Below are 288,358 nucleotides of genomic sequence, written 5' to 3'. Positions count from 1 at the left end.
ACAGAAGATGGGAAAATTTAATAGGGAATGCTCATGTCGGTGTATATCGAATCAAATAAGAGTTCTAAAAAAAGCAGTGCCACGTAGAAAATGAATGTGAATGTATTTTCTGAGGAAAGTCATACCCTAAAAGAAAAATGTAGTTATTCATCAGATGTAAGACTTCAAAATATAATGAGTTTAAAAGTTGGCCAACTTTTATGGATTACTTCTGTGCAATTACCCATAGTTCATCCCTGTAAATGCATTTTTTCATATGTCTAATTTTCCTTTTTCTTTTTTTTGGGACAGAGTCTTTTTCTGTCACCCAGGTTTGAGTGCAGCTCACTGCTCAGAGCTCACGGCAACCTCAAACTCTGGGGTTCAAGTGATCCTCCTGCCTCAGCCTCCAAGTACCTGGGACTATAGGTACATGCCATCATACCTGGCTGATTTTTCTATTTTTTGTAGATATGTGAGGGGGTAGATGGGGGAAGGGTGTCTCACACTTGCTGAGGCTGGTCTTGAACTCCTGGCCTCAAGTGATCCTCCTGCCTTGCCCTCTCAGAGTGCTACGATTACAGGCATGAGCCACCATGCCCGGCCTTAATTTTCTTTTTAGTTTTTGTGGGTTTTAGGTTTTCTTTGTTTTAGTTTTTTTCCCACTATTTTATTTTATTTATTTATTTATTTTTTTTTTTTGAGACAGAGTCTCACTTTTGTTGCCCAGGCTAGAGTGAGTGTTGTGGCGTCAGCCTAGCTCACAGCAGCCTCAAACTCCTGGGCTCAAGCGATCCTCCTGCCTCAGCCTCCCGAGTAGCTGGGACTACAGGCATGCGCCACCATGCCTAGCTAATTTTTTGTATATATACTTTTAGTTGGTCAATTAATTTCTTTCGATTTTTAGTAGAGACGGGGTCTCGCTCAGGCTGGTTTCGAACTCCCGACCTTGAGCAATCCGCCCGCCTTGGCCTCCCAGAGTGCTAGGATTACAGGCGTGAGCCACTGCGCCCGGCCTTCCCACTATTTTAAATCATCAGCATTATTTTTTTACAATTTGCTATAGTATGTATTTTATCTTCACTATATTTTCAGTCCTGGAGGTATAAATTGTGTGAAGACTTTTAGAGAGTTCTAATTCATTTTATACAGTTTTTGCAAATTTGACTCCATGAAAGTGCATTATCACAATGCTGACTTTGTGTGCAAGCATTGTGCATATATAGAAAAACACTGAAACATTCTCCATAAAGGAAGAGATGTTCTTTTTGTACATTTGCATTTGTGAAAGATAAAATTTCTCAAGATCTCAGCTCTTTAGGTGATTGTATATGTGATAGTGATCCATTGTATTTTTGATCGATCTCATCAAAAAAATAAGGTTGTCCATTGTGGTATTTCAGATGACTGCAGTTATATAAGCTATAATATTTCTTTATGAATATGATTTGTCTGCTCATAACTGCTATACTTGTGTGACTATTGTTAGTATACCTAAGTGCTTAAGCTTGCAAAATTATGTATGTTATTATTGCCTATTTTATAGTGTAAAGTGGCCTATGAAGTGTTCTGTTGTGTTTTTATGTTTCTCAAACTTCTTTTAAAAATGTAAATTAATATCTTTTAAAGAACTTTTAAAATTATTTTTTCAGAATTATAATTTTAGGATTTTGATTTTTTGGAATTGTGATTTTCAGGAGTTTAGACTTCAGAGATTTTTTAATCTTTTATGATTTCAACATTAGGGATTATGTGTTCAGAATTGTGTCTTTTGGAATTATAGCCCAAACCCTGATAGGTAAGGGCTTTACACAGTACCTGGCACATGATAAGTATTAAAAGTATTAAATAAATGATAGCTAATATTAGTATTATGTAGTTGTAGCAGAGAACACCAGCAAGCCCAGTAGGCTGGAGCAAATCCCTGAGCAATGCAATTCAAGAAACATTTATTGAGCATCTGTTGCATGCCAGACCGTGTTTGAGACTAGGAAAAATAGAGTACATAATTTATAATAATTGGCCTTAATGTTTACAAAACATTAATTAAAGAAGATTATACCTGAACTGAATAGTTTAGGAATGTTGGGGAGAGCATATTCTAGGTCTTGGGATCAGTATACTTCAAGGCATAGCCAAAGAGAGCAATGCTTCTTTTATTTCTTTTTTCTTTTCTTTTTTCTTTTCTCAGTCACTAGACAGGTGAAGGAAGCAATGCTTCTTTTGTCTAGTTCTGTACTTTTCAAGGCCACTTCTCATCATTGTCTACACCCCAGTGTAGTGGGAACAATAATGCAGGTATTAGCCCAGTGCTTTCCAGCCTGGCTGAAGTCTTGGAGATATTTAATCTGTAAATATCTGGAGATATTTACAAACAATGTGGAGTGTTCCTGAGATTTAATTCATTCATCCAATATTTACCAAATATTTACTGTATTTGAGGCACTATTCTTGCCTCTGGGGATACAGAGTAAATGAGAAGAGCTATCTTCTCATGGAGCTTACATTCTAGTAGGGAGAGATGGGTAAAAAAGAACCCAAAACAAAACAGTAAATAAACACATAAAGAAGAGAAACATCAGTTCCTACTTCATTGCTACATAGAACCTTAAAACATAGAAATGTGATGAGTGACTAAGTAGCTACTTTAGATGGGGCAGTCTAGAAAGGCCTCTCCATAGGTGACATTTAATGGAATTGGAATGACACAAAGGAGTGTGAGGTGATCAAAAGGATGGGCATTACCCTGTACCTAACTCAAATCTTGCTCCATGTCTGTTTCCTCTATATTGGCCCCTCTCTACCTTCTGTCTGTTCTTGCTCTCCTAATTGGGCCTTTCCATTTATTGAAATCTTTGGCTCATGACATTTTACCTTTGTTTCATAATTTATGGTTTGGGTTCTCCTCCTTGGCAGGGTTCTTGTTATGACAGCAGTCTTGGAAATAGGAGTTCCGCTTTGCTCAGGAGACTCTCCATTGGGCTCTGCTCACATCAGGTGGCTTTATTGGATATGATCCACCACATTGGGCCTCAGATCCTTCCCAGGTCTGGACAGCATTCCCAGAACCGCAGGCAGGATGTACCTGGAGGAAAGGCAGAAGGTGAGGCTGGAAAGTTAGCCTAGACCTTAACTATGAAAGGACTTGGATTCAGGATCAGTCTCAGGGGAGATAGGGTTGGACTTTCAAGAGCAAATGAAAAGGATTTAAGGCTCCTTTAAGCTTGGACTTTCAGGAGCAAGTGGAAAGGAGTTAAGCAAAAGAGTTAAGGCTTTGGATAGATTTGTTTTTATGCAAATTCAGACCCAAGCTAATCTGAGAGTAAACAGATACAGGATGTTAGAGAGTGATAAAGGTTGAGGATTTCCTGTGAAAGTAATGAGACATAGAAAATTATTGAGTGGTATTAAGGATCTGTTTGAGACCAGGGACCACTTTTTGTGGTTCCTATCCGGGGAATGGGGGAAATACCTCATCATGCAAATTTTAAATTCTGAGCTCCGCACTCTGTTACATTTGCTTCCAGCCTGGATGTAGGAGCAGAAGCAGATTGTGAAAATATGCAGGGCTGATGGTTGCTAAGCTAATACCACCAGGGGAGGAGGAGGCCAGCTGGGTTGAGAGGGCTGATCAGAGAGTAGTAGAAGTGATGTTGCTGGAGGTTAGGTCAAACAGGGAGGGTGCAAAGCCATGATGAGTTTACCAGATGAAGAGAAAGGAAGAGGCTGGGGGACTGACTTGGAGGTCTTGGTGCAGGCAGAGTGGTAGTGCTTGTATAAGCATAGAAGACTGTGGTCCGGTGTGAAATACCAGATTTTAAAATCCTGGGGTATAGCAGTTCTGAGCAATGGTAAGTTCTCTAGAGCGTGGCAAAGGAACTCAGATAGTAAAGCAGTCACCGGACTTGACATCAAGAAACTTGAAACTAAGGTATTAGATAGATGGTCTTTAGACTAAGAGCAGAGGAAAATCACTGAAAAGTTTTAATGAAGATGTGATAAGGTGGCGTGGTGGCTCACATCTGTAATCCTAGCACTCTGGGATGTCAGGAGGATCCTTGAGTTTGAGATCTGCCTGGGAAAGAGCGAGACCCTGTCTCTACCAAAAAAAGAAAAATTAGCCAGGTGTGGTGGCGAGCGCCCATAGTCCCAGCAACTCAGGAGGGTGAGGCAAGAGGATCACTTGAGCCCAAGAGTTTGAGTCTGCAGTGAGCTATGATGACACTACTGTGCTCTAGCAGGGTGACAGAGTGAGACTGTGCCTCAAAAAAAAAAAAAAAAAAAAAAAAGTCATATGGTCACAATATGATAGTTTTTTTTTTTCCTTGGTTTTATCACCTGCTGAGCAATATGATAGTTTAAAAAGATAGCCTGGCTTCTGGGATAGAGAATGGATTGGTAAGGGTTAAGAGTGGAAGTGGTAAGACTCATTATCTTAGTGTTGGGTTCTCCCAGAAGCAGACCCTAAGGCAAGCATTGCTAGATGATTCCAGGAAACCTGAGAAGGGATGGGGAAGAGAGAGGGAAAGGCAGGAGTAACAGCGGGTGAATTATTAAACAAGTTATAGTTATAGGTCACTAAAACTTAATCCCACTGAGGAACGCTGAGTGTAGAACATACACAGCTGGGTTATTCAACTTGAGGTGTGACAAGACTGACTCCTGTCAGTCATTGTTTGAGGGATACTTGGGGATAATTTCATGGTACTTCCTCTGTCACACATGAGCAGAGAAATCCTGGGGCCAGAGAAAGCCTTTCGGGATGGGGGGGGGATTTGTTTCCAGCAGAAGGAAGTCTGGCCAGCAAGGACTGAAATGGTGAAGACAACGAGTCATGGATGGACATCAAAGAGGGTCTGTCACATCTGTTAAAAGACTATTATGGACCGGACGTGGTGGCTCACGCTTATAATCCTAGCACTCTGGGAGGCCGAGGCAGGAGGATCGCTGGAAGTCAGGAGTTCGAAACCAGCCTGAGCAAGAGTGAGACCCTGTCTCTACCAGAAATAGAAAGAAATTAGTTAGACAACTAAAAATATGTAAGAAAAATGAGCTGGGCATGTGGCACATTCCTATAGTCCCAGCTGCTTGGGAGGCTGAGGCAGAATGATTGCTTAAGCCCAGGAGTTTGAGGTTGCTATGAAGTAGGCTGATGCCGTAGCACTCTAGCCTGGGCAACAGAGCAAGGCTTTGTCTCCAAAAAAAAAAAAAAAAAAAAAAAAAAGGCTATTATATCAGTCCAGGCAAGAGGCAGAGTGGCTTGGACTAGGTTAGGGGTGATAAAGGTGGAGAGAAGTGAAAGTATTTAAGACTTGCATATATGCTACTTTTGGACACATTAGTTTCATACTCTCCATTTTGTTAACCACACTTGTAAAAGTTCTACATTTTTTATCCTCTTTTAAAGTAAATTGTAAGTCCAAGATATCCCAGAAAGACAGGAATAAAGTCTGATACTCTTACTCCTGACTCAGGATACTATTTTAAAGGTGAAAATCCCAGGCAGTGTTGTCCAATAGAAATATCATGTGGGGCCGGGCGCGGTGGCTCACGCCTGTAATCCTAGCTCTCTGGGAGGCCGAGGCGGGCGGATTGCTCGAGGTCAGGAGTTCGAAACCAGCCTGAGCAAGAGCGAGACCCTGTCTCTACTATAAAATAGAAAGAAATTAATTGGCCAACTAATATATATACAAAAAATTAGCCGGGCATGGTGGCGAATGCCTGTAGTCCCAGCTACTCGGGAGGCTGAGGCAGGAGGATTGCTTGAGCCAGGAGTTTGAGGTTGCTGTGAGCTAGGCTGACGCCATGGCACTCACTCTAGCCTGGGCAACAAAGCGAGACTCTGTCTCAAAAAAAAAAAAAAAAAAGAAATATCATGTGAGCCTCCTTAAAAATTTTTCAAAAGTTATATTTAAAAAGTAAAAAGAAACAGGTAGAATTAATTTTAATAGCACATCTTATCTATATTATAAGTCAATAGACCCAAATATTATCATTTCATGTACTCATGTAGTCAATACAAAAATTATTGATGAGATATTTTACATTCTTTTTTTGTGCTAAGTCTTCAAAATCTGGTGTATATTTTACACTTAGCACACATCTCAGTTTGAACAAGCCATGCTTCAAATGCTCAATAGTTGCCACAATGGACAGTGCAGGTCTAAGGGACGGTTTAAGAGATGTACACTGACTTTACAGTGTATTATAAATAGCCAATACCTAGTAGAAGAAAATTACTTTGCATTTAAGTATTACAATCAAAATAAAACAAACAATATTAATATGTTTTCTGACTTTCTAAAAAGGAATTTCCTATACATATATTTATTTTGACATTGCCAAATTAAGTGGGAGATATAATTTTTTTTTTTTTTTTTTTTGAGACAGAGTCTCAGTTTGTTGTCCAGGCTAGAGTGAGTGCCGTGGCGTCAGCCTAGCTCACAGCAACCTCAAACTCCTGGGCTCGAGCGATCCTTCTGCCTCAGCCTCCCGAGTAGCTGGGACTACAGGCATGCGCCACCATGCCCGGCTAATTTTTTTATATATATATCAGTTGGCCAATTAATTTCTTTCTATTTATAGTAGAGACGGGGTCTCGCTCTTGCTCAGGCTGGTTTTGAACTCCTGACCTTGAGCAATCCGCCCGCCTCGGCCTCCCAAGAGCTAGGATTACAGGCGTGAGCCACTGCGCCCGGCCATGGAGATATAATTTTTAAACTTAGTGTAGGTTTCTACCAATTACAACTAGACAACTGTGAATGACAGCATTTTTAGCAAGCTTTTTTGACCTTAAGATAACTTGTTGGGCTGCTTCCTGAAAATAAATATTTCTTATTGTTTGCCAATTGGCCAGGAAATCCTCTTTAAGTTTTTGACTTCAGAATCAGCATTTTTTTTTTTTTTTTTTTTTAGACAGAGTCTCGTTTTGTTGCCCAGGCTAGATAAGTGCCGTGGAGTCAGCCTAGCTCACAGCAACCTCAAACTCCTGGGCTCAAGCAATCCTACTGCCTCAGCCTCCCGAGTAGTTGGGACTACAGGCATGCACCACCATGCCCTGCTAATTTTTTCTATATATATTAGTTAGCCAATTAATTTCTTTCTATTTATAGTAGAGACGGGGGTTTCGCTCTTGCTCAGGCTGGTTTCGAACTCCTGACCTTGAGCTATCCACCGGCCTCAGCCTCCCAGAGTGCTAGTATTACAGGCATGAGCCACTGCGCCCGGCCAGAATCAGCATTTTTTATGGCTCACTTTACTTTCATGCCTTTCAGGTAGTATCCCAGAGTCCTTTCTTATTTCTGTTTTCTTCCTTTCTTATTTCAAACCACAATTATCAGAAAATAGTTAAGACTGGAATTCAGAGGTCCTTGAGTTATGAATCACATGTCCCTTTTCTTTCTCTATTTTCATGACAGAAATGAGGAATTTTTATTGCCAGATAAGTGAAATATCTTAAGACAATATAAAATGAATGGTCTTTGACTGAAATTATGATTTAATTATCAAAGGTCCAGAGATATTTAGATGAATGGAATTAAATACTTGAATATACCCTTATACTTAGAAATTTCATCCTCTGAGATATCCTTATAAAAGCCATGGTCAAATGTGGCTCATTTATGTTTTTCTCCCAATTTGTGCATAGGGACAGTATAAAAACTAAGGGAACTCAGGCCCACTGTGGCTTAATCAGTGTGAGGATAGTGTCATTATGGCCAGACCCAATTTGGATATAAAGAGTTCACTACTGGCTACTAGAACCTCATTTTTGTGAGGTCTTTAGGATGTGTGGAGTAGATTTCCTTGCTTTATAAATAAAGTGTTTCTATGAGGAAGCCTAGGTTACTTCTTCAAGAGTGACAGAGCAAGTAACCTAGCAAAGTGCAAAATAGCTTTGAAGCTTTGGCTTTACATATACCTGGATTTAAATCTTGGCCTTACTATTTTTATAAGATATATCTTCCATTCTGTTGGGTATCCTTGTTTGTTTATGTTAAACTGTTTTACATTATCAATAAACTAATTTGTTAATAAATATACATTTCTATTGCCATTTAATAGTTGCCTAATACTCTATTGCAGGTTATTTTGAGGCTTAAATGAAATAAAATATGTGAACATAACTGAATATAGTAATTTTAAAAACTTCAGAATATAAGTGGGACTGAAATTCAGATTTCATATAATCAGCGTGCTGGTTGACCTTTTCACACCTGTCTTTGCTACCCAGCCATGATTACGCAGGCAGATTCCAGCTGCCTAAAAGCAAGACCTCTGTACAGAATTACTTCATACATCAGGACCAGGAATCCTGTGTCTCAGATATTACTGTAAGCACCAGAAAGAAGGTAGCTCAGGGACTTGCATAGAAGATGTAGGTCACAAAGACTTTTCTATCATGGCAGATAATATTATACAATATTGAGGCTCTTTAGGGGAAGAAAATATGTACTTTCCTAGTCTAAGACCTGGAAGGCCAGGAGACCCCAGAGGAAAGAAAAACTTTTGCGAGATGGTTTCTCAGAGCAGAAAGTTAATTTATATCTCTGCAAAGTCCTTCATTATTATGATAGCACCCTGGAAGTATTTGTTCCCTTCTTTATGGAACAAAACTCAGCTAATGACCTCCCACTTCAGTGAGATTATCAGAACATGAAGAACATTCCAGATTCTAATTTCCTCCTACTACATTTCTAGTTTTAAAATACCCTCTAGTTCCTCCTACTACATTTCTAGTTCTAAAATACCCTCTTTAACATTCCAAGGCTTATTTTTGTAAATGATCTTGGCTGCAATTCAAAACACTGTAGTATTCACTATGCTAGTTTGTAGGCCCCTTCTGAATACCATTTTACAGAAGTACTCTTAGATGGTCTGGGAAACAGACATATCCCAGGGTCTCAGCTTGCGTGACATCCTCCAAGTCACATGGGGCAGTGTCTGTCTAGGAGAGGTAACTTGAGGTCTATTGTTAGCCATCCTTCCTTTACACTATGTCTCCTGGAGAGCTATAGATGCCAGTAAAAATAGAGCCTACTAGAAAGGATGGCTGCATATTTGGCACCTTATGGTGCTATCTCAATGGCTTCTCCAACTAAACCAACTGATATCTCAATTCCTCAACAGAGGTAGCTATAGATTTTGCAAGAGAGCATCAGTCTTTGGTTAACTAATATTTATTAAAGACTTGCTAGGTGCCAAAGACTGTGCTGATACTGTAGATAAAAAAAAAGTAAACCAGACAGGAGTGATTCAGCTGTTGTGGAGCTTGTGAATTGGTGGAAAAAACAGTACATAGGGAGCAAATAATGACCACGGTGTTTAGTGATATAAAGGGGAAATTGATCTAGACCAGGGAAGGGAGTCGAGGAGAGTTCCTTGAGGAAGTGACAACAAAGCTGAGACTTGAAGTTACACGGGTCATGAAGGTGGGGGCTGGTACTTCAGCAAAGCAAATATTTTGTGAGAAGGCACTGGGGTGTGTTTGAGAACTGAGAGAAGTTCAACACAGCTAGAAGGAGAGCTAGGGAGCGAGATGAGGCAGGAAATGTGCATAGAACCAAGTCATCTAGAGCTTCATGACTATGTTAATTTTATTGCATTTTATTTTAAGGGTAATGAGAAGGGGGAAGACATCATATGTAGTAATTTTGTAGGGCTGCCATAACAAAATACCACAGACTGGTTGGCTTAAACAACAGAAAAGTATTTTCTCACAGTCCTGGAAGCTGGAAGTCCAAGACGTCACAGGATTGGTTTCCTCAGAGGCCTCTCTCTTTAGCTTGCCTCCCTCTCGTTGCCCCTTCTACCTCTGTGTGTGTGTGTGTGTGAGCCCATGGTGTCTCTTTGTATGTCCAGATTTTCTCTTCTACCAAGTACACCAGTCATATTGGATTAACAGTCCCCCTCCACACACACCAACGGCCTCATTTCAACTTAGTTGTCTCTTTAAAGGCCCTATCTCTAAGCACAGTCACATTTTGAGGTATTGGGGGTTAGGGCTTCAACATGAGAATTTTGTGGGGCCATTGTTCAGCCCATAACACCATATATATGGCTGTAGTACAGGGAATGGATTGGAGAGGGGCAATTGTGGAGAACCATAGGACCCTATTGTGAGAGACGATAGTGACCTGAGCAGGGTGTGAGCTGTGGCGATAGAGCAAAGGCAGTGAGTTTAAGTGTTTTGATGGAGGATTGATGGCACATAGGGGTGAGGGAGAGGGAGGAGTCAAAGATGACTCCTAAATTTTTGGCTTCTGTATCGGATTGGCTGGTGTCGCAATTTATTTAAAGAACAATGGGAAAAGAGAAACAATGGTCTGTGGAGGAGAAAGATGATTTTGCTTCTGCTGAGTGTTGTATGTGAGATGCCTATCAGGCATCAAGTGGATGATGAGTAGGCTGTTTACAGGAGAAGAAACCGACCTCCATGACACACAGCGCTAGTACCATATAGATCAGCTTCCATGACAGACAAAGTTGCTGGTCACCTGGCCCTTATGTTTTACTTTTCCCATGGGAAAAATTTATAGCCTTTTGAAAAATGTGCTTTTGATATCCTTAGAAATTCTAAATTTACTACACTAGGTTTCAGTAGCTTCTTATAGTTAATGCTACAGAATCTTTCTTTCTTTCTTTCTTTCTTTCTTTCTTTCTTTCTTTCTTTCTTTCTTTCTTTCTTTCTTTCTTCCTTTTCTTTTCTTTTCTTTCTTTCTTTCTTTCTTTCTTTCTTTCTTTCTTTCTTTCTTTCTTTCTTTCTTTCTTTCTTTCTTTCTTTTTTTAGACAGAGTCTCACTCTGTTGCCCAGGCTAGAGTGCCATAGCGTCAGCCTAGCTCACAGCAACTTCAAACTCCTGGGCTCAAGCAATCCTCCTGCCTCAGCCTCCTGAGTAGCTGGGACTACAGGCATGCGCCACCATGCCCGGCTAATTTTTTGTATATATATTTTTAGTTGTCCAGTTAATTTCTTTCTATTTTTAGTAGAGATGGGGTCTTGCTCAGGCTGGATTCGAACTCCTGACCTCGAGCAATCTGCCCGCCTTGGCCTCCCAGAGTGCTAGGATTACAGGCGTGAGCCACCACGCCCAGCCCAGAATATTTCTTTAAGAAACAACTTTTCATAGTTAGCTTGACCTGTGACTATTATAATATGCCTAAAGAAATTGCCTAATATCATTGCTATCTTTTTGAAGATAAAACCACTCATTTTATCTCCTTCCTGCCTGCAAATTCTTAGTAAAGAATGAAGTCTTGCACAAAAAATGAAGTCTGTAACTCTGACACAGATGACTAAAACAGAGGGTCTTTCCATGGCAGCACAAGTTCCAGGCAGTACAGCCATGTGGGGACTTGGTGGGAGTAAGGCTATTCATGACAAATGGGGAGCAGAAAAGCAGTGTTGGGGGAAGAGCGTGCCATGGTACCAGGGTTACAGTCAGCGTGTCCTTGGGTTGAAGGCTATGCCCTGGGGCAGCCAGAGGCAGGCTGCAGTTAGGCCAGGGTGGGTTGGAAAAGAGCTGGGTCAGTCCAGGTAAAAGAGGTTTGCCTTGAGTGCCTTGCCCATGATGCCTCAGAGGTCAAGGAGGTGGCACCACCTTGCTAAAAAGTAGCCATAGGGGATTAGAGTGACTAGCTGTCCTGGTTTGACCAGGGCTGAGGGGTTCCCAAGATGTCAGATTTTCAGTTTTAAAACCAAGAAAGTCCCAGGGAAACTGGCACAACTTGGTCACCTTGTAAAAAGAGTCTAATAGACTTAGGGTCTATGGTCCTTCAGAGGTCTCAGAAGAAACAATTTTAGCCTAAAGCAAATAAAATTACACATCTTATTTAGTAAAAAGACCACTACAGTTTGCTTTATATTTTAAATAAATTATGTTTTTTTTTTTTTTTTTTTTTTTTTTTTTTTTTTTTTTTTTTGAGACAGAGTCTCACTTGTTGCCCAGGCTAGAGTGAGTGCCATGGCGTCAGCCTGGCTCACAGCAACCTCAAACTCCTGGGCTCAGCGATCCTACTGCCTCAGCCTCCCGAGTAGCTGGGACTACAGGCATGCGCCACCATGCCCGGCTAATTTTTTGTATATATTTTTTTAGTTGGTCAATTAATTTCTTTCTATTTTTGGTAGAGACGGGGTCTCGCTCAGGCTGGTTTCGAACTCCTGACCTTGAGCAATCCACCCGCCTCAGCCTCCCAAAGTGCTAGGATTACAGGCGTGAGCCACCGCGCCCGGCTAATAAATTATGTTTTTAATAAATTAGAGATCATCAGAGTGACCAATGTTCCAATTTGACAGTCCTAGTTTATGCCTGTTATTCCACATTATTGATAGTGTCCTCTTCATTCTCAAAAGTGTCCTGATTTGGATAACACATTATATGGTCATCCTATCTTTAATAAAACAGTCTTTCTAGTTCTTAAACAAGAGTACTATTTTGTGAATCTTGGCAGAGCAGGCCAGTTTTTATTTCAGAATCTTTGACAGTGTTCCTTTCAAGATGATTCACTATTTACAACTTATAATAAATAAAATTTAAAAAATTAAAAAGTGTTTCTACTCAGAAATACTTGATCATAGTTTCACCTCTGAAATCAGAATTTCTTATATACACATATATTTCCTCTATATCCACTCACATTTTGACCACCTCATTATTTGATAAAAGTATCATGGAATTTTAAAATTTGTTTCTAATTAAATATTAAGAAGTTTTTCATAACATTTTATAAGCAAGAAATTCGAATTTAAAAGGGGAACATTACATGAGAGCAAAGAGCCAATGCAAATTAAGTGGAAGGTGGAAGGGAAAAGGATTATCCAATTCAGGAAACATTTTAAAAAATTAAAAATATTTAGTGATGCACTTATTACTCAAATATATCAGGTAATTTGGTATGAAACCACATTTTTCTTTTTTTCTCTTTTATTCCAGATCCCACCGGACTAATGAAAATCACATTTTTCTGAACAGCAAATTAATTATACAACACATGTCTAAATAATTATTAGGGTAAAGTGTAAGTATTTATTATTTAGGGTCTTTAAATAAACATATTTAGAATATAAATTTATTTATTATTTATATTTAAATAAACATAAAATAAATAGAATAAATACAGAGAGTATTTGTGTGTGGTATCTAAAGAAATTGTATCCCAATAAATCACTTGTCAGATTATGAGACACAGATCTAAATATGCTTCACATTTATTTTATAGCAAAACTGAATGTTCATCCCCACTTTTCACCCATATTTAAGATCACTCTTACATGGTTTTCCATTTTAATAAATGTTATTGACCACTAGAGGGAGAAACAGCAAAAGCTTTGAAATTTTTGATAAATCTGAGAGGTTGATGAAATGCCCCAGTGACATGGACTAATTGTAGTGAAATACGGATTCAAGGAGGGCACTAGCACATACTGCTGGTTGTTGGAGATCTGTTGATTCCATGGGATCCTGTAGAAATATTGTAAAATGAAAAATGATATGACTTCTCCAAAAGGTGAGGAAAAACATGTTTTGTGGTTGACCATCTAAATTACAGTTTTGTTCAACTTCTGCCTTTGCCCAAAGAGAAAGTAAGAAAAATAAACCTATGTTATAAAAATGAATAATTAAAGGATTAAATGCTTCAAACTTCAAAGATGGGGAAAGTGGCAGTAAAGGAAAATTATTATTAACATAATTAAAACAATTTCCTTATGTTTTGTGTTAAGTGCATTTGACAATTAATACTTAAAATCATAATTAAATATATAGAACATATTTGCTAAGAAGTGACTGCAAAGTCTAACCATCTAAAGGTGTATTTATCTTAAACTTTATTCAGTATGTGAATTTATCAAGGGACAATTTCTTGAACTCTATTGCTTAGTTAGAAAATGTCCTTGAGCTATTTTTTATCCAAGAAATGACTGACTTTGCCAGGCACAGTGGCATGCATCTGTAGTCCCGGTTAGGTGGAAGGCTGAGGCAGAAGGAGCGCTTGAGGATGGGAGTTTGAGGCTGTAGTGAGCTATGATCATGCTGAGCAAGAGCTGCTGCACTCCAGCCCCGGCAATCTACCAAGGCTTTGCCTCAAAAAACAAAGAAAGAAAGAATTACAACATTGCAAAATTTAGTTATAAGGAAAAATATATATAAAATCTGTTAATTCAACAAACAAATGTTGAAAATATACTCAATGCAAGGTACTCAGGAGACTCAAGACTGAATTGGATGTGAAACTTTTCTTCAAGAAGTTTACAGACTAAAAAAACCTATTCATAAAAATCCATAAAACAAGGTAGATGTGGGACATGTCATTAGAAAAGGAGAGTCAGGGCATTTAATGTGTTGAGAAGGAAAAATTACTCCCTTTCACCATATTCCCTTTGCTTTCTTCTCTGTGTTGCCTTTCTTCTTTACTACTAAATATGGACTTCTTGCATGCAAATGGAGAAGTTGACCAAGGAACTCCAGGCTTATATTGGTCCAATGCCGAGCGAAAGAGAGAACTTCCCACTTTTGATCATGTCAGTTCTGAGGAAGGACTCTGACCAGACCTGCATCCTGCGTTCACCCGGGGAGGGAGGAGGACAGGACAACTGTGGTTATCAGCCCCACTAAGATTACTAGAACAGGGAAGGGGCAAATCCTCAAAGAAAGAAGGTATTGAAAGGCTACAACAACCCATTATTCATAATAATTTTTTACTAATAAAATGCTATTTATTGTTATTCTAATTATCTTTCTTTGAAGTTGAAGATTTTGTCTGTTTATTAATTTTATTTCCTTTTTTGGAAAAGTCCCTCTTTTTACATTGATAGACAGCCAGAACGAGTTTATACCTGAAAAACCGGGCAGTTGGATAGTCTCTTTATTTTGAACATGTTCCTAATTTTGTGTTTGTAATTTAATATTCTGTACCTGGAAATGCACAAGGCAGAGGAAATGTATGTTATTTAGACATGTTCTGAAGGTCCTAAATATAGTGAGAATAGTGGCAATCGTGTAAGACATAAATTTAATCAATAGATGTACTTGAGTCATGTAATATATCTAGTATGTAGAAGTTAAAAACATAGTAGATTTTCTGTCTAGAAGCTAACTAAATTGATTTTAGCATATTACTTTGCGAGAAAGTTCCTTTAGCTATTATGCTGGCATATTGGCATTATCGGGTGTTCCCAGAGACATTGACTTATTCAAAATGAAATTCAAGGCCGGGCACTGTGGCTCACGCCTGTAATCCTAGCTCTTGGGAGGCCGAGGCGGGCGGATTGCTCAAGGTCAGGAGTTCAAAACCAGCCTGAGCAAGAGTGAGACCCCGTCTCTACTATAAATAGAAAGAAATTAATTGGCCAACTGATATATATATAAAAAAAATTAGCCGGGCATGGTGGCGCATGCCTGTAGTCCCAGCTACCCGGGAGGCTGAGGCAGAAGGATCACTCGAGCCCAGGAGTTTGAGGTTGCTGTGAGCTAGGCTGACGCCACAGCACTCACTCTAGCCTGGGCAACAAAGCGAGACTCTGTCTCAAAAAAAAAAAAAAAAAAAAAAAAAAAAAGAAATTCAAAAGCACATTTAGGATTTAAGCTTTAGATTATAGCTTTAAAATAAGACAAAGTGGTTTTTGTGTTTTTTTAAAAAGTGGCCTAAAGGATCTTTTGGTAAATAATATAAATATTGTATTACTTTTTAAATTTACCAAATACTCATTCGATTGGTGTTTATGGCCATTTTTCATATGTTGTTATGATCCACATGGGATTTTATGATTTTGGAGAGCAGAGGCAGTGGCTGTAGATTCTCTAGTTCTTTACTCCTAGGCTTTGGTGTCAGAGTAACTATAAGGTATTGCATGAGGCAAAGGAGTGAGAAACTTAGTCATCACGATGCGTAAGTTTTGCACATATTTCCACAAATTGTATTTAAATGTCCTTCAAACAAGGGGAGATTGAGACCTAAAATTAAGTGATGTGTTGATCATACCATGTACCCAATATATTAAATCAGCTTGATCCCCCTCTTCCTTCCAGAAAAAAGGCCGGTGATAGAAGTAAAAGAAAAAACTTTCCTCTGCCTGCTGTATCTTCTGCTGTGTCTGGCTGCCACCTGCAGTCACACACCCTGAGGTGCTACTAGTTGCTGGGAAAGAGCCTTTTAAAAATCTCTTGGAAAATAAATGAAGTAACAGGTAAAGATGCCTGAGACATGCTGGTCTGTTGATAAATATTTACCTGTATTTACACAAGAAGAGCTTGTTCAGGGAAGTTTGCAAACTGCATTTTATATGGAGCCCGGAGGAAATGACATTTACCTTCCAACAGATACCTGGGGTGTAGGGCTACATGCAACTAAAAACATCCTCATAGCCAGGCAACTTCATGTTTCTGTGCCTTGCTTATGTTTTTCTCACCTGCTTGGAATTCTGTATTTTACCTGTTGGGATTTAGCATGAATTTATGTTCTTTTGGAAGTGTTTTCTGACCATTCCCACTTTGTCATGACCTGAGTGCTCCTTGTCTGTCCTCCAGAACATCTTCTGCATAATCATAAAATTGAGCTCTAATATCATTGATTTTCCTACCTGCCTGTCCCAATGTACTTTCAGGGCAGGTTACAACTATGTTTTATTAATCTTTTTTTTTTTTTAATGAGACAGAGTCTTACTCTGTTGCCCCAGGTAGAGTGCAGTGGAATCTGGGGACTCCACTTGCTGCAACCTCAAACTCCTGGGTTCAAGCAATCCTCCTGCCTCAGCCTCCTGAGTAGCTGGGACTATAGGCACCTACCACCATGCCTGGCTAATTTTTTTCTATTAATATTTTTGGTAGAGACAGGTATTGCTCTTGCTTTTAAAATCTAGAATTTTATACAGGAGCATCATTCCTGAGATAAATAAAAATACATTTTCTCTCAACAATATATTTAGATGTTGAGACTAATGTGGTATATTTAATAGTGGATTATATCTTGAGGAACTTTAAAATAAAGCATGAAAAGTATTCAAAGGGCAAAAGAAATAAAATTAATTTCAAGAATGAATTACTTTTTAGGATCGTGTATAACTGCTACTGTTGAGTAATATAATTCTGAATAAATAAATTGTGTTCATGAACAAGCTGGAAGCTTATTTTAAAGGTTTCTTGAGGCTCTTTCACATTTTAAAAAGTCAAGCTATTGATTTCAGAACCGCAGAATTTTAGAGCAGAAGGGGACATTTGAGATGATCATGTTCAACCCTCTCATTTTATAGATGACTAAAGTGTGCTATTTAGGCAGCAACAAACTAATAAGCCTTCAATGATTGTTCTGAATCGGGATGACAACTACTCTGGCCTAACCATTCCTTCCACCAGATCATTGTAACATACAATTGCAGAAACACGGAAAGAAGAAAAGCAACACCATCAAACCTCCGGGTCCACTGGCATTCATAACATTCCTTCCTGCTGAACCAACAAAATCTTGAACCAGCAAGGCAGTTGTCTTTTGAAATTGAGCTCACCAGCTGTGTTATAACAGCGGACGTAGAGACGCTAGGTGATTCCACTTGAGCAGTTGTGGTGGCCAGAGAGGAATTATTCTTACCTTCACGAAAAGCATCATTACCAGTTGGGTCTAGAGGAACTTCTTTTAGTGAGACTATTATTGTCAAGTCAACCTGGGAGGGCAGACTCTATAGTAGAACAGGCTGATGTGCCCCCACTGAGCCATCTATACATTTAGAAAGGATAAGATGTGTGTTTGTCTCCTGAAATAAATGAGTGAAGATAGTTCTATGAGCAAAGCAGCTTTCAAATGTCTGCTAAGCTGTGACTTCCTTTGTGAATCTTCCCATGCCCCCTTCGCTACCCCAGCAATGAGAATTAATCAAGCAGTGTTGCAATGATTGGTTTACATGTCTTTCTAGATTACTGGTAATAAGTTCCTTGAGGGTAGGGATAGTCTTATTTTTCTTTGCATATAAAACACCTACCACCATAGTAGATATCATTAATACATAATATTTTTTTTTTTTTTTTTTTTTTTGAGACAGAGTCTCACTTTGTTGCCCAGGCTAGAGTGAGTGCCGTGGCGTCAGCCTAGCTCACAGCAACCTCAAACTCCTGGGCTCAAGCAATCCTGCTGCCTCAGCCTCCCGAGTAGCTGGGACTACAGGCATGCGCCACCATGCCCGGCTAATTTTTTATATATATATCAGTTGGCCAATTAATTTCTTTCTATTTATAGTAGAGACGGGGTCTCGCTCTTGCTCAGGCTGGTTTTGAACTCCTGACCTTGAGCAATCCGCCCGCCTCGGCCTCCCAAGAGCTAGGATTACAGGCGTGAGCCACAGCGCCCGGCCTAATACATAATATTTTTGAATTGAATAAGTTCTTATTGTTGTTTGGTCTGGTAGGCCCTCATCATCTACATGTCAATAAAGATATCCGAAGCAACTCTTGGGACAATAATAATAAGATGAACATTTAAAAAGTGCCTTTAATGTTAAGGAATTGTGAAGGATACAAAGTTGAATACAACATGATCTCTCCTTTGCAGGGGCTCATAGCTAAAGAAGTGTATTAGTTTGCTAGGGCTGCGTAACAAAATACCACAGACTGGGTGGCTTAAACAACCACCCAGAAATTTATTTTCTCATAGTTCTGGAGGCTGGAAGTCCAAGATCATGGTGTTGGCAGAATTGGTTTCTTCTGCTCTCTCTCTTTCTTTGGCTTGCAGATGGCTGCCTTCTCACTATGTCCTCACGTCTTTCCTCTAAACATGCGCTTCCCTGTTATCTCTCTGGATGTCCAAATTTCCTCTCCTTGTAATGTAGAACCAGTAAGATTGGATTGGGGCCCACTCTAATGGCCTCATTTTAACTTACCTCTTTAAAAGCCCTATCTCCAAATGCAGTGACATTCTGAGGTACTGGGGTTTAGGGCTTCTACATATGAATTTGGTGGGGGGACATGATTAAGCTCATAAAAGGAAGCAAACTATAATAAATATCTTAATACCAATCAACTCGGATGAGAGGGATCTGGGAAATAAATGGCTTAGAGCTACAAACTTTACAGCAGAAATCTGAGATGAAAGTTTGAGACTTTAATGGAATATAGAATAATCAAGACGTTCTGTTGAAGTCATTTTACAAAAATCAGAATTAATTTTTAAATATATTATTTAGAAAGCCATTGTATAACTGGGCCAGATGGTCTGGCCTGAACTATGGTCATTTACAGTCTGTTAAAACAAAATATGCTCTGTGGGTATACACTGTGGTCATTTATTAGCACTGACTTTAGAGTTAGACCGTTCTTGTTTGAGTCCTATATTCTCTGTTGCTTATCCTCAGGCGAATGGCTTATTTTCATTAAGTCTCAGTTTCCTTTCTTGTCTGTAAAATGGGGGTTCCTATTTCAAGGATAGTTATGAAGATTACATTAATTAATACATATTCATTGTACATAATAAATAGTCAATAAATTATAGCTCTGTTCATAGGTTGTTAGGGGCTTGAATTCCTCAGACAGATTCCTTATTAAACATAATTAATGAGAATTTCCTTCTCACTCCTGAAGCTTAAGGAAGTTTTTCATGCAGTTTTCATGCCATACTATTTTATTAATTTTAAGAGATGTATCTGTGATAGTTTTAACTTGAGAACTTTAGGTAGGGATAGTATAACATAACATCAAGGCATTACTAGAGACTATGGTAAATTTAATGGTTCTTATGAAAACAATAAGAATTTATCAATTTGAGAGAAATTCTGTTATGATGGTATTATAGCATTATTCACCCTGTACTGTAATTAGTTGTGGGTATAGGCTTGGATCCTTGATTGGACTGTGAATTCCTACTTTCTCTGATGGCTAATGATGTCGAGCACCTAAAACGCGTTGATTGGCCATTTCTACATCTTCTTTGGAGAAATGTCTATTCTTATTTTTTGCCTATTTTAAAAAAATTAATAAACTTGGCCGGGCGTAGTGACTCACACCTATAATCCTAGCATTCTGGGAGGCCAAGGCGGGAGGATCGCTCGAGGTCAGGAGTTCGAGATCAGCCTGAGCAAGAGTGAAACCCCAACTCTACTAAAAATAGAAAGAAATTAGTTGGACAACAAAAATATATAGAAAAAATTAGCTGGGCATGGTGGTGCATGTCTATAGTCCCAGCTACTTGGGGGCTGAGGCAGCAGGATTGCTTTAACCCAGGAGTTTGAGGTTGCTGTGAGCTAGGCTGACGCCATGGCACTCTAGCCCGGACAACAGAGTGAGACTCTGTCTCAAAAAAAAAAAAAAAAAAAATTAATAAACTTTATTTTTTACAATGGTTTATTTAGGTTTATAGAAAAAATAAGCAAAAAGTACAGAGTTCCTATGTATTCCCCCAGCCCCCAAATACACACAGTTTCCGCTATCATTAACATCTTTTTTTTTTTGAAGGGTAATTTGCATGTCAACTTTTATTTTAACTTTTGTTTTAATTCCTTAGTATTCCAGTTGGAAACCCATGATCCCTCTCTTTTTTTTTTTTTTTAATTTTGGCATATTATGGGGGTACAGATTTTAAGGTTTCAATAAATGCCCATTTCCCCCCCTCCCCCCAAAAGTCTGAGTCTCCATCATGACCATCCCCCAGATGGTGCACATCTCACTCATTATGTATGTATATACCCGCCCCCCTCCCCCCTCCCACCTGCCCAATACCCTATTACTGTAGCACCTATGTGTCCACTTAGGTGCTACTCAGTTAATACCAGTTAGCTGGAGAATATATCTGGTGCTTGTTTTTCCATTCTTGGGATACTTCACTTAGTAGTATGGGTTCCAGCTCTAACCAGGAAAATATAAGATGTGCTATATCACCATTGTTTCTTAGAGCTGAATAGTACTCCATGGTATACATATACCACATTTTATTAATCCATTCTTGGATTGATGGGCACTTGGGCTGTTTCCACAGCCTCGCAATTATGAATTGTGCTGCTATAAACATTCGAGTGCAGGTGTCTTTTTTGTAGAGTGTCACTGGATCATTTGGGTAGATGCCCAGCAATGGGATTGCTGGATCAAATGGTAGATTCACTTGTATCGCTTTAAGGTATCTCCATATTGCTTTCCACAGAGGTTGAACTAGTTTGCAGTCCCACCAGCAGTGTAGGAGTGTTCCTCTCTCTCCGCAACCATGCCAGCATTTATTGTTTGGAGATTTTTTGATAAAGGCCATTCTCACTGGGGTTAAGTGATATCTCATTGTGGTTTTGATTTGCATTTCCCTGATGATTAGAGATGTTGAGCATTTCTTCATATGTTTGTTGGCCATTCTTCTGTCTTCTTTAGAAAAGTTTCTGTTCAAGTCCTTTGCCCACTTTTTAATGGGGTTATTTGATTTTTTCTTCCTAATTTTCGTGAGTTCTAAGTATATTCTAGTTATCAGTCCCTTATCGGATGCATAGGATGCAAAAATTTTCTCCCATTCTGTAGGTTGTCTGTTTACTTTCATGACTATTTCTTTGGCTGTGCAGAAGCCTTGTAGTTTGATCATGTCCCATTTATTTATTTTTGTTGCTGCTGTGATTGCCTTTGGGGACTTCTTCATAAACTCTTTGCCCAGGCCAATGTCTAGGAGAGTGTTTCCAACTTTTTCCTCTAGAGTTCTAATAGTTTCATATCTTAGGTTTAAGTCTGTTATCCAGCGTGAGTTGGTTTTTGTGAGAGGTGAAAGGTGTGGGTCCTGTTTTAGCCTTCTACAGGTGGCTATCCAGTTTTCCCAGCACCATTTATTGAAGAGGGATTCTTTTCCCCATCGTATGTTTTTGTCTGCTTTGTCAAAGATTAGATGGCTATATGAGGATGGTTTTATATCAGGATTCTCACATCTGTTCCACTGGTCAATATTCCTGTTTTTGTGCCAATACCATATTGTTTTAATTACTACAGCTTTGTAGTATAGTTTGATATCTGGCATATTAATGCCTCGCATTTTGTTTTTGTTGCCTAGAATTGCTCTTGATATTCGGGGTCTTCTTTGGTTCCATACGAAGCGTAAAATTATTTTTTCTATATCTGTGAAGAATGCTGATGGGATTTTAATAGGTATTGCATTGAATCGGTAGATCAGTTTGGGTAGTATAGACATTTTGATGATATTGAGTCTGCCGATCCACGAGCATGGTATGGATTTCCATCTGTTTACATCCTCTGCTATTTCCTTCCTCAGTGTTTCATAGTTCTCCCTGTAGAGGTCTTTTACGTCCTTGGTTAAGTAAATTCCTAGGTACTTTAATTTCTTTGTTGCTATTGTGAAGTGAATTGAGTCTTTCATTTGGTTCTCAATTAGATTGTGGTTGGCGTATATGAATGCCTCTGATTTCTGTGTATTGATTTTGTATCCTGAGACTTTACTAAATTCATTGATCAGTTCCAGGAGTTTCTTGGTTGAATCCTTGGGGTTTTCTAGATACAATATCATATCATCAGCAAACAGTGAAAGTTTGAGCTCTTCTGCCCCTATTTGGATACCTTTGATTCCATTTTCCTGTCTGATTGCTGTAGCCAAGACTTCCAGCACTATGTTGAACAGAAGTGGAGATAGTGGGCAGCCTTGTCTGGTTCCAGTTCTAAGTGGGAATGATTTCAATTTTTCCCCATTCAGTATGATGTTGGCTATGGGTCTGTCATATATGGCTTGTATCATTTTTAGGTATGTCCCTTCTATGCCTATTTTCTTAAGTGTTCGTATCATGAAAGGGTGTTGAATTTTGTCAAAAGCTTTTTCTGCATCTATTGAAAGAATCATGTGGTCTTTGTTTTTGCTTCTGCTTATGTGGTGAATTGCATTGATAGATTTACGTATGTTGAACCATCCCTGCATCCCTGGGATGAAGCCCACTTGGTCGTGGTGGATTATTTTTTTTATAAGTGTCTGGATTCGGTTAGCTAAGATTTTGTTGAAAATTTTTGCATCTATATTCATTAGGGATATTGGTCTGTAGTTTTCTTTTTTTGTTGCATCCTTTCCTGGTTTTGGTATCAGAGTAATATTCGCTTCATAAAAGGTGTCGGGAGGTTTCCGTTCTTCTCGATGTTGTGGAATAGTTTCTGCAAGATAGGTACTAGTTCTTCTTTGTAAGTGTGGTAAAATTCAGGTGTGAAGCCATCTGGACCGGGACTTTTCTTTTTAGGGAGATTTTTGATTGCTGTTTCTATTTCAGCTGTTGAGATTGGTCTGTTCAGGGAATCTATTTCTTCCTGGTTGAGCCTAGGGAGGCTGTGTGTTTCTAGAAATTTGTCCATTTCCTCCACATTTTCCAGTTTGTGTGCATAAAGATTTTTGTAGTATTCATAAATTGTATCTTGTATCTCTTTGGGATCAGTTGTGATATCTCCTTTTTTATTCCTGATGGAGCTTATTAGAGATTTCTCTTTTCTGCTTTTCGTTAGCTTAGCCAATGATGTGTCAATTTTGTTTATTTTTTCAAAGAACCAACTTTTTGTTTTATTAATCTCCTGAATAGCTTTCCTGTTTTCAATTTCGTTTAGTTCTGATTTGATCTTGTTGATTTCACTTCTTCTGCTGGGTTTGGGGTTGGTCTGTTCTTCTTTTTCCAGCTCTTTGAGTCGTTTCATTAGATTGTCTATTTGTGATCTTCTTGTATTTTGGTTATAGGCATTTATGGAGATAAACTTTCCTCTCAGAACTGCTTTAGCTGTGTCCCAGAGGAGTTGATAACTTGTCTCTCCATTGTCGTTTTCTTCATAGAACTTTTTTATTTCCGTCTTGATTTCTTCATTTATGAAGTAATCATTTAGTAGGAGGTTGTTTAATTTCCACGTTTTTGTGTAGAAATGTGTGTTTCCGTTAGGGTTGATTTCTAGTTTTATTCCACTGTGATCTGAGAAGGTACATGGTATGATTTCTATTTTTTTAAATTTCTTGAGATTTTCTTTGTGTCCTAGGATATGGTCAATCTTAGAGAATGTCCCGTGAGCTGATGAGAAGAGCGTATATTCAGTGGATTTTGGGTAGAATGTTCTGTAGATGTCTGTCAGACCCAATTGTTCTAGAGTTTTGTTTAAGTCCATTATTTCTTTATTAATTTTCTGTTTGGAGGATCTGTCTCGTGCCGTCAGTGGGGTGTTGAAATCTCCGGCGATTATGGAGTTGCTATTAATCCATTTGCTTAGCTCCAGTAAGGTTTGCTTTATGAATCTGGGTGCACCTAAGTTGGGTGCATATATATTTAAAATTGTTATCTCTTCTTGTTGAACTGTGCCCTTCACCATTATATAATGACCCTCTTTGTCTTTCACTACTTTTGTTGGTTTAAAAACTAAATCGTCTGAAATTAGAACTGCCACACTAGCCTTCTTTTGGCTTCCACTTGCTTGGAATATTGATCTCCACCCTTTTATTTTTAGTCTATATGCATCCTTGCAGGTTAGATGTGTTTCCTGAAGACAGCATATACTTGGCCTGTATTTTCTTATCCATTCAGCCAGCCTATGTCTCTTGAGTGGAGAGTTTAAGCCATTCACATTTATTGAGAGAACTGATAGGTAAGGTAGATTACTGATCATTCTGTTGGGTTGGATGTTGTTGCTATGATTTCTGTCTTGAGCCATTGTAATATCTGGCCTTTAATATCTTTGGGTTTTTGTTGTTTTTATATTCGTGGGTTATTATTATGATGTTCCGTGCATAACGCTGTTTTAAGTACTTCTTGTAGGGCTGGTCTTGTCTTGGTGAATTCTCTGAGCCTTTGCTTGTCTGAGAATGTTTTTATTTCTCCTTCATATACGAAGCTTAGTTTTGCAGGGAATAATATTCTAGGCTGGGCATTGTTTTGTTTCAGAAGAGTGAGAATGGGGCCCCAGTCTCTCCTTGCTTGTAAAGTCTCATTAGAGAAGTCTGATGTTATTCGAATTGGCTTTCCCTTGTATGTTACTTGCTTCTTTTGTCTTACAGATCTTAGAAGGGCCTCTTTAGTTGATACTTTGGTCAGTCTGATGACTGCATGTCGTGACGTCTTCCTGTTTGCATTGAATCTCCCAGGGGTCCTCTGAGCTTCTTAAACTTGTATATCAAGATTTTGAGCAAGGCCTGCGAAATTTTCCTCTATTATATCTTCAAACAGCTTGTCCAACCCTTGAGTGTTGTCTTCTTCCCCTTCTTGTAACCCTATGACCCTCACATTAGGTTTCTTCACATAATCCCACAGCTCTTGTAGGCTGTGCTCTTTTCTCTTGTTTCTCTGCTCTATTTCTGTGACTGATTTATTTAATTGGAGGGTGTTATCTTCAAGCTCTGAGATTCTTTCTTCTGTTTCATCTACCCTGTTCTTGAGACTTTCCACTGTATTTTGTAGTTCCCTGAATTGATTCTTCATTTCCAGGAGTTCGGTTACACTTTTCTTCAATGTGTCTATTTCTTTTCCCATATCCTGGAGACTTTTTGTGGTTTCTTTGTGTTGGTTATTGAGTTGTTGTTGCAGCTGGGTGAGTGTTCTTATGATCCACATACGAAATTCCTCTTCTGTCATATTGGTTGCCTGATTTTGGTCCGTGTCCGTTTCTAGGGGGCTGGTGCTCCTCTTTGGGCGTGTGTTTTCTGTTTGGTTCTTCATATTTCCTGAGTTCTTTCGCTGATTTCTTCCCATGTCGATCAGTTGTCGTTTCTTTCCTTAGGTTATTGTTTGGGTATTCACACACCTTGTTTAGTTTCTGAGGCGTTAGGTGGTGCCTGTGGGTGAGATTGGACCACTCCCTGTATATTGAATCAGTGGGTGCAGTGGAAAGGCTGTGCAAGATGCCGTCCCTGTCAGTAGGTGGCGTTTGCTTAGAGGAACAGGCTATGGTGTTGATTTTGAGTCCTGTTATCAGCTCTCGTTCTGGGCAGAGCTGGGTTGGGTAAGCCTGCCCTCAGGCCGTTAGCAGGGGTCAAAGTTCTGTTTTCTGCTTCCAGGGAAAGCTGTCAGGGCAGGGCTGGAATGGTCCCGCTCAGCCAGAAAGTCTGTGTGTGGGGGTGGGGCTATCTGAGACCCGCAGTCTGGAGCGGGCCTCGCTTCTTTCCACCCTCCCCAACTCCGCAGCTACTCCTGGGCCTCTGCCAGCAGGCCAGACCACAAGCCACCAGGCCTCCCCGGACTGTGATGCCGGCGGGGAGGTTCCCTGCACAGGAACGCCACCTGGGTTGGGCGCACGGCCTCCTCCTGGGAGGAGGGTTGCCCTCTAGGACGCCGATCCGCCCTTGAAGGCACACACACCTCAGTAGGCTGTTCACATATAACCCTTCTGTGCCCCGGGCAATGCTAGCCCTCGGTGCAGGGGATCTGGTCTGCAGGTCCGATCTCTGGGTCCCAGAGTTCAAACTGTATAACCACCAGGGAGAGGATTTCTGGTCCTAATTCACCCACAGGGAGCCCAAGCTGGGTCTATGTCTCTCAGCCTCTGAGTCGGCACCGTTTTCCTGGGAACATGGTGCCAGCAGCACCTGGGAGGGTGGGCGGGGTCCCAAACGGGAAGGTCCCGTTCCCTGGAGGTGCCTCCGGCTGGTGGCTGTATTGTCTCTCTGGGCAGCCGCGGGTAGGGTCGGCGGAGGGGAGGAGGAGGCAATATGGCGCCTGCCGCGCTGCTCGGGTCTGTGCACACGGAGGTGCCTGGAGGAAGTTGGGAACCCGGTGCCACGTCTGCTACAGACTCACTGTTTGCAGGCGGCAGCGGTCTCTGGGCTGGTGTCCGCAGGTCTCTCCACCCGCTGGGGAGCCCACCAGCAGTCCCGAATGCAGGGGAGGGGAAACAGCAAATGCACCTACCCTTGCCGCTGGTCTCCGGGCTGCTCCGGTGGTCTCAGCCTCCAGTTCTCCTCCGCAGCCTCCTCCCTTGGAGTCTCCCGGAGTCTCAAGTACCCCTCCTTCTAGCCCTTGTCCGCTGTATGCTCGTCTTCTTGCTTCTTTCCTCTAATTTCTGCTAGAATCTGTCTTTTCTGCAGAGATAGTCTGTCTGGCGGTGTTATTCGTCTGCCATCTTGCTCCACCCCCTATCATTAACATCTTGATGTGATATGATACATTTGTTATAATTGGTGAGCCAATGGTGCACACTATTAACTAAAGTCCATAGTTTACATTAAGGTTCACTCTTTGTATTGTGTATTCTATGAGTTTCAACAAATTATAATGGCATGTGTTCACTATTACAGTATCATACAGAGTAGTTTTGCTGCCCCCCAAATCCCCTATCCTCCACCTATTCATCCCTCCCACCTCCCTTTCCCCCAAACCCTGGCAACCACTGATCTTTTTACTGCCTCCATAGTTTTGCCTTTTCTAGATTGTCTTATAGTGGCATATGATTGTTTTATAGTGGCAATCATATAGTTTATAGCTTTTTCAAACTGACATCGTTCACCAAATATGCATTTATGTTTTCTCAGTGTCTTTTCATGACTTGATAACTCATTTCTGTTTATCATTTTATAATATTACATTGTATGAATGTATTAATACCATAGTTTATTCATCTATTGAAGGACATTTGGTTGCAAGGGATCTTGATTCTAAGTTTTGGCAATTATTAATAGGTGGCTTTAAACATTCATGGACAGGTTTTTGTGTGTACATATGTTTCAACCCATTTGGATAAATGAATGCAATTGTTGAATCACATGATAAGAGTATGTTTATGTTTTGTTTTGTAAGAAACTGCCAGACTGTCTTTCAGAGTACCTATACCATTTTAGATTCCCACCAGCAATGAAAGAGAGTTCTTGCTGCTCCCTGTGCCCATTTTTAAATTGGATTATTTGTCTCTCTATTACTGAGTTGTAAGAGTTCTTTTTTTTGTTGTTTTTGAGACAGGGTCCTGCTTTGTTGTCCCTGCTAGAGTGCAGTGGCCTCATCATAGCTCACTGCAACCTCAAATTCTTGGGCTTAAGCTATCCTCCTGCCTCAGCCTCCTGAGTAGCTGGGACTACAGGCATAAGCAACTGCACCTGGCTAATTTTTCTTCTTTTAGTAAAGATGGGGCCTCCCTCAGGCTGGTCTTGAACTCCTGGCCTCAAGTGATCCTCCTGCCTCTGCCCTCCAAAGTGCAAGGATTATAGGTGTGCTCAGCCCACCATGCCCAGCCAAGAGTTCTTTATATAGTCTAGATATAAGTCCCTCGTCAGGTGTATGATTTGCAAAAGTTCTCTTAATTCTTTGGGTTGTCTTTTTATTTTCTCGTTGGCATTCTCTGAAGTGCAAAAGTTTTTAAAAAGTTTTTATGAAGTCTAATTTATCTCTCCTTTTTTTCCACTTATTCTTTCAGTGTCTTGTCTAAAAAGGCTTTGCCTAATCAAAGGTCATGATTTATTCCAATATTTTCTTCAAAGAGTTTTAGCTCTTTAATCCATTTAAAATTCATTTTTATATATGATGTGAGTTAGGAGTCCAGCGTCACTCTTTTGTATGGGGGGGGCCTGTTGTCCCAGCACCATCTGTTGGAAAGACTGCTCTCCCCCACTGAATTGTCTTGACATTCTTGCTGAAATCAATTGACCATAAAAGTGAGGGCTTGTTTTTTTTTTTTTTTTTTGAGACAGAATCTTGCTTTGTTGCCCAGGCTAGAGTGAGTGCCATGGAGTCAGCCTAGCTCACAGCAACCTCAAACTCCTGAGCTCAAGCAATCCTCCTGCCTCAGCCACCCGAGTAGCTGGGACTACAGGCATGCACCACCATGCCCGGCTAGTTTTTTCTATATATATCAGTTGGCCAATTAATTTCTTTCTATTTATAGTAAAGACGGGGTCTCACTCTTGCTCAGGCTAGTTTCGAACTCCTGACCTCGAGCAATCCGCCCGCTTCGGCCTCCCAGAGTGCTGGGATTACAGGAGTGAGCCACCGCGCCCGGCTGAGGGCTTGTTTTTGGACTATTAATTCTGTTTCATTGTTCTGCATTTATATCCTCATGCCAGTGTCATACTGTCTTGATTACTATAGCTATGTAGGAAATTTTGAAACTGAGAATTATGAGTCCTCCAATTTTGTTCTTTTGTTCAAGATTGTTTTGGCTATTCTGAGTCCCTTGTATTTCCATATAAATTTTAGGATTGGTTTGGGAATTTCTGCAAAGAACCAGCTAGGATTTTGACAGAGATTATATTAAATTTGTACATCGACTTTGGTAGTATTGTTATCTTATAAGTCTTCTGATTTACAAACACAGGATGTCTTTACATTTATTTAGATCTTCTTTAATTTATTCCAATGTTTTGCAGTATTTACAGTATAAATTTTACACTTTAAAAATTGCATTTATTCCTAAATATTTTATGCTTTCTTTTTTATTTTCTGTCTTAAAACATCACAAATTTATTCTCACAGTTCTGGTGTCTGAAGTTTAAAATCAAGGTGTCAGCAGGACTGGATTCCTTCTTCAGGCTTCAGAGGAGCCTCCATTTCCTTTCCTTTTTCAGCTGTGAGAGGCTGCCCACATTCCTCGGCTTGCAGCTCCTTCTACAAATCACTCCAATCTCTGTTTCCTTTATCACATCTCCTATATTCCTATATATTTTATTCTTTTTATGTTATTATACATGGAATTATTTTCTCAATTTCATTTTTTAATTTTTTTTTTTTTTTTTTTTTTTTTAAGACAGAATCTTGTTCTGTTGCCCAGGTTAGAATACCATGGCGTCAGCCTAGCTCACAGCAACCTCAAACTCCTGGGCTCAAGCAATCCTTCTGTCTCAGCCTCCCAAGTAGCTGGGACTACAGGCATGTACCACCATGCCCGGCTAATTTTTTTTTTCTATATATTTTTAGTTGGCCAATTAATTTCTTACAGTTTTTAGTACAGACGGGGTCTCACTCTTGCTCAGGCTGGTTTTGAACTCCTGACCTTGAGCAATTCTCCTGCCTGGGCCTCCCAGAGTGCTAGGATTACAGGCGTGAGCCACTGCAGACCATTTTTGAATTGTTTATTGCTAGTGTGGAGAAACACAATTGATTTTTATATATTGATCTTGTATGATGCAACCTTGCTGAGCTGGTTTATTACACTAATAGTTTTTAGTAGATTCATTATGATTTTCAATATATGAGATCATATGATCTGTAAGTGGAGAAAATTTTACTTTTTTTTCTTTTCAATCTAGATGATTTTTATTTCATTTTCTTGCCTGACCTGGTTAGAATCTCTAGTACAATGTCACTGGAAGTGGCCAGAGTGGACATTTTTGACTTGCTCCTGATCTTAGGGAAATAGCATCCAGTCTTTCACTGTTAAGTATGATGTTAATTGTGGTTTTCTTTTTTTCTAATAGATGCCCTTTATCAGGGATGTCTGGGGAAAAGAGAGAGAGCAAAGAAGCAATGGCAAAATGGAAGTTGGTGGGTCTTTCATTGAAGGTCCTGTGCCCAGCATTTTGGACAAAGCTCCAAGGAGAGGACCTGTGACTGTCCAAGGCAACCAAGAACAGAGCCAGACTGCACCATGCTCCATAAAGGCAGAATTAGGGTTCAAAATAGAAACTGATTTCAGTTGCAGGAAAATAAGTTATGTTTTTAGCTCATGCAAATTGTGAGCTGAAACTCATAATCAATGAGTTATTAATCACTAAGTGGCTTTTATAGCAGATCTTTTTCACTCATAACTAGTAATGGGCATATATAATAATAATTTTCAGTAATGTATTCTTTTTGGATGCATGTCCTGCTCAATATGTATCAACCAAGTCTTAGTGAATACATTTTTAAAATGCTAAAACATATTTTGGAATTATTAATAGCATTGATTTTCTCGGGGAGCCTCCTTAGGACATAACAGCATATTTTTAGTTGATTTGGAATCAGTGAATATAATACAGTTATAGAAAGACAATCTCATTTAACATAGAAATCAATGACATTTTACCATGTAAAGGCTTTTGGAAAGCTGACAGAAGAGTTGAATCTTGAGACATTCCCTTTTACACATTCAAAGAAAACATTTATTCATCTATATAAAGTTAAAGATTATGCTTTCTTATTTTGTAGGACTGTTGTATAATCAGAAGCAGGATTTCACAAAAATGTGGACATACATTATGATTTTCCTAGCAAAATAATTATACTGCATTTTAATCTTTTTAAAAATTAAAAGGTTCTTGAATTTGATCATCTAAGTTCTTGAATTTGACCCTAGAATTCAAAACAAAAAATATTTAAAATACTTTTTTTCTACATTTTCAAAAATTTACCCATTTTTGAGAAGCCTACATTATCATATCTACTTGAGGGCTTACTTCACTTCTTGAAAACTTGGAAAAGCATTGGTATTTTGAATTGTTCTTTACTTTAAACCAGTGGATCTTAATCCTGGCTGTACATTACAATCAACTGAGTTGCTTTTAAAAAATAACAACACCTGGGCCCTAGGTACTCTGGGGGTGGGAATCTGTCACTGATACTCTTTAAAATCTCCTCAATAATTTTAGTGTACAGCTTGGGTTGAAGCTGTTGTTGAAACAATTACCAGAACTGATGAATTTTATGGTAGTTAAATTATACCTCAACAACACTATTTAAAACAATAATCGCCAACAGGTATCTAAAGCCTCCTCAGAATAAAGTGACATACCCATATGAATACTGAGTGCCAACAGTACCAGTTTACCCAGGACTGAGAGGCTTCTCCACATTTGGGACTTTCAGTGCTAAAGCTGGGAAAATACTGGGCAAACTGGGAGAGGAGGTCACCCTATCAAATGGAAGAGATGAACTTCCTGGCTAGAAGAGGCCCTTTCTCCTTCTTGGTGAAGGTTATTTGAAGAGAGACAGAGATGGTGTTAGTTTCTTGCTTTCTAGGAGACACTCATTGTTGCCATTTCTCCACACACACACTCACTAATTATTACCTTGTCCTTTTGGCTTCCAACCCCACCACCTCATTGAAGTTAACCTTTTGGAGATTGTAAGGGCTCCCTCCTTTCCCTAGATCAAAAAAGAAAAGGCTCATGAGACCAGACCTGCCAAGGACCTGCCAAGGATGACTGCCCCACTGAAAACTACCACACCTGGATAAGAAAGTTTTGGCTCCTGGATTCCGCAAATACTGCCAGCCCCTCCTATTTCTCAATGACCACCAAAGGTCGTCCCAGCAATTCCCGCCAAAAGTCCCTAGCCCAGCCCAAACGGTATAAAAGGCCTCATCCCCTTCAAACTGAGGCAACTTCTGGGGACCCCCTCTCTTGGGGCTCCAGAACCTCATCTGGGAGCGCTAAATAAAGCCACGTGGTTTGGCCCCACTCTTTCTCTCTCTGTCTTTTCTTTTCACTGCCGCCGAAAAACCTTACAGAGATGTCCAGTGACATTTTTGTCACCAAATCCAATGTGTCACCAGTGTGTTCTGCTGATTCCCCTCCATTCTTCCTTGCTTTCTGTGGCACAGACTGCTTTTCCCACTCTCCTTGAACTATTTCCATTTTCCTTATTGGCTCCACTTCTTGCTGTCCCCTAGGTGTAGGCACTGTTCATGTTCTGTCCTTGGCTCTCTTTTCTCGCCTATATATGCTTCTAATTTCAACGGATTCCTTTCTGCATATATTCTCTGTTGTCAGTAGCTCTTATCAGGACAGGGACAGCCTTTCTCTCTCAGGATCTATGGACCTACTGGGGTAACAGAAAAGAGAGAGACACGTGGCTTGCAAAATCTTAGATAACTTTATTGTCTTCATGATGAATCCTGATATTATAGGGGGCAGAAATGTAACAAGACATATCAAGACAAATCCACAGGAATTAACTTTGATAAAAGTTTATATTTCTTGCATCAGTAAATTGAAATCTCCATGAGGAACTAACTATTGTAGCCCCAGCATTTAGAAAAGTGCCTGGCACATAGTAGGTGTGAAAAATTAATAAAGAGTAATGCATCTTCAATAGCAATACATTTTCAGTCACTTCTCAGTTCAGTGTCTTTTACACCATAGGAAGTCACATGCCAAAAGGAGCAGAGAGGGATGGGAAAGGCCTGATTACAAATTAAGAGTTTTGGCCTGGGGGTTTTCTTCAATTCTCTCAGAATCTTGTCACATATAGCATTCATCCAAGAGCCCAGAAAAGTTTCTGGATGGATCTAGATACTTTAAAGATAAAGCTGTTGCCACCTCAATTTCCATCAAACCTCAAGATTCCATAAATCATAACAATTCTAATTATATCCCACTTGCAAAAGAACTATACGATATTCCAGGTAAAAAGGAATACAGGGAAATGGTCTGTAAGGAACCTAGAAGAAAGGGAGTTGGAGGGGAAAACTTGGATATCATGTCTATACCTCTGTTTAGAAAGATGGTGGACAGATCACCAAGCAGAAGCATTGCTGCCCCTTGGCAAATGTCTCTCTATGGTTCTAAAGAATGCATGAGTCTATTCTAGCCATGAAGACTTTTCACCTAATTCTCCTAGCTCTGATTCTGTGATCAGCAAGCTCGAGTCAGAGCATGTTCTAGCTACCAACATAGACTTCTGTAGGTATTAACTAAGCAATGTGAGCTCTACAGTTTAGTCAACAGTTATGTTTCTCACTTTAATATTGAAATTATGACTTTATATCAGTCTATAATTTTAGCATACGTCACTTGTCCCAGGCCCAGTTATTTCTGGATGCACTAACAAAATTAAAAAAACATTTTTTTTGTGTGAGACAGAGTCTTGCTCTGTTGCCTGGGCTAGAGTGCAGTGGCATCATAATAGCTCAGTGCAACCTCAAACTCCTGGGCTCAAGCTATTCTTCTGCCTTAGCCTCCCTAGTAAGCAGGGACTACAGGTACCTGCCACTGTGCCTGGCTAATTTTTCTATTTTTTTTGTAGAGATGGGATCTTGCTCTTACTCAGACTGGTCTGGAGCTCCTGGCCTCAAGCAATCCTCCTGCCTCAGCCTCCGAGAGTGCTAGGATTACAGGCATGAGCCACTGTGCCTGGCCAAAATAAAATATCTTTGACCTGAAAAATTGGGAGAATTGGAGTACATCAAGAAGGTAACACCCTACTGTGAACAGTAGGCTGACCCCTTAGACCAGCGGTCCCCAATCTTTTTGTCACCAGGAACTGGTTTCATGGAAGACAATTTTTCCACAGCCTGGGGGTGGGAGGCAGGTGGAGCACGGGCAGTGAGAGGAGCGATAGGGAGCGGCTGTAAATACCGATAAAATTTCTATTTCTTGCCTGTGGCTCACCTCAGCTGTGTGGCCCAGTTCCTAACAGGCCATGGACTGGTACTGGGGGTTGGGGACCACAGCCTTAAGCAACATGTCTGGCTCTACTGTTTTTTCTTTTGAAGTTTCTATTTCATATTTCTAGCTCTAACTTCTTTTGAATTCCAGTCATTTGGGCATCTCTACCTTAGATATCCCAGGCCCATCTCAAACTCATTCCTAGATGTAAATTAATAACCTCAAACTTCCAGTGCTACATTCCTGCTTTGCATTTCTTCAAAGGACCTCTGGATTTGATAGCACTTACTTGTTTTATCCATTGTTTGTTTCCCTCCAGCAGACTATAAGCTCCATGAGGATAGGAGTTTTGCATGTTTTGTTCACTGCTGTATCCCCACTGCCAACAATACTGCCTGGCATGTGGTAAGTATTTGATGGATATTTGTTGAGTGAATGAAGTTTTTCCAATTTTATTTTTGGATATCTTTCAAGTCAATATCATCCTTTCCCTTCTCATTGACACCACTATGTTAGACACTTGAAAACTCTAACTGGAACTATGAAATAGCATTTACCATGTCTCATATTATCTAGGGTTTTGTTTTTTTTTTTCACTTTAATTAATCCTATGCATCACTGCCAGATCAATTGTTCTTGGAGCTCAGCTCTCATCATGTCATTCCCTTACCTGAGTCTCAACACTTTAAATACAGAATCCTCAGTCTGGCAATTGGAGCCACCATAGTAAGGCCCCAATCTGTCGCTTCAGTTTTATCTCCCATATTTCCTTTACTGCTTCCTTACAGTACAACCACAATGGGCTGCTTGTTCTTTGAATACTTCTTGAACTTTCCCACCTCTGTACTTGTCTAATGCAGTTACCTTCTTTAGGAATGTTCATTACCAGCTGTTTCATGGGGTATTTTCTTCTGTATAGCTAAATAATATTCATATACTACTATTTTTAAATTCATTTTTTTAAAAAATGGACATTGTAATTAGATGAGGATTTAGCTCTTTTATGCTATCACATTTCACGTCTGTTGCAGATACTTTCTGTTTGTCCCTCCAGTTTCTCTGTCCCAGGCGTCTCATCTGCATGGGCCACATTAATGGCTCCCATGTCCTCTGGCTCCTTGTTGGGTTTGGCCAGTGGGGAGCAGAAGAGAAGTCCGAGGGAGGGAAGTGAGAGAGGTTAGGGTATTTATTACCCCAACTCTCTCCCACTGTACCCCAAGCAAAGGTCATTGTTCCTTCCAAGGAGGCCTCCTTCTTACATTCTTCTTCTTGTAGATTTTGGTAACTGCTCCTTCCCTTCCTCCTTTGGGGTAAGGAGTACAGCCCTGGGTTACTAACGATCTCTATGATTTCCTAACATGCTGCCTGCATCTTTGTAAATAATCCTTTTGTAAAGAAACCCTTTTGGTTTATCCTTATCTGAGTGTATCATCTGCTTCCTGTTGGGATCTGACTGACAGATATAGTCTTCTTCCATCCTCCCAATTTAGTTATGTTAAAATTTTTACCTAGCACTCTGGGAGGCCGAGGTGGGCGGATTGCTAGAGGTCAGGAGTTCGAAACCAGCCTGAGTGAGACCCCATCTCTACTAAAAATCGAAAGAAATTAATTGACCAACTAAAAATATATATACAAAAAAATTAGCTGGGCATGGTAGCACATGCCTGTAGTTTCAGCTACTCGGGAGGCTGGGGCAGTAGGATTGCTTGAGCCCAGGAGTTTGAGGTTGCTGTGAGCTAGGCTGACGCCATGGCACTCACTCTAGCCTGGGCAACAAAGCGAGACTCTGTCTCAAAAAAAAAAAAAAATTTGGCTAAATCAATATTATTTACAATAATATGATATTATAAATATCATAGTGTTCCCTAGGTGAATTTCTTTCTGATGTATCCTTTTATTTTTCCACAAGTTGGTTATTATTTCATTTTCTCATTTGCTTAGTTTTATTTGTAACTTTTGCTACTTCTTCATAGGAAGACTGTTGACTACACCAGGCACTCTGTAAATTCTGTTTCTTCCTTGAAACCTCCCTCCTGAATCCTATTATATTTCTTTTTCACTCATGTTTAGGAAATGTCTCAGCCTGAATTCAATATCCTGGGAATCCTATGACTTTCTCTTTCTAGGTTTACTCCTTTGCTTTGCTGAAGCATATACGATAATATTTTCCCAAGAAATGGAAGGTAAACCCTATGAGGTCTTTTTTTTGTTTTGTTTTGTTTATTTTATTTTATTTTTGGAGACAGAGTCTCACTTTGTTGCCCAGGCTAGAGTGAGTGCCGTGGCATCAGCCTAGCTCACAGCAACCTCAATCTCCTTGGCTCAAGCGATCCTACTGCCCCAGACTCCCAAGTAGCTGGGACTGCAGGCATGTGCCACCATGCTCGGCTAATTTTTTGCATATATATTTTTAGTTGGTCAATTCATTTCTTTCTATTTTTTTTTTTTTTGAGACAGAGTCTCACTTTTGTTGCCCAGGCTAGAGTGAGTGCCATGGCGTCAGCCTAGCTCACAGCAACCTCAAACTCCTGGGCTCAAGCGATCCTCCTGCCTCAGCCTCCCGAGTAGCTGGGACTACAGGCATGCGCCACCATGCCCGGTTAATTTTTTGTATATATACTTTAGTTGGTCAATTAATTTCTTTCTATTTTTAGTAGAGACGGGGTCTCACTCAGGCTGGTTTCGAACTCCCGACCTCGAGCAATCCCCGACCTCGAGCAATCCGCCCGCCTTGGCCTCCCAGAGTGCTAGGATTACAGGCGTGAGCCACCACGCGCGGCCTGTCCTTCAGTTCTTAACATTTTTCTTATATCATTGTAGAAGACATTTTTAGCTGCCTGTTCAAAAAACATTCTCCTCATATTACTTGCTAACAGAATCCTGATTTTATTCGGGCAGCAATGTGTCCAGTCCTACAGACAGATTCATCATGATTGTTAAACCAATCATGGTAATCCCATTCCCATTTGTGTGATACAGTACGTGCTTTTCCAGCTTACCTTATAACTAAGGATGGCCATGTAGTACATTTCTTTTGGTCAATGAAATAAATGCAGAAGTCTTCTGGGGGGAGGAGAGGCTTTCTGATATAAGCCATGTCAATGGAAAAGAAGCCAAACTCTGTAAAATAATTTAAGGTTTATTCCTAGCCAAATTTGAGGCCCATAGCCCAGAGTCACACCCAAGAATCCTTGAGCAAGTGAACTCGCTATGGCTGGGTTACAGTTTGGTTTTATGCAGTTTAGGGAGACAGGAATTACAGGCAAAGTCATAAATCAATACATGGAAGGCATACATTGGTTTGGCCCAAAAAGGTGGGACATATTAAAGCAGGGGCTTACAAGTCATAGGTGGATTTAGGGATTCTTTAGTTGACAATTGGCTGAAAGAGTTAGGCTTTGTCCAAAAGACTAGGAATCAACGGAAAGGAATGCTTGAGTTTAGATAAGGGTCTTCTATTTTTTATGTGATACTATACTGGAATCAGGTTGGGAAATAAACCACATCATAAAAACCTGTTTACTGAGGTGATATCATTTGTAGGTGTGACTCACTAGGCTCCCTTACAAAGGAATTTTCCGGGCAAAGAAAAAGATCAGAGTTCAGTCTTAGCCACATGCTTGGAAACAGCATATTTTATTTATTTATTTATTTTTTATTTCGGCATATTATGGGGGTACAGATTTTAAGGTTTCAATAAATGCCCATTTCCCTCCCTCCCCCCAAAAGTCTGAGTCTCCATCATGACCATCCCCTAGATGGTGCACATCTCACTCATTATGTATGTATATACCCGCCCCCCTCCCCCCTCCCACCTGCCCAATACCCTATTACTGTAGTACCTATGTGTCCACTTAGGTGCTACTCAGTTAATACCAGTTTGCTGGAGAATATATCTGGTGCTTGTTTTTCCATTCTTGGGATACTTCACTTAGTAGTATGGGTTCCAGCTCTAACCAGGAAAATATAAGATGTGCTATATCACCATTGTTTCTTAGGAAACAGCATATTGTGTTGTCTCTTTTCTCCTGCTTTGGATTTGACTGGGAGATGGCATGTTGTCACCTTAAAATTGTGATAGTTGGCCAAGTGGGTGAGGTGGTTCATGCCTGTAATCCTAGCTCTTTGGGAGGCCTGAGGCAGGAGAGAGGATCATTTGGGGTCAGGAGTTGGAGACCAGCCTGAGCAAGGGCAAGACCCTATCTCTACCAAAGACAGAGAAAATTAGTCAGGCGCGGTGGTACATGCCTGTAGTCCCAGCTATTTGGGAGGCTGAGGCAGGAGTATCACTTGAACCTGGGAGTTTGAGATTACCGTTGTGCCATGATGACGTCACTGCATTCTACTGGGGCAACAGAGTGAGGCTGTCTCAAAAAAAAAAAAATTGTGATAGCCATCTTGCTGTCCAGAGGGGACAAACCTAAGGAAGAAATGCCAAAATATGGAGAATAGCAGAGTTAATCTAATCAATGTACCAAACGTAAAGCTGTCTTCCTCCAGATGTCATGTTATCTGAGATAGCTGAGCACTTTTATGATTCGTCATTTTTGTTTGGGTATTTTGTCAGCGGCAGGCAAATGGGCTTATAACTGATGCATAGCCCATTGATAAGGCTTTATCTTCATTTTCTCTGTTTTCTTTCTGGAGCTCCTATTACCGTGTTTCCTCGAAAATAAGACTTACCCATAAAATAAGCCCTAGCAGGATTTCTAAGCATTTGCGCAATAGAAGCCCTACCCCCAAAATAAGACCTAGTGATGGGCGTGGCTACGCAGCGTATCTGCACAACCCATGCATTTTGTTGCAGAGAGGTAAAGAAGATGAGCAGCCCTTCTCATTTGCCCCATGAGAGCTCTATTGCTCAACATGAGAGATTGGGGTCAATGGTTCCAAAGGAAATACAGTTGCAAGAAATTCAGGATGGAATTTGGGATTTGGAGAGTTATGATGATGTTCCAGAAGAAGACGACTTAACTATATTTGAATAAATGTAGATTTTTGTACCATACTTAAAAAAATAACACATCCCCTGAAAATAAGCCCTAGGGTGTCTTCTTGAGGAAAAATAATTATAAGACCCTGTCTTATTTTTAGGGAAACATGGTAGTTTGAGCTTCTGGATTAATTTTCTTATCTGTCTCCCTCTTTTTTCCCACACTTTTTGTCACTGTTCTAATTTTCTGGAAACTGTTTTCAATTTTATCTTCCAACTATTCTGATGAATTATTCATTTAAGCCTGATATCAGATTTTTAATTTACACAACCTCTTTTTCTCTGATAGTTCTTAAGAAATATATCTTGTCTCCTTTCATGGGTATAATATTCTCTTTTAAATCAGAGGCTGTTAGTTATTGCTTTGAAAAGTTTTCTTCTTTTGCCTGCATTGTCTCTATGGCTTTTGAGCTCCTTTTTTCCATTTATTGTTTTTAGGTTGGGGAGCATTCCTCAATTGTTTGGTGATACTAGGTTGTCTTTATATTTGCAAAACGTTCTATGAAGTTGATTGGGAACTTTATGTAGGTGGATATACTTTCTTGTAGGGTGATCAGGAAGCAAGCAAGCTGTTTTTTTGTTAAGAAATCTCAAAATAGCAGTATTTGTAGGTCTTTTCTTTTAGGATTTTAAATTTCTCCAAAGAAGACTACTCAAGGGGATGTACAGACACCTGCAAGCATTCTAGGAGTAGGTGGGTAAAAGTGATTATGGACATCATAATTCACTACCTAGACTTTCACTTAATTCTTCTCAGTGATGCACTGGTAAATATTAACAACTAGCTATCTGAAAGAACGAAAAAAGCCCTCATTCGTAGCATTTGCCTATATCTGTAGTGTAATTATTCCCACCATGGCCAATTTCAACTTACCAACATGATGTTACTTAATGTGAAGCTGGGAAGATATGCACAGTAGCTCTCCATTATATCTTATTTCTACCATACAGACACAATAGATGTAAATAACCTCAAGAAAATAGATAGTAAAATATAGTAAAAACAATTAGGTAGTTATGAGCTTTGAATATCTATTATGTCTGTTTTTAATGCAATTTGTTTAGTTGTAAGCTTATATAATTTAATTTTTTAAAACGGCTATGTTTAACAACTGGCTTGCAAAATTCCTGAAAATTAGCAATCAGTTCTTGTGAGCTGGTACAAACTTGCTCCACAGCATTGCTGCTGCTTCCAGTCGTAGTCCCAACCCTCACTCTTTACTCTGGCTTTCCTAACTCTGGAGCCTCTATTGATGGTTTTCTCTTGAGAACATAGTTCTGGAAGCCTGCAAGGTGGGGTGGGAAAGGATAAAGAGTTATGGCCAAAATGTATGGGTTTCAGGTGAATAAACCCAGGGATCTACATCGTAACTGTACATACAGGCTTTTGACAAATCCCTGTTTTCAGCTCCATACCTAACTCTTGCCTTGCACAGTACCTAATGCCACAGAGTCCTAAGCCCTCTTTGGCTCTGCCAATAAAACAAGTTTCTCTGCAGGCACTGCAGAGGAGTGCTTCTGCCTTCCCAATCAGTGGCTGCTGCTCTACTCACTTACTATCTTCTAAGATGTTGACATACTTGGTTATTATCTTTTCTCTCATTCTCTTTGGCCGAGCCCATTTATGCCTTTTATGTTTACTTTCCCTATTTTAGTTGCAGCAGAAAAATAATTGTGTTCAATTAGGTTTAACTGGAGGAATAGCTCAATAAGTATTGTATTTAAAACTTGTTGAATTGACTTAAGATTTCCTGGAGTGCTTGTAACAGCAAATGAACTCTGTCAATTAACAAGAACGCACTAACTATTGATGTATATTATTATATTCTAGGCTATTAGATATCCACTTTGATTTTTCCTCTATTCTCTTCTTTTTTTTTTTTTTTAGAAACTCATGTTTATTTTCCATCAACCTTATTTCCATTTTTAAGAGTTTGTAAAAGAACTTAAGACCACTCAGTGGTTGTTCCCACCCATTCAGTGGCCTGAGCAGTGGGAGCTGCAGACCAGTCTTCCCTGGCAGGCTGAGCGCTCCAGTCTTCAGTGGGGAACTGCTGAATAGGCACAGAGGGCACCTGCACGCCTTCAGACCAGTCTGCAACCTCGGGCTGAGTAGCAGTAAACTCAGGAGCTGGAGCTGTCCATTCACCCTGAAACTCCTCTTTGGTCACAGCTTTCTCGGCGGCAGCTTGCTCTTCCTTTTCAATCTCTTCAGGATCTCTGTAGAAGTAGAGATCAGGCATGACTTCCCACAGGTGTTCACGGGAGATGGTGCCATGCATGCAGAGAACTTCCCAGGTCAGCATCCACCACATCAGACCCACAGAGTGAGCCCCCTTGTTGTTGCATGGGATGGCAATGTCCACATAATGCAGAGGAGAATCTGTGTTACACAGAGCAATGGTAGGCAGGTTAACATAAGACGCCTCTGTGAGAGGCTGGCGGTCAGCCCTGGGGTCAGTAACCACCAGAAGACGTGGCTCCCGGAACACTGCCTGGATCTGGTTAGTGAAGGTTCCAGGAGTGAAGCGGCCAGCAATAGGAGTGGCTCCAGTGGCAGCAGCAAACTTCAGCACAGCTCGCTGGCCAGTATTCCTGGAGGATATGACACTGACATCAGCAGTGTTTTCAATGGCAACAATGGCACGAGCTGCCAACAGAAGCTTCTCCCAGGTCCTCTTCAGATTTATGATGTAGATGCCATCAGTTTTCCTTTTGTAAATGTACTGTTCCATTTGGAAGTTAAGGTTGGTGCCACCTAAGTGGGTTCCTGCTGCAAGGAATTTGAGGACATCCTCCTCCTTCATTAGCAGGACATCAAGGGCTCTGGACATCGTGAAAGTTTCCCTTTAAGTTACGACGGGAATCCAGAACAACGCCGTATGGGGCCCTTCCTCGGGTAGCGTGGAAAGCTATTCTCTTCTTTTTAATGAATGTTTTATTTCAGAATAGTTTTAGATTTACAAAGTTACGAAGACCATACGGAATGTTCTCACATACCCCACACTCAACTTTTCTTCTTATAAATATCTTACCTTAATACATTACATTTGTCACAATTCTGTCTGATTTTTACCTAATGTCCTTTTTCTGTTCTAGGATCCTATCGAGGATAGCACATTACACTTAATCACTATGTCTCCTTGGGCAACTCTTGGCTGTGACAGTTTTCAGACTTTCCTTGTTTTTGATGATTTTAACAATTTTGAAGAGTGCCGATTAGGTATATTATAGCATGTCCTTCACTGGAATTGTCTGTTGCTTTTCTCATCATTAGACTGGTGTCATGGGTTTTTGGGAGGAAGGCCACAGAGGTAAAGTGCCATTTTTATCACATCACATCACATCACATCACATCACATCACATCACATCACATCACATCACATCACATCACATCACATCAAGGGTACTGCAACGCTTCCACACAGTTTTGATGCTAATCACTTGGAGTTAGCACAGACTCCAGGTTAAGGGTATAGTCCTCAACAAGACTGCTCTCCCTTCAGATGCCAGCCATAAGTTTGGGGGTCTCCAGGCCACCCACACTTTTGACCAACTAGCTACAGATTCAAGCCCCACATGCCCCTTAGCTTTGATGACTCACTAGAATGACTCACAGAACTAAGGAAAGAGCTACACTTAAGATTGCAACTTTATTATGAAGGATACACACACATCAGGCCAGCCACATGAAAAGACACATAGGAAGAGCCCAGGGAGAGTCTCAAACACATACTTCCATGTCCTTGTCCCAAGGAGTCAGAATGTGTCACGCTCCTGGCACATTAATGTGTTCACCAACTGGGAAGCTATTCTGAGCTTTGCTGTCCAGAGTTTATACTGGGGTCTCAGTACATAGGCATGATTGATTGAATTATTGGCCACATGACTGAACTCAATCTCCAGCACCCCTCTCTTCATGAGGGTGGTTGAGCTGGGCTGATATCACCTGGTTCAAAGCTTCCAACCCTCTAATCACATGGTTGGTCTTTCTGGCATGGCCAGCCCCCATCCAGAGCTATCTTATTAGCATAACTCAGGTATGGTCTGAGACGCTCATGGATAACAAAGACACTCCTGTTACTTGAGAAATTCCAAAGATTTAGAGTCTCTCTCCTAGGAACCAGGGATGAAGGCCAGTCAAATTCTTTATTAGATAACAGGTACATACTATCAACATGACTTATCACTGTGGATGTTGACCTTGATCACTTGGCTGAAGAATGTTTGTCAGGATTTTTCTACTGTAAAGTTACTTACTCTCTCTCCCAACCTTTTTCATACTCTACTCTTTGGAAAGAAGTCACTCTGTGCACTCTGTGGAGAGTAATGCTCAAGCTCTTTGAGGGGGAAGTATCTACTTAAATTATTTGGAATTCTTTGACAAGGGAGACATATCTCTTCTCCCTATTTATTTATTTATCATTTATTTATATATCAGTATGGACTCATGCATATTTTATACATTGGGTTACATTCTAATAATACTTTATTTTATTGCTTACATTGCTCTAGCCTTCGTCAATGGGAACTCTTTCAGTTGGGTCCTGTGTCCCTTTGACATACTCCCATCATTGGGTTATGTTTTGTTTTTGTTTTATTTGTTTTTAGCAGTTCCTTTCTTGTATTAGAAGATGCTCTAAGGCTCATCTTGTATTTTCTGCCACAGTCCTAGAATCAGCCATTTCTTCAAGGAGTGCTGATTCATTTTATTGGAGAATGGTATTATCTATATTCTTTTTAATCATTTTCTTTTCTTTCTGATTTCTTGTCTAAGCTTTATTTTTGGAAATAATATTACCAGTCAGTGTTCATTCTCATTTTGATTTGGGTAGGATTACTAAGCATAACAACTGTAAATCAGAGTCTGCCTTTTCTCTTACACAGGAGATAAAAACAGCTTTAAGTAAAAATTGCAGTTGCAAGGTCTCTGAATGTTTTCTTTTTGATAACACCCATAATCCCTGAAGGGATGGAATTGTCTAATATGAAATAGAGATGTGCAGCTCAGGGAGCTGTAGGATGAGGCTATGGAAAACAATGAGAGAAAACATGATTTCGACTTGGTAATTTTTGTCCCAATTTTTATTTTGGAGATTTAGTACTGGAATTTCATCATTGGGAAGCCTGAGATATCTTTTTTTTCACCAATGTCTTATTATGAAAAATTCAAACATATAGCAAAGTTGAAAGAACTTTAGAGTGAAATAATTTTACAGCAGAATCTATTCATACCACCTAGATTTTATCATTAACTTTTTGCTCTACTTACTCTAGTGTATACCTATGTATCATTTTATCCTTCTATTGATCTATTAATCCATCTTATTTTTGATGCATTTTAAATTGCAGACATCGGTATACTTCTCCCTAAATATTTCAGCATGCATAGCAATAACTAGAGTTTAACATTTCTTGACAGTTTTTAAAATGTAAAATGGACATACAATGAAATGTACAAATCTTAAGTATATATTCATTGAGTTTTCACAAATAAGCAAAGCCACCATTACAATGTAGAACGTTGATATCACTCCAGAGATATTTTTTTATCCCTCCCATTCCAAACAATCCCTGCCTTCACCTCTTCCAGAGGCAATTGCTGTTCTAAATTTTTCTCTGTCTTGGATTAGTTTTGTCTGTTCTAGAATTTCACCTAAATAATAATTATTATTCTGAGGTTTAGGCCAGAAGAGAGCCTGTAATAGTCTGCGTTTCTTATATACTGCATTGTTTACTCAGAAGGGACTTGGATAACAATTTATTTTTATTTATTTTTTTTATTATTCAATAGATGTAGGGGGTACAAGTGTTTTTGTTACATGGAGGAATTGTATAATGCTGAAGTCAGAGCTTTTAATGTACCCATCACCAGAATGGTGTACATTGTACCTGATAGGTAAAGGACAACAATTTCTTTGACAGAACCTGCAGTTAGAGTTCCAGACTCCCTGCAAGAAAAGTCAAGAATCTAGATCCCAAAAGACAGAATAGAAACCATTTCTAAGATGAACTAATGATGGAAAAAGTGCAAAATCCATACCTAATTCTTTTTTTTTTTTTTCCTTCCCCCCCATACCTAATTCTTTTATGTTCTATTAAAATTTAAGGAAGGCAATACACATTGTGCTTTTTCTAGTCTGATAGATCTCTAAACTATTTGCCTTGATTTTCTCAAAATTATTTTAGAAACAGTGAAGTTACAGAACTTTGTTCTTCAGTTCATTTTCTAGGTCAATATATTCTTGGAAGATAAATCTGCAAATTATTTAGTGTAATCCCTATATGGTATATGGAGGAAATAGATTTAGAGTTAAATGATTTGTCTGAGGCCATATAGTTAGTTAGCAGAGTTCTGACAATATCCCATTCTTTCCAACTTCTTACTCCACTGATATTCCTGCTATATATTGTTGGTATAATAGCTAACCGGTCTGTAACTTCTAAGTCCCTACAATGTGCCTGACACATAGATGATACAAATTATTATGGTGATATAATTCTGGTCCTCAAATACCACAAAGTACTACTAGAAAATGGTAAAAGGCAATATATAATAAAGTTCAGAATTGGATAGAATTAACGATAAAATGGTATGGATGGAATTTAAAAGTAATATTGTACCTCATTTTAAATAAATATGGCTGTTTTATAGCAATATTGAATTGTGATTGAAAACAGATTGTATAAGAGAGATTTGACACAGGCAAGCTTTGCTAACTTAAATGTATAAAGTGAAAGTAATCAAACTGCACCTTTAATGCATGTTCTTTTAAATAAAATGTTAACTATTAAGGAAGGTGAATATTAAAACTTGATGAAATTATCAGAAAAGTCTTTATGAAAAAAGAAAAATGTGAGACAGAATTTCAAGAAATAATGGAATTAGGAAGGGTTAAGGGATTATAAACTATTATTGGGACAAAAACAACATTTTAATGAAAATTTGAATACCTTATAAATTAAAATGCAACTTTTTTAATGCAGTTCAAGGGAAGGCCATTAAATATGTTTATGGGTCTTGGAATAAATTACTTTTAAATAAACCTAATGAAAACTAAATTTATATGAGGTTGGACATGAAAATGCCTACTGAATGAAGTAGTGAAGTAGGAATTTAGATTTCTTTCTGTACAGGTGGTGCTATTTCCCTCAGGTGCTTCTTCCTCCAGGAGCCCTATATAGGTAATAACAGACCTGGATCCCCACTTTGCTTTCAACAATTTGCCCTAAAACAAATGATCTAACCTCACTGATTTCTCATTTCTTTATCCAGAAATGGGACTAATAATAACTGCTGTGACAACCTCATGGCAGCTGTGAACCTGAATACATATAATATATATATTTTTTTGAGACAGAGTCTCGCTTTGTTGCCCAGGCTAGAGTGAGTGCCATGGCGTCAGCCTAGCTCACAGCAACCTCAAACTCCTGGGCTCAAGCAATCCTGCTGCCTCAGCCTCCCAAGTAGCTGGGACTACAGGCATGTGCCACCATGCCCGGCTAATTTTTTCTATATATATTAGTTGGCCAATTAATTTGTTTCTATTTATAGTAGAGACGGGGTCTCGCTCTTGCTCAGGTTAGTTTTGAACTCCTGACTTCGAGCAATCCACCTGCCTCGGACTCCCAGAGTGCTAGGATTGTGCCCGGCCTGAATGCGTATAATTTTTATTTGTCAAGTATTCATCAATAAAGCTGGTGGAAAAAAGAATTATACAGATTATGGTTCAATGAAGACTCTATGAAGATACTTTTAGGGATAAAGTCTGCAGAGTTCTTTGCAGCATTGATTTGGTTGTGTCCAAAGATTATAATAGGCATTATAATAGGAATTAATAGAAAATATAATAAGCAATTACATTTTCCACGGGTTTAGATAACTATGTGATATATGTACAGTATGATTAATTGAATGCTTCATATGTACAGAATCTTTTTTTCACCAACTGGGCTGATTTATAGTTATGTAGTTAGCTGTTATTTAGTGTGTCATTGGAAAATTCTTGTATTACTTTTTATTTATACATTAAGTACAAAAATTGCTTTTTTCCTACTTGAATCCAGATTAATTACATTATTAAACAATGATGATGAACTGCTAATGCAGACAGAGAATGGAGCTGCAAGTCTAGTTTCTTATATAACCAGTGAAGAGAAGAATATTTGGTCACTGAAGAAAGAGCAGAATAGGAATTGTAATAATGTCTAATTTTTCTTTCTCTTAGACATGACTGGGGTGAGTTCAATTGCTGCTAAGAAAAACAGAACCTGTGTAGAAGCAAAGAGATTCTTTAATTCACTGTCTGTTATCCCTAATCTCTAGCATGTAATATTAAAATATTATTTATGGGGTTTGATAATTAGTACTATAAAAATGAATGAGTTATTAGTACTCAATAACATTTAATAACTTTCAATGAAGGTTTAAATACACAAAGGATTAAATTTCTTAACAAAATAGGCAATTCTCCTCCACAAAATGGCAAAAAAGAATTGCCCACAAGAAACTATGCCTTGAATAGAGTCTGATTAAAATCTGGGTTACTATCAGTTATCTATTGCTACAGAACAAATTACACAAACATGGTGGCTGGAAACAACATACATTTATTACTGCATGGTTTCTGTGGGTCAGGAATCTGGGCACAACTTAACTGAGTTCTCTGCTTTCTGCTCTCTAATGAGGTTACAATCAAGGGGTCATCAATGGCTGGACACTCATCTGAAAGCTCAAGTGGGAAGGATTCACTTCCAATCTCACATGCTTGTTGGCAGAATTCAGTTCCTTGCAGGCTGTTGGACTGAGGGCCGCAGTTCTTCGCTGGCTATCAACTGTTCCTTGTCACATCTGCTTTTCCACATAGCAGTTCAGAACATGGTAGCTTGCATTATCAGAGCCAGCTGAGGGTTTCCTAGCAAGATGGAAGTTACAATCTTATCACAGAAGTGACGTCTATGACTTTTGCTGTATTCTATTGGTTAGAAGCAAGTTACAGGTCCTGCTCACTCTCAAGGGAAGGGAATTACATGAGGGTGAGAATATCAAGAGGTAGGGGATCACTGGGGCCATCTTAGAGTCTGTTGGAAAAGAAGAGATTAATTGGACATATGGCAAAGCTAAAAAGAGAGAGGGTAAACTTAGAAGCCTTCTAACAAATCATATTCAATTAATTCTATAATCTAGAAGGGATTGGTGGGAACAGCTTAATAGAATTTCCAGTTAGCTCTATGGTATCACAAACTAATAAGCACAAGGTACTAAGTACATTATTTTCTTCTTCTACTATTCTGCTCTTTCTCTGGTGCTGTCAGCTATGAAATAAGAATGCCTCACATCAGACCCTGGAAAAGTTGTAAAGAGTTGTATTTCAGAAAAGCATTAGAGAAAAATACAATCTTTTAAAAAATTATTTGAATAGTGCATTTCATCAGCAAATCCTGTTGATTTTGTTATGCTGGTAACTGATAGCTGTTAAAAATGGAATTCTCAACAGTTCATAGCCAGCATGTTACCCTACAAAAATAGGCTTGGTTAACTGAAATAGGAATTCTTGCACATGATTAGAAGTTTGCATAAGAGACTAAATCTGGCATTGGTATAATAAAGTTGTTTACTTTGATTAATTGACAAAACTCTATCAGATATCTAAAAGAGCTGTTTGTTTTCCTAACCAGATCAAAACACTAGCTATTAAACTCCTTAGAACAATATAACCCAAATAAACATTTTCTGTACAAAAATATTTTTGCATATTTTGAAGAATAACAAAGACTGGAAAAGTGTAAGATGGGGGAGATTCACTAGTGTTTGGATTGAGTTACAGTTAGTGGATGGCATCTAATAGGATTGAGAGTAAGTTCATTAGCTTGTATCATGAGTGTTTCGGAAAGTCCTATTTTCAAAACATTATATAGTTAAGCCAGAGAAGAAGATGCTGTGGAAATGGACCAAAATACTGCCTGTAAGAGTGATTGGTCTGTATTGGAGCACTACAGGCAGCAGCAGAGCTGTGTGGAAGACAGAAGACAAAGATCAACATCATACTTTTAAATTTGCCAGTCTATGCTAGCCTAAATTGATGCTACAACCTTTAATGTTGGTATTTCTGTTCTATTTCTCTAAATCAAAATATAGGATGTATTTTGAGAGATTATAGTGATTTGTAGGAATTCCTCAATTATATAAATGGATTGAACAAATTTTGGACCTGCTATTCTTATCACATATAATGTATAATATCTTCATGTATGGTTAATAAATTCTAAATAGAAAAGATTAATAAATGAATCAGTAAGATTTGGTACCAGACTACCAAGTAGACTAAGATATTATCGAAACTACAATTATAGAAAACATCCTCACATTTTGGTAGCAGCATAAAACAGAAAAAAAATCTACATTATCTCCATTTCCTTGCAGAATAGAATTTCACATTAGCTAAAGTGAAGGTTTGGTATCTTGATGGGGCTCTGCTCCGTCATTGTCATTGGTATGTCCTCTAGAGTACAAACAGAAAATTCCATTCTGAATACATAATGAAGTAAGGTTTTAGCAAAGTCTTGTATAAACTTATGTCCTCTAATCTCTAGGACAGAATTGAAGGGTTGGAAGGATTTGGCTGAAATAATACTTGTTTGGTACTGGAGAAAAGAAAATAAAAAGCAAAAGCATGGGAATGCTGAAGTCCTGTGTTTAGCAAGTATTTGCCTTGGGTGAAAAATATGTTTTCCAAATTCCAATTGTGTGGCTCCTATTTCAGGATAGAATCTTCTTTGAAGCTTTCAACATTAAATAGAGACTATATTCAGCTGTAATGCAAGCCTGTGATCTTTGTCCAAGGATTCAGTTCGATCTTATAAATCAGAAATTCAAATGTCAAATCATCCATGACTTATCCAGCTTTGGATACGGACATTTAGAAACACATCCTGTCACATTCTAGGGGTAGATTTTTTGTTATTTGGAGAAATATTCTCAGAAGTCTATCCAGTCTATGAAAATTATATATATATATATATATATACATATATATATATGTTTACATATATGTAATTTGCTTTATGTAATTTTTAAGAATGGAGAACTACTTTGATAGGACTGGTTTATGTGTGCTAAGATATTGAAAGGCCAGCAAAGTTCACAAACTTTCTAGACCAGGTTTCATACAGAGAAACTGGCTCATTGGGAAGCTATTCACTTAAACAGAATTATTCTATATGTTAATGTGAAAATTAATATTAGATGTAGGTAAGAGACCATTTCATGCTTAGAGTCATGAATAGGTTTGAAAACAAATTACACTATGAGGCAAAAGAAAGGCAATTAATTAAGTAAAGTCAATTAATGGTTTTGTAGTTAAGACAAGTCCCATAGATGGGGTGAGGTTTTCTTTTTGGTGAGCTCTTAAACAGGATGAGAAGATCAGTTGTGGAAAGTAACCTCAAATTGAAGGAACTGACATTAGTTTCTAAGCTTTCCTTAGTAAATTCAAGAGACAGGAAACTGTCAGAGACACCTTATTCTTCCTTTGTCAGTTGAGCAAGGTAGTGAAGAACGTATTCTCAACTGACATTGAGGCAGCCCAAAGCTCAAGGACAGGGAAGGAATGAGGTAGCCTCCTCATCTCTGTGGGAATTTGAACTTTCAGTGAGTCCTTGGTTATCTAAGAATGATTCCTCCCTCCCTCCCTCCCTCCCTCCCTCCCTCCCTCCCTCCCTCCCTCCCTCCCTCCCTTCCTTCTTTCTTTTTTTTTGAGACAGAGTCTCACTCTTTTGCCCAGGCTAGAGCATCGTGGCATCAGCCTGGCTCACAGCAACCTCAGTCTTCTGGGCTCAAGCAATCCTTCTGCCTCAGCTTCCCGAGTAGCTGGGACTATAGGCATGTGCCACCATGCCTGGCTAATTTTTTCTATATATTTTTAGCTGTCCAAGTAATTTTCGTTCTATTTTTTTTTTTTTAGTAAAGACAGGGTCTCCTTCTTGCTCAGGTTGGTCTTGAACTCCTGAGCTGAAAGGATTCACCCACCTCAGCCTCCTTGGGTGTTAGGATTACAGGCATGAGCCACCACACCCAGAATGATTTCTTTTAAGAGTGGAGATGTGGGGCAACCTAGCAAGTACAAATATAATACTTCCTTTCTAAAAAGCAATACAAGATATAACCCCATATAAAGTTAGGAGACATTCAAAAGAGTCCTGTTGTTTTGATCAATATTTACTTATACATTTCTGTCAGGGTAGGAGAAACTTAATCTTGTTCAATGCAGATTCCACTAGGGTTATAGCTAAGTTATAGGGCGTGTATATAGTATCCAGATATCCACATGGTATGGTGAATTTAATCCTTTAGGTCTATCAATTCATACCATCATCTATAGAGATGCTACACAACTAACCACACAGATTGTTGCCAAGTGTTCCCTTATTCTTGACCTTAAGATCTCTTCAGGATCAGCATTCTTTTAGCCACTCTGTGACTCACTCAGACCTACCTGCCTAAACACAACACTGAACCATATTTATTCTGTGGTTCTGCTACTGCTACTGCACTGCTACTGCACTGCGTTTTACCTGGAAATGGGGGCATTGATTCTGTTATTTTCACATCCCCCAAACTGATTTAGGTTTTATTGCCTCCCCTCTCCCTTGGGGATTAATTATGGGTGAATAAAGGAGAGGTAGTCACAGGGTATGGGATTCCTTCTTAGGAGATATAATGGGTACAGATTATTTTAGATCAAATAACAAATCATAACCAACAGTGGCTTAAATAATTATCTCACAGAACAAGGAATCTAGAGATCAGGACTGGTACAGCAGCTTAATTACACCACCAATAATTCATCTTCCTGCTGTACTTCCACTTTATCCTTAGCTGTTGGCTTTTGTTATTGTGTTTGTCATTGTGCTTTTCATGTTCACAAGATGACTGCCACATCTCCAGATGTCTCTTCATGGTCAAGGTGGGGGAAAAAGGATTAGCACCAACCATGTTTCACTCTATCAGAAAAGGAAAAGCTTTCTCAGAAATTTTCCTTTCACCACATTGAGTTATCCAACTACCAATAACTGGCATAAGAACCCATGGTTATTTAAGATCTCACTTTTCTTCTCTCTTCATCCCTCATAATCCCAGGAAACTTTTTATAATCTCTCTAGAACAGATACTCAGTTGGCTCATTCAATACCCATTTCCAGTCATCTTCTCCACTGCTTTACTCTCTAGGTTAGAGACTTCTGAATGCTTGATTGCTCAGCTTCTCTTGCTGCTAAGTGTGGTCATGTGACCTGGTTCTAGATAATGTGATGTGTGTTTATGCATATGTGTCTTGCTTTCCCAAATAAGAAATGCAAATTCTCTACAGGAAAAGCTATTTAGATGTGTCATTCCCTTCTCTTCTTACATGGAACATAGCCTTGATGCCTGAAAGTGCAGCAACCATTGCATGACCATGAGGGGACAAAAATGAGGATATCAAGATGACGGAACAAAAAGAATTAATTTGGAACATGATGAAATTATGGATCCATTTCATCAGACCTGTGGGCTGTACCTCTGAACTTTTCAAATGAGACTATTATACTCCTATTTGTTTAAGACAATTGTAGAGTTTTCTGCTACTTGCAGCCAAATGTAATCCTAACTAATATAGGTGAGAAACCATGTTTTTATATTATCATGTAGGTTTTCCAATATAATATCTTTGCCAGAGATATCTCCATTCTCCTAAAAGTTCCCAACTTTCAAAATTCAAACCAAGGAAACAAATCTCTTTTCTCTGACATTTTGATGGGTCAGAAATTTTGCTGTGGGCCAGGCATGGTGGCTCACGCCTGTAATCCAAGCACTCTGGGAGGCCGAGGCAGGCAGATTGCTTGAGGTCAGGAGTTCGAAACCAGCCTGAGCAAGAGTAAGACCCCAGCTCTACTATAAATAGAAACAAATTAATTGGCCAACTAATATATATATAGAAAAAATTAGCCGCGCATGCCTGTAGTCCCAGCTACTCGGGAGGCTGAGGTGGTAGGATTGCTTGAGCCCAGGAGTTTGAGGTCGCTGTGAGCTAGGGTGACGCCACAGCACTCACTCTAGCCTGGGCAACAAAGTGAGACTCTGTCTCAAAAAAAAAAAAAAAGAAATTTTGCTGTGTCAGAAAATGATCCTATATAATTTGGCCAAATAGAAAAGGGCTATATGAGATACAAAGAATTATAGGGAGAAATCTTTAATAAATATTAAAGAGTATATCTTACCATACTTACACAGAAACCCACTCAAATTAGGCTAAGATAGAAAGAGAATTTATTCGGTGAATGTAAGTATGTATGGATGTAATAGCATGAACCTAAGGTTAGGAAATGCAGTTGTACTTCAGTGTGGACTAGAATCAGGAACGCTGTTATGAACTAGGGCAGCTACTCTACCTTTCCTCTATTGACACATGATGTCTTATGATTTGCTTTCTTCTTCTCTCTTGGTATTGTTTTTTTCTGGTTCTCTGTGCACAGAGTAGAAAATAGTCATTTCAGCCTTATCAGATCAAATGCAAACTAAGATTGAGTAACATCTGTTACTTTTATTTTTTAATAAAAAAATTCTCTCTGGAGAAAGAATCTGATTGGTCCAATTTCTGGTTGTACATCAGTGTTTACAGCAATTAGTGACCCTGGGATTGGAGTCAAATGACTTAGCAATTCTCAGGAGCTAAAGTAGAATAGTCTTTTGAGAAGAGGCAATGGGTATGTGTATGTGGGTAAGTGGTTGTTGGAGAAAAAACAATGGGCATCTCTAATACTCTCCTGAAAGTTCAATATGCTGAAAGGTAAACCAAATTATTGATTCATTTATTCTACAAAAATTAGTCTCACTTGCTTTTCCCTTTATGTTCTCTCTTCAGGAATGTCAGTCCATTCATCTAGTTGCCCACATCATAAACCTCTCCACACCAATAATTATCACAATAGCTAACATTTATTGACTATGTGCACTATGGGATAGATGTTCTACATGCATTATCTTAAATTCAATCTCACAACCATGTAAGTAGGTATTATTTATTTTATTGATAAACAAAGTGAAATTTAGAGATGTTAAGTGCAGCCTTTAGCATCTCACTTGGATTACTGCAGTAACCTCATGTCTTCTTACCTCTGATCTTGCCCCTCCGATCCATTTTTCCTTTCACCCAGTAATCATAGTGGTATTTCTAAAACACAAATGTGATTATATTACTTTCCTGCTTAAAACCCTTTATGGTTGCATCAGGATCAAGTCCAAATTCCTTTATATGATATACAAAGCCTTACATGATCTGGGCAATTTCCATCTTATCAACCTCTATCCTTGTCTCTTTCAGCCGCTCTGTCCTAAACTCCACAGATTATTTGGAGCTCTTAATAGTCCATTTATTACCTCTGTTCAACCACCCTCTTGCCATTCTCCCAGCTAACTCCTGCACATTATCCACACTAAGGATTTGGATTAGATGTCACCTTATTCAGAAGCCTCCCTGCTTAAGTGCTCCTTCTTCTAATCAGTGCTCCTGATTGAGACTCCTGTCTCACTCAGTGCTTTTCTCCTATATTTATCACAACATATTGAAATCTTTTGTTAACTTAGTCTTCTTTCTTTTGCACTGTATTGTAAATCCTTGAGTGGAGGAATTATGTCTGGTTCAATGCTGCATACCCTAAGACTAGTGTAGTGCTCAGTACATGGTAGTTGCTCAATAAATATTTGTTAAATGAATGAATTTTAAGTAGAAGTCTGGAAGAACTTGCAAAGCTATTTGGAGAGAAATAGATATTCAGCAGAGAGAGCTATTTGGAGAGAAATAGATATTCTTGTTTAGTGAATGATTATTCTGATTATTATTCCCCTTATCTCTATGCTTTGGGCTTGCAATTTATAAAAATTGAGCAGAAAAAAATTTAAAGGTTAATATTAGTTGGGAAAACATGTCACAAAATAATAAGTGATATGAAACAATAAGCTAAATGTGTCAAACCTACTGTAAGATAAAGAAAAGTGAATGAAAAAATAAGATTGTGGGGAGGGGAATGTCTTTTCAGAGCTTACTAAACAGAATTCTCTTTGCTGGCACATTTCATTTAATCCTTACAATAATTGAGGTTGCTTTGTTACGCCTGTATTAAGGATAAGGAAATTAAAGATTAGAGCAAAATAAGTTGAAGGATCTTGTATCTTTGATACAAGTGACCTACAAATAAGAAGTAAATGAAAAGAAATTAAAATCAACCCTAGAAAGTATTATGAAGAATATGCGAGGGTAAACTGCCCCATACAGCAAAAAATGACCCTTTTGCTGGGTATGTCCGCATACTTCCTTTTTTCCACTAGGATAAACTCCTCCTCCTCCTTCAAGCTCGGGCTCACTCTGATTCCCTCTTGAGCAAAACTTTCTTCATTACACCTGCTTTCTGATTTAACTAAAGTTTTTTAAGTCTAGTAAAGCACCCTGACCTCTCTTTTAAGGAAATGCCAGTAACTCTGGCACTGAATAACAACACAAAGCAGACTGTCGCAAAAAAAAAAAAAAAAAAAAAAAAAAGGCAAAACCCTTAACAATGGCAGTGTTTAAGTGACCACATATTGCATCGTAAGAGATCCTGGGGTCATTTTCGAGATCCACCACTTCCTACCTCTGTTAAGTTTGGTGAAGTCTCTTTAAACTTTTTAAGTCTCAGTTTTCTTACTAATAAAAAGAGGATACTTGCAAGAGTCTTTTCCCTACTCCTGGACTTCTATAACAGTCAAGTGAGATGTACGTTAACACGCTTCACACTTAGTAAAACGCTGCAAAATGTTGACCACAACAAAAAGAAGGCCATTTGCTGGGAAGAGGAAGCCGAGCGTCGCCACGTGACGTCATCACCTCGCGCCCGCCGCGAGGGTCTCCCCGCTGGGCTCGGGGCAGCATTCCGCGCCATGGGCGCTTGGCAGCGTTTGCTGCGTTTTGGTGGGGTGGTACTCCGTCCTGATGGCGGGCCCACCTCGCCGCTTGGGAGAAGCCGAGCGTTGGTTTGTCGGCGCCAGGTCCGTGGTGCTGCAGGGCAGAGGGAGGCGGGCGGTCGGAGTTGCTACGGTTGCACTGGTATAGCTTTGGGCGAGGACTCGTGGGCCCACGCCCACTTGGCAGCTCGCTGAGACCCTTTAAGTCTGCTGGACGTCCTTGCTTTTCAGGCAGGCCTCCGGTAGGACCAGGCTGAGGTTTGGCGGGACAGGTAGCGTGGTTAGAACATAGATGTAGTATGCCACGTTGCATTATTGGTTTTGAGTTATTTAGTAAATAAGATAAAGAGAAGGAAAACACGTGTAAGATTTAACTCCGCAAAGAGACGCATTATTTATTTTCCTTTTTTTTTTCTTTTAACGTCAGGGTATCCTGGCAGATAAATTTCAATTTAAGCAATGTGTCTTTACAACTGATACCAGTAGCAGTAGGTAAATATCACTAAAGTGGAGATGAACAGAATTAGAAAAGAAAGCCCTCTTAATCGCAAACCCCGAATTGTTTTTACTTTACAGTGTGGTAATGGAGATGTCTTAATTAAAACGTTTTGTATTTTATTTTTTTAAAGTTATCTGGTGCTGAGAGTGAGACACTAAAACAAAGAAGAACACAAATCATGTCCCGAGGACTTCCAAAGCAGAAACCAATAGAAGGTGTTAAACAAGTTATAGTTGTGGCTTCTGGAAAGGGTGGAGTTGGAAAATCTACCACAGCAGGTATTATAGGATGTTAATTCTGATCTTGATTAAGAATTTATGCCAACTGGCAAATGCACACTATTAAAATTATGGTTTTTTTTTTTTTAAAGTTTATTTGTGAAGTTCTTAGTTTCAAGAGTTGGTAGTACATAGAAACTTAGATTTTGGAGTTAAGACAAAACTAGGTAGGTCTTCTAACCCCTTAACTGAGGAAAAAATGGTCAGATTGCCCAGCAGATCTTCAGTTTACTTAACTGTAAAATGGGAATGGTAGCTTCTTTCATAAGATGGTTATGCAAATTAAACAAGCTAACCACTTAGCCCAGTGTCTCTTACATAGCAAGTGCTCAATAATAGGTTGCTGTTATTTTTTAAACATCTAGTAACTTTAATACTAAATTATTTTTTGTTCATTGGTGTTCTTTTTCAGTCTTTATCAGTGTAGATAGCCATATTTGGTACTTTCCAAGTATAGCAGTTTTATGATTGTGCAACTAGCTACAAATCCAACTATAAGGTGTTATTAGCTTCATTTTTCTCCTGTTTTGACCAGAAGGGATTCGTGGAAGAGTTTGTCAGATACCAATATTGGTACCAATATATGAGAAAGTATACAGTGTGTGACATACAGTAGGTGCTTCTGAAATGTTCCTTCTTCACTTTCTTTCTGTTAACATGCTATCTGTCCCAGACAGCTGGCCTATACTTTTTTGTAACAGCTCTGTCAGCATACCTAAGCCTTAGAAATAGTTTATTTCCATGCAACTCTGTTGGTATTATATTTCTTTCCCTTATATGTATTTAGTACTCTCCCAAACTATTTCAAAATACTTTCCATTAGAATATATCTGCTAGAGATAGTTTGGATTAGAATGATAACAGTTGATAAATACCAATCATGCACTGTGATTCTGTTGTATAAATGGAGATAGAACCTAACTTTAAGATGAATTACTCTCTAAAAGTTTCTGCTTTAAAGTTGGGTTATGTTTTAACCTATCTTGAACCTGAAATTCAGAATTATTTTATAATTTTTTTTTTTTTTTTTTTTGAGACAGGGTCTCCCTCTGTCTCCCAGGTTGGAGTTCAGTGGCATGATCATAGCTCATTGCAGCCTCAAACTCCTGGGCTTAAGCGATCCTCTTGCCAGAACCTTCCTAGTAGCTGGGACTATAGGCGTGCACCACTATGCCTGGATAACTTTTTTCTATTTTTTTGTAGACACGGCATCTTGCTCTTGCTCTTGCTCTGGCTGGTCTCAAACTCCTGGCCTCAAGCAACCCTTTCGCCTCAGCCTCCCAAAGTGATAGCATTACAGGCGTGAGCCACGGCACCTGTCCTATTTTATAATTTATAAAAATGAATTTATCAAGTTCTATGCCCTAGGCTAAGTACTTAGTGTTTCATTTAATCCTCACAACAGTTATGAAGTAGGAATTATTCTTTTACAGAAGAGGAAACACATTTATTGATAAAATAGCCTATTGAAGGTTACATAATAGAGCTGGGATTTGAACCAGATCTGCCTTAAAAATTTTCTCTCTTAACTACTTTAAAGGAAACAACCCTGACATAATTGATAATATTGGTTCTGTAAGGAAATGGGATTCAATTATGAGAGTCTATTAAATAGTCTTGGAAGTGTGTTATTTTTGGAACTCTTTTCTCAGATGTAGCATATCCCTATTGCTGCGCTAAAGCTGGCTTATGGACGACTACTTTCTTCCTTTATGTCTCTGGGATTCACTGGTATAGGCAGTCTTGGGAAAATGTATTACCCTCCCTACTTTTTACCCGTTTCCCTTCCCTCTGTGCACAGTAGTCTAGCCTTTCATATACTGGTTATTTATGAGTTAGATACTTGGAACTCCTGGAATATCAGCATTTATTTTTAAAAGGCTATAGAATCATATCCATTTTTATTTATCCAAGGTAATTTTTTTACAAAATATACTTTTGGAAATAACTATTCTGTTAGTATTTTTATAAAAAACTAAGTGATTATTTGAACAAAATTGTAACAAATTATAAATTGATTATTTAAAATGTTAATTTTGGAGCATGTGTCTATTGCTTATGTTGTAAAATTACTTTCTTTTTTACATTTTACTTTCTCTCCATGTTCTTGTTCTTTACAAGTAAGGGAGATATATTAAAAATTTCTGTGCTTAGGATATTATGTTGAAAATATTAACAGACAAAATGAACTTTAATAGAAGGAAAGTTACTAAATTCAATTACTTTTTTGTTTCTTACAGTGAACCTTGCACTTGCACTAGCGGCAAATGATTCGGTAGGTGTTTGTTAATAGAAATATTAATTTATTAAAATGTTTTTAAGGCAGTGATAAAGAGCATATTGGTGTTTTTGATTTACTCTTTCAGAAGCTATATAATGTAGTTTTAGTTGCGTGTTTCTAAGGAACTAAAAAAACTGCCATCAGTATTGGTTACATTTAATAATAATGATGCATTTAAGTATTGACCATATATTGTTTGCTATACGTCTCACAAAAGGCTTTGACGTCCTTGCATCGACATCATATCCTAAGCCAGTTTTCCCATTTATGATTTACAGAAGAATTATTCTGAGTTCAGTTTTTAAGTATTAGTAATTCAGGTTTTTTTTTTTTTTTTCCTGAGGTAAAAGATGTTCTAGAAGCAGTGACTATCCATTGAAACAAAATTTGAACAGAATATGTGTGTAATATAAAACTGAAAGTTCATATACCCTCTTTTCTTCCAAAAGATTAACTGTGGGCTCTAGTTTTATGTGTATCCTCTCAGCTTTTCCTCTGTCCATATTAAATTTTCTAAAAATACATATTTGTATATGTATGTGCATATAACTTTCTATGTTATACCTCATTCTTAATGGCTGCTCCATTAATGATTGGCCATAGTATATTTAACCAGTTTCCATTTGATGAAATATTTAGATTGGTTCACATTTTTTTCCTATTCTAAATGATGCTACAGTGGAGTTCTTATATACTAAGTGATGATATTTTTATAGGTTAGATTCTTAAAAGTAAAGCTACTAGGTCAAAAGGTGTGCACACTTTAGATTATACTCCTAAACATTTGCTGTATTTTTTTTCAGCTGTAGTTTTTGAGAGTACCCCTTTTTAAAATTCTCAATAATGTTAGATTTAGTCTATCTTTTTAGACATTTAATAGTAAAAATTAACATTGAATTTATTATGCAGCTTCATAAATTATCAGCTAGTTAATAAAAATGCACACATATTTAAAAATTGATTTTAATTTATCCTTCATTCCTATTTTATAAAGTGCAGGCAAGAATCATTTAATAGGTTTAGCTGTGGCTATGCTTCTATCTTATTTTCTATCCTTACTATGTAACTTCCAATAAGTTCCTATTAGACAGCATACATGAAAAAATAATATACGTTATCTGTACAAGTATGTTATCAATGTGTAGAGTCCAGAATCTGCCAGAACCCAGAAAACTAGGCACATAGATGTTCATGTCATCTGATGCTTGGCTATATGTTACTTCTGAAAATTGGAAACTAATAAACAACATTTATAATATTTTGATTATGTAAATTTTATTCACTGCAGCATAAATGGACTTTTACAGAAGAAAATGTAATCATATTTTTTTTAAAGTTGTGCTTCTAGAATGAGAAGATTCCAATGTCAAGATCAATTTTTTTCTTTTAAAATTTTTTTCAACTCTCTTCCTTTTATGGGAGATTTATTTTCATATATTCCATCTTGTCCTCTTTCTTGAATTCTTTTTTTTGTTTGTTTTTCTGGGGCTATCCTTGAGTCCTTGTATGGGTTGATGGGCCAAATAATGGCCTGCCAAAGATGTTCACATCCTAATTCCTAGAACCTGTGAATATGTTGCCTTTCATGGCAAAAGGGACGTTGCTAATGTGGTTGAGTTGAAGATGTTGAGATGAGAAGATTATCCTAGATTATCTAGGCAGGTCCAATATAATCATAAGGGTCTTTATAAGTGAAATGAGGAGGCAGGAGAGGCAGAGTCAGAGTAATTAGATGTAAGAATGATTCAGTCCACCATTACTGGGCTTGAAGATGGAAGGGAACCACTGGTCAAGGAATATTAGCAGCTTCTAGAAGCTGGAAAAGACAAATGAATTCTTCCCTAGGGCCTCCAGAAGGTATGTAATTCTGCCAACACCTTAATTTTAGCTCACTGAGATCCATCTGGATTTTTGTAGTAATTCTTACAGAAGTAGGAAACTAATACGTATAGGAAGACAATTTATTTAGTTCTTTAATGTCTAAGATGTCTTTATTTTACTTTCATATTTGCTAATTTAACTAGATTGCAATTAACTAGAGAATTCCAGGTTCAAAATAATTTTCTCTCTGAACTTGGAAAACAACATTCTGTTTCCTTCTAGCATGCTATTGAAATGTCTGATGTTAGTCTGATTCATATTCCTTTGTAGTAACCTGTGTTTTCCTTCTCAAAGTTCTTAAGGTTTTTTTTTTAATGTCTTTTAAGTTTAAAAGTGCCACAAATATGTGTCTGGTTGTTGGCTTTAAAATTTTTTACCTGCTTAGAAATTGGCCTTGCACTATCAAGGCTCGAGACTCTTTCAGCTTAGGGAGAATTTCTTTTCATTGATTACTTTCTGTGATGTGTTTGTGCTCTCTCCAGAAACCTGTTAGGTAGATATTGACCTTTATGCTTGTTAATTTTTCTCTCATATATCTATCCCTTTATCTTTTGCTCTGTGTTTTGAAAGATGTCTAAGACTATTTTTCAAATGGCTATATCGAATTTTAGCTGTTTAGGCCCTCTGAATTTTGTTTTTAATTTAGAAATTATATTTTTTTCCAATTATCCAGAACTGTTTCTTATTTCCTACTTGCTGTTCCTTAAAAAAAAAGTAGTACCATTCTCTTGAATCTCTCTAAGGTTGCTAATAAGAATTAGTAAAAAGTGTTTTTTCTTAATGATCTCTGTTTACTTAGGATGGTGATTCTTATAATGTAGCCCAGGTGACCACCAGAATCAGCAGTATCTGGGATGATAGACATATAAAATTTCAAGCTCCACCCCAGACCTACTGAATCAGAAACCCTGGGGGGTGCAGACCTGCAATCTGTGTTTTAACCAGCCCTCTAGGTGTTTTTGATGCATGATAAAGTTTGAGCCATCTAAACCATGCATCTAGATGTTTAAATTTCTGATCTGCTAATGGCACCCTTTTTAGTTTTCTAGTGTGGTTATGATTTTCTTAGGTGTTAAACTAGTTTTTTTCCCTTGTTATTTCAGTAGAATATGGAAGAAAAGGGAGATAAACATACATGTTTAGGCGACCTTATAGATGTAAAAGCTAGTAATACATTTTTTCCAGTAATGGTAATTAGGGTACTTAGTTACCCAGGAGGAAGGACCCTGTCTTCCTTAAAGAAGGAAGGAAACAGGGAAAATTCAATGGATGGGAGGGTAGATACATTTGTAGGTTTGGGCCTCTTTTGATTTGGTTATCCTTTCAGACAAAGCTTTGAGTCTTATAGACAATGTGAAGTAATTATGAAGGGATTAAAGGATGAAAAGAACAGTTAAAAAAGGGCTCAGCTCCCTCATGTTCAATGCTGCTAGTCTTGATGAAGTGGTAGCTTGGGAAATTTCCTTTTTTCTGTTTCTGTTTTTTTCCTTTCAGGCAGTAGGGGTGAGGACAGCTTCATCTTTAATGCCATGTGCATGACAGGGAAATTGACAACAAGAAAGGAAAAGCAATAAGACTATCTCTGGGCCACCTCTTCAGAAAGCATTTAGTATCCTTATGTGTTTTTAGTCATGTTTGTAAAATCTCCCTTAAGAACATCTTTAGTATTCTCTTATCCTGATGGTGTTTTTTAAAAAACTTTTTGATATTTTAGCAAAGTTAGTATAGAAATTATGAATTAAAAAGCCAAGAAATTTGAGTGAAATATTGTGATAATTCTAAGATAACATGATATAATACTATATTTTATGATTGACTACTATCTTGTTCTCTTTAATACATTTATATATACTTAAGAAAGAGGGGCTGAGCGTAAGAAAGAGGAGCTGGGCGTGATGGTTCATGCCTGTAATGCCAGCGCTTTGGGAGGTTGAGGTGGTAGGATCTCTTGAGGCCAGGAATTCAAGACCAGCCTGAGCAACATAGTGAGAACCCATCTCTACAAAAAAGTAGACAAATCATCCGGGCATGGTGGCCTACCTGTAGTCCCAGCTACTCAGGAGCCTGAGGCAGGAGGATCACTTTAGCCAAGGAGTTTGAGACTGTAGTGAGCTGTGATGACACTACCGCACTCTAGCTCAGGTGGTAGAGTAAGATCCTGTCTCAAAAAGAAAGAAAGAAAGAAAGAAAGTTAATAATGCTTATATACTTGATTAATAGTGTTTATGATTAGGGAGCAGCATGTTTGACTTAAATAATTTTTTGAAATATGATCTACCCCAGTATTGCATGAGTATAAAAAGAAGAGCTATATCTTTCCTATATGATTTTTATGTATCCAGCATAGTCCAGGCGTCTGTTTCCCAACTTGAGATTTTTTAATATTATACTTATTTAGAGGACATGCTTGGTCTTTGGGGGAAGCTCAGGGTTCTTCTCAGTCCTTCTCTTTGCCTGAGCTGATACAGATGGCTCAGGTCCAGGGACATTTATTGGACATGGTGCTAGAATGTGTTACTTTAAGAGGTTAAAAGCTCCAGTCAGGATGGTGTCTTTGGAGCTTCTTTAGTGACTCATTGCCACACAGTCTTAATTATTCTATGTATCTCCTGTTGTAAGAGGGGTATTGTAAGACCTGTTTCTGCTTAAACTACCTTTGCTTAAGACCCTACTAACTCTTTTCTCCCATCTTTTCTATGGGTTGGTACCTGTTTTTCAGCATTGGAATGGGAAGATCTAATTAATGTAAGGTTGTACATCTAGGTGAAACAGGTGAAGCTAGGTGAAATAGGTGAAGCTATTCATTCTACTTTTTGTGTTGTCCTTAGTAATCTTTGAAGTGGATTGTGTAAGCCACATGGACGTAGGTAAGACAGTCCAATAGGGTGTGGGCAGAAAATTTTTCTTTTCTATTTGTATTAATTTTTATCTTTTAAAATTTTTCTTGTGTATGTTTTCTAATTTATATGATATTAGTATAGTAGCTCTAATGTAATTTATAAAACATGTATTACCATACTGAGGATGTATGCCCAGACATTTTTTTTAACTGATTGGGATACATGATCAGAAAAGTTTGAATGTCACTGGCTTGGGAAAAAAATTTTTTTGGTTGGACAATAAGTCCAGTGCAGAAGACTACTTTGTGGATTAAGGTAAAGGCATTATTGGAATAGGGTGTATTTTCCCTGCCTTTGTCTTGCGTTTTGTACTTTCTTTGGGGATGTAGATAGGTGGTGGTATGCACAGCAAAATTTGAGGATCATGTGTACTATGCATTTAAATATTGTATCCAGTAGTGTGTTAGAGCCAGCTCATACTGGCTTTTGAGAGCCGATTGTTAAATTTCTGGTGAATTTTGTAACCGGATTTATATCATGTTGTTAGCTTGAAATAGGCCATCGTGAGAGTATTTAACCATGGAGACTGGCAAACACTGAAAATCAGACCCCCGCCACCTCAAGCTGGTTGTTAAACTTTTAATGGTACCCCACTGATCATATATGTTAACAACCATATTTGATTTTTCTCTTTTCTCTTTCTTCTAAACCACCCTTATTATGGATCTCGTTCTTTTACAGTATAAATTGATGCATGGTGTGGAAGAGCACTGAGACTGGAGAGGGAAACATAAAGGCCATCAGAAACCATTGATAAACTCTGTGAGATTTCTAAGTCAATTCATTTCAGTTCAATTTAGTTCAGCAAATAATTATTGAACACCTATAACACTCATTGCTAGATACCCTGGGAATATGAAGAAAATTAAACATGTACTGTGGAAGCTTGTAGCCTGCTAAGATGATATCACAAAAGTTTAGTATATATAAATGTGTGTATATATTTATTATATAAGTATATGTATATCTGTGTGTATCTGTCTATATTTTTTGGTGGTATATAGCTGAAAGTGGTTCAGTAAGTTTCTTCTGTGAGAAAGTGTTAATTAAAGTAATATTTAATAAGGTTTTATTGTGCTTCATAACAGAGTAGACACACTGTTTACTGTTTTCTTTCTTTCTTTCTTTCTTTTTTTTTTAGACAGAGTCTTGCTCTGTTGCCTGGGCTAGAGTGCTGTGGCATCAGCATAGCTCACAACAACCTCAAACTCCTGGGCTCAGGTGGTCCTCCTGCCTCAGCCTCCCAAGTAGGTGGGACTACAGGCATGCACCACCATGCCTGGCTAATTTTTCTGTTTTTAGTTGTCTGGCTTATATTTTTCTATTTTAAGTAGAGACAGCGTCTTGCTCTTGCTGAGGCTGGTCTGGAACTCCTGACCTCAAGCCATCCTCTCACCTGGCCTCCCAGAGTGCTAGGATTACAAGCATGAGCCACCACGCCCAGCCTCACACTGTTTACTCTTAAAGGTTTTATAACCTAGTGAAGACAAAAGAAAGACAAACGTCTTAAAATGATAAGATATATTCACTGTCAAATATAGTAGTACATCTGCCCAAGATGACTAGTTTTTATTCCTGAGAAAAGCAGTCTTTTTTTTTTAATAGAGTATTTTCATGAACATAATTATATTTGATTTTCACAGAAGCCTATAATGCAGTCCATGTAATATTTATCAGTTTTACAGTCTTTATTGATTCTGCCCTATCCTTGCCACATTTCATCAGCCAGCAAATATCCTTGTTTCTATCTCTGCAATATTTCCCCAATATCTGTCACTCTATTTTCACTATTCCCACTGTAATTAAGGCTCACATTATCTCTTTTTGGCTCATTCATTCTTTATACCTCAAACAATTATTGAGTACCTAGTTTGTCTCAAACACTGTGTTAGTTTGTAGGATGCAGAATTGAATGAGACATATAATCCCTGTCTTTGAGGAACTCACAGACTAATAGACCACTGCAATGACCTCTTACCTTCTAGTACATAGTGCCAGACTACTCTTACTGTTAGAATCACATTATTCCCCTGCTCAGAGTCCCAGCTGAATGCTTTTGCTGGTATTCAAGATCCTCTATCATCTGGCTCCAGCCTACCTTTCTGAATTAGTTATTCTTCTAAATGGTTCCTGTGCTCTAGGTAATCTGAGATACTTGCCAAAGCCAGTCTGGGCTGGATATCCTATGCTTTTGATAGCTTGTAATCATCTACATTTCTATAGGAATGTTTGCTTCACCTTTCTGCAGCTTTATATGTCCTATCTTTCAGGCTCCCATGTATAGCTGTGCTGGTTATATCTTGCACAAGGGTGCGGGTTGAGGGGATTGAGTGATGACAGAAATCCAGGCTCCCCTCCTCTTGATGTGCACCTGTGGGCTGCTTTCTGATTCACACAAAGGCACTGTGTGAGGTGATCTTGCCTAGAGGGGCAGCACATTGTAGTGTTCCCTGAATTCTCCCCAAGTGAGGGTTCTTTCTCCATCTTATGAAATCCAGTAACACTGTTTATTTGTATTATTATTACACTCGTGCAGCCATTCTGCTAATTTTTATAATAATAATATAATTGTTGAGCATTTATTATGTGTCAAGCACTGTTACAAGTGCTTTATATGGACTGTTTTAATCCTCATGACATTGTTCTTAGCTTATTTACTCTCATGGCAACCTTATGGAAGTAAGTAGTATTTTGATCCTTATTGTAGGGAGGATGCAGAAATACCTGGAGGTTAAGTAATTCGCTTGAAGTCATCCAGGAAGTAAATGGCAGAGCTAAGATTTGCATGCCAATCTAGATCCTGTGCTTTTAATCTACTTGGTATACTACTTCTATTTTAGCTAGGTTTTTAAGATTAAAAACTGCATCGTCTTCATCCTTGGCTACTCTCAGCAGCTAGCATAATGTCTGACTTAGGAATATACAGGAAATGTTTGATATATGGATGAATTGATTGCAGAGACAGATTTCACAGTATGTAAGTACGAAGTTTTGTGTTTTTTTGCATTGTTTTTTGAGGTGTGGTGTAGGATGGAAGCATTTGTTGTGACTTAGTGGCCTACACAGTATTCTTTTCCTGCTTCTTAAAAAAGGATGTACAGTTATGCCTTGCTTACTGATGGAGATACATTCTGAGAAATGCGTCATTAGGTGATTTTATTGTCATGTGAACATCATAGGGTATACTTACACAAACCTAGATGGTATAGCCTACTACACACCTAGGGTATCAGGCATAGCCTGCTGCTTTTAGGTTGCAAACCTATACAGTATGTTACCATGCTGACTATAATAGGCAGTTGTAACATGGTCATTATTTTTGCATCTAAACATATCTAAACATAGAAAAGGTACAGTAAAAACAGTATAAAAGACAAAAATAGTGCACCTGTATAGGTCACTTACATTAATGGAGCTGGCTGAACTGGAAGTTGCTCTGCGTGCATCAGTGAGTGAGTGGTGAGTGAATGTGAAGGCCTAGAACATCATTGCACACTTTTATACTGTGAGTGGTCCAGTGGGTTTGTTTACAACATCACCATAAACACTGGAGTCATGTGTTGTGCTATGACATTATGATGATGGCTACAGCATCACTAGGTGATAGGAATTTTTTTAGCTCCATTATAGTCTTATGGCACCACTGTCATGTGTGCAGTCCATCACTGACTGAAATGTCGTTATGGTACGTATAACTGTACTCCATAATTCTACTTGGCCCTCTTCTCATTTTATACTCCACCTAGTAATCTCAATTTTTCCCACTGGTCCAGTTACTACTTATGTATCCTTGATGCCAAATGCGTCCACTAACCTGGATATTCCTCCTGGGTGCTGGAACTGTCTGTATAGTTGTCTATAAACATTTCAGACTTTACAAAGCATTTCAGACTTTACAGGGATTTCAAACTCAGCGAGTGTAAAACCAGACTCTTTTTCCCTGTAACTGTCTTTGTACCATAGGAATCATATGGTTCCCTCCCATCCCCCAAATTACAGTCACCTGTTCCTGCTGATTCTACCATTAAAGTTTTATAGAATCTGTCCTCTCATTTCCTTCCTTTAACGCCACTGACTTATTCAGGCCCACATTGTGGATATTCTGTGATGGCTTCTCTCACTATTATTATTCTGGCATTCCTATTCTCTGCTGTGATGCTCTGAGGTAAAGACTAACACTTCCCATGTTCTTTTATAAGGGTTTGTTTACTTATCTCCTCTGTTAATCTGTGAACCTTGAGGATACAATAATTTTGGTCTTTTTCCTTTTTTTAATCCTCACTGCCTAGTGCAGTGACAACACAGGAGGCTCTCGATGTTAGTGATGACCATGGAACATGTTAACTGAAGGGTGGCTGTGAATGAATGAATAAATAAAATATACATGGCAAATTCCAAGTCTTGTATAAGGTGTATGTAGTTTGTTCAATGTAAATTATACTTTTTTTCCTGAGCAAATGAAGTAATTAAAATTTAAATGGGATAATGTATGTGAAGTGCTCGGCACAATAGCGGTTCCATAGTTAAGTTTATTTTATTTAAAAAAAAATTTTTTTACTTATTTATTTACTTATTTTGCCTGGTGCCAACAACAAAGGCTGAGCAAGGTTTTAAGTAAATTTTTAGTATTGGTGGCTAAATAAAAGCTTTTGTAAATAATATTTCAAAATAAAAGCTGATGCACATGTTACTTGACAATTTTGCAAAACTTAAGTTCTTATTTTACATTGCTAGAATGAGTCATTAACAAAAATTTTAATTAGATTTAAAGAAGGGAAAGGAAGCAGTGTCATTGTCAGAGAGTTTGTGTTTCTTTGGTTATTCTTTTTCATTGATGTTTACCTAAAAATATCTGTTTTTTTCCCCATGATCACATAATGTCACTTTTTTCCAGACGTACTGCTTTTTTAGAGTGCAGTAGTGCAATAATATCTCAGGATAACCTTGAACTCCTGGGTTCAAGCAATCCTTCTGCCTTCATCTCCTGAAATGCTAGGACTACAGGCATACACCATCACACCTGGCTAATTTTGAAAAAGTTTTTTGTAGAGATGGAGTCTTGCTACATTGCCGAGGCTGGTATCAAACTCCTGGCCTTAAGCATTCCTCCTCCCTTGGCCTCCTAAAGTGCTGGGATTACAGGCGTGAGCTACCGTCCCTGGCCAGGAACTATTCTTATTAGCTATTATAGTACACCAAATGCCAGGCTTTACATATTATTATAATCTGGAGTAGTAGTTATGTGAATTTGGACTAAATATGGATTAAACTTTTTCTCACAGGAACTCCTGATGTATACTACTTAGTTCAAGTTTATGAGGTTGAGGGCTCATCTTTTCTTTAACACCAGTGTTGTAAAGGGATTACAATATATTAAATTAACCCATTCTTGATGTCTTTATCATAGCTTGGAAGTACATACAACAGATACATTTCTTATAAAAAGTATTTTGTTTCTTATATGACATGAGTTCTAAAACATATTGCTTTCAGTGTTAAGGTTAGCCATTTTGGAGGAAGAGGGTACTATTTTTGTTTAAAGTATAGTTATTTTAAAGTCAGAGGGGAAATTGGAGAAAGAGGTCAGATTTAGAAGGAACAATTACAGAATCCTTTTTTCCATTTTTCAATTCAAAGGTAATTCTTGGTAAGAAATATGTTTTATAAGTGCTTTTGAGTTATATATTTTATATCTGCTGAAAGAGAGACTCAGAAAATATATTTGTAATAATAGAGCAAAAGTCTTTACTAAAACTAAGAATTTCTTTTAGGATAAGACATGGAAATACTCTTCATAGTGGATGAATTTTCTTGCATGTATTTGATAATTGTGATATCTACACACACACTCAGATATTCATTCACCAAATGTTTATTGAGGGCTTGTCATCTCCTAGGTGCTCTGCTTGGCATGGGGGTTATAAAGTTGAAAAAGCCCTGGTCCTGTCCTTATCTTAATTTATATCCCAGTGACTATTTGGGAGATTGTGGTTTCTAGTTTGTTCCAGGCTCTCTGTATGACTTGATGATTCTTTGATTATCCCCAGTCTATTTCTCATTTACTACATATGCTCTTCCAGATATTTTCTACTCTTATCAAGTCTTCTGTCCCATTCTAGTTTCTTCATTTCCAGCACATGGTCTTGCTTTCTATTTTGTATGAAAAATGGGCTTTTCACTGGTAATTTCTTTAATGTTCTCTCCCCCTATCAAGTGTATCTATATATAGTTATCATTACCTCCTTTCCCTCCTGCCTTAGAGGAAGAGATGACAGTCAGATACTTCTACATGGGCTTTTGATCCTTTGTTTCCAGCCTTTTCTAGGACTTTGATTTATTCCTTTTTTGTCATCCTCAGTTTCTCTTTACTGATTACTACTTCTTGGTCAGTAGACCTACTGATACTCACTGAGAGATCTAAATGTGTATTTGTTGGGTGAGTAAATGAATCACCAGACCTTCTTTAGTTCCTGCTTCTCCTCAAGCTTCTGCTCTCCCTGTTACTTTTCTTGTACAGCCATACATGAGAGGGTAGCCTACACTAGCTGTGTCAGTTTACCCAATTCTTACTCACTTTTCGCCTTCTGTGATTTTGACTTCTTCAAATCACACTATGGAATCGTTCTAGTTGCCAATGGTCTGCCAACATAAAAATACATTTGTTTCCTTTCTTTCTTGGTTGTATTTGATTTTACTTGATTTCCTGTTGTGTTTGATACTGTTGACCACAGGTAGTGACACCTTAGAGAATCTTTTTTTGCCTGGCTTTCATGGTATCATTCTTTCTTCATTCCACTCTATTTTTCACCCTTTCAGTTTCCTCTCCAACTTTTTAGACTATTCCATTACCATATCTTCTTATTTTTCTCCTTCATACTTATACACCTTCCCTTTGTCTTCATATGCTGCATCTGTATTCTCTACCTCTTTTTAGAAATCTAGACCCTTATTTTCAATAGTTGACTCAACATTGGTGTTCTACAGATATGTCAGACTCCATTTGGTGTTCTACAGATATGTCAGATTTAAATTATCTAAATGGAACCAGTATACTTTTCTTCCTCTCTTAAATCTGTTCCTGTATTCCTTAATAATTCACCTATATGTTACTACTACCTGTTTCAGTTGTTGATTGATATGTAGACTACACTAAACTTGATGATATAAAGCAACACCATTTTATTATGCTCACATTCTATGGGACAGGATTCTGTGGGACAGGAATTTGGACAGAGCACAACAGGCTGGCTTGTCTTTGTTTTACAATATTTGTGGCTTTAGCTGGGAAGACTCAAATGGCTAGGGGCTAAAATTGTCTGGAGGGTCTTTGCTTACATGCTTGGAACCTGGACTGGGATGACTTGAAGGCTCAGTTCAGCTGGTATTGTTGATTGGAGTGCCTTTACATTGGCTACTCCATGTTTCATGGTGTTCCTCCTAGTATGGCAGCCTCATTTTAGTTGGACTTCTTACTTGGTGGCTGAGAGCTCTAAGAGTTACTGTCCCAGTAAAAAAGGTGGAAGCTGTATGGCCTTTTGTGACCTAGCTTTGGCAGTTAGGATGGATTCTTGATTGAAATAGTCATGTGCCTTCCCAGAATCAAGGGGAGGGGACATAGACCTTAGTTCTGGTTAGAAATCTTGACATCATCTTTGTCTTTCATCTCTCTCATCCTACTGTACTTCTATATGTCAGTCACTAAGTGCTGGTCTTCCTTGTTTTATTTATTTATTTATTTATTTAATTAATTTATTTTTTTTGAGACAGAGTCTCACTTTGTTGTCCAGGCTAGAGTGAGTGCCATGGCGTCAGCCTAGCTCACAGCAACCTCAAACTCCTGGGCTTAAGTGATCCTACTGCCTCAGCCTCCCAAGTAGCTGGGACTACAGGCATGTGCCACCATGCCCGGCTAATTTTTTACATATATATATATATCAGTTGGCCAATTAATTTCTTTCTATTTATAGTAGAGACGGGGTCTTGCTCTTGCTCAGGCTGGTTTTGAACTCCTGACCTCGAGCAATCCGCCCGCCTCGGCCTCCCAGAGAGCTAGGATTACAGGCGTGAGCCACCGCACCCGGCTTCTTCCTTGTTTTAGAAATATCTTTTTCTTTTTTGTTTTAGAGACACAGTCTCACTCTGTTGCCCGGCCCGGGCTAGAGTGCCGTGGTATCAGCCTAGCTCATAGCAACCTCAAACTCCTGGACTCAAGTGATTCTCCTGCCTCAGCCTCCCAAGTAGCTGGGACTACAGGCATGCGCTACCATGCCTGGCTAATTTTTTTCTATATATTTTTAGCTGGCCAATTAATTTGTTTCTATTTTTAGTAGAGACGGGGTCTTGCTCTTGCTCAGGCTGGTTTTGAACTCCTGACCTTGAGCAATCCTCCTGCCTCGGCCTCCCAGAGTGCTAGGATTACAGGCGTGAGCCACTGTGCCTGGCCTCTTTTTCTTCACTATCATGAACCTAGGTAAGAATTTTTAGGATCTTTCACTTAAGAGTTTTCCATAATCTCTTAATTGGTCTATTTAACCTTACCTGCCTTAAATTAAATAATGATTCCTCACATTGATTATAGGATAGTTTTTATTGCGTACAGCCTCTGTCCAAATTGCTTAGCTTAGTTCTTAGAGGGTGGTTCTAATATTCCACTCCGTACTTGACTTTGCTGGTACTGCTCCTTTGCACTGAGTATCTTCCTTGCTTCATCACCCAGTTCTTGTCATCCTTCAGGTCTCAGGTTGGATGTCACTTCCTTTGTAAAGCCTTCTTGGTGGCTTCACATAATGTTACTTTCTTCTCTATTTGTTCATATGTTTATCTTATGCTATTAGAGCGACCATGACTTCCACAAGGTCAGGGACTGCTTCTTAAATCATCTGTCACCATTGCTTGGTCAATTGTTACATAGTAAATGATAAGTGACTGAAAATAGATTACTCTTTGGTACAATTCTCCACAGGTTTGAATGAGATACTGGGTTTTCTAAAATGTCCATATGATTACCAGGGAGCCATTCTTGCCTTGAGAGAATTATGTTTAGAGAAGCTTTTAAATAAGGGAGTTTACATCGTCTGCTTCAACATTTTTATTTCAGTTAAAACATACAGCAACAGCCAAGAACTTACATTTGAAATGTTATACTTATGTGTGAAAAAATTTAGCAAAGTATTAGATTTAAAAGAAGCTTTGATAAGATTAGAGGCTCTGAGAATAAAATTGAAATCAGAACAGCATTGTTTTTGGTTGTGGCATTTTAGAGCTTTAATTTTGGCCGTGAAATATTTCACATGACAGATTTCGTTCCAGCCTGTTTCTTTCTGGTCAGAAACATGTGATAGTTTGCTTTTGGCAGTTGTACTATGTGAAAGGGCTGGGGTCAGCACAGTGTGCAGAAATGGGTCAATGAGCGTTCAGATGAAAGGGAAAACATTTTTTAAAAAGCCTTTATTTATTGCTGGTGTAATAAGACAAAATAATTATGAGCTTGAACCTCTCACCATGTTCTTGCTTCCTTCTTCATCTCTTAAATGCTTTGCCAAATTAACCACATCAACCAATTTTACAGAGAATGGATTGCTTAAGAAGCTTATTCAGAAAGTCTCTCTTTTGTCTTCCGAAAGGACATAAGTTTCCATTGTACTTCTCTAAAAATCTTAAATGGCTGCTTAAAGAGAGCAGGCTGCTTAAAGAGAGCTGTTCTACTTCAATGAGTGATAAAGTACAACCACCTATTTTTCAGCTGAGCTGGGAGGAAGAACTCTATCCTACTGTTGCTTTCAAAGATGATTTCATTACTGTCAGGACAGATAACAAGATAGGATTTTCTAAGAGCAATAAATGACAAGTTGGATTATTTCCTGTGGCTCTTAAACAATGTAACATTCTTGAATAAAGGGAGGAAAGTACTCAGGTAGTCTTTGAAGGTAGCCTTTGAAGGAAGTCTATATCCTCTGCATAGAGATAATGTTGCTCTCTGTTTCTATTTTTCCTGAATAGAACTGGAAGCATAAGCCTTCTCCAAACCCTGGAACAGCCTTTGCTCTCAAGTTTGTGTTGGAATGTTATCTGGAGTGTGATGGGGCTCTTTGCCAGTCCCTGTGGGCACTGATCACGGTGCCATTCCTGTCCATCGGTTTATTTGGTGTGGCTTAAATAAAGGACTAACCTGTCTAGTCCTATTCTCTACATATATATTTTCTTTAAAAATGATTAAAAATATTGCTTACTTAAGGGAGAATAGGATAACTTTAGCATGTTTCCATTAGGCTATATAAAATATTTTATGCACCTGAAGGGTATCCCAGCCAAGAAACATTAATGAAAACTATGATTCTGATGGGCATAAATCCCATTGGTTTGTCATTTTGTCTGTTGGTCTCTGTGCTGATGTATGCAACAGAATAACAAATGCTGAATTTCCTTACTTATTTAGTGATGGAGAGGAACTTGTCATAGAAAATAGGGCATGAGTATTATGCCTTAGCATGAGTATCATACAATTGCCAAGTGAAATGTGGTTTAAGTGGTGGTGTCAGAGACGTAAAAGTTGAAACCATTTGTGAGCAATTAAGGCAATTAAATATTCATATTTTGTAGACATTTAGTAGGGCATCTTCCGAAATGACCAGTCTGTAGCTGAAGTTAGGGAAGGGAGAACTTAGAGTAATCTTTAGGTGTCTGAATCTTGACAGTCCCTCCTATTCCCTTAGTGGGGAACTGGTGCGCAGAGGAGGACAATCTGAGCAGAAACTGTCTGGGGGGTTATGTAGTGATAATACAAGAGTGTTTTTTAATTAGTTAATTTTAAAAATGAAGGTGAAATTCACATTGATAGAGGTTTGGGTTGTGAGCCACACTGATTACATTGTGAAGGGTTTGTTCCATTTTCAAGGTCTGATCCTGATTGAAAGGCAAAATGGGAATTTGGGTGATTGAGGCTTTTCCTCTTAGTTGTTTCAAATAACATGCTTTCCTTCAATGTCCAATTAAGTCTGTTTGTATGAGATGAAAATCAAGGGTGTGCTACTCAGTGCTTCTACAAAGAAGAATAATTTTATTCATTCATTTGAGAATTTGCTGAGTATTTACCATGTGCTTTACCAGGCACTTTTCTGGATCCTGGAGATGTAGTGGTCAAAAGGTCAAGGTTTCTATCTTTAAGAAGTTTACAGTCTAGTGAAAGAGACATAATAAATATATCTTTTAAGTAGTAATAAGAGTTTTGAAAAATAATAAAACAGCGTATGGAAATAGAAAGTGATGGGAGGTGCTATTTTAGATAGTGTTGCTAGGGAAGGGATCTCTGAAGACATGACATTTCAGCAGAAGTCTGAATGAATTGAGAAACTGGGCCACAGGAGGAGCAAAAGCCCTCAGGTGGAATCAACTTGAATTATTTGAAAAATAGGGGGATAGTCAGTGTGACTAGGGTAGACTAGAGGAGAGGTAGGGAGAGGCATGTCATGCAGAGCCTGATAAGCCATGGTGGAAGTGTGGAGTTTATCCTGAATACAATGTAGCAGATTTTTCACCAGAGCAGTTATATGGTCTGATTTACTCCTGAAAAGGATCTCGCTGTCGTGTAGAAAATAGACTGTAAAGGAATAAGAAAGGAAACAGAGAGACTAGCCAGTAGCTAATGAAAGAGTCTAGGTTAGAGATAATAGCTTGGACTGTGGTGGTAGAGGTGGTAAGTACTTAGGGTCCAAAAATATTTTGAAGATAGAGTGAGGAGGATTTGCTGATGAATTGGAAAGAGTTGGTTCTTTTTGTTTTTGTTTTTTGTATAGTAAAATATGCTTAATATAAAATTGACCATTTTAATGACTTTAAAGTGTACGGTTCAGTACATTCACATTGTTATGTAACCATTAACACTATCTGTCCCCAGAACTTTTTCATCATCCCAAACTGAAGCTCTGTATTCATTAAACAGTACCTCCCATTTCCCCTCATTCCTAGCCCCTAGTAACCACCAATTTACTTTCTGTCTCTAGGAGTTTTACTGTTCTGAGTTACTGATAAAAGTGGAATCATATAATGTTTGTCCTTTTGTGTCTGGCTTGTTTCAATTAACAAAATGTTTTTAAGATTTATCCATATTGTAGCATATATCAGATTTTCACTTCTTTTTAGGTTCTTTGGTTTTGGTTTTAGCAACTGTGTGAATAATAGTGAAATTTCATGAGATGAGAAAGATGGAAAAAAGAGAAGAGATTAGGGATTAAAATCGGTTCTTTTTTTTTTTTTTTACACAAGTCTAAAATGCTCAATAGACACCCAAGTGGATATGTTAAGTCCAGAGCTCAGAGAAGTGGTTGGGCTGGAGATTTAAATTTCAGTGTTTTCAGAGTATGTATGGTATTTAAAACTATGGAACTAAGTAAGATCACTTTGTAATAAGTAAGAGGAGACTTGAGAAAATGGTCTTTTAACTAGTGGTACAATTTAAAATTGTGATAAAGGAATACATATATTCTAAGATTTATCTAAATTGCTAAATGTAGACAAATTAGAGTGTTTTAAAAAATGGCATTGGTTTTAAATGTTCTAATTGGTATAGCACATTGGCTTTAAGCAGTTTTTTACATGCTATTTTGTTAGCCAATTCTCTTACTTTTTTTGGCTTAAAATAGTGTTAAGTTTCTTTTAGTAGTTCTCTGAGAAATAAAAAAAATTTATGTCAAGGTGAATTAGGTACTGACTAGAATGGTTATTTCTAGAAACTATACAAAATAGAAATTTTATCATAGTAGGGGCAATTTGGAAATTAATAGTTGCTTGTGATAACAGGATAGAGGGGGCTTGTTTATGAATGAAGTATTTTAGTGAGCTAACAGCAGCTGTGCATGACTAAGGGTGGCACCTATCCAGGGGAAGGACGTTTTGGGGAAAATTTGTATACTTTTTTTTTCTTTAACAACAGCCAGGCTTAGGCTTTTTAGTTAGACTGTTGGTGTCTTTTCTTTTCCAAAGGATTAAGTTTCAAAAGAGGGATCAGACCACTCTGGTGGGGTGAGATGGGGGTGGAGGAAATATTTGGAACAAGAGGGATATTTGCAGCAATACTGGGGTAGAACTTTCCCTAGACACTATGGTTCATAGGCATTTGACCAAGTACTTAAGAAGCAAATCTTAGTATTACTTGTTTTTTCTCCATTTAATGAAACTTCCTCAGCTTGATTAGCTCCCAGTTTTGTCTTTATAATGGATGTACCATGGAGCTTGTGAATACCAATTCTTTTGAAAGAATTTTCCCCATTATAGGTAATACATGTTTTGAGCATCACATCTTTGCAAAAGTAGTCTGGTAGTAGAAATAATTTTTATAATAGAGAAAAAAGGGATTTGGTTTCATATTGCTAAAGGATGTTATAATTAAAAGAAAAAGGGAAATTTGAGAATCTAGAGAGTACACCAAATGTCATTTTTGGAGGAGGAAATTGAAGTCAGGAAAGAATAGACTTGCTTGGAAACAAGTCCTATAAATGGAACTTGAGTAGCTAACATCTGCCTCTCACAAAATCCCCTGTAAGGCTGCTATTTTTCCTTGTAGTCCTTGAGTTAGGGCTCTGACATTTTCATATTTGCCATGGAAATGATTGTGATAATATAAATGATGTTTTATTTTTATACATGATTAGATATGGAAGATGGAAGCCAGCTGTTGTTTAAGTGCGTGTCTTATGAACCACTGCAGGAAATAAGACATAGGCAGTAGTAAATCAGTGGTGGCAGAGAGAGTATTGCTGAGGCTCATGGAGCACGAATGGGGCAGACAACTTCTTTCATTTCTCTTGGTTACTGCTGGTTTTTGTTCTGCCAGAGTTGGGTAGGTTAGCCCATTACATCACATAGCCTGTGGTCATATGATTTAGTTTGTGAAACTGGATAAGCCAAAGCATTCCTTTAAAGCATGTTTATTAACTACCTGCTATAAGTCAGACACTGTGGTAGGAATTTTGGATAGAGTGGTGAATAAAACATTCTAAGTTATTTCTATCATAAATGCCACGAAGAGAAATCCTGTTGTCAGGAGAGCATATAACAGGATGCTGGTCCTAATCTGAGAGCTGAGAGACTTCCCTCAGGGAGTAATATTAATTACATCTGCCTTCCTCCAACCACTATTACTACCTATATATCCTAAGGACAGTGGGAAACGATTTTAAAAGCAGGGTGTGGATTTGATCAGATTTGCTTAAAAATTATTTTACTATTGTGTGGAGAATGGAGGGGATGTTAGAGTGAACAAAGGAGACCATTTTAGGCTACTACAGAAACCTAAGCAGGAGAGTATAGTGATGTCTTGGACTGAGGTGTTGGCACTGGAGATGCAGGAGGAGATAAAATTAGTAGGTGTTAGTTATGGATTAGATATGAGAGAGGAGAGGAAGGGTCAAGGATAACCTCCATTCCAGGTTCTTGACTGTATAACTGAATTGATGACAGATACATTTTCCTAATACATTTTAAAAATAATATGTGTATTTTCAAGTTTGGTATACAGAATTGCCCCTGCTTATGAAAATTCACAAATGTGTTGGACTTTTCCAGTCATCTTTTGGTCAAGATGGAAAAGCATAGTACTTTTTAGCCTATACTGTTTTACCTACTAATATTAATAAGTAATATATATCTTTGATTAGGTCTTGCTAATTGTCATAATTGACTAGAGTCTTAGCAGTTTTTTTAAACAGCTTTATTGAGATCTAACTCACATATTGTATAATTCCTCTATTTGAAGTGTACAATTCAGTGGCTTTTAGTATATTCACAGAGTTTTATATCTATCACCACTGATTTTAGAACATTTTCATTACCCCCAATAAGCCTTTTACCCCTTAGCTGTCATTCCTCAATTCCCCCATGTACCCAAGCTCTAGGCAACTACTAATGTACTTATGTTTCTATAGATTTGCCTATTTTAGACATTTCATATAGATTGAATTGTCTTAGTTTGGGCTACTATAACAAATTACCATAGACCGGTGGCTTAAACAACATTTATTTCTCACAGTTCTGGAAGCAGAGAAGATCTTGTGTCTGGCTGAGGGCCTTCTTCCTGGTTTGCAGATTGCCTTCTCATTGTGTTAATATTATATCATCACATGGTGGAAACAGAATGCGAGAGCTCTCTGGGGTCCCTTTCATAAGGGCCCTAATCCCATTCATGAGGGATCCACTCTCATGGCCTAATTATCTCCCAAAGGCCCCACCACCTAATACCTTTACATTAGGGGTTAGGATTTCAATGTATAAATTTTGGGGAGCACGAATACGCAGTCCATAACAGGAGTCATTTTTGTGACTCCTCTGTCTTTTGTGACTGGTTTCTTTCACTTAGCATAATGTTTTCAAGGTTCATCTGTGTTATAGTATATTTCAGTACTTGATTATTTTCTATTGCTGAGTAATTCCATTGTGTGGATATACTACATTCTGTTTATCCATTTCATCAAGTTGATGGACATTTGGGTTGTTTTCATTTTTTGGCTATTATGACTAATGTTGCTATGGACATTTGTATATGAGCTTTTATGTGGGCATATGTTTCAGTTCTCTTAGGTATATACCTAGAAATGGCATTGCTGGGTCATATGAAAACTGTATGTTTAACTGTTTTTTGTTTTTTTTTTTTGAGACAGAGTCTCACTTTGTTGCCCAGGCTAGAGTGAGTGCCGTGGTGTCAGCCTAGCTCACAGCAACCTCAAACTCCAGGGCTCAAGCAATCCTACTGCCTCAGCCTCCCAAGTAGCTGGGACTACAGGCATGCGCCACCATGCCCGGCTAATTTTTTCTGTGTATATTAGTTGACCAATTAATTTCTTTCTATTTTTATAGTAGAGACAGGGTCTTGCTCTTGCTCAGGCTGGTTTTGAACTCCTGACTTCAAGCAATCTGCCCGCCTCAGCCTCCCAGAGTGCTAGTATTACAGGCGTGAGCCACCGCGCCTGGCCTATGTTTAACTGTTTAAGGAACTCCCCGACTGTTTTTCCAAGTGGCTGTACCATTTCACATTCCTCCTAACAGTGTATGAGGATTCCAGTTTCTCCACATTTTTGTTAATACTGATTTTCTGTGTTTTTATTATAGTCATCTTTGTGGGTATAAAGTGGTATCTTGTCATTTGATTTGCATTTCCCAAAAGTGTTTCTGTTGAACTAAAATGACAATGAGATTGAAGCTGGGCAGTTTACTGGCTGATACAGAATTTAAGAAGTCATTTTATTCATTAGAGAGTAGAGATGGGCTGGGTGCAGTGGCTCATGCCTGTAATCCTAGCACTCTGGGAGGCTGAAGCAGGAGGATAGCTCAAGGTCAGGAGTTCGAGCCCAGCCTGAGTAGAGCGAGACCTTGTCACTACTAAAAATAGAAAGAAATTAATTGGCCAACTAAAAATACATAGAAAAAATTAGCCGGGCATGGTGGTGCATGCCTGTAGTCCCAGATACTTGGGAGGCTGAGGCAGTAGGATTGCTTAAAACCAGGAGTTTGAGGTTGGTATGAGCTAGGCTGACACTATAGCACTCTAGCCTGGGCAACAGAGCAAGACTCTGTCTCCAAAAAATAAATAAATAAATAAAGGAGAGTAGAGATGAATTGGCATATACAAGTAATTATTTTCAGCATTTTGTAAGCCTTTACATTGTCTTTATGATTCTTTTTTAGCAAATAACACTTAAAATGTATTTTGTACCTTAAGTTCAACAAAGTGAGTTACCTCAAAAATAGTTTCCCCAAAATCCCAAAATATTTTTGTTGTATTTTTCTTTCCCTTTAAGCTACAATGGTCATCTTGGGCCCCTGAACAACATAGTTGAGAATTTTTAAGTGATTATGGACAAATGCAATTGCAATACAAAAACCATCTGTACTAGATGATGTGTTTACCCATGGATGCTACTTTCACAAAGCCTCCATCCTTGTGAGAAATATATATAGATGTATATATATTTACATATAAAGGAGATGTGGCAAGTACAGCAGTTGGTGGGTATAAATAGAGTATGTTAGCCCTAGAACAGAGAGAAATTAATTCCAGAACTTCAAAGGGAATACTTTGAAGGATAGGTAGAGTTTTGGCAAGTAGAAAAATAACAGAAAAGAATTCTAGAAGGAACTATGTGAGCAAAGGCATAGTAGCAAGAAATTACAAGGTGTTTGGAATAAAAAGTGGTCTGTATGGCTGTAGTACATTGTGTATTGGGACCAGAAGGCTAGTGGGGAATCCAGCTGAAGGATTGGATGCATATGACATGTAATAGAGTATGGATTTTGTCCTGTGATCTGTGGGATACCTTAGAAAGTTTCCACTAGTGTACATTTTATTTTAAAAATCTGTGCTTTTAAAAAATAAGATTTATAGTGATGCTAGAGAACAAATTAGACAGATTCTAGGTAGATAATAGCGAGAGTGAGAGTTGAATTATCAACTACAATTCACATAAAAATAGGGGTTTATTATTTCACATAACAAGAAGTCTGGAAGTTATAGAGTTGGTTAAAAAGTAGCTCAGCTATAGCATTGCTCTGGAGTGGCATTTCTGCATTTCTCTTGGCTTAATACTTAGGGTCACAAGATGGCTGCCTCACTCAGTTGCAAAGAGGAAGAAAAAGGGTGTATAAAAGAGTGTGTTTCCTTAGGTTTATTTTTGTTTATTTTGTTGTTGTTAGGGAAGAAAACTTTCACCAGACACTCCCTAGCTTCAGTGACCAGGATTGGATCTAATGACCATGTTTTAGCTGCAAGGGAGGCAGGGAAAGCAGAGAATCTGACTTTTTCTATCTTTACAATGGGGGTTGAGTTCTGCCTGTGAAAAGAATGGGTAGGGGTTACAGTTGGGAAGCAACCAACAATGTTAGCAGATGAGAATATCCTCTAGTTATCAAAAAGCAAAGGAAGAAGGAAGAGATTTAAGAGAGAGATTAGAAGGGAGGGAGGTACTGAAGATGAGTATAGGTTTGGGTGGTGAATGAAAAAATGGTGATTCCATTTACCAAAATGAATTTCCCAATCTAAAATTGAATTGAAGTCAATTAATATCACTTACTTGAATCCAAACCTCAATGTTTGGGACCTTGTAATTCCACTGTCTAATCACTAAACCTAATGGAATACAGAGGAGGCAGTTGGAAGTAGTACAGTAGTTTTTAAATATTACTCTAAGGACCAGTGCCAACTTGCTGCATAAGAATCACCTGGGAGCTTGTTAAATAAGTCAGAATCTTTGGGAATTGGTATTTTTAGGTCTAGGATTTGACCATCAATTTTGTTAACAAGCTCCCTAGGTGATTGTGAAACACAGCTAGGTTTGGGTACTTTGGTAGAAAAAGTGTGGGCTTTGGATTCAGACAAACCTGAATTTGATCCCAACTCTTCACTTACTAATGTGTGAGCTTGGCAAGGTACTTGACCTCTCAGAGCTCAGGTCCTTCATCTATGCAATAATAATAATAATAATAATGGCTACTTTACAGAGCTTTTGTGAAATATAGAGATATTATATATGTAATGCCACTAGCATAATATCTGACACATAGTAAGAATTTATTAACTCTGGCTGTTATTATGTATGTTATATTAAGTACTGTGTATTTGATTTAGCATAGAAACAGATTTCTGAACAACAAAATAAGCAGAATATAATAAATTGCTTCTCTTGTTGCTTAGTATCCATTATTTTCTAGGCTTGAGCAAGTAAGTCTTTATTTTCTTAACTGCATTTTTGGCTATGTCTGTTTTCTGTAATTTATATAAGTACATAACTCAAAAATTGGCTAATATACCAAAACCTCTAAATCCAATTTCTGTGAAACATATTTCTTAATATTTACTAGGGGCTATTTTTCACAGTGATCTCATATAAAACCTTAAACTAGACATGTTTCCTGCCCTTAAACACACAAAAACATACAACATCAGTTCATATAAAAATAGTAAATGCACATTAAGGATCATTTTGTTATTCTTATGTTAAAGCTTATGTTATGTAGTTGCCTTGGTTAATAATTAGAATGTTATTTTGTGTAATAAGTAACTACTCATTGAGAACGAAAGCTTATTTTTCCTGCTTCAGTGCATAAAGAGGTCTTGGTGGAAGGGAGAAAGACACTAACATTGAGTACTTACTTTCTGCTAGAAATTTGACTTAATTTGTCTTACTAGAGAGAGGCAGCGTGTTTTAGTGGTTACCTACAGACTCTGAAGCCATATTGCCTGGGTTCTTATCCCATTTCCTGCACTTTGCTGCCTGACCTTGGGCAAATTACTAAGCTTTGTGTGCCTTGATTTCTTTACTGAGAATTACTGTATATCTATTAATGTGTTTAGGAAGTGCCTGGCATGTAATACTATATAATTGTTAGCTATTTTTTAAGTTTTATAAGTTCACACTATTCTATAATCATCACAAAAATCTTAGAAAGTAGATTTTGTTTTTGGTCTGAAAATGTCTTTATTTATTTATTTTTGGTAGGTATCTTCTTAATCTTACAGGTGAGAAAACTGAGGTTTGGTGAGCTTAAGTAACTTATCCATAATCACCCATATATTAAGTGATACTAACACTAGTTTGCTTCTTCCTGCATTCTATGCCTTTAATCTGTTAGTTATTTTAAAAAAATCCTAATAATATAAATCACCTATATGATTCATATGGTATTAGGTAACATTGATTTTCATTTATAAAAAAAATTTTTTTACTACTTGGCAATAGAATTAATAGATTAACTGATTTGAACTTTGAGTAAGGTATTAATATTTTTAAAAAGATCAATTATTGACCCTTAATTTAAAATATTATATCAAGGTATGACTAACAGAGATATTTAAAAACATATCATATATTGCAATAGCAATTTAATTGAAATTAATTGCATAAATATAACTCACCTAGGCTTAGGTAATAATATTTTTTAGCATCATTTTGTTGGTAATCATCATCATCATGGTGCCTTGAGAGTTTTTCATAGTTTTTGAACTTTATTTTTAATTTGATATAGTTGTATAGTTATGTATATATTTGAATATAGTACAATTGTTTATTTCACTCATCTAGATGCTATATATAATTAAGTATATTATCTAAATCCTCAAGTTTCATACATTTTATAGAAAACAAACAGTTATGCTTGCTAATGGAAAACCACTAATGCATATTAGTGGTATAATTGACTTGAAACCTGTGTGTCTACTTCTAGGGTGTCTTATATAAGAATAATTCAGTGTACTGAATAAGGAACTTAACATCAAATACTAGAATGAAAGATAAGGTAGTTTTATAAAAAAATAAATGTATAACAGGGAAGAAAATGTGTTAAATGAAATCCTAAAGCCATTCTTCTACTAGGAATTTATACTTACCTCTCTTCCTTCTCTGCCACAAGCACACAGATACACACATCACATTTACTCAACACAGTAACATAAAATACTGTGTTAAGATAATCTGCAGATGGATGAAAAGCTCCAAACTGCTTTTTTCCCCCTATATTTTCTGTATGGTTTTAGATAGGTAGCATTAAGCACAACATGCTTTGAGATTTCCAATTAGAAGCAGAATTCTTTTTTAAATAGCTCTAAAGAAGCTATTGGCTGGATATGTCCTCCTTGGTATTCTTTGTCCTACCTTTTAAAAATTCCTTTTGATAAAGTGCAGCTTGCTGCCAGTAATTCATTCTCTTGCTTTGTTCAAGGAAGTTGTTGAATTTGCTTATGAGTTAGGCAAGAGTTACTCTAATTTTACATTAGTATATCCTTCCTTAGTTTCCTTTCATTTATGACATATAGGTGGCAAAACTGTTGTACACCCTTTGAATTTTATTATCTGATTCTGTCTAATAAGAATTTATCTGGATCTTTCTCATAGAACAATCTCTTTTTTAAACAAATTACTTACCTACATTGTGGAATGTTCAACAACAAAATAAAAAAAAAATTATTTTCCCCCTTTCTCCCTAACTTGGCTTTCACCAATGAATTTTTTTACCTTCATTTTTTTTTCTTAGTAAATTATTCACTCCCATCCCATCTCCTTGAGGAATAAGAAGGGCCTTTAATCCTCAGTAGGGCAATGTTGGAATGGTCACTGAGAGGAAGAGAGAAGAGCATATGAAACTATGGGTTTCAAAATCAGCTGGTTGGCTGCTCTGATTTTTAGTCTGGAGGATGGATCAAGTGCTCTGTTTGTATCTGATTCTAGTGATTGCTTTTCTTTAGAAGAGCTGCTATCAGAATTATAAATGCTCTTCCCTGCATTGTGGTTTAGTTAAGAACATTTTTAAGGAGTTGTTGGTTTTAGCATCTTGGCTATAGTATTTTATCTGTTTTGGGAAAGGTTCTTGTTTAGTAAGGCCAGCTAATTTTTTGTATATATTTTTAGTTGGCCAATTAATTTCTTTCCATTTATAGTAGAGACGGGGTCTCGCTCTTGCTCAGGCTGGTTTCAAACTCCTGACCTTGAGCAATCCGCCTGCCTAGGTCTCCCCGAGTGCTAGGATTATAGGTGTGAGCCACCACGCCTGGCCTAACCTTGGTGTCTTTAATGCCAGAATATTTTAAACTATATATTATTATATAATCATATAATATTTAATTTTGGGTCTTATAACTTAAAATGTTAGTATAGAGGTATTAGGAGAGGGAATTTCTTGAAATAATAGAATGTTAAAACTTAAAAGGTGGCCGGGCGCAGTGGCTCACGCCTGTAATCCTAGCTCTCTAGGAGGCCGAGGTGGGCGGATTGCTCGAGGTCAGGAGTTGGAAACCAGCCTGAGCAAGAGCGAGACCCCATCTCTATTATAAATAGAAAGAAGTTAATTGGCCGACTAAAAATATATAGAAAAAATTGGCCAGGCATGGTGGCATGTGCCTGTTGTCCCAGCTACTTGGGAGGCTGAGGTAGGAGGATCGCTTGAGCCCAGGAGTTTGAGGTTGCTGTGAGCTAGGCTGACTCCATGGCACTCACTCTAGCCTGGGCAATAAAGCGAGACTCTGTCTCAAAAACAAACAAACAAACAAAAACTGAAAAGGGACCTTAGGGATCATATAGTAACCAATTCTGATAGTCTACAGAGGAACAAATGGAGGTTTCCTTATCCATTCATCATTCATCTATTCATTCAACAGATATTTAATTCTCACTGCCATATCCCTGCCCTCATGGAGCTTACTGTAAATAGATAATAAACATCATAATTAAGTGAGTTAAATAGTGTGTTAGAAGATGATAAAAGTAGACTGAGATAAGGGGGAGAAGAAGTACTTGAGGGTGAGTATGCAGTTTAAAATAAGGTAGGCCTCATCAAAAAGATGATATTTGAACAGAGGTGAGGAGATGAGAGTAGGCTGTGGACTATCTGAGGAAAGAGTATGTCAGGGAGAAGGAACATCCAGGGGTGGGAGCATGCCCTGCTTACTATTCTAGGAGTATTAAGAAGGCAAATGTGGCTTCTGGAGGAAGAAGTGGAGTGGAGTAATAGGTGATGAAAATTAATAGGGTTGGGAGGCAGGACATGGGTGGGGAACTAGCTAGATTATGTGAGGTGAGTGGTTGTGAGGACTTTGGCTCTTATATGAATGAAATGGGGGGAGTGGTGGCAATGAAGGGTTTTGAGCAGAGGAATAGCATGAGCTGACTTACGTTTTAACTGAATCATTCTTGCTGCTCTGTTGAAAAGAAATGCTAGGGTAGAGTTGTAGATTTAGCAAATAAAAATAGGGTACTTATTTATATTTGAATTTCAGGTAAACAATAAGTAATTACTTACATATGTCTCATGCAATATTTATTGACTATTCATCCATATGGCAGAGTGTTTACCACCTTTTTATTATTTAAAAAAGAACCTCTTCAGTGTAACTGTTGATTACTGTGGATTATTGGTATGATCCTGCTTGTCCCAAGGCTTAGGCACTTATAGCAAATTTTCATCTCTTTCCTGTATTATCTGTATTTCTGATTTTCACATTATGATCACCCTAGAGTGCTACCTGTTTGTTGGACCACAGCCCAGACCTAATAAATCAAAATTTCTGGAATAGAATAGGGAATCTTCACAACCACCTACTATTCTAGGTTCTGGGTATACATTAGTGAACAAAGCATACAAAAGTCTTTATCTGCATGGGATTTACATTCTAGTGGAGACACAGTAAACAAATAAGTAAATGGAATTGGCCCTCCATATCCACTGGTTCCATATCCATGGATTCAACCAACTGCGGATGGAAAATAAAGCACCTCTTGTATTATCCTGGGTAGAGATGGAGCCCATTCTACTAAGTGAAGTACCACAAAAATGGAAAAAACAAGCAATACCTGTACTCACTATCAAATTGGTATTAAATGATCAACACTTATGTGCACATATAGTAGTGACATTCATCGGGTGTTGGGCATGTGGAAGGGGGTGGAGGGGAGGGATGGGTATATTCACATCTAGTGGGTGTGGTGTGCACTGTCTGGGAGGTGGGCATGCTTGAAGCTCTGACTCGGGTGGGCAAAGACAATATATGTAACCTAAACATTTGTACCCTCGTAATATGCTGAAATAAAAAAAATATAGTACAATAGAAGAGTAATACAAATAAAAAATACAGTATAGCCACCATTTATATTGTATTTGCTATTATAAATAATCTAGAGATGATTTAAAGCATACAGGAGAATGTGTGTAGGTTATATGCATATACTATGCAATTTTATATAAGGGTCTTGAGCATCCATGGATTTTGGTATTGGGGAGGGTGTCCTGGACCAATCCCTTGCAGATCACTAGGGATGACTGTATATAGTATGTTGAATACTAATTTAGATACTAAGAGGAAAGAAAAGCAGAAAGGGGAATAGGAACTGTGTGGTGTTTTAGTGAGGGGGTTGCAGTTTAGATAGGGTGGCCACTGAAGGACTTACTACAATGGTGGTGTTTGAGTCAAGGAAGTGAGGGAGAGACCAGGTGGATACTTGGGGGACCAGAATTCCTGGCTGAAGGAACAGCAACTGCAGAAAGGCCAAGGCATGCTTGTTGTGGTTAAGAAACTGCAAGGGGGCAATGTGTCTGGAGTAGAGTGGAAAGGGGGAGAGTAGGAGATGAGATGAGAGACATAATGGTTGAGTGGCTGGTGATTGTTGGTGTTAAGGCTTTATGTTTCATTAGAGGTATCCTAGGACCAGGTGTGGGATTATCTCTGGGCCTCAGTTTTTCATCACTAAAAAGTAGAGAGAAGACTAAGATGATCTTTTAGGTTCCTTCCTGCTCTAAAATAGAGTCTTTAATTCGAAACCTATTATTTCTCTTCCATTTCTACTTTTTCAGTTCTTTTACAAGCAATTAGTTTATCAGTTGGGATTCTTCTGCACTTTTTATGAGCTCATCTCTGGTTGTGCTCCAGCCAGCCAGGTGAACTTTTTCCTTTATGCTGCCCTTGTTCCTCTTTCTTTCCTGACTGAACTTAAAGACTTCAATAGTCCTTTGATAAACAGTAGGAAATTGTTCTCTTTTTACCTTGTCTAATCATTATTTCTGACAATCAGATTCTTATTTAATCCTAGCTAATGGAATTAGGAAACATTTTTGTCTACTAAGAGATTGAAATTTTTATGAATGGCAGCTTGACTTAAAGCTAGGCAGAAAGAGGAGAAAGAAGAGGCTTGAATCAACTCTAAATTGAATAAATACCAATTGCCAGTCCAAGATTAAATTGAATATAATGTGTAGGGAATCACAGGAGTCTTAGCTGGGTACTTCTATGGAAAGTACAGTCTTTAGGTACGTCTTAAAAGAATATTTACTTAGAAGTAATTGAATGGAAGCATTCTAAAATGTTGTTTTGATGGATTCTATTAGATGACATGGATAAAAGGAACAAAACATGTCATGAAGCTTTACAATCTTATTTAGTATAAATTCTTTTGGAAGGACAAAGCAGTATCAAAATTGTTGCTGGTACATTTGAAATCTAACACAAAAAATAGAACTTGTAGGCTCTCAAATTGCAGCCTTCATGCAGTAGTAATGAAACAGTATAATTGTGAATAATTCTGCTACCTTTTACAGCTTTCACAGGGTATTATAAATTATAAAGAAACAAATCCAAAAATCTAAATGATATCTTGGAGTTTGATCTGTCTTATTTTATGTTATCTGTCAGGTTTTGAGTACTGCAGGAGAATCAGAAGATTACATTATTAGATACCAACATTTTAGGTTAAGTTTATGCGACATTGAAGATGAGAATCACATTTTACAATAGTAACTTTATAGTTATTTTTGCTAATAATAATTTTTGTTTATCTGTTGTATATTTGGTGAGGCTTTTGTAGTGATTATTCTTTTGAGCCTGGCTGAAATTAAAGAAAATCCTAATTGGAGCTTTCTGGACTAAATATAATTATTATAGGAAGAACCATTTGAAAAGGATTCCTAAAACTTAGCTAGTTAGACACCTAGCTGCATACATTTATTTATAACCTTCTACCTTGCTCATTTATTTTCTCAACAGTCTAAAACTGTTTGGAAGTTTAAATTGAAAGATTATTTATACACTTAAAATAGGAGCTTATTTAAAAATAATGGAGTAAATTATGAAAAACAAATGAAGTTTATTTGGCACCTTTTGAATATTATTGAATTTTAGACTTGAAAATCTGTTTATGTCTATTTTTATGCAATGATAATTATACTGGTCTAGTAGCTGTGCCAATTCAAAGTATAATATACTTTAATTAATGTAGGCTTTGGTACTTATGTTAATGGGTACTGATTTTATCATGATATATAAAATCTAAGGAATACATACTTAGTTCCAGTCAAGTAGTGTGAAAAGTGAGCTCTTTATTTTTAAAAACTAACCAATTAAGGGTGAGAAAGTAAATCTTTACTGAGATAGTGCCTCTGACACTAAAGAGATGACTACGTCTTGCCTGCTCTTGGCTCTAACAAAATTACATTGTTGGTTGATTGAATAATTTGGTCATGAAAAAGTTTATTTTCTAAATTGAATGTTGACAAACTATAAGCTATGAACCAAATCCTGCCTGTTTTTGTAAAGGTTTATTGGAATACAGCCATGCTAATTCATTTACATGTTGTTTATGGCTGCTTTGGTGCTACAATGGCAGTATTGAGTAGTTACCACAGAGATCATCATATGATCCTCAGGGCTTAAGATATTTACTCTTTGGCCCTTTAAGTAAAAGTATGTTCTATAACTAAGTCTTTTGTAAAGTTCTGGTAGAGGCTTATGACGTTAGTATTTTCATGTTTAATGTCCCATTCTACTTCATTCTAAGAAAGAATACTTTAAAAAATGGTCATTTTGAGTGTTAGTTTTCCAGCTTTCTCATCTATAAGTAGGGATAATGCTACTTTGCATTATTGGCTGTGAGGAGTTAAGTGAGAAATGTAAATAAAATGCCTAGCTGAGTGCCTAAGGAGAAATTAAAGCAATGGGGAGATACAATCAGGGAAAGTCTTGGCAAGGGTGATTTAGGATGCTTTATTTTTAGAGATTCAGATTTGTCCGTAGAGCTATCTGTAGAGGCCTAGTTTATGCAGGATATTTATATACAGTGCTGATTAATTTTCCTCCATTCTTTCCTTCCTCCCTGCTTCCTTCTCTTTGTCCCTCTCTCCATTTCTTCTTTTTCTTCTCATTCTTTCCTCCCCCTTTATACTTTCCTTCCTTTGGTTTCCTTTTTGATGTATGCAAGCATTGGGACTAAATTTAGGTCAGTCAGTAACTACTCCTAAAGAAAGGATGCAGAGAACCTGAAAGTGCAAGGTTCTCACTTATTGTTGCTTCCATTCCCTAGGAAGCAGGGGAACTCTAAAATCTTATAATCTCCCTCTCCCTTCTTTCTTTTTATGCGATAATATATAGTGATAGCTATCTAGGTATATGTAAAATCCACTTTTTTTTTACCACAGCAAATGTTAGGGCAGATCTTCAGGTGTTTTTGGACCTTAGTGCCAAGAGTTCATCTTTAGGCAGGCTTGGTTTTCTTCTGGAAGGCAGGATAGATGATAGATTTTCCCTAACATTTTGAAGGAAACAATGACGCTAGCAGTCTTATATTAGTTAGAACACTTAGTTATAGTCTTGTTTCATGAAAACATAAACTTAAAAAGCTTATTTTATTTGACAGGTATTGTTAGAAGATCAATTTGGAACTTGGGACCTAACCCCTTTAGGTTACAGTAAAACCAACAATGATATAAATAAGAGAACAAAGAAAAAAAATCCTAAAATATTTTTTCTTTTTATTGGTATTCGTTATTTTGTGGTAGTTTTTAGTTCTTGTAGGTGTCACAGAAAAGATATGGAAAAGAGGCAAAATTCTAGGATGATAGTTATGACATTAGCAGACTTTTAGATAATAGTATTAACAATTAGCCACATTTCCAAAGGTTTTAGTCCCCCTCATTTGAAAATCTTGTTATATGTAGTAAATTTAATTTTATTTTAGTTTTACTAAATTCTTTTGTTTGTGGTTTAAAAAATAATTAAATGGGTCATAATTTCTCATTGAATGTTCCTACTCTTAAAAGCTAATACCTAAATGAATTATGCCTAAATTTTATATACCACCATTAAAAGCAAAGTATCCTTCCTGTTTTCTTATTTATATTTACAGTAAGCTGAGATTTTGGTAGAGGCCAAGATCAATCCCATTTTTTTCGCTTCTGAGGACACTTAGTCACACTGAGATATATATGGCTTTTTTAGAGCTGTAGTTTTAGTCAGTGTAGCAGTAGGACCATAAATGTTGAATTTACTTTATTTTGTGTATTGATGGAACAGACAACAAGGTTTAAAAAGTAATTTTGTGTCTGGAAATAGTAGGTAAGATGGAAGGTGAGGGATTGTTTCAGTTTTTAAAAACTTTTGTTGGGAGGTTAAGGGTGTTATTATGTCAGGCAGGATATGAGGAGAGCAAGAGAAGAGTTCTAAGACTTGGTGAAACACAACTCTAAGACATATAGTATAAGCATTCTGTTTACTTGTAGATGAGAAAAACAAATAATAGATTGAATTTCCTCTATTCCAAGGAGAAAGAAGAGAGGGAAAAGAAAAGATACACATTTGGGAATAGTGAATTATGTTTTACTTTCCTTGGCTAAGCTGCTGATTAACTGATAGCTGGCAAAGAGACCAGTCAGAATATTCTGCCCTTCAGCAGCTGGATGTGTCATCAAAGAAAAGTTTTAATTGTTTACGGGTCCTCCAGAAGACTTTGGGTGTTTATCTGTGACTTGCATGTAAGAGGTTGTCTCTGTGTTATGTCTGCCAGTATCCTTGTTAGCAATTCCATATCATTTATACTAGATCTACATCAGAATTTTGCACTTGCTTTATTATGGCATTATTTCCATGATGTTTTCTCATGTTATGTTGTTTGGTGTGTTAGATGGGCTTTCCAAAAGTTAATGTTCCATCTTTCTGGGGTTTTGTTTGCCATTGTAAATTATTATTTTAATACTGTTGGTATGTAATTTTTTAGTTCTCAAAATCATACTCAGATCAAAAAAGTCTTAGTCTACTTGAGACTATATGGGAGACCTGTACTATAATATGTAAAGCATACGGGGTGAATTTCTCTACTCAGATATCTAGAAGATATTATTAATAGTAAATCAGGAGAGTCAGGATCAAGATGGCGGACTAGAAACACCGCCAGAAAGAGTGTCTCTGCAGAAAAGATAGATTCTAGCAGAAATTAGAAAAAAGAAGCAAGAAGGCGAGCATACAGCAGATGAGGGCCGGAAGGAGGGGTACCTGAGACCCCGGGAGACTCCATGGGAGGAGGCTGCGGAGGAGAACTGGAAGCTGAGACTGCCGGAGCAGCCCGGAGACCAGCGGGAAGGGTAGGTGGATAAATCACCTTTCCCCTCCCCTGCATTTGGGACTGCTGGTGGGCTTCCCAGCAGGTGGAGAGACCTGCGGACACCAGCCCAGAGACGGCCACCGCCAGCTAGCGGTGAGCCTGTAGCGGACACAGCACCAGACTCCCAAATCCCTCAGGGCACCTCCGTGTACACAGACCCGAGCCGCCTGGCAGGCGCCATATTGCCTCCTTCTCCCCTCTGCCGACCCTACCTGCGGCTGCCCAGAGAGACAATACAGCCACCAGCCGGAGGCACCTCCAGGGAATGGGACCTTCCCTTTTGGGACCCTACAGCTGACTAAGGGGAATTCAGACTGTGAGCGCCCTACCCTCCAGCCCTCCCAGGTGCTGCTGGCACGGTGTTCCCAGGAGAACGGTGCCGACTCAGACGCTGAGAGACACAGACACAGCTTGGGCTCCCTGTGGGTGAATTGGGACCGGAACTCCTCTCCCTGGTGGGGATACAGTTTGAACTCTGGGACCCAGAGGTCGGACCTGCAGACCAGATCCCGTGCACCGAGGTCTAGCATTCCCCGGGGCACGGAAGATATTTGTGAACAGCCCGCTGAGGTGTGTGTGCCTCCAAGGGCAGATCAGCGTCCTAGAGGGCAACCCTCCCACCAAAGGGAGGCTGTGCGCCCAGCCCAGGCAGCGTTTCTGTGCAGGGAACCTCTCCGCCAGCATCACAATCCAGGGAGGACTGGTGGCTTGTGGTCTGGCCTGCTGGCAGAGGCACAGGAGTAGCTGCGGAGTTGGGGAGGGTGGAAAGAAGCGAGGCCCCAGCTCTAGACTGCGGGTCTCAGACAGCCCCACCTCCACACCCAGACTTTCTGGCTGAGCGGGACCATTCCAGCCCCACCCTGACAGCTTTCCCTGGAAGCAGAGAACAGAACTTTGACCCCTGCTAACGGCCTGAGGGCAGGCTTACCCAACCCAGCTCCGCCCAGAACAAGAGCTGATAACAGGACACAAAATCAACAGCATAGCCTGTTCCTCCAAGCAAATGCCACCTACTGACAGGGACGGCATCTTGCACAGCCTTTTCACAGCACCCACTGACTCAATATACAGGGAGTGGTCCAATCTCACCCACAGACACCACCTAACGCCTCAGAAACTAAACAAGGTGTGTGAATACCCAAACAATAACCTAAAGGAAAGAAACGACAACTGATCGACATGGGAAGAAATCAGCAAAAGAACTCAGGAAATATGAAGAACCAAATGGAAAACACACCCCCAAAGAGGAGCACCAGCCCCCTAGAAACGGACACCAACCCAAATCAGGCAATCAAAATGACAGAAGAGGAATTTCGTATGTGGATCATAAGAATACTCACCCATCTGCAACAACAACTCAATAACCAACACAAAGAAACCACAAAAAGCCTCCAGGATCTGGAAAAAGAAATGGACACAATGAAGAAAAGTTTAACCGAACTCCTGGAAATGAAGAATCAATTCAGGGAACTACAAAATACAGTGGAAAGTCTCAAGAACAGGGTAGATCAAACAGAAGAAAGAATCTCAGAGATTGAAGATAACACCCTCCAACTAAATAAACCATCACAGAGATAGAGCAGAGAAACAAGAGAAAAGAGCAAAGCCTACAAGAGATGTGGGATTATGTGAAGAAACCTAATGTGAGGGTCATAGGGTTACCAGAAGGGGAAGAGGACAACACCCAAGGGTTGGACAAGCTATTTGAAGATATAATAGAGGAAAATTTCGCAGGCCTTGCTCAAAATCTCGATATACAAGTTCAAGAAGCTCAGAGGACCCCTGGGAGATTCAATGCAAACAGGAAGACGTCACGACATGCAGTCATAAGACTGACCAAAATATCAACTAAAGAGGCCCTTCTAAGAGCTGTAAGACAAAAGGAGCAAGTGACATACAAGGGAAAGCCAATTCGAATAACACCAGATTTCTCTAATGAGACTTTACAAGCAAGGAGAGACTGGGGCCCCATTCTCACTCTTCTGAAACAAAACAATGCCCAGCCTAGAATCTTATTCCCTGCAAAACTAAGCTTCATATATCAAGGAGAAATAAAGACATTCTCAGACAAGCAAAGTCTCAGAGAATTCACCAAGACAAGACCAGCCCTACAAGAAGTACTCAAAACAGTGTTACGAACGGAAAACCATAATAAAAACTCACGAATATAAAAACAACCAAAACCCAAGATTAAAGGCCAGATAGTACAATGGCTCAAGAGAGAAATCAAAGCAACAACATCCAACCCAACAGAATGAACAGTAATCTACCTTACCTATCAGTTCTCTCAATAAATGTGAATGGCTTAAACTCTCCACTCAAGAGACATAGGTTGGCTGAATGGATAAGAAAATACAGGCCAAGTATATGCTGTCTTCAGGAAACACATCTAACCTGCAAGGATGCATATAGACTAAAAGTAAAAGGGTGGAGATCAGTATTCCAAGCAAGTGGAAGCCAAAAGAAGGCTGGTGTGGCAGTTCTAATTTCAGACGATTTAGTTTTTAAACCAACAAAAGTAGTGAAAGACAAAGAGGGTCATTATATAATGGTGAAGGGCACAGTTCAACAAGAAGAGAGAACAATTTTAAATATATATGCACCCAACTTAGGTGCACCCAGATTCATAAAGCAAACTTTACTGGACCTAAGCAAATGGATTAATAGCAACTCCATAATCACCGGAGATTTCAACACCGCACTGACGGCACAAGACAGATCCTCCAAACAGAAAATTAATAAAGAAATAATGGACTTAAACAAAACTCTAGAACAATTGGGTCTGACTGACATTTACAGAACATTCTACCCAAAATCCACTGACTATACGTTCTTCTCATCAGCTCACGGGACATCTCTAAGATTGACCATATCCTAGGACACAAAGTAAACCTCAAGAAATTTAAAAAAATAGAAATCATACCATGTATCTTCTCAGATCACAGTGGAATAAAAGTAAAAATCAACCATAACAGAAACTTACATTTCTACACAAAAACGTGGAAATTAAACAACCTCCTACTAAATGATTACTTCATAAATGAAGAAATCAAGATGGAAATTAAAAAATTCTATACTCCTACACTGCTGGTGTTACTGCAAATTAGTTCAACCTCTGTGGAAAGCAATATGGAGATACCTTAAAGCAATACAAGTGAATCTACCATTTGATCCAGCAATCCCATTGCTGGGCATCTATCCAAAGGATCCAATGACAGTCTACAAAAAAGACACCTGCACTCGAATGTTTATAGCAGCACAATTCATAATTGCAAGGCTGTGGAAACAGCCCAAGTGCCCATCAATCCAAGAATGGATTAATAAAATGTGCTATATGTATACCATAGAGTACTATTCAGCTCTAAGAAACAATGGTGATAATAGCACATCTTATATTTTCCTGGTTAGAGCTGGAACCCATACTATTAAGTGAAGTTTCCCAAGAATGGAAAAACAAGCACCACAAATACTCACCAGAAAATTGGTATTAACTGAACAGCACCTAAGTGGTCACATAGGTACTGCAGTAATAGGGTATTGGGCAGGGGGGAGGGGGAAGGGTATATACATATATAATGAGTGAGACGTGCACCATCTGGGAGATGGTCATGCTGGAGACTCAGACTTGTGGGGGGAGGGCAGAAAATGGGCATTTATTGAAACCTTAAAATCTGTACCCCCATAATATGCCGAAAGAAAAAAAAATTCTGAAATAAATTAAAACAAAGATTTTTATCTGAAAAAAAAAATAGTAAATCAGTACAAAGTGTTTTTACCCTAAGCAATTTATGCTATTTTACTTACTGTTACTTTGAAAGTTTAAGTTATGATTTTAGAATATTTTGCAAATATTCTTTTCTGTAGTCAGATCACTGTTCCTATGTGCTTTTTCTTTGAAGAAAAGTGGGAATAATCTTACGGTAAATTCTGCTTTTTTACAGTCAAAGGCCATTGGTTTGTTAGATGTGGATGTGTATGGCCCTTCAATTCCAAAGATGATGAATCTGAAAGGAAATCCAGAATTGTCACAGAGTAAGTAAAGAAGAAATAAATATTGCAATAATAGTTGTACTTTTATTTAGTACTTAGTGGGTGTCAGGCTTTGCGCCAGGTACCATGTGTACTTGTACACAATGTAGTACATTAAGTCCTCTCTTAATGTCTTTGGTAGATTCTTGGAAACTACAGCTTTAAGCCAAACTATGTATAAGGAAACCAATTTTGCCATAAGTTAATTGATATAAGCAAGAGTGAAGTTCCTGCGGCATATTTCTGGTCACAAAAACATTACTAAACTAAACTAATGTGCACATCTTTGGGATAGGGGAGGAAACTGGAATACCCAGAGAACACCCATGCAGACGCAATAAGGTGAATCTGTAAACTCCATACAAACAGTGGCCATGGCCAGGAACTGATTTTTTTCCCTCATTGATATTATGACAAAATGTTGAGCAAAACAATGTTTTTTGAGGATTTGCTATATAGTGATGCAGAAATCAGATATGGTTTTGACGTATTTGAATCTCAGCTCTGTTGCTGTGTGGCTTTTAGTAAATTGTTTAACCTCTTTATGCCTTAGACACCCATATGTAAAATAAGGTTACAATTTCTGTTAGGATTAATATAAATATAATGCCTTTAGCACAGTTCCTGGCACATATTAAGTGATCAGAAATGTGAGGTCATCATTATTGTCTCTTTACATTAAATGTGTGGATGAATAGGAATATTTGAATAGAAAATATATGAATAGAAAATATATTTGTGTTAGAAGATATGAAAATTATTTTCTGTAATCATATTTTTGTTAGATTTGTCTTAAAGTGCTTTAAGTAAACCCCCAAACACTGAATTCTCTTCACTAGAAAGAAGTACATTTTTGAATAAATCTTTAATATTTAATGCTCTTGTTACTATATTTTCTTGTAAAGCTATCAAATATAAAGCTTTAGGCCGGGCACGGTGGCTCACGCCTGTAATCTTAGCTTTCTGGGAGGCCGAGGTGGGCGGATTGCTCAAGGTCAGGAGTTCAAAACCAGCCTGAGCAAGAGCGAGACCCCGTCTCTACTATAAATAGAAAAAAATTAATTGGCCAACTGATATGTATATAAAAAATTAGCCGGGCATGGTGGCGCATGCCTGTAGTCCCAGCTACTCGGGAGGCTGAGGCAGAAGGATCGCTGGAGCCCAGGAGTGTGAGGTTGCTGTGAGCTAGGCTGACGCCATGGCACTCACTCTAGCCTGGACAACAAAGCGAGACTCTGTCTCAAAAAAAAAAAAAAAAAAAAATAAAGCTTTAAGAACAAGGAACTGTTATGGTAAAAAGTGAAGAATTGGAAAAACTGGTACTTTTTCTTAAAAATGGTTTATGTGAAATTGATTTATTAAAATGGATTTTAATTATAAAGGTATAAAATTTAATAATTTTGTTTCTTATTGGACTTTTTATTTTCTATGGTTCTAGGACAAAATGACTGTATTTATTGGTGGGTATTTGCTGCACTATCTATGTAGATAATAGAGGTATTATTTTTTTGTCATTTAAAGTTAATTAGATATTGTCTGCTATTTAAGGTGCTTTTGTTTGCGGGTTAGTTGTTGGAATCAATTATAATGTTAAGTTCTGGGTAATTCTTTATGAGACAGTAAAGATTGTCCTGTACATTTTGAATAAAACTGAAAGATCTAGTAATGTTTAAAATTGACCCTAGTAGTTTTATGTTGGAAATACCTGCTTATTTTCTTGTTTCATGAAAACATAAATTTAAAAAGCTGTTAATCTAGTTTCTTTGTTCTTATCATTTTAGTGCAATACATACTTAGTTTGCAAATATATGACATGAACCAACATGTCAAGCTTTCTTTCACAGAGAAGGAATAATGAATTTGAGTACTTTAAATGATGGATTCATTATATCTGTCTCTTTATTAAAGTAATGGGAAAACTGGTGCATGCAGCACATGAGGGATGGCAAAATGGAGCCCTCCATGTCAGTCTTAATTCGTCAGTAGTTTGTTCAGTCTGTGCCAACATAAATACTTGAAGTGAACTTTAATTTCTTTCTTCTTGTTTTACTGAATCTGTAATCTTAAAATTTGATGTTTGTAAATTGGCTGCCATTAAATAGGCTTTCTGGTAAAGATGAGATACTATAATAGAAATCTTGGAAAGCCTGAACAAAAATACTTTTTTGTGTTGAAAAGCTAATCTTAAGTCCCTCAAGAAATAAACTGAATGATTAAGGTGTTCACTTAAAAGAATGTGGAATCTTAAAATCCCAACTTACAAATTGTTTTTTGAGTCTTAGAAAAACCTGCCACCATTATACTAATTGGCATCATTTTGACATTTCTACATTTTATCATGTTAATTTATTCTGTTGTATTCTTTATTACAGAAAACACAATGCCATATAAAATTATCTAATTAACAATAAAGAAAAACTATGAAAGACTTGTTTTCAGCAGTTCAGATTTAGGGGAGATAGACCAGTGAACTGCATCTCAGCTTTATAGGCATTCCTCAGTTCTTGGACCAAGCTGGACAACCTTCGGGGAAATGGGTCTTTAGAATTGCCTTTCTCTTCATTATTAAAACACATCTATGGTAATGTAATTTTTGTCAATGTGTTCATTTTAAAAGTACACATTAGGGTTGGCAGATCCTGTGTTTATCCACATTCTCTTCATATCCTTTTTTTCTTTTTGGAGAAATTGTAGAAAAATCAAACTTTTTGCAATTATGACATTTTAGCCTTGATTACCAAAGTAAATTTTATGTTTGATTTAAAAAATGAATTCAGTAATCAAAGAAAAAATTAAATTTATAATAGTTTTGGGTAGGCTGAGAATGTTTCTATCAGCTTAAAATAACAATAATGAATTTTCTGTGTGATCTTGCAAAATTATGGTAATGGGAAGTCTAGCCAGTTGTAGAAAGTGTGTTGCATAAAAACATCAACAAGATGATATTGTATTAACTGAATATGGCTAATTGTTTTGGAAACCTAATGCAATTAGAATAAAAGCTATGTATAGTTGGAGAAACTAGCATATAACCATGAATATAACCTTTTTTTGAAAGAAAAAATACCAGTTATTTGTTCTCAATTTTAACTTTCCAAATAACACAATATTCACATTTCATGTTATAGTATAGTCAATTATAGTCCTAGAAATTGTTGACCTGGAGGTTTTCAATTGAAATAGCAAATAAATGTTAAATTGTGGTAAATGTGTTGTTTCATTTCACCAATGTATTAGTAATATTCTTTTTTGTGACCATGTTGAGGATTTTTACTAGGCTTTCTAAAATAACTTATTGATACAAATATCTGCTTTCTTTCATAGTTTTGTGATGAAAAATCACTTTTAGAATACTTGTGAATGTTATTACTACTTAATTTTACTGAAGAGTGTCTTTTAATGTACTGAGCTGATAAAGTAGGAAATTTTTAAGACCTGTGCAGAGAGGTTACTAAAATGGAAACATCAGGTAATTTTATTGAGCATGACAGTGTTTATTAATGCCTAAATGTCAGATTTTTTTTTTTTTTTTTTTTTTTTTTGAGACAGTGTCTCGCTTTCTTGCCTAGGCTAGAGTGAGTGCCCTGGCGTCAGCCTAGCTCACAGCAACCTCAAACTCCTGGGCTCAAGCAATCCTCCTGCCTCAGCCTCCTGAGTAGCTGGGACTACAGGCATGCGCCACCATGCCCGGCTGATTTTTATATTATATATATTAGTTGGCCAATTAATTTCTTTCTATTTTTATGGTAGAGACGGGGTCTCGCTCAGGCTGGTTTTGAACTCCTGACCTTGAGCAATCCGCCCGCCTCGGCCTCCCAGAGTGCTAGGATTACAGGCGTGAGCCACCGCGCCCGGCTAAATGTCAGATTTTTTGAGTAGGATCGATCCACTTGTTTTTTCTGTTGTTGTGGGATAGTAATTTTGCACTCATGTCACAGTTTTCTGCTCTATCTGTCCTAAAGGTATTAAACTTTTTCAAGTGAAGGAGTGAATGTGTATGTGGGCTTATGAGACAGAGAAATTGTGGAAAAACCACTTGGGCAAATGACCTTTTATAATAGCACCCATCTCTGGTTAAAACTGTGAGGAAGGCACTAAGATTTCTTATACGTAATTTAAGTACATAAAGAATAAGAGTGAACTCTAGTTATTCCTGAAGTCACTGTGTTGTTCCTTCTTTGGAAGAGATTTAGGGGTGTTGCTAAAGTTGTTGACATGCACAATCACATTTCTATCCAATGAATGGAGCTCCCAAAGGGTGTATAGCTGCTTACAGCTTGGTTTGGGGGTGTCAGGCCACCAGACTGGGGTGGTTTGGCAGTATCTTAGCCTCAGGGATGGAGGAGAACTGAGGTTCCTTGGAGGAAGGCACACTCTAGACCATAGTTCAGTTCCAACTTGGTATAGTGCAGTAGCCTCATGGGCCACAGGAGGTGGGACATAGTGTCAGCTCCTTCTCTGGAGGATCACAGCTATAGGGACCGCAGGCAGCTCCCTCAATTGGGCTTAGTGCCTGAGAGGACTGCAAGGTTCCTCAGTGGTGAGGTCTGTAGGTGTCTAAGGTATTGATGAGAGTTGCTTGGATCTTGCTTACCTCTTCACTGTAGAGAAAAGTTCCTCCTGATTCCCAGCAGATCTTGGTTGGGGGATGGGGTTGTGGAGGTCCATTGTTTCCAAATGTAGCTTATTCATTGTTCTTGCTGTTTTTGTGAGGGGCATGAGTTCTTGCTGTCTTTGCTAGGGGCTTCTAGTTGACCATCTTGCTGAAGTCACTCAATCTGTTCTTTAGAAGGACAGTCATTACAGAATTGAGAGAAAATAGAATAGTGATGTTTCATTGATAGCTTTCTCTAATTTTCAGTTCAGAAACTTCACTAGCCTACCAGTTCTTAAAAATTATAGCCTAAAATTATATTATCCCTTTTCATCTCCTGAAAAGTGATAGATTTAAAAATCATTATCAGTAGTATTACCACGTATAACATGGCCAATATTACAAAGCTCTGTGTGATCTGGTCCCTGCTGCAACCTCCTTCTATAGCCTCCATTCCAACAACCTTTCCGTGTTATTTAGTGAACACCTAGGCACAGTGGCCTGTTTGTCTAACATGCTAACATCTGTGCTGTCTCTGGACCTTCACATATTTTATTCTCTCTGCCTGGAATACTTTCTGTCTCTATTGTCTTCTGCTCCCTATTGCCCCCCTTACCCTCCAAGATAATTCTTGATCATCAGGTCTTAGTTTTTATGTTTTTTCTACCATGAGGCCTTTTATGACTGCTCAGTGTCTTTTTATTGCAATTGATATAATTTTTATGTTATTATCTGTTTAACTTTTTTTAATCTCCCCTACTAGGTAATACAGTATTGAGATAGTGAAGGCTTTTTTGCTTGGTTTGTTTTTCTAATGCTTGACATATAGTATATGTGTAATAAGTCTTAGTTGAATAAATGAATAACACAGTTACCCCTGCTAAGTTACATGTATGTTAGCTGCATAATTAATTTTCTACTTTATTAGATGACTTAATTTGCAAACATTTTTAATAGAGGCAGTTTTAAGACATTAGTAGTTAATCTTGGTGACATATTTGACTGGCTGTCTTGTACTGCTTTTTTTCTCATTCTTAAAAAAAGGAAGAAAGAAAAAAATCTGTGGTTAATAATTCAACTTTTGGGAATTATGCTTTATGGAGTGAAATGATTTTTCAGATTGTTTCAGTATGATCGGACAGTGCCAGTCTTGTCGTGTATCTTAGCCTTGAAATGTTCAGCCGTGCTCTACTTACTTATAAGAGGTAGAGTCCTTTGGGGCTTGAATTTGAGCCATGATGGAAGGGGCAGGATTCAGAATCCCAGTTCCGGGCCTAGAGAAGGAACTGGTAGGTCAGTGTATACAATCATTCTCTCCTCAGACCATCCTCATTGCCAAGCTATAATAGTACATGGACACTAATACAACTACCTCCTTTAAGACTATTGTTTTTTGGAGATGGGTGTTTGTAATAGGTTAGGAGAAGTAGTGAGTGAGGAAGCCAGTGACAGTAAGGTTTTGATTTTATACTGCTTTCTCTGAGCTCTTTCAATTAAGGAAAAGAAAGCAGAAATAGCAGCTTGCAGTTTAATGGCTTTGGGATCTCCCTTGCAGTGTATAAACCACAAACTTCTTTTGAGGTGATAGAGTGTCTTAATCTGGCTTCCCCAGAAGGCAGAGCCCTATTAATTTAATAGGGAGTACAAAACTGGAGTGAAGAAGGAAAGGAGGGAGCACCAGTATAAAAATGTATTATCAAACTAGCTGTCACTAAATGTTACAGATTACTTGACCACATGGACTATACAATCTCCATATCTTATAGGTGGGACAGTCTGTTGAGAAAAAAGGGGGAAGACTTACCTAATTGTGTCCATCTCCCATTGACCAAAAGCCCACTTCAGGAGATACTAACCTGCCTGCATTTCTGAGTTGTGTATAGTTATCCCTTGGTGCCATGGGGATTGATTACTGGATGCACCATGGATAGCAAAATCCATGGATGTTCTAGTCCCTTATATAAAATGGTGTAGTATTTGCATACAACCCATTCACATCCTCCTATATACTTCAAATCATATCTAGAGTATTTATAATACCTCATACAATGTATATGCTATATAAAGAGTTGTTATACCATATTGTTTAGGTAATAATGACAAGCAAAAAAGTCTGTACATCTTCAGCACAGATGCAACCATCCATTTTTTTGGTCTGAATATTTTCAATCTGTGGTTGGTTGAATTCAGAGATATAGAACCTTTGGAAATGGAGGGCCAACTATATGTGTGAATGCCTGGTAGGGTCCTATGATGTCTCATACTTTGGTATCAATATGGAAGCTTTATATGGGAGGTGAGAAGCACACAATGTAGGCCTGAAGTGTGAGGTGCTGTCATGTAGCCCCCTCTGTCCAGTTGGCCAGAGTCCATACAGAGCTGATTGCCACAGTGTGGCTGGAACAAGGGACAGGTGAGGCTAAGAGGGTCTGGAGTGGTGTGTGCGGGGCTTCTGACACATGGGGATGGGGTTGGGAAGTTGACCTTGTTGATAGCCCAGACAGCTATTTTGGTGAATCCCTCCCCTATTGACTGAAGCTAGCACAGTAGCAGGGAACCAAAGAAGATATAGGATTCTTTCCAAGTTTTGATATCTTGAATTCTTAAGAAAATATAGAATGATTCCCCTAATCTATTAACCAATACATTTCAAAATTTCATTTCTCAAGGGAGTACATACCCTGAAGGAATATTTGAATAATATTTAGAAATCCAGTTTCAAAGTTTTCTTTAGTAAGATATATATAAATAGAAAATAAAGTGGCTTATATATGCTTTTATTCATTTTATCCTTTCAATTTGGCAATTTTTTATTTTTAAAATATAAAATTTGGTAGTGTCAAAGACTAGAACTGAAAACTGGACTCCTTTATGGAAGAGGCTTATGGGGGACTGGTTAGTTTTAAATACAGTAGTGTTGTAGGATTAGGACTAAGGGCTAAGCTTTAACTGATGGTGATTTGATCTTGTAAGCTGGTTTCTCATTTCAAACAAATGATTGTACAATATGACACAATAGCAAGAATATTGTTATTGTCAGATTTGGGAAAGAATGTAACTAAAAATTGAGATACCAATTTTAATAATTAGGACTAGCTGAGTTAGTAGGCACCATAGTCTTTGATGGAACATTTGGGGTTTTTTTCCCTTATAAATGTTTATCACAGATTGCGTGGCTGAAAAAGGTTACACACACACACACACACACACACACACACATTTTTAAGTAAAGTATCTTTTTTTAATATTGTTACTTTCAACTTAGCTAGCATTGGCTTGAAATAAGAATGGTTGCCCTTAAAAAAATAAACTGTGCATATTTTCAACCTAGTTCTAAAATTTGTAGTTGGTTCAAAGGTGAAATGTTGAACGAGGCATTATTGCTGTTTATTTAGCAAACATTTGTGAGAGTGTCTTCTGTGTAGTTAGTAGGCATAAAAAATACTTGGTTCTTTGGCTATCAGATCAAATAAGATTTGGTTTGTGCTCTCATGAGCTTATAATAGATGCACAATGATCCTAAGCATCAGAAAATTTTATAATAGAAGTATGAGCATGGCTTTTTGAAAACCCAGAGATGGTAACTCTAAATCACACTGGAGCTTTGGGAAGACTTCTTGAAGGAGGTGATTCGTGAGCTAAGCTTTGAAAAAAGTGGATGAGGCAGGAGTCTGTTGTAAGTGTTTCCACTCAAACAACTGTACAAGGGCTTTTCCTTGATATTGCCGTTGAAATTCAGCATGCAGCAGAGGTGCTTTATGTGTACTTCCCATTTTGTCACACAGAATGTTAAAAAAGCCTGTACTCGAGTTGAGATTTAATAAATAATTTTTATTGTATCACCCAGGACATCCTTCAGTAAAACTGGCATTTATTTTTATTGTGAGTACATGGTGGTGAAAATATGATGACTACCATTTGGTGCCATTGCCTTGATTTGTGCTAAGGTGCTGGCAGTTTTACCTACTTTTGGATCATCAGCGGAAAGGTCAGCCCAGTGAAAAGCCAAATAATATCGTTTTTTTCTCCCAAATAATATTTTAGTGGTATTATGAAAGTAGTTTTACTCTCTTGGATCATCTGAAAGGTTCTTGGGGCTCTCCAGAGGACTAATGACCATACATGGAGAATTGCTGGGTTAATGGAAAGATCTTCAACCAAAAGTCAAAAGTCTTGGTTTCTAGGTTAGTAATGCTTATTATAGATTTCAGGAAATTATTGACTTCACTTTTGTTTCAAGTAATGTGGAAGTGAGTACTTTACAGGTAAAGTAGATTGTGACTGAGTTTAGGAAATATTTTAGGTGTGGCACATTGTGAAAAAGCCCTATAGAGATTTGAACTAGTTCTTTATTTTCATTTATTGTATTTACTATACTGGTATTAAGGAGCCCGGAGTTGATAACCTATTTTTCCAAAACTTCTAAATATTTTTTCAAAAGTGTACTTTTGTATGTGATAATTAACAAAGACACTGGAATCATTTTGGAACATAGACTGTAAGATACAAAAGTTGTCCTCAATCTGCTTGTAACCTGATTAATATACACACAGATATAGTAGTATGATGTATCTTCTGACATCACTTAACTGGTTTAAATAATATATAAAAGATCAAAGGAGGGCAAGACTTGAATATGGGGAGGTACAATGGGAAAATGATATGTGCCAAGGTGCAAAGAGAACACCTTTATCTTAATCTTTTTCCTTCCCAAACAAATGTAATACCTGTTCCTAATTTCCCTCTTTCTGTCATTCTTTGGTTTGGGACATGTTTTTCTTCTTCTCTTTGGACTGCTCTGAGGCCTATGATTTGTGCTATTATTAAGATATTGTGGTGTAGTGGAAAGATTGGGCTTTGGGTTCAGACTGACCCAACCTCCAATTTTGATGGCACATTTCAAAGGCAATGTGACAATTAGGTGAAATTATACATTTCAAAATTCTCAGTAAATGTTTTTACCCATTTTTATAGGGAATTTCCTTTCCCCATTATTACAAGTAATGAATAACAACAGAGAATGCATTAATTAAAGTGATAGTATGATGTGATGAAATTTATCTGTTTGGGAGAGCAAATGACTTGTGCAAAGAGCGGCAATAAGGTATATTGGTTATCATGGGCGTTAGAGTCAGAGAGATCACAGTAAAATCCTGATTGTTACCTTTGTGTTTACTTTGGGCAAGTTAACTTAAATTCTCCAAGCCTTAGTTTATGTGTATATTATAATAAATGGTAATGGTTTTGGGAAGATAGTCAATAGGGTCCACCCAAATTGTTTCCTCTTTAATTGAATATGATTTTGTTTCCCAAGAGGGATATTGATTAGACTAGATAAATCAGTGAATGTCATTATGTGGTGGCCTAGTCTTTGGTATAAGAATGGACATGTGTTCTTGTTAATATTTATAGGTCATAAATATTTTGACATACTCTGCCCATTTCTAGAGGTCCATCCATATGCCTCTTTCAAAGCTTAAAATATTTATCTGGCCTTTTATAGAAAAAGTTTGCAAATTTTTGTTGTATTCCATTAAGTTACCTGGAATTGTTTTTGTTATTTTGAGGCTTGCTTATAAACTTTGTTTTGGTGAATCCAGAGCAGCCTTTAATTGAGGGTGAAATATTACCTTCTATTAATACTAAGGCAGTACCTTTCTGAGGACTCTACCCAATGCTTCATGTATTGTGAGATCTTTCCCCTATGGCTGGTGGAAACATAAACTATTCCCAGCTGTGTGTGATTTCTGGGAATTGTACAGCTTACATTCTCTAGTGATTTTTCCCCAGTGTCAGGTAATTTCTTTCATTCATGTGAAAGACTCAACAAGTCCTGGTCTGCAGTTCTAGGGAGTTCTCTCTCTATGTTGCTTTCTCCTCTTTGGGACTCCGCTTCATAAATGCCAGCTGCCTTGGCTTCTCCTGATTCTAATTTTCTTTTCTCAACTCAGCAAGGGTACAGGGCTCTGTTTGGATTCCCCTCTCTGTGCTGCAGCCTAGAAATTGCCTCCAGGGTAATAAACTGGGGCTGTTATAGGGCTCATCTCACTTCTTTCTCTTTTTTAGGGGGTTATGGTCCTCCCTCTCTATCTTCCCTGAAAACATAATTTTATATATTTTGTTCAATTTTCTAGTTTTTTTTTTTTTAAGACTATAGGCACACACCACTATGTCTGGCTAATTTTTCTATATTTAATAGAGATGGGGTCTCGTTCTTGCTCAGGCTGATCTTGAACTCCTGAGCTTAAGCGATCCTCCTGCCTCAGCCTCCCAGAGTGCTAGGATTACAGGTGTGAGCCACCGTGCTCAGCCCTCTTTTCTTTTTTCCCTGTATTTACTCTATGCCACTAAGAAGTCAAATGAGTACATTATCTTTATAGTTCCCTTTGTTTTTATAGCAATTAAGTGCCATAGCCTTTTATATTAGTCTGAGCTCTGCAGAGAAATAGAACCAATAGGATACACACACGTAAAGAGATTTATTATAAAGAATTGGCTCATATGATTATGGAGTCTAAGTCCCAAGATCTATATTTGGCAAGCTGGAGACCCAAGAGGGCCAGTGGTATAGGTCCAGTTCCAGTCTGAAGGGCTGAGAGGCAGGAAAGCCTTTGGTGTAAGTTCTAGTCTGAGTCTGAGTCCATATCTAAAGGCAGAAAACCAGTATTCAATCTTGGAGATAGCCAGAGAGAGCAAATTCTCCCTTATTCCACTTTTTTGTTCCATTCTGGCTTTCAATGGATTGGATGATGTCCACCCACATTAGAGCAGTCTACTTTACTTAGTCTACCAGTTCGACTGTTAATCTCATCCAGAAACACCTTCACAGACACACCCAGAATATTGTTTAAGCCAAGTATGTGGGGACACCATGGTCCAGTCAATTTGACTTAAAAATTAACCTACTACTTGATCTCCTAGCCTCGCCCTTCATCTAATTTTTGTAATTATGAATCATGATTATTGCATTACCTGTGATCCCATTTCCCCCTAGCATGAAATTATACCTTAGTTTCTACAGTAATCTTAATCTCACTTTGAGAATCTATTTTCTGGTGTCACTTTCCAACCGAAACACATAGCGTGTTCAGAATAATTTGAGAGGAGGGACTATTTACAAAGTTGTAGTATAAGTGTAGTGGAACCACAAGAGATAGGTTAGTAACTGGTGAGTAATAGTGGAGCAATTACTATTAATACTTCTAGGCCTGAAGAGGTGAGGGGAGGGAGCATATCCTAATCAGGAAGGAGACAGTTCTGCAGGGATAGATGGCTGCTTTGGGAGGAACATGGACTCTTGGTAGAGGACCCAGTCAGCCTGAGGCTACCCTACAGAGAGGAAGCCAGTACATTAAATACCCTGACGTCCCTCTCCTTCCTCTTTCTCGTCTCTTGCTTTTGAGGCAGTCTGTACAGGAACCCTTGGGGCTGAGGACAGAGTGAACTGGAGGGGCAGATGGCGAATATTTAACAAAGACCAAGAGCTAGGTTGTAGTAGGTGCCTGGCCCCTTTCCTTCAGAAACAGAAATGTTTCAAGACACAAACCTAGGATTTGAAACAAGAGGAAATCCAGTTTATAGATTGTTATCTTCTTACCTGATTACTACTTCTAAAGTAGTCTTTTATATATGTCCTGAAGAATTGTTGAAAGCAGGGAGAAATAATGTTAGCTTATCCAGAGTTGATTAAACTAATCAGCGGGTTGCGGTTACTTTACTGGTAAGGAGGGTAATATAAAAAAATTAATAAAGTTTGTCCAGGATAGTAGTAGGCCAGAATCTAGATTTTCTGTAATCCACAATGTATTTAAAAAAAATTATCCAGTTGATGGATTGCTTAAGGCCGGGAGTCCAAGACCAGTTTAGATAATGTAGTGAGACCTAGTCTCTGCAAAAAATAGAAAAAATTAGCCAGGCATGGTGACACGTACCTGTAGTCAGTCATTGCTGCTTGGGAGGCTGAGCTGAGTGGAGTGCTTGGGCCCAGGAGTTTGAGGTTGCAGCAGTGAGCTATGATCATGCCATGAGCTGTGATTACTGCTTCACATCTTTGGCTGTTTATGAAACTCAGTTTGTGGAAACTCAATTCTGTTTTTAGGTGCATGGCCTTTGGCAGTATAAAGCAGTCAGTACACTTAGCATTCTAGTTGTCTTCCTAGCCATGCATCACTTTGTCAGTATCCCAACAGAATTGCCCAGATTTGACCATTATGTCCAGGAACAATCTGAAAGGATATAGCAAATGCACTTTAATCACCCAGTGCAGAAAAGTGGGCAATACAGTAAAAGAAGAAAAGCAACAGAATCAGTTCTTTACACTACTTTACTTCTTTTTACTCGTGCTAACTTAACTCCCATAGTTATGAAACTAAGTAAGGAAACACCAATTAGATTGATCCGGTTCCCTTAATCTTTTTAAAAATTTATTTTAAAATTTTATTTATTTTCGGTTTACTTATTTTATTGACACATATAGGTGTACATATTTTTGAGGTACATGTTGTAGGGGCAGCTTTTCACTCTGGAGTTCAGCAGCAAAGGAATAATTACTCGAAACACATAGTGTTTAGAGAGAAAGGGAGAACCAAAGGACCAAAGTCTAAAGGAGAAAATGGCTTCCTCAGCTGAGGTCTTTCTTGTATTTATTAGTAAGGATACATGTAGGAAGTCAGGGAGTAAACAAGGATGCGGAAACTTAAGCAAGCATAGCTCTTTGCAGATAGGGAACAAGATGTGTACATATCAGCTAATAATTCTTAGAAGAAAGAATTTAGCTGGGGGACAAAGGTCTGGGCTGTTTTGCTAATAACTTCTTTAACCACATCCATACACATCAGCTGTTTTCAGCTGACCTTTACACACAGCAAACAAGAAGCTTCAGGTAGGTGTTTTCACCTGTCCCTTCGTATACTCTGCTCACTCCTTCCATCCATTCTTCCATTCTTTCTTCTAAGCCCAGCCCCCACACATGTGGTAGTGTGATACATTCTTACCATGTATAAATCATCCATCACCTAAAATATTTATATTTATGCATGAACATTAGAAGCACTCTTTTAGCTATTTTGAAATGTACAATAGATTAATTTTAATCAATCTATTGCACATTAAGTCTTATTTCTTCTAACTGTATATTTGTATCCATTAATCAACCTTTCTTCATCCTCCCAACCCCCTTCCCTTCCTGGTCTCTGGTAACCAGTAATCTATTCTCTATCTTCATGAGATCCACTTTTCAGTAGCCTTATGGGGAAATGTTTATGTGGGAACAAGCAAGACAAAAACTGAGGGTCTGAAGCCTCCTGGGGAGGAAGAAGGCACATTGTGGGTAGAGAAGCAATATGGGTGTCTGCCATTGGTCTGTGGTGACAGGAAGTGCCCTAGGGGGCTGGGAGCCTGGTGCTTTGTTCACAAGAAGCTCTCAGTTCAGTGACAGGAGTAGCTTTTGGGCTCCTGGTGGTAGAAAGTCTCCCTAGCAGCTCGGGAGCCCACTGACTGGCAGATATGTGAGGGTGTGAGAAACAAACTGCTCCATCTACCCTTTTTGCTGGACTCTAGGCCTCTTGGGGGTTGATCTCTGCTGGTATCTCACTCCTCCTTATTCTGCTCTTCAGCTTCTTCACATGGAGTCTCTTGTAGGTTCTGGCACCCTTCCCTCAGAATTGCAACCAATATATGTTTGTTTGTTTGTTTATTCTCTTTCATCTAAAACCTTTCCCTCTTACTGGGGTGCTCTGGCAGCTGGTGTATCTGGTCAGCCATTTTCTGGTGCATAGATATTTATAATTGTTATATCCTCTTGCTGAATTGACTCCTTTGTCACTAATGATCTTTGTCTTTTTTTTTTTTATATAGTTTTTGATTTATAGTCTATTTTATCTGACATAATCATAACCAGTCATGCTCTTTTTTGGTTCCCACTTGTGGAACCAAATGGAATATCTTTATTCATCCCTTCACTTTCAGTCCTTGTGTATCTTTATAGGTGAGGTCAGTTTCCTGTAGACAGCATATAGTTGGGTCATGTTTCTTTATCTATTCAGTCACCATATATCTTTTTGTTTGTTTGTTTGTTTTTTTGAGACAGAGTCTCACTTTGTTGCCCAGGCTAGAGTGAATGCCATGGCATCAGCCTAGCTCACAGCAACCTCAATCTCCTGGGCTCAAGTGATCATCCTGCCTCAGCCTCCCAAGTAGCTGGGACTACAGGCATGTGCCACCATGCCCGGCTAATTTTTTGTATATATATTTTTAGTTGGTCAATTTCTTTCTATTTTTAGTAGAGATGGGGTCTCGCTCAGGCTGGTTTCGGAATTCCTGACCTTGAGAAATCCTCCTGCCTCGGCCTCCCAGAGTGCTAGGATTGCAGGTGTGAGCTATCACGCCTAGCCACTATATGTCTTTTAATTGGAGAATTTAGTCCATTTACATTCAGTGTTGTTACTGATACATAAGAACTTACTCCTGCCATTTTGTTGCTTGTGTTTTGGTTGATGTGTAACTCCTCTCATTTCTTCTGTTTTTACTGTCCTCCTTTGTGGTTAAGTGATTTTCTCTGGTAGTATGTTTTAATTCATTGCTTTTTATTTTTAGTGTATCTTTCATAGGTTTTTGTCTTTTGGTTACCATGAGGTTTATAGAAAACATTCATAGATACAAGAAGTTATTTTATTTATTTTTCATTTTAGACATTTCTCTTTTTATTTTCCAACGAATCATTCCTTTTTATTCACATTTCACTTTTTAAATGGTAGATTAAAAAATGGCAGCACAAATGGCTCTGAGAACAATTATGACCTTAGAAAAGGAGCTTTGATACTAGTAAAGCTGACAGTCATATTTTTAGTCCACCCTTTTTGTTAAGTTTTGGGAATATTATGTTTATTTAATAATTTTAAAACAACTGATAAAATGTAGATAAGAAAATAAAAATCATCCATAATAAGATAAACACTGTTAACATGTGGATGTGCTCCTTAGAGTCTTTTTCTTTGCATATTTATGACCATTTTTTAAAAGTGGAATCATACTGTACATAGTTTGTGTTCTTGCTTTCTCCACTGAACATTAGACAATGATTATTTCTTCAGCTCATTAATCTTCAACAGAATGTATAGGAAGTTATTTTAAAGAGATGACAACTTAGATCACAAAGAATAGAAGCAAACAAAAAAATGAGAAAAAAGAACCTCTACACTTTAACTTCAATCCCTCCACATTTTGAATATTTGTTGTCTCACTTTACATATTTTTATATTGCCTGTTTCTTCAGAGGTTTCTATAGTTATTATTGTTTTTGGTAGATTTGTTTTTTAGACTTCATACCAGAGTTATGAGTGGATTGCATACCATAATTACAGTACTATTACAACACTTCTGAGATTGTGTACTTAATTTTACCAGTGGATTTTTTATCTTCAAATCTTTTCTTTTTGCATGTTAATTTTTTTGTTTGTTTGTTTCAGATTGAAGGGTTCCCTTTAGCATTTCTTGTAAGATGTGCCTGATGGTGGTGTATTCTATCAGCGTTTGTTTGTCTGGGAAAGACTTTATCTCTCCTTCATATTTGGAAGATAACTTTGCTGAATACAATATTTTTGGTTGGCAGGTTTTTTTTCTTTCAGTGCTTTGAAAATGTCATTTTACTCCTTCCTAGGCTGTGTAGTTTCCATTGGGAAGTCTGTTGCCAGATGATTTGGAGCTCCTTTATATGTATGTTATTGGTTTATTTTCTCTTGCTGCTTTTAGTATCTTTTCTTTGTCCTTGACCTTTGCGAGTTTGATTTTTATATGCCTTGGGGTAGTCTCATTTGGGTTGAATCTGTTTGGTGTTCTCTGACTTTTCTGTACCTGAATATTTATATCTTTCTCTAGTTTTGAAACATTTTCTATTATTATTTATTTGAATGAGATTTCTATCCCTTCACCTTTCTTAGCTCCCTCTTGAACATCAGTAATTCTTACATTTGGTCCTTTGAGGTAATTTTTTATATCTCAGAAGTGATCTTTTTTCCTTTTTATTCTTTTTTTTTGTCCTCTGTGTATTTTCAAATGGCCTGTCTTTGAGCTCACTGATTGTTTCCTCTCCTTGATCCGTTCTGCTGTTGAGAGCCTCTAATGAATTTTTCAGTTCAACAAATATATTTCTCAGTTCACCTTATTTTCATTATTTCAATCTCTTTATTAAATTTCTCTGATAAATTTCTGAATTGTTTTTCTGTGTATTCTTAGAGATTACCAGGTTTTCTTAAAACTGATATTTTGAATTCTTAGTCAGTTAAATCATACATAGCTGTCTTGTTAGGGTCAGTCACTGACTGGTTCCTTGCTTTGTCTATTTGAGGCCTGTTAGTTCTTGTTTCTTGTGGATGTATGCCTGTGTCTTTGCATGGAAGCATTAGTTACTTATTCTAGTCTCCTCTGTCTGGCTTGTTTGGATTTTTATTAAATATGCTTGTTTAATGATTATTTTTTATTTTTTAATTTCTTTTTTTCCCATTAGGTCACTGCCCCTTTTCCAGCCCTAGCTGGTACCTTAAGCCCAGGTTTGCCTCAGCTGTAGTAAATCATGAGTATTGCCTGTTCTGACATGGGGGAGGTCCTAAAGGGGTTATCCTAACAGTGTGGGAAAGCTGTATAGGGGTTCATGCCCAGGGGAATGGCACATGCTTCCTATAATAAATTGTTGCTGAATAACCACTCTGATTTGGCATCTCCTTTGACCAAGTTACAGAGCAGAGTTTACAAGGCTGGGGATGGTAATCCTGCCTTCCCCATTATCTCTGGCTATCCTCATGGATATTTCTCCCTTCTGGCACTCATGATGCTTCCTGTGGTTTGAGGCAGAGGTAAGTCTCCTGACAGGGAACTCAAGATGGAGGGGAAGCTGGTTGTCCACCTTGATCTTTCTTTTTGCAGTGTAGAAATGCACTTGGTTCAGGGCAGATTGGGGAGGCTCATTGTGGATATGGAATTCCAATTCTCTTACCTTTTCAGAGTTTTTTCACTTCTTTGTGTCCCTGGGAACTATCTCATCCTCATATTTGAGTTAAGGGATATCATGCTGGTGATAATCTCAGCACTGTATATTTGTTTTTAATTTTCTGTGGGGGAGAGCGAAGGGAGCTTGCTTCTGCACTGCCAGTTTGGGACCAGAAATCCAGGTTCCCTTGATCCTTTGTTTCCATATTGCTTGTGTCTGGGTTTTTTTTTTTTTCCCTGAAATCTAAGTTCCTCAGATCTAAGAAATAGAAAAACTACAAATCACTGTGAGATACTTGAATTTAAACATTGCAACTTCATTTAGACATATTCATTTTCAAAAGCCCTCACAGGTGTCGCAGTTAGACTATTGTGATATTTATGTTCCCCTTTTTCTATCTGGCTTATTAATACCTGTTGAAAAATGGAACTATTTCTTGGTTGGACTAAGATATCTGGTTATCTTTGGAAAAGATTATCATTAATTTTTTTATAGTTAATAAGTCTGTATAAGTAGCAATCTGTGAAAGTTAATTAATAAATAATGGTGAACATGTAAGATTCTGACATGTAGCCATGCTTTATGTCATACCTAATTGTAGGTTATCATTTTGTAAAAGTAACAGCTATAAACTACAAACTGCTCCTTCTGTTGTATCTTTATTGTCAACAAAATTAATGTAGCCTTGTGGTATTGAGCCAGATGGGAAAGGTCAGAAAAGAAGGCAGAATCCAATCACTCAGTAAAGAGATTTAGTTGAATCTGTGTATGGTGTATAGGATATCACCAATTCAAACTAGACAATTAAAGGTTGTGTTAACAGGCTACTTAAAAAATTGAGGGTATGTTTGATATATTGGGTTGCAAGAAAAATTATGGGCTTGAAAGGATTTATTGCAGGTGTCCTCAAACTACGGCCCGCAGGCCACATGTAGGTGTTTTTGCCCGTTTTTTTTTTTTTCGCTTCAAAATAAGATATGTGCAGTGTGCATAGGAATTTGTTCATAGTTTTTTTTAAACTATGGTCCAGCCATCCCATGGTCTGAGGGACAGTGAACTGGCCCCCTGTTTAAAAAGTTTGAGGACCCCTGATTTATTGGTTAACTTTGCTTATTAGTCAGATAGAACTCTCCCGGAAGAAGTCCCTACTGTGACCCTGTCTTGACTCTCTGACTGATAATCCGTGTCCCTACACTGTATCTTGGTAAGCATATTACCTATAGTTATGACATATATCTGTTAGTATTAACATTTTTATATTAAGTTTAGGAGTAAATTTTTTAACTGTTGTAATATTACATGTGTGTATTTGTGATTAAAGTTTTTTTTTTTTGATTAAAGGTTTTTGAAACCTTTAAGGAAAATATTATAAAATCTGCCATGTTAGCTTTGTGATTTTAATTTGAAATGTTTAATTCAAATTGAATGTAAACTATATATTAGATAGGATTATGTTTGATTATGAGTAAAGGAACCTCCTGCCTGCCCCCTAGTAGTTTCAACAAGATAGTTTATTTCTTTTTCACATAAGAGTTTAGAGGTGATCTATTCACTACTGATGTAACAGTTCGATATCACCAAGTCCTCAGGAGCCAGGGTTTTTTTCCACTTCATTGTTATACCATACATAGGAGGATTTTAATATGAAAGATATAAAATAATTAGGTTAAGTTTCTAAACAGTGTTAGAACATTTAAGATAATTGTATTTATTACATTTAGTAGTTTAGATTTTTAAATTTATGAGAGTTGCATGTATATTTTGCTTTTTAGATTTGCAAGGCTACCTTGTCTTTCTTTCACACATTTGAAAGGCTTGAGATAATCAGATTTAATTGATTTGTGAATTTAGTTTTAAATGTTTTAGGCAACTAATTTAGCTAGCTTTATAATAGAAGATAATTGTTTAGTGAGTTTAATCTCTAATGAGTTGATTGATTATGAATAAAAGAATACATGGAAGTAATTGTTTTTATTTTTCTACTGAAATTATAAATTTTATGCTAAGTAAGATTTGTGAGATGAACTTAAAGGCTTGTAAAAAGTCCAAAAACATACAACTTTAATTAATTAAATATTAAATACAAGTAATGGTATGTAACCATTTTTACATAATAAAGTCTCACCTAAGTTGACAATCCAGAAACTAAACATATGAGGAGATAAGATAACATGCACATGCAGTTGAAAGTGCTAAAGTTATTTTTTTAAAAACCTTTTAGATGTACATTTTATGTTGTCAAGGAAGACCAAATACTTTTTTTAATATTTGCAAAATATCTTTCCTTAGACATTGACAGCTTAGCTCTTTGCTTTTAGGAGATTCAAATGAAAGATTAACTCTTTCAGAGATAATTGTGTTGTCAAATATGTTAGCCATATATACAGAGAGAGTTGTTAAGACATGAATTAGTTTATATTGGTTTAAGTCCAAAGTAATTGCATATATGTGTAAAGATAAAACCTAACTGATTATATAGGCTTTTTGGGGGAAATGGCTTTCATTGAAAAATGCTGTCTTCATACCTAATATCCATTAGCTACTTCTTTGAAGGCTAAATATTAAAATACCTGTGTTTAAAAGTTATTTTGAAATATTATTACCATCTTAATCCATTTGTGTTGCTATAAAGGAACCCGACCCTGGGTAATATGTAAAGAAAAAAGGTTTATTTGGTTCTGCTGGCTGGAAGATTGGGCATCTGGTGACAGCCTCAGGCTGCTTCCACTCATGGCAGAAAGCAAAGAGAAGTTGGTGTGTGCAGAGATCACATGGTGAGAGCAAGAAAGAGAGGGGAAGGGGCCAGCCTCCTTTTAATAACCTGCTGTAGTGGGAACTAAGTGCAAGAACTCATTCATTACCTCAAGCATGGCACAAAGCCATTCATGAGGTATCCCTCTCCATTACCCAAACACCTCCAATTAAGCCCTATCTCCAACACTGAAGAATCAGATTTCAAGATGAGGTTTGGAGGATCAAATATCCAAACTATAGTAGATAATATTGCAGATCTTTGGATAGTTGTTTAAAAAACTCAATTATTTCTCAAATTTTAGCTTAATTGTTATAGCATGAGTGACATTGTTTAGGAAGGGCTATCTCAGATACTGAGTAAAACACATTTAAAGTTTCCTTCTTTTGTAACCTGAGGAATGGGAGAAGATATTTGCAAAGTATACATCTGATAAGAGGTTCATATCTAAAATATATAAGGAACTCAAATACTCAATAGCAAGAAAACAAATAACCCTACTGAAAAATGGACAAAGGACCAGAATAGATATTTCTCAAAAGAACATATATAAATGTCCAATAGGTATATGAAAAAATGTTCAACATCAGGAAGTTATTAATCAGTGAATATGTGGATACAGAAAATGAGTTATATGAACTCAATGGAATACTACTCAGCCTTAAAAAGGAAATCCTTTCATTGTGACAAAATGGATAAAGCTGGAGGACATTTCAAGCTCAGTGAAATAGCCACACATAGAAAGACATACTGAGTGATCTCACTTACGTGAAATCTGAGAAAATAGAACTTGTAGAATCAGAAAGTAGAATGGTGGTTACCAGGGGTTGAGGGGTAGAGAAGTGGAGAGATGTTGATCAAAGGACTCAAAGTTTCAGTTAGATAGGAGGAATGAGTTCAGGAGATCTATTGTACAGCATGGGGACTATAGTTAATAATAATGTATAATTGAAAATTGCAGAGAGAATAGATTTTTAGGTGTTCTCTCCACAAAAAAATAAATATGTGGGGTTAATAGTTTAATTAAATTATTCCACAGTATGTACATATATCAAAGTATCACTTTGTATACCATAACTATATAGACATTTTTTATATGTCAATTAAAAATGATAAAAATATCATTGCTTTTTCTTTAGATAAATGATGGCATATTTCTTCAGTAATAATATTTCCATTATCTATGTCATAATTTTAGAGATATCAGTATATAAAACCCAAAAGTTATAAAACTATCAAGTTCGTGAGGTGATTTTGTTGAGTTATGAAGTTTTCTTTTGTACCAAAGGCCCCTATGACAAGATCAATTCCTATGCTTCCCTTTGTAGGACTAATTTTGGTTGCAGGTTTAGTCTGTCTAGTGACTGTATGGTTAGTGTGTGTCTCTCTCATCAACTTTATATTTCATGAGGAAAGATACTGTGTCTGTTTTTCTTTGCCATTATATCCCTAGCACCAAACCTCACATCTGCATACACAGGCATAAGTCAGAGAGGGTTTAATTCCAAACCACCACAATAAAACAAATATCTCCATAAATTTTGTTTCTCAGTGCATGTAAAAGTTATGTTTATATTGTAGTCTCTTGAGTGTGTAATAGCATTATGTTTAAAAATATGTATACATTTTAATTAAAAGATATGTTATTGCTAAAAAATGCTAATGATCATCTGAACCTTCAGAAAATCATAATCTTTTTGCTGATGGAGGGTCTTGCTTCCATGTGGATGGCTGCTGATTGATTAGGGTGGTAGTTGCTGAAGGTTGATGTGGCTGTGGCAATTCTTAAAAGGAAGTTTGCCACATTGATTGACTCTTCCTTTCATGAAAGATTTCTCTGTAGCATGCGGTGCTATTTGAGAACATTTTACCCACAGTAGAACTTCTTGCAAATTTGGACTTAATCCTCTCAAGTCCTGCTGTTGCTGTATTAACTTAGTTTATGAAATATTCTAAATCTTTTGTTGTTGTTTCAACAGTGTTCATAGCATCTTCACTAGGAGTAGATTCCATCTCAGGAAACCAGTTTCTTTACCAATCCATAAGAAGCAACTCCTCATTTGTTCAAGTTTTATCATGAGACTGTAACAATTCATTCTCATGTTCAGGCTTCACTTCTAATTCTAGTTCTCTTGCTATTTCTACCACATCTATTCATGCATAATATATATGTAAATAGGTTATCTTTTATATTTGCTTGTTTGTGTTTTTATTGTAATTTATGTTTACTTACTTTCTGCAGTTTTACCTCTTTATTATGCAATTTTTTGTTAGGTAAGTTTTTTCAGTAGTCTTAAAATAATTTTTTGTTTCTATGCTTTATACCTCTTCCTCTCAAAACAAATTGGGTTTAGGTAAATTTTGTAACCACACTTGTGTAAAGGCCATACCGAAGCCAGTGTCTTGTCTTCGGCTGTACATCTATTTATTTGCTACTATATTCTTTTTTTTTTTTTTTTTTTTTTTTTTTTTTTTTTTGGCACAGTCTCATTCTTTTGCCTTGACTAGAGTGCAGTGGCGTCAGTGTAGTTCACAGCAACGTCAAACTCCTGGGCTCAAGCAATCCTTCTGTCTTAGGCTCCCTAGTTGCTGCGAATACAGGCGCATGCCACCATGCCTGGTTAAGTTTTCTTTTTTTTTTTTGAGACAGAGTCTCCCTTTGTTGCCCAGGCTAGAGTGAGTGCTGTGGTGTCAGCCTAGCTCACAGCAACCTCAAACTCCTGGGCTCAAGCAATCCTGCTGCCTCAGCCTCCCAAGTAGCTGGGACTACAGGCATGTGCCACCATGCTCGGCTAATTTTTTCTATATATATTAGTTGGCCAATTAATTTCTTTCTATTTATAGTAGAGACTGGATCTCGCTCTTGCTCAGACTGGTTTTGAACTCCTGACCTTGAGCAATCTGCCCTCCACGGCCTCCCAGCTGGCTAAGTTTTCTATTTTTAGTAGAGATGGGTCTTGCCTTTCTCAGGCTGATCTTGAACTCCTGACCTCAAGCAGTTCTCCCACCTCGGCCTCTCAGAGTGCTGGGATTACAGGTGTGAGCTGCACTCAGTCTATTTGCTATGGATGTTCTATTTATGTTTTTAATTGGCTCTTTTTATACTGGTAATTGTAATTTGTCTTAATATTTTTATGTTTAAATTTTTTGCTTCTTCATGGTATACCCATTAACAGACATTTTAGCCACTATAACAAATGCAGTTTTATGTTTAGCCTTTGTCATATGACTCAGATACTTTTTCTTTTTCTAGTATGTCACTCCTCTTTTGTTAACTTGCTGCTAGACATTCTTCTTTTGTCACTGCCTGAGGCCATGTATTGCTAGTGAGTTTTAAATTCCAGCTCCTGAATCCCTTGTACTTGTAGCTCTCTAGTGCCGCTTAAAAATCCGAAGAATGGAAAATAAGCACCACATGTACTCACCAGGAAATTGGTTTCACTGATCAACACGTAAGTGCACATATAGGAATAACATTCATCGAGTATTGGGCTGATGGGAGGGAGGGGGGAGGAGATGGGTATACACATACATATAATGAGTGCGATGCACACCATCTGGGAGATGGACATGCGTGAAGCTCTCACTAGGGGGTGGGGGCAAGGGCAACATATGTAACCTAAACATTTGTACCCCCATAATATGCAGAAATAAAAAAAAATCAGTTTGAGATTTTTACAAGCCAGGACTAATAGAAGAAAATCATTCTTATACATCATATAAATATAAGAAGGCTGGAAATGTTAACTATAAACAGAAAGATTGGGAATAACAAATCTAGTTAAAAGATACGTCAAAACAAAAAAAAGTCAACAGTAATTTAAAGATGATTCATTAATTACAGAATAACTTGGTGTATTGGAGTACTGTTAAATTATTTCAGGGAACTAGTCTGGGCATCATCAAGCAGAAGGAAACCTGTTCCCATATTAGCTAACCTTATAACTGTATGTTATATTCTGATTTTATATGTATATTGGAATAACCTTAAACCTGCAGCTCTTTTGGATATGTGTGTAGAAAGAATAGGGGAATTAGAAAGAAACAGGTCTTGACTCAAATCCTTACTTCTTATCTTGCTGGCTGTTTAACTTTGGACAGATTAGTTTAATTTTATGATCTTCATTTACTATACATGAAGTATGTCATATGAAGAGTTTGTATATCATATGAAGACAACTTGTCCAAGGTCACAGCTAGTAAATGATGAATTTCTTATATTTTACTAAAAATGCCTATCAAATAGAGTGTGGAGATTTCCTTTAATATCTATTTACTTTTGACTGTTCAACTATTTACAAAAATGGTTTGGCCATTATGTAAACATATGTTTATGAGCATGTGCTATACTAAACAAGAGGAATATAGTATTTAGTTGGTAAGGCAGCATAGAGGCATAAAAAGATAAGTAATCATACAGGATATTTGTTAAGTGTCAGATGCTGGAAGAGATTAGAAGAGGAAACAGTTAAGGAAAGCTGGTTTGGAGGTTGCCATGGGAGAAGGGGATTTAGATAAGCAGAGAGGAGGCTGAGGATAACCTTCCAATTTCCCCAGCTGTGATATGGAGATAATTACTTGCCTCATAGGAATGTTGTAAGGATTCAGTGAAATGAGATATTTAAAGCGTCTAAAATAAATATAGTGCTTTGTGACATTATTGTTCTTCTAGACCAAAGGTAAGTGGTTTTTCTTTCCTCTTTTAAATTTTTCCTTCCTAGATGCCTGAGAACTTGGACCTGATGCATAGTTTTTTATCTTAAATATCACCTGGTTTCCTAGAACATAGTGTTGAAAAAATTCTTAGGTCATACCCGTTTTTTTTTTTTTGTTTGTTTGTTTTTTGAGACAGGGTCTCGCTCTGTTGCCTGGGCTAGAGTACAGTGGCATCATCATAGTTCACTGCAACCTCAAACTCACAGTCTCAAGTGATCTTCTTGCCTCAGCCTCCCAAGTAGGACTACAGGCACATGCTACAATGCCCAGCTAATTTTTCCATGTTTTGTAGAGACAGGGTCTCATTCTTGCTCATACTGGCCTTGAACTCCTTGCCTTAGGCAGTCCTCCCACCCTGGCTTCCAAAAGTGCTAGGATTACAGGTGTGAGCCACCCCATCCGGCTTGTCCTGGTTTTAGTAGGGAAGAATGCTGTGGTCAACTGGTGATGCCAAGGCAGATTTAAAATAAGTTGGAGGCAGGGAATGATGAGTAAAGATGAGAAAGTGAAATTGTAAAATTTACCAGATGTCCTCTCCTACTTTCTGAACATTCTTGTACCTTTGTGTGCTTTTTCATTAACATATGGATAAAATTCATTAATCATTTTTCTTTTACTTTACTCTGTGTTTAAATATCCTTTAAAATTTATGAAATGAGGTTTATATATTCATGGTAATACTGTCCTCATTTAAAAAAAATGGGTTTAATGCCTCTGGTTATATGGTTGCAGGTTATTTTTTTTTAGACATATATTCCTGAATCTTGGTGTTCAACTACATTTAAAACTCTTGCTTTATTTTTGGAGCCAGATAACAGAGTAAAAGGTACAGAGGTTTCTCAGGCTCATTGCCAATACCAAGTAAATGGTAACGTGTACTACTTAGTTTATTCATGAACAATGGGATTCCTGCAAAGGGAAGATCTGATTCTAGATCAGAGTTATCCTTGAAACATTTAATGATGTCAGCTTTAATATAAAGATGTAAAGTAGACTTTTTCCTTTGTACCTAGCTCTTCAGTTTGACATGGTCACAGTGGCATTCATTCTAGCTTACCAATTAATTTATAATACAAAAGCAGTCCCTAGATCTGTTTGAAACCCACTAGTGACATAAAATACATTAATTAAATTCACACCTGTTAGAAATGATAGAACTTTGTTGTAATAGAGTGAGAAGGATGCAGTAGAATGTCATTCATTCTGAGTGGCATTGTGGCAATTGAAATAGTTTGGCTTATAGTAGGAATCTTTTATTCCTCAGTGCATGGGCTCTCATGAAGATATGAGGAGGTTGGAAATAATGATCTGTATTATGATAAGTTCAGCTAAAGACAGTCAAAGCTATTATTCACAGGATAGTGGAGTCCAAAGTTTCTAGGCAAACTTTTGACCATTAGTACTTTATGTTTTTCTGTTAAGTCCATGTGGAGGAGTTGCTGTACATCTATATATTTTAATTCTAAGGCAAAGAAACTAATTTGTAACTGTAATCATCACTTGTTGTTCAGAGTCTTTCACCATTAAATAAAAAATATGGCATCAGACTATGCCAACATTTCATTTCTGGTAATTTTATTAATAAATTAAAGCAAAATGCTTTTAGGCAGTATTAATTTTGTTTGTTGTTATATAGGAAAAGGTAATGAATAATGTTCCTATAATTGTCTTTTTAATGTATATGTTGTGCATTTTTGGTTCAGGGTGCTTTCTTCCCTGTTAAATTTTGCATATCATCCTGCAGAGGACATGCTAATATTCTCTGTATCGTTTCAATTTCAATATATGTGCTGCTGGAATGAGTACTTGTTACATTTTGAAGAGATATATTTGATATGGTGATCAATCTGCTCACGTTTTTCTGAGCTTTCAATTTGTAATTTTCTTTCATTATGTAGAACAAATACTTAAAGTACACATTTTCTTTTTAAAAATTATTTATGAAAATTATTTAATTAAAATTATTCTTATTTTTAATTGACACATAATTGTTCATATTTATGGAGTATGATGTAATGGTTCCATATATGGATATATCATGTAATGACCAATTCAAGGTAATTAGCATAGTCATCACCTTAAACATTGTCATTTCTTTGTTGTGGGAACATTTAAAATATTCTATCTACTTTGGGATATATAATACTTTATTGTTAATTGCAGACACCTGACTGTTCAATAGAATACCAAAACTTATTCTTCATTTCTAATTGTAACTTTGTGAGCAGTGACCAAACTCTCCTCATCCTCCTGCCCACCCCCATCTTCCCTAGTCTATGGTAATCACTATTCTATTCATTACTTCTACAAGATCAACTTTTTATTTTATTTATTTATTTATTTATTTATTTATTTATTTATTTATTTATTTGCACCATCACTACTATATCCAAAACTTTTCCAACACCCCAAGCAGAAACTCTGTACTCATTAACAATAACTCCCCATCTCTCCTCACTCCTAACTCCTGGCAACCTCTTACTACTTTCTGTTGCTATAAATTTGCCTATTATAGATATTTCTTATAAGTGAAATATACAATATTTGTCTTTTTGTGTCTGGCTTATTTCACTCAGCATGAAGTTTTCAAGCATGGTATATAGCATATATCAGAATGTCATTCTCTTTTATGGCTGAATACTCTCCCACTGTATGTATATACCACATTTTGTTTATCCATTCATCAGTGGATGGACATTTTGATTGTTTCTACCTTTGGGCTATTGTGAATAATGCTACAATGTCAAGAACAACTTTTTAGATTCACTTCCATGATTGGCTTCCCCACTATGCAGGACAACTTGTTTCTTCTGGGGCAGAGAGCCATGTGCTCTTACACTGGGGTCACAGCCTTTCTTCTGGGTCTTGGTTTTAGAAGTTGGGGCAGTGGTGTTGCAGGTACCTGTGTGAGGATGGTGGAATGAGATCAGAGACTCATGGATGGAGAGTTGCAGTGGCTCTTAGTACCAGGAGCAGGACACACTCTGGCAGTGGCATCACTTTCAAGATGGCACTGTGCTGTAGCAGCTTTTGCATCATGGAGGTGGGTTCCTACTTTGTACTTGCCATATGCAACGTGGGTTCTACGTATAATTGGATGACTCTGTGCCAATACATTTGAAAATTTTGTTGAAACAGGCACTGCCTAGAAAAATATATATCACCAAAGGAGACTTAGGATGAAATAGAAAATTCAGATTATGCCATACATTTTACAGAACTGGAATAGTAGTCAAGATCTTCCTATCACAAAAGTAGCAAGCCAAGGATCTAAGAATTCCAATCTTACAAAATATATAATATTTTCCAACTAAGTTTATGAAGCTAGTAAAACCTTAGAAGGGTAGAATGAAATGGGAACATCATAGACCAGTCTCCCTAATTAACTATGTAAAAAAAAAACCTATGTAAATATTAGCAAACCAATTTCAGCATTGTATAAAACAACTGTATTATGATTAAATTGACTTTAAACAAGGGAAGCAAGTTTGGTTCAACATTAAGAAAAAATCTGTTGATGTAACTTACCATTTTAGCAGATCACAAGTGGAAAAGCATATGATAATTCCAATTCTTTAATCTGTATGCATTTGTAACTGAAGAAAATAGAAAGTAAAAAATAGTACAGACCATGATGAAGAAAAGTTATTACTCTGAAAATTTAAGTTGGATGCATTGGGAAGAATTGACAAAATTACATGGAAGAAAAATACTGCTTTCAAAATTAGGTATGGAAACATGGAGCTAATTAGTTTATTCAGAAGGAAACCAGAAAAGCACACTCATTTACTAATCTTTTTATGAAGGACCATGACCTTTTCTTTCAGTAGGGATTCAGTGAATGAAGTTCAGCAGTGGATTTATTTTTGTAAGCCATGCCTATATGCTTTGTTGAGAGTTTTCAGTTTCAATCTCTTTGTAGAAGAAAAAGAACCCAAAGAACATGCGGTGAAATCTGAATATATGATACTGCTAGGTTTTTATGTTTTTTCCCTAAACTTTAGGCTTAGTACTTATCCAAATTGCATTAGAGAGTTTCTACTATAGTTTGTTATGGTGGTGAAGTAGGATATGGAATCAAGAATAAATGGGGATATGGTTGCATAGATAAAAGAAACTATGTTTTATAGTAACCTTTCTATTTGAATATAGAGGGTACAGGTTGTTCTTTGTTACATGGCTGAATTGCATAGTGGAGAAGTCTGGGATTTTAATATACCTATCACCTGAATAGTGCACAATGTACCTCATAGGTAATTTTTCATCCCACACCTTCCTCTCCCTTCTGACATCTAATGTCCATTAAGTCACTCTGTATGACCATGCATACCCATTGCTTAGCTCCCACTTATAAGTGAGAACATGTGGTATTCTGTTCCTGGGTTACTTAGAATAAAGGCCTCCAGTTCATCCTAGTTGCTATAAATGATATTTCATTCTCTTTGATGGCTGAATATTATTCTTGTGTGTGTGTATGTGTATGTGCATGTGTATCACATTTTCATCACATTTTCTTTATCTACTCATCCATTGATGGGCACTCACGTTGGTTCCATACCTTTGTAATTGTGAATTGTGCTGTGATGAACATATGGGTGCAGATGTCTTTTTTACAAAAAGACTTCTTTTCCTTTGGATAGATCCCTAGTATTGGGATTGCTGGATCAAATGGTAGATCTACTTTTAGTTTTTTGAGTAATCTCCATGCTGTTTTTCCATAAAGGTTGTACTAATTTACATTCCCACCAACAGTATATGGGTGTTCCCTTTTTGTTGCATCCCCGCCAACATCTGTTGTTTTTTTGACATTTTAATAATGGCCATTCTGACAGGGGTAAGGTGGTATCTAATTGTGGTTTTAATTTGCATTTTCCCTAGTGATGATTAGTGATGTTGAGTATTTTTCATATATTTCATATGTTTGTGTTTGGCTGTTTGTTTCTCTTCTTTTGAAAAATGTCTGTTTATTCCTTTTGCTCACTTTTTCATGGGGTTATTTGTTTTTCCTTGCTGATTTGTTTGTGTTCATTATAGGCTCTGGATACTAGGCCTTTGTCAGATGTATAGCTTCTGAATTTTTTCTCCTATTCCACAGCTTGTCTATTTACTCTGTTGATTATATCTTCTGCTGTGCAGAAACTTTTTAGTTTAAGACTCATTTATTTATTTATGTTTTTGTTGTATTTGCTTTTGCAATCTATAAATGTGTGTTAGGCCTATTTGTTCTAGAGTCCTGTTTGAGCCCAGTGTTTCTTTGTTGATTTTCTGCCTTGATTATCTGTCTAGTTCTGTGAGTAGAGTGTTAAAATCCCCCACTATTATTATGTTGCTCTTTATTTCATTTCTTAGGTCCAGTAGTATTTGTTTTATGAATATGGGAACTCTGGTGTTAGATACATATATGTTTAGGATCGTTACATATTCTTATTCAATTACTCCCTTTATCATTATGAAATAACCATCGTTGTTTTTCTTTTTAACTGTTGATTTAAAGTCTGTTGTATTTGATATAAGAACAGCTACTCCTGCCCACTTTTGGTTTCCATTTGTATGGAATATTTTTCCTCCCCTTTACCTTGAATCTTTTGACTCTTTATGAGTTAAATGGGTTACCTGGAGATGGCAGATATTTGAGTTGTGTTTTTTAATCCATTCTATCGATCCATTTAAGTGAGACATATAGACCATTTACATTTAATGTTAATTTTGATAAGTGAGATATTGTTCCATGTATAATGTTGACTGTTACCCAGTTGCTTTGTATTCTCCCTTATGTTATTGTTTTGTAAGAGCTGTCAGTTTTTACTTTTTTGAGTGTTGTTACAGTGATGACTATCAACTATTCTTTCTGGTATTTAGAGCACTTTTTAGCCTTTCCTATAGGGCTGGTCTAGCCCTTAGTGTTTGCTTGTCTGGGAAAGGTTTTATTTCTCCTCAGTTATGAAACTTAGTTTTGCAGGATACAAAATTCTTTTTTTTTTTAATTTTAATTTTAATTTTATTTTAGCGTATTATGGGGGTACAAGTGTTAAGGTTACTTATATTGCCCAGGCACCCCCCCCTCAAGTAAGAGCTTCAAGCAAGGATACAAAATTCTTGACTGACAGTTATTCATTCTGTTTAAGAAAACTAAAGATGTGACTTCAATCCCTTCTAGCTTGTAAGGTTTCCATTGAGAAGTCTGCTGGTAGTGGATTTTCCTTAGTAAGTTACTTCATGCTTTTTGTCTTGCAGCTTATAGGACTTTCTCCTTTGCTTTGGCTTTGGCCAGACTGATTACTGTGTGCCTTGATGATGTCCAATTTGGAATGAATCTTCCAAAGTTCATTTACCTTCTTGTATCTAGATGTCTAAATCTTTAGCAAGACTAGGGAAGTTTTCCTCCATTATTCCCTCAAATAGATTTTCCATGCTTCTTCCTTTTTCTTCTTTTCCCTCAGGGATGCCTATCATTCTTATTTTTCAGAGTTTTATATAATCTCACATTTCTTGGAGATTTTGTTTATTTCTCTTGTCTTGGACCTGTGACCAGAAAGGCTGGGACCCCACCCAGGATTGCGGCATGAGTGTGAAACTTTGGAAAATGCTGTCTGCTCATGTCTCAGTCTCATCTGCAGCCCACCGCAGGGCAGTGGAGACCTTCCCAGGGATGCATGGGAGCACCTGGGCTCCTCTGTTTCTCGCAGTGGCCGCAGGCTCACCTGTGGTTCCCTAGCATCTAGGCTTTCAGAATGGTGCCTGGGTCAGGCTGGCTCAGATGCCTGTGGGAATCTGTGTTAGTTCTCTTTGTGCAACAATATCTCTCTGTAATCTCCAAGCAGCTCCCTATGTTAGGCTGGAGATTTGCATGGTTTGGGGGCTTTTCTCTCTTGTAGCCAAGATTGTAAAAGCTTATCTCAGAGAGTGGAGCCTTGGGGGCTTCTCTCAAATTATTTCACCACATCTGGGAGCGTCTCCCAGTTATTAGCCAGACCCTAGCTGCACAAGTTGCCCTGAACCCTCTCCTTACCCACTTTTGGTGCTTCCTGTCACTTCCCTGGTAAATCCTAATATTCTTTCCTAGATGGTCTGTTCAAAATGTGAGAATCTGCTTACTAATCTGGTTCCTCTCTGTGGAGGAGGCATATACTATACTATTTGTGTCTAGTCATCCATCTTAATCCTATTTCACCATTTTTTTATTATGTAAAGTATATGTATATATAGTGCTTGACTATAAGCAGTATATTGCTTTTCTCTTGAGATTAATGCAATTTCACTTTTGTTAATGTTTATTTTTTGTGGAGAGGGGATGAGAGGGGATGATAAATCCAATTTCTTCTTGTCTCAGATTTCAAGATAGAATTTTTCTGCTTTTTTAGATTTTCATAATTTTCAAACTATTTAAGGAAAAAAAAGTAACACTTCAGTGTAGGAAGAACTAATACGATGCAATTGTTATGCATACAAATATACACATACATGTATATACATACTAGATAAGCATATATATGCAGTTATATGCAATTTATATATTTATATGTCTACGTATATAAGTAAAATTAATGGATAAATTATTAAGGTGTTTTTTTTTTTTTTTATTTTTTTTTCTTCACACTTGTTGCAGAGTGTCTTCCAATCACCAGCTACCGTGCAAGCTGGGAATGGAATGGGTACCTCTGCTAGGCTTGCTTTCCCTCCTGTTTCCGAAGCTGGCAGAATACTAGCCACTCTCCAGACGCGATCCCAGGAGGTTTAAGGTGTTTTTTAAAGAAACATATCTTAAAATTTTAGATGAATTATTTCTTAATAAAATGATATCTGAACTATTTTTAGATGTCTTATCTATTGGGAGTATTAGCAGTATGCTTGGTGTAATGTTTAAACTGTTGCCGATTGAAGTGAATTAGTTGGAAGTTACATTGTAGCAGTAATGAGAAGCCCATTTGTATTTCTAACATTCTTTGATAAAAGGCTGGAGGGATGGATGGGGAAAAGGGAGATAGATGTTGGTCAAAGGATGCAAACTTTTGGTTAGGCAGGAGGAATAGCTTCTAGTGATTTATTTCACAGCATGTTGACTATTGCTAATAATCAAGTACTACAAGTATATTTCAACATTACTAAAACAGTAGATTTTAAATATTCTTACTGCAAAGATGGGATAAGTAGGTGAGGTCATAGATATGTTAGTTAGCCTTATCTAATCATTCTACATTGTATATATGTATCATAACCTCACATTGCAATATATACAATTTTTGTCAGTTAAAAAATAGTAATAAATACTTTTTAAAAGGCAAAAGAAGTCAGTCTGTTTCTGTATAATGATTTACACTTCTAAAAGAGATTTTTGTTTCTTATTTCAGGCAACCTAATGAGGCCTCTTTTGAATTATGGTATTGCTTGGTGAGCATACATTTTTACTTTATGCTACTTTTAAGAATAATATTGATTAATTTATACAACTTAGTTGTATTTTGGATTACTGTTGCAGTATGTCTATGGGCTTCCTGATTGAAGAGACTGCACCAGTTGTTTGGAGAGGCCTTATGGTCATGTCAGCCATTGAGAAACTACTGAGGCAGGTAAGATGATTGCATTAAATATCGTTTTATCATTGGCAAAGCTGAGCATGCATTTGCTGATTGGAGAATTGTTAAAATTTGCAGTCAGATTTGAGTTGTTTTACAAGGGAATCAGTTGATGGGATGAATGCATATGAATAATGTGTCGTCTAATGAGTTATGTGGCTCCAAGACCAAATTTCACTGTTATATGATTTAATCTTTCCCATTGCTTATGAGTACTAAAAATCCTAATGTCTTATTTAATATTGTTTTGTTGCCTTGTTGTGTCTGCTGTGAGAAAAGAAAATCATTTTATAAGTAATTTGCCTTCTTTAGATTTTATGGTTAATCTCATTGTGACGAATATTGAATTACAGGGGTAGAGTAGAAATTTTTCTGATATAGGAAGAAATTATATAAGTCATGGTACTTGTGGTTTAAAATTAATTCAGAAAAAAGTGAAATTTTGGTTTACTTTGAGTATATGTGGTTATATATTTGCATATGTAACATTTGTCCAATCAACTTTAACTTATTTTTAAGAAAGTCAGAGAACACTTGATTGGATAAACTAAAAATATCAGGTGGGCTATATTTTACTTATAGTTTGCTTAAACTAAATCTTATTTTTTTCTTAGTAGATGTTTATGATTGTGGTCTTGGTAAATATTAAAAGTAATTTGCATTTACTTTATCAATTTACAACAGTTACTCCTTATTATTCAGATTCTACTTTGGATCAGGTACTAAGCTATAGGTTGATAGTTCTAATGGCAGATATTCCTGTATCCATTTTAAGAAGCACAAGTGATTAGATGAAATATATCTGAACTCTGAAACTCTTCTTTTTTCACCATAGCTTCTTGTCTTTCTACCACTTATACTGCTTGAGTTACGATAAATTTGCTCTTTGATTTTTGGTCCCAGACTCCTTTTATTCTCTGTTTTTGGCTTCATTGTCTTTTCTTTTATACTCTGGTCCTATAGTGGGTTATTCAGTTATACTCCCCAAAACACCCCTTCCTCACCATTTCTTTTGTGACTGTGACCTTTATTTGTCTGGATTAATCTAGCCTCTCTTTTCTCTACTGCTGGATACTGTTGGAAAACATAGAGTAATTGGTTAATTGCCTACGTTATATATTTTTGATACCTGAATTTAGCTATCCTCTTAATACTTCAGTCATCTGATTTTATTTATTATTATTCTCAACATTTCTCAAAAGCTCAGTTTGAAAAATATTTAGGGAATTTGATAGTCTAACAGAAGACCAAGTGGAGTTTTGGTGAAAATGAGCTGACACATAGATTGTATAAAAGTCACAGTTTGTTCTGATAAGCACTGAAGATACATTTTCAGCAAACATACTACAAAATATCAGGGTAAATGAAAGATACAGTAAGAAAATTGATCTGTATCTTATTTTATTGGTATGTTTAGAGGTTACCTAGAGTAGTGAATGGACTGCATATCTACCTTACAGTCTTTTGTAGTCACTAAGGCAGTGCCGATCATCTGAGGTAGTAAAGAGTGTTTTCTGCTTTTGTTTTTTGTTTTGCTTTAGAAACCAGACCAGCATTTGATAAGTTTAACATCTTTTGTGAAAATTTATTAGCTGGATAGAAGTTCTGTATAGCAGTGGATTGAAGAGGGTACCTGATTCACTGGCTGATTTTTAAAAAAGTCTAATATAACATATTTACAGAAGTATGTACAATCCTAAGTATATAAATAGATAAATTATCCCAAAGTGAAAACACCTATATAATCATCATTCAGCACAAGATATATATTAATAGAACAATACCAGTGTTCCAGAACCTCTTCTCATGTTTCCTCTTAGTGACTATTTTTAGGGAGAAGGTAAATGCTGTGATCAATCTGCCATCTTGAACTATAAGTCTGATTTTAAATTGCTTTGCTTTTTTTTTTTCTCTCCCCAATAATATTGTATTGAGCATAATGCATACAATGTGATGCATAGATTTTAAGTATATATAGTTCAATGATTTTTGGCAAATATATATGCCTAAATAAACATACCCCAATCAAGATAGAGAATATTTCTGTCTTCCTAGAGGGTCTCCTTGGGCCCCCTTGTATTCAACCCCACACCCACAGGCAATTATTGTTGTGATTTCTATCATCATACATGAGTTTTACATGTTCTTAAATTTCCAATAAATAGAATCATACAAAATGTAGCCTTTTGTATCTGGTTTCTTTCACTTAGTCCAGGGCTTTTGAAATTCATCTTTGTTGTTGCATATATCAGTACTGGAGTTCTCTTTTTTGCTAAGTAGTATTCCACTACTGTAAGAATATAACAAAATATTTATTTTTTCTTCTGTTGGTAGACATTTGGGTTGTCACCAGCTTTTTGTTGTGGTGAATAATACTGCCATGAATACTTTCACAAGTGTTCTCAAGAGCTCCAGTTAGTTCAGTTCTTTGTCAATATTTCTTGTGTAATTTTAACCATTCTAGCAGATATAAAATGATGTCTTCCCATAGTAATGCATAGTAATTTGCATTTCTCTGATAATCGATGATGTTGAGCCCCTTTTTATGTGTATATTAGATATTGCTGTATTTTCTTTTGTGAAGTGTCTGTTCAAGTCTTCTACTTGTGTTTAAAATTGGCTCATTTTTCTTTTTGTAATTGAGTTGCATGAGTTTTTATGTATTCTGCATATGAGTCCATTGTCAGATATGTGTATTGGGAATATTCATCCCAGTCTGTGGCCTGCCTTTTTGGGCTTGAGTTTTAAATTTTAATGAATTTGAGTTTATTAATTTTTTTAAAACTTAATGTTTTTTCTATTCTTCTTAAGAAATAATTTGCCTGCCTACCCTAAGTTTGTAATGATATTCTCATATATTTTTATCATGAAGCTTTATAATTCTGGCTTGTACATCTTGAATTAATTTTTATGAATGTAGTGAGGTAAAGGTCAGAGTTGATAATTTTTCATTGTTTATCTGTTGTTTAGCACCATTTATTTGAAAGACTTCCCTTTCCTCATTGAATTAATTTGATAAATTAGATGAATTTTAACTGTACTTATGTGGTCTATCTCTGGATACTCAATTGTGTTCCTTTGATCTGTTTGTTTAATCCTTACAGTTAAACCATACTGTCTTGATTATTCTAATCAGGAAATGTGAGTCTTCCAATTTTGTTCTTTCTCAAGATTATTTTGGCTACTCTGTATATAAATTTTGTATATAAATTTTAGATTCATCTTGTCAATTTGTTCAGAAAAGCATGTTGATGTTTTTGTTAGGATGGTGTTCAATGTATAGAACAATTTTGGGTGAACTGGGATCCTGATAATGTTGAATCTTCTGTCTATGACCTTGGTATATTTCTATATTTATTTAGATTTACTTTAATGCTTTAGAGTAATGTTTTATAGTTTTCAGTGTATAAGTCTTATACTTTTTTCGTTAGAGTTATCCTATATGTGTTAATATTTTATGTTCTTTGATAGTCTTGTAAATGAAATTGTTTTTTGTATTTAATTTCAAATTGTTGCTGCTAGTGTGCAGAAATATATACTTTTTTAATTATTATTATTTTGAGACAGAGTCTCTGTTGCTCTGGGTAGAGTACAGTGGTGTCATCGTAGCTCATTACAACCTCAAACTCCTGGGCTCAAATGAACCTCCTGCCTCAGTTCCCCAAGTAGCTGGCACTACAGACATGTGCCACAATGCCTGGCTACTTTTTCTATTTTTAGTAGAGATTGGGTCTCACTCTTGCTCATGCCGGTTTCCAACTCCTGAGCTCAAGCAGTGTTCCTGTCTTGGCTTCCCAGAGTGTTAAGATTACAGGCGTGAGCTACTATTTATTTTTATATGTTAACCTTGAATTCTCTGACTTTACTAAATTTCTATGTTTTAATAGTTGTTTAGTAGCTTTCTTAGTGGCTTGAATGCATACAAGTTGATGTTGCATGCAAGTAGAACAGCTTTATGCTTCCTTTCCAATATATTCCTTTCACTTCATTTTCTGGTTATTTTATTGCTCTGGCTAATACTGCCAGTGTAATATTGAACAGAAAAGTTGAGAGTAGACATCCTTACCTTCATCCTGCTGTTGGTTGAGGGGAATACTAAGTATTTTATTATTAAGATCACTGATGCCTTCTGTCAGGTTGAGGAAGGTCTTTCCTGTTTCCTTGTTTGCTGAGAGGTTTTATTGTTAATATGTGTTGAATTTTGTCAGATGCTTCTCCCTCTATTTATTGAAATGATCATATAGATTATCCCCTTTAACCTGTTAATGGGGCAATTTACAATGATTGATTTTTCTGATATTAGACCAACCTTGCATTCCTGGGCTAAATTCTTCTTGGTCATGATATTTTAATTATAATAAGTAATGTTGTAATTACAGTCATCCTGTCCCTTGGTGCATGAGTTATTGGTTCCAGGACCTACATGGATACCAAAATCCATGAATGTGTGTCTCTTACATAATACTTTAAATTGTTTGTATGTTACTTGTAATACCTAATACAGTATAAATGCTATGTAATAGTTGTTATACTTATTGTTTAGGGAATAATGAAAAAATAAAAACATCTGTACATGTACAGTACAGGTGCACCCATCCTTTTTATTCCCTTTATTATTTTAGTACAGTTGGTTGAATCCATAGATGTGGAACTCATGGATATGGAGGGCCTACTGTGCTTTTAATATATTGCTGGATTCGATTTGCTAGTGTAGGTATTTTGTTAAGGATTTTTACATTAGTATTTATGAGAGTATTGATTTGTAATTTGTTTTTCCTGTAATGTCTTTTTCAAATGTATGAGCATTAACTTGGCCTCAAAAAAATGAGTTGAGAAGTACTTCTCTCTTCTATTTTGTGAAAGAGTGTGTATAAAATTTTTATTAGTTTTGGTTTAAATGTTTGTATTTGGTCAAATTTATCAATGAAATCTGGGCCTGGAGGTGTTTTGTTTTGAGTTGAGGTTAGGAGCAGTGTTGCCAGATAAAATGTAGTTTACCCAGTTAAGTTTGCATATCAGATATACAATGAATAAATTTGGAACATACCCATACTAAAAATTTATTCAGTGTGTATCTGAAATGCAAACTTAACTGAGTGAATTTCCTATGTAGTTGACCATTGAACAACATAGGTTTGAACTGAGTCCACTTATGTGTGGATTTTTTTTCATTATATTGGAACATTTTTTGGAGATCTGTGACAATTTCAAAAAACTTGGAGATGAACTGTGTAGCCTACAAATATCAAAAAAATTAAGATAAAGTTAGGTATGTCATGAATACATAAAATATATGTAGATAGTAATCTACTTTATCATTTACTACCATAAAATATATACAAATCTATCATAAAAAGTTAAAATTTATCAAAACTTATGCACAGAATACTGTACATGGTATCATTTGCCCTGCAGAGAAATGTCAGCTGGGCGTGGTGGCTCATGCCTGTAATCCTAGCACTCTGGGAGGCAGAAGTGGGTGGATTGCTCGAGGTCAGGAGTTTGAAACCAGCCTGAGCAAGAGCGAGACCCCATCTCTACTATAAATAGAAATAAATTAATTGGCCAACTAATACATATAGAAAAGATTAGCTGGGCATGGTGGTGCATGCCTGTAGTCCCAGTTACTTGGGAGGCTGAGGCAGGAGGATTGCTCGAGCCCAGGAGTTTGAGGTTGCTGTGAGCTAGGCTGACACCACAGCACTCGCTCTAGCCTGGGCAACAAAGCGAGACTCTGTTTCAAAAAAAGAGAAAATGTCAACAATTGTAAAGATGCAATATTAAATCATAAGTACATAAAATTCACCGTAGTAATACTCTACTACTGTAATAATTTTGTAGCCACCTCCAGTTGATACTGTGGTGAGCTTAAGTGTTGCGAGTATCCACTTAAAACGCTGTGTGATGCCAGTAATCTTTGCGTCAGTGATTCTTCTGTCCAGTAAATTGCATATCACAGTTCTCAGGTATTTTTCTTCATGTTTAGTGCAGTAACGTGAACCTTGAATAACACCATGGGACCCATATGAAGTGCCACTAGTGATGCTGGAAGTGCTTTCAAGAAGCAGAGAAAAGTCATGATATTACAAGAAAAAGTTGAATTGCTTAATATGTATCATAAATTGAAGTGTGTAGCTATTATTACCTGCTATTTTAAGATAAATTAATCCAGCATAAGGACCATTGTAAAAATAGAAAAGAAAATTTGTAATGCCATTGCTGCAGCTATGCCAACAGGTGCATAATTCTTGTACTTTTTGTGAAATACCTTTTTACTCATATTGAAAGTGCAGCTTTTATGTGGGTGCAGAATTGCTTTAAGAAAGGCATACACTACAGACTCTAATAGGATTAGAGAAAAAGCAAAGTCATTATATGACAACTTGAAGCAAAAGGTAGGTGAAGGATCGAAAGCTAGATAAGTTAATGCCAGCAAAGGATGGTTTGATAAATTTAGAAAGAGGTTTGGCGTAAAAATGTCAAGAACACAGGAGAGGCACCTTTTGCCAACCAAGAAGCAGCAAATGAGTGCCCAGGTATATCATTGAGGAGAAAGGATATTTGCCTGAACTGGTTTGTAATGCAGATGAAAGTGCCCTGTTATAGAAAAAAAAATGCCACAAAGGACATTTATTAGTAAGGAAGAAAAGCAAGCACTAGTTAAGGCAGGAAAGAGGTAGGATAACTCTGCTGTTTTGTACAAATGCAATTGAGTTTGTGATCAGGACTGCCCTTATCTATAAAGTTGATATCCTATGAGACTTGAAGGGAGAAGATAAACACTGCTATCAGTCTTTTGGTTGTACAACAAGAAGGTCTGGACAACATGAACCTTTTTTCTGGCTTGGTTCCATTGATGTGTTGTCCTTGAAGTTAGGAAGTATCTTGCCAGTAAGGGACTGCTTTTTAAAATTCTTTTGATATTGGAAGATGCCCCTGGGGTCATCCAGAATCCGCCAAAGGCATCAAAGTAGTCTACTTGTCCCCAAATAGAATATCTTTAATTCATCCTCTATATCAGGGGGTCATAAGGGCTGTTAAGACTCATTATACACAGTAGTCTATGGAAAGCATTGTCATTGCTATGTAAGAGAACCCTGGTCTTGATAGAACATTATGAAAGTCTGGAAGGATTACACCATTGAAGATGTCATAATTATTATAGAAAGCCATCAAGGCTTAAACAATAAATTTCTGCTTCAGAAAACTGTGTCCAGATGTTGTACATGACTTCACAGGATTTCTTACAGAGCTAATAAGGGAAATCATGAAAGAAACTGTGGATATGGCAAAAAAAGGAGTGGGGTGAAGGGTTTTAAGATATGAATCTTGGAGAAATTTAAGAGCCAGCAGATACCACACCAGTGGAATTAACAGAAGATAACTTGAAGGAGATGAGTGCTTTTGAACCAGTGTCAGGTGATGAGAAAGAAGATGTAGAAGAAGCAGTGCCAGAAAACAAATCACATTACACAGTCTGGCAAAATGTTTCCAGTCATTTAATTGCTTTTGATTTCTTTTCTTTTATGACATGGACCCTTCTATGATATGGGCACTGAAACTAAAACAAATGATGGAAGAAGGATTGGTACTGTGTAGAAACTTATTTAGAGAAATGAAACAGTAAGAGCGAGACAAAAATTACGATGTATTTCTGTAAAATAACACCAAATTTGCCTGCCTTTCCTGCCCCCCTTTTACCTCCTCCACTTCTTCTACCTCTGCCACCCCTGAGCCATCAAGACTCTTCTTCTTCCTCAGTCTGTTCAATGTAAAGATGATGAGGATGAAGACATTTATGATGATCTACTCTCAATCAATGAATAGTAAATATATTTCTCTTCCTTATGATTTTCTTACTATTTCCTTTTCTCTAACTTACTTTACTGTAAGAATACAGCATATAATATAACATACAAAGTATGTGTTAATTGACTGTTTATGTTATTAGTAAGACTTCCCATCAACAGTAGGCTATTAGTAGTTAAGTTTTGGGGAGTCAAAAGTTATATACAGATTTTTGACTGAGATATTAGTACCCCTAATCCCAAAGTTCAACTGTATTTTTATTTGCTAAATTTGGCAACCTTCTGTAGAAGTGATATTCATAAGACACAGAGGAAGGTGGGTAAGAGTCAGGGTGGGAGAAGGTAGATAGGATAGTGGAGTAGGGCTGAGTTGCTTGAGAATAAGAATTTGAGATATTATCAATGAATATTATTTAACCCAAGTAGCAGGCATGAGTAAATGAATGAGATGAACGTTAGAATGGGAGGTGGGATGAAGAATTATACTAGCATGAGGAAGCCCTGCCATAATCATTCTTTGTAATTTAGTGAAGGAAGATGGCTTGTCAACTACTTTTACCAACATCTGCAGCTTCTGAAGGATAACTTATTTTTCAGGATACAGAAGTAGTAGTATAGGGTTTCAGCTTACCAATATTTAGTAATTTATCTGCATAATTTCACCACACTCCTTTCCAACTTCATCTGCTAGAAGGAAGGGAAAAGACTGATGAGTAAATATTCTATGGTATATGTTCATGAAAGCGTTTTTTATTGCATTGCAAAAAAGTGTATCAGAATGTAAAAATAGAAGTTCAATTAGGAAAAATAGGCAGATAAATGTTAGAATGTCATTTTGAGTACTTGATTTATCAGTATGTGTTCCTTTTTCTTCTCTCGATATTTGAAAACAATTTCTCTTTATTTTCTATTTTTACTTTAATGATTAAAAGTATGAACTTCTAGTACATTTCACTCAATAAATAGCTAATAATTTTAAATTTTTCTGTTATTCATTAATGTTCCTAAGTATTTTTTTCCTCTTGAATTGTGTTCAACATAGATATAATTTATCTCAAATGAGGAAGTCTTTTCTTAGAATCTTTGTTTTTGAAGATGTGAGATATTGAAAAATAACTTTAGTTATTAGAAAAACAACTACAGAAGGAAAACTTCAAAGGCTAGTCTGATGTCAGCACCTGCTGTGGTCATAGTGTAGACCCCAGAGACCAGGGATTTTGGCAGCAGTTTCAGTGCTTTTAGTTCAATCTTCAGTATCCCCAAATGTGAAGCAGATGCCAGTTTTCTTCTCTAGGGCTCTGATAATGGCATATAATGAGTTGGTTGTTTCCTAGCAACTGAAGAAGCAGTTCCACTTTAGCTGATCCTGCAATAGAAATGAGACATTTTCCCTTGATAGTTGGTATTAGTGATTTCCCTGACAATGGAATTTCACTTTTGAATAAGGAATGTTCTCAGCCTTTGGTTTCTTAAAGAATTTTGATTTTGAGTTGGTCTGAGCTCTACTTGATCCTGTATAAAATAAAATAAAAATTTTTTTGAGCCCCATAAGTACCTCTCATGGGAAGAGCCAAAGGAGTTTGATACATATTTTCTCAAATGGCAAATGGTTATACAGGAAGCTATAATAGGTGTATTTTTTCTAATGTTTAACAGGGTAATTAACCAAATTCTTTTCTGTATTTAATGTTTATAGCAACAGATTTATTAGGTAATGGCCCGTGTATTTTGGAAATAAATATATAAACAATTTTTTTTAAATTTCAGAATATGAAAGGGGTACAAACATTTTGGTTACATGAATTGTTTTTGTACAGTTTGATTTAAAGTTAGAAGTGTGCCCATCACCCAGATAGTGTTCATTGTACCCATTAGGTGTGTATTTACCCATCCCTTCCTCCCCTTGCAACCTGCTTGATTAACATATGTGCATATGAGTATTGATCAGTTCATTCCAGTTTCATAGTGAGTACGTGTGGTGTTTGATTTTCCATTCTTGTGATATTTCACTTAGAAGAATGATTTCTAGTTCCATCTAGGTTACTACAAAAGGTATTAGTTCACCATTTTTTATGCCTGAGTAGTACTCCATGGTGTACATATATCACATTTTATTAATCCATTCATATATTGATGGGCACTTGGTTTGATTCCTCATCTTTGTGACTGTGAATTGTGCTGCAATAAACATTCTAGTACAAGTGTGTTTTTGATAAAATGACTTTTTTTCCTTTGGGTAGATACCCAATAATGGGACTGCTGGATCAAATGGTAGCTCTACTTACAGTTTTTTGCGATATCTCCATACCACTTTCCATGGAGGTTGTACTTGTTTGCAGTACCAACAACAGTGGATAAGTGTTCCTTTTTCTCTGCATACCTGCCAGCATCTGTTGTTTTGGGACTTTTTGATTAAGCCATTCTCATTGGTTTTAGTTGATATCTCATTGTGGTTTTGATTTGCATTTCCCTAATGATTAGAGAGATTGAACATTTTTTCATATATTTATCGGCCATTAGTCTATCTTCATTTGTAAGCTTGTGCTCATATCTTTTGCCTACTTTATAATGGGGTTGATTGATTATTTCTTTCTGATTTGCTTGAGTTCTTTGCAAATTCTGGTCATTAGCCCTTATCAGATGTATAGCATGCAAATATTTTTCCCATTCTGTAGGTTGTCTATTGGCTCTATTGATTGTTTCCTTGGCTGTACAAAAGCTATTTAATCAGGTCCCATTTATTTATTTTTGGTATTGTTATGCTTGCCTTTGGGGTCTTCCTCATAAATTTTTTGGCTAGGCCGATGTCTAAGAGTTTTCCAGCATTTTCTCCTAGAATTCATGCCTTAGGTTTAATTCTGTTATTTACCATGAGTTAATCTTTCTTAGTAGTGAGATGTATGGATCCTGTTTCAGTCTTCTATATGAGGCTATCCAATTTTCCCAGGACGATTTATTGAACGGGGATTCTTTTCCCCAGTGTATGTTTTGTCTGCTTTGTCAAAGATCAGATGGCAATATGAGGATAGTTTTATTATATCTGGGTTCTCTGTTCTAATCCATTGGTTTATGTCTCTGTTCTTGTGCTAGTACTATGCTGTTTTGGTTACCATAGCCTTGTAGTATAGTTTGAAGTCTGGTAAAGTGATAAATAACTTCTGATTTGTTCTATTTGCGTAGGGTTGCTTTGGCTATTTGGAGTCTTTTCTGGTTCTTTACAAAACATAGAATTATTTTTTCCAGGTCTGTGAAAAATGACATTAGTATTTTAATGGGGATTGCATTGAATCTGTAAATCACTTCAGGTAGTGTAGACATTTTAATGATGATGTTTCTGCCAATCCAGGAGTATGATACATTTTTCTGTTTATTTCCTCTGCAATTTCCTTCCTCCATGTTTTATAGTCCTCCCTATAGAGGTCTTTCAACTCCTTGGTTAAATATATTCCTAGATATTTTATTTTCTTTGTTGCTGTTATGAAAGTTATTGAGTCTTTGATTTGAGTCTCAGCTTGACTGTTGTTGATGTAAAGGAATGCTGTTGATTTGTGCACATTGATTTTGTAATATGAGACTTCACTGATTTTATTTGTTAATTCCAGGGGTTTCTTGGCAGAATCTTTGAGGTTTTCTAGATATAAGATAACATCGTCAGCAAAGAGCTATAGTTTGACCTCTTCTTTCCCCATTTGGAAACCCTTGATTTCCTTCTCTTGCCTGATTGCTCTGTCTAGGATTTCCAGCACTATGTTGAAAAGCAGTAGTGACAGTGGGCAGTCTTGTTTGGTTCCAGTTTTAAGAGAGAATGCTTTTAATTTTTTCCCATTCATTATGATGCTGTCTGTGGGTTTGTCATATATAGCTTTTATAATTTTGAGGTATATTCCATCTATGCCTATTTTGCTAAGTGTTCTTGTCATAAAGGGATGCTAAATTTTGTCAAATGCTTTTTTGTGCTTCTCTTAAGAGGATCATATGGTCTTTGTTTTTACTTCTATTTATGTGGTGAATCACATTTATAGATTTGCATATGTTGACACATCCTTGCATCTCTAGGATGAAGCCTACTTGGTCGTGGTGGGTTATATTTTTGATGTGCGGCTGAATTTGGTTTGCTAGGATTTTATTGAGAATTTTTGCATCTATATTCATAAGAGTATTGGTTTGTAGTTTTCTTTTTTTGTTGTGTCCTTTCCTGGCTTTGGTATCAAGGTGATGTTGGCTTCATTGAACAAGTTGGGAGAGTTCCTTCCTTCTTCATGTTATGAAATAATTCCTACAGTATAGGTACCTGTTCTTTGTAGGTCTGATAAAATTTGGCTGTGAAATCAGGTGGTCCAGGACTCTTTTTTTTGTTGGGAAATTTTTCACTGCTGCTTCAATTTTGTTGCTTGATATTGGTCTGTTCAGGAGTTCTATTTTTCCTTATTGAGCCAAGGGAGGTTGTAGTTTTCCAAGAATTCGTCCATTTCCTCAACATTTTCAAGTTTATGTGCATAGAGATTTTTATAGTATTCAGAGATGGATGATATTTTGTATTTCCATGTTATCAGTTGTAATATCCCTTTTTCATTTCTGATTGAGATGATTAGGGTCTTTTTTGTTTCTGGTTAATATAGTGAGAGGCCTGTTGATTTCAGTTATCTTTTCAAAGAACCAACTTTTTTTTCATTAATCTTCTATATAAATCTTTTTTATTGATTTCATTTGGTTCTGCTCTGACTTTAGTTATTTCTTTTCTTCTGCTGGATTTAGGATTGGGTTTGTCTTCTTTTCCCAATTCCTTGAGATTCATTAGATTGTTGATTCCTGATCTTTCTGTCTTTTGGATGTAGACATTTAAGGCTATGAATTTTCTTCTTCAGACTGCTTTTGCTGAATCCCACAGATTTTGGTAACTTGTGTCCCTTTTGTCATTTAGATAGAAGAATCTTTTGATTTCCATCTTAATTTCCTCCTTGGTGCAATAGTTGTTCAGCAGAAGGTTGTTTAATTTCCATGACTTTGTGTGGGGTTCAGTGTTTCTGTTGGGATTGATTTCTAATTTTATTCCGCTGTGATCTGAGAAGATACATGGTATAATTTCTAGTTTTTAAAATTTGTTGACACATGTTTTGTGGCCTATGATGTGATCAGTCTTAGAGAATGTTCCATGAGCTGATGAGAGGAACATATATTCAGTAGTTTTGGGGTAGCATGTTCTTTAAATGTCTGTTAGGCCCATTTATTCTGGAGTCCTATTTAAGTCCATTGTTTCTTTGCTTATTTTCTGCTTTAAGTATCTGTCCTATTCTGTCAGTGGGATGTTGAAGTTCCCAGCTATTATCATGCTACTGTTTATCATTTTGTTTAGATTAAGTAGGATTTGCTTTATAAATCTGGGTGCACCTTTGTACATAATATTTAGGTGCATAATATTTAGGATTGTATGTCTTCTTGTTCATTTCTTCCCTTCACCATTATATAATGACCATTTATCTTTCTTTACTTTTGTTGATTTGAAGTCTGTGTTATCTGATATGACAATGGATACACCAGCTTTCTTTTGATTTCCATTTGCCTGGAATATGTTTTTCCATCCCTTCACTGTAAATGTGAATGAGTCCTTGTGGGTTAGATGTGTTTCCTGGAGACAGCAGATACTTGGCTTGTATTTTTTAATCCATTCAGCCAGCTGGTGTCTCTTGAGTGGGGAGTTCAAGCCATTCAAATTTATTGAAAGAATTCATAACTGGGGTAAATTTCTGTTCATCTGTTGAATAGAACTTTATTGCTTTGTTTTACCTCTTGAGCCATTGTGGTATCTGGGCTCTGACCTTTGGCTTTTGAGTGATTTTACACTGGTGGGTGTCTTTTGTGCTGATCTGTGTATAATGTAGTTCTGAGTACTTCCAGCAGGGGAGGTGTTATCTTGACGAATTCCCTCAGTGTCGTCTTGTCTGAGAAAGTCTTTATTTCTCCCTCATGTCAGAAATTTAGTTTTGTAGGATACAGAATTGTAGGCTGGCCATTATTCTGTTTGAGAAGACTGAGAATGGGGCCTCAGTCCCTTCTGGCTTGCAAGATCTCAGTTGAGAAGTCTGTAATTAGTCTGTTGGGTTTTCCTTTGTAAGGAAAACTTGATGCTTACTTGTTGCTTTTGCCTAACGGCTTATAGGGGCACCTCTTTCATGTTTACTTTAGCCAGTCTGATGACTATGTGTCATGGTGATTGCCTCATCATAATGAATCTCCCAGGAGTCCTTTGAGCACCTTATACCTGGATATCTAGATTTTTAGCAAGGTATGGAAAATTTTCCTCAGTTACTCCCTAAATTGGTTTTTTAATCCTTGTGTATTTTCTTCTCCATCCTCAGCTATGCCTATGATTCTTACGTTAGGCCTCTTTACGTAATCTCATAGTTCTTGTAGGCTCTGTTCGTTCATTTTATTTGTCTGTTCTTTCTCTTTGACTGACTTGTTTAACTCAAAGATGTTGGCTTTAAGCTCTGAGATTCTTTCTTCTGCCTGATCTAGGCTATATTAAGGCTTTCCACTGTTTTTATTTCCTTGAATGAATTTTTCATTTCCAGAAGTTCTATTTAATTTTTTTAAAATAATTTGATATCTTTAGTGAATTTTTCATTCATTTTTTGCATTGTTTTTGTGGTTTCTGGTGTTGGGTTTCTATTTTCTGTTGTATTTCAGTGAGCTTCTTTACTATCCATATGCAAAATTCTTCATCTGTCATTTTAATCTTTTCATTTGGGTTGGTATCCATTGGTAAAGAGTTATTGTTTTCTTTTGGGGTGTATTTTCAGTTTGATTTTTCATGTTTCTAGAGTTATTTTGCTGGTTCCTTCTCATTTGGCCTCTCAGTTGAGACCTGGGGGTGGTAGGTCTGGCTTATGGGCTTGGTCCCCAAAGATTGATCCCTGTGCTTGCCAGGGAGAGGGATGCTAGTCCTCAGTTGCCTGTGGGTCTCCTAGGAGGCTTTATGAACTTCTTGTGTTATCTTTGACCTGCTGTATTCACCTCTTCCCAACTCTGTGCAGGTAGTTAGGTCCCTTAGTTTAATCTCTGAGATGATAAATGGTACAGGTGAGAGTCAATCAGCTACTCCCTGTTTGCTTGGATTGAAAGGTACTATGCTTAGCTATGGGGTTGTTCACTTATCATTGGTTGAAGTTTGTATGGAAGAGCCAACTGCTGAGATGATCTTTTGTGCCTGTGGTAAGCTCTGGTTCCCCAGGTGGGGCATTCATGGGATCCTCTAGCTCCCAGAGGGTTGTTTGATATCTATTCTTCCTGAGGTGGGGGGAGGAGAAAGACAAATAATGTCTGGATTGGGAGAGCCTAAGAGCTTTGGTAAGTCTCAGCAAAGCTCAGAGGTTGCTTATTTGGTCACTGGGGAAGCCACTGGTACAAAGTTCAGGGCTACCTCTCCAAGCTGAGAAGGCTTTTCCCAAAAGAGGGGTCTAATAGCTTGAGTGCTAAGGCCCCAGACCAGCCTCTTTCCGCTCTTGTCCATTAGTGAAGTTTTTCTGCAATATGGGGTGAGTGTCCTCCCTCTTTGCTCCTTGAAACTTCACAGCACTCTCCAATCAGAACAGTCCATGTGGGTTCTCTCACTGCCCAAGTCCAGCCCTGGGACTACCCCTTACTCCATGTCTGAACCACTAGCATATATCTCTGCACACAGTGGTGGGTACGGGAGTCCCCAGTTGTGCATGCCTATTCTACCACAAGACCCTAAGGGGAGAAAGGTGGGTTTCTCTGTTAGGGGTATGCTCCTGTCAGGGAAAAGTGGCCACTCGTGAGTTTCTTGGCTCAAGTTGTACTCCCTGTTGTAATGAGTCAGGGAGGAGTGCAGCTCCTCTTCAGCTGGGGTGCCCAGGACATTCAGTTGTCATGGGAACCAGGGGATATGTTAATTCACTCCAAATGATACACCCCTATCAAATATGGCAGTTCTATAGCAGGGGTAGAGTATGGATACACTCACAGATCCCTGTTCCTTAGCGTCCCTTCACACTCCCCCATTGGATATGTCCAAAAGGACTTCCTTGCTACCTGAGTCTAGGGCCAAGATCTCCCTTCTGCGTCCTCCTGCACCACTCTGGTGTCGGGGGGCGGGGGGGACACCAGGTCTGGCCTGCTTTCCAGGCTGCCAGCACACAATCCCACCAAATGCTGGCATGCAGGCAACTTGAAAATTGGGACAGCCCTGCTCTCAGTGGCAGGCTGGGCCAGGAACTCACACCCACCCTAGAGAAGCAGCCATTTGCTCTTTGGTTCAGACTATACTCACAGTTGCGGGGCTGCTGCTACTAGTTGGCCAAGCCAAAATTACTTTCTCTGATACTGTGACTGCAGAGGAATAAGTGTCCAGGTGCAAGAAAGCAGGCATTCCCATCTTTTGTGGCACTCTCTTATGGACTGTCCCTTTTTAACACCCAAACTCCTGGGGTTTGCTAGTTCAGCCTGTTGGTCCTATTTAGCCATGGTGCTGGGCTCATAGAGGGTAGAAGCACCCCAGTATGTTCTGTGTCCCTTTTTCCACCAAAGATACCTAGGTGGGGGAGGGAAACCCTCCCTTACCTTTTTGCTGAGCCTCTCTGGGTTTGGTCTACACCACTGTCTTCTCCTTTGTATCTTCCTTTCAACTAGCTTTGCAGTTTTTCTTGTTTGGGTCCCTGGACATTTCTGCTGTCTCTCCCTGCAATCCATACCTGGGCTACAACTGCCCTGTGCTTTCCTGAGTCCAATATACTACCTTCCAGCTGAGATGATTCGACAAATGGTGTCTCTAGTTGGCCATCTTAAAAACACCCTCTGGAAACAATTTTATTACCAGTACCATTTCAGTGTAAATGCAGTATAACCAAAGCATATTTTCTAGTCCATAATCCATTTGATTTCAAGCATTAATTTATACCAAAATTATTATTATACCCAAAGATTTTAAGCAGGCTCCTATAGTTCACTTTAAGATAAATTATTAAACGATTCATTGTTTAAATATTAGTAGTTGTAAGGTATCTGGACTTAACTGAATCATATCTAAATCCTTCTCATTTGACAGATGTAATAGATCCAGAGATGCTGTGATTCTTAAGATATTATATGTGAAGACATTAGAAAATTACTTCAGATGACCTTCTTTGTAGTCATTCATAGTTTAAATAGTTTCTAAGGAAATTATCTATTTTTCTTCCTTTGACATTATAGAACTAATATAAATTATATTCCTCATCTAGTATATTAAGTTTCAGAGGTTCCCAGGCTCTTAGGCAAAGAGATAAAATATTAAATGATGTTCTTAAGATAATTAAGTTAGCTATATCTAAATATGCCAAATTTATTACCTTGCATGGAACAGGCTCACAGATTATGCATTAACTATAGGTGAAGTCATTGAATGTCTTTATTGTCATTTTGGAGCATCTGACCTTATTCATTCCTCTTTATGATTTTTGCAATATTAGGTACTCTAGCAGATCTCATATTTAAAAATACTCTATTAGGTCTCCATGAAGTCTTAAGGAATGAAGAACACTAATTAATTCAGTTGGACAGAGCAGTACTCTCTCAGACACCTAAGACATAATTTAAAAAAATCTCTTTAAACAAGAGGCAGAATTTTTACATACTATAGCTCAATTATTGTTCTTAGATTTCTCTGGGAGCTTAATCTAAGCCTAATTTTGAATTCTTCCTTGCCTTCTAAAATTATAGATTAGTGAACAGAAAAGAGATACATAACTAAAGTCCATTACTTTGAAATATTTTTATAAGGTAATATTATCTAATAAGTAGCTGAGTTTAAGTTCCTTTTGAGCACCATACATTTATTCATTATTTAATAATTATTTATTGAGCTGACATCAAATAGTTATTGCTGCACTTTTAAAATGTCAGTGGGCTTTTTGTCATTTTTAGCAGTAGACATTTATTGGCTACTTACTATGTTTGGGCCATTGGTTAGATGCTGATGATACCTGGTTATATGAGACATAAATGCAGAATTCAAAATGTAATATAAACTTTTAGTTGCAGATCTGCTTTTGCTTGTAATCATAAGCAAGATATTTAGAAATGCTAGAAATTTTGATGATTTTCTAATACTGTTGTACATTGTTTTATTTAATGCAAAGTTGGAGCTTAGAGAAAAAGAGAATAGTGTTAACCATTCAGGTTGGTGTTATTGTTACAGGATATCAGGTTTTGCAGTTTTGTCTAGGTTCTACGTCAGAGGAAACCCTGCAGTCAGAAAGAGAACAAGTTGTCAGAAGGGGTTAGAAATGACCTATGAATTGTAATTGCTGGTTAAAATTTAAAATGCACTTTTTCTCTTAATTATCAGAAATAACTTACATGAGTATCTCTGATTCACTGTGATGACTAAGTACTTATATATGCAGTTTGAATATTATAATGTTACATTTTTTTTTTAACATATTGCTATTATGGATATCTAAGACCAAAAACTATTGCAGGGTTTTAGATTGGCACCAATTATTCCCAGTTTCCGCATCTGGTATTAGTGGGTATTTGTCATCTCTTAAACTCATGTTGAAACTCGATCCCCAACAAGCCAGCATTGGGACATGGGATCTAATGAGAAGTGGCTGGATGAATGTCATGATCTTGGGAGGAGGTTAGTTATCGTGAGGGTGTGTTGTTATGTAGCTAGCTAGGCCTCTTGCACTTTTCTTTTGCATGTGCTTGCTTGCCCTTTTGCCATTTCACAATGGGATGATACAGCACAAAGGCCCTCACTAGATGCTGGCCCCTTGACCTTGGACTGCCCAGCTTCTAGAACTGTGAGCTAACTAAACCTCTGTTCTTTATAAATTACCCAGTCTGTGGTATTAAGTTTTAGAAACAGAAGATGGACCGAGACACCACCCAAGTCATTTATGCCAAACTTCTCAAGCGCTAAAGTACATCTGGTCAGTGCCACCACTTCACCAATTTACTTTTTTCTTCTGATCTCTATTAATGCAGGTGTAGAGACACTTTTCACCTGATAAAATAACTTAGTGATCTGAAGGTTTAAATGGGTAATTTTATCAAGAAAGCAATAGAAATAAAGCAACCAAAGTGTAAAAAAAGGAGAGTTATTGTTTTACAGTGTCAGCCACTGTATAATACTGATAATTCTCACTGTTTGTTCTGTGTAGTTTTGGATTGCAGCAGTTATAAAGTTGGGAGGGTCCTGGTTCTCTGAGCTTTTTTCCTAACCCAACATCCAGGGAAGACCTGCTGCTGCAGCCCTCTGATTAATATGTAGCTGAGCTAGATTATCTTCTGCTCTGTGTCAGTGAACAGTCTTCTTGGATCAGTTCTAATTCTGGCAGCTTTGGAAGATGAAGGCACCTTTCTATTGTTGGCCATGAAGTCCTTCTTGAAGCTTTAGATCTTTCAGATATATCTTGCACTGTCCTGGATGTGGAAACTAGCATCCTTCTCCCATTTGGTATGTATCTAGCTATTTCTTCACACTGGCTTTCTTCTTTGGCAAGGTTAGGCTTCTTATCTAGTTACATGGCCTTCTTCCCTACAACTTTTCAATATGATATTAGGTTTCTTCTCCCTGATCTTCCCCTTAATTCCCAGTTCAAAGCCTTTGCTTACTTTGGATATATCTTTTTGTCTGAGCAAAAAAAAAAAAAAAAAAAAAAAAGCATGTTTTCAGCCCATTTGTAGACTAACCTAAGCTCTAGGAATGATTGAAACTGTGGGCTCAGGTTACCAATTTTGCTTCCCTGTTTGATTCAGGTGCTTCCTAAGGAGAGAAATGGACCTTGTCTTGCCCTGATTTTGCCCCTCCATGTTAATTTCTCATTTCATCAAGTGAACATAGAGAACCAGAATTCTTACTTTCAGAATATAGAATTGGGGGTACAATTTGTTCAAATAAAAGAGTGTAACAACAGATTTCATTCATGACTTTTCTGGCATCTAAATAAACAAAGAAAATTAGAGAAAAACAGAGCACCTGGTCTAACTCCAGGCCTGAATCTGAAAAGAGAACAGAAAAGGAAGTAACAAGAATAAGAAAAGACAGAAAGGTACTAGGAAATTGAAGCCATCATTGTAGTTTAAACTTGGTTGGTATTTCATTGATAAGGAAAAGATTCTTGAGTATTTTTGGTGTCTGACAACCAGACAAACGTTTCCCATTTCCTTTTTTGTATATCTACTATAGCAAAGTAATGAAATAGTGGTTCTGGGACAGTTAATTCATGTTAACAGCAGGCTCTAACAGTAGCTCTGACAAAAGTAGGAAGCATGCAGAATGCTGACTTGCTTATAAGATATAAAATGGTACTTATCTCATTCAATTGAAAGCCAGCATCAAAATTGTGCAAAAGGAAGAACTGTCAGAAAAATGTACCATGCTGGTGAAATATATTGATCAAAGGGGGATGAATGATATCAGACATAATTCATTAGCTGTAAAATCCAGTGAGGCTAAAGTAATTTGCCTTTGAAAATGAATAAATTAAAAGAAGACTAATTGCCAAACCCTTGCAATATCCTATTTCTACCTTGAACACTTCCTTTTCAGAAGAATATCTAATTTTTTCACTCTCTTCTGTTGTTGATACAGACTTTGAAGAATAAACTACAATAATTTGAACTGAGTCTAGGATAAGGGTAATTATAAAAGGCAGAATCTTGTTTTCTGCAGTTTAATTAAGAAGTCTTAATAAAGGTCAAATGAGATTACTTGCCACGCCTTTAGGAAAGCTTTTTAGAGTTGTGTGCCCTGTTGGGTGGGCAAGGGCTTCCATATCTCTTTAGGTGCAGATGGGGGATCATGGGGTCAGATACAGATGTCAAAAACCTCCAGGAAGACTTGAACAGATTCCAAGAAAGCTGTGAGGAGAGTATGAAGTACTGGGGACTTCATAAGAGTGTGACCTCGTTTTATTATTTAGGCAGATACTATATTTTATTGACTTTAAGATACATATTTTTCACATTTTACTGTCTCTGAAATTAGAGTGTATTTAATAATCAATAATGTCTTTGCATTATGTCAGTTTAATTTTTAGCATTTTTCCTTTCTTGATGGTATATACAGTAATTATTTTTTTTCTTGATTATTTTAATGCTGATTAAATTGTATTTCCATCTTTATCACAATAGCTGCAGAGCGATTCCATGTCATTCATTTTGGTCAGCTTTTTATTGTCGAAAGACTGTTTTAAACTGCTGTATCGCCACATCACTAACATTATTTTCCCCTTTATCACCTACCCAGAGACTTCCAGATGATTCTTCCCAAAGCATAAGTCCTGTGATGTCAGTCATTTCAAAGACCATCAGTGTCTCTCTATTACTTTTCTTTTCTTTTTTTTTTTTCGAGACAGGGTCTTGCTCTGTCTCCCAGGGTGGAGTGCAGTGGTGTCATTATAGCTCACTGTAACCTCAAACTCTGGGCTCAAGTGATCCTTTGTCCTCAGCCTCCCAAGTAGCTGGGATTATAGGTGCATACCACCATCCCAGTTAATTTTTGTATTTTTTGTAGAGATGGGGTCTTGCTATTTGCTCAGACTGGTCTTAAAATCCTGGCCTCAAGTGATCCTCCCACCTTGGCATCCCAGAGTGCTGGGATTACAGGCATGACTCACTGTGCATGGCCTGCCTGTTACTTTTTAAAGCAATCTGCTCTCTGATGTTATTCATTCTTTTCAATAGCTAGATTTTAGGGATATTGTTGTAAATAAGAAAGGCAAGAAACCTGCCCTCATGGATTCTTTTGGCTACTGTAAACCTTTACTTATGGATTTTTAAAACAAATTGTCAATGCTATGTGATAATTTATAGTTTGAGAATAATGCTATACTTTTTACATGCATAGGCATTTGTGTGTGTTTAATACTTATTTTACATATTATTAATAACAATATCGTACCTCATAAATATACTATGCAGTTATTATTTGTGAATTAAAAATAAAATAAAATTTTAAAAATTGAATTAAAATTATTAGATAGTATTTACTCTTTGGATTTGATCACATTCCACTGAGGTACAATAGCATTTCCCACCTAGAACAAGCTGTTATTCAGTAAAGGGTAATGACTTTCTGTCTCAGTGACATAGTAAGTGTCTATTTTAAATTAAAATGCAATAGTACTTTTCTTAGCAGTTAATTTTTGACACTTCTCCACTGCTCAAAGGGATTTGTGGAAGAAGATGGGCCATTAGTAGTTAGGTGGACTAGTTACTATTAGTAGTTAGGTGGACTAGTTACTATTCAGTGACAGTTTCAGCTAATGTCAGGTGTGGGGTTTGTCTCAAATCATTTTTTTCCTCTGTGAACAAATAGGTTTAGGGAGAACATATATTATGAAGAGTTTAGGCCAAATAATGAATTTAAAGGACATAGTCCCCACCAGACTGTCTTACTTGTGACATCAATTAAAAGCTCATGGATTCCCAAGATCACCCTTAGGTTCAATAATTTGCTAGAAGAATTCACAGAACTCACTGAAAGCTATTATATTCATTTATGGTTTATGGGAGGAAAAGGATACAGATTAAAATCAGCCAAGAGAAGAAGTACATAGGGTAGAGGCTAGGGAATTGCCAAAGTTAGAGCTTCTGTCGTCTTCTCTCAACTGAGTTATAGTCAGAATGTTTTTTTTTTTTTTTTGAGACAGAGTCTCGCTTTGTTGCCCAGGCTAGAGTGAGTGCTGTGGCGTCAGCCTGGCTCACAGCAGCCTCAATCTCCGGGGCTCAGCGATCCTACTGCCTCAGCCTCCTGAGTAGCTGAGACTACAGGCATGCGCCACCATGCCCGGCTAATTTTTTGTATATATATTTTTAGTTGGTCAATTAATTTATTTCTATTTTTGGTAGAGACGGGGTCTCACTCAGGCTGGTTTCGAACTCCTGACCTTGAGCAATCCGCCCGCCTCGGCCTCCCAAAGTGCTAGGATTACAGGCGTGAGCCACCACGCCCGGCCTTATAGTCAGAATGTTAATCTCCTTGTTGGATGTATAACCATATGTGTGCAGTATTGCCATCCAGGAAAGCTCACATGAGCCTCAATGTTCAGAGTTTTTTTGGGGCTCTATGACATAGGCATGATTGATTGTGCATGTGGCTGATCTTAGTCTTTAGTCTCCTGCCCCTCCAGGCATGTCCCATAGCCCCCATTCTAAATCTCATTGTTACCACATGGCTAGCTCAAGGCCTGCAGGTAGAGATCCTAGAGATTATGTCCTAGAAACTGAGGTTAAAGGCCAGTTATTTTGGGGTCTTTTGGGGGAAGGTTAAATTCTTTACTACACAGAAATAATGTGAATAATACTGGTTTCCAAAATGAATTTATCTCTAAAGCTAAATTTGGATATTAACCTAGCATGTATGATACATTGTTACTGAAAATTTCTAGATAGTAAAAGTCAGGATGGGAATTCCTTGAAAGTACAATTGGTCTTGACTATATAGTATTCTCTAGCTAGAGAGGCTAGTAGGACTGGTTCTTTGCAGTACATTGAGGCCTACTAATTCCATTGTACCCCACATTCCTGTCACTCTTGGTAAGTGCCCAAATATAAGCCTCTCTGGTCATTAAAAAAAAGTTCTCATCTTTATGCTCTTTAAGACTTCCTCTCTCTTAAACCTAAATATTCCTTTCTTTTCTCCCCTAATTTTTGTTTGATGCTTCTATAGCCCCAATTTTATATTAAAGATATTCTCCTTAATATCTTAAACTAATAACTGTGAGTCCCTGTAGACAGTGTTTTTCATGAAGTCTTCTTAAGTGGATGCAGTTCATTTTTTCACTTTCTGTCTACCCAGAGATTTAGGGTGAGGTTTGGCATATACTTTGTTTCCCAGGGGTGCTTCTACTTCGGTACTCCTTCATACTTACAATTGTTTTTGATAGTCATATTTATTTATTTATTTTTAGACAGAGTCTCGCTTTGTTGCCCAGGCTAGAGTGAGTGCCGTGGCGTCAGTCTAGCTCACAGCAACCTCAAACTCCTGGCTCAAGCAATCCTTTTGCCTCAGCCTCCCGAGTAGCTGGGACTACAGGCATGCGCCACCATGCCCAGCTAATTTTTTCTATATAGATTAGTTGGCCAATTAATTTCTTTCTATTTATAGTAGAGACAGGGTCTTGCTCTTGCTCAGGCTGGTTTCCAACTCCTGACCTTGAACAGTCCTCCCGCCTCGGCCTCCCAGAGTGCTAGGATTACAGGCGTGAGCCACCACACCCAGCTGATAGTCATAGTTATTAAAAGTATATCTCCTTCTCTGGTCACTTTTTCTTATTTGTTAAAGATATTGGCACTTCCTTTTCACTCCATTTGTATCCACCATCATGGATGACTGTAGAGTCCATGTAGATAATTCACTTAATATCCTAGCCTTTTAGTTTCTTCAGCTTCTTAACTTGATCTCTATTCTACTTCAAGTGTCCGTTCTCATGGTATACCATCAATTTTATTCCTTGGAAGTACTTATCTTAATTATCCTACTGTAGTTTTTCATTCTTTCAGCACTCTTATTATGACCACTATACCTCATGTTTCTTGACTTTCACTCTGTCTTTTGTGCTTTATGTTTCTTTCAAGTTATATATGGCCCATTATATCACAGGCTTGCTGATAACCTCAACTTCTTTGTATCTTTGCCTTTCCATTGTACCCACCTATTGGTACATTTCTTTTCCTTTGGACCCTTAAACTCTAGTTTAGAATTGATTCAACATTCTGCTTTCTCTATTCTTATTCTCAGACTGCTGAGTGCTGCTAGAGATGTCCTTGTAAATGGCATGTAGATGGCACCATGAATTAGTGATTTCTCCTGTTGCCTACCAATCTGTAGGAAGTTTTTCTTCCATTCTGTTTTCCTCTCTTTTGCGTAGAAATCTGTTATCTTAGGCAGCCTTCTCTTGTGTTCCCCATGGAAAGTATTTGAAATTTGCTTTGTTATTCTAAGACCTTTATCCTTCTGCCTTACTTTTGACTTTTAGTGGGTGATCCTATTTTTTATTTCACAAAGAAAATTAAATGTATATTGTGCAAACTTTTTTTTTTTTTTTGAAGAACACCACTTTATTCATTTAGCAGAGGCTTGTTGAACACCTCCCATGGGGAAGGGATTATATGCAAAATTTTTCAACTCCCAGCCAGGCCCCTTACAAATTTACCTGTATCTGAATTCATTCTTGCCTTCTTCCCTTCTGTATTTTTGACATCTTTCTCTTTACTATCAGCATTTAAACATGCACGTGCAGGCAGTATTGATTTTCTATGTAGAAGTTATTCCCAAACCCTATCTAGATCCTTACTGCTTAAAAATAGAATCTGGATAGTCAGATATTCTCATAGTTGCTCTTGTATCTAAGAGTGGCTATGTGACCCAGTTCTAACCAATGAGATAAAAAGGAAAGTCTGATGGAGGAACCTCTATGTAAGATGTTTTGCTTCCTAATAGAGGGATAGGTTTTGTTCTTCCCCCTTCTGTTGGGAATATATTTTAAGGCATGATACCTGAAAGTGGTAACCATTTTGTGGTAGAACAGAAAGATAGAAAGAGCATTGGTCTTTGATGACATCTGTGAGATTTTGGAAAAACAACCAACCAAACAAACAAAAAACCCTAGAGTTGTCAACTTTCATATTTTTAAAAAAGTAAGTAATAAATGCCCTAATAGTTTGAGCACTGTTAGGTTTTCTGTTACTTGCAGCTAAAGGCATCATAACTTATGATACATAAATTTCTCTCAGTTAAAAAAAAAACAAAAAAACCAATAAACCAGGAACAAGCAACCATATGTTGACCCCATGACTTCCACTATATACCAGCCTAATCTTCCTTTTCCCTTAAGCCAAGCTTTTTGAAAATATTTTCTAAATCTGTCTCTCTCATTCCCTCATCTGCCATACTTCTGTTTATATTCACCTCCACCATGCTTTAGCCATAGTCACTGAGATGCCTTTTTAAAAAATCCTGGCTGGGGCAAAGTGGCTCCCACCTGTAATCATAGCATGTTGGGAGGCTTAGACCTATCTCTTGAGGCCAGGAGTTTGAGACCAGTCTGCGTGACATAGCAAGACCCCATCTCTACAAAAATAGAAAAATTAGCCAGATGTGGTGGTATGTACCTGTAGTCTGAGCTACACAGGAGGCTAAAGCAGGAGGATAGCTTGAGCCTGGGAGTTGGATGTTGCAGTGAGCTATGATAATGCTACTGCATTTTAGCCCACATTTTAGCCACAGAGTGAGACCATGTCCCAATAAATAGATAGATAGATATTTCAAAAAGTTAAAAAAATCCTACATGTACTTTTCAATCCATATTTTAATTGTTCCCTTTGCAGTATTTGATCTGTTGACCTTAATCATGAAATACTCTTTTCCATTAGTTCCCTAATGTTACATTTAACTGTATTGTCTACTTTTGATCTTCTTTCTCATTCTGCTTTATAGTTTCCTTTTTCTTTACTCATTTCTTAAATATCAGTCCTTAGCATAGGTATAATTATCCCAATTTTATAGACTTAGGAACTAAATAACTGAAGGTCATTTATAGTCATGCTTCACTTAACAATGTACATTCTGACAAATGTGTCAATAGGTGCTTTATCATTGTGTGAACATCATAGAGTGTACTTACACAAACCTAGATGGTATAGACTACTGCACACTTAGGCTTTATGGTACAGTCTATTGCTCCTAGGCTCCAAACCTGCACAACATGTTATCTGCTGAGTGCTGTAGGCAGTTGTAACACAATGGTAAGTATTTGTGTATCTAAACATAGAAAAGGTACTGTAAAAATACAGTATGAAAAATAAAAAATGATACACCTGTATGGAACACTTACCATGAATGGAGCTTGCAGGACTGGAAATTGCTCTTAGTGAGAGAGTGGCGAGTGTATGTGTCTAGGATGTTGCTGTACACTACCGTGGACTCTATAAACACTATACTTAGGCTACTCTAAGTTTGTAAAGAAGTTTTTTCTTCAATAATAAATAACCTTAACTTACTATAACTGTTTTGCTTTATAAACTTTAAATTCTTAAATAATTTTGACTCTTTTGTAATAATATTTAGCTTAAAACACCAACATTTTGTAGCCATACAAAAATCTTTTCTTAACATCCTTATTCTATAAGTTTTTTTCTATTTAAAAATTATTTTTATTTTTTTAAAACTTTTTTTGTTAAAAACTAAGACATAGTCACATTAGCCTAGGCCGACACAGGGTCAGGATCATCAATATCATTATCTTTCACCTGCACATCTTGTCCCACTGCAGGGTCTTCAGGAGTAAAAACATGCATGGAGCTGTGATCTCCTGTGATAACTATGCCTTCTTCTGGAATACTTCCTGAAGAAGATTTGCCTGAGGCTGTTTTACAGGTTAACTTTTTTATAAGTAGGAGGAGTACACCCTAATTGTAAAAATATAGTTAACATATAAACCAGTAATGTAGTCATTTATTATCATTAGTAACTATACTGCACATAATTGTCATTGCTATCCTTTTATACAACTGGCAGCACAATAGGTTTGTTTACACCAGTATAACCACAAACATGAGTAATGCTTAAGACCGCTCCACCATCACTAGATAATAAGAATTTTTCATCTCCATTATAATCTTATGGGACCACCATTGTATTATATATGTAGTCTGTCATTGACCAAATCGTCCTTATGCGGCACATGACTATAATCAGTAAGTGGTGCAGCCAACATTTGAACAGAGTCTAAACCCTCTACAATTCATCTCTAGGAATCTTTTCTGTCTTTTCCCTCTCACTGGGTAATGTCATCTTTCCTGATGCCTAGATACCCATGTCCATTCCAAATATCTCTCATGAGTTGTAGAGATAGCCTTCACATATGCAAGTGCCTAATAGATAGCTCTCCTTGATTGTCCCATGAATACTTCAAAGTCATAAGGTCCAGATTATAACTTATTATTTGCTGTCTCACACACCTGAAAGTCATCATTCTTTACCTGTGACAGAGACTCATTGATTAGCATTACTATCCACCTAATTGTTCAGGCCCAAATCCTGAGTAGCATTTTTTTTCTTTTCTTTTTTTTTTTTTCTGAGACAGATTCTCACTCTGTTGCCTGGACTAGAGTGCCATGGTGTCAGCCTAGCTCACAGCAACCTGAAATTCCTGGGCTCAAGTGATCCTCCTGCCTGGGTCTGCTAGACTGCTAGGATTACAGACATGAGCCACTGCAGTGAGTGTCATTCTTGAATCATCTTTGTTCCTTTCCCACTGATCATATTCACCATATCCTATTCTTCCATCTCTGTCGCTGTCCTTCCTCCCCAATATAGTCTGCCCTTTTCTGTTTTTTGGGAAAGGTGTAATAGACTCCATATGTATTTCCCTATGTAATCTGAGATATAGTCTAATTTTTCTGAAGGCAAATCTCATTGTGTTATTTTTTTGATTTATACTCTTCATAAATCAAGGTACTTTAGTGGTACCTTGTATTCTAGACAACTTTAAAATCTTACTTGGGAAATAAGGCCCTTTTTGATCTCATCAGGGCACATTTCCCCACTTCCATTGTGTTTCAGCTGTCCTAAGCAATTTGTTGTTTCTGAGTTCATTTTGCTTTCTCCTGCCTCTAGGCCTTCCCTCCTGCCTTTCTTGTTGCTGGAATACTCTTTTGTTTTATAACTCCATCTCATTCTTCACATCTTAGCTGAGATATCACCTCCTTTGGGAAATCCTTCTGTAATAACCCCTTACTCCATATTAAGTGTTCCTGTGTTCATGCAGTGCCTTAAAAGAGCCACATGCTTTTGTCTCAGGGCCTTTGTACGTGCTGCTTCCTCTGCCTTGTCTCTCTTCCCTACCTCCACCCTGTTGCTGTCCATTCCAGACAGTGTTCTGTGGTAGATCCACATTTTCCCCTATCATAGCAAGAAATTCTTCTATTCACTTTGTGAAATTTGAAACAATATTTTTGCATTCTTAGGTTTTAGAAATTTGGACAGTTTGCTTTTAATTAGTGTCTCCTTCTCTCTTAATCCAAGCCTTTTAATAAACTCTCCCAAACCCCAAGCCTGTTCTTTAGCTTTATGCTTCTCCAAGCAAGCTGACATTGCCTAACTTGAGAATCAATTATGTACCAGAAGTCAGCTGATGCTGTTTGTAAAAAAAAAAAAAAAAAAAAAAAAAAAAGGTATTTTCAGCTTTCAGCCCCAGCCACTGAACCTGACAAGTTCTGACATCTCTTCTCTTGGCTGCCTCTCACTTTTTTTTTTCTGTTTCCATGGAAATGGACATCAGATCACAGAAACATAGTAAGAAACTGGTGGCTAATTGCTGTTGCAGAGTTCTGAATTCTCTTTGTGAGTGATTATTTTATTGACTCTTGACTGCTTTATAGTATGTGGTAGTTAGCCAAAACATCTAAGGCAGTTTTTGGATTTGAGAGCTAGATGACGTTTCCCAAGTGTCACTAAATGGTATCCTAAAATGTATTTCCTTTTTTATCTCTCAGGGAAAATATGTTTTAATTTAAGAACTGTAATCTTGTCAGGGAGGAGCACTAGATGGCCCTGGAGACGTGGGCCTCATCCTAAGTCTGCTACTATCTCACCATTTGACCTCGGTTAATTGTTTTATATATATATATATATATTGAATGAACCAATTGCTGCTACTTAGCCTTTGGGCTTATTTACAAATGTCCCAGTGAAAAGACTGCCTTTTATGCCAGTGTGCTTTAATAGCAAACATAGAAATAAGATATATAACTAATTTTAGTTAAGGAAATGAAACCAAGTATCTAAACATCTAAAATGGAAAAATGCTTTTAATCCCAGTGCTTTATTTTTTCCTTCTGTAAAATGATCAGAATAAGGTTCTATCATATGGCTGGAAATGTTGGTCTAAGATCATCTTTTTAATATACATGCAGTTTCCCAAGACAAGTACAATCTATCTTATAGCAAAGTATAGTGATCAAAATTATAGTTGAAAAATTCTATTCATTTTCTATTTAATTAGAGGACTTACTATTGCTTATCTAATTTGTATTTTATCCACATCCAGGATATGTGAGGATTTGCCATAGCCATATCCCTCCACAATAGGTTTATCCATACCAGGTCAGAATTTCCACATACATCTAAATTTAGAACTTGGAAAGCCAAGTTTTGTTAAATGCAGGTACATATAAAAAAGATTAGTATTTATTGAGCTGCTTCTTCAGCATATAATGTCTGTTCTATATCGAATGAACCAGAGTAATTGAAATTGAGTATGAACAAAATAAATCTCTTTTTTGCATGACTACACAGAATAAAATATAGATGATGCTCAACTTATGATAGGGTTATGTCTCAATAAACCCATCTTAAGTTGAAAATATTGTAAGTCAAAAATGCATTTAATACACCTACCAAACATCATAGCTTAGCCTAGCCTACTTTAAACATGCTCGTAACAGTTGCATTAGCCTGCAACTGGGCAAAATTATATCTAAAAATGCTAGCAACACAGTGCACTATAGAGTATGTGTTGTTTACTCTCATGATCAAGTGGCTGACTAGAAACTGTGGCTTGCTGCCGCTGCCCAGCATCACCAGAGTATCATACCACATGTCACTAGCCTAGGAAAAGATCACAATTCAAAACTTGAAGTACGATTTCTACTCAATGCTTATCATAATGCATATCATTTTTATACCATCGTAAAGTATAAAAATCATGAGTTGAACCATTGTATGTCTCAGACCATCTGTATAGGTTTATGTAGAAATAACTGCCTTATAATTGCAAGTATAAAGACATAAGCCACATGTGTTAAAACATTATAAATAAATTTAATAGAAAATAATACATTTTGTACTTCTAGTTGAGGTAGATTTTTCTAAAGGGAAATATTCAATTTGCTGTGAATTTAGTCTTCCATAAAGACCCTGCAGTGGACTTGGGGTCTAGTCATTTCAATTCCCTGTTTGTGACATAGTTGCAGGCATCAGTAGATTCACCCCAGGCCCCAGTGTTTTTAGGGGCAGTCCTTTAAAGCAAACATTTATTTATTTTTGTAGGTAAAGAATATCCGATACTTGTAATATGAGATAATATGAAAAAAAATGTTCAAGAAAGAAATTATAATTGTCCATTACCCCGCTATTAGAGTAAGCCACTGTTATCATGAATATTTTACCCTATTTTATATATATATATTTTTTAAGATTTTAATAACTACATGATATGCCATCTTGAATGATTCCATAATTTATTTAACTTTTAAGAGCTTTTTGGATATTTAGATTGTTTTCTTAAGGGTTACGGTAGCTCTGAGGTGGAAATCAATTCAAAAAGGCTTTACAGCAGTGCTGTCCAGTAGAAGTTTCTCCAGTGATAAAAATTTTCTTCAATTTGTACTATCCAATATAATAGCCACTAGCCACAACTGGCTATTGAGCATTTGATACATGCATATGACTAAGGAACTGAATTTTTTATTTTATTTTACTTTAATTAATCTTTACTTTAATTAAATAGCCACACAGCATTAAGCAGGAACCTATATACTTTCTTTCTTTCTTTTTTTTTTTTTTTTTTTTTTTTTTTTTGAGACAGAGTCTCACTTTGTGGCCCAGGCTAGAGTGAGTGCCGTGGCGTCAGCCTAGCTCACAGCAACCTCAAACTCCTGGGCTCAAGCGATCCTCCTGCCTCAGCCTCCCTCCCGAGTAGCTGGGACTACAGGCATGCGCCACCATGCCCGGCTAATTTTTTATATATATATCAGTTGGCCAATTAATTTCTTTCTATTTATAGTAGAGACGGGGTCTCGCTCTTGCTCAGGCTGGTTTTGAACTCCTGACCTTGAGCAATCCGCTCGCCTCGGCCTCCCAAGAGCTAGGATTACAGGCATGAGCCACAGCGCCCGGCCCCTATATACTTTCTTTAATCCCTTTAATCAACGCAGAACATGCCTACATTATATGGTTTTCCAGGCTAGTATTTTATTAGTTTTTATTTTGATTTATTCTTGTCTACCACGTCTCATAGTTCTATGAGTCTCACTTATTTTATCTCCAAAATGTCTCTTAAATTTGTTCCTTCATCTCCATTCTCACTCTGGTTGCACTAGTTAGAGTTTTCATCTAACTTGAACTACTGCAATAATCTCATACATATCTGGTCTTCCTACTTTTGGCCTCTTCTCTTTCAATGTATTATTCATCTTATGGTCAAAATTATCTTTCTAAAATGTTGTTATGGTATATGTTCCCTGGTTTTAAAGTCTTTGAGGTTTTTCCATTGTCTGTGGCATACAGCCTTAGCCTGCTTTTCAAAGGCATTTGTTTTCCACTATCTACCTACTGCTTTTAGCCTCATTGTTCTCTTCTCCTTTTCATATTCCACATAGGCAGCTTTCCTTCTGTTGCCTATAACGTACTACCTCTCACTCCTGGTAATTTTTTACTTACTTCTTCAAGGCTTTAGCTCAAATATTACCTATCCTGTAAAGCTCTGCTGTCCAATACAGTAACTTACTAACCATGTGTGGCTATTTAATTAAAGTAAAGATTAATTAAAGTAAAATAAAATAAAAAATTCAGTTCCTTAGTCATATGCATGTATCAAATGCTCAATAGCCAGTTGTGGCTAGTGGCTATTATATTGGATAGTACAAATTGAAGAAAATTTTTATCACTGGAGAAACTTCTACTGGACAGCACTGCTGTAAAGCCTTTTTGAATTGATTTCCACCTCAGAGCTACCGTAACCCTTAAGATTAACCATTAAAAAAGCCTGTGCATTCCTTTATAGTAGGTGAGGGAACAAGCCTTGTTCTTTTCATCTTTATCATCTTTATCACCTAGACTAGTAGATGGCATGTAGTTGAATTTCTGTCTCTCCTACCAAAAGGTGTGAGCCATGAGAGGAGGGTCTTTGTTTTATCACTGTATCTCCAGCTCTAGCATGGTATCTGGCACTGTGTAGATGCTCAGTAAACAGTCTGTCAATGAATAAAATGAAATAATTTGCATAAAGAGCTTAGCACAGTGCTTGGCAAACAGAAAGCATTCAAACGCTGTTAGGTATTATTATCAATAGCTGTATCTCCGTTATTTTTCATACATTTATTAAACATACCATCACTGAACACTACTTCCATGCCAGGCACTGTACTGTGTGATTTTTAAAATGCTGATGTTGGATTTTGGGAAGTTTTTCAAAAGTAGCTAGGGAGCCAGTGGCATAAGATGATAACTGTAATTCATATAATGCCTCCAAAAGGCTTCTGAAATTATGTTTCTTACAGAATTTATGGCTTTTCCTTTAACTGATCTAGTTAGATCCCATAAACCCAAGCACAGTACTAGACGTAGCAGCTGATCACAAAATGTTAGTGGGGCGGCATTATCATTTTCTTCTTTAACATTTTTTAAGCTGTTGGTTTCTCTTAAAAGCAAAAGTCAAGACATACTCTGGTCATGAACTAATACAAAATATACAAATCACTAAAGCTACCAATATAATATTGATAAGTGATCAATACTATGGAAAAAAAGATAAGATAATAGAGAATGATCAGGGAAGGCTTACCTGAGAAGGTGACATTTAAGCAGAAACTTGAATGGAAGGAAAGGGTGTGAGCCATCCACATATTTGGGGGAAGAACATTCTAAGTGGAGGGAGCAAGTGCAAAAGGTCCCAAGTGAGCAAAGAAGCAGTGGCTATATCATCTAGAATCTTATAGGCTATGGAAAGGATTTTGAATTTTATTCCACATATGATGAAAGCAGTGGGGTTTTCTGAGCAGTGGAGTGACATGATTTGATTTTTGTTTTAAATATAAAAATCACTTTGGTAGCTTGTGTAGAGAATTGAATTGGGAGGGAAGGAAAGGAAGGGGCTAGAAAAATGGAAGTAGGGAGACTAATTAAGAGAATTACAATATTCCAACAACTTTGTGAGATAGGTTCTAGTATTTTCTCCATATTTAAGTTAGAACACAGAAACATAGAGGGGTTATCAGAATTGTTCAGTGTTATAAGTCCAGTCTGTTTTATTAATCCCTGTCATTATATTATAATATCTGACTCCCAAGAATGAGTTTTAAGGATTTTTGACATTGTGTATTATTTCAGTATAGGCAAGAGCTGCATACATTTCAAATGGATGTTTTCTTTCTTAAATATGTTGTTTGCTGAATAGAAAGCAAGTTGTGAGAACATATGCTACATAGAATTTGTTAATCAAACAGATTTCAGTGTATCTATACAGAAAGTTGTTAGGTAGGATAAGAATATAGACATTTTTGTTAAAAGGCACTTGATGTTAGAATGTTAGAGGAGAGTTTTTCTGTGTGTGAGCATAAACTGAGATTTAGCTTCATTGTAAAACTGGTTCCTAGAAATAATGAAAGCTGAATAATTGAATCAAAATATGAAAATTTAGCACTATTTTTAGCCAACCAGATATAGGGAAAAGAGCCTGGACTTAGGAAAAGAGTATGATCTGGGGGAAATTTCTTTAATCTTTCTGAGCCTGTTATTTTCATGCCTGAAGTAACGATAGTATTATCTACTTCATAGGATTGTTGTGATAATTAAATATAATACACGTTGAATATACCTTATCCAAAATGCTTAGGACAAAAAGTGTTTTGGATTTTTGATTTTTGAATAATTGCATATACATAATGAGATAACTTGGAGATGGGACTCAAATGTAAACATGAAATTCATTTATCTTTCACATATGCCTCTTGACTGCTTTTGACTGTGAGCTGTGACATAAAGTCACGTGTGAAACTTTATGTTTGTGGCGTCATGTCAGTGCTTAAAAAGTTTTAGATTTTGGACCATTTCAGATTTTCACGTTAGGGAAGCTCAACATTTAATGCATGTAAAGTGTCAAACATTGCTTTGTACATAGGAGTTGTTAAGTGACTTTCTCATAAAAATCAATATTGTAGGTTTGAGAAAGATAGTTCAAGAAAATTTATATAGTGGTTATTAATTAATAGCCTAAATTCTCACAGAACCTTAGTATTTTTACTTATATTTTCCAAATCTTAAGGATCATGCTTGTAAAGAGCTTTCTGAAGCACTGGTTGAATTATTTTACGCTTTAGGAGACAAAATTCAGAGATGTATGATAGCTGTGTTTAAATGTATAGAGGCTGTTATGTGAATCAGGGATCGTTTTTTATGACTCAAAAGAGCAGAACTCTGATCCAAGGGTGAAAACTACAAGAAAGGTTATTTTGGCTCATTAAAATAAAGACATCTCCAAAAATAGAATGTATGCTCTATCAGTGGAACTGTTTGTGCGTAGATATATCAATTTTCTGGAATGTGTTGGGTATTGAGGGTTTTTAACTCAGTTTGAAAAAGTCTTCAACTCAAGATTTACTAAAATATAAACCACGCAAAAGCAGAGATCTTACTTTCTTGGGGACCACAGTATCCTCAATGCCTGGCTGGCACTGTGCTGGATACATTTGTTAATGGATGAATGAATGAGTCAGTTGTTCTGGAGGTCGTCTGCATACTTCATTCCTCTTCTTTGCCTAAATTTCAGTCCTGAATTTTGGTTGGTGATTTGAGTGTTAATTTGGGTTAAAAATAAGGGAATCTGAGGAATTGCTGCTGGATAAGAATACAAAAGAGTAAATGCAGGATTTCTCAACACTGGCTCTATCAGTATTTTGGGCCATTGATGCTTTTGTTTTGGGGAGCTGTCTTTTACATCGTAGGATTTTAGGCAGCATCTCTGGCTGCTAAATACCTTCAACCAGTATTTAGCAGTATTAAGTATTTAACATTCATACTTAAATACCCACCTGCCAGTCTTGACAGTAAAAAATGTCTCCAGACATTGACAAGTGTTCCTTTGGGAGCAAATTCCTCTTGTTGAGAACCAGTAGGTTAGTAATCCACCAGAACACAACCTGTGCAATTAGACAAATCTAATATTTTCATTAGATAAAAATTAAAGAAAATAGTGTCATTTAAGAAGGCTCGTTGTACATTATTTATTTTAAGATAAACTGTATACTGGCATGAAATGTATGTTGAACCATGCATATAGCTTTATAATGAAGTTGTGTAATGCTCCTGGATTTCTACTTTGCTTTGAAATTTGATGAATTTAAGTTGATTCTTTAGCGTTAGCTTCTCAGTAAATGAAGGCTCAGCAGTCTGCAACTTTTTGGCACCAGGGACTGTTTTCATTGAAGACAATTTTTCCATGGACTGGGGTGGGGGTGGGGGCGGTGATTTGGGGATGATTCATGCACATTACATTTACTGTGCACTTTATTTCTATTATTATTACATTGTAATATATAGCGAAATAATTACACAACTCACCATAGGTTGGGGACCCCTGGGTTACCATATTTCTTTTAATGGTGGTAGAATTGTTTGTTTGAAAACTATTGTTTTCAAATTGCTTTGACAGCATTTATATGCTACAATTAGGTGTGGAGAGTTCAAAGCAAGAGGGTTGGTGGTATAAATAGTGGCTCCTAAGTATCAAAGACAGCATGAAGTATAATAGCCTGAAGGGTAGTAGGAGCAGAATGCTGAGCAGCTGGTCAAGGATTCTAGAAGCAGGAGAACTAAGTTTTATACACACACACACACACACACACACACACACACACACACACACACATATTTATATTTATATTTATTTTGGTCGTAGTGTAGAGGTATGATCATCTCTTGATAGATGTGGTTTCATAAATAATTATGGTATCCAGTAACCACAATGGAAGTCAATTATTTTTAGGCCATACTGAGTTTGTACTTCTTGACTCCCCTTCCTGCTATTTATGCTGATATTTCCTCTTATTCAAATCTAAATGGCGAGCTCTAATAAATCCCTGCTTGCATTATATTTTAACTCAGTATATTTTCTTGTCACATCACACTTTCTTTGTAACATATTTTACCAACTATTCATGGCTGTGATTTACTTATAAGTTGGGCATTGTTGCATTTTAATATATAGCACTTGCATACGTATAATGATGTACTCATTTCTAGAATATAGTAGTTTTACCAGGCATTATTATAAACAAGCATCTGTCAGCATTTCCATTGTAAGCTCTAATTTATTTTTAAAGAGTTTCTAACTTGTCTATTTCTAAATTGCTTTGGGCTGAAAGCTGGTATAAAAGTTGTCGGTTGAAATCCAAATTTTGCTATATTATAGAAGGAAAAATTGAAGCCAATATTTTTGACTACTTCATCTCTCAGCATTTGAAACACATGTATTTTTAGCAGATTCAGGTATTTTTTACTTGGTATTTATTTATTTTGCATAAACCCAAGTAAGGGAATGGAAACTGACAGCCACTTAAATTGCTTTGTTTCTTTTCCTGTGTTGTGCTGTAAAATGTTTGATAGACTCACCTGAAAAGTATTTACCATGCAGATGCATTAAGTATTTTGTTAGAACCACCTTATAACATGTAAGTGTCTGTATGAAGCCTATAGGTAACTAGATCCAGGTTTACTGTGAACAGAGAAACTTGCAAAAAAGTATAAAAAGCTATAATGAGATTATGGAGATAGCTCTATGGTTGGAAAGTGAATAGTTATCTAGTGATCAGTAGTTGGGGTTGTTATTTCCTTTTGTCTCTTCTTTTTTTTTTTTGCAGGGGAGGGGAAGGAGGACTCACACTCTCTTTTTCTCTCTTCTTGAGTGGTATTACTTTGTAGTCATTAAACTAGTTGATTGCTGCCCCCCCCCCACATTTTGTGAGATGTTGCTTTTACTATAGCAGGTGCTTCTATGATATTCTTTCAGATTGCTTTTTAAAATCACTTGAAAACCAAGTAATTAAGCATTTATCATCTGATTTTGAACCTGAGATTTTGGGATTCTCATGTAACTGATTACCTATCTAAGAGGTTAACTTTTGTTACTGTAGAACTTCTTACAAAATTAGAAGCATTAAGGAGATGAAACATCCAAAATTGAATAAGTTTATTCACTTATAATTATTCAATAAATCTATATATTTTATACCCTATGTGCCATGCACCATATGCAGAATATATAATGATGAACATAACAGACATAGTCCCTACCCTCTTGTGTAATCTGGTAAGGGAGTTAGATGATATGCAAGTAAACAAATGCCAATGAAATAGTGCCTATTCATTTTGGTCAAGTTTAATAATGTTTCAAAGGCTTACCTTTTTATAAATAATCCACAACACAGAAACCTGCATTTAAAAGTACACTTTTTTAATGTTTATTGGAATGTAAAAATTAAAACATATTACTTCATTTATATCTCAACTCTTGTTATTTCCGCATTAATTGGATCTTTTTGCCTTTATGTATATTTTAATTAGTAATTTCTGTTTTCTAGGAACTTGATTTTTGTGTGTTTTTCTTGTATTTGGCCAACTTAATAGTGTTATTTATTCTAATAGCTTCCTAGGTAGGTGATTCTTTTGCAGTATTTATATCTCTTAATTGTTTTACTTTTCTTATTGTGTTGTCTAGCATCACCAGTTGGATCTTGAATAGTAACAGTAATAATGGGTATATTTGTCTCATGTTTTGATGGCAGTGTTTCTTCTCTTTCACTATTAAGTATGATGTTTGCTGTAGATTTCTAGTAGATTCTTTTAGTAGTTTTCTTTTATTCCCGGTTTAGAGAGATTTAATGATTTAGAACAAACAAGATTCTGTTTATATAATGGAAGTCTAGGTAATCTGGACCAAATATTCCTGCTAAGGACAACTGAAGAAACTGAATAAAATATGAAAAACAGATTCTTACAAGCATGTGGGAGAAGATGAGAACTCATAGAAATAAGTGTATTCTCTCAAAATCACTTTTGTTTTAAGGATGTTTGTTGATCACAGCTTAGCTACAGGTGTCCTCAAACTTTTTAAACAGGGGGCCAGTTCACTGTCTCTCAGACCGTTGGAGGGCCAGACTATAGTTTAAAAAAACTATGAACAAATTCCTATGCACACTGCACATGTCTTATTTTGAAGTAAAAAAACAAACGGGCAAAAACACCTGCATGTGGCCCGCGGGCCGTAGTTTGAGGATGCCTGGCTTAGCAGCTTGGAAGATAAGTTCTGCTTTCAGATGCCTCACAGGACTGAAGAATATAGTGAAAATCTGGAATCTGCCAAGAATAGGGACTTACTCTGCTGGAAAAAAAGGCTGAACCTTCAGGGTAGGAGTGAATTAATGCTAACTAAGCCCTCCCAAGAACTTGGAGCACAACTTTTCATCATCTTTTGGATCTGGGAGTTTTAAGTTTAGAACTTGGATTAAGATATTCTTGGATTGGTAGTTCTTCCAATCTCTAGCAGAAGCAAATGAAAGTTCTCTGTGGAAGAGATGTCATCATCCAATGCATCAATTTATTTTTTTAATTTGTTTAAAATGCATTCTCCAGTGCACAGGCAGAAATAATCAGAAATAGAAAGACAAAAGACACCTTGAGTAAGAAGAACTAGCAGATATATCAGACAATAGAAATAGATTCAGTGAAGATGAGATACTAGAATTATTAGACATATACTATATATAAAACAACTAAGCTTGTATTCAAAGAAATAAAGCCACGAACGAAAATTTAGCAAGGAACTGGAAACTAGAAAAAACTGCCCAGCAGATTTGAAAAGAATCAAAAATCAGAGAATTCAAAAACATACAATTTAAAACTTAGTCATTAGATTGTACATCAAATTAGATACAACTGTAAAGAGAATTAGTGAACTGGGTGATGGTCTGAATAAACAATCCACAATGCAGTGTGGCACAGGAAAAAGTGGGAAACCCAAAGAAGAAGGTAAGAGATGTAGACATTCAATGCAAAGAACCAGAAATCCAGAGAGCTAGCTTGAATTCCAAATTCCATCCAGCTTATTATATAAGCTAATCGGATGTATAATGTATAATATATAATGAACTTGACTGAGACACATTACTTTTTTGTGCCTCTGGGTTTCATCATCACTTCTAAAATGGGTACTGTAGTTAATGTAATTTTTTACTTATTTAGCTTAGCCTAAGATTGCTTAGGTTTTTTGCTATAACTTCTTTTTTTTATTCAGTCATTTAATGAAAAGATTTACTAAGTATCTAATGTTTGCTAGACGCTAAGGTAGGTGCCAGGAATGGTTAAAAAGAAAAGTTTGCTCATGAGAAGCTTAAAGATTGCTGTGAAGTGTCAGATGGATGGATGAGAGGCTGAATTGCTGGAAATGCCCAGAATCAAGGGTCATTATTTTGACAACTGTCAGTTTTTGTGAATTACATTCAGGAGTAACACTGCCTCCTTTTCTCCTTCCTCAGAAAAGAGCATCATCAGAACATATTCTGAATGTTATCCTTAATCCAGTCAAATTTATAACATAAGCTAAGAATGGAATTTGGAATTCAAGATGGCTCTCCCCATTGCTAGGTCTTTGCTTTGGAAAGGAAGCTGGAATCCCCAGCTTCTAGTTCTGCTGCTACTAATGCTGACATCACTGTCCTTTCTCGCTCCTTTAACTTCGGCACTTTCGAAGCAGACTAGACTTTGGACACATCATTTAACTATTCTATATTTCAGATTTTTCTTATAAAAAAAGAATATTACTCTCAAACTTTTATTGTGTTTTAAAATGTGAATTAAAATACATTCCAAATTTAAAAAAAACAGGAATGAGACTTAAATTTTATCAATTTCTTTAGGCATTTCTGGCAGTGATTTTTAAACATTTTTAAATTTAATTGCTTAGTTTAATGAACTACATTAGTAGGTTTTTTGGTGTTCAAGTAATTTCATGTTTCTGGATTCATGTTCTTGTAATATACTACTGGAATCAGTGCATTACTCTTTGCATTTAGGGTTATACAAGCTTGCTTTTTTGATGTAGTAACAGTCCCCACATTGGAGGAACTCTGTCTTAAAACTGTTTGGGCCAAATGTCTTTTGGGCTGTGGGTTGTTCTTTGATTATTTTTCAATCTCTTGTACTATTTATTTATTCAGGTTTTCTACCTCTTCTTGTGTCCATTTTATTAATTTGTTTTCTTAGGAAATGATTTATTTCATCTAGCTTGAAAATTTTATTGATATGATGTTGCATTCAGTATTTTCTTATAATAGCAAAACTTTCTAGCTTGCTTATAATATTGAAACTTTCTGAGCTGTTAAATCGTTTTTCTTATTCCTAACTCTTTTTCTTAATAAGATTTGTCAAAATGTTTTATTTTATTCTTTTTTGAGAAAAATCATTTAGTTTTATTGTTTGAATTTATAGATTATTTTTGTTGGTTTTATTGAAGCATAACTTACATACAATAATATACAGGGATGATAAATGAACATTTTGGTGAATTTTGGATATTGTTTATACCCATGTAACCAGTATCCAAAACAAGATAAAGAGCATTTCCATTACCATATAGAAAGTTCCTTGTGCCTCTTTCCAGTTAGCTCCCAAATCTGTTCAAATCTTTTACTCATGTTTTAATGTTGATTTGTAGACATTCTTTATATTCTTTCTGTATATGTGTCCTTTATCCTTTATATTATGGATGTGGAGGTGTGTGGAGAGTAGATTTTCTCAGTTTCTGTTTTGCCTATATGTATTTTTTAAATTGTGTCTTTTCATGGGCAGATTGTTTTTAAATTAGTTCAGTTTAAAATTTTGTTCTTTTATGGTTAGTGTTTTTTTGTGTCCTAAGACAACTTTGCCTACACCAAGGACATGAAGACATCCTATGTTTTCATTCTGGAAGTTTTTCTGATTCTGGAATAAGTCTGTGATTCATCTCAAATTAATGGTATGAGACAGAGGCTGAGGTTTACTTTTTTCCCCCATACAAATGTCCAGATTTCCAGTACCAAATGTAAAAGACACTTTCTCCCACTTAATTGACTTAAAGCCTTGGTTGAAAAAAAAGTTTGTATGTATAGATAGGTAATTAGGTAGCTATCTCTGTGTGTATGTATGTATGTGTGTAGGGTTTGTTTTTGGATTCTCTGTGCTGTTGTCTGCCTCATACTGCGTGGTCTTGACTGCTGTAGAGTAAGGCTTCTGGATTTGTTTTCTTTTTAAAGATTGTTTTGGGCATTTTGCATCATGTGCATTTCCATAACAGTTTTAGAATCAGTCTGTTATTTTTGCTGGAATTTTGCAAGGGATAGTGTTGAATCTACTGTTCAATTTGGAGAGAATTGCCATCATAACAATATTGAGCCTTCTGATCTATGAATATTATATATCTCTCAGTACTCTTTTGCAGTTCAGTAGAGAGGCCTTATACATCTTTTGTTAGGTTTATAAAAAAAATTTCATTTTTAATTGTGTATTGCTAGTGTAAGGAAACATAATTGAATTTTTTACATTGACCTTGTATCCTACTAAATTTGTGAAGCCATTTATTCTATTAATGTGTATAGATTCCATAAGGTTTTCTGTATATGTAATCATGTCATCTAGGAATAAGGAAGCTTTCACTTATCAATATTTGTTCCTTTATTTCTTTTTCTTGCCTTCTTGCACTAAGATTTTCAATACAATTTGGAATAGAAGTGGTAAGAATGGATTTCTTCATCTTGTTTCTGATTTTAGGGGAAAAACATTTAATGTACCACCACTAACTATAATGTTAGCTGTAGTTACTTCATGAATACTATCTGTCAGGTGCAGATAGTTCTGCTCCTACTTTACTGAGAGTTATTACAACTGGATATTGAATTTTGTCTAATGCTTTTTCTATATCTGTTGATGTAATCATATAGTTATCTTTTAACATTCTGCAAATATGATATATTGATTTTTAGAAATTAAACCAACTTTGTATTCCTGAGATTAAATCCTTTTGTCCTGATTTTTATATTTTGCTGGAATTGTTTTTCAAATATTTAAGAGATTTCTGTCTGTGTTCATGAGGGATGTTGTTCTATAATTTTCTTCTAATATCTTTGTTATGGCTTATTGTCAAGGTTAAGACTCCAGCTTTTAGGTCTTATATTTCATAAATTTCTTCATTTTAATTTTTTTCCTCTCCTTTTTAAAGGTTTGTTATAATTATTTTCTAATTTTTTAGTCGAATCTTTTTTTGAATCATAAATATACTTAAGTTTACAAATGGTCTTCTGAGTGTTGCTTTGACTACCTCATTTTAAATAGACGTTGTATATTATTTATAATCAAGAATAGGAAACGTTCCAGCAGGAATACTATATATGTCCATTACAAATAAGTTTCCAGTAATGGTTCTGAAGGTATTCAGGGCTTCTGCTAGACCTTCCTCTTCTATGAATCCAGTATAATCTCTGTAGATCTGGCCATTGACCTCCAGGTTACAGCCAAGAAGACAAGTTGGGAATGATCAGATGACAAAGTTTTATAGTCTCTGCCATGCTAACTCTAGGACCAAATTTTTAAACTTTACTATTGACATTTTGGACTGGATAATCCTTTGTTGGGAGGGAAAGAGGCCTGTCCTGCGGACTGGAAGATGTTTAGTAGCATCTCTGGCTTCTATTCACTAGATGTTCATAGCAGCCCCACTTGAGATAATTAAAAATGTCTCTAGATATTGCCAAATGTTCCTGGGAGTGTGAGGCCAAAATTGCACCTAGTTGACAACCATTGCTTTAGGTCAGTTTCTTTTTGTCATTTTTGTACAACTAGTAGGTTTCCATGTAAAATAAATATGTACTAAATTGCTTTTTCAATTGATAGCAAACCGCTAAGAACACGGGCAGAGTCTACTGTTAGCTTTTTCAAACAGCAGGAAAATTGTAGCTTGGATACTGTCACACCTACCTTATTTGGTATCAAAAGTAGTGTTTGAACCAGGGACTAAAGACACAGTATGGTTCAAATAACTGAAAAATATAGGGGATGGTGTATCTTTATTCCATGTCTGTTGCTTAGATGTTCCCACTAATTCTTTTGACTGAGAAGCAGTATTGCTCCCCTGGTTTTAAAAATCAGGGTGGATATACATTCATAATCTTGGACAGGCAGGAAGACACATTACTTGTTTATCAGTTGTATGATAAATGTCTAAAGCATGCTTCACAAGCTGCTATGGTGGCAGTGGTACATAAAATGTTACAAATAAATGGTGAATTATTATAATAGCTATATATTTCAGAGTGTATTACTCAAGCTTCCTAACTTTTCCTCATTGTTAGAAATATAGTGTTGTAGGTTTTTTTTCCCCACTTCCCTCTCCATTATATTTCTCTGAAAAGTATTCTGTGCATAGATTTTTTAATTTTTAATTTTTATTTTTAATTATGTTTACATAATAGTTATATGTCTTTATAGAGTGCATGTGGTATTTTGCTGCAGGCATACAGACTGAATTGATCAAGTCAGGGTAATTGGGATATCTGTTGCCATAGGCATTTATCACTTCTTTGTGTTAGGAACATTGCAGTTCCACTCTTTTAGTTATTTTAAGGTATATCCTAACTTATTGTTGATTATAGTCACTTTGTTGTGCTATCAAATATTGTTCATTCTATCTATTTCTTTGCATCCATTAACCATCTCCACTTTATTGCCCCCCTCCCCTCTACCCTTTCCAGCCTCTGGGAACCATCATTCTACTCTTTGTCTCCATGAGATCAATTGTTTTTAATATTTAGCTCCCACATATAAGTGAGAACAGCTGCATGGAATTTTTAAAAATACACAAAGCCAAATTTCTTTCCAAAAGGACCTTCACCTATTTTCTTGGCATTGTTTTTACCTTTTCTCCCACCACTGTAACTTTAATAAAAACTTAAAAAAGCTATTTAACAATAAAGTATATGTGTAAGGTATAATAATCTTAATGTATTATACACATCTGCATAACTACTGCTGAGGTCAAGATCTACAACATTTTTAATACTTACAAGGTTGCCTCTTCTATCTTCACACTCAATACTCACTCCCTGAGGTAATCAATATATAACTTCTTTAAATATTCATTAATTTTGCCTACTCTTAAACTTTGTGTAAGTAGAATCTTTTTATGTCTAACTTCTTTCTTGCAACATAATGCTGAGATCCATCCATGTTTTTGCATGAATTCTTAGTGTGTTCTTTTTTGTTGTTATATAGTATTCCATTGTATTATCTGCTACAATACATCTGTTAGGCCGCAGAAATGTACAGCCCGTGTGGGAGAGAGACGACCGCCCAAAAAGACTCAGAGTCCAGAGACTTGATGCAAGAGCAAGAGGATTTATTTCCAGCGCAGTGCAGGGGCGAGCAGCACCACCGAGCTAGGGAAGCTGCCGCGCCGACCTTTTTTTTCCTTAGGATTTTATAGGCAGAAACCACACGCAGGTGGCTAGGGATCACAGGGTGGGGGGAAATTCCATGGGCTTTGACCTTGCACAAACGTGTATCAGGTGGGCTAATATCGGGAACTTCTAATCTTGGTCAATAAATTCCAAGGACTAACGGCAAGCGGTTTTCGGGAAGTTACAGAGTGGCGCCGGCGGGGGAGGGAGTAGGGTTGAGCGAGCGGAGGTTACAGAAGCAGAACGGCGGGTTAGATTTTTCTCCACACATCCATTCTCCTGTTGATATTTGGGTTGTTTGGCTATTATGAATGAAGCTCCTATAAACATTCTTGTACATGTTTTTTGGTGTACAGATGCACTCATTTCTTTTGAGTATGTATTTAGAAGTAGGATTGCTGGATTTTGGCTTACGTGTCTGTTTAGTTTTAGGTGGTTCTGCCAAAGAATTTTCCAAAGTGGTTGTACCAATTTAATCTCCAACCATTAATATCTGAGAGTTTCAGTGGTTTTACATCCTTATCAGTACGTGGTTTGTCGATCTTTGTGATTTTTGTAGGTGTATTTTGGTATTGCATTGTGGTTTAAAAATACATTTCCCTGTTGAGTAATGCTTATTAGGTATTTGGCTATCCATCTTTGTGAAGTACTTGTTTATGTTTTTGTCACTTTTTAAATTGTATTGTCTTTTTCTTATTAGTCTATAGTTTATGACACATTTTTGGATATGAGCTTTTTGTCATATGTGTTGCAAATATCTTTTCTCAATCTGTGGTTTGTGTTTTCATTTGCTTAATGGTATCTTTTGATGTAAAAAGTCCTTTCTTTTAATTAAGTCCAGTTTATCAATTTTTTTCTTTTAGGCTTATGTATTTTATTTAAGAAATCTTTCCCTACCCTACTCACAAAAAATTTTGTATTTTCTTCTAGAAGCTTGATTATTTCAGCTTTCACATTTACGTCTATGATCTCTCTCAAATTGATTTCTAAAATGGTGTGAAATAAAAGTCAAGGTTAATTATATTTTCCGTGTGGATATCTAATTATTCCAGTACTTACTTACAATGGTTATAAATCTAGTCACAGTGTGTGGGATCGCCACTCCGACCTTTGATAGCTATCTCCTGCTTGTACATCTTTGCCTTAGGATAGATTGACCACTCACTACAATAGTTAAATAATTCTGTTCATGCTAGTTACACTTAACAGTTGAAGCTCTCCTTAAGAGTATAGGCAGTTTGAGCGCATAACTCTTCTCTCTCAATTCTTTGTTTTATGTATTCTTTCTTTGGAAATACTCTTAATTTTTCATTTACAAGCATAATTTTTACTTAAGGATTAAAAGTAATGGCTAAGTGCTGCCCTTTTACAAATTTTATATGACTCCCTTTATATTAAAATGTAATACTTGAGAATTTAGGAACTGTTAAGTTTTTATTAATCAATTTTTACTAAGAGAAATTGGAAAAAATCAACTTTAAAAATAGCAGTTGTCACTGCGTGTGTCACAATTCACATATTTTGGACAAAAGTATTTAATATGTCTAGTTTCACTTATATTACTTTGACTTGTTTTACCTTCAAGCTATATTACAAATGCAGTGGGAGCTCTGGAAATTACTCAGGAAAGAAAATAATTTGAAAGTCAAGCTATTTGGAGGGCAGAGATAAGAGGTTGCCAGTTACGTGGGTTTTACTAGGATTCTCCTCACCTGGGGCTACCACCTTACAGAGCTGTAATCAGTGATTTTGTCCTGTGAGTTTTTCCTTTTTACAGACTAAACTTTGTGAGCCTGGATCTCAGATACATATGATTGGTGGGCCCTTGACAGTTGCTTTTCTTTGCACTGTTTTTGTTTTATACTCTATTATTTGGTATGCTCCCAGGTACTTTGAGGAATAGACTTACATATTATTTCTCTATACATTTTCTTACACCCTAAAGACAATGATAATATGGACAGCCCAAGGCAGGAATGTGTTACCTAATACCTGAGGAGATGAATTAACTTCAAATTCCAATATAAAACAAAAACTTTTGACATCTCTGGTAGCACTTAAAGCATTTTTTAGTTGATTAGGATTGAGGATTTTTAAATTTCCCATGTGAAGAACAATTTCAAAAATGAGCTAAGCATTCTGATTTTTTTGTTTCACTAGCCTTTCTAGTAGTGATTTCTAAATAGGTATTCTTTAAAAATTACATTTTGTTTGGGCACAATGGCTCATGCACTTTGGGAGGCTGAGGCAGGAGGATCTCTCGAAGCCAGGAGTTTGAGACCAGCCTGGGCAACATAGCAAGACCCCATCCGTCTCTGCAAAACATAGAAAAAATAAATTAGCTGGGCATGGCATACACATCTATTAGTCCTAGCTACTCAGGCTAAGGCAGGAGGCTCTCTCAAGCCCAGGAGTTGGAGGCTACAGTGAACTATGATCATGTCACTGTACTCCTGCCTAGGTGACAAGGCATGACCCTATCCCTAAGAAAAAAAAATTTACATTTTGTTGAGTAGGTATATTCATTTCCTGTCTCATAAAGTAGGGTTTCAGGGAAAAAATGGGGGGATATATGTTATATATTATGCGATCATTTATAGTCATCTTCAAAATTTTAAAGGCTAGGCAAAGAATATGTTTATTATAAATGAAACTGATATATTAACAAGAATGGATAGATATATGTAGAGTTTTTGAAACTAGTAAGTTGGCCAGTAAATTAGGATAGAGAATGGGATGCATGTGAGTGTGGTATATGGGTATATCTATATATATGAATACTTTTAAAATTTATTTTTATAGGCTTTATGTTTTAGAGCAGTTCTAGGTTCACAGCAAAACTGAGCAGAAGATAAAGAGAGTTCCCATATATCCCCTGCCCTGACACATACGTAGCCTCTCCCACTGTCACAAAGTGTATATTTGTTACAGTTGAGGTACGTTGACACATCTTTATCACCCAAAGTCCTTAGTTTACATTTGAGTTCACTCCTGGTGTTCATTGAATGGGTTTGGACCAATGTATAATGACATGTATCTACCATCATAGTATCCTACAGAGTAGTTTCACTGCCCTAAAAATCCTCTGTGCCCTGCCTGTAGTTCTTTCTCTTCTCTCTGCCTCCCTGGCAACCACTGATCTTTTTACTATCTTCATAGTGTTGCCTTCTCCAGAATGTCATAATTGGAATCATACGGTAGCCTTTTCAGATGGTCTTCTTTCACTTAATAATACACATTTAAGTTTCCTCCATGTCTTTTTATGACTTGACAGCTTAATTCTTTTTAATGTTGAATAATATTTCAAATCGTTGGTAGGATTCATCAGTGAATCCATCTGGGACTTGTACTAGAGGGTTATTAATTATTGATTTAATTTCTTTAATTTCTTTAATAGATATAGGCCTATTCACATTGTCTATTTCTTTTTTGTGAGTATTGGCAGATCGTGTCTTTCAAGGAATTGGTCCGTTTCATCTAAGCTATCAAATTTGTCAGCCCTGAGTCATTAATAGTATTCCTTTATTATCCTTTTAGTGTCTATGGGATTTTTAGTGATGTCCCCTCTTTCTTTTCTTTTCCCTTTTTTTTTTTTTTTTTTTTTTTTGAGGAGAAGGAAGGAGGAGTTTATTAATTTGCCAGCAAATGAGAAAGATGGAAAATCCTGTCTAAAATGCCATCGTCCTAATAATAAGCAGAAATACAGACCTTTTAAAGGGAGAGTTTCAGCTTCAGGCAATTGCTGTTCCATCCCAGTCTCTGGTAAAGATAATTTCATGACCTCTACCCACCTGAGAGGCCCACCTGGACCTCTACCCCCACGGACAGTTCTGCTGAGCCATCTCCTGTAGCACAAAGAACAGGGACATTGTCTTGCTCTTCTCAACCACTGGCCTGAGGCAGGGATGCAGGTTTTAGTTTTCATTTCTGATATTCCTAATTGTGTCCTTTTTCTTTTTTTCTTAATGAGCCTGGTTAGAGGCTTATCGGTTTTATTGATATTTTCAAAGGACTAGCTTTTTGTTTTGTTTATTTTCTCTATTGACTTCTTGTTTTCATTTTCATTGATCTCTGCTCTAATTTTTGTTATTTACTTTTTTGTTTGTTTGTTTTACATTTCATTTGCTCTTTTTCCAGTTTCCTAGGACCTGAAGCTTAAATGGTTGATTTTAGATCTTCTTTTCTGATACAGGAATTCAATGCTATAAACTTCCTGGTAAACACTGCTTTTACACCATTCCATACATTTTGATGTTGTGTTTTTGTTTTTAGTTATTTCAAAATATTCTAAAATTTCTCTTGAGATTTTTTTTTGACCATGTGTTATTCAGAAGTCTGTTCTTTAATTTCCACACATTTTGGATTTTTCTAATTATCTTTCTGTTACTGATTTCTAGTTTAAAAGCACACACTATGGTCCGAGAGCAGAAATTATGTAATATTTATTCTTTTATATTTGTTAAGATGTGTTTTATGGTCCAGAATGTGATCTGTCTTGATGAATGTTCCATGTGAGTCAGAGAAGAATGTGTATTCTACTGTTGTTGGATGAAGTGGTCTACAGATGTCTGTTATATCCAGTTGATAATGGAATTGTTGAGTTCAACTGTATTACTGATTTTCTGCCTGTGGATTTGTCCATTTATGACAGGGGTGTTGAAGTTGCCAACTATAATAGTGGATTCTTGTTTTTCCTTGTAGTTCTATGAATTTTTGCCTATCATATTTTTATACTGTGTTATTAGGCACATGCACTTTGAAGACTGTTAGGTCTTTTGGAGGTATTGACCCCTTTATTACTATGTAATACCTCTGTTTGTCCCTGATAACTTTTCTTTGGTCTGAAGTCTGCTGTGTCTGAAATTAATGTAGTTACTCCTGCTTTTATTAGTGTTAGCATGTTATGTTTTTTTCCATCCATTTACTTTTAATCTGTATTGTACGTATCTTTGAAATGGATTTCTTACAGACATTAGTTGTGTCTTATTTTCTGATCCACTCTGACAATCTCTCTTAATTGGTATATTTAGACTATTGACATTTAAAGTGATTATTAATACAGTTGGATTAATATCTACTGTATTTGTTACTATTTTTTATTTGTTGCTTGTTTTTTGCTCCTATTTTTGTCTTCCACCTGTTTTCTGCCTTTTGTAGTTTTACTTACTTCATATGATTCTATTTTCTCTCCCTTATTAGCATATCAGTTATACTTCTTTTTTACTTTTTTTGATGGTTGCCCTAGAGATTGCAGTATACATTCACAACTAATCCAAGTCTACTTTTTCCTTTTTTCTCTCTTTTTTTTTTTTTGAAACAGAGTCTCATCTCACTTTGTTTCTCAGGCTAGAGTACAGTGGTGTGATCATACCTCACCACAATCTCAAACTCCTAGGCTCAAGTGATCCTCCCACCTCAGCGTCCTGAGTAGCTGGGGCTGTAGGTGTGCACCACCATGCATGGCTAATTTTTTAAAATATATATATTTTAAACAGATGGGGGTCTCACTGTGTTGCTCAGGCTAGTCTTTAACTCCTGGCCTCAAATGACTCTACTATGTAGGCCTCTCCCAAAGTGCTAGGATTACAGGAATGAAGCACCCCACCTGGCTCCAAGTCCACTTTCAAATAACAGTATACCACTGCATGGCTAGTGTGACACCTCATAATTGATGAAGGAAACCCCATCTGTTACTTGGTGCATCAGGCACTGGAGACCCTCCCCCCCCTTGCCACTCACAGAAGACCCACATCAGCATAATACTAACCTGTTTCCTGCCCCATTACTAGTCTATTGCCTGGCATCAGCATAACACTAAATCTAGTGCCTGGCACATCAACATAATATTAACCTATTATCTGATACAGCAACTAACCTACACCTAGTACCCCACCCCTTGGGACCACCCCAACTTAATAAAAGTTGGGACCACCCCAACTTAATAAAAGTGGGAAAAATTGGGTAGAAGGTGCTCAGAATTCGGTGGCGAGGCCCCTCTGAGCCGGCAGGGGAAATAAACTTTGATTCTCTGACTCTCCGAGTGTTGCTCAGGTTTGTCCTCGGGACCACCCACTGTAACATGTGCTGTAACATAATAACAAAATAATCCTAATTCTTCCCTCCTATATGTTGTAATCATTGCTATAATTCATTTCACTTACATATAAACATATATCTAAATATATAAGTATATATGAAAGCATGCATAATTGAATATGGTGTTGCAATTGTTATTTTGAGCAGACTTACCTATCAGATCAATTAAAAATAAGAAAAATAAAAGATTTTGCTTTCCTTTCATTTATTCCTTCTCTGATGCTCTTCCTCTATATAGATCTGGATTTTTAAAAATCTGTATCATTTTTCTTCTCTCTAACTTCTTTTAACATTTCTTGCAGGGCAGGTTTACTGGCAACAAATTAATTTTGTTTGCCTGAGAAAATCTTATTTGTCTTTAGTTTTTTTTTTTTTTTTCCTTTTTTGAGACAGGATCTTGCTCTATTGCCTGGGCTAGAGTATTGTAGTGTGATTATAGCTCACAAAAACCTCAAACTCCTGAGTCAAGTGGTCCTCCTGTCTCCACTTCCTAAGTGGGTGGGACTATGGGCATGCACCACCATGCCCCACTAATTATTTTACATTTTTAGAGAGGAGGTCTCACTATTGCTCAGCTAGTCTCAAACTCTTGGCCTCAAGTGATCCTCCTGCCTAGACCTCCCAAAGTGCTAGGGTTACAGGTGTGAGCCACTGCACCTGGCCTGTCTTTAACTTTTGCAGGGTACTTAATTCTAGGTTGGTGGGTTTTTTTTCTTGACACTTTAAATATTTCACTTACTGTCTTCTTGCTTGCATGGTTTCTGAGAGAAGGCAGATCTAATTCCTGTGTTTGCTCCTTTATAGCTAAGCCGTTTTGTTTCTCTAACTTCTTTTAGGACTTTATCTTTGATTTGCTACAATTTGAATATAATATGCTTAGGCATAGGTTTGTTTGGCATTCATCCTGCTTTGTGTTCTGTGAGTTTCTTTGGTTTGTTTTATGAAATTAATTTGGTGAAATTCTCAGTCATTATTGCTTCAGATATTTCTTTTCTTCTTTTGTCTCTCTCTCTTCCCTCTGGTATTCCTGTTACATGTGAGTCACACATTTTGTACTTGTCTCACAGTTTTCGAATATTATGTTGTCATTTTCCCCCCAGTCTTTTTTCTGTTTGCTTTCTAGTTTTGGAAGTTTTTATTGCGATATCCTCAAGCTCAGAGATTCTTTCCTTAGCCATATCCAGTCTACTAGTATGCCCATCAAAGGCATTCTTTATTTCTATTGCAGCATTTTTGTTCTCTAGCATTTGTTTTTGATTCTTTCTTAAAATTTCGATCTCTGTCTTTACATTGCCTATTTGTTCTTACATATTATCTACTTTATCCAGCCCTTAGCATATTTAATCATAGTTTTTAAGAATTCCTGGTCTGATAATTCCAGCGTCTTTGCTATATCTGAATCTGGTTCAGCTGCTTGCTCTGTCTCTTCAAACTGTGTTTTTTGCTTCTTGATATGTGCCTTCTGCTTTTTTCTTTTTTTTTCTTTTTTTTTTTTTACCACCCAGGCATTGCAGCGATGGCCATAAATGCTTTTTTCTTGATAGCCAGGCCTGATGTACTGGTAAAAGGAACTGGTTTAAATGGGCTTTTAGTAATGTATTGGAAAGATGTGGGGGGAGGGGAAGCATTCTGTAATCCTGTGAGTAGGTCTCAGTCCTTTCATGAGCCTGTGCCTCTGGAATGTGAAATTCACCAGTGCTTCTCAGACCCTTACACTCTGCCTCCCTCCCTCTTTAGGTAGGAAAGGATGGTTCTGGTTGGGTGCAGAAGTATACTCTCTGTGTATCTTTGGCTGTAATCAGTGTCAGCAGTATCTGCAACTGGCTCAGTGGCCTAACCGGTGAGTGTTCTAGGGGGCAGTGATGTACTTTTTTTTGATGTGATTACTGCCTGACAGTGCATTGGCTCCACTGGTTGTAGGTATGGATGGCCAGTGGTGGCAGGTAGGCCTGTTCTCAGGTCTGGGAGACATGCACAGCTTGTGGTGGCTCTGCTGATTATGGGGGTGGGGTTGCTGGTGGCAGCAGGTGCTGGACTGCCAGTCCTCAGGCCTTAGGTAACACACTTGTTGGCTTTCCTGGTCACGTGGCTATTGGCCACAAGTCAGAATGCACTCTAGCCATGGCTGTGTTCTTGAAATTGTGCTGCGCCATAGCAGCTCGGGTCCTAGGGAACGGGGGCGGGAGCTCAACATGAGTTTTTCCTCGGGAGAAATGCCTCTGCGTGGACTCCAGGCAGTTTATTATATCCTGGGCTCAGGGCCTGTGAGGAATATGGAGCTCTTTTGTAGCTGAGATTTCAGGCATCCATGTTAATAATCGGGACTGCTGAGGATTTCCTTGTGGGACTCTTTGCTCCTAGCCAGTCTCAGCTGGGTACTTAATTTTTGTTTCTGCTGCCATCCTGAGTTTCCATGCTTCGGAGGGTTTTTGTCCCTTCCTTAGTTGATTCCAGTGTTCTCCTTTAGATACTCAAAGTGCAGCCATTTGTTATTTTTGTGTAGGAGGTGAGCATTGGGCAGTTCTGGTCAGCTGCCTTGATGACCCACATCCTCTTAACCAAATAGTTGGTGGGGAAATTTTTTCAATATAGAATTACTTCAGCTGATAAGTAAAGAAGGAATAATAAAATTATTGTATTATGTTTTATAACCTTTAATGCAATGTTACAATAGACCTAAGCAGTGGTTATCACTGACTTGTGATATCACACATACACAGAGAACACTGTATTTTATCCACCTCCTGATCTAAGTATATGTAACATAAACTTTGGAATAGTCTTGCCAGAAATTCAAACCAGAATCTGATTAAATCTCCAGTTCTAACTACCAACTTATGGGAAATACATGAAACAGAGGAACATGTTAAATAACACTATAAGAATTTGGTAAGTAAATCCAGAGTATGGAAAATCTTACAGCACAAACAACCCAGTTTTTCAACAAGTAAATTGCAAAAAAAAAAAAAAAAAAAAAATTAAATGGTAGATAATCTATAGATTAAAAATATATGGTTATATTTACATAAGGAGTTCCAATATTTTAGAGGTATATGCTAAAAGATATATAGATGAAATGATAAGGTATCTGAGGGTGAATGGGAAATGAGTGAGCATATAGATTAAAGAAGACTGATCATGAATTGATAATTGTTGAAACTAAGTGATAAGTTGTACATGGGGGTCATTTGGTCTTTTTTCTTCTTTCATATGTGTTTAAACTTCCTGTAATCAAATATAAAATAAAACAAAAAAAATCAAAACAAAAAGCTGTTGTTCTTAGACCATAACCTAAACTCTTTATCTTAGCCTAGTCAGACCTCTGCTTACCTGTTACCTATCATGCTCACCCTTGCTCTCAATATATTTGTTTTCTTCCTATTTTTCAGATACCCCAAGTTCATTCTCACCTTAAGTCTCTTGAACTTACTGGTGTTTTTTCTGTCTGGAAACTTTTCCCCACAGATCTTTAGTGTCTGTCCCTTCTTGGCAATCAGGTATCATCTTAATTTTCACCTCAGCATAGCTGGCTGTCACCATCAATATCATTTGTTTTATTTTCATCAGAACACTTTTCATTATTTGACATTTTCTTTTATTATATTTGTTTATTGACCGTTTCCACCCATTAAACTATAAGTTCCATGGGGGTGGTACTAACTCCTTGACTATCTTGTTTTCTATTAAATTCCCAGGACTTCAAACAAATACTTGGCAAATATGGTTGGTATTAAGTTAATGTTTGCTGAGTGAATCAATTAAAACTTTATAAAGCTATTGAATTCTAAGAACATGATTAATCTTGTAATATATAATGTCAAAAATATATACTATTGTTGCCTAGCAAAAGTATTTAAAATTCAGTTGATGTTTTCATTATTGTTTTCAGATGCTCATGTGTGGGAAAATCAGCTCTGTTAGCAAAGCTTTAGAAAAAATTTAAAAACTCACAAAATGTCAAAATTTCTCATAGTGTTTATTTTAAAATATTTCTATGTTGGGTAATTAATGTCATATCTTGTCTAAAAGCTGTTTTTTATATCTAGATAAGTAGAGGTTAAGTTTTGTAATGTGTGTTTATGTGTGATAGGAAAATTTGGCAAATGATTCTTGGCTCATGTGAATAATAATGAAACACTGATAATTATATCTTCCATCAAGAAGGAACTGACAAATACTTTATAGATAAATGCATAGAGAAGATGAGATGTAAAATTATGAGACCTTCTCTTTTTATAAAATTATGCAATTATTATAATTTTGCAATATAATATTTATGCAATATAATAATTATGCAATTATTATATTTTTCTCAAGTAAATGTTTCACTCAAAATAACTACTTAGGGAAGTTGTTCATAATGGTTATTGAATAAAATGATGTGTTTCACTAATGAAATAATTTTTCATTCTGTTATTTATTATTGAAGATACATATACTATGTGAAGAATAGTAGTTTCCCTCTCCTTGTATGTTTAGAGAAGAGAAGCTTTTCCTCCACAATTCAATGGGGGCTGCAGAGTTAGGTTCATTTTGCCATGGCCAAGATGGTTCTCCTCTCCATCCTCCATGTATGGTATATAGGAATCTTTAGAACATGGTTTTCTACTAGAAACATGACATTATCTGCTTCTCCGTTTTACTGTCTCTTAAGTGCTACAAATCTGGGAACTTCTTCAGATCTGACTCTTTGTTAAAACACTTTTTTTTTTTTTTTGAGACTCTAGCTCTGTCACCCAGGCTAGAGTGCAGTGGCATCATCATAGCTTACTAACTCCAACTCCTGGGCTCAAGTGATCCTCCTTGCCTAGCTGAGACTATAGGTGCATGCCACTACACCTGGATAATTTTTCTACTTTTTGTAAAGACTGAGTCTCACCCTTGCTCAGACTGGTCTCAGACTCCTTGGCCTCAAGCAATCCTCCTGTCTGGGCTTCCCAGAGTGCTAGGATTACAGGCATAAGCCACTGTGCTCAGCCTGCTAAGGTGAATTTTTTTTTTTTTAAATTTTTACTACTTTCTTTCTTTCTTTCTTTTTTTTTTTTTTTACCAAAGATCAGTGAATCTGTCTGCGCATAAGATGAATTTTATATTGAGTAGATTTGCTTATTTGTTTGTTCTTTTGTACATTCTTTGTTTCTTTCTTTACTCAATAAAGGTTTATTGTGACTTATCATGTGGAAAACACTTTGAGATTATAGGGAATAGTAGATGAACTTATTTAAAGAATGCGGCCTTTGATAATTTCATTTTTGGAACTTCTCTTTTGGAATTGCCTTTAGAATGAGTTTTTAAGTTACATATATGCCACATATATATGGTCATATATTTTTTTAAGGGAAGGCCAAATTATTTATATTTATTTTTAAAATTAATTTATATTTTAATTAACAAATAAAAATTGTATATATTTGTGGTGTACAACATGATTTAGTATATGTAAACATTGTGGCATGGCTAAATCAAACTAATTAATATATCTATTGCCTCATATACTTATTTTTGTGAAGAGAGAACATTTAAAATCTACTGTCTTAGTAATTTTCAAGTACAGACAGTCTCCAATTTACAGTGATTCGACTTATGATTTTTCAGTTTTACCTTGATGTGAAGCAATATGCATTTAGTAGAAACTGTCTTTGAATTTTGATCTTTTTGTGGGCTAGCAGTATGTGGTACGATAGATACTCTTGTGATGCTAGGCAGTGGCAGTGAGCCATTCTGTTTTTCACTTTCAGTACAATATTCAATAAATTACAAGAGATATTCAATACTTTATTATGAAGTAGGCTTTTTTTGTGACACAGGGTTTCAAAGCTCTGTGAAATAGCTTTGTGTTGGATGATTTTGCCCAACGGTGGGCCAATGTTAAGTATTCTGAGCACATTTAAGGTAGGCTAGGCTAAGCTATGATTGATGTTTGGTGGGTTAGGTGTATTAAATGCAATTTTGACTCATGATATTTTCAACTTACAATGAGCCCATTGTAAGTTGAGAAGCATCTGCATGGAATATATTGTTATTAGCTATAGTCATCATATACAATAGATCTCCTTGAACTTATTCTTCTTATCTAACAGAAATTTTGTGTACTTTGATCAGCATCTCCCCAGTCCCTCAATTCTGCCCCACCCTCAGCCCCTGTAACCTCCATTCTATTCTCTGCTTCTATGAGTTTGACTTTTTCGATTCCATACCTAAGTGAGATCATGCAGTATTTGTCTTTCTGTGCCTGGCTTGTTTCACTTAATACCTTCCAGATTCATCTATGTGGTTAGAAATGACAGGATTTCCTCCTTTTCTAGGGCTGTATTTCATTGTATTTATGTACCTTATTTTCTTTATCCATTGATGAACACTTAGGTTGATTCCATATCTTGGATATTATGCATAAAATAGTCTTTTTTTTTTTTTTTTTTTTAAAGAAATTTGGCCTTGTTTTTCACTCAGGCTAGAGTGAAATGATACAGTCATAGCACATTGTAACTTTGAATTCCTGGGTTCAAGCAGTCCTCCTCCTCAGCCTCCTGAGTAGCTAGAACCACAGGTACATGACAACATACCTAACAATTTTTTAAAATTATTTTTTGCAGATACAGGATCTCACCGTGTTGCCCAGGCTAGTCTTGAACTCCTGACCTCAAGTGATCCTCCTGCCTTGGCCTTTCAAAGTGCTAGGGTTACAGGCAGGAACTACTGTGCCTGGACTTGGTCCTACCTTATATTGATTCACAATAGTATAGTTTGCACTGTTGCTACCAGGTCTGGCTCCAACTGCTTTTTGCATTTTAAAATTTAAAACTATTCTCATAGGATAAATATTTGTTATCAAGATATGTCAAAATACTACAAACTTTGAGGCCAGATGTGGTGACTCACGCCAGTAATCCTAATATTCTAGGAGGCTGAGGCAGGAGGATCACTTGAGGTCAGGAGTTCAAGACCAGCCTCAGCAAGAGTGAGACCCTGTCTCTACTAAAGATATAAAGAAATTAATTAGCCAACTAAAAATAGAAAAAATTAGCTGGGCATGGTGGCGCATGCCTGTAGTCCCAGCTACTTGGGAGGCTGAGGTACGAGGATCACTTGAGACCAGGAGTTTGAGGTTGCTGTGAGCTAGGCTGACACCATGGTAATCTAACTCAAGTAACAGAGCAAGACTCTGTCTCAAAAAAAAAAAAGTTACAAACTTTGAAAATAGTTTTTTTTTTTGAGACAGAGTCTCAATTTGTTGTCCAGGCTAGAGTGAGTGCCGTGGCGTCAGCCAAGCTCACAGCAACCTCAAACTCCTGGGCTTAAGCGATCCTACTGCCTCAGCCTCCCGAGTAGCTGGGACTACAGGCATGCGCCACCATGCCTGGCTAATTTTTTATATATATATCAGTTGGCCAATTAATTTCTTTCTATTTATAGTAGAGACGGGGTCTTGCTCTTGCTCAGGCTGGTTTTGAACTCCTGACCTTGAGCAATCCACCCGCCTCGGCCTCCCAGAGAGCTAGGATTACAGGCGTGAGCCACTGCGCCCGGCCTGAAAATAGTTTTAAAAGAGTTATGTGGCAAATGTTTTAAGCAATCATAACGCCATTAAATTATGTATATAGCCTCTCAAGTTTACAACTTTGAAGAGGATAACACTTTTTAATTTTAAATTTTTTTAATTACAAAGGAAATACATTTCTGTATGAAACCCAAGCATTAACACTATAGTAACATATAAAGTAAAGGAATGAAAGGTTCCCACCCTTGTCCTTAGCCACTCTCTCACCATTTGGAATAATAACTCATAGCATTTTCCCAGACTTTTTCTATGTATACATACAAGTGTGTGAGTTTATCCCAGTATAGTTTTTTCCCCTTAGTAGTGAAATCATAGCAGTCATATAGTTTAGCAACTTTCCTTTATTCATTTAATAATATATTGTGATCAGCACATACGGATATGTCTCATTCTGTTTATTCGCTTACTGGTGTTTCATAGTGTTGAATTATGATAATTTATTTAACCAATATTTCATTAAGGACACTGAAGTTTGATACAGTTTTTCTTTATTAAAAATAATATTGCACTGAGCATCCTTGTGTATATGGGACAGCACTGGTTTTAGATACATAATTTCTGTGTCATTAAAGAATCTAATAAAGCATGGATTGTAAGTATACATATATGTGTGTGGGTTAAATAGAACAAATTCTTGTCTTTATGAATTTGATGTTTTCCTAGGTGCCTTTACATTGTATTAAGTTTTTTAGGAATCACTTTTCTTAAATATTTTTTCAACAGAAACATATCAGAAAATGTAGTTAGTCATTCAGTAATAACCTGGGATGAAATTAAATTATTTCCATAGTTAGTTTTTTGGGAGGAGGGCAAATTTGTAGGTTCTTTAGAGACCATGTGTTTTGAAAATACAGGGTGAAAGTATCTTGTAAAAATCTTTTATAACTGTATTGGAACATGGGTATTATGCATAGGCCTTTAGGCAAAGATAATATTGCTGAATGATTCATATATCAGGAAGTTTGTTACTTAGCTGAACTCTGAGTGGCTTTTAGAATGTGACAGAGCTTATAAAACTGATAAGGAAAAAACTTAGAATGAGTAGATCTTGAAAGAGGTTAAATACCTTACTTACACCTCCACAGATAGTTGCTTTTCCCTTCAGTTTGATGGTTATCAGTAGGTAAATCTGCTTTTCCTCTGGAAGTCATGCCTAAAGCACATTCTAGTGTAGAACCTAGTGCCTGTAAACCACCCAATAAGTGTTAGTATTGATTTTGGATACTTCATATTTGAGTGAATGACTATGTCAGATGACATATTTCAGTAATTTCAGTTGTTATGAAAAGCAGAGAACAAATTTTGGAGTATCATTGAAAGTTTCATGTGCAGAACTTGACTGCCATTATTGTTTGGCAATTTAAATGCATCCAGATTTAGTTTTGGTGAGAATTATTGGTCCTGAATGTGGAGACTTCTGTGACCTACACTGCTAATGGGTGTGGAGTAGCCCTCCATGAAGGCAAGAATACCAGTCAGGCTTTTATTTTTACAACAAAATATTTTTGCATTTGTACATCTGATTTTAGAGCACATGACTTTTAGATTCATAGATAATTGCTACTGAGCTTAGTTTACAGTGTTTGACCAAATAGTTTCTATTACCAACCTAAGATGATTGCTGATTGAGAGAACCTAGCCAAGGTATACTAACCAATCACTCCAGAGTTTTCTTCAGGGATCACTTGTGTAATTTGTTGAATAGTTTTTATAAAACCATGAAAACATTAGTTATATTCTGATCTTTTATCAAGGGTCTGTGTAAGAAACTTCTATTTCTTTTGGAGGAAGATGGGAGCAATGGGAACAGGGGATGGAGGTAACTGTTAATGAAAGGCAGTATATTATGTGGAAAGAATGTGGGCTTTGGTGCCAGCAAATCAGTAGTTTTGGTGATGGGAGGATGTAGAAGGTCTCTTTTGATTGTCTCTATGTTTTTCAACAAAATAAGATATCTAGGGCCAGGTGAGGTGGCTCACGCCTATAATCCTAGCACTCTGGGAGACTGAGGCGGGAGGATTGCTCGAGGTCAGGAGTTCGAGACCAGGCTGAACAAGAGTGAGACCTCATGTCTACTAAAAATAGAAAAAATTAGCCGGGCATGGTGGTGCATGCCTGTAGTCCCAGCTACTTGGGAGGCTGAGGCAGGAGGATCACTTGAGCCCAGGAGTTTGAGATTGCTATGAGCTAGGCTGACACCATGGTACTCTAGCTCAGGTGACAGAGTGAGACTCTGTCTCAAGAAAAAAAACCAAAAAACAAAAAAAGGAAAAAAGATATTTATTAGGTCAATATGTACCTGGCATTATGCTTAGCTTGAGGTTCAACAGTGAATAAAACTTGCCCTTTGCCCTTAGAAGAGAGAGGTTCACTGTCTAATAGGAAGACAAAAGTATGGCTTTATTGTTAGTATACATTTCTTCTGATTTTTTGGTTTTTTTTTTTTTTTTTTTTTGGTTTGTGCCCAAGTTTTAGCCTTAGTTTTCTCAATGCAGGTCTTTTTTCTTTTATGTGTTGTTGATTAGGGAGGAGAGAGAGTGAAAGAGAGAGAGATTGAAAAAAGAGAGAGAGAGGTATTAATTGGTTGATTCAGGACCTTAGCTAACTTACATTTTAGCAGTCTCAATGTATTTCTTTGTTCTGATTTATTGTCCTATACATTGATATTTCAGAATTACTGAAAGCATGCTTGATTCAAGGAGTTAATTCCTTATATCTAGATAGTCTTGTTTTATTTTGCAAAAATAGCTTGGTCAGAACTTTAATCTTTAATTTTATTTGCTCATTCATAGCAAGTTTGTTGTCATAAATACAGGAATCAAACATCAAGCTATATTCCTATTTTGATGCAGTTTTGCAAAAGTATGCATTCATTAGGTCAAAAATTATTTTTTTACCTGGAAGAGAAAGAAAGAATTCTCATGTTAAAATATGACTTACAATTCATAATCTGATTAACATTAGTCTGATAACAAAAGGTTTTAAACTGACAGTAGTGATATTTGAAATGAAAATGATTTCTTTGAACATTGGTATTGAAACTAAAACAGACAAAATTGCTCCAAATAGCTAATTCATGTGTAGGTTGAGATGGATTCCATTCTACTACAGTTTGCTGCTCATCATTATCCACCTTGTTTTCAGGTTGCCCTCAGTGGCTCAAACCATTGAGGTACCTTCACAATAAAAATAAAACAAGAAGTGTCAAAGTGAAATGTCAGAGATATCAACTGTCAAACTTGCTACTAGAAGGAAATCAGACATTTCATGCTTAATAACCTAATAGAACACAGACTTATATTGAGCCCTGTCATGATCCAGTTATTTTTCTTATAATGTGAGGGGTCGAGACATTGCATACCTGCAAGGCCCACACCCCAGTGAAGCCGGGGTCGAGACACTGCACACCTGCAAGGCCCACACCCCAGTGAAGCCGGGGTCGAGACACTGCACACCTGCAAGGTCCACACCCCAGTGAAGCCGGAACTAACATCCGGCTTCTGGAAACTGTTGCTTGCTTGCCATGGAAACCGTTGCTTGCTTGCTTGATTGCGCCAACTTTGCATTGTTCGGACCCCTGTATAGTGGGGCTGCCAGCCAACCAATCATGTTAAAGGTCAATGCATGATCCACGCGTGATCAGCCACTGCATAGCGTATGCACCATAGGGATAAAAGGCACGCTGCAACCCCAGTCGGGGTCCTTGCCTGCAAGAGTGACCACTGCGTTGGTGCTCTGGGGCTTGGACCCTGGCTAGCCAGAAAATAAACCTCCTCTTGTGTAATTACATCCTCGATGTCTCTGCTTTTCTGTCCGGTGAGGCTGTGGAAGGTCGGTCCCTAACATTTGGGGGCTCGTCCGGGATTTGCCTTCCCTACAGACTACCGGATAGAATTCAGGGCTGAGGGAGGAGTGTGAAAATCCACCCCGGACTAGCCGGGTGTGGTGTTGGGCAAGGGACGCGGAATCCCCTTGCAGGACCCCGGATCAGGACGCCGGCACAGGACCTAGGCGGACGCGCTGGTGGGTCGCCGGTCGGAGCCAGGCGGAGACGTCCTCTGGCCCCGTTGGGACTCCGGAGCTGACCTTGTAGCCTAGGGCTCGGTCAGGAGGAGCTGGAGCTGACCTTGTAGCCAAGGGCTCGGTCAGGAGGAGACCGGGGAGTAGGTCCGGACCAGGTTAGGTTGTCTGTTTACCTCACTGTCCACTTGTCTGTTGTCTGCTTTGTTTGTCGCCGGCTTTCTGTGTGTGTGTGTGAGTGAGTGTGACATCTCTCGTTGGCTTGTTGGAGTCTCTGGGTTCTGTGGTTTCGGCCCGAGAACCCATCAGGGTTGCATGGGTTTTCGGGCTGGGGCCGTGGAATCAGGGGACCCACGAAAAGATCCGCAGAGGTGACTAGAACCTCCAGGTGAGTATTCCCCTGCATGGGCTGGCAGCACACAGTGTATCTCCTGCCGCCCACGCCAGGAGTGGCTAGTGTGGGAGGGGCACAGCCGTTACCTCCGTAGGGAGTGTAAAAGGTTAGAGATTCAGATCCTTGTCCCCAGTGCCCCAACTGCGGAATATTGGTTTGCACATCTGCCTATTATTGACTAGCCATGGGACAGGCTCTAACAACGCCGTTGTCCAACCTGGTGAGCCATTTTAAGGATGTCAGGGCAAGGGCACACAACCTGTCCCTAGGGGTCAAGAAGGGAAAGTTTGTTACCCTTTGTGAGGCCGAGTGGGGTGGCCCAGGGAGGGCTCGTTTGATGCCTCCTTGATCAAAAAGGTAAAAGGGGTGGTATTTGGCCACCACAGACACCCTGATCAGACCCCCTATATTGTGGTCTGGCAAGACTGGGTTTGAGACCCGCCATCCTGGCTGAAGGCCCCCCTACCTGCCCCGAGGGAAAAGGCGGAAGTTCTGGCAGTTAAAGAAGTCAGAAGGGGGGGGCACGGAGTCCGAGGTCCATTGGGACACCAGTGTTGCTGGACTCCAATCTCTACCCAGACCTGACAGGTCTCGAATGAAACACGCCTCCACCCTATAATCCTGGGGCTGCCTCTGCAGCTCCCCCGGCCCAGGAGGACGTGGGACCACCGGCAGCATGGCCGGCCTATAAAACCAGACAGCAGACTGGCCGAGTCCCAGACCTGGAGCCCTTAAAGGCGCTCCCTCTGAGAGCAGTGGGACCCCTGGAAAAGGACAGAGCACAGACATTCCAGTATTGGCTCTCCTCTACCAGTGATCTTTATAATTGGAAGGCTCAAAACTCAAACTTCTCTGAGAACCCCAGAGATCTCATTAACCTTTTAGATTCTGTTCTTTTTACACATCAGCCCACTTGGGATGATTGCCAGCAGCTGCTCAAGGTGCTTTTCACCACAGAAGAAAGAGAAAGAATTCAGGGGGAGACACGGAAGCTGGCCCCGGGTGAAGATGGCAGACCTGCCACGAATCCGCAGACTGTTGATCAGACCTTCCCCCTTGAATGGCCACCCTGGGACTACAATGAGGCTAAGGTAGGGAGCGTCTCCAGGTCTACCGCCAGACTCTGATGGCCGGTCTCCTTATGGCGGCGCGAAAGCCGACCAATTTGGCCAAGGTAGGAGATGTTCGTCAGGGGCTGGAGGAGAGCCCGGCAGCATACTTAGAGAGGATCATGGAGGTCTTCCGGCAGTACACCCCCATAGATCCCACTATGGAAGGCAGCAAGCCACTGTTATGATGGCGTTTGTTAATCAGGCAGCCCCAGACATCAGGTGCAAGGTGCAGAGAATAGATAGATTAGGCAAGAAGACTCTGCAGGACCTGTTAGAAGTGGCAAAAAAAAAAAAAAAAAAAAAAAAAAAAAAAAGCTCTATAACAATAGAGAAACGCCAAAAGAGAGGTTAGAGAGGATCGGGATAGAAGATAGGAAATTCCAAGCTGGAGAGGCGCGTAAAGCAAACAAAGAAATGGCAAAAATCCTGCTAGCCACCACGAGAGGGGGGCAGACAGGGTCAGAGGAGAGGAGAAGGCCCCGGCGAGAGAGGCTAGGCAAGGATCAATGTGCTAATTGCAAGGAGCATGGGCACTGGGCCTGAGAATGCCCCAAAAAGAAAGGGGGGCGAAGACTTAGAGGTCCTGAAAAATTCATGGTTGCAGGACAGGTGGCAGATGAATAGGAAAGACGGGGTTCAATCCCCCTCCCCGAACCTAGGGTAACTTTGCAAGTAGAGGGGAACCCAGTCAGCTTCCTCATAAATACAGGAGCTAAACCATATCGGTGGACCACACGGCGGAGATTAAATTTGGGTTCAGGACAAGTGAGTCACGCCTTTATGGTCATCCCTGAGTGCCCCACGCCGCTACTGGGAAGAGACATCCTTACCAAGCTTAAGGCTATCAACAGCCCCGGATCACTCAGATCCTGACCCTGACACAGGCAAATGAATATAGACTGTACCAGCCCATAAAAAGCAGAGAAAAAGGCATGGAACAATGGCTCTGTAAATTTCCCATGGCGTGGGCCAAGACAGGGGGCACAGGATGGGCAAAACACCGGCCGCCTCTTTACGTTGAGTTGAAACCCGGAGCCGAGCCAGCCCGAGTCAGACAGTACCCCATGTCCCAGGAAGCCAGAGTGGGAATTACGCCCCACATTCAGAGACTTCTGGACAGTGGGATTCTCCGGAAATGCCAGTCGGCCTGGAACACCCCCCTGTTGCCGGTGAAGAAACCGGGGTGTAAGGACTAAAAGGCTCGACCTCTGTATAAAGGGTGTAAGGCGGGGCGAGCATGAGAGTGGACTGTGCAAATGGAAGACTCTTTTCAAGCCCTGAGGGCAGCCATGCTAAAAGCCCCGGCCCTAGCACTCCCTGACAAAAGAGTCTCACCTGTTCATAGAGGAGAAGAGGGGAATAGCTAAGGGTGTACTCACACAGGCCCTAGGGCCCTGGAAAAGGCCAGTGGCATACTTGTCAAAAAAAAAAAAAAATTAGATCCGGTGGCGGCGGGGGTGGCCTGTGTGCCTGCAAATAATCGCAGCCACAGCCCTGTTGGTCAAGGACGCTGACAAGCTTACTTTGGGGCAGAGACTGTTAATCACCATGCCACACGCTATAGAAGGAGTTCTAAAGCAGCTGCCGGGGCGATGGATCACAAATGCAAGGCTGACCCATTACCAAGGGCTCCTGCTGGACGCACCCCGAGTTGAGTTCCGAACCCCCACTGTCCTAAACCCGGCAACGCTTCTACCAAACCCCGATTCTGCCGCGCCTGAACACGACTGCCTCGAGATCTTGGCTGAGACCCAGATGGCTCGGCAGGACCTGCAGGACCGCCCCCTTCCAAGCAGCGACCTAACTTGGTTCATAGACGGGAGCAGTTTCGTCCGCGATGGACACAGGTATGCGGGGGCGGCCATAGTCGATGATCAAGGCAAACTTGTCTGGGCGGCATGCCTTCCACAGGGAACATCTGCCCAAAAGGCAGAATTGATCGCACTGACAAAAGCTCTTAGTCGGGCCCGAGGGAAGAGGCTGACAGTATATACTGACAGCCGCTATGCTTTTGGTACTGTGCACATACATGGAGCCCTCTACAGAGAAAGGGGGTTCATCACAGCAGAAGGGAAGGAGATTAAGCACAAGCCCGAAATACTCCACTTGCTAGAAGCTGTCTTGCTGCCAAAGGCAGTGGCGGCAGTCCACACCCCTAGACATCAGGGTGGAGACTCACTGGAGGCACGGGGCAATCGAAGGGCAGATGCCAAGGCTAAAAGAGCAGCAAAAGGCGCTGCGCCACCCCACATTCTGCATATAAGCCTACCACCCCCGAGGCATGGGACAGATACCTCCTCTGCCAGACTACTCCAGTGCAGATGAAGCCTGGGCTACAAAACAGCTAAATGTGCAAAAAACGAAGAACGCCGCCTGATAGTGCCAGAGACTTTGGGACGTCACCTGTTAAGGCACCTACACCAGACCACACATTTAAGAAAGAGAAAAATGCTACAACTATTAAACACCGCCCAGCTTAGGTTCATGTCGCAGGGACGAGTGGCGAGCGACATCGTCCGGGACTGCCAAGCCTGTCAAGTCATGCAGCCGGGGAGGGTCAAAGGGACCCACGCAGGTACAAGGGAAAGGGGGAGGCAGCCAGGGCTGTTCTGGGAAGTAGATTTTACAGAAGTGAAGCCTGGGAAATATGGGTACCGGTATCTGCTAGTTATGGTGGATACGTTCTCCGGGTGGGTAGAGGCTTTCCCCACTAAGAGAGAGACTGCTCTAACGGTAGCCAAGAAAATATTAGAAGAAATAGTTCCTAGGTATGGACTGCCAGAAGGAATAGGATCAGATAATGGACCTGCTTTTGTCAGCCAGGTTAGTCAGGGACTGGCCCAGGCTCTGGGGACCAATTGGAAGCTGCATTGTACCTATAACCCCCAGAGCTCAGGGCAGGTGGAGAGAATGAACAGAACAATAAAGGAGACCCTGACTAAATTGGCCCTAGAGACTGGCGGGGACTGGGTGACCCTCCTTCCCTTCACCCTGTTCTGAGCCCGGAACACCCCCTATCATTTAGGTTTAACCCCCTTTGAAATCATGTGTGGCACTCCTCCGCCTGTGGTCCCCAGGGTGAGCCCCGAGGCTCTCCCAAAACACCCCAAACCCGTGTTGCAAGCCGTACAAGCTCTGCAGAGCGTTCACAGCCGAGTGTGGCCGGCCCTCCGTGCCATATACCAGGCCACAGGGCTGGGGGCGGGTAGTGCTGAACATTCTTATCACCCACACCAGTCGGGGGACTGGGTGTGGGTAAAAAGACATAACAGCAAAACCCTCGAGCCTAAATGGAAGGGCCCCTTTCAAGTTATCCTTGTTACTCCCACTGCCCTCAAGGTGGATGGAATATCAACCTGAATACACCACTCCCACGTGAGGTCGGCTAGCAAGAGCGACCAAGAGCAGTGCCAGAGCCAGTGGAAGGCAACGGTGGATCCAGAGAACCCCCTAAAGACCAGGCTGACCCGAGTGACACCGGCATAGATGAACTTAGTGACTCCAGTCCTCTTTGGAGTACTGGTCATACTAGTTGGAGTCGGACTTGGGACTGTAGCACCTGGAGGTTGGACTCCGTCGCAGAGATGCATGCTAGGCTTGTTTTATATCTTTTATGTGGGTGCTTTGGGGTTACTTTGCTTGTGGGCAGGAGTGTGGCAGCCGTGATAAATAGCAATCCCCACCAACCTCATAACCTCACATGAGAGATTGCCAATCAAGAGACTCATAAAGTCTAGAATGTGACTTCAGGGGTAGGCCCCGTAAATGGATGGTGGCCAGACCTTATGTTTAACCTAGAAGAAATAAGCCCCATCAGCGTGAGTGAGCCCCCAGGGGCGCCCGGCCCTCGGCCAAGTGGGATTGTGTCACCACAGGCAGTAAGGCCCAACCAGGTGCTGCACCCACGGCCGGCCACGGTGCACCCCAAACCAGTGATAAAGTTAGGGACAAACTCACTCACCCTAGGGAGCCCCATAAGCACGGTGCCTGAAGTAGAACTTAGAGATCCTCTGTGGAAGATGTTGACAGCTGCATACGAAGCAGTGGGAATGGCCGTCAATTTCAACCTCTCCACAGAGGCCGCCCCTAGGTCATGTCAATGGGACCGTAAAGGCCCTGGTCTCACTTTTCAGTCAGTTCTTGGCAAGGGGACCTGCCTGGGAACAGTGCCACCCAGCCATGCAGAGCTCTGTGCCGGGGGTAACAGAGTAATAAATCAATCAGGAAAAGAAAAATGGGTCATTCCCGGGCCAAGTGGATGGTGGATTTGCTCCAAAACAGGTTTAACCCCTTGCCTTAGCCTATCAGTTTTTAATGAATCTAAAGAATACTGTGTTATGGTGTTAGTGTTCCCCAAGATAATATACCATACAGTAGAGACCATGTACACCAGCAGGGCAGGCCAAGGGGTCACTAACCTAATATTCCAGAGAAAAAGAGAACCCCTTGCAGCCATTACCCTGGCCACACTTTTTGGCTTGGGGGCAATAGGAGCAGGGACTGGTATCTCCTCCCTAGCGATGCAACAGAGAGGGTTCAGCACCTTGAGAGCAGCCACTGATGAAGACATTGCAAGAATAGAAGAGTCTATCTCCCATCTAGAAAAGTCTCTGACCTCCCTGTCCGAAGTAGTACTACAAAATCGGAGGGGGCTATATCTAGTGTTCCTTCAACAGGGGGGACTATGTGCTGCCCTCCAAGAAGAGTGCTGTTTCTATGCAGACCACACAGGAGTCGTCAGGGAATCTATGGCTAAAGTTAGAGAAGAGCTTGCCCGCCGCAAGCGGGAAAACGAGCTGCAGGCAGGTTGGTTTAAATCTTGGTTTAACAGCTCCCCTTGGCTAACTACCCTTATCTCAACGCTATTAGGACCACTAGTAATTCTGCTCTTAGTCTTTACATTCGGACCCTGCATATTAAACAAGATAATAACCTTTGTAAAAGAAAGGGTTAATACAGTACAGCTTTTAGTGTTGCAGCCGCAGTATCAAAAGCTCTAGTCAGGTAGCACAGACTTGAAACCTTTAGAAGACCCAAGAGACGAGCAAGAGTGCTCGACCAGCTTCTAAAGAAAGGGGGGAATGTGAGGGGTCGAGACATTGCATACCTGCAAGGCCCACACCCCAGTGAAGCCGGGGTCGAGACACTGCACACCTGCAAGGCCCACACCCCAGTGAAGCCGGGGTCGAGACACTGCACACCTGCAAGGTCCACACCCCAGTGAAGCCGGAACTAACATCCGGCTTCTGGAAACTGTTGCTTGCTTGCCATGGAAACCGTTGCTTGCTTGCTTGATTGCGCCAACTTTGCATTGTTCGGACCCCTGTATAGTGGGGCTGCCAGCCAACCAATCATGTTAAAGGTCAATGCATGATCCACGCGTGATCAGCCACTGCATAGCGTATGCACCATAGGGATAAAAGGCACGCTGCAACCCCAGTCGGGGTCCTTGCCTGCAAGAGTGACCACTGCGTTGGTGCTCTGGGGCTTGGACCCTGGCTAGCCAGAAAATAAACCTCCTCTTGTGTAATTACATCCTCGATGTCTCTGCTTTTCTGTCCGGTGGGGCTGTGGAAGGTCGGTCCCTAACAATTTCATGGCATGGCTTACACTTCAGACTGTAGCCTGCATTCTGCTATGCATGTGCCACTGGAGACAGGGTTAAATTTGGGAAAATCGGGAGACAAGCCTTACTGATTTATAGGTCTTTGACATAGTTTTTGTTTGAGAAAAATATGATACTTACATAAGTGACACTAGTGTTCCAGTTTTGTAGATAGCAAACTGAGATTACTTTCACCAAGATTACAAGTGAAGTACTAATTGGTTTATTTATTGTCTTCTTATCTCCTCTTAATGAGGGTAGGGACTTTAGGAATTCTATTCATTGCTATGTCCCCAGGGTTTAGAACAGTGCTTGGCACAGTAAATGTTGGTATTAATTTCTGAGTTAGGGTTAAACCCCATAATGATTATTCTCTATACCTAGTTATTTATAGTCTGGCTTTATACATGCATATTAATGTATGATCTATAAGGGCACAAGATTATTATGGGCAAGCCTAGATGTAATGACCAATGTACATAAATGAGAATAAAGAAACAGCTGTTCATTTAATGGTCTTTTAATAAGATGCATAAAATTTAGTTTGTTTTCTTATTCCTTTACAATTTAGTGATCTTAGGTTTCTTCAATGACTTTCGGTTAGTTCCAAAGTAATTACTTAGTTTGTGAAGTTGCAGAGTACAGAAGTAGATGACATAGGAATTCGGTTGTTTTATGTATTTATTTTTTTTCCAATCCTCAGCCCTATTTCTCACCTGTATCTGATTTATAGCCATCACAATTCTCATACACATATTCCTAATCTTTATCAAAATTTTTTGTGTTAAAAGTAGTTATAGCTAAAGTTTGCTGTGTTATTTAATTCTCACTAGGATATCACTTATTATGGTAAATTTATTGTTTTTCTCTTCAGCTTTGTATGTAGCCAGTCTATTTAACAGGGGCAAGGTATAGGTCACTAAAATGTAGGAATTTGATTAATATATTTAAGCAATAGATACTCTTTTCTGCTCACTTCTTAGCCCCTGTTTTTAGTCCTTTGGCATATTTTAAAATTGTATTTTAACCAAATGTTTTTATGCTCAGTTTTACTTTCAAGAATTTTCCTTTTAATTTTTAAAAATCCATTTAACTCTGCCTCAGTCATCTAGGTATATGGAAAAGATATTTTAAACTTATGTGTTCAGATCATTTTGGAATGTGGTGACTTCGCATGTGGATAAGTGGTAGGTTAAGTAATGAATGTCCAATTTCCTCCAGTAGTAAGTTTGACAGTTGACATCTCTGACATTTCACTTTGACACTTCTTGTTTTATTTTTATTGTGGAGGTGCATCCTCAGTCTTTCAAAGGCATGTTTTGGCTTGTGATTATTTTTCACATTTTTTTAGAGTGATTTTTGTGAAACCATAGAAAAGTCAAAAATTTGTGCTATTTTCAAATATGAGTTCCATCATGGAATGAATGTAGCATAGACAGCTGGAAATATCAATGAAGTGTTTGAGAAGGATGTGGCTAATGAACACACAGTATGTCGATGGTATGAGAAGTTCCCGTCTGATGATTTTAACCTTGAAAATGAGCCATGTGGGTGATCTAAGACCAAAGTGGATAATGATGAAGTGAAAGCTATAGTGGAAGCAAATCCATCTCAACCTTATGCATGAATTAGCAGTAAGGTTTGATATTACTCTTCCAATAATATTAGACCATTTGAAACAAATCAGCAAGGTAAAGAAGCAGAAGAGATGGGTACTACATGAATTAAATGATCATCAGAAGAGAAATTGTCTTGAAGCTTGTCTTTCTTTGCTGTAGAGATAAAAAGGTAAACCATTTCTACACTGTGTTATTACCTGTGATGAAAAATGGATTCTTTCTGACAGTCGCAAGCATTTAGCACATTGGTTGGATGAAGGTGAAAGTGCCGAAACAGAGTCCAAACTGAATATTCATCAGAAAAAGCCAATGGTGTCTGTTTGGTGGTCCAGTGCTAGTATCCACTACAGTTTCATGAAACCTGGTCATTTGATTACAGTTGATGCCTGCTGCATTCAGTTGGATGATGAGAATGCTTGCGATTAAGCAGCCAAGACAGACCAATCCTCTTGCAAGATCACATGTTGCAAAAAACAGCACTGCTCAAACTGCAGATGCTGGACTTGGAAACTCGGGCAACCATTTGATTTCTGAGTTTCAGTTTTTTAATCTGTAAAATAAGGGTATTGGGCAAGATAATCCCTAGGATTCTTTCTAGCTCTAAATCTCTATTTGTCCATTGTAAGATGAGGAAACAGAGGTATAGAAAGGTTAAGCAACTTGGTGAAATTCAAACAGTGAATTAATAATAAAACCTTTATATCTGACTCTCTGCTTAACATATGTATTGACACTTTCACACAATGCCTGTACCTATTACTGAACATTTGTGACTTTTTCCTTATTGAAAATACAGTAGTTTAAAAAATTATGCTATAGATATGACCTTTAAATTTTAAAAAAACTCAAATATATTTCTGTAGCCCGAAGTTAATCTTTGTAGTTTAGTAGATGCTTATTTGCATTTTAAAAGGGAGGGTCATATAAATAACAGCTCCCACCTAGTAACTAAAGAAAAATCAGAAAACAAAGTATATCTAAAGTTATGAAGAATCAGTCATAAAGTAAGTCAAAAGTAAAAATGTCTCATATGTAGCAAAAGAAAAAAATGGGAACATGTTTTTAAGTGACTTTTTTTCTATCCTTTTATTGATCCAAAATTGGTATGAAGGTGTCTGGAAAGTACCAGAATGATTTGAGCTTGATTCAGTTAGCTGAGTACGTACCTGTCATGAATGTTAGTAGAAGGAAGTTTTGAATTTGCTGGAAATTTGGGTTAGACCCCTCAAGCTTTAAGGGGTATGATTGAATTCCCCCTCTCCTCCTCAGCTGAGGCTGGGATGGGCAGTCTCCTCAGCAGTTTTTCAGAAATGTATCAGTTTTGTAAATTGCAACATTTTGTATTGATATAATGCATTCATTCTTAGATGAGCTACGAAGAGATATTTTGGGGGTGATAATCTGCATAGATTTGTTAAAGATAAATTTAAATCTGAGGTTTTTTGTAAAATTCAGTTACATTTTTCCAGAGGAAATATGATCATTCTATAAAATAAATTTGTTAAATGTACCAAGTAGCTTGGGGCTTTCTTGTTCTTATTAATATATAAGGTAATCCCCCTTTAGGGCTTTTTTGTTATCTTGGTAAAAATATTTTTTGTTCATCTTTTCGTGTAAGCAAATCCTTCACAAAAATATTTTTCACTTTACACAAACGGATTATAGTCTTGCTTTTTTTTTTTTTAAGTAGTTGGAAGGAATGTTTAGTGATGACCTAACCTAAAACATTTTACAGATGAGAAAACTAAGGTCCAGAGATTTTAATTTGTTGGCTTATGGCCACAGTTAATTTGTGACAAAAATGTTTATGTCAGTTTCCTAAACTAAAACTCATTCCTCTATTTGATGAGTAGATATTTGGATTCTTGTCTGTCCCCAGCTAGACTTATTGTCCCTTTTCAGTCCTGTTTGAAAAAAAAAAAAAATCTTAGTAATTAATGTCTGAATCAGAATTTAAAATCGGAAAGCTTCATTATAATAGCTCATACTTAAAATATAACTGCATATGGAGCCACAATTTCTCACAGTTGGTTTCTTATTTGATATGGTTTAATCTTTAAAATTTTAAAATAAGATCTACTGAGCCAGTTTCAGAAACATCATATCCAAAAACCTATAGGTATTTTAAAAATATTTTTTAAATTCTTAGTATTTCTGGGTTATTTACTTTGATTTAAACAATTCCTTCACATAATTTTCTTGTATAGGTGGTTAGTAGAATGATACTTACTGATTTAAAACAAAACCTGAATTTAATGATAGATGATTAAAAGCTAAAATGTTCTTCAACAGCACTAAGTCAGAAATTTATAGTCTTTATTTCCATGGTTACTAAGACACTTGCTTTATAATATGAAAGACTCTCAGAGGATCATGTAAGGAAAGAATACTGATGTACCATTAAAAATAAATTCAGAAATGAAAGAAACATTATAATGAACCAGAATAGAGAATAAAATGGAAAGGAAATAAATAATTCTTGTAGCTTATATTATGTGGGTAAATAATTTTCTGTTTTATAAATTTCTATTTTATATATTGATTTTATTATACACAAAAAAAGTAATATAGTTAAGGTCTTGTGTTCTTGGGGTTATGAGATTGTGCTAGCAAAACTCTTCAGGGATTTGGAGAATAGTAATGCTCTACCTGACTCTGTGGGAAACTGGGAACATGACTTGAGTCACACAGATCAGGATCCATATCCGAGCTCTGTCATTCACCAGTAGCCTGACCTTGGGCAACTTCTGTAACTTCTCTGTTCCTCAGTATTCTTATCTGTAAAATAGAGATAGTGTACTGCCTATTTTTACAATGTTGTGCAGACACGTATGTATGAAGTATTTATGGCCAGGCTTATACTAGGGTCTCAGTAACTGTTAATTTCTTTCTGTTCTTTCACCTGTTACCTGCAGGCCTACCCTCCCACCTCTTCCCTATTCACACAGCCCAATTCTGCCTGAGGGATCCTATGCTCAAAAAATAGGATATGACCCCCAGATGGCAGGTAGCTAGAACTAGGAAGAAACTTGACAGGGACAGTTCTTCAGATCATCCCTAGCATGCAGTATGTAGGTACACTGGTATTCTGGAACAGTTGTGTCCTTCAAAGGCTCTAACACCTCAACCACTGAACAATGCCCGTGGATACTCTTAATGGGGGTTGTGAAAGTAGCTTCGATGGCAGCTATAATCCTGCCCCTTCAAGACCTTGAATACTCCCAAACACAAATATTTGTTCTACAGATATTCTTAAAAGTATATTGTAGTTTTATAATTTTCCTTATTAGAGTGCTCTATGTCTACATATATTTTATAAGCTGTCCCAAATTAGACTAATAAAATGATTTGTTACTCTTAACTGAAAAAAAATTTCGAAACTTCAGCCTTTTAGGTATACAGAGAGGATTTTTAAAAAATTTCTTTTGATAATTTCTTTGAAATAGCTTGATTCTCAAGCAGGCATGTAATATTTTAGGTCTTTTTGGTAGCACTCCTGTGCTTCAGTAACATCTCCTTCCTAGGTTATGAACATCTGTGCATATAAGCAGTTGGCCTAAAGCAGGACTCTGGAGAACTTAGAGAAATGTTCCTAAAAGTAACTGAAATCCCTTTGCTTTTGTGGTAGTGTCATTATTTTTGTATTTGAAGTTTTACTGTTTCAGCTGTACTATGGATTTACATAGGCACCTGTGGGCTAGCCTGAGAACTGATAATGTGGTAAATATTATTTCAGAAAATAGGTTCAGAGTTACCAAAGATTGACCCATGTATAAGTTTTTGGATAACAAGTCCTCTGTGAATTGATGTTGTCTCCAGGTTGTCAGGACCAGCCTGCTCTATACCTCTGCTAGGAGGACAACTAAGGAAACGATATGATGATAAAGGGAAAGATAAGAAGTAAAGTTTTCTTTTTTTTTTTCTCTCAAAACATTGTCGGCTATTAGTTGGGTTCATTGTGACGTGGAGGGATTTATTCAACTAGCCTCCCCCGCTCCCTTTTTTTCTTTAGAAAGGAAGACATTTGAAAATGGATTAAAAAACTTTACCATTTGGGGAAAAAAATGAAAAGATTAGAGAAGAACATTCATATCATTGTTGTAACTTAAATAATGTGTTCTCATTTTATAACTGGTTCAGCTCTTATCAGAACAATCTCAAGGATAAGTTTATTATATTTTGTTATATCATTTATTTGCACAAGTGAGTAGGCTATCAACTGAAGTAGAGATCTGTTTGTTATTCATATTTTTATTGTGTTATTTACATTTAAATAATTTCTCCTTTGAAGCAATTTTCATCTTGCAACCAAAATAAAATCTTGCATGATTTTATACATAGGGCACTGGGCACAGCAAAATCTGTGGCTCAAATGTAAAGAAAGATACTTTATGCTCTACTTTAGATTATATTGTATGTAAAAGGTGTCTGACATGGACAAATTCTAAATTTTAGTTGTATAATAAAATTGTAAGGGGCAACTTGACTCATAGACTATTCAGTGGATGTTGAATGAACACTAGTTAGTGTTAGAGTGGAAAGATTAGTAGGTGCTCATGGCATGGGTGGAGAAAGATTCTGACTCAGAGATTAAGATATAAAAGTAAAAAAGTTTATTTTCTCAGAAGGATAGAAAGAATAAGAGAGTGAGAAAGAGAAGAAAGAATGAGAGAGTGTGAGAGAGAAAGAGGGAGAAAGAGAAAGAGAGAAGGGAAATGGTGGAAAGAGAGCAGGGAGATGGTGTGGCATCTCAAAGAAAGAGAAAGGAGATGCCAGCCGCAAGGCCAAGTGGCTGGCTGATTTTAATAGTGACGAAGAGGGAGAAAAATATTGATGGATGTCAGTTGATAACAAAAGCAGAGGCAGGTAGATAACAAAAACTGCAACGATGTAAAAGTCCAAAAGTTGATTTCCTGCCCTTTCTTGGGGAAGGGGTTATCACAGGAGATGTGACTGTGTCCTCAAGATATGGTTGAGACTGTAGCTCCTCCTCCTGCTGTTATTCAGGAACTCTGTGTCAGTGGAAAAAAAGCCAAACTGTCCAGTAATTTTAAAGAGATTTATTCTGAGCCAAATTTGAGGATCATGACTTAGAGCCATGCCCAAGAAGTCTTGAGCAAGTGGACTGGGTTACAGCTTGGTTTTATACATTTCAGGGAGACAGGGGTTACAGGTAAAGTCCTGAATACTTTGGGAGGCATACATTGGTTTGGCCTGAAAAGATGGGCCATCTGGAAGTGGAGAGGGGGCTTACAGGTTATAGGTAGGTTTAAAGATTCTTTGACTTACAATTGTTTAAAGACATGAAGCTTTGTCTAAAGGCATGGAATGTTTTCATATAAGGAACTGTTAATCACAAACAAGCCACCTGGACATATATTTGTGGTGTAAATTGAGGACCTGCAGGTTTGTCTTGCATACCATTAGGCCTGTTAATGGGTTACAAAGGATGTCTCCCAGAAGGGGAGGGCATGATGAGACCTGTCTGACCTCTCTCCAATTTAGTTTTAGGACATCCCCTTGGCCAAGAGGGAGTCCATTCAGTCAGCCAGTGCAGGGTGAGCCTTAAAGATTTTATTTTAGTTAACAAGTTAGACATGAACTGAATGCGGAGGGAGAGTCTACAAATGGATATGAATGTTTTCTTCTATTAGGAAGCATACATTGAAGCTGGGGAGATGGTTATATATAAAACTACCCCAGAATTCTTAGAGCTAGAAGACCCATTCAAACCCTGGAAGTTAGTTAAATCAACAGTTGTAGGAGCTTGGTAATTTGCCTGCAAAATTTGTCCATAGGGCTGAGATCGGGTTAGCTGCATCTCCTATACCGATAGTGGCATGGTTACATGCTCTGCGATTCTGAGTAAAAAGCATGAGTACTATTCTGTTTGCTAGTAGGGTAGGACTGTGACTAACTGAGGTTAGAGAATCAGGAAATTAGGGACAGATGACAGAACTTGGTTTTAGAATAGAAGAATCAGATACAAGGATATTACCTTGAGGTCTACTAAGCAGGCATGAGAGTCAAAACTGACCAATCCATCAGATAAGAAGGAAAGAGGCAAGGTCTGGCCCAGCCTAACTTACTTTAAGAAGTAGTCCTATCACATATGACATATTCCAAGCACCATATGAATGGTCTGGCCAAACACAGCCCACTTTTAAATTGTTCAGCCAATCTAGATCGTTTTGCTTTATGATTTCACTCTTTATTCTTTGGTTATGCCTTTTCTGTGCCTTTAGAATTTTAATTCTTCTTGGACATTACTTTGGCTTCAGCAGACAGGCTTTCTGTCTTAGCAATGATTTTCCTTCCTGATTCCACATGGCTCAGTGTTCAACCCTGCTGATATTTTCACTTGGCTCACCTTGGTCTTGGTAGCAGAACAGGATGGCTGGGACAGTCTACTTTTGCTTTGGAGAACTGTATGTTGACAAGTATAAGTATGGTCCTTATACTTGGCCTGTGTAGTGCTGATGATGGAATTTGCTATACTGGAAGCTGACAGTGGTAAACTGCTTGAACCAGCTGAGAAGCCAAAAATGGAAATGTTGACCATGCATTCATGGGCCCTTTCTATTCAACACTTAAAATTCAGCCTATTTGTACTTGTGTATCCAGCATATTTAGAAGTGAGGCCTGATTGCCTCTGTTTTGGTCTGTTTCTTAATATAATAGAAGTGTCCCTGGAAGAAAGTGACTCATCTTTTCCCATTCACAGCACCATAGTTTTCATAACTGAGGTCCTGAAAAAGATAAATTACCTTATCTACCCAAATAATAAGATACAATTTTATCTCCCAGTCATGTCTCAGAAAAGAAGAAATTGCCTTTGCGTGTTTGAGTTACTATCAAATTATTGGCCATTATTTTGAATATAAAATATAAAGTATTATTTGTAGATAACATGTTAGCCTAAAATTACTTAATTACTTAGTAAATACTAGTTTGGATTATTTTCACTTGATAAGGTTGGTAAAAGAGAACAGAAAATAATTTAGCAGAGATTTTGTAATTATTCCTGGTGACCTACCTTCAAGTGTTGGATATCATAATAAAATAAAAGAGCAATTTAAAAAAATGACATTGTTATGTTATAGCAATTACAAATATATCTATAGAACTGTAGAGATACACAGGAAGAAAACCAAGTTTCTTTTATTCCCTACTCTTGCATACTCAGTCAACACTTCTGACACCAGATGTATGGTTCTTTTCCCCCATATATCATTTTTTTCCAGCAGATTCTCCACCAGACACTAGCTGGGTATCCTCTAATTCAATTCAGCTCTGACATTATTTACTTGGAGACAGTGTCAGATCCCACAGGTTGGGGGCTCAGTCCCATAAGACTACCCCCCCTACTTCAGGTGCTAGTCGAAAGCCAGGCTGTGACCTGTGCATCTGACCGACTGGCTATAAATCTGGGTTCTCACTGGTAAGGGAAACCCCCATCTGTTACTTGGTGCATCAGGCACTGGAGACTCATAGAAGACCCAGATCTTCATGATATTAACTTGTTTCCTGGCCCATCAACTAGTCTATTGCCTGGCATCAGCGTAACACTAAATCTAGTGCCTGGCACATCAACATAATATTAACCTATTATCTGATACAGCAACTAACCTACACCTGGTACCCCACCCCTTGGACCACCCCAACTTAATAAAAGTGGGAAAAATCGAGTAGATGGTGCTCAGAATTTGGTGGTGAGGCCCCTCTGAGCCCGCCAGCGAATAAACTTTGATTCTCCGACCCTCAGTGTGCTGTTCCGTTTGTCCTCAGGACCACCCGCTGTAACACCACTACCCTCTCCTTGGGTTTGATTAATTGGCTAGAGCAGCTCACAGAACTCAGGGAAACACTTTACTTACATTTACCCATTTATTATAAAGGCAGGTGGAAGAGATGCATAGGGAGAGGTATGGAGAAGGGTAAGAAAGAAAAGAAACTTTTTCCTTGAGGAATGTGAGCCCCCTAATAGGGTGGAAAGCCCAGTAGCTGCTCATGATGCAGGTGGAGAAAGATTTCTCATGCAGTAATTAAGACATAAAAGTAAAAAAGTTTATTTTATCCTTTAGAAGGACAGAGAGAAAGAGAAAAAGTGAGAGATAAGGGAGGAGGAGGAAGACAATAGGGAGATGGCCTGGCATCCATAAGAAAGAGAAGGGAGATGCCAGCAGCGAAGCCAGGTGGCTTGCTTCCTTTATGGGGACAAAGAGAAAAATAGTAATGGTGTGGAGAAAAATCTAACCTGCCATTCTGCTTCTGTAAACTCCGCTTGCTCAACCCTACTCCCTCCCCTCGCTTGCGCCACTCTGTAACTTCCCAGCCGTTAGTCCTTGGAAATTATTGACCAAGATTAGAAGTTCCCGATATTAGCTCATCTGGTACATGTTTGTGCAAGGTCAAAGCCCATGGAACTTCCCCCCACCCTGTGATCCCTAGCCACCTGCGTGTGGTTTCTGCCTATAAAAATCCTAAGGAAAAAAGGGCCGGTGCGGCAGCTTCCCTAGCTCGCTTGCCCCTGCGCGCGCTGGAAAATGAATCCACCTCGTGCTATTGCATCAAGTCTCTGGACTCTGAGTCTTTTTTTGAGCGGTCGTCTCTCCCCCACACGGGCTGTACATTTCTGCGGCCCAACAATGGTTGTGGAGTATTTAGCAGGTATCTACGAGATGTCAGGTTGTCCCTCTTTCTTGATGCTTCTGTTCCTGGATACTTACATCTCTGGGATGTCCTCAGGCTCAAACAGGGGATGTGATTTTGCCAAACCCTGAGATGTGGTTTTGGGCAGGAAAAGAAGGCCTGGAGTTTACCCCCCTGCTGACCATCCCTGAGCTTCTTAGGAACACCTTTAGGCTATAGAAACATTCTAAAGGCTGTGAGCTAGTGAATGTAAAGAGAAAGATTTACATTCCTTTCTGTCTTTGGGCTATTTTCCAATGTTTGTGAAAACAGACCCTGCAAGGTACTTGCTAGCTAGGGAGAGAAACAGTAGAGAGAGCTCATGATTGATCTTCAGCTGTTATTAGAAAACTGCGGCATTAGATATTTTCCTGTTATTTCAGCAAGGCCATCCTTAGCCCCCTTTAAATTACTAGACCCAAAGAGGCTTTGGAATGAGACAGCAGTCACAATACACGCATCCCCCTCCAACCCAGCCCCCTTGAGCTAAGTAATCATTTCAAAGCTGCTTGCAGTATGGACTCTAATCATAGAGGCCATCATAGGTGACTCTAGTGTCACCGCCCATAGCTATAAATTAACCTAATGCCATATGCTGAACACAATAACTCATACCCTATAGTTCAACAATGTATAGCCAATACTAATCAATGTTATATCTGTACACCAATGAGAATTCCTGAAAAACAACTTTGGTAACCACACCCTCTCCTGACATGTCCGTTTTTCTTTAAAAATTTGAGCCTCTCCTTTGGTCTCCAGAGCACTTCCCCAAGGTGACTGGAAGTGTTTCCCGGCTGCAATCCTCAACTTTGGCCCGGATAAACTCTCTACCTGTGTTAATTGGCCTGAGTTTCTTTAGGTTGACAAGGGGCACAGAGCTTCCATGCCCACTCCTGGTACACCACCCTGTAGGGACCTCCATGTGTTTAGCTACCCGGAAGCCCCAGAACCCAGACTTTCTGGGGTTTTTTGAAAGCTCCATTATCTAGGCATGATTAATTACATCATTGGCCAAGTTTATCAAGTCAACCTTCTGCCTTTCTACCCTCCCCAGAGGTTGTGGGGGAGACTGAAAGTTTTAGCCTTGTAATCACATGGTTGGGTCCCCTGGTAACCAGTCCTCATCCTGAGGCTATCTAGGTGCCCGCAGATGCCAGCCATCTTATTAGCATACAAAGACTCTGTTATTACTCTGAGATTACAAGGATTTTAGAATTTTGTGTCAAGAAACAGGGATGAAGACCAAATATATATTTTATAATATCACAAGAACAGGTAAAAAAAACCCCGACTATTCTAATGTTAAATGACTTTGGACAGAAGTTCAATGACTGCATTATATTTGGATTCAGACATGCTGTATCAAAACATTTTAGATGGTAACGTGAACTAAAATAAAATCTTAAGACTCACCTCCCTACCGGCTGGCTGAATGGACCTCCTCGTGGCCAAAGGAATATCCTAAAACTAAATTGCCTGCCAAGAGGTGGAAGGTCAGATATGACTCATCATGACCCCCTCCTTTCTTGGGGACATCCTTTGTAACCCATTAACAGGCCTAAAGGTATGCAAGATAAACCTGCAGGTCCTCAATTATACATATCAAATCTATGTCCAGGTGGCTTGTTTCTAATTAACAGTTCCTTATGTTAAAACATTCCAAGCCTTTAGACAAAGCTTCATGTCTTTAACCAATTACAAGTCAAGAATCTTTAAACCCACCTATAACCTGTAGGCCCCCTCCCCACTTCCAGGTGGCCCATCTTTTCAGGCCAAACCAATGTATGCCTCCCACATATTAATTCATGATTTTACCTGTAACCCCTGTCTCCCTGAAATGTATAAAACCAAACCATAATCCAGCCACAATGAGTCCACTTGCTCAAGGCTTCTTGGGTGTGGCTCTGGGTCATGGTTCTCAAATTTGGCTCAGAATAAATCTCTTTAAAATTATTTTACAGGGTTTGACTTTTTTCTTGCATTACCAGTAATAAAGGCCATGTGTTACTCCATAAAAGAGACATCTAACAGGACTCCTCTGTTGGCAAATTCAGATCCGAGCTATTGCCCCTGCTCTGTAACTCATCCCATCCTTCTTAACTGTCCTAGCCATCGGCTTTGTTTTTGATTCACTCATTATGCTTTTTATATCTTTCTTAGATATGATGTACTTATTTGACTTCACAGCTACCTTGATGAATTTCCTACAGTGATGCTTTCTCTCTATTCACAGAGCATCTCTGGACTAATGTAGTAACTCCACTTATAGACTGACTCTGTCCTGCTGGGGTCCTTTGAGTCTGGAGCCTGAGAGGGAAGTAAGAAGGTTTTACCAGAGGTGGGATTACAGTGTGGCTCGTGGAGTTTATAAGCTCAGGTTCTGTTAGGCTTGCTCAGGGTAGGAACCCAGAAAGTATGTATAGGACAGAATGTGGTTAATGGAAAACTTAGATAGTGGTCATAAGGCCTGTTAAACAATAGCCCCAGAAGTCTGGAGAGTCCAGAGGTTGTAAATCTAACTCTGACCACAGACGGTTACAGAACTGGTTACTGTTCTGAAAAAAATTCACTTTCCCCAAACTACCATCCAAACCTCCTATAAAGCCCACTGCTCTCCCCTTCCTGGCATGGATGCTGTTTTTGGCCTCCAGCCATCTGCACCCAGATATTCAAACAGCATTTTGCCATAGCTGAGGCTTCATGTGTCTCCCTCTTAACTCTGGACCTAATAGGTTCCTCATTTGCATAGGACCCTGTGAGATTCTGGGAATTGTAGAATGTTCTAGGTGGACAAAGGAAGCCAGATTATAGTTAGGAAACATTTCTATATAAGCATTTTTGTTGTTCAAAAGATCTCAGAGAAAGGAAAGTGAATCTCTGAGGCTTCAGCATTTTATGGTGATTTCTTTTTGTGTTCCAAATAATTGTTTACGTTTGTACCTAATTTGCATTCACAATTTTGTATTCTTATTCTTAGAGAGGATCACTCAAATTATATATGCTTCAGGTCATGCAAAACCTGGATCCACCACTGGGTTTTACTAAATGAAATTCTTGAGCATTTTGTTAGTACTTACTACTTTATATTTAGTAAAACATAATTTATACAAGTAAATAAACACTAAGTAGAATCTAGAGAATCCTCAAAACATTCTACAATCAGTGCTTTGAGTGGTTCTTTTACAAGAGAACTGGAACTTTCTAACAGCCAGTATATTTCAATGTTAGTACAGTATTAGTGAATGCCATAAATCTGGAACTCAGATATTGACGCTTGTTTATTTCAATCCCAGTCAGCAAGACTTTATGGAAAGCCTACTATGTGTGATGAAGGTGGTGGGCCAGGTTCTTTTTTCAGAGTTTAAATTCAATTTAAGAGCAATTTGAAATGAATTGCCTTACCAGTGAGGTATTTCTTAGTTCCTGGGAGTCTTAATAGTAGTTCTCTCTTTTTTTTTTTTTTTTGAGACAGAGTCTCACTTTGTTGCCCAGGCTAGAGTGAGTGCCGTGGCGTCAGCCTGGCTCACAGCAACCTCAATCTCCAGGGCTCAGCGATCCTACTGCCTCAGCCTCCCGAGTAGCTGGGACTACAGGCATGCGCCACCATGCCCGGCTAATTTTTTGTATATATATTTTTAGTTGGTCAATTAATTTATTTCTATTTTTGGTAGAGACGGGGTCTTGCTCAGGCTGGTTTCGAACTCCTGACCTTGAGCCATACGCCCGCCTCGGCCTCCCAGAGTGCTAGGATTACAGGCGTGAGCCACCGCGCCCGGCCTAGTAGTTCTCTTTTTTAATCTTTTTAATTTTTTTTATTTCAGGAAATTATGGGGGTGCAAACATTTCGGTTACATGGTATGACTTTGCCACATCCCAAGCATGATTTGAGACATGCCCTCCCCCCAACCGACAACACTCACTGGGTCCATTAGTTGTGATTTACCCACCGCCAACCCCGCTACCCCCAAAGAATATTACTACTATCTGAGCCACCTTAGTATTGATCAGTCAGTGCCAGTTTGATGGCAAGTACATATGCCTATTCTTCCATTCTTGTGATACCTCACTTCAGAGTATGGGCTTAAGCTCTATCCAAGAAAATATAAGAGGTGCTAGATCACCATCATTTTTTATAATTGAGTAGTAGTCCATTGTATACATATGCCATATTTTATTAATCCACTCATGGATTGACGGGCACTTGGGTTGTTTCCACATCCTTGCTATAGTGAATTGTGCTGCCATAAACATTTGACTGCAGATGTCTTTATTATAGACTGACTTTTGGTCCTTTGGGTAGTTGTCTAATAGTGGTATTGCTGGATCAAATACTAGTTCTACTTGTAGCTCTTTGAGGTATCTCCAAATTCTTTTCCACAGAGGTTGCACTAATTTGCAGTCCTACCAGCAATGTAAGAGTGTTCCTATCTCTCCACATCCACCCCTGTTTGTTGCTTTGGGATTTTTTTGATAAAGGCCAGTCTTACTGGAGTTAGGTGATATCTCATTGTGGTTTTGATTTGCATTTCCCTAATGATTAGAGATGTTGAACATTTTTAAAAAATGTTTGTTGGCCATTATTCTGTCGTCTTTGGAAAAGTTTCTGTTCATGTCCTTCACCCATTTCTTAATGGTGCTGTTTGATTTTTTTTCTTGTTGATTTTTTTGAGTTCTAGGTAGATTCTTTTTTTTTTGAGACAGAGTCTCGCTTTGTTGCCCAGGCTAGAGGGTAGATTCTTGTTATCAGCCCTTTATTGGATGTGTAGAGAGCAGATATTTTCTCCTATTCTGTAGGTTGTCTGTTTGCTCTGATGATAGTTTCCTTGGCTGTACAAAAGCTTTTTAATTTGATCAGGTCCCATTTATTTTGGTGGAACCAGAGAAGACCTTGTATAGCCAAAGCAAAAAGAACAAACTGGGAGGTATCAGTCTACCAGACTTGAAGCTCTACTATAAGGCTGTAGTAACTGAAACAGCATGATATTGACACAGGAATAGAGACATGGACCTTTGGAACAGGACTGAGAATTCAGATGTGAAACCATCTGCATATTGTCATCTAATCTTTGACAAAGCAGACAAAAATATATACTGGGGAAAAGAATCCCTTTTCAATAAATGGTGCTGAGGAAACTGTATAGCTACATGCAGAAGCTTGAAGTTGGATCCCCACCTCTCATCTCTTACAAAAATCAATTCTAGATGGATAACAGACTTCAACCTAAGGCATGAAACCTTAAGAATCCTAGAAGAAAATGTAGGGAAGACTCTTTCAGATATTGGCCTAGGCAAAGAATTTATGAAGAAGACCCCCAAAGCAATCACATCAGCTATAAAAATAGTAGTTCTCCTTAAAGAGATAAGAAATTTGAAGGTAACATGATAAATATGATTAAATGCCAGGGAAAAACAATGATGAATTGTTGGCACCAGTCATTTGATGTTCTCTGAAAACAAAGAGACTTGTCAGTCTGCCAGTGCTAGAAGTTTCAGTGCCAAGGATATAAAATGAAAAATGTCCTTTATCTTTTTGAGGGATAGTTTCATAGATGGTAGCCATGAGTAACCTTGGGGTAACTATTTTTCAAGCCAAAGAGCCCTGTATTGAAAATTAATCTATGTTCATCATTTCCTCATTCTCTTAAAGTATGTCATTATATGATACTGAATATATATGTTTGGGAAATAGCATAGCATAGGATTCCTAAGAGATAAATCAATATATAATGTCAGGTACTGAGGAATGTTTTGAAGAAAAACAATTTCAGGGAAGGAGAGAGAGAATGATGATTATTTTAGAAAGTCTGTAAATCCTAGCTATTCCTTGAATGCAGCAGATATATCCCCATCTTCGGGCCTTTGCACTTGCTATGGCTTCTGGCTACAATGCTTTCCTTCAGATCTGCAGTAGCTGTTTTCTCACTTCATTTAGGGCTTTGAAGTCCCACCAGCAATGTAAGAGTGTTCTTCTTACACTGTTCTACACCATCTGATATTGGGGACCATAGAGATTCATATAAATTCTTTGATAAAACCTTTGCTGGCTGAACTCTTAAATACTTGCTATCTGAAACTTAGGAATTGAAGAGATCTTTTTAAAACATCTCTTCTTATTTCACCTAGATGTCAAAATCAGAAACCAAATAATGTATAGTAGGGGACACTTGTAGTAGTTTTTTTCATAGCACTTACTGATTTCTGGTTTTTGTGTCTGTCTGTCTTTTTGCATGTTTCTCTCACTAAAATGTCAGTTCCATGGTGGCTGGAATTTCATTTTGTTCATTGCTCTATGTCCATCACCTGGAACAATGCCTGACATCTAATTGATTCTTAATAAAAAAGCGTTGAATAGATATGTTTAATATGTGAAAGAATTTGACCTAATGTCACCTAAATTTTTTATTTTGAAAGTATGATTAATATTGTATATTATTAAGTTTTAAACAGAATATGGAATTATATGCATAGTTTCTACTTAGGTTAAAAAAATAAACTTTTGCATTTGTTCATTTATTCATTCCTTGAAAGAAAACTTAGTAAGCATCTTCTGTGTGTTCATTCTGTACTAAGGTGTTCTAACTGAGCTTATAGTTTTATAGGAAGGCAGATCATGAAACAACAATATATGAATGACACCCTTTTCCTCAGTCACTACTGTGTGGCCATGTTGATCTTCTTTCAGTTTCTCAAAGCTTATAGCTCTTCCCTTTGCACATTTTACTGTCTTCACTGTCTTCTTGTATTATGAAACTTGTAATTATATATTTATTTGGAAGATTATCTGCTTAAGATCTTTGAATCTCTATATGGTAAGTTCTGTAAGGGCAGGGGCCATGATACTATTTAATTGTCAGTACCTAGCTCAATGCCAAGTATATAGCAGGTACTCAATACACATTCTAAATGAGAAGTACATAATAGAAACACTGTATTTAATCTATTGGGAGTTAGAGGAGTTTTCCCTGATGAAGTGAATTTTAAGCTGGGATCTGAAGAATGAGGAGGAATTAGCAAGTGAAGAGGACCAGGCAGAGTATTCTAGAGCTTCAACTCAGACTTTATCCTAAAAGCAATAAAAGAGTTTTAAACAAAAAGTGGCACTATCAGACTTGCATTTTTAGATGGACCATTTTTCAGTGTTATTAGAAACAGATTAGATGGGCAGTACTAGAGCAGAAATATTGGTTGGGATGCTTTAATAGTAATAAATGGTGATGGCCTCATTGGGTTCTTGGCAATGAAGAAAGGGGGAGGTGGATGCATGTGAGTGATTTTTAGAATGCAAAATAACTGACTGGGGGTAGTGAAGGAAACAGAAGAGTTAAGTATGATTCCAAGTTTCTGTGTCAGGTAACTGAGAGGATCCTGGGACCATTCACAGAGACTAGGGACTCAGTAGGAAGAACTATCTGAAGAGAAAAGTACTTAATATACCCTTGAGACCTAACTATATTAAGGCTAAGCATTAAGGACTTGGTTATGTAGCTGAATTTTCTGGGTATAGATACTTTTGAAAAATTGCCTTAAAAATAATCAAAATATTAATATAGTAGTATTGGGACTCTAATTATATTTTGAATATTTCTTTTAAGTTTTGGTTTTCATTATTAGTGTGTTTTATTTTGATGAAAGAAAAATAATAAACTTTAAAAAATTATATTAGCACATGAATGCTATATTGAAAAAACAAAGGACAAAAACTTAAGACCTTCTTAGGCAAAATGTGGGTTATACCAAGTGAAAATAAATGATTGGTCCTAAATAGAAGCCCATTGTAAATGGGTTCAACATTAGTGTGTGTATTAGTGGGGATGGGTCATCAGGAAATTTCAATTTATCATTCACAGAAGGTCTGCTAGAGTCAGTGACTGTCATTTATTCTCCATGTGTCCTTAGCCCTCAGCACAGTGCCTGGTACCTGGTAACTGGTTCAAGTAAGGGTTGTTATTTTAGATTTGTTACTAACACATTAATTTAGTTTATATTGATTCACTGGAATTGTTATACAGTAATGTTATTTATGTCATCTTGGTTTTTAGGTAGATTGGGGTCAACTGGACTATTTAGTTGTTGATATGCCGCCAGGAACTGGAGATGTGCAGTTATCAGTCTCACAGAATATTCCCATTTCAGGTAAATCTTAAAAGTTTAAAGTAATTTGTGCTTTCTTTCATGTGTGTTACTGCTATACAGAAAAACCTCATGTTAGGCAAACATTTTTGCCTTAAAAAATAACCATTTATAAATTTTTCATTAGAGATTAGAAGCATAAATTGAATTTTTCAAAATATTACCAGAATGATAAGTATATTTACAAAAACATAAAGACACTTTGAAAAGATGATAATATAAATCTGTCTTCTAGAAAGCAGTACTGCGTAAATATTATATAGGTAGAACATGATTGCTTGATTCACTGTTGTGCAGCACTTATAGCACTGGTACACGATAGGCACTCAGTGAATATTTATTGAATGAATACTGAATAAGAGTAAATATTAGGAATATTGGCTTTTTAGTAAATACAACTATGGGGCCAGGCGTGGTGGCTCACACCTGTAATCCTAGCACTCTGGGAGGCTGAGGCAGGAGGATCACTCCACGTCAGGAGTTCAAGACCAGCCTGAGCAAGAGCGAGACCCTGTCTCTACTAAAAAAATAGAAAGAAATTAATTGGCCAACTAAAAATATATAGAGAAAATTAGCCGGGCATGGTGACACATGCCTTAGTCCCAGCTACTTGGGACTGAGGCAGAAGGATCGTTTTAGCCCAGGAGTTTAAGGTTACTGTGAGCTAGGCTGACGCCATGGCATTCTAGCCCAGGCAAGAAAGCGACACTCTGTCTCAAAAAAGAAAAAAAAAAGTAAATACAACTATGGGAGAGTTTTATATTCTGCCAATTATTTAATGTTAAAGTCAATAGCAATAAACAAGTTATATGATGTAATATTTCAATATGGTAGTGGACAACGTTTTTATGATATGGAATTGAAATATTAGTATTGTAGTTACCCTTTATATTGAATCTGCTTCTAAAGATTTTCATATATGCCACTGGAGAAATAGTTCAAATCTCTATATTAAAAGGACTTCTGGGAAAATGATAGCATTTTTAAATGTCTTTGCAAGTCAGTTATTTGCTGGTTATCTAAATGATGTCATTGACATTTATTCATCAAAAGGTTTAAAATCTAAGTTTTGGACACGATATACATGTTATTTATAAATATCAGCAGTGCCTCATTAATATGAGTATTTTGATGTTTTAGTATCTTTGTAACTTTAATGGAGTCTGAGATTTTCTTTTTGGGAGGTAGACTGTAAAGTATGAGAAGGCAGTAAAGGGACATATGAAAATAATTCATTGTTTTTGTAATCACTGTATTGTGATTTTTCTTTTTTTGCTTTTCCTTTTTTTAAGTAGTTTTGTGTCTTTTATATTTCTAAATTTTAAGAATACTTACTAAATGTTCATTGAAAAAAATGTGCCCTGGTACCTTGAAATGCCTATTGCAAGCTTAAAAAATGCTCATGTTATTTATATGGATAATACAGTGATAAAATTGGGCTAAACTATCATTTATGCCTTGAGTAGTAGTAACTCGGTACCTTGAAAAAGTTTAATTTATTTCACACAGATAGAATGATGTTCCTAAGTAGTTTTCTTTTGTTTACTTTTGTTTACTCAGGTAACAGCCCCCTTGAACAAGATTGATGGTTAAATTACCCCACATAAATTGGTTTTTATACTCCCATCCAACAAAGTATGTAACTGAACTCAGATTTGGCTGCTCAGCACTTGAAAGCCAACCTCAAGACAACAATTGGGTGGAAGGAAAAGGAGGTTTATTCAAGAGCTGGTAACCTGAGGAGATGGCAGACTAATGTTGCCAAGACCATCTCAAGTTCCTCAGGCTGACCAAGGGTTGGTTTTAAAGGGGAAATGGTCCCATCAGCATGTCTTATTCCAATGATTATCTTGAGTAATGGGCCATCTGGTAGTCTGGCTGGCATCAGCCAGACTGCAACACAATTGAAGGTTAACTGTTGCAGCGTTTTCCTCCAAGGGAAAGTCCCACAGTTTTGGCTATTGTAAACTATTCTTTGCTAGTTCCTGAAATTCTTAAGCAAGCACATAATTGCCATTGTAAAAGAAATAGTAGTTATGCTTCATGATGAAGTAACTGCTGCTTTTACATGTATATAGATTGGGGTTTGATTTGCTTCCTCTTTCTTTTTTATATCCTAAAATTTAACCTTTATTCATTTCCTTTGATGAAGAGTCTACCCTGTAGTAGGCAACAAATATTACCTGAGCTAAGATACAGTACTTTTGTTGTGGTGGTGGTAAAATATACATAACAGTTTAGTGGCATTAACTACATTCACATTGTTGTACAATCACCACCACTATCTATCTCCAGAACTTTCATCTTTCCAAACTGAAACTCTGTGTCCATTAACCATAACTCCCTCTATTCCTCCACTCTCTTGAGGCCCTGGCAAACACCATTCTACTTTCAGAAACAGTATTTTTTATGCTAAGATTGGAAGACCAAGGAGGAAAATATATTTAAAAGATCACACAAAAATCTTAAGTTGATTTTATGATTTATTAATAAAATTTTATATCAACAAATTTCTATTTTATTCACATACAAGATAGATGCTAAGCATTGCAGTGGTACCCAACCTTTTTGGCACCAGAGACTGGTTTCATGAAAGATAATTTTTTCATGGTTGGGTGAGGGGAGGGGGCAGAGCTCAGGTGGTGATATAAGCGAAGGGAAGCATCTGTAAATACAGATGAAACTTCACTGGCTCATTTGTTGCTCACCCTCTGCTGTGCCATCCTCCTCCTTAGTTTCATGGAAGATAATTTTTGCATGGACAGGACAGGGCGTGTTGGAGCCCTGTGGTCTAGTTCCTAACCCCTGCGGCCCTGGGGTTGGGGACTGCAGTGAGGATCCAAGGATAAGTAAATCCCTGTCATTTTCCTAGACTAGAGTTCCTTACCTTTTTTAGCTTTGAAATCTTTTTTTTTTTTTAGAATTTGATAATAACTGTGAATGCACTCCAGGAAAATGTATTTATATATGATATACAGAAACACTAATCCTATGTATACTTTAAGGAAGTTTAGGGTCCTCAGGTTAAAAGCTCCAGTTGTAGGAGGTAGTAAGGTGAGGAGCAGGAAAGAGTGGCATGTAAGAAAACAACATGGATAGCTATAATCCAGAGTAGGGGAAATGCTATGCAAAAGATCTAAACCCCATGATATGGTGGTTCAAAGGAAGAAGAGACTCTGGGTGTGAGAGGGATGCAGAACACTTCATAGTGACGAGCCTAAAAGAACAAATATAAAATGGTGTGGTGTGTGGTGGCTTGGGCCTATAATCTCAGTTACTGGAGACTGATGTGGGAGACACTTGAGACCAGGGGCTATAAACCAGCAGAGACAGCATAGCTAGACTTTGTCTCTTCAAAAAAAAAAGTTAAAAAGAATAAATATGACACAATGTGGAGCATTCATTTCCTTGCTTTTTCTTGGCATTTGGGGAAGAAAGCAAAAAGGGGGAACTACTAGTGTTATATAATTCTAAAGGAGAAACATAACATAATATTTTACTTTCTAAGTCTAATCTATTTTTTTCTAATTAGACCAGTTACTAAAGATCCTTTTGAAAAATACACAAACTTAGTTATTTCTGAACCCTAGAATTAAGATTAGTATTTATTAATATTTTATAAATTTTCTATAATAAATATATATTTTTAATAGTTAAAAATTAATAAAAAGCATTAATTCTTTAAGGATAATAGATCTCTATATGAAATGGTATGATGGTAAATGCCTGTTAATAATAAATTTCCATTTAATGACAATCTCCCATACATTAATTTTCATATTTAATTCTCACAGTTCTCATATGTGTTATATTATTCCTATTTTCTTAAATCTCAGAGGAGTTAAATAACTTTCTCAAGATTCCACAGTTACTGTAGGTCATAGCTAAGGTTCATATCAGTTCTAACAGAGCTTAAAGCTCATGTTGTTAACCTCTACATCAAGTTGCCCAACATTGTTCAGCTCATTGATTTTTCTGAGTTTAGCCCTAATCCTTTCAAACCCATTTAGGTTGAAATTATTCTAATCTAAGTGATTCCTGATAAAAATAAATTTATCCCTGAATATGTCTAAATCTGTTTACCCTTATATGATGAATATCTAACCAATGGTCTGTATTGGTACTTACTCTATTCAGTAATTTTTTCTTGAGACTACTTTGGACCTCTTTAATTCACACATTCCAGGAAATATCTGGAGACAGTCTACAAGCACTTTTCTTTGGCCTTTAGTAGAGCCCCAAGTGGTTCTTTGAAAGGCCAGTATTATCTTTGGACTAATCCGTACTGGTCTTGAACATTTGGCTAGTTTAAAGGCTCACTGGCTTTCTGAATAGAATTCTAGCAGTCAGTGTTAGTGCATTTATATTGCAGGTTATTATATAAATATTAAAACTGATAGCAATGAAAAGACTAGATTTTCTACATTGAATTTGTGTTTATTTTATAATTAGAAAAAATAACAAACAATAAAAATATTGTACCAAAAAGGATGTTGAGGGGGATTTGGGGGACGTGTGATTATGATTATGTCTCTGTGTGTGTGTCTGTGTGTTAAAGAGTGTTTGTTCAAGGCTTGGTTCCTGAGGTTTGATTTTATTCAGGCCAATATCATTTCTTAACTAACATATTTAAACAGATACCAAAATTGAGCCAACTTCCAGGATTTAGAGGTTATGGCACCAGCTAAAGAGTTTTACATAACCTAGAACAGCCTATTGGAATCATGTCTGCTCTTCAAGGCTCAACTAAATTTAAGCCTGTTTTCTAATTATGCCTACTTTTCCTTTCCTTTATTATCATTGACTTTAAAACTCTTTTTTTTCTTTTCTTTCTTTATTTATTTTTTGTTCTTTTTTTATTTTATTTACATTCAAGTGAGAATTATATAGTTCTTAGACTCTAGAACTCTTTAAAATACTCGGTATTCTATCTTTTCTTATGTCCCATATCCCATGAACAACATAAGTTGTTTAGACTCCCATTGAGCCCTTCTGCCGTGATTTGATTTCCCTTTCCTTCCCACCAAACTTCTTCACATAACCTGAGATCCCTCCAAACAATCCTGTGTACTCACTGATTCCCCCTTACCTTTACTTTCCAATATCTCTGTCTTTGCACACATTTGATTATCCCTTAGACTGTCTTTCCTCCCAAATCAGTGGGTACCCAAATCCTGCAAAACTATTAAAAGATCTAGCTTAAAAGTCTACTCTCTGCTATCTTTCCCAAACCCCTAGTTAGGAATCACTTCTCCCTCTTTGTAAATCACATAGCATTTTATTTATACTACTCCTGTAATGCTTCATTGAAATCCTACATTCCTGTGTTATCTTCTCTACCATACTATTACTCCCTGGAGAGCTAGGCTCCCTTTCATTCATCTTTGTATTATTCATGGTACCAAACTTAGTGCCTTCCTGCAGCTACTCAGGAAATGTTGAATCAGTGAATGGTGTTTTATATGTGTCTGTATCATCTTCCCAACTAGACTGTAAGCTGCTTGAATGCACCATTTTTTTCTTTTTTATCCTAGTATCTCATAGAGTACCTTGGGCAAGAGCTAATGCAATTAATATTAACTGAACAAATGACAAAGCTAGTGTGACTAGTTATCACTGTTTATGTGAAAAGATTTGTGCCCCCTTATCTTTCTTACCATCCTAATTTATTCCTATAAAACCCACATCTTGACTACTTTCATCTTGTTGGTTTTTCTTTCCTTTCCTTTTCTTTTCTTTTCTTTTCTTTTCTTTTCTTTTCTTTTCTTTTCTTTTCTTTTCTTTTCTTTTCTTTTCTTTTCTTTTCTTTTCTTTTCTTTTCTTTTTAATGAGACAGGGTCTTACTCTGTCACCTGGGCTAGAGTGCAGTGGCATCATCATTGCTCACTGAAGCCTTCCTGGGCCCAAGCAATCCTCCTGCTTCACGCTATTGAGTAGCTGAGTCTACAGGCAAGTGCCACCATGCTCTGGTAATTTTTCTGGGTTTTTTTGTTTTGTTTTGTTTTTATGGAGACATGGTCTTGCTTTTGCTCAGCCTGGTCTTGAGCTCCTGGCCTCAGCAATCCTTCTACCTAGGTCTCCCAAAGTACTAGGATTATAGGCGTGAACCCATTGTACCTGGCTACAGCTGTTTTTTCTAGGTATAAGTTAAAGAAAGCAAGTTTTAAAAAATGCATGTTATTTTACTCCCCCTCTGAGAGAAAAATTCTTTCATTTTAGGTATTATGCTGTCTTTTTTGCTGTACTACATATTATATCCTTGTGGCCAGTTGACACTTTTTAGTATTCCCTTTGTTTTAGTGCCTGGAATAATAATATGCATGTGGGCACTTGGTATTTGATTCTCTGTGTTAAATTACTAGTAAAAATAACTATCATTGCTTTATTGCAAGATAATTATAAGAAATTCTCTTATTTATTTGCAGTAATGTTTAACAAGGTGCCAACTACCTCTTTGGCTGTTTATTCTTACCTGTGGAACACCTGCTAACCTTACAGACTTGTAAGGATCAAATAAGATAATGAATATAAAAGCTCCATCTAAATTTATAGTATTTTTTAGAAACTACTTGAACACTAATAAAGAGGTTTCTTTGAGGTAAGAAGGAGATAATGAAATGTTATAAATTAGAAAAAGCTATTATATCAACTTTATATTTCTCTAAGACATGTTAACAATACAATCAAATGCTTTATGCTTGGAAAGAGACATTCTTTTGGAAAATTCACAGAGACAAACCAATACAAGCAGAAAGATCTACTTTCTGAATACTAATTAGCAACTCTTTGTATGTGTTCCATTTTGTTCCATGGAATGGATGACAACCTCATTACAGGCACACCTTGGGGATATTGCAGGTTCGGTTCCAGACCACTGCAATAAAGGCAATATCGTAATAAAGTGAATCACATGAATTTTTTGGTTTCCTAGTGCATAAGAAAGTTATATTTATACTATATTGTAGTCTGTGAAAAATTTATATACCATAAGTAATACTTTATTGCTAAAAAAAATGCTAACAATTATTTGACCCTTTAGCAAGTCATAATCTTTTCACTGGTGAAATGTCTTACCTCTGTGTTGATGGCTGCTGACTGATGAGGGTGGTGTTTGCTAAAGATCCGGGTGGCTGTAACAATTTCTTAAAATAAGAAAACAATGAAGTTTGCTGCATCAATTGACTATTTTAGTAAAGATTTCTCTGTGATGTGTGATGTTGTTTGATAGCATTTTACCCATAGTAGGGTAAAATTTCTTTCAAAATTGGAGTCAGTTCTCTTAAGTCCTGCTGCTGCTTTACTAACTAAGTTTATGTAATATTCGGAAATTCTTTGTTGTCATTTTGGCAATGTTCACAGCATCTTCACCAGGAGTAGATTCCATCTCAAGAAACCATGTTTTTGCTCATCCACAAGAAGCCACTCCTCATCTGTTCAAGTTTTATCATGAGATTGGAGCAGTTAAGTTCTATCTTCAGGCTCCACTTCTAATTTTAGTTCTTTTACTATTTCTACCACATCTGCAGTTACTTCCTCCACTGAAATCTTGAACCCCTAAAAGTCAGCCACGAGAGTTGGAATCACCTTTTTCCAAACCCCTGTTAATGCTGATATTTTGACCTCCTCCCAAGAATAACAAATGTTCTTAATGGTATCTGGAATGGCAAATCCTTTCCAGAGGTTTTCAGTTTACTTTGTGCAGATTCATTACTATCTGTGGCAGCTATAGCCTTATGAAATGTTTTTCTGAAATAATAAGACTTTAAAGTCAAAATTACTCCTTGATCTATGGGCTATAGAATGGATGTTATGTTAGCAGGCATGAAAACAACATTCATTTCCTTTTATATCTCCATCAGAGCTCTTGGGTACCTAGTTGCATTGTTAATGAGCAGTAGTATATTGAAAGGGATCTTTTTTTCTGAGTAGTAGGTATCAAGAGTGGGATTAAAATATTTAGTAAACCATGCTGTAAACAGATGTACTGTCATCTAGGCTTTGTTGTTCCATTTATAGAGCACAGGCAGAATAGATTTAGCATAATTCTTAAGAACCATAGGGTTTTTGGATGGTCATTGAGCATTGACTTCAACTTACTGTCACCAGCTACATTAGCCCCTAATAAGGGAGTGAGCCTATCCTTTGAAGCTTTGAAGCCAGGCATATATTTCTCCTGTATAGCTGTGAAAGTCCTAAATGGCACATTCTTTCAATAGAAGGCTATTTTTATCTACATTGAAAATCTGTTGCTTAGTGTACCTTTATCAATGATTATAGTTAGATTTTCTGGATAACTTACTGGAGCTTCTGCATCAGCACTTGCTACTTCATCTTGCATGTTATGGAGACAGCTTCTTTCCCTAAAACCTCATGAACCAATCTGTTAGCGTTCAGTTTCTTTTTTTCTGCAGCTTCCTCAGGTCTCAGATTTCATAGACTTGAAGAGAGTTTGGGCTTTGCTCTAGATTAGGCTTTGGGTTAAGGGAATGTTGATTGGTTTGATCTTCTGTCTAGACCACTACAACTTTCTCCCTACCAGCAATAGAGTTGTTTTGTTTTCCTATTGTTCGTGTGTTCGCTGGAGCAGTACTTGTATTTTCCTTCAAGAACTTTTCCTTTGCATTTACAACTTGGCTAATAACTATTTGGCCCAAGAGGCATAGCTTTCAGTTTATCTCAGCTTTTGACATGCCTTCCACACTAAATTTAATTATTTCTGGCTTTTGATTTAAAGTGAGAGATGTGTAGCTCTTTCACTTGAACACTTAGAGGCCATTGTAAGGTTATTAATTGGCCTAATTTTAATACTGTTGTGTCTCAGAGAATCAGGAGGCTTGCAGAGAGAGAAAGAGGGGGGGGGGGAGAGAGAGAGAGAGAGAGAGAGAGAGAGAGAGAAAGAAAGAGTTAGATATGGGGGAATAGCTGGTCGGTTGAACAGTCAAAACATACACAATGTATATTGATTGTTTAGTATCTTACATGGATGAAGTCTGTGGTACTCCACAATTATAATAGTAACAGCAAAGATCACTGATCACCATATCAGATGTTATCATAATGAAAAAGATTGAAATATTGCAAGAATTACCAAAATATGACACAGAAACATGAAGTGAGCACATGCTGTTGGGAAAATGGCTCCAATACACTTGTTCAATGCAGGGTTGCTACAAACCTTCAATTTGTAGAAATCGCAATATCTGTGAAGTACAGTAAAGCAAAGTGCAATAAAACGAGATGCCTGTATAAGAAGAAACTTTGAAGAAAAAAATTACCCTCTTAATTTGTGTTGAAAGTGTTATATAGCAACAACAGTGATAAATGTGTTGACAGCAGTATTAGTGTTTAGTGATTTAAACTTGAGTTTGTATGGACTACCAAATTATTATATTGCATACTACAAGGATGGAGTAGAACCATACCTCACAGTTGTAGTAATTGCTGGGAAGAGGGAAGACAGGATAAAGGATGTGAAATAACCAGTTATAGTCTTTGGATTTGCTCTTGTCATGTTGAACTTTCCTAATGGAAGGCAGAGTTGTCAGGGCTGGTTTTGTTTTATTATTTTTCTTACTCCTTTTTGTTGTTGTTAATGATTGAGTTTGCTGGTTTTGCTTCTTCTAAATTAGTTGCTGCTGTATACGGAATTGAGTAGATTCCAGAGTTGACTTTTTGTTTTTAAATGTTTACTGATGCACTTTTAGGAATTATTGTGCACTTAACTGCCTTTCCGTAATAGAGGATTACTATTTCTTTGAACAGCATTATAATGAAAGATTTGAAAATATGTGTACTAGTATTTGAATTCTAATAGATGTTACCTAAAATATTTTTCTTTCTTCCTTTCTGTCAACTCAAGAGCTCTCTATGACTGTCTGAAGATTGTCTTAAATTGATTTTAACTCTTGGAATTAAATGAAGAGTTTATGCTTCACAGAAAATATGTGAAGCATATTTTCTTTTTCCAAGAGACAGAGAATTTTAGTTATGTTATGTATGTTAAGCTGCTATATTATTCAGGGTCCGAGCAGGAAACAGAAGACACATCTTAAAAAGAATAAACAAACAGTGTTTAATTAAGGAATTAGTTACAGAGGTGTGGGCAGCATTAAGGGAACCACTAGAGATGTTGAAGTATCCAGGAACTAGTGACAGTAGAAGTTATTACCCCCCACCTGAAGGGGCATGGGAGCAAATGGTGTTAGAGGAAACTGGAGACTGCTGGAGCCACGGAAAGGGGCTGTCTGATGGAAGCCATGACCACTGCCAGAAATACTGCAAAGTGAAAGGGTGAGGTAGGTAACAATACTCCTGCTCCTTTCCCCTCCCACTGTCTCATTTACTGCTGGTTCCTCCTAATGGCAGATCCCTATTGGGAGCCAGATGGCTAGGAAACTAAGGTGATGCAGTCTATAGAGGTCAGCTGCCAGGGGACTGATAAGGATAGAGAGGGGTGGCGAATTGATCTGAGCAGAGCTTGAGGGGAATAGAAAGAGAGTGCAGCAAGTGAAATAACACAGTATCTCCTCTTCATGGTCATCATTATAATTATGGATTTGTGGCTTGAAATAGATGAAATACAAAGCAAGAGAATATAGACACCGGTAGTGCAGTCAAATTAGTGAAAATCCATACTATCACATGGCAAAATTGTACTGTCATTAAGTATATGAACAGAATATTTATGCTGCAGATAAGCAGTGATGCAAGTATATTCTTTGTAGTGAGGAATAATGTATGGAAGAGTTTATTTTGATAGGATAGAGTTAGGGAAAAAAATTCCCTTTTACTTTATTATGTAAAGATTGATACAGGAATGAAACTTTTGGAAATTGTTCCTTCCAATAGAAGGGACAAAGACTCAGCAGCTGAGAGGGGCGCCATCATGGTCTCTTCTATGTTCTCTTTTTTCTCTTCCAGGGAATGGCAGAAGTGGCATAGGAAAGAGCTAGACAGTCCTAGTGTGGGTCCTTTTTTACTTCTCTTTTCCTGGAAAGGGAGAAGCTAGTATGTATGGCAGAGTAGTCAGCTAATTAATATGCTAAATATTCATGGGCTCAAGAAAAGCTACACTAACAGTCTGTTGTTGTATTATTGCTGTGGTTTGAATATGTCCCCCAAAAGTTCGTGTGTTGAAAACTTAATGTAACATTATCAGGAAGTGGGGCCTCTAAGAGGTGATTGGGTGATGAGGACTCTGCCCTCATGAGTGGATTAATGGCCTTATCCCATGAGTGAGTTAGTTCTCAAGGGACTGAATTAGTTCTTTTGGGAGGGAGAGAGTTCTCTTAAGAGTGGGATGTTGTAAAAGTGAGCTTGGCTTGCTCTTGAGATCTTTTTCACACATGCTTGCTTGCCCTTCTGCTTTTCTGTACCATGTTGTGATGCAATATGAAATCTCTTGTCGGAAGCAGCTGCTATGCCCTTGGACATCCCAGCCTCCAGAACAATGAGCCAATAAATTTCTTTTCTTTATAAATGACCTAATCTCATGTATTCTATTATAGCAACAGAAAATGGACTAAGACAATTGATAATGAGATGATGTCTTTTCTTCCTGTCTAGGACCCTTCCTGTCTAAACCCTATAGATAGAAGGAAAGCCAGACACCTTTCTGCCCCTGATTCATTTAAATGAGATGGGGTAGGAATTTTAAATTAAACCACTTTTCAGTCATTGTTTAACATGAAAGGTGTTTATTGTTTGTGAAAGGTGTTGGGTCTATTGCCACAGTAACTGAACTCCTACTCACTCATCAAAAATTCTTGAGAAAAAACTATACATGCCCACTCTGGCATTTTCCCCTCCATTGACAATTTACTTGTCTTAATCAATTATCTCTTTTATGGTAGTACTCTTTGCCAATTTGGCCAGTAGTTTTTGTAATGTTAAGATCTTTTGAGACTGGAGGATCAGAAACTTATTGTTGCAATTGCTAAATAAAGGAATGACAATAGATCATTACTTGAAATAGTTTCCTTGATTGTCTGGTATTTACTTTTTCAAATCAAAAGGAACATAAGTTATTTTACTTTAGTAAACTAAATAATATGTTTTATTTTATTTTTTCAAATTAGCTATTTTCTCCCTTCTTAATTGTTTTCAAATTTACAGGGGTAATTCTTTAGAGGCATATAATACTAATCTTGTGGAAAACCATTGAAAAATCAAAGAAAAATATTTGGCAATTTGGATTTTAGTGCTTTGTTTCCCCTACTGTTTTACAATTTATAATGACTTCAAACTGTAAAGTTAGAAATGTTCTTACACATTAAAGGTGGAAGGCTTAGGTCATCGATTGTCCTGTTATTCAGGGATATTTCATTTATGTTTTCAATTTCCAGAATGGAACATTAAAGGAGAAAGTCAATTTTGGACTTCTTCCAGGTACACTGTCTCTCCATGCTAATGTTGGGCAGAGTTATAATTAATGGATGCTTGGCAAGAATTGCATGATGTAGAGAGAATTACTTCAAATTATAAAAATTCTTTTAAAATTAAATTTATTTTATTGTTACACAAATTCTAACCAACTGTTAAAGATTGTATTCCAGGGTTTTATCTTTTAGGGCATTCCTGGTATTTCGGTCTGAAACTTCAGTCCTGTTTAGATTGGGAATCAAATTTATAAAATTAAATATAATATCATTAACTAATAAGCAACAACATTTAATATCATTAGCTAATAAGCAACAACATTTTCAGTATAAATTTAAGAAGAAAATTCTTTAGGACTTGAATTTGGCTGAATGTATAGGTAGAAGTTATAGTTTATCAATTAATAGGCCCCCAAAATAGCCTGAGAATTAATAACTTCTGAACTATGACATGAAAAGTCCTAGGACTTTAAAAGCTTCCCCAGGTGATTCTTATTTAGTCAGCTTTCAGAATCACTTGTCTAAGCCAACCCATCTTTGAGGTCTTAAAGTTCAGTGAACAGTATAGTGACCAGTAGGTAGTAGTCAGGTTCATATTTAAAACTACTTTAAAATTCATTAAACATTTATAGATAGAAAAAGTACATGTCATGCAAGCTAAAAAGTTTTTGCATTTGGTCACAGATGTTAGAGATTTGATCAAGATCTGAAGTACAGGTCCGAAAAATGTCTTCCCATCTTAAGTATGCCAGTATTTGGAAATGGATCAAAGCTTTCCATATAAAGTCTTAGTCTCTGTTCCTCTATTTCTTGAAGTGAACCTGGTTAAATAAAGTTAGGGTAATTAGACAGTTGCAGTTCTCCTCTCTGGAGTTTCTTTTAGGGAAAGAATGTGTATATAAAAGAACGTGTTCCATTATTAAACAAATAGCCTTTGGGTAGTGGCTCACTGCAGTCTTGGGCAAGCTGAGCTGTATGTGCATCTAACAGAATTTGAAATGCAAAACATTAAATCTTAGAGTTCAACAGGAACAGACGCTCACAGAAGAGCAAAGGCACTTTCTGAGTTGTAGAGACATTTGGGTACAACAAGTAGGCTCCCCAAGGTATTTGCTGATCATCATAAACATGGATTCAAGACTAGAAAGAAGTGAGAATGTTATTTTTACTTTACTGGAGACATCAGAAGGGGGAAGGGATGTTGACAATGAGAGTGGGAGTTGGGGGTGTGGGAGCAGGGAAAGAGACAGAGAGAATGTGAATATATGTACATGACAGCTATCTGGTTACATCACAAGATCTTAAAATCTGTGGAAATCTTGCTTATCCCTAGTTATTTTTTGGTGAATGCAGTTTGGATAGTTCTGGTTAATTCTTTGTAAGCATCATTAAGAAAAAGTTACTAGAAGCCTATTTACCTGTTGACTCCATTATATTGAAGAGCCAATCTTTGTCCCTAATCAGCAAATATATATCCAGATTCCTTTGATAAATTTGAATTCTTAAAGTTCCAAAGTACACATGCTCTCTTTTACCAGAAACTTTGAAATCCCATGGTTTCCACTAATTACTGTGTTTGGTAATTCTTTTTGGTAGCAGTTGACATAATTTCCTATAGAAAAATTTGTTCTTGCTGTACAAAATGGATAGTGATTGATCTTTAAATTGATAAAGTATATCTTCTTTGTGACTGTAATAAATTATCTTTTGAAAGGGAGCATCGGGTCCAAAACAGTGTCTCATCCAAGAGTTATTTGTATTTCTTGTTGAAATATAGTCTGTGAATACATTTTAGGTGAATTTACCTTTTAAATCATGTTTTACTTAAGCTAATACTAATATTGGTAGGCATGCTCAATCTTACAGCAAATTATATTTATAATTCAGGAAGTTTGGGATGATAGAGGAGAGCTAAAAAATACCCAAACAAATCTACTTTACAGTTAATAAAAAATTATAAATATATTTGGCATTGTTTATGTTAAACCATCAGAAGTTGAATAATAATTTTCTTTTGCTATTAATACATGTTTATCTCTAAATAAATCAAGGAAAATCAGCAGCACTAAATATTAAAGCACTGTGAACGTTAAGAAGAGCAGTTAATATGCTTTAAGTCTTAGTTGTCTTTACATTGGTATGCTCAAGAATTGTGAGGGTATAGAATTATTTCTCCAAGTATAATTCTGAGCAGGCTTTCTTGTACATGTTTATTAGGTTCTAACGTTGAAGTTCTCATTCAAGCATGAGAATTAGATACAATCTATGCCCTCAAGACTAGAATGCATAGTTGAATAGTTCTACACTGGTATAATTATGATCAGTCTAACATCTGGAATAATCAGTTTTAAATGTTTAACTACTCTGAACTCTGACCCAAATCCAGATATGCAGTTGTAAATAGATTTCCCTCTTAATACTCAAGAGAATTAACAATTAAGACAATGTTCTAAATAGTTATTTTTGTAAGATATTTATATATGTGCCAGAATCTGCCAGACAGCCTTCTATGGTAAATCTCAGCTAATAAAAAACCTTTTAAAAAGATTACAAGTTAGGAAATAACATTTCAACACTGTTATTTAATTGTTTGGACTTAGACATTTACCCTAGAAAATAGTTAAAGAATTCTTGATGGGATTCTTGAGATAGCATTTTACCCCCTATTTATTGCAAACTAAACTTTCTCTTTGCTGACATTTCCTTATGGTCAGTAGAGGGAGCACACGTTTTCTAACAAACTTACAAAACTGAAATGACATCATTAGCAATAGTATAAAGGTAGAAAATTCTAGGCTAGTTTATACTGGTTTATGTTTCATGAGCCATGAGAAAAATAAAAATTAATGGGTAGAAACCCAGGAACCTTAAAGATAAAATGTAGTATCAAGCTTTGAGGACCATATCTTAAGCTAAGAGATACATTAACAAGAAAAAGTTGACATAGTGCCTTTAAAATTTAAAAATCTGGACTATGATGCATTGATTGTGTAAGGATTAAATTTAATTTTACTAGAGGTTTTGTTGTGTTTTATTTCCTTATCATGAATTCTAAAGGTCATTGTTGGGCTATCTGAAATGGTTTACTATATAATATACTAAATTTTGAATGGTAATGATTTATTCATGAACTAGTTATGTTTTCACATTCTTTAAGAAGGGCTTGAAAATTTTTTTCAGCACAGTATCTTAAAGGCTGATTGCATTGTGATTAAGGACTTAGTTATTAATTAAGAACATATATTTCAGCAAAATAATAACAATAATGTTAACCAAAATATCTTCTATAAATGTGGCTGGTAGTTCCAATGGAATGTTTACATGTTTTGTGAGCATTTGATGGCACATGGAAAAGATCATCCTTGTCCTTGTCAGAAGTTGTTATTAATTTGTTTGAATGGTACTATTTAGACTACAAAGAAGCTCAGATGACATGAATGCTTATTTGTGATACTGCATTAGTATTAATTACAGAGAATGAAATCACTTTAATCCTTCTCTCTAGGATTGATTTTATAGCAATCAAAATAATGTCCCTGAACATTTTTATAAAACTTATACATTTTGAAAAAAACATCTGACAGCTTTTCAAGTTAAATAGGGCCAATGGAAATATTAATAGGTTCATTTTACTGAGGAGTTGCTTGAAGTGTATTGAGATTTAGTGAGTTATTCAAGGTTGTATCTTGTATTTAACAGTCAACAAAACTAGAATCCAGAGTTCTTAACTCCTAGTTCAAGGAGTTGCCAACTAAAAATTCATGTTGTGGTAATCTAGAATAGATGATTCTGAAAATATAGGAAAATTATTTAAATTATTGATCTTTTGTTAAGTGCCTGTTTTGTACAAGGTATTGTGTTATTAATTTTGATAAAAAGATGAAAAAAATCATAACCACCCTTGAAGCTATATTGTGTAATGGTGATACAAATAGTAGACAAAAAGTATTTAAGCCAATAACATATTTATATCATATGAAAGCTAAGAATACTTTTCAAAGCCAATGTAATAGACAACCCCCTAAATACTAGTATACATGTAGTTAAGGAGATTTGGAGGAAATAGAACGAGGTTCTGTGCTTATAATAATATACGAAGAGAGTGGCTCTGAGATGGAGGAACAATACTTCTTGGAGGAGGTAGCATTTCACATTCATTTAAGTAAGATTACTGGAGCAGTCACATTGAGCAGAAGTGGTTTTGGAAGCTATTCATAGTTAAGAGGGAATGCTAAATCATAATAGAGATAGATGAATCCTTAGAGACTGTCTAGTACATGCACTAGTTTTACAGCTAAGGAAACTGAGACCCAGAGTGATTCTGAGTTATTTGCCCAAGGTTAGTCACACAGCTGGATGGAGCCAGAGCTAGAATTAGATCCCTTCCAAATGACTGAATATGAAAAAACAGTGAAACGGATTGATAACAAAATCCAGAAGGTGGCAAATTATGGAAATATATCAGATATGTAGAGTATAATTTTTGTTGAGGTATGATATCCATAAGTCTTTAAAAGACAGGAAAGAGAACTAGTTTTTGGTTTTTTGGGCAGAGTAAATCAAAATAGAAGGATGTAGCAATCCATGGAATAGCTCAAAAAGTAGGATGAGCTGCCTTATGGCATATAGGAAAATGACCTTCCCAGCAACTCCTAAGGCATTTTATTAACAATAATAATAAATATAATAATTAAATTATTAATAGAAGCTATCATTTATTGAATGTCAGGCAGCATATCAAGCATATGTGTACAGTAGTTTATTTAATTATTTCAGCCCTGAGACCTAGGTATTTCTATACCATGTTGTAAATGAAGAAACTATGGTTTAGTTACTATCTAGTCACATAGTTAATCACCTATGGAATCAAAATTTGAATCCTGATCTCTTTGAATTCTAAAGCTAGTGTATCTCAAACTTGAGTAATGAACAGATACTTCTAAAGGAAAAATAATCTCCTACCCTCATACCCCATACCAATTTATTTTTATTATAAGGTACTTAGCTAGGTAAACACAAATTCCTGAAGCTTATAGCTCATGTTAAATAATGAAAAACTAAACAAATAAATACAATAAAAGCTTATAAAATCAATAAAATTCAAATTACATTAATGTGAAAGGTGAAGTTTTTGCTCAAATGAAAATGCTGATTGCAAGATGAATTTATAGCTAACTTCTGTTGCACAGGTTCTTTTGAATTTGACATACCTGTACTGCCATGTGCTTTGCAATAACTTTGTTTTTCCACCACTTTTCTCTATTTTGACTTTTTCAAAATATCCCTTTGGACAATACTCTATAGTATCATTTGACCTTCACTTGGTGTAATTATTTATTTATTGTTAATCCTGGCTTTGTTTTCATTAGCTGTAACTGAGATTGCTTTGATGGGATGGGAGGTCAGACATGTATCATTAGACCTCCTTCCCTTTGGGGCTTAGACACAACTCCAGACCAGCATTAATTTTAAAATAGAGATTATGAGACTGACAGAATAAAATCTTTGTGACAATAAGACATAAAATTATAAAAAGAACCTAGGGCCACGCTAGACAAGGGTTAAATCATGTCTGAAGGCCACCAATCTTGCTAAACAGTTCATTTCAACCCAGTATATTGTGGCTTGCTCCTGGCAACTGACTCTGATATAGCATCCTTATCTTAATTTGCAGCTCTGCAATGTTACAGCATTATGTATTTAGTTATAAGGTGATAGCCATATGATCTATAATATGTTTATGTTAATTACTTTTTAGGTTATCATTTAGAGGAAACCACACAATTTGAGAAATTCACAGACTCTGCTAATCTTAACCAGGACTTTGTTGTTTCCACTTAAAGGAAAATTGTATTGTACTTTCTCTCAAAATACTATATCCTAGTACCATCTGGTTTCTGTAGGTTAATAATGGACATCCCAGAAAAGTCTCTATCTCCATCCATTTCAGTGCTGCCCCAGTTCAGGCTAAACAAACCAAACAGTTTTCCACAATGTGAGTTTTTTAGAATATAAACTCTTAGGACTTGGCTTAGGAATCACCTTTCTGAAAACTTTCCCACTTTGCTCTCCTTACCTCTTGCTTTCACACCCCATCCATCATACTTCACCGTCTTCTCTCCCAGATTGAATTAGTTAGCTTTTTCCTTCCTGTTTTTCCTATACATACCTCTGTTACGTGCTTATTAGCACATCGTGTTGTAATATTTGATTTTTCAATCTCTCAAGTAGACTAACTATTAACTTCTTAAAATTAAGGCCTACATTGTGCATCTCTCTAGCAACTTGTCTGAATGGAAGAAGGTTCCAGTGATATAGTTATGATCTTGAATCACTGATCAGTCAGTTGTGATTTTAGAAGTGAGGAGTCCAAGGTAGGCAAAAGCAAAGTAGACATTTCCTTGTCCTTCCCATTCATTTATGTAACATTTATATGAATTACCTAAATAGTTAATGTGGTAGACTATTTGAGCACGATAAGCAAGATAATGTTGGAAGTAACCTCTCCATATAGAATTAAAAGATAGCATCATTTTGTTTATCTTCTGATAGGTGCTGTGATTGTCTCCACACCCCAGGATATTGCACTGATGGATGCACACAAGGGTGCTGAGATGTTTCGAAAAGTCCATGTGCCTGTAAGTATTTACAGCTTCACATATAGGGAAACAGGTGAAGAAAAGATTACTTCTTTTACCTCTGCTTCCTACAATTCAACTTATTTATAGCCCACCTTCTTCTAGAAGGTATTTCAGGATAATCTTTATAATAGGTGAAATAAAACAAGTTAAAAATAGACAAAGAATTAAAATCAGATGGAGTCAGAAGTGAAGTTAGTAAACAAATTGCATACCATTAAGGAACTTTAACACATGCTAGAGGTGTAGCATAAATTTTCTAACAGCCAAGGGAAGAGAAACGTTACCTTTATAAAACTGTCCATTTCCAAAAGGTTAAAAAGTGCTGGATGCTCAGGAGAAATGGAGCTGAGACTAGAGAGGCATATCATCTCTGACTTCTTGGAAAGAAGAAACTGTACATATAAATGAATACTCTCACCACCTTCTTTACAGGAAATCGAGGGTTCTTCTAGTATGTCTCAAAAAAGCAGGTGGAATTGTGGCAGAGGACAGTTTAGAACAAACATTTTGGTGTACAACCAGTAGGATGCTTCCATCTTTGTGGTCCCCAATTCCTCCACCCCCAGCCCCCACCCCCATAGACCCCTGTCCATGATCTGTTAGGAACCAGGCTGCACAGCAGGAGGTGAGCAAAGCTCATAGCAGGCAAGTGACCAAAGCTTTGTGCTTACAGCAACTCCCCGTACCACCCCTGCCCCCAAATCCATGGAAAAATTGTCTTCCATGAAAACGGTCCCCGGTGCCAAAAAGGCTGGGGACTGCTGCTCTAGTGGCCTTGCTTAATTCACAGATAGATTTTAGAATTTATATAACAGAGCTTTTTGAACTTCAGCTCATGGATTAGCTTCAGGGGTTCTCATGATTTTCTATCTCCCACCTCCCCCTGCCCCAAATTGCCCAAATTGTATGTTCAAGTGTATTTGTTTGAGTATAGAAAGAATTTATAACTTTTATCAGATTCTTCAGTGAGACCATGACACAGGATAAGATCCAGTAATATAGTAGCACGAATGGACTCAGTGAAGCTTTCATAAATGTTTATTTCTCAGGGGAGCTTCTGAAAAGTATCAAACAGTACAGTAGTGGAGTTGAGGTGATCCTCCTTGACAAGTACCTCTTCTCCCTTGCCAGTTAGTTTAGAGCTGTGTGCATTGACAAACCATGAAGCTCTGAATTAGGTTGAGATGTTCCAACCCAGGGCTTATGAAAATTGAGGAACATGATAAGGAAGGTGGCTATCTGCCTACCTTCCAGTTGATCTAAGGGTATTTTCACTAGTAGGGGTAAAATTGTAATCAGCAAGTAGTTTAGGGCCAGTGTTCTATGATATGACTTCTAGCTTGGAAAAATTTTAAAGCAAGGGTAACCAAATGCCTCTTCAGACAGAAAACTGTCTCTCTAAAGCACCTGATTTGAGCAATATGACTTCCTATAATACTCTACAAGGTAAACTAGATATAAATAATCCCTGCTCAGGTAACTCAGTAAGGTTACTAATATGGTATTTTAAAATATAAATCAGCAAAATGTTAGGTTACACACCCAAAATTATGACACTGAGTTAACAAGTTATCTATAAATCTTTTTGGCAGAAATAGAGGGTCAGTAGTCTGTTAAGACCACTTTACGGTAAGGATAATAGCCATTTAATCTGCATATAAGTGAATGCTTAACTTCTCATTCTGTAAGATGAGGGTGGAAGCATATGTCTAGCTCACTCATAAACATTATGAATTGCTTGGGGAAAAAGTTTTAAAGAGAGCAGAAGCCAGACCTGTTTTTAACCCTCCCCACCCCCAGTAGGTTATCATTTTGTATACTAACAGACCATTTCAGCTGATACTGTCATTTGAGTTAACTATGGCTATGAGGCAGGTCCAGCCTGGATTTTGTTAGTTTGGATTCTAATGACTCATAGGCTGATAGGATTACTTCAGGGATTAGTTAGAGAGTGAAAGGACTGTTTGGGATCAGATAGTTCATGTTAGAATTTAAGTTTGTGGAGTTGGAGCAGTTCTGGGTCATGACAAGGTCCAGGATGTGGTCATGGGTTGGGCAGGACTTGGAGTGGACATGAAAGTCATTGAAACTGTATAATCTCTCCAAGTCAAAATTAATAGTTCCTTCCTCTGGCTTTTCGGACATCTTCCTATATCTTTACTGTAGCCCTTGTTTTCACCTTGCTATTTTAATTATTTTCCTCTAAACTATAAAATTAAAAAAATACATGCTGGTAGCACTCCCCCCAAAAAAAAAAAATAAAAAATAAAAAAAAAAAAGATAGAATGTCTCAATCATCTCTTAAACTTGTAAAACAAGATAAGTGTTCAGTAATGTTAGCAAGTGAATGAGTGAGAACTTTTCCAGTAATGAGCTCTGTGAACAGCTGGGCAACTGTGATATAGCTACATTATAAAGGGGGTCTTGGTTGTGAGTAGAAAGTGGATTCCATGACCTCTGAGATCCCCCTAGCTCTTTAGAGACTCAGAGTCTAAGTGATGATAAAGTGTTTGAGATTAGAAAGTATTCCATAAATACAAAGATGTTATGCTTTGTTTATACCACTTTCTTCCATTTTCCCCTCTGGTTTTTAGTCTTGCTCTCTGTTTTTCCCCCATTTGAAGTGCATTAGTTACCATGGAAACAATAATGTCATTGGAATTCATTGGTATGGACAGAGTTTAGTAATGTTAAAACTCAAGGTTTAGATAGGGAAAGGAGGGGAGAAGAAATGAGCTATGAAATTCTCTGTTCTCTGCCTGAAATGATACCAACTATGCCAAATCCTTGATTATCTCAGTAATTGTGGGTACATTATATATTTAATCTATTTAAAAATGATAAAAATTTTCAGTTATACATTTTTTTATGTATTGTGTCATTCTCACCCACTTTTGTTACCTTGTTATACAAGGGAGTCGCAGGTACCTGGATTTGGAGCCTTTCTCCCACCGTTTGAACTTTTGGAGTCACAGGGATTTCAGTCTTCCTTTGATAATCTCCTTCCCAGCTCCTGAAAAGTTTGTTAAAGTATATTGCTTTCTTACTCCTTCTACACATAAGGGATTACTTAGTTAATTTTAATTCAACACAGTGATTAATTTATTTATTCCACAAATATATATTTACTGGTATTGAGCATGGTACTGTAATAAGCTTCCATTGGTGATTTGGGCAGGGGGCTTGGGGGAAAGGAGGATGAAGCCTCTTTATTCAAGTACTTTCAGCATCCTTGGACTAACACTTATGGTGCAGGGGCCCTAAACTTTGAGGAGCATGAAAATGCTTTGTTTTCTAGGCTACTGGAAAAGCTATGATTTTTTTTTTCATGTCCCTGTAACTTTGCACATGCTGATCCTTTGCCTCATAAGCCATTGTCATTTTAGGGAACTTGTATTCATTTTAAAAATTTTTGCTCAGGCATTATTTTCTCTAGAAACATTTTCTCAATCAGCCAGAAAAAGTTAATAATACTTTCTCTGAACTACTTGAACATATATCCGTTTGACTTTTACCCCAGTACAGGTCTACCTGTCTTCCTTCATAGAAGAATGTTAAGTTCCTGGATGTCAAGAAAACATACCTTAAACATCCTTAGTTACCTGGCACATAGCAGGCATGATAGATACTTTGACCTGGGATATAATGCCATCCACATCTTCTATTCCCTTCAATCCTAGCTCATGGGCGGCTCTGCCTATGTTCTCTTGCTATAGCCAAACTGGTCATCTTCCACTTCTTTGAAGTTTACATATGTGATTTTTATCCTCAGGTCCTTGGCATGCTGTTTCTCTGAGAACATTTTACTTTCATTTTTTACCTGTTAACTCCTTTTTATACTTTGGTACTTAGATTAAACAAATAGCTCTTTGTCTGGGAGAGTTGCCCTACCCCTTTTAACCAGGTGAGCTCTTTAACCCTTTGCACTCACTTGCTTTTTTCTCGTCATCCACTCAACATATCCACACTCAACATCCGAGTGCAAAGGGTTAAATTTTATGATCTAATTTTACTCTATTTCCCCTTTTGTAACCATTTCACATTTGTCAGTACTTTCACATTTATGGTACCATGCTATAAACTCTGTGAATACAGGGACCACCTGCCTACCTCTGTGCCTAGAACATGTAGCTGCTCACTAAATATATACTGAATGAATGAGCAGAGTAGGATTTTCATAGGCATATCTGGGGAGGGGCAGAATTCAATCTGAAAAGAATGAGGAATGTACAAGTTGTTTTCAGGATTGTTGAGTTTGTCGATAATTGGAGTAATATGTATTGGTGTATCTGTGCTAGGGCCAGGTTTGATAGAGCATTAAAGACTAGGCTAAGGAATTTCTACTTTCTTCTTAAGATTATAAGAGGAATTCATAAAGAATGTTGGATAGTAAGTAAACATAATTAGGATAGAGCTTTAAAAAGGTGGCTCATTCTTCCACTTTGAAGGTTTAAAAAAAAAAAGGCAGCTCACACCTATAATCCTAGTACTTTGGGAGGCTGAGGTGGGAGGATCGCTTGAGGCAAGGAGTTGGAGACTGGTCCCCATATCTACAAAAAATAGAAACATTAGCCAGGCATGGTGGCATGCAACTGCTGAGGTTGCTGTGAACTATGATAATGCCACTGCACTCTAGTCCCAGTGACAGAGCAAGACCCTATCTTAAAAAAAAAAAAGTTTTAATCTGGTGGAGATGAATAGAAAGGACAGGAGCCAGGAAAGCATGGAGGCAGTAAGGAAGCATTTGCAATGATCAAGGTTATTAACACTGTAGATTGTGACCCACCAATGGGGTCATGAAATCAATAAAGTTTTTAAATGATATCAGGGTAAATTGCTCTTAAGAAGAGAAAGTCTCATTTCTTAAAGATTTGGTCTCAGTTATAAATACACGTATGTGTGTATTTGTATTGGATCAAGATGTAAAATATTTCTCTCACCAGTAAGACAGTTTAAAAAGTTGGAAAAACACTGGTGTAGATGATAGGCAGTAAAATGCTGATTTAGAATAATCACAATGAAAATGGAAAGAGGAATAAATGTAATTGACATTTTGAAGGAAGAATTGGTAAGCTTGGCAACTGATTGCATAGGGTGGGGGGATTAGAACAAAAAGGGCAGAAATCAAAGGAATTTTGAGAGTTATGCTGCCATTAGTAAATCTACTAGGAACTGGTGTTTTGCTTAGATTGACAACCAACTGGAAATAAGAAGTTAAGTCCTCAGTCACAAATCTCTGCCCTTATTCTGTGTGAGGGTTTGATTTAATAGTGTTTGTCAAGGAAGAGACTGGTAGGGAAAACAATTTGATGCTGGATTTTTTTTTTTTTAAGTACTATTCACATTGCAAAGAACCAGCCTTCTTATTCATCTGTATGTTTGTAGCCTCTTATACACAGATTTTTTTCTTTTTTTACCACTTAGAGAGCTATATTCTTTAATACTCTTTTGTGGTTATAGATTGTGTTACTTTCCAATATTTATTGTAATTTTTTAGGTGATAGAATACTACTTGCAGAGGGCATTTTTACATAGTAGTGAAAAAGCATGAGCGCAGACGTCTGTATCTTAGAGTTCTAATCCCAGCTCTGTCATTTTGTAACTATATAATCTGAGTTATTTATTCTTTCCCTCAATTTTCTCATTCATAATATGGAGATTGTAGTGCTATTTCCCTCGGGAGGTTGAGTTGAGAAATAAATGAGATAATGCACATAAATGGCTTAATACAGTTTTTGGCACAATCTAAACAATCGGTGTTGGTATAATGCCATACAATTAATGTTGCTCATTGTAATTGCTTTTTAGAATGTTATGAAACAGATAAACTTATAATTTATGTGTTTGGCCTAGGTATTTTGACTAGTCCCTTAGGTATTTTGACTAGTCCCTTTATTTGCTAATAAGAATCTTAATAATAAATTTTTAAAAATTAAGATAAATACTGTGCTGTCTTTGAGATTTCCTTATTCCTTGCAAATCTTAGTTGAGCCATTTACATTCTCTTGTAGAGTTGCTAAAGTTATTTAGAGTCTAAAATTCTGTGTTATTTAAAACTTGTGTTTTTTAATTTAGGCTAATTGATGTCACTGATAGACCCCAAAATGTATAATGATATAAATACAATAGAAACTTATTTCTTATTCATGTAACAGTACTAGTGGGCAGAGTGACCTTCTTTCATGCAGTCATTTGGAGCCTCTGTCATTTTCAAATGTGACTTCTAAGATTACCCTTGGGGCCATCTTCATTCTAGCCAGCCAGAAGAGAAAGATAGTACAGAGACATGTGTATGTACATGAGAGATTTTTATGGCAAGGCTTGGATTTGGTACACATACTTCTACTCACAGTCCATTAGCTAAAATTCAGTCACGTGACCACATGTCACATTTCTCAAGGAGCTCAAAAAATGTAGGTTAGTTGTGTTCCAAGGAAGATGAGACCATAGATTTTAGTGAACAGTTCGAAGTCTATGCCACAGTTGACCTGAGTATAAATATATAGATTAAAGTCTAATGCTAATCACTGAGCTTACTTGTTTTCTAATATAATAAATGATTCTGAAAATTGTATAACTATTTTAGCCTCGCAAATATCTTTTGTAAAAGAGAGACAGAAATTTACTTTTATTGTGGTTTACTTTTTCTGTTAAAAACAAATAAAAAATCCTGCTGTGGTTTGAAACTTTTTAACATTTATTTGTAAAGGTTAATGATCAAATTGCCTTCTAAGAAAAAGTAGTTGATCTTAGAACCTGAAGTGGATGATTCTTGTCTATGTATTCTTTGCATTTTCCATTCTTTCTCATTTTCATTACCAGAAACCCTGCAAGTTGTTATGTGGAACCTCTTCTTGGCAATGAGAATCAGAATTGTGGTTTATAATTTTTCTGGCAGAGTAACCATTTATGGCAATAGGCTATCCATTTGGATCAAGAGTTCTGCATCTTCACCCTGAATGCCTTCAGAACTCATGTGTTCATGATGTCAGTCCTAGAACTTTTTCAGCATCTAGTTTGTTCTATTGAATTTATTACTCTAGCCTGGTTTTAAGGCAACTATATTGCCTTTAAAAACCAATTTAGAAATAAATAATCTTATGTGAAAATGGAGGCACGTAACACACCTCTTCTTTTCATCTTTCAGCATAGTTGTTTTCCTCTGTGATAATCAAGTGGTCTTATTTTATTCTCTAGGAGTTTATTACCTCTGATGTATTTACAGAATGTTTCATTATTGGCTTTGGACTTTTGCAAGGTAGTGTTTGAATTCTTTTTAGGAACATAGTAACTAAGTTTCACATGACATATCACATGTGGCTTCCTTCACAATTGGGTAATTTTCCTATTTTTAGAAAAATGAGTTTTCTTCAAATGATAACCTTTATAAGACTAGATAGCATCCTGTATCAAGCAATAATTACATCTCAGAGACTAAAGATGTGTACTCATTTATGTCTCTAAGATCTCTCAGAAGTCCATGTGTGCTTTAAACTAGAATGCTATTCTATGTGATTTACATAAATTAAACTCATCTAATTCTCACAACAACCTTGTGAGGTAGAGAATATCATTTCCCTCATTTTGCAGATGAGGAAACTCTGGTACTGAGAAGTTAAATAACTCACATAAGGTTATCCATCTGGGCTCTGATCTCAAGCAGTCTGCTTTCCAGAGCCGACATTCTTAACTGCAATTTCTGTAGATGATCCAAGTTGAGGTTTAGTACTGTTGACACCATGAAATATCACAGGGTGTAAGATTCTAGGGTACAAGAGGAGCCTTCATCAAATTAGCTTGTCATTGGGGTTCTGATTGTTCAGTAGGCAAGTAAAGCCAGAGGAACCTGGTGGATTGAAAATTGAGGAATTAAGGAGCCTTAGGTTCTGTTGATAGTCAGGAGAGGTACAATGAGGGTGATAAGGAAAAGGGGAGTTCCATGCCCAGGAACTTGGAGAAGGGGATGAAGTCCAATGCTTGACTGCAGGGCTGAGTATAAGGATGGTTCAAGTCAGGCTTTCCCTATAACTGTGCCCTTAATTACTATCCTGTATTGTTTTACTAAAGTATGTTGACTCATCATTATTTCAGGCCACCTACGTCCAAGCACAAAATCCTCTAGTCTTGTGGTCTCCAACCCCTGCGCCATGGCCTAGTCCTGGTACTATTGTCACCTGTATTTAGAGCCCAGCTGCTCCTCATCACTTGCATCACTGCCTGAGCTCCTTAGCTCCTGAGCTCCTAAATTGTCCTCCACGAAACTGGTCTCTGGTGCCAAAAAGGTTGGGGATGGCTGCTAGTCCATTTATTTGTCATCTTGCTTGGTGATTTCCACGTACAAACCAATCACCCAGCTAGTTTGAATTTGCTTTGCCATTTACTAACTTGTGACCTTGAGCAAATAATTTAGCTTCAGTGTTCCCTTTCATGAAATAGGTATGATAATAGTTGTTTTAATGATCATTAAGGCAGTTAAGTATGGCTATATATGCAATATATAATATAGTATATTACTATAACCTTAGTATATTAGCATAGCCTTAGCACATGATACTGTAAAGGGTAGCTCTGAATGTTGTTATAGTAGTAGACTTTAGATCATTATAAATCCTAATTTTCCAGATTAAGAATTCAAGGCTTAGAGAAGTTGAGTTGTAACCTCATGGACCCCTAGCTATTTAGATGGTCCCTGGAGGAGCATGGACACAGGCCTCCCCATTCATTGTTGTTTCCCTGTTGTTTCTGTGTCAGACTACTTGTTCTGAAAGAGAAAACAAGAACACCTATCACATTTTTAAAAATTATAATATCTGTGCGCATGCTTCAAGGAATATACCAAAGACTGGTTCAAGGCTAATGGAGAATTAAAAAGCATTTATGAATCTAACCTATTTCAGTTATTATTTATTCTCTATTTAACAATGAGTCTTTCCTCCTCACTTTTTCTTAAATCGTAGCATTTAATCCTTGTTACAGGCTCCAACCAGCAAGCATTTAACCTAATTGTAACCTTGAGAAATTGGATTATATAGTAGCCTGAAAATCTTGCTTGTTACTTACCTGAATCCGGGTTTAAAATGCCAAGAAGAAATTAAAATTGAAGCCCTTTGAGCCTGCTTAATTCAATAGATTCAGACACAAAAATCCAATATTCAGAGCAATGTTGATATTTCAAAAGTGTCAATTTTTTAAAAGTTAATAAAGGTAGTACCATTTTGAGCCAATGATGGATTGGAATAATATAAGAATAACATGTAAAATGTTTGTGGTGGCTGATGTTAGGTATGTAGTATTTGCTTTCTTTCAGTAAAACTGGCTGAGGTAAAAAGAAAAAGGACCTTATACTTTTATGAGGCATTAAAAAATGGGCATGGTTACAGATGCACCTCAATATTGGTATGTAAATTAAGCTATAGAAAGGCATCTGTTTTCTAATGTTTCTGCTATCAAAAGATACATATAGTAGCTCTTCAATAAATGAAAACAGCTTAATGATACATAAAGTATTCATAAGATGTAAGGCTTATTTTTGGGAAGGGGAGTCATATGAACATGAATTCTTTCCTATTTAAGAGAGGAATTTTTATGAGCAAAATTTTATATGGATATTCTAATGTTCTTCCTTATTACATTAGTTATCTCTATTCAAAACCTCATTGATTATGGATGACTGCTCTTAGATGAACTTAGAGCAGTGGTTTCTAAGCTTTTTGATACTCAAGGCTTTCTTTTAAATTTTTCCCTGGCTAACCCTATGTTTTAAAAGAGTTGTTTGCCACACAGTCTATATATGTTAATTAGTAGCTAATTTCTTTTCTCTTAATTAATCAAAGGTAGAATATATAAATAACATGTATATATATATTACTATATACACACACATAGAGACACACACAGTTATCTATATACCTGTTGTATGAACTTCAGTACAGAATAAGATAACCATACAAGAGTATTATCACACTCGGATGATATAATTTCAACTAAAAGCAAAGAAACTTTGATAGTTTATCTGTCCTGCATATTCTTGAAAGTAAATGTTTCATTTCTGTTCAGTTTTTTTATTATAATAAATTGCAGAACCTGATAAAATATTTTGTACATTAGGAACTTAAAACATTGAGTAGAAAAACTATCAAAATAAATTCTATAGTCAGACTTTAAATGTCTGGAGTAATACTGTTCATTGGAAACATAATATGAGCCACAAATGTAATTTTAAAGTTTTAATAGCCATATTTTAAAAAGTAAAAAAGCCAAACAGGTGAAGTTAATTTTCATAATATACTTAATGCAGTATATTTAAAATATTGTTATTTTCAACATGAAATCCATATAAAAATTATATATGGATCAACCAATAAAGGCATGCAGATGGTCAACAAGTATATTTAAAAAAATGCTCAACTAATCATCAGAGAAATGCAAATTAAAACTACAATGAGATATCACCTCATCCCTGTAAGAATACCTATTATCAAAAAGGCAAAAGATAAGTCTTGAAGAGGATACAGAGAAAAGGGAACCCTTGTATACTGTTGCTAGATATATAAATTAGTATAGCCATTATGGGAAATAATATGGATGTTTCTCAGAAACTTAAAAATAGGCCAGTGCAGTGGCTCACATGTGTAATCCCAGCACTTTGGAAAGCCAAGGCAGGAGGATTGCTTGAGCACAGGAGTTCAAGACCAGCCTGGACAACATAGTGAGACACTATCTCTACAAAAAAATTAAAAAAATTACTCTGGTGTGTTGGCATGCATCTATAGTCCTAGCTACTCAGGAAGCTGAGGCAGGAGGATCACTTGAGCCCAGGAATTTGAGGTTATGATGAGCTAGCTATGGCTGTATCGCTGTAGTACAGCCTGGGTGACAGAGCAAGATCCAGTCTCAAAAAAGAAAAAAAATTAAAACTACAACTACCCTATGATCCAGCAATTCTACTGGGTGTATATCCAAGGGAAATGAAATCAGTATGTTTAACAGATATCTGCACTTCTGTGTTTGTTGCAACATTATTCATAGTAGCCAAAATATGGAATCAACCTAAGTATCCATCAGCAAGGACTGGATAAAGAAAATGTGGTATATATTCACAATGGAGTACTATTTAGTCTTAAAAAGAAGGAAATCCTGTCATTTGCAACAACGTGGATAATCCTGAGGGCATATTATATGAAATGAGATAAGCCAGGTACAGAAAAACAAGTATTTCTTGATGTTATTCATATGTGGAATGTTACAAATCTGAACCACTGAAATAGAGAGTAGAATTCTAGGTCCTTACAAGGGGCTGTGGAGCAGTGGTTGGGGAGATGTTGGACAGAGGATGGGGGGGAGGAGAGAGAGAGAGGAGAAGAGGGGAGAGGGAGAGGGAGGGGAGGGAACACTTTACCAGCATCCTACAAATTCCTCCCTTGTGCCACCTTCAGTCACTGCTCCCCAAATGGAACCCAAATTATAACAATATAGATTAGTTTTTGCCTGTTTATGAAATTTTTATGAATGTAATAATATATACTTTTGTGTATCTGGCTTATCGTGCTTAACATGTTTGCAAGATTCACTCATATAGTTGATTGTAGCTATAGTTCTTTTATTCTCATTCCTGTATAGCATTCCTTTGTGTAGATATACCACAATTTGTCCATTTTACTATTGATGGATGTTTGAGTAGTTTTCCATTTTTGACTATTATGATTAGTGCTGTTATGAACATTTTTGTACATGTCTTTTAGTGAATGTCATGTTCATATTTCTGTTGGTATGTAACTGAGAGTGGAATTGCTGTACCATAGTATAGGCATGTATCAGTGTAAGTAGATACTGCCAAATAATTTTTTAAATGGTTGTACTCATTTATACTCAGCTAAAACAATGAATCTTAGTTGTTTCATGCTTACCAGAATTTGTTATTTTTTTGTATTTTTTCTAGTCATACTGACATCCATCTTTTCTAATCCAGTTTTAAGCAAAAAATACTTCAGGTGTCCTCTTTTATGGCATGCCTGTTAAGTCTCTTGTCCATTTCTTAATTGTATTATCTGACTTTTTCTTGCTGATTTGTAGGAGTTTTTATATATTACTGGTAAGGATCCTTTGTCATGTATGTGTATTGTAGATATCATCTCGTACTCTATAGCTTACCTTTGTACTCTCTTAATCATATCTTTTGATTAATTTTTAAATTTTGAGTGGTCCAATTTAATAAAAAAAATTTTCATTTATGTTTGGTGCTTTTTTGTGCCCTACTAGAAAAATCTTTACATACCTCCAAGGTTATAAGTATATTTACCTGTTTTCTTCTGTATGTGTTATTGTTTTACGTTTCACATTTAACTCTGCAATCTACCTGGAGTTAATTTTTGTGTATGGGGTGAGGTAGGGGGTTAAGATTCATTATTTTCCATATGGATGTCCAGTTAACATGCAGTTCTATGTCATCTCTATCGTAATCAGCAACTTCATGTATGGGTCTGTTCTGGGCCCTCTGTTCTGTTCCATTACAACCAACTTTTTTAAACTATCAAGTAAAGTGATGTATGTGTGGGTAGTTCGTAAGGGAATTCTAGAGTTAAGTGGAATTAGTTTATTTAAGATGACCCAGGAAGCAATATTAGGGCACTTATCCTTAAACTGGAAGAAGTTACATATTATTAGTAATAGAGCTAAGCTTAATTGTCAAAATCTCTAACTTTCAAACACATAGAGGGTTTTTGACCTCCAAACTTTTAATTATACATTTTTATCAGTAAATGATACTTGAAGATATATACCCCAATATATTTATATTTATGTTATATATATGTATATGTGGTATATATATTACTGCATTAATGTTATTGTCATTATAAAACACACAAAATTAAAATTTAAGAAGAAATTATAAAATAAAAATTCTGATATTTTCTTTCTGCCCCCCTGTATCAGCCAAGATAGTCTAGGTTATTATGTATGTTAACAGCTCTCAAATTTCAGTGGCTTAAAACAACCAGTTTATTTCTCTCATGCAACATGTCCATTGTGGTTTGGCTTCAACACTCCTATGTATTGTTCAACACTGGCACCCAGACTGACAGAGCACCTACCCTCTGGAAGCTAGCTGGTCACTGGGACAGAGGCAAGTTAATAGGGAATTAGCACTTAAAGCTTTGACCTAGATAAGACACATGGCATTTCTGTTCACATTTCATACCCCAAAGCAAGTTATGTGTCCTCACCTAATTGCAGAGAAGAAAAATCCTAATCTTATGCCCAGGAGGAGAACTGGACATATTGTAGACACCCGAAAAATGATCACTTCTCCTGCAATTGATTTTGGAGAACAAAGCCCTGGATTAAGAAAATAAACACACAAAAAAATGAGTCCATTTGGTTTTTTCTATTATTTCATGTTGTTTGAAAACCCTATAGTCCTGAGTAATGAATCTACTACAACTACAGGTGTAGTGGTCTCTAATGGCTTCTCTTGGCACTCATTATATAACCCAGACACCTTAATATAGCCTACAAACCCTACCTTTCCAGCTTCATCTCATGCCACTCACAATACACCTCACAGTCCTCAGGCTGGCCTTTAGATTCCTTGAAGGGAAACATGTGCTTTCTACTGCTGTCTTGAAGGTTTTTCTTCCCTTTCTCCTTATTTTTGCCTGGCTATTCTTTACCTTTTAGGTCAAATATTTCAAAGAAGCCCTCTCTAACTCACAGTGTAGATCAAGTCCTTTCTGTTCTATACTCTCATAATAACCTGTACTTTGCTTCCAGAGAAACTGTTCCATTTGATAAGTATATTTTTGCACTATTATTTGTTCAATCCATTTCTCCAATTAGAGGGCAAACGTCAAGGGAGTAAGGATCAAGTCTGTTTTGCTTACCACTATATGCTAATCCTTATTCAGCCCAGTTACTAGCATGTCATAAAAGCTTATTAAATATTGAGTTTGGTTATAGTTTTTTTTTATATTTTAGGTCTATTACATTTATGTAGTCTATAGCAGACATATCTAAGATATTTGTACAGTCCATAGAGAACAAATTGATAATAAGAAGTAAATCACACAAACTGCAAATACCCCCTTGCTCTATTCCTGTATGTCTTGGGGAGTCTAAGAGATTCCAAAGTAAGAATGCTTTACCTCTTCTGAGTTGAAATATATCCTTATGTAGATTTTCACTTTCTTTAAGTGGTTTTCCTTTTCTCATTTCTTGAGTTACATGTTTATGTTTATGTTGAAAGCCCTATAGTCGAGGGATATATTATATTTAACATAAATGGCAGTAAAACTGCCTAAGCAATAAGTGTGTTATATAGATACAGTGAATAAACAAATAAACTGTATGATATGAAGCTGTATTTTCCTCTAGTTTTCTGAAGATAGTACTAAATTACCAAAATACAGTGTGATATATTTTTTGTGATACTTTGCATCAGCAAAAGGGCATATGTGAGATGCTTAGAAAGTGCTTTGTTATAAATTTATGTCCTTCACTATTTGTCTTCATTTATATGTGTTGTGGACAACTTTAGTCTTTTTTTTGTTCTTCTTTACTGGGTGCGGTACACGCTGTCTGGAGGATGGACATGCTTGAAGCTCTGACTTGGGTGAGGCAAGGGCAATATATGAAACTTAAACATTTGTATCCCTGTAATATGCTGAAATTAAAAAAATAAAAATAAATAAATCATATTTTGAGAATAAAGAAGCAGAATTGAATTGTTAAAAACAAAAATAAAAACAACTTTTATCACCTTCTTGTCTGTTCCATTGTAGACTATCAGTGCTATTATTCATTTAAAATCCAAATGTTGTAATAATCTCCTACAATGATAATCTTATGGTGGAATTGATAGGATAATATAGACATTGTCATCTTTAAGCTTCTGATAGTAGTGTTCCACATTTTTATTACAGAAGAGAGCTACTGCTCCTCATCAATAAGAAGGTAGAATTAAAAGGAACATAAATAAGGATATTTTCAGAGCCTGTTTAATCAACCAGTACCGTTAAGTAATAATGTTTACTAGGTACAGTTGTCCATCAGTATGCAGGGGGATTGATTCCAGAACCCTTCCCTGTGACAGTATACCAAATCTGTACATACTCAAGTCCTGCAGTTGGCCCTGTGGAATCTGCATATACAAAAAGTTGGCCCTTCACATGCGTGGGTTTTGCATCCCATGAATACTGTATTTTCTGTTGTCTTTTTTTTAGAGACAGAGTCTTACTCTGTTGCTCAGGATGGAGTGCAGTGGTGCGATCATAGTTTACTGTAGACTTGAACTACTGGGCTCAAGCAATCTTCCTACCTCAGCCTCCCAAATAGCTGGGACTACAGGTGTGTTCTCCACCATGCCAGGCTAATTTTCTTTTTTAAAATTTTTTAAGAGATAGGGTCTTGCTGTGTTGCCCAGGCTGGTGTAGGACTACTGGCCTCAAGCAATCCTCCCTGTCTCAACCTCCCAAGGAGCTGGGATTAGGGGCACATGCCACTGGCCCAGTAGTACCATGTTTTTCTTTTTGTTTTTTCTTTTCTTTTTTCTTTTTGAGACAGACTCTCAGTCTGTTGCCTGGGTTAGAGTGCAGTGGCACCATCATAGCTCACTGCAACCTCAAACTCCCAGGCTCAACTGATCTTCCTGCCTCAGCATCCCAAGTAGCTGGGACCACAAGCATGCACTACCACACCTGGCTAATTTTTTCTGGGGTTTTTTTTTTTTTTTGGTTGAGACAGGGTCTTGCTTTTGCTCAGGCTGGTCGTGAACTCCTGAGCTCAAGTGATCCTCCCACCTTAGCCCCCCAGAATGCTAGGATTGCAGGCATGAGCCACTGTTCCTGGCCAATACTGTATTTTTTGATCCCCAGTTGGTTGAAAAAAAAATCTGTGTATAAGTAGAGCCACGCAGTTCAAACCTGTGTTGTTCAAAGGTCAATTGTATCTATTTTGTGGGGAAACTCAGAAGGTGATAGACAGTTTCTATGAAACTTTAAAATTTTGTCTCAAACAATAGCATTTTGGTAAGAGCTAAGTTTATCTTTTGCTAGTACTGTCAGTTTTCTGAACTATAGAATGGGGATGATAAAACACACATCTCATAAACTTCTTGTGAAGAGTAAATAAGATAGTACATTTAAAGCGCTTATCCCAATGTCTGGCTCATAATAAGCACTCAGTATATGTGTACTGTTATTTACTGTGAGGTTTCATTCACAGTTAATCTCTTATCTGTATATTTTCCTCTCTTTCTCCTTTGTTATTTTTCTCCATATTGTCATCAGAGCTAAATTTCTAAAACATAGATCTGATTATGTAACACTACCTCTTCAATACCATCTTCTCAACTTTAAAAACCATTAGTGGTTTCCAAGAAAGCCTCATATGCATGGATGGCATTTAGCATCTTACCATCTGACCCTAACCTTCCTTACCAAACAATCTTCTGCCCTGACCACCCACCCAGTGGTTTGCAGCCAAATAGGCCACACGCAGTTATATTTTGCTGCCTTGGCTTGTACTCTCCCTTCTGCCTAGGATCCCCACTGTAGGCTTCGCCCCACCTTGTCACCCTCAACTTGAAGGAACAGTTGTCTATGAACAACTCAAAAATTTCTCCTGTTTTTTAGGCAGAATTTTTTGGTTCCTGTTTACTCATCTTTCTTTAGCATTTATTACGATATTAAAGTTAATTACATATGTCTTTCTCTCTCAAAAGCTTGTGAGTTCCTTCAGAGCAGAAGCCATGACTTATTATGTTGCTAGAAGTTAGTAGGTACCTAGTAAAAACTTGTTGAAATAATATATTAAAATCTGGTTTGATTTTGTCTTGATTTCAGTGTGTTTTTATCATTCTAGGTTCTTGGCCTTGTCCAAAACATGAGTGTTTTCCAGTGTCCAAAATGTAAACACAAAACTCATATTTTTGGTGCTGATGGTGCAAGGAAACTAGCGCGGACCCTTGGTCTGGATGTTCTAGGTAAGACTGTGGGATGTTCTTTTGTACAGGAAGTGGCAGAAAGGAAAGTGGGGATGAGGTGTGGTGATTAAGAATATCTCAGAAAATGATGAGTTGCTTTTGGCTTTGTATTTTAAATTAAGTTAATATAATACAATTCTATGTGCTAACCTTTTTTTGAAACTATATTTTGAATGATGGTCATCAGTTTGTTTGCTAAGTTAGGCATACATCTCTCAGTATAAACAGATATACATGAAAATACCTGTTCAATATGTTGTGGCAACCTCTGGAAGTGTCAGTTCTTGGTGCATACATAAAAATGCCTTCCTGATTGGTTCTGTATTTGTTAGTCTTTCTACTTTAGATTGACAATATTTACTATTTTCTATAATCTTTTTATGCGCTTGACACATCTATATAATATGGCACCTGAACTCACATTATAAACACTGTTCACAGCACTGAATTGAAGAATTAATTAGTGCTGTGAGGAAAACTAAAAGCATGTGTTAAGTGAGTAAAACACAGATTTTGGATAAAACATGATTTTTCAAAAACCCACAAGCAACTTAATAGATTTTTCAGAAAACATGTTTTGATATTCTAATTGTGAATGAGTTTCTGTTCTTGGCAAAGGCAGATGTTAGATGCTGAATAAGGGAGGCATAGAGTGAATTATTAGTTTTAGGTAGTTAAAAATTAAGATCCCCTAGAGATCAAGGAATTTCAAAACATTCTCTGTTATAATTAAGTTTCTAAAAGTTGATGTTAAATATATTATTGTTATGCATTTGCACTATAGCAGCCACTACAATACCAGGTGAATACAAATGATATATTTTGATCCATTGCTATAATTATAGCCAGTAATTATATTCTGCAACTGTTTTTCATTTAACTAACCTAGAAAGTTCAATTTTGCAAATCTGCATAATAACATAACAGATTGACCTTCACTTATATAATAAAGTAAATATGTATTTATAATGGCATTATTGAATTAAGCTTACAACCTTGTAATTTCCTAATTTGTAAATGGGCAGTACAATTTTGTAAGTCAGTTATTTACAATTTGAAACGTCTCATGGAGAAACAATCTCACATATGGAAGTTATATTTTAATCAACAACCTACACATGTATTGTTACCCTAAAAATGTATCAGAAACTGATCACTGATCACAAAAACTGGATAGTGCTGTAGACTGTTGTGTCTAACAGCGTTATGGCAGTTCCCATAACATAGAGTTCCAACTCAGGACACATCTCCTCCTTTTAATGTAGTCATGGGGTTTCAGAGGGGTCTCCCATGAAGTGGAAATTGGAAATGAGGAACTGAAGTCAGGGAAAGAGCTTTCTCGGCTATGGCCTCCTGGCTGGTTGAACCCATTGGGAACCCTTATTTTCCTTTTATGACTCACTGGCAGACTCTTTATTTTCATTTATTGGGTTGTGTTTTAAATGATTTGGCACAATAGCTCTTCAGAACTGTATCCATATTTATCTGCAGGGACAGTTTATGCATAATAGTTAAAGTCTGAGACCATCTCACAGAAAACCCTTTAACCCATTATGTATCTGAAATGGGCCCTCACGTCTTTCAGATCTAGTCCCTCAAGGGTATTCTTCATGCCCAGGCTGCTCCTCACTCCCTCTCCATGCCTTTCCTCCTTTTTATCCCTCTCTAGATACAACCATTAGTCCATCGCCATTCTTATGCCACTTATTTTTTAACAAGATATTTCTCTTTCCTAGTCTACTCTTCTATGTCTATAGGTAGGATTGTGAGTCTCTGGAGGGCAGAAGTGTTGCCAATAGGTAGCTATATAAAGGTGAAGGTTTTACTTTACCTTTCCATTTCTGCAATAGAAAAAAAATTATTCAGAATTCCTTACCATAATGGCAATTACAGTAACAGAAAAAACTTTATGGATTTCTGAGCATTTTTCTATAACTTATTTTTCTCTGCCTGCCCCTGTGACAGTTTCCTACAGTCTTCAGTTGATCTATACCATGTTTCCCTGAAAATAAGACAGGATCTTATATTTATTTTTCCTCAAGAAGACACCCTAGGGCTTATTTTCAGGGGATGTGTTATTTTCCCCTCAAAGCCTCAGCTTGCAGCACGCACAGGATGGCCAGGACCTGACAGGGGAGCTGACCTTGTTGGTGGAGCTGCCCGCACCTTTCCAAGGTTGGTGGAGCTGACATTGTTGGTGGAGCTGCCTGTAATCACCTCTGGGATAATAGCTGTCACGATGGGGCAGATGAGAAGGGCTGCTCGTCTTCTTTCCTGCTCCACGACGAAATGCATGGGTTGTGCAGATGCACTGCGTAGCCACGCCCATCACTAGGTCTTATTTTCGGGGTAGGGCTTATATTATGCAAACGCTTAGAAATCCTGCTAGGGCTTATTTTATGGGTAGGTCTTATTTTCGAGGAAACATGGTAGAATAGACATCGTATTTACTGAAAGGCCAACTTTTAAATGGCTAATCAAATATCCATGTATTTTATCATTTGGCCATTAGATATTAAGGAAAGACTCAGAGCTGATTAAGATTGCAAAAGTTGCTGACAAGAGAAACATGAAATACAAATTCCTCTTCCATGTACTTCATAATATAAAGTGTGTTACAACATACACTTCTGCATTATTTACATCGCCTGGCATGGTGCTGAACTACTTATTTAAACAAAGCACACGTTTCGATAATCTTTGCATGGATTCAGAGTGGTTCTGAGAGTGCCGAGTCAACTGTTTTACTTAAGACTTCATTTACTGCATTTTAAATCTGAGCCTTTGAAAGACTTCATTTGTGATGGTGTGGTAGAAATAGTATGTTGGATGATATGTCCGAGCATGTTGCTCCTAAAGTCTACCATCTAATAGTAATTTGTCCTCAGGAAAGACATATAACCTCTTCAACCCCAGTCTGTATGTTGGAGGTTCTTATTATATACCCACTGACACCTCACCAAACTCATAAGTTATATATAATGCTACATAGATTAGTAAATAATAAGAGAAAAATAATTCTATCTGATAAAGAGGCAGATAGTTATGATAATATGTCTGGCCTACTTTTCAACAGTTCTCTGAATTCACTCATCTGCCAACATCAGGAAAATTATTTTGTGGTACTTTTGTGTACTACTTTGCCTCTCCATCTTTTCCTTTTCAATTACCTCTTATTGTTTGGCATGATGTCTCTATATCAGATTTTACAGGGATAAATCACTTACAAAAGTCTTCCAAGGCATTCCTTGCTGGAAGAGCTCCAACAAGAGTAAATCGAGTAAATCATCCCTTCATTGGCTGCCATATCGCTCGCTTGCTTGCTTGCTTGCTTGCTTTCTTTCTTTCTTTCTTTCTTTCTTTCTTTCTTTCTTTCTTTCTTTCTTTCTTTCTTTCTTTCTTTCTTTCTTTCTTTCTTTTTTTTCACCTCCTCTTACAGGTTTATTGCATTAACTTTATTTTTAAACTTTTTTTTTTATTTCGGCATATTATGGGGGTACAGATTTTAAGGTTTCAATAAATGCCCATTCCCCCCCTCCCCCCACAAGTCTGAGTCTCCAGCATGACCATCCCCCAGATGGTGCACATCTCACTCATTATATATGTATATACCCACCCCCCTTCCCCCTCCCACCTGCCCAATACCCTATTACTATAGTACCTATGTGTCCACTTAGGTGCTGCTCAGTTAATACCAATTTGCTGGAGAATATATCTGGTGCTTGTTTTTCCATTCTTGGGATACTTCACTTAGTAGTATGGGTTCCAGCTCTAACCAGGAAAATACAAGATGTGCTATATCACCATTGTTTCTTAGAGCTGAGTAGTACTCCATGGTATACATATACCACATTTTATTAATTCATTCTTGGATTGATGGGCACTTGGGCTGTTTCCACAGCCTTGCGATTATGAATTGTGTTGCTATAAACATTCGAGTGCAGGTGTCTTTTTTGTAGAGTGTCATTGGATCATTTGGGTAGATGCCCAGCAATGGGATTGCTGGATCAAATGGTAGATTCACTTGTATCGCTTTAAGGTATCTCCATATTGCTTTCCACAGAGGTTGAACTAGTTTGCAGTCCCACCAGCAGTGTAGGAGTGTTCCTCTCTCTCCGCAACCACGCCAGCATTTATTGTTTGGAGATTTTTTGATAAAGGCCATTCTCACTGGGGTTAAGTGATATCTCATTGTGGTTTTGATTTGCATTTCCCTGATGATTAGAGATGTTGAGCATTTTTTCATATGTTTGTTGGCCATTCTTCTGTCTTCTTTAGAAAAGTTTCTGTTCAAGTCCTTTGCCCACTTTTTAATGGGGTTATTTGATTTTTTCTTCCTGATTTTTGTGAGTTCTAAGTATATTCTAGTTATCAGTCCCTTATCGGATGCATAGGATGCAAAAATTTTCTCTCATTTTGTAGGTTTGTTGTTTACTTTCATGACTATTTCTTTGGCTGTGCAGAAGCTTTGTAGTTTGATCATGTCCCATTTATTTATTTTTGTTCCAGTTCTCCTCCGCAGCCTCCTCCCGTGGAGTCTCCCGGGGTCTTAGGTACCCCTCCTTCCGGCCCTCGTCTGCTGTATGCTCGTCTTCTTGCTTCTTTTTTCTTATTTCTGCTAGAATCTATCTTTTCTGCAGAGACACTTTGTCTGGCGGTGTTTCTCTTCCGCCATCTTCTCGCTTTCATATTATACATATAACAATCACTGTACTACCCTCAAATGTAATATTTTACCCCTAATTTTCATTTGAATTTTTTCATACATTAGCAATTTCAAGATAGTCATAACTTGAGTTTAATGACTTCAGATTTTGTTTCTTTCCAAAGTTCAAATAATGAGATTCTAATTGTCTGTATAAACTTTTCTGATACTAATGGATATCTGGTGGGCTCTTTTAGGAGACATTCCCTTACACCTTAATATAAGGGAAGCTTCAGATACAGGCCAGCCAATTGTGTTTTCTCAGCCTGAAAGTGATGAGGTAAGTTACATTTCTACATATGTATTTTATTTCTTTTTTTAGTATATATACTTTTTGAAATACAGAAAAAATGTTGGAAAGATGAAGCTTATTGATTTGCAGTGCATGTATATAAACAGGATTGATTAACTTGTGCAAAGCGTCTTTAAGTTACTATTTTATGTGGTAAGCTTCCAGTGCTGGCTCTGAATTATCAGCTGAACAAGCTCACCTACCGACAATCATCACCCAACCAGTTTTTTCATGAAGATCATGAACAATGAGAATTTGAGAAATTCTTGTCTTGCTGACTAGCAATATCTAACTGCCCAAGGTTATTTTATTTCTGTACTAAAAGTTCAGCTAATTGTTGGGAAAAGGGTAACTATTGAGTTGGATATAGAGTGATTGTATAAACCAGTAGAGATAGGATTGTCATTGCATTTACTTTAATAAATATAGTTGGGGAGGAAGGGTAGAAAGACTAGTAGTGTTTCATTAGCCAGTATCATTGTGAATATACTTGATAGATTTTCAAGGTTGCTGAAACATAAAAATCTTTTATTTTAATCTTTTTTAATAGAAATAAAATCAGTCATATATATCTCTTCTTTCCTAAATAGCACTTGATTTTTAACTTAAAAACTGAATTGTCTTTTGGTATTTTGATGTAGTTTTTGTGTTCCTTTGCTGGACAGCCTCAATCAATCTTCTAATAGCCTTTCTTTTTCTTTTTTCCTTGACTAAATGGGTATAACTTTATAGCACTGTTGTTTTGTCCATCCATAACTACTATCCCTTTTATTCTAGTTTGTTTCCTCTAATCTTCTGTGAAATTATTTTCTCTTCCAGAAAATAAAAAAGCCAAGCTTAGTTAGTATTACAAGTAAGAGAAAATTAATAGTCAGGAATCTTGGATAAGTAAAGTAGATTGATTTTGAGTTATCTCTTTCAGCAGCCCAGAGGTCCTTTACCTTTCTTAAGGATTGGCAGTTATGGTACAGGTGATTAAGTTGCTGGCAGTATGATCTCTGAGTAAATACAGTATAGCAGTTATCATTGTTTTTCTTTTATTTGCCTTTTAGGTATTAAGTGGTAAGGTTCCTTTTCAGTCTTTCTTAGAAATCTTTCCGATAAGCAAAAACCATAATCCTTTATCACCTGCATAATTAAAGTCTGTTAATCCCAATTACCATAGGTATGCTTTACACCATAAATGAAAAAGTTATGTGAAAATTGAGGGCTTTTTTTTTTAATAATACACTTTTAAATGCCTCCTAAGAATAGACTCTTTAAAGATATTCCATGGTGATTCCTAGTAAATAAGAGAATGAGAATAATTATTACTGGTTACTTATTAGTTTATTTCAATTGCAAGTTTAGATGTTTAATATTTTTTCAACCTTCATCATTGTTTTTCTTTGAAATTCTGCAAAAGTACAAAACATTTCAATAAAATTATAGGAATGTATTATAACAGAGAACATATAGCAACCATCCAAAGATATGATTTAAAACTCTAAACAACAGTGTTTGTTGAGTTTTTTGGAATTATATGTTTTTATAATCTGGTCTACCTTCATGTAACTGTCAGACCAATTATTTTACCATTGCTAGATGACATTTATGAGAGTCTTGGGATAGCGTAAACTTTTGTGGTTTGTTGATATCACTATATACCACATCATCAGTCTTAAATATGAAGATTTCTGATCAATTTTCAGATTTAGACATGGCCATGAAAAATGGGGGAAAAGATGCCTTGTATTTTTTCCATTTAATTTAACATTTATTTTCATTTTATATCCAGATATCACATTTTCTACATTAAAATATAATCATGCTGACTCCCCCCACCCCCTGGACCCTCAGAGAAAAAAGTGAAGACCTTTACATAACTTGAAAGATGGGAATGCACAGAGTTGGGAAGTTGCTTTTGCACCCAAGTCCAAGTATCAAAGAACACAAAGAGACCAAATAGCAGAAACGTGGCAGAACTGCATAGAAGATAGCTCAGGGCTTGTATCGGGGAGAAGCAGAAATTAACAAAAGTCTAAAGCTTTTAAATGTAATCACTTGTGCCACAAGATTACTGTCAAAAGGTAGAGACAGGTCAGAAGGCAGAACCAAGTCAGGGATTTCCCAAAAGCTGCGCTCTAACATAGAGTGTAAAATATCCACAAAGAGCTCTTACTTCCCACCTTGCCTTTGGCATCTGGTAAACACTTTAGAAACTTAAACCACTGTTAGCACAATAGCATGTAACGTGGACATAGGTTTTCCTTTCTTCTTCTTTTATTGTACCCAAGCAACAATTCTATTAGCTATTTTAATCACATTATTCCCCCTGCATGGAAACCCTGTAAATATCGCCAAGATGAGGTGCCTTGTATTTTCTTTTCTTTCCATGGAAGATATTACTTCTTACTCATAGATTGTAGACATTCATTATTATTAATCATCTTCCTGATAATAATAGCATTTACTGTGAGCCAGACACTGTCAGGCATTTTATTAATATTATTTCTGTCCTCACAGCAACTTAATATAATATATATTAATAGATAACCCCCATATTACAGATGAGGAAACTGAGCCTCAAGGAAGTTAAATAATTTTCCCAAATCACAGAGCTATTAAATGGTAAGATAGGATTAAAAGACAAGTCTATTCCTTCCAAATGTTCACCTCTTTCCAATATATCACCTTTTGGTCCTATGCGAATAGTTATGATTCCTTTAACTCCTTCTGAGACATAGGTGCGGTGCTTAGGTGCATTGAATACATTACGTTGCCTTATTTGACTCTTACAACATCTTTGTGAGATCAGCATAATAGTCTGTATTTTTTCAGACAAAGAAGCAACAATGTAATGTAAAAGGAGTTCCTTCATGTACATTAAGGACATTGTCCAAGTAGTACTAGAGGCTACTTCCACACCACAGCCCATGTATTCTCTTGCCAATGCAATATCTGCTTCACTTACTAATGAATTACAAGGTTAGTTCAGTGTCTGTCTATGGTATATAAATGCAAGCTTTCAGTTCAACTTCTTTTCATAATATCACAGAGATTTAGAGAAAAAGGTGAGGAGACTCTGCTGCTCAAGTTCTATTGGCATGCACAACTGTAGGGCATAATGCAGAGGATCTTAACCTGGGTCTGAGAATCCCCTCAGATTATATCCAGAATGTGTGAAAGTGCATTTTTCTGAGTAATTGGCCAAGAGCTTTGTTAGATTCTCAAACAGGGATTCTGCATGGAAGGAAAAGCACGAAATCTGAGTCAGTGTGGGGTTTCATTACCAAGTTTGCTGCTTCCTAAGTGTGACCTTAAGCAAATTCTCTAACCTCTCTGAACCTTTCTCTCCATATATAAATTGATTTCATTATGAGAAGGATTAAATGAGATAATAATGTGAAAATACTTTGAAAAATGCCAGGTATAATACAACTGTATTTATTGCCTTCTGCAACTTCCTGTATAAGATATTAGGACATTAAAGGTCTTTCCTCTTCCCTTTATTAAAGTACTGAGTGCATTTATACCCTTGACCTAGCATCAAGTAAATGCCATCTTTAATGGCATTTTAAAAATCAGGGTAGCGGCCGGGCGCGGTGGCTCACGCCTGTAATCCTAGCACTCTGGGAGGCCGAGGTGGGCGGATTGCTCAAGGTCAGGAGTTCAAAACCAGCCTGAGCGAGACCCCGTCTCTACCATAAAAATAGAAAGAAATTAATTGGCCAACTAATATATATAATATAAAAATCAGCCGGGCATGGTGGCTTGTGCCTGTAGTCCCAGCTACTCGGGAGGCTGAGGCAGGAGGATCGCTTGAGCCCAGGAGTTTGAGGTTGCTGTGAGCTAGGCTGATGCCACGGCACTCACTCTAGCCTAGGCAAGAAAGCGAGACTCTGTCTCAAAAAAAAAAAAAAAATCAGGGTAGCAGAATTTGAATCATGAGGATATGAGGACATGAGGATAGAATTGCCAATTTCAATGTTAAAGACATTAACCGCTAGACATTAGAAAGCTATGATTGAGTCCTAGAATCTGAATCCTTATGGTTAGTCTTGTCCTGAATCTTGCCTCCTGATAACTCTCTTCCCTTTTCCTCTGTAAACTCAAATGGAAATGTGCTCTTAGAAACCAGTCTTAGCTCTCAACAGATCCTGTTGTATTCTTAGAAGCTTAATTCCCATTCTACCTGTATGTAGAATGAAGAAATTCATTTAAGGAATGAAGGAAGTGTTTATTTGCCAACATGATAAAACTTCTGCAAAAGTTAATGGGATGGAAACTTATAATATTAGTTGTAATCATTAACACTTTAGACTGACAATTTTTATTGTTTGCTTTTAGAGGTTAACCCATAGGCAAAATTATTAATCAGTAAATGTTTCATCTTTAGCTTTTTGTCTTTTTACTCCACTTTCTATTCCCCATATTCCATCACTCCCTCCTCCAAACACCAGGTGTCAGGGCTCTCACTCTCTGCCCATAAAACCCTTTAAAATTAGGCACTAGGGATTCAACTCTCCTGGTAACATTTAACTTTCAGAAGAGGCAAAACTAAAAAGTTAATGATTAGAGGTATCAATTGTGGTGAATTTAAGGTATCACTGGAAAAGTTGAAAAGACTTGTGGTACCAATTGAAAAAGCACTAATAGGCTGCTGCCTCCTCAGCCAATGGTCAGAACTTTCTGTACATGTGCTCCACTTAGGAAAAGAGAGTAACTGAAACTCCAAATGTGAGTAATGTAAAATAGCTGGAGAACGCAATAGAGGAAGGAAGAGAAGGTGATACCTAGAATTCAGAACTCTTAAATTCAATAGCATTGCCAGCATGCTGGTGTGATTAAAATTGTTGATTTGACTAAAACTACTTTTTGACCTTGATTGAAACCAGGACACAAGGAATGGGCCCATGCTTGACTAATAATTTTGTGATTTTTATCCTTTTTTCAAAGAAAAATATTAGCTACAGAAAGATGTGTTATAAAATATTCCTGGTAAAGACGTTCAAGGATAAATGGAAACTTTATCACCTTATAATTTCTAAATTATCACTTCAGAGTCTTATTATGGAATGGCTGTGTATGATAAATTAGAACTTAAAATATTTAAAAACAAAGACAAAGGAAAACTCTCCATGAAACTTGCTGGACTTGGTTTTGTTCATTCCCTGTTGCTTGTTAATGACAATGCAGACAAATGGGGTACAGCTGTATTATCTGTGCCTCTAGAAGGCCCAACAAAAAGATCTTCAGTAGGAGAGAGGAGTCGAGTCAAGCTGATGAAAGAATAGAGTAAGAATAGTTTGAGAAATCCCAATCATATCTTTTACGTATGATGCATGTGTGTTATGAATTAAACGAAAGAGTTATGAATTGAACAAAAAAGAGGGATTTAATTTAGTTATTGCTAGGTGGGAAAAGTGCCCTAAGGACATGTTCATTAACTCTTCTATGAGACTATAAATTTCTTGAGGACATAATAATAATAGCTGCAGCTACTAATATTTATTATTTCCTTCCTCTGTACCAGCATTTCACATGCCTCATTCTCACTTAATACTCCCCCAAATCCTTGTACACACTATTATTATAACCATTTTACAGATGTGGAAACTAAGCCTGGAAAGGTTAAGTAACTTGCCCAAGGTCTCACCACTAATAATTAATGATGCCAAGTTTTTCTAAACCATGTCTGTCTGACTGTAAGACCCCAACTCTTCGCCAGTGTGCTATTCTGCCCCCCTTTTATATCATTACAACCACAAATTTCCTAATACAATGCCTTGCATGCAATAAGAACCAAAATATATTTGTTGAAGTGATACTGCATACGTTGTTGAGAAATTGAAACTGTTAATCTAAGCACTTTTAGTGATTTCTCGCAAATGACAAATCTAACCATTATTTTGAACGTGATACATTGAATATCTAAGGTTGGAAATAGTCCATAAAAAGCAAAGGTTCAGTGTTGCAATTTTGATTATTCTGGAATCATTTAGCATTTTTTTGTATTCTGATAGGTTTATGTCTCTAATGTAGACAAGTACTAAAAATTACAGAATTACGGCCTTGCTTCCGCTTGCTTTAGTGAACTTTTAATTTTCAACACAAAATATTAGGCATAAATACCTAGAAAAGCTACTAAGAGATAAAAGGTATTTATAAAGATGCATGGGTGAAAGTCAGCACATTAGATTTGAGAGAAATATTTCTTTAAAAGTACAAGTTATTTCCATTTTTAAACAAAAACTATTGTTTCTGTTAATTGTAGCAGAGATTGAAACCGTTTTTAGACTATGCATTAATGATTATAATAACTTGTGTTTTGGGTTTACTGTTTAATATGTGGTATGGTATAGGGGTCTCCAACCTATGGTGAGTTGTATAATTATTTCATTATATATTATAATGTAATAATAATAGAAATAAAGTGCACAATAAGTGAAATGTGCTTGAATCATCCGGAAACCATCCCCACCTCTCTGGTCCCTGAAAAAGCTGTCTTCCATGAAAACAGTCCTTGGTTCCAAAATGGTTGGCGACCACTGGCAAGTGGAAAGAGCTGGACTTTAGAGTCAGTTGGACTCAGGTGTGAATGTCTTCCCACCTCCTCATTTCATGACCTTGTGCAAACAACTCCCAGTTTTATCATCCAAGTTGAGCTGATGATGCTTGTTTTATGTGATTGAGATTATGTACATGAAGTACTTGGCATAGTAGATACTCAGTAAAACATTTAAAGCCTTATTCATGTTTGAGAGCTTTTTTTATTTTAAAGGACTCTATTTAATTTTAATACTTTTCTGGTAAAATAAAACGTGATTCAGCTGTTAGGGCTCAAATATAGTCTTTAAAAATGAAGATGTGTGAAATACACTTAATGTACTTTATCAAGTCAGGGCAAACAGACCCTTAAATATCTCTTTTTACTATACAGAATCTAGGGGTTGGTCAGCCTGGGTTCAAAGCCCAGCTTATCTCCTACTGGCTATAATGGTTGGATAAGATTCTTCACCTTTTTGTGTCTATGTTTCCTCATTTATAAAGTGAGGATACTGACAGAATTTATCCCCTGTGGTAACTGTGAGGACAATGAAATAATACTTGGCAAATATTTAGGTACTCAGTAAATTTTAGCTAGTAGTAGTAATATATATATATATATATATATATATATAACTGTAAGCATTGATAAGTGTAGAAATTAATAGTTTTAGAAAATCTTACTATTGTGTTCTGTAGTTACTTTTTATAAATAAGGTAGGGGAATAAATAATATTTGCATTGTAATTATTTAAAGTAACTCTTAAAATGCAAATAACGTGACCATTGTTCTAACTAAAACATGTGGGCATTAGGTTAGTTTGTGGCCTACTCTGTGGCTTGGTAGCTGCTTTTAGTGTTCCATGGCACTGGGGATCTGATAAATGAACCTGAAATTCTTGCACAATACCCAAAATTTGCCAGGTGAAAGAGCCTGTAGGTGTTCAGTGCTAGTATTGCACGCTATTCTCAGAGAGATGAAGAAATGCTTTCCAAATAAAAAAAGAAAATGCTTTCCAAATATAAACCATAGGGTAGTAGTAAATAGTCCTCGTTAAAATGACTAACAGCTCTTATGCCAAAGAAGTTTTGGCAGTATCTGAGGATATCAGTTTGTCAGAGGAGGAAGGTGTAATTTTTCTGTAACTAGACTGGGTTGCTAGTTTGCTGACACCAGGATTAGAGTTTGAAAAACAGTAATTGTTGGTACTATTATTTCAGAAAGTCACTTTCCAAATAATTACCCTTCAAATAATCTAAAATCCTTTCTCCCCTATACCACTTGCAATGTACATAGCATTATTTTCTCTTTACTGTATTTCCTCATCTCAGCCTTTTTACTATCAAATCCCGTAGACATCTATGGCAAACAGTACATGAGTCATTCTTTGTCTGCTGGAGAAAAATACAGAACAAATGAGTCTGTTCTTTTCCAGGCAAAAGCTTACCTGAGGATTGCTGTAGAAGTGGTAAGAAGGTTGCCACCACCTCCAGAATGATTCCCCAAATATCCTGGAAATCTGCCTGGTACTGATAATAAGAGGATCTTTGGAAATCAGCAGTGTGGTAGTGGGACCTACAGAAATAGTAGCAATCATAATTGCTTTCTTTTATTTCTAAGGAAATAATGTCGTGTTTTAGATTTGATACACTATGATTCACAAAGTTTTATGTTTCAATGCTAACTGAGTATGTTTAGGAATTTTTTGAAAGCTGATGTGTACCAACTATGCAGAATTGCATTTTATTTTTATTGAATTACTCCTTGAGGAATCATGAGTTCATGATGTTGCAAGCCCTGTTTGGACAGAACTGCACTTTTTTTGCAGGACCACAGAGTTAGTCATTTAAAAGATACTAAATTCGTGTATGGACATAAAAGTGTGACACCTCCCCACCATGCAGTTTTTTCTGGCTTTCAGTCCTGTCTTTAGTCCTATCTTGGTCATGTTCTTAATATGGATGAACCTCTGCTTCTTCATCTGTATCAGACTGTACCCCAGACTTAATGAACCTGAATCTCCAGAGGTGGGGCCTGGACACGTATGTTTTTAATAAGATGATGATGATGATGATTTTAATGGCAAAAATAATAATAGCTAACTTTTATCAAGTGGTTTCTATGTGTCCCTATAGCTAATCTTCCATTTGTATGAGTGGGCTACTATTGTTATCTCCATTTACAGATGAGGAAACTAAGGCGTAAGAAAGTTAAATGTCTTGCTGAGGATTTCTTTATCTAGGAAGTGATGGAGCTGGGATTTGAACTTGAGTAGTTGGATACTATATTCCTCCTTTTATACACTAGTGTGCATTTGTTAATTATAAAAAGGGGAGGATATAGTATTTAACATTTCCTCAAACTTATTTGCCTATGAAATCCACCCCCCTTTTTAAAAGCATTTCATGGAGTTCATGTTTCAAAGAATACACTTTGAAAAACATGTATCTTGTCTAATTGAAGCTCAGAGAGAGAATCAAGGACTTTGCAAGGTTAAGTAGTAGATAGTTATAAAGCTGCAAGTACTGATAAGAGTGAGTCACTAGTTAATTGTCAGTTAGAAGGAAGTAGTCTCTCACCTCTGACAAATGCCTTGACATCCTTTGCTCTATAGTCATCAGCCAAAACATTAGGCAAAAAGTTGCACATCATTGTAAACGTATTTTCACCAAAAACCTGTAAATGGATGTTTATAGCAGCTTTATGTGTAATAACAAAAACAACTCAGATTTTCTTCAATGGGTAAATGGTTAAACAAGCTGTGGTATATCCATGCCATGAAATACTACTCAGTAATAAAAAAGAAGAAACTATGGATACATGCAATGAGCTGAATGAATTCCAGAGAATCATGCTGAGTGAAAAAGCCAATTTCAAAAGGCTGTGTACCATATGATTCCATTTATATGACATTCTTGAGATGACAAAATTATAGAAATGGAGAACAGGTTAGTGGTAGCTGTGTTAAGAAAGGAGTGAGGATGGGGGAGAATTGGGTGTAGCTATAAAAGCAACATGAGGGATCCTTTGATAAAGGAAATGTTCTATATCATGACTTTCTTGATGTCAGTATCTTAGTTATGATATTGTATTATAGTTTTGCAAGATGTTACCATTGGGGGAAATTGGGTAAAGGGCACTTGGAATCTCTCTGTATTATTTCTTACAACTGCATGTAAATCTACAATTAATTCAAAATAAAAATAAAAGTTTTAAAAACATGTATTGCTATATCTGAACTGAAATTCTTGGTACAAAATTACCTATACTGATTAATATCATGAATAAAATTCTTTGTGGACACACAATAATCACTTATCACTCTGAGAAGGAAGTAATGGCCTACAGTTGCAGATATGTATTTGTGTTTTTATTATTTATTTAGTAGGGAGGAAATATAGATGATCACTGAGCACTTTTGATAACAAAAAGCAAGTACTTCAACCAAACTTAACTTTATCCAGAAAAAGAATGATTTATAAGCTCCAGAGGTGCTTAAAGTTGTGTGCCATAGTTTAATACATCTCATGGGGAAATGGAAAAAGATAGTCTTTACTCATAATTACATGACTTACAGAAGGATCCACATATGTCATTCCTTGTCCCCTTCTCCTTCAGTGCAGATACTTCAAGGAAAGCTACTGGGGAAAAAAATGGTTGGGGAATACATGCACATTCAGAAGTAGAAGAAGGAAAAGTAGCTCTGAAAGCAAGAACTAAACTTATTCTAAAATTTTGCCTCTCATAGTCTTCGTCAAGCTTCAAAGAGCTGACTTCTAAGATAGACTCCCAAGCACCGCTATTGTTGCCTATTGTTAAAGGGCATTTATTAATATTTATTCTTCATTCTTCACATTTCAATAGAGTGTAGAGAATTTCTATTCTACTATCCAAGAGGGAAAGGTAAGCTCCCTCACTCACTCCATTCCAGGAAAGGAGGAATGGGAAAATTTCTTCCTAAAACCCTCTGCACTTCTTTGATTTCAGCCAAATCCCAAGTTTTCTGAGGCAGGCTACAGGCAAACCTGAAGTTGTCTCTCTCTGCCTTGCACTTCAGGGGGGGAAGTCCATCTAATTTAGGGTTAGAGTGTTTAGTTGCCCATTCTGGTCATATATCCTTGAATCCAGCCTTTGTTAGTAATAAAGCTGATATTTTTGCCTTTATCAGAATTCTTTGTCTCTCAGTTCCAAACAGAGGAAGAATCCCTACATCCTGTACCCCGCTGCACTTCCAGGAAACCCAAAATACCTTTATGGAGTCCTAGAAAATTAAAACTGAAGAATATATTAGAATTCAGATAGTCCCTACAACTACACTTAAAGTATGTCTAATAAAAAGTAAGATCATCAATGACCAAAAGCTTTTTTAAGGGGAAAGGTTACTGTGAAGTATAATAAATACACAGGAAAGCACAGAAGACATAAATGTGCAGCTTAATTATTCACAAAGTATATACCCGTGTAACTATTAACCAAGTTAACAAGTAGAACACTGTCAGGATCCTAAAAGCCCCAGTATTTTCCTTTCCAATCACTAACCCCTCCTTCCCTACAAGTTACCCATATACTGATGTTTAAACACTTAAACTTGTGTCCTTAAACACTACAGTTTTGCCTGTTTTTTGAAGTTCATCTTAAATGGAATTGTATTTTTTTGTTCTATATTCCTTTTATAATATTTTGCTCTATATTGACTGCTTTTGCTTTATATTATGTTTTTGAGATCTATGTCTATTGTTGCTTTTAGCTGTGATGTGTTCATGTTCTTTGCTGTAGAATATTCCATTGTTTGGATATATACAACTTATCCATTCTGTAGGCAGACTTTTGGATTGATTCCAATGTTTTGCTATTACAAATAATGCTGCTTTAAACATTTCTGTACATATTTTCTTGGTGTTCATGCATTTGAATTTCTGTTCAGTTATTTCTAGGAGTAGATTTACTGGTAGTAGTTTAGTGATATCTCATTGTGTATCTTATTTTAACTTGCATTTTCCTGATTGTAAATGAGGTTGAACACTGTTACATATATTTATTGGCCAACTGGCTATCCTCTTTTGTCAAATCTCTTGCCCCTTTTTCTTTTATATTGTTGGAATGCTTTATATATTCTTGATAAGAATCTTTCCTCAGTACTATGTGTTGCAGATATCTTTTTCCACTCTGTAGCCTGCCTTTCCTTCTCTGAATGGTATCTTTTGATAAACAGAAGTTCTTAATTTTAGTGTTTCAAGTTCACCATACTTTTCCTTTATTATTATTGATTTTGTGCCATACTCTGAAGTCATGAAGATATATTTCTGGAGGTATAATTGTTTTGCCTTTTACCTTTAGTTCTGTGATCCACCTGGAATTGGTTTTGGTTTTGGTTTTGATTTTGGTTTTTAAGTGAGATAAGCTTTAAGTTTGTTTGTTTTTTCGTTTTTGTATATCTAATTGGCCCAGTAACTTTGGGACTCTCTTTTCTCCCTACTGTTCTATGGTACCGCCTTTGTTGTAAATTAAATGTCTATATTTTTATGGGTCTGTTTCTTTTTTTTTTTTTTTTTTTTTTTTTGAGACAGAGTCTCACTTTGTTGCCCAGGCTAGAGTGAGTGCCGTGGCGTCAGCCTAGCTAACAGCACCCTCAGACTCCTGGGCTCAAGCAATCCTACTGCCTCAGCCTCCCGAGTGGCTGGGACTACAGGCATGTGCCACCATGCCCAGCTAATTTTTTCTATATATATTAGTTGGCCAGTTAAATTCTTTCTATTTATAGTAGAGACGGGGTCTGGCTCTTACTCAGGCTGGTTTTGAACTCCTGACCTTGAGCAATCCGCCCACCTCGGCCTCCCAGAGTGCTAGGATTACAGGCGTGAGCCACCTCGCCCAGCCTGTTTCTGAGTTCTCTATTCTGTTCCATTGGTTTGTTTGTCTTATCTTTGCACCACTAACTCACTGTCTTGTTGTTCTTGTTGTCATCACCTTGTACTTCAAGAATGTTTTGGCAATCTGTGATTCTTTGCATTTTTATATAAATTTTAGAGCTAGCATATGCAGTCCAAGAACAACAAACAATCTACTGAAGAGAATTTCAGTTTGGCTTAGGATGGAGAAGACTGGAAAGAGCATGATACCCACACTTAAAATAAGAAAAAAAATGCATGATATATAAAATCATAACTTTTCTTAAACCTCCCAGGGAACTGAAGTTGCAGTGCAACCAATTAGCCTGAAATGTAAAGAAAGACAAGCCCCTCCATGGAGAGATAGGATGTAAGCCCTGCCTCACCTCTGGCAGAGCACAAAAGAAAGAGATGCCAAACTATCTATGAACAAGTAAGAAAAATTATAACAAATTGCTAAAAGCTGAGTGTAGAATAACAAGAGAATCTAAAACCCCTGGAAGCTGCTAACAGAAGAGGAGTTTTCACCCACCCATTGAGTTTACTCCATGGACCTCATTGGGTGCCTAAGAGAAGAATTGAGTGCAGGGCAGGGAACTGTAGAAAGCCTTCCTCAATGGTACAGGTCTGGAGATGGGGATTAGCTTGCCACTCTGAAAAAAGCACAAAGCCCTGCCTGGACCCTCCATCCCTATAGAACAAATATCATAAATCACGGGCGAAGACAGCAAACCTTGTTTCCTCAAGGAACAGATTAAGACCCATTATGACTTGGAAAGAGGAAAAAAAAAACCCTTAAACCTGGAGGAGGAACAGGAAGCCATCCTGGCCCCCTAACCATGAAAGATACCCTAAATGTGCTAAAGAAAGCCCAGTTACCAAGACCCAAGACAAAGGGATTGCCTAAAGCTGAGGCTGGATCAGGATAGCAGAGAACCCTGTGCCCCACAGCAAGCTAACAAGCATTGAGTATGAAGCAACAGTAGTCTCTACTGCTGGAGGAGCAGGTAAGAATGTGAGTAGATGTCAGGAGCTAAGGGTAGAGCAGGAATAGTAAGACAAAAAATCCTTTGGCAACCCAGCCTTCAACTTAAGTGCAAGGTAATATCAAAGGGATTTGAGGTTAGTGGAGTACTAAGGTAATCATAACAACAAACCCTAAATAATATGAATTCCTGACTAGACTGACTCAGCCTTGCCCACTCAATTTTTGGAGAAAACCCATTTCTAGCCATATATACTATTTTTACCTGTCTCTACTGTCCTACACATTATGCCTAGCATTAAAAAAAAAAAAAAAAAAAAAGATTATAAGGCAAAAACAAGCAGGAGTGGGTGGGGGCGGGGTGAATCAACCTCCTGTCAAGAGACAAAGCAATCAACAGAACCAGACACAGAGATGGCCTAGCTGTTGGTACTATCTGGAACCAGCTTAGTTGGTACAAATAAGAAATTTTAAATGCCTTGCCTATGATTAATATGTTAAAGGATCTAATGGAAAAGGTGGACAAGCAGATTAGGAATGTCAGCAGAGTAATGGAAACCATAGGAATAAGGAAAATTGAAATGCTAGAAATGAAAACAGTAGAGATGAAGGATTTGGGGCTTATCCGTATACTTGACATGTATGAAGAATCAGTGGACTTGAAGGTAGATAAACAAGAACTACCCAAATTGAGGCACAAAGACTAAAAATTTAAAAACAAGAACACACGACGTGCAAGAGCTAAGCATAAATTGATATCTCATAAGAAGAGAAGGACAGTGGGATAGATGAAATATTTAAAAAGATAACTGCTAAGAATTGTCAAAATAAAAGATATAAAACAATGGAATTCACAAAACTCAGAAAGCCACAAGTAGGATTATAAAAACCTAGATACATTATATTGAAACTATTGCAAAACAAAGATAAACTCTTGAAGGCAGTAAGAGAAAAAAATCAAATTATATAAAAACAAAAATAAGAATTATAGCAGGCCTGCTGTATGTAAGCTATAAGACAATGGAATGGCAACATTAAAGTGCTGAAATTAACAAACAAAACTGTCAATCCAGAATTCTATACCAATGAGAATAACATTCAAAAAGGAAAGTCTTTTTCAGATAAATAAAAGTTAATAGGCTATTGTGGTGCGTCATACCTATAATTCTGGCACTCTGGGAGGCCAAGGCAGGGGGATTGCTTGAGATCAGGAGTTCAAGACCAACCTGAGCAAGACCCCGTCTATATTAAAATAGAAAAAATAGCCAGGTGTCATAGCATGTACCTGTAGTCTCAGCTACTAGGGAGGCTAAGGCAAGAGGATTATTTGAGCCCAGGAGTTTGAGGTTGCAGTGAGCTATAATGACACCACTGTACTCTATCCACAGCGCCAGAGTAAGACTGTGTCTCAAAAAAAAAGCTAAGAGAGTTCATTAACAACAGACTACAGTAAATGTTATAAGAAGTTCTTGAGGTAGAAGGAATAGAATACCAGAGAGAAACTTTGGTCTATACAAAGAAATGAAGATTTTGAAAATATTTTTTTAAAAAGATAAATATAAGGAATACTTATCATATTTTTAATCATTTGAAAGACAGTTGACTCTCTAAATGAAAAATAATAGTAATGTATTATGGATTTATAGCAAATGTAAAAGTGAAATATATGGCAACAATAGCAAAAAATGGATGAGGGGATATATTGAGAGTATACTGTTGTAAAATTCTTACACTATATGAGTAATGATATATTATTTTAAGGTAGGTTATGAGTAAAGCTGAACATTGTAAATTTAAAAACAACTAATATTTTTAATGAAGTTAAATAATAAGCCAGCAGCAGTAGAGATAAAATAGAATCATAAAAACACTTAATTTAAAAGCAAGCAGAAATAGAGGTACAAAAGGAACAAAACAGAAGAAATAGAAAACAGCTAGCAAGATGGCTGATTTTAATCTAAATGTGTTGATAATTAAAGTGAACTTTAGTAGATGTCCCAAACATATTAATTAAATGATAGATTTCCAGGTTTGATGAAAAAGCAAGACCCAACTATGTACTGTCTAAAAGAAATCCATGTTAAATATAAAGACACAAATAGATTTAAAGTAAAAGATAATATCAAAAGAAAGATGGGGGCCGGGCGCGGTGGCTCAAGCCTGTAATCCTAGCACTCTGGGAGGCCGAGGCGGGCGGATTGCTCGAGGTCAGGAGTTCGAAACCAGCCTGAGCGAGACCCCGTCTCTACTATAAATAGAAAGAAATTAATTGGCCAACTAATATATATAGAAAAAATTAGCCGGGCATGGTGGCGCATGCCTGTAGTCCCAGCTACTCGGGAGGCTGAGGCAGAAGGATTGCTTGAGCCCAGGAGTTTGAGGTTGCTGTGAGCTAGGCTGACGCCACGGCACTCACTCTAGCCTGGGCAACAAAGCGAGACTCTGTTTCAAAAAAAAAAAAAAAAAAACAAAAACAAAAACAAAACAAAAGAAAGATGGGAACCAGGCGCAGTGGCTCACATCTTTAATCCCAGTACTTAGGGAGGCCGAGGTGGGAGGATTGCTTGAGACCCGAGCAAGAGAGAAACCCCATTTCCCATATTTACAAAAAATAGGAAAATTAGCCAGGTGTGGTGGCACACTACTATGGTCCCAACTACTGGGGAAGCAGAGGCAGCAGGATCACTTGAGCCAAGGAGTTTGAGGTTGCAGTGAGCTGTGATGACACCACTGCACTCTAGTCCAAGTGACAAAGAGAGACCCTGTCCCCAAAAAAACAAGAAAGAAAGAAGTGGGGGTGGGGGGGAAGTCAAGAAGATATAACAATTCAAATATGTGTCCACTAACTAAACAGCTTTGAAATATGGGAAGCGAAAATTGATAGAACTAAAAGTAAAAACAGATAAATCCACAGTTATAGTTGGAGTCTTCCAATATTCTTCTCTTGGTAGTCAATGGAACAAGAACAGATAATCAGTAAGGATCAGAAGACCCAAACAACACTAGTGGTCATTTATTTATAGGCCACTCTATCCCCAAACAGCAAAATACACATTATTTTTTAACAAATATGGACATTCACCAAGATAGACCATATTCTAAGTGATAAAACATGCTTCAACTTATTTAACATAACCAAAAGAATGTAAAATATGTTATTTTATTATAACAAATAGAATTTAATAACAAAAATTGTGGAAACTCCCAAATATTTGGAAATAAAATAAGTCTAAATTACCCATGGGCCAAAGAGGAAGGAAGAAGGGAAATTATAAAATATTCTGAACTGTGAGTAGAAATGAAAGCAAATCATATCAAAATTGGTAGGATGCATCTAATGCAATGCCTAGAGGGAAATTTATAGCATTAACATGCCTATATAGGTGCTCCCGGACTTAAGAGGGGGTATGAGCCATGTAAGTTGAAAATACCATAATTGACACCATAGGTTTATCTAGATGTAATCCCATGATAAATTGAGGGAGGAACTGAATTCATATTACTTTAACACCATCCTAAAATTGAAAAATCCTAAGTTGAACCATTGTAAGTCAAGGACCACCTGTATTGGAAAAGAAAGATCTCATATCAGTGAAGTATTCTTCCACATTAGGAACCTAGAGATAGCAGAGTAAATGGAACCCAAAACAATAGAAGAAAGAAAGAAAAAAATGAAATTGACAAGAAAAGCAATAGAGAAAATCAGTGAAATCAAAAGCTAATGTTTTGAAAAGATGAACAAAATTGATATCTAGCTAGAGTCATTAAAAAAAGAAAGATGACATAAATCAGGAATGAAAAAGGAGACATCATTAAGATCCCATAGACATAAAAAGGACAATAAGAATGATTACAAACAACTTTATGTCCATAAAATTGACAACATATGAAATAGACAAATGTTTTGAAAGAAACTGCCAAAGCCCATTCAAGAAATAAATACCCTGAGTAGACATAAATCACTTTTTAAATATAATTTGTAGTTAAGAATCAACAAAGAAAACTTCAGCCCCAGATGCCTTTTCTGGCAAAATCTAGCAGACATTGAAGGAAGAAATAACAGTTCTACACAAACTTTTCCTGAAAATAGAAGAGGAGGGAGCACTTCCCAACTAATTTTGTAGAGCCAGCATTACCCTGATAAACAGAAGAAAAGAAGACTACAGACAAATATTCCTCATAAACACATACACAAAAATCCTCAGCAACATCTTATTTAATTGAATCCAGAATTATATAAAAAGGATAATACATTATGACCAAGAGGTCATTTTCCTGGGCATGCAAGGTTTGTTGAACATTTAGAAATCAGTCAATGTAAACAGCAGTTAAAGAAGAATCAGACTAAAGCAGAACAGACTAAAGAAGAAAAACCTATGTTTATCTTAATAGATACAGCATATGATAAAATTCAACATTCATATTTATGATAAAAATTCTCAGCAAACTAGAAATAGAAAACAACTTTTCAGCCTATTAATAGTAAAAGAATCTGCCAAAAAACTACAGTTAGCATCATAACTAATGGTGAAAGACTCACTGCAAGGCTGTCCAAGCTCATCACTTTTATTCAATATCATACTGAGTCTTATCCAGGGCAACAAAAAAAGAAATAAAAACAAACAGATTAGAAAAGAAGAAATAAAATGGTCTCTGTTCACAAAAGACTTGATTATCTATGCAGAAAATTCCAAAGAATATGCAAAAGAGCAACTATAACTAATAGGTTGGATTTAGCAGAGTTGCAAGGTGCAAGGTGAATACATAAAAACTAATTTTACTTTGTATACTAGCAGTGAACAATTAGAAATTGAATGAAAAAGTACAATTTACAGTAACATCAGAAAACCCATGAAATATTTACATATAAATTTTAATAAGATATGTAAAAGATCTGTTATGCTGACAACGCAAAATACTAGTGAAAGAAATCAAAGAAAACATCTAAGTGGTAAGGGAGACCATGTTCATGGCTTAAAAGACTTAATATGGTTAAAATATCTGTCAAAATTATAGGAGACTCTTATTAAAATAAACAACTTGATTCTAAAAATTTATGTGGGACTAGAGAAAGCCTCAAATAGCCAGAACAATTTTAGGGGGGAAAAAATTAAAGTTTGAGGATTTACACTACCTAATTTCAAGACTTATTATAAAGCTACAGTAATCAAAACAAATGGTTGGTGTGTTGGTGTAAAGATAGAAATATAGATCCATGGGACAGAACAGAGAAATCAGAAACAGACATACACAGATACCATAACTTGATTTTCAGCAAAAGTGCCAGGGCAATTCAATGGCGAATGGATGATCTTTTCAGCAATTTTGCTTGAACAATTAGACATCTTTTTGCAAACAATTGAACCTTGCCCCATATCTTACACAACTATTAAAAAAAACATCAAAACTCATCATCAACCTAAAAGTAAAATCTAAAACTGTGAAACTTTAAAAAGGAAAATATAGGAGGAAATCTTCATGATCTTGAGTTGTACAAAAATTTCTTAAATAAGACACAAAAATCATTGTAAAACTATAACAGAAAAAGTTGATAACTTGTGCTTTATCAAACCTAAAACTTAGCTGTTTGAAAGACAGTTAAGAAAATTAAAAGGCGATTTATGGACTGGGAGAAAACGTGTAAAACTAATCTGACAAAGAATCTATATCTAAAATAATATAAGGAACACTTACAACCCATTAATCAGACCACACAATTTAAAAATGGGCAAAAGGATTTGAATAGATACTTCACCAAAGAAGAGATGTCATTGAAAAATGGTATGAAAATGCTCAACATTTTTAAGTTATTAGGGAAATGCAAATTAAAACCACAATGAGATACCACTACACAGCACTAAAGTGGCTAATGTTAAAAAGATTAACTATAACAAGTATTGATGATAATATGGATCTACTGGAAATCTCATACACTGTTGATGGAAATACAAAATAATATCACTTCAGAAATAGTCTGGCACATTCTTAAAGAGTTAAAGATACACTTAACCAGACAACCTAACTATTCTGATTCTAGATATTTACCCAAGATAGATGAAACATACATCCTCATGAAGACTTATATACACATGTGCCTAACAGTTTTGTTTATAATATCCAAAAGCTGGAAATAGCTCCAATATGCGTCAAAAGGTGAATGGCTAGACAAAGTTTGCCATATCTATATAATAGAATACTTCTCAGCAATAAAATAAAATGAATTATTGATATAATAACCTAAGTGAGGCTTAAAATAATAATGCTTAATGAAAAAGGCAGACAACAGGGGTTACAACCTTTATAATTCCATTTATATACAGTTTTAGAAAGTGCAGACTTAACCACTTGACAAAGTAGATTAGTGGTTTCCTGGAGACAGGTAGAAGGAGAAAGATTTTGGAGAGAGGGATGGATTAAAAAGGAAATGAGGAAACTTCTGGAAGTGATAGGAATGTTCACCTGATTCTGGTAATGGTTTCATAGGTTTATAAATAGGTTAAAACTCATCAAATTGTATACTTTTAAAATATGAGTAGTTTATTGCACATCAGGTTATATGTCAATAAAGCTATAAAAAAAGAATGATGTATTAATGCATTGCCTTCTGATAGTGGATTATTCTTTTCAGAATACTATTTTTATAAGAAGTATCTGCTTTTTAAATGCCTGAAATGCCACAACTTCAACTTTCATATTTATTTTCAAGTCTCTTTTTTCAAAGATCCACTTTTTTTTTAACTGAAGATACTTCATTGAAAAACTAGATGAGCATTCACTCATTCCAGATGAACTAGTTAGTTTGACTTCTGACATTTGGAGTTCAGGTTGGAGCCTGAAGCATAACAAATTCAATTTTTGCTTCCTTTCTCACTTTGCCAGATCCTACTGTGTGATATGAAGCAGCAAATTGTTTTCACATTTAAAACTTTTTAAATAATTTGGCTTAAAGTTTCCATAAACTATAGTGACATTAGAACTTGATCATAGACCACTTTCCTAATCAGAAACTCTTATTAAGATACGTTTAAACCCAATGTTCACTGTAAAGTTCCTAAAAGTGCTCTGAAAACCTTGCTAAACTCTGAAATTGGATGACCTATATAAATATTGATGTACCATCCTTTCAACTTATTAATTGAAACTTATTAGTTGAAAAGTAGCAGACTTTTTTCCCCATGAATGTCAGCTCTGTAACAGATAACTTAGTTTTTAGAAGGTTTTTAAAAGGATTTTTATTTTTTATTTTTTTTTTTTTTATTTTTATTTTTTTTTTTTGAGACAGAGTCTCACTTTATTGCCCAGGCTAGAGTGAGTGCCGTGGCGTCAGCCTGGCTCACAGCAACCTCAATCTCTAAAAGGATTTTTAATACAAAAGAATGTTCTTTAAAAAAACGACAAAATGTGGCTATGTATTTAAAGATTTTTTTCAAACTACTTTCCTGCTGTTTATTATTTTTAATCTTTATAGATATTTTGAATTTCACAGTAGTTTTTGTTTTAGCTCATTTATACCCTATGTCTTTGGTAATTTTTATACTGCAGGTTAGTTTAGGCCTTTACAGTAACATCAGTTGTCTCTTAGAAATTAAATATATCAAGCAATAATGATTTTAATTCTTTAAAATTTTAATTGAGAAATAAAAAGAACAATAAATTACCTTCAACTATATCTGTTTCAGGCATTAAAAAAACATTTTGAAGAGTATGGGTGTTGCAGCTGTTGAACTGTTATTTAAACATTATTTCTCACACTGTGTCTAATGGATTTAATTATGGTTCACACAGTTATTTCTTTATCCTCTCTTCAGATGGAGAACTCTACAGATACGTTGTAAACTACCATGAGAATGTGTTATTAGGCTGTCTCTGCTGATGAGGTATTTTCAAATTGCGTTATAAAAGTCCTTGCAAATAAATTCCCTTAACTACTGGCTTTCTCTTGTAGTTTACTAATCATAGTTACTCACCTAGATTAAGTACAGCAGAAAGCCAGTATATCCAAACTAAATGACCTTATTGTGACTGGACCCAAAGATTGGCAGTAGTGACTAATCTAAAATTCATTTAACATTGAGAAAAACTAATCGAAAATATTTCTTCAACTCTTAGCCCATACTTACTAGGGAGCTCATACTTTAATTGATGAGCTCATACTTTAATTGAGGACACTAAACTATCACAAATTGAGTAAATTTTAATAAAAGCCAGAATCTGACTTTTAGTACATTAGTCGTTTTAGGGAAATGAATTGGAGAAAAAAGATATGGAATCAGGTTTGAAGAATAGCTGGGTTGAATATGAGAAAATAACATGAGCAAAGAAGTAAGCAAGTAGGAGTGAGCTGAAAAGGTATATATGGGGTAGCTGTGGGAAAACCAGCCTACTTAAGAGACATAGTTTCATATTTGAAAGTAATAGGTAATAGGATGGAAAAATAGGACTGATCAGAGTGCAGAGGGCCTTGAATAACACGAAGTGTAGTTTGACCTTGACAAAGTGAACAGTCACTAGATTTTTTTGAATATTTTTTTATTTATAATGCATGCCTTTCAGACTTCACACAAAATTTAAAAGGTACCAAAAGGTATTCTATGAAAATTAATTATCTCTTTTAATAGAATCTAACAAACTAATTTAAAAATTTATATGAAGAGCAAAGATCCAAAAATAGCTGAGCAATTCCTGAGGGAGAAATAGAGGGAGAGGAGGAGGGGGAGAGAAGACAACTGTCCCTAGCATAACAAAACTTACTGTAAATGTATAGTAATAAAGATCGTTTGGTGTTGATACAGGGGTAGAAAATTGAAAAAATAACCTAGAAATAGTCCATGCATTTTAATACTTGATTTATGACAAAGTGAGTATTGCAAATCCCTGGGGAAACAGTGCTGGGATGATTGGTTATCTATATGGAAAAAAATGGATACCTACCTCATGCCATACAAAAAAAAATCAATTTTTAGGGCAAAATTATAAAATTTAGAAGAAAATATAGGACTTTTCTAACCTTAAAAAGGAAGAATCTCTTAAGATACAAAAGGCACTTATTATAACATTGATAAATTTGTGTACATTATAATTAAGAACATCTCTTCAGTAAAAGACATCATATAAAAAATGAGGAGATAAGCCACAAACTGAGAGGTTTGAAGTGTCTATAACCAACAAAGAACTAGTTATTTGGAATAATTCAAGAACTCCTATGAATCAATAAGTTAAAAAGGATAACTTAATTAAAAATTGAACAATAAAATTAGCTGGGCATGGTGGCACACACTTATAGTCCCAGCTACTCAGGAGGCTGAGACAGGAGGATCACTTGAGCCCAAGAGTTTGAGGCTACACTGAGCTATGATGATGCCCCTGCACTGTAGCCAGGATGACAGAGCAAGACCCTGTCTCACAAAAAAAGAAGAAAACTGAGCAATAGAAACAAATAGACATTTCACAGAAGAGAAAACATGAATGGCCATAACATAATAAGAGAAGCTTAATCCCAGTAGTAATCAGTAAAATGTAAATCAAAACCAATGAGATGCCATCTTACACTTGACTAGATTGTAAAAATTAGGAAGTCTGAACAAGTGTTAGAGGCAATGTGTTTAACATGTTGCTGGTAGGAGTGGTAAAGTGGTACAACCATAGTGGACAACGCTTTGTTATAATACTGAAATATTCCATTTCGGTATTCCTCCATGGAATATTACTTCAAATACTCCATTTCTGGGTCTTTCTTGGGTAATTTCTTGTGCATGTGTACCAGAAGACACATACAAGAATATTCTTAGCAGCACTGTTGAAAGTAACAAAAACCTACAAAAATAATCCAATTGTCTGGTGCTTTGGATTGAATGTTTGTGTCCCCACCAAAATTCATATGTTGAAATCCTAGCCTCCAGGTAATGGTTTTAGCAATTGGGGACTTTGGGGGGGTATTAGGTCATGATGGTAGAGCACTAATGATTGGGATCAATGCCCCAGAAAGCTAGCTGAGTCCTCCTCCTTTGCACCATGTGAGGTTATGATGAAAAGACAGCCATTTGTGAATTAAAAGTGTACTCTCACCGGACACTTTAATCTTGGACTTCTCAGTCTCCAGAACTGTGAGAAGTAAGCTTCTGTTGAGCATAAGCTACCCAGTCTATAGTGTCCTATTATAGCAGCCTGAACAAACTAAGACATCTGGTGACAGAAAAATGGATAAATTCATGACAGTATTGTTACATGGTAGAATATTATATAGCAGTGATAGTGAATGAACTACAGCTACCTTTAAAAAAATGGATGAATCTTAGGAACATAATATGTGAAAATTGCACATTACAGAAGATTATTTACAGGATATCATTTTATAAAGCTCAAAATAAGCAAAACCAACTAATATCTTGTTTAGCCTTATATATGTGATAAAATCTTAAAAATCTATGGGAATGATAAACATTAAAATCAGATAAGGGTTACTTTTAGGGTGTGAAATGGGCAAGAGGCAGGAAAATAACACAAGGGTAGAATCAGTATTGGTAAACTTCTAGTTTGTGAAAGGGGCTTGGTGTTGTTTGTTTTAAAATTCATTTGTACATATTCTTTTGTGTGCATGAAATATAACCTTAAAAATATCATTTGGAGAAATATGAATACCTTCTCAACTCAACTACCCATTTTCTTTCTGCAGAGGCTTGTTAAATAAATTATGGATCTTCCATACAATGGAGTATAATGCAGCTATTAAAACTCATTGAAGTTGGCGGGAAGGGGGTTGGGGAATTGGCTCATGCCTGTAATCCTAACACTGTGTGAGGCTGAGGCAGGAGAATTAAGTACAAAAATTATTAAAAATTAGCTGAGTGTGGTGGCATGGGCCTATACTTCTACCTACTTGGAAGGCTGAGGCAGGAGGATCACCTGAGTCTAGGAGTTCAAGGCTACTGTGAGCTATAATCATGCCACTGTGCTCCTGTGTAGGCAGCAGAACAAGACCCTGCCTCTTAAAACAAAACAAAGCAAACAGTGAAGCAGCTGCAAATGTTCTGAAATGGAATGATCACTGGGTTATATTGTTAAGAGAAAAAAATCTGTGTGGAATGCTATAATTTGCATTAAAACATTTATGCACACGTATATTTGTGTATGCATGTATCAGCTATATCTGTAAGATTACCAAGAAACTGGCAATCATAAATTCTTGACTCAACATGACTTAAAGAAGCCATATTTTTAGAAAAGCTGATCCAGCCATATATAGGAAATGAGGTGGCAGCTGCACAGGTGGTAGGGTTGGAGTAGGGCAAGAGAGGGACATTCAGTAACAAAACCAGGGAAAACAGCTAGAAAATCATCCTGGGAATACAGCCATGAAGGAACAAGGATCTGGAAAAGGGTGATGGCAGTGGGTCTACAAGGTAGAGCATAAGAAAGTTAAATATATATTTTGATGTTGTAAATGATCAAACAGTTCAGTCTGCCTAATTACTGCTATCAAAACCCAATAGTCTATAAAGTCATATAAAACACAACACAGATGGTCTTCAGAAGGTCTTATGGAAACTCCTTTTGCATTAAAACCACAGAAGGAGAAATCTCTACAAAATCTTAAATTCTTCCTGATTTGCTCCACATAAACAACTTTTTGACCTTTCATACTGAGAAGGACTTAATTGGTAAGTCTTTGGTGGGATTATAAAAATGTTTACCTCTTAATGTGCCCTAAGTAGCAATGCCAAAAATACCTTCCTAACTGGATATTGTAAGTAAAAAGTACCTGTAAGGCATAAAGTAGATACTATAGGATTTATTCTCTTCACATCTATCATTAAATTTAATAAAAATAGTATGTCTTAGTCTGTCTGGGCTGCTATAACAAAATATCATTGACTAGGAATGTATTTATCACAGTTCTGGAGACTGGGAAGTCCAAGATCAAGGTGCCAGCAGATTCAGTGTCTGGTGAAGGCGTACTTCAAGAATAGTACCTCCTTGCTGTGTCCTCTCGTGGCAGAAGTGGAAGGGGGTAACCAAGCTCCCTCCAGCCTCCTTTGTAAAGGTACTAATCTCATTCATGAGGGTGGAGACTTCTAGACCTAATCATTTCCCTAAAGTCGCACCTCTTAATACCACATTGGGAATTAGGTTTCAGCATATGAATTTTGGGAGGTCACATTCAGACTATAGCATCCTATAAACTTTTTCTTCTACCCAATTGTATTTTGGTACAAATTTTTGCATATTTATAGTATTGGATTGTTTATCTTTCTTGAGTTTTCCCATCAATATTGACATCATGTTTTTATTGATTTTTTTTTTTTTTTTTGAGACAGTCTCACTGTGTCACCTGGGCTAGAATGCAGTGGCATCATCATAGCTCTCACTGCAACCACAAACTCCTGGGCTTACGTGATCCTCCTGCCTCAACCTCCCAAGCAGCTGGAATTATAGGTATGCATCACCACACCTGGCTAATTTTTAAATTTTTGTAGATATGGGGTCTTGGTGTTGCTCAGGCTGGTCTCAAACTCTTGGCCTTAAGCAATCCTTCTGCCTCAGCCTTCCAAAGTGCTAGGATTACAGGTGTGGGCTACCATGCCAGCCTAATTTTACTAATTCTTAGTAGAAACTGCTGACATTTTAATGCAAGACTCCTATATTTTCATTTTCCACCTCTCATTCTTTCTAAAGCACTTTTTACCATCATTACTCTTCTTGCTCTCTTTGCCAAATGAGGCCAGGAGCTAGTTATGTGCAGACATACTGATTGTAGTGTTGTGTGTGTGACTTTCTGTTGTCCTGTCTCCATGCCTTGGTTGGAGTCATCACTCTCACCAGCACAAATCAATTACTTCTTGTTGGAGTACCTGAGCCTTTGAACATCTGTTGTCCTTTACGTCATTTATGGGACTCAGAGATCCACTTGAAGTTTTTTCTCTCATCCCACTGGGATTTTCTAAAACTTGTGTTATTTCCTGTGGCCCAGAGATTGTTTCATTTTCCTTCAAGAGGGGAAAAAATGATCTAAATGCTTCCTGTGATTGCATAAAGTTTATTTTAGGAACTAAAATCTGTGGTCTTTTTTTTTTCCTGATTACACACTATTTTCCTTGCTGAAGAATTTCTAGGGAATATTGGGTGATGTTTACTCTTTTGCACCAAGGAAATGTTTCTCTTACTGACTAGAAAGTTTTAAAGTAAATATTTGGTGACCTTGTAGTTCAAAGTCCAGGCTTTTGATGTGTTTTGTGGAGGAGGGACAAAACATTGCTCTGAATTTCTCTCCTTACTCAAGTTGTTAGCATTCAAGCTGTTGCTTGAAACAGATAGCACTGACCAGTTTTTATAAATAAAATCACCAATAAATAAAAGTATCAAAACCTCTATATGTCCTTTTATGGTGAGGAAAGTTTTTACTGTCTTGAATTAGCAAATATAGCAATTGTTTTCTGTTGAATCAGGAAGATTTCTTGTCCTTTCTAGAGAGGACTTTTCATATAAACAATCTTTTTGTATCTGTGTAAGGCTTTTGATTAATTACAGCTTACAATGAATTATCAAAATGAAGATTCATAATAACCACTTCTTGTTAGAAAAGGGTAGGACACAGGAACTCTGTAGTGAAGTTGCTTTTTATAAAATGAAGTATTGAAAGGATAGGAAAATGTGCCATGTAAGCATTTAGGCTAGAACCTGTATAATCCACTTTTATTTCTGAATGATGGCTTTATTGCCATGCTTTTTAGAATGCTTTAGTGTTCTGAGCTTTTAGAAACAAGTGTGTATGTGACTTGCTTGCACATTTTCTAATAGCATATTTTCCAAATGCAGAATAGGTGCTGCCACTTTATTTTTGGTTTCACTTCACAACTCTGTTAATAAAAATCCTTGTTGCAAACTAATTTTCTTTGACAGTTCATTGCAACCCTAACATGTTATTATTTTAAGCAATAAATGAAGGAGTTATCAGTTCCCATGTAAATAAGAGCATTAGTCACCATCTCAAAAATTGGTTTGAGGAAGGGGGAGAAGATGATTCCTGATGATATGAGAGACTAAATTGTGAGAATAATTTCCTCTTTGTATAGTTAATTTATCTGCCTGAAAATACCTTACCAACATGAATTTCTTTCCCTATATTTTTTCATATATTGGTAAGCCTAAGAGACTCATTTTTTCAGTTGAACAAAACAGGTTTGGAAAGCTCAATAAATTTGCCTAGGTAAGACCATCAAAGGAAAATATACTCAGGAAGTCATGACAAGCCTTTATTAGCTGAAACAGTCCACAGTATTAAGTGGATATCGATTATTTGGGTAAGATTCTATACACATTGGCCTACATTATACATTTGAATTTCCTTGCTTTACTTTCTGGAGTACTAGATATAAATTTGAAGGGAAATTTTAATTCAAACAACTATCCCAGGTAAATCAGCATAAATTTAAGGGGCATTCTTTTCAAATTAAACATTAATCAAGAATAATATAATCTTGACTTATTTCTTTTATTTATTTACTATATCCCTCCCCTGAAATATTTGATTTATTTTATATCTCTAGAGATATTAATATATTTGCTTTGTTCATCTCCATTGCTCATGTGTATCCGGTTTGCCCCCGACCCAAACTTACAGCAAATGACATAACTGTTTTTTATAATAGTTGAGGAAATTCTCAAGAGAGGTTGGCATCTGGGACAAATGAGGAGTTTGCTTCTTAATTTCCCCACCATGGAGGGTAGTGGAAAGGAAGTGTGGAGTTCTTGAAGTGATTAAATTTGCTGGGCCATCTGGTCATCAGGAAAAGGCTGTGTTTTCAATTTCACAGTGAATGAGAAATTTATTAAGTAAGGAGAGACTATTCAGTTTAAGGAAGAAAAGAATCATACCTTATTTCTGCCACTGAGAGCTTCAGCTTGCTTAATTTTAAAAAGAATGGTCACCTGTGGAAGACCGACCACAGGTGGAACTATATAATGATGTTGTCTGTATCACTAGGGAAACTTGGAGACAGTGGATTGGGAAGGTGAGCAAACATACGAGGGTAGCCATTTGCTCTGGAGTTACTCCAGTCCTCTAATGCCTATCCCCACCTCCATGCAATTCTCCTGGAGGAAAGAAAATGTGTTCAAAGGGCTGAATTTTTCTCATGCCAAGGAAAGAAAT

The 288,358-nt window shown here is 37.0% G+C and overlaps 2 protein-coding genes and 2 non-coding genes across 5 annotated transcripts; 1 reads left to right on the top strand and 3 right to left on the bottom strand.

Moving 5' to 3' along the window:
* Positions 1–41,039: 41,039 nt before the first annotated feature.
* On the bottom strand, positions 41,040–42,054 carry LOC105885870 (small ribosomal subunit protein uS2). The gene has a single exon (XM_012791164.2). The coding sequence runs from the start codon at positions 41,986–41,988 to the stop codon at positions 41,101–41,103; it is 888 nt and encodes a 295-aa protein (XP_012646618.2). The 5' UTR covers positions 41,989–42,054; the 3' UTR covers positions 41,040–41,100.
* Positions 42,055–56,036: 13,982 nt separating this feature from the next.
* NUBPL (NUBP iron-sulfur cluster assembly factor, mitochondrial) lies at positions 56,037–273,521 on the top strand. Of its 2 annotated transcripts, none has more exons than XM_012773436.2 (11): positions 56,037–56,214; positions 56,760–56,907; positions 59,148–59,182; positions 96,803–96,893; positions 130,283–130,322; positions 130,411–130,501; positions 218,725–218,818; positions 237,745–237,830; positions 254,691–254,811; positions 259,714–259,796; positions 267,773–273,521. In XM_012773436.2, exons 1-11 carry the CDS (start codon positions 56,107–56,109, stop codon positions 267,833–267,835), a joined length of 960 nt encoding a protein of 319 aa, XP_012628890.2. In that variant the 5' UTR covers positions 56,037–56,106; the 3' UTR covers positions 267,836–273,521. The 2 variants fall into 2 exon arrangements, with proteins under 2 accessions (XP_012628890.2, XP_075860230.1); XM_076004115.1 differs by lacking the exon at positions 56,037–56,214 and adding an exon at positions 64,651–64,731 and having other exon boundaries at positions 56,853–56,907.
* On the bottom strand, positions 123,636–123,740 carry LOC142871675 (U6 spliceosomal RNA). The gene has a single exon (XR_012919901.1). It is a non-coding gene; the product is annotated as a U6 spliceosomal RNA (small nuclear RNA).
* Positions 129,530–129,669, bottom strand: LOC142871775 (small nucleolar RNA SNORA7). The gene has a single exon (XR_012919963.1). It is a non-coding gene; the product is annotated as a small nucleolar RNA SNORA7 (small nucleolar RNA).
* Positions 273,522–288,358: the final 14,837 nt, after the last annotated feature.

This window comes from Microcebus murinus, chromosome 6 (assembly GCF_040939455.1).
Source record: "Microcebus murinus isolate Inina chromosome 6, M.murinus_Inina_mat1.0, whole genome shotgun sequence".
In the NCBI taxonomy this organism is placed as follows: Eukaryota; Metazoa; Chordata; class Mammalia; order Primates; family Cheirogaleidae; genus Microcebus; species Microcebus murinus.
Note: the sequence above shows the minus strand (reverse complement) of the source record. Positions and strands in the feature narration are given on the sequence as shown.

What these genes read in the sequence shown, in the direction of transcription:
- LOC105885870 (XM_012791164.2), bottom strand. Translation starts at nt 41,988, where the DNA reads ATGTCCAGAGCCCTTGATGTCCTGCTAATGAAGGAGGAGGATGTCCTC.
- NUBPL (XM_012773436.2), top strand. Translation starts at nt 56,107, where the DNA reads ATGGGCGCTTGGCAGCGTTTGCTGCGTTTTGGTGGGGTGGTACTCCGT. An exon ending in ACAGAATATTCCCATTTCAG is followed by an intron (nt 218,819 to 237,744) that starts GTAAATCTTAAA and finishes ATCTTCTGATAG; the next exon opens with GTGCTGTGATTGTCTCCACA. An exon ending in CTCAGCCTGAAAGTGATGAG is followed by an intron (nt 259,797 to 267,772) that starts GTAAGTTACATT and finishes GTTCTTTTCCAG; the next exon opens with GCAAAAGCTTACCTGAGGAT.